This window comes from Mustela erminea, chromosome 2 (assembly GCF_009829155.1).
Source record: "Mustela erminea isolate mMusErm1 chromosome 2, mMusErm1.Pri, whole genome shotgun sequence".
In the NCBI taxonomy this organism is placed as follows: domain Eukaryota; kingdom Metazoa; phylum Chordata; class Mammalia; order Carnivora; family Mustelidae; genus Mustela; species Mustela erminea.
Genome location: NC_045615.1, coordinates 17,795,752 through 18,084,109, shown reverse-complemented (window position 1 = coordinate 18,084,109; position 288,358 = coordinate 17,795,752). Strand labels below are relative to the sequence as shown.

The 288,358-nt window shown below is 39.0% G+C and overlaps 2 protein-coding genes, 2 long non-coding RNA genes, 1 other non-coding gene and 1 pseudogene across 9 annotated transcripts; 1 reads left to right on the top strand and 5 right to left on the bottom strand.

The window, feature by feature from the left end:
* Positions 1–33,443: 33,443 nt before the first annotated feature.
* On the bottom strand, positions 33,444–37,327 carry LOC116584297. The gene is made up of 3 exons (XR_004283144.1): positions 37,227–37,327; positions 33,657–33,737; positions 33,444–33,537 (listed from the first exon to the last, which is right to left on the bottom strand). It is a non-coding gene; the product is annotated as an uncharacterized LOC116584297 (long non-coding RNA).
* Positions 37,328–113,496: 76,169 nt separating this feature from the next.
* FREM3 (FRAS1 related extracellular matrix 3) lies at positions 113,497–223,268 on the top strand. Of its 3 annotated transcripts, XM_032332391.1 has the most exons (10): positions 113,497–119,507; positions 120,876–120,965; positions 163,004–163,150; positions 166,421–166,651; positions 169,673–169,798; positions 180,235–180,486; positions 192,545–192,694; positions 196,075–196,291; positions 218,259–218,268; positions 223,256–223,268. In XM_032332391.1, the coding sequence occupies exons 1-8, from the start codon at positions 114,326–114,328 to the stop codon at positions 196,278–196,280; spliced, it is 6,384 nt and encodes a 2,127-aa protein (XP_032188282.1). In that variant the 5' UTR covers positions 113,497–114,325; the 3' UTR covers positions 196,281–196,291; positions 218,259–218,268; positions 223,256–223,268. The 3 variants fall into 3 exon arrangements, with proteins under 3 accessions (XP_032188282.1, XP_032188281.1, XP_032188283.1); XM_032332390.1 differs by lacking the exons at positions 218,259–218,268; positions 223,256–223,268 and having other exon boundaries at positions 196,075–196,920; XM_032332392.1 differs by lacking the exons at positions 163,004–163,150; positions 166,421–166,651; positions 169,673–169,798; ... (3 more) ...; positions 218,259–218,268; positions 223,256–223,268 and adding an exon at positions 121,225–121,303.
* Positions 147,574–147,872, bottom strand: LOC116582808 (annotated as a pseudogene).
* LOC116585414 lies at positions 156,814–156,916 on the bottom strand. The gene has a single exon (XR_004283609.1). It is a non-coding gene; the product is annotated as a U6 spliceosomal RNA (small nuclear RNA).
* A 706-nt stretch (positions 223,269–223,974) lies between the features above and the next one.
* Positions 223,975–225,925, bottom strand: LOC116582973. Its single transcript, XR_004282572.1, has 2 exons — positions 224,320–225,925; positions 223,975–224,282 (listed from the first exon to the last, which is right to left on the bottom strand). It is a non-coding gene; the product is annotated as an uncharacterized LOC116582973 (long non-coding RNA).
* Positions 225,926–228,466: 2,541 nt separating this feature from the next.
* Positions 228,467–269,819, bottom strand: SMARCA5 (SWI/SNF related, matrix associated, actin dependent regulator of chromatin, subfamily a, member 5). 3 transcript variants are annotated; one of them, XM_032332387.1, is made up of 25 exons: positions 269,585–269,819; positions 269,184–269,449; positions 265,621–265,695; positions 260,384–260,550; positions 255,480–255,580; positions 253,679–253,779; positions 252,798–252,977; positions 251,537–251,692; positions 251,311–251,442; positions 249,852–249,920; positions 246,150–246,259; positions 243,532–243,758; positions 241,785–241,906; positions 241,550–241,702; positions 239,970–240,102; positions 237,412–237,560; positions 237,103–237,222; positions 236,266–236,376; positions 235,661–235,774; positions 235,355–235,477; positions 234,350–234,482; positions 233,203–233,321; positions 232,492–232,704; positions 230,461–230,568; positions 228,467–229,730 (listed from the first exon to the last, which is right to left on the bottom strand). In XM_032332387.1, the coding sequence occupies exons 2-25, from the start codon at positions 269,358–269,360 to the stop codon at positions 229,665–229,667; spliced, it is 3,159 nt and encodes a 1,052-aa protein (XP_032188278.1). In that variant the 5' UTR covers positions 269,361–269,449; positions 269,585–269,819; the 3' UTR covers positions 228,467–229,664. The 3 variants fall into 3 exon arrangements, with proteins under 3 accessions (XP_032188278.1, XP_032188279.1, XP_032188280.1); XM_032332388.1 differs by lacking the exons at positions 265,621–265,695; positions 269,184–269,449; positions 269,585–269,819 and adding an exon at positions 253,881–253,941 and having other exon boundaries at positions 260,384–260,494; XM_032332389.1 differs by lacking the exons at positions 255,480–255,580; positions 260,384–260,550; positions 265,621–265,695; positions 269,184–269,449; positions 269,585–269,819 and adding exons at positions 253,881–253,941; positions 254,459–254,475.
* Between the last annotated feature and the right edge of the window lie 18,539 nt (positions 269,820–288,358).

Genomic DNA, 288,358 nt, shown 5'->3' with positions numbered 1-288,358 from the left:
CAACCTGGTCTGTTTGGGTCCCCCAAGAGTGGTGCTCTTGTTGATAAGGGGAAAAACTGTACTCTAAGCTGGCTGACCAAATCAGTAAGTGAATTCCAGCCCCCGTCTCAAAGCCCCTCCAGGTTCTTCTTTCCTATCCCGTGTCCCCCACACGCCAAAAGTACCAAGTATGCGGAAGTAGAAAGGTAAAAATTCCCCTCCTGCTTGTGCTCAGACCTTTGGAGAGCACTTTACACTGAGCCCACCAGCGTTAAATAAACCTCCCATCCTCCAAAGTCTCCGAGTGCCGCTTGGTTCTTCCACCAGGATCCAGTCCAGGTTCCGTAACATTTGATTCCCTGACTGGGAAACTGAAATGCACTGGCTCATTTTTGCCACCGGTTTGGGGAAATGGTGGGGCAGTGACAGAACAAGGGGTCGTAAGGGAGAAGGCACACCCTGTCTAATCTTCAGCAGTCTCCCACCCAGTCACCTCAGGCTGGCTGCTTTGCTATTCCCATGCGACTCAAAGGAGATTAGGCAGGTGAGAACCTGGTCCTGACATCGGATTCTGGTAAAGCCTGGGGCCCCAGGACCCAGTCAGGCCTACCCATGAGGGTCGAAGGGGAGACTGAACACCTCCCAGAGACCTCTTAGAGGTCTCACAGATAGGGACTCCTGGAAAGGGGGGGTGGTCCTTCAGGTCAGAAACCCCCCAAAAGGGGGGGACAGGAAGGAATTTTCAAAAGGTATTCCACAGGTCAGGGCCTCCCAGGGCAGGCAGTTGGAGAGGAGGAACTGTAATAACTTCTGGAGTGAATGCGTGAGTGAATGTGCAGTTTGACCTGGCTTAAGAGGAGGACTGTTTCTGTGGCTCCGTGGGTGGGCACTCTTAGGTTCCCCAGAAACCTACAGAACCCCAGTGGGCCTAACCTGTTTCTGTGGTGACCTCATGGGGTGTCAGGCGAACCCCTTCGGGGCACCAGTCCAGGGTTTATACGGACACCCTACGGCCAAGAGGCACACAAGTCTCCTCCGGAGGGCGGACAGGTGAGCGTCTGACGGTGTCTCCTTTGGAGGGACACCCACCCTTTGTTTGTCTTTATGCCAGTGGCAAATGGAGGGAACACACAGGGTGAATAAGAAAGCCCCTGCTCATAGTGGTAGAAGCTCTTCAAAACCCACGGTCGTAGACTGTATGCTCAAAAATTTTAAGAAGGGGTTGTCAGGAGACTATGGGATCAAAACATCTCCTGGAAAATTAGATACATTATGTGAACTGGAATTGGCCACCTTTGGGGTCAACTGGCCCTCTGAGGAGCCCTAAGACCTACCCACTGTCCAGGTCATTTACAAAATTATGGTCGGGACTCCTGGACACCCTGACCAGTCCCCATATATTGATTTTTGGCTTCAGATAGCCCAAACTCTGCCCCCATGGGTCTGATTCTGTGCTAATAGGGAGGACCAAAGTAGGATATCTGTAATCCAAGTCAAGAAGCCCAAAGGCTGTAAGGAAGCAAAGCCTTTCAGGGAGGCCCTGCCTGGGGGCATCAAGGACAGCAAGGGAAATGAGCTTTGCACAAGGATGAGCCCATCAAGAAGCAAGAACTGCAGTCTTCCCCTTACCTAAAGCTGAGTTGAAGGATAACAGTGCTCCTCCTTCTTCTAAGTGGCATGTGTGGGGAGAGAGCTGATTTAGCAGCTCTAACAGCACACAGAAAACTTAATCCAGACAGAAACAGCATTTAAAATAACAGGAGTTCTCATCCTTACATTTAAGGGCAGGGGTGTTGCATCTGGGCATCTCAATCGGTTAAGCATGTGCCTTCCACTCAGGCCATGATCCCAGGCATCGTTCAGGACAGGGATGTTAAGGAATATTCCCACCCAGATGCCAAAACTCCCTTTGTTTCCAGAAAATTCCCTGCCTGGCCCTACATGGACTGCCTATGTCCCCATGTTGGTGGGAAAACATGGCATCTGCTCCCTGGAGTGGATGAGCTCCTGAACCAGGAACCCTTTCTTTGCCCTCTGGCAGCACTTTGTCTCTTCTGCCTCCCCACCCCCGTTCTCCTGTTTCTGCACCATCTTGGGTGCAGCCTGCATTACTGGCTTCTAGACCATCCTCAGTGCCTCAGGCAACATGGCGCCTCCCTTCACTGTCAAGGAGCAAACAGAGCACTCCCTGGACCCTAACACCACCCACTCCAGGTTTCCTCACGTGTCTCAGGTGAAAATTGACCATGGGGAGGATCCAAGTGGAGCATACTTCAGTGTTTAAGCTAAGTTTGTTGGTTTAATTAAGATAGACGTGTCTTTTAAGTTATCATCAGTAACTGTTAACGTTTTAGTCTATCAAAGTTTACTGAAGATCAAATAACCTCATGTTATCTCTGTTGCAATTTGTTAGCAAAAAGATGACTACACTGATAGTTAATTGTCTTAAAGTTTTCTTGGGTAATTGTTAAGATAGCTTTCAAAGTCCTTAGTAAACTAAAACTTTAAAAGGTTTGCATGGATGATAAATGGCTTGAATTCACTGGACATCTAGGTCTCTTCCAAATAGAATAAAGTGCTAAGTCATTAACTACTGGACATAGGTTTTTGCTTTTGACTTCTTACTGCAAAGAACTAAGGATATTTAAATCTGTTGGTAAACATGTTTTATGCTTAATTGATTCATAAATTTGCCACCTAAAGAATTCTGTTGTAACAGTTCACAATTGGTTAATACTTAGTTGTTACTGGAGACTAAGGTGTTGCTAAGAGTACAAAATTCTGCTAACTGTAACGAAGACTGATGAAAATAAGGGAAACAACTTCATGTGGAAAAGTAGGAGATATGTAAGAAAGATAAGTAATGGGAATGAATTTTTGTTGAAGGTAAAAGAAGGTAATTTTGTCCTAAATGAGATGGTTGTTTGGAAAGGAATGGCTTGGGACCAAATCTGAATGCAAAGGAAAGTTGTAGAAGGTTTATGGAGGGAAAACTTTGGAATGGAATTTTAGATATGGTCGGGATGGACCAAGTTGAAATGGTTGGATTTTTAAGTACATTAGTATAAGATGGAAAGTCTGCATTCTCTCTGTTCAAAAAGACAGAGTGTTCTCCAATTGTTGGTCTGCTCTTAATAAGAAAATGTAAATAGTTATTTTCTCTCTTACTGCCTAGAAAAACCAGTTTCTTTGTCTTGCCTTTATCAGGTCTTTAACATCCCTAATCCTATTTAGGTGTGTGCTTTAAAACTTTCCAAGGTTTTAACAAACTTCCTCAAGATTTGAATCATGAACAAAATCTTGTGGGCTACTTAGGCTTGCTTGTTTGGTATATAACATTCTGGTTCCAGCTATTGAAGTGTTACATATCACGGAATAACTGAGTTTCCTTGTCAATCATATCATAGTGAACTCTCCTATCAGATCATTAACAATGTCCATTTCTGAGTTTTTTTGTCATTTATGATTGCTATTATTGTCTTGCAAAATGAATTTCATCTTTAAGGAGATTCATATAAACGACTTTTGGGACAATACAGGTACTCAGTATCTTCAAGATCAGAACTGAAATGAGTAAGAACTTCCAGAACTAAGTAAAAGCTGCATTCAAACTGAATAAGAATCAGTAACACGGGACTAAATGAACTAAAAAGACAATTATATTTTTGTGATCCTTGTTTGAAAAACATTGCTGGTTCCTTAATGTTCACACTTCCTGATTAAGGAAATTTAAGATTTCTATGACTTACAGAAACACGATAAAATAATCACTTGTACGCAAATTAAAGCATTCAACTTTTCTCTCTATCTGAACCCTCTGAAACTCAAAAGGTCTCAGTAAGTATTCCTTCTTCCATGGCAGTCCTAGTCATTTATATAAGCTCAATAAGAATCTGTTTTCCTTGTGACAGGACACCACTGGGAACATTGGTTATTTTACCAAGGCTTTGACTGGAATGTCATATTTGAGAAAGACATGCATAGACTCAGATATGACCACACAGCTTTAAGGAATGGAGGTTGGCTTTATGAAATCTGGAACCGTAAAGCCTCTTGGAACTGTTGGCCTGGTACCTTGCTTAAAGAGTTCCCAGCATCCTTACCAGGTAAGTAAAGAATGTCACTTCCTGGCAGGTGCAGGACCCTCAGGATACTTTGGGGACCTCAGGAATAGGAATCTGCCCAAATCTTAACAGGTTTTGCAGGCATGTCGGGATGGCAAGTACTTGGCTTGACTTCTGGCCTGGATTGGCTACTAACAGTTCAACCTAGAGATTCCTTATAAAGTTCCAGCAAAGCAGATTCTTAAAAAAATCTATATGATCATTCACATAAGTTCTTGCTGAGCTTATGTAAAGGATTAAGCCAGATTTGTTAAAACTGAACTTGTTTTTCAAATAAATTAGTCCTGATTTGGGTATCTCTGGAAATGAGGGTTATTTTAGAGAGAAAATTTACATTTAAATAACCCACCTTTGTGGATGTTAAATTCTAGATTTAATTGTGTTTAAATGTTTGTTGTTTACCTAAGCTAGACAACTTGAGGTAAACTTCAAAGAAGTCGAACAATAGTTCATTTAGACAATCTTCTTGCCTTGCTTTTTACTCTGTGGGGACAATAATAACAGGACCCCATGGCACATGATTAAACAACTGGAAAATGGGATTGATTCCCCAACAATTGTTTAACTTATCACCTTGACCAACTCTATGTGGCTGGGATAATGAAATCATTCCCTAAAAGCCAGAGCATACCCCACTCCATGGGTTAAGTATGGACTTGTGCAGATAATGGATGGCCCCACTTTCTTTATGATTGGATTGGATAATGTACTTGGGAATACCATTAACCTCTTGATAAGTCTTCCCCCACTTGCCAGTGATTCCTTGTAGTTAGGATATTAATGCTTTACCCCAAAAAGGTCTTTCTTAATGTTTCATTGCTCACAGTCATACTTATCCTAGACGCCACCTCTTTTGAGGTGTAGTTGCCAACAAAGGCTTTAGATAAGCACATAACAGCCCTCCTGATTTAGAGCCTCAAAGCTCTTTATGGGACAGTCCCTGATTGTAATGACTTCACATCAGGTCCAGAGTGTCTTAGAGACCAAAGGCCACCAATGGATGATGGAGGCTGACTTATTAAATACCAGTCTATGCTTATATATATTCCTGAAATAATACCTAAAACCTGTCAAACTTTAATTCCTTCTGCCTTTATGCCTGGACCTGAACATCGTACTTCTATAGAGCATGACTGCTGGAGGTCATTGATCTTGTTTATTCTAGTCAACCAGATTTAAAGGATTGCCACAGCTGTAATTCACATCCAAGGCTCCATGGCAGGACACCCCCTGTAATAAGCAGGCTTAGAATGGAAACTTAGAACTGCCCCAAGTTGTCTGCAAGTCCTGGGGAAAACTCTTAAAGCATATCTTCTGAGAAGCTTTAGGAAGGACCCCCTCAAACCACAGTGGACAGGGTCCCACACTGTTGTTCTAACCAGCCCTACTGCCCTCAAGGTCTCAGGCGTTATCCAGTAGGTCCACTACTTTAGAGTAAAGAAGTTTCACCAGTTGGATGAATCACACCAGTGGGAAGCCCAACCAGACTTTAGGGACCTGCTCTGGCTCCACCTTCAGTGAGACGCCACCAACTGATGGACATCTGTTTGCTGTGGTCCCTGGCTATCATCAGCATGATATCCCTCACCTCAGGAGTCTGACTTTATGTTGCTGCCCCTTCTGATTGGACTTCCTCCCAGAAACTTCTTATTGTTATTGCTTATTGGGCAACTTTAGGAACCTTAGGATGGATTGCTAAGTTCATAGAAAACACTGTTATGAGGTGAGCTGCCCAGATATTAGCCTTGCAGGGCTATCGGCCCATAGTAGATGATAGTGATACTCTCTAAACTAGGTGTTTAAAGGAGCATCAAAGGGGGGAATGATAAGGGAAAAACTGTACTGTAAGTTGGCTGACCAAACCAGCAAGGGAATTCCAGTCTCTGTCTCAAAGCCCTTCTGGGTTCTTCTTTCCTACCCCGTGTCCCTCACACACCAAAAGTACCAAGTATGCATAAGTAGAAGGGACTAAATTCCCCTCCCTTCTTGTGCTCAGGGCTCAGCCCTTTGGAGAGTACTCTTCACTGAGCCTGCTGGTGTCAAATAAACCTCCGATCCTCCAAAGTCTCCAAGCGCTGCTTGCTTCTTCCATCAGGATCCAGTCCAGGTTCTGTAACATTGTAACCCTGAGCCATGGTTACACAATGATGGCTAATAACAATTATTGCTCATAAAAGAATGTGCTACAGAAATACATGGATTTTTGAAAGGACAAGTCAATATTAAGAAAGCAAAATTTTTAAAACAAAGTTTTGGAAAGACACTATGGATAAACTTTCTGTACCTTTAAGAATTTTAAGTTGGGGTGAAGACACTGAATAAATTTTCAATTATTTCCTAGAACAAATAGGTGATTCTTTGTGGAAAAAAACAAGCACAAAAACAACCATGTTGTCTCCTCGGTTTTATTCTATGTGTTATCTCTCCTGATCAGATGGGGGCCCCCAAATGTGGAAGCTGGTGGTGGTGGCCAATGAAAGGATTAACCCAAGGTAGAGCAAAAGAGGTAGATGCTTACTGAATACACCACAAAGGAGATGGAGTGTGGGGGGAAGGGGAAGACAGGACAGCAGAGGAGAGACTGTTTGTAACAAGGCAGTGGGCAGGGGCTACATTAAAAGCTAGAAGGTAAGGAGGAGGTATGGGGCCATATGGAATTTTCCTTTTTTTTTTTTTTTTTTTTTTTTTTTTTTGTAACTGTGCCTTGTTGTATATAGCCCATGGATTAGTTAGAGCCTCTGGATATTTTGAGGTGGGTCGCCTGGTGGCCTGTCTGTACTCAGCTAGGGGGTCGCTATGGGCCCTTTTGCCTTGATCAAGTTTCTGTTACTCAAGCCTGTTGTCTAAAAGTGGCCTCTACACCTAGAACAATTTCAGCTCTTAATTTGATTTTGACATTCACTGTTTGTGATGTTTATTTTTCTACTTGTTTAGCAATTGCAGTATTAGGTACAATAAAATCAACTAAAGACACAGGAAATATAATTTCCATTCTGTGTATATATGAAATCTGTTAGTTTTCTGCTTCACTTTTTTTTGGCATATTTTTAAAATGCAGTCTCACTCACAGGAGTCCCCTTGGGGCTAGAATACACAGTGATGTATGGCCTTCTCAGTTGGTGTTTTGAACATGACTACCAAGCCAACCTTCAGAAATTTTTGTCAATCTAAGTCAATTCTATGTTAAAAAGAATAGCAAGTTCAATCCCTTCCATGGTTATAATGGAGGAAAGTTTAAAAAAGAGAGTAGAAAAATGGTTGTCTCCCTGACACAAATAGAAGAAAACCCTCTTTGACCTCTTCTTTGAGCGTCCTCTCAAAATAGCTTTAAATTTTACACAAAGTTGCAAGAATCCATCTAAAGACTGTAATCCCTGCGAGGAGTCATTGTTTCTTTTTAAGAAGTTCGGAAAGATGGTTGAATTTCAACTGTGGGTTGCACCCATTCTCTTCACCCTTGAAAGCTATGTGTTGGAATTTGCCCATGAACCTAAGGCTGCTCTGTTAGAGCACCTGGGCTAAAGGCAGGAGGTCTTCTCCAGTGATTTCAAATTTTCTACATACTTTGTCTACTGAAGTTTGTGATAACCAAAGATACCATCCTGGTAACAAAGAGTTTATTACTGTGTATACATGTGAAGCCCAGCTCCTGTGGCCTTGGAGAACAGCTTAACATCACTAAATTCAGTTTCCTTCTCTATAAAATGAGGATAATATTACATATTTCATAAAGCTGAAAAATTAAAGGACATAATGCCTGAGAAGCACTGAACATAAAGTATAGTAAATACTCAATTTATATATTAGCTCTTATAATTAATGAGGCTCAGAGTGAGAAGATATTTCTTTCTGTCATATGTGCAGAACTCAATGCTATTTTATGTTTTAAGGGCAGAGAACCTATTTTAGTCTTCAGTGGTTCAACAAAATAAATGTTCAAAGAATTGAAAACTACTTCTCTCAGAAGTCTCACTTCTTATACTGTGTAATTCATTTTCAAAGAGACTTAAGACCCTGCCAATGAGTATGTTTGTCACAGTATTGATGTGGTTCAGAGTTGTGGGTTTGGAGCCGATGGCCAAGAAAGAATTCTTGGGGTATCTTTGGTGCAAAAAGGTGGTTTTATTAAAGTACAATGACAGGACCAGTAGGCAGCCAGATCTGCATTCTAAGTGTGTGGGGTGACTTATTATATAAGATTTTCTATCCTATAGAGGGGAGGGTGACATTAGGGTCCCAGAAGACTGAGTCTATAGATTCCTGGAAGTTTGGCTATTGATAAAATTGCCTTTTTCTTGCAAATCATTAAGACAGTTGCAAACTGATGGGGATTCCCACCCTGCCTGACTGGGATCTCTGTCAGTTAACTATTTGTTTCTCCCTTTCCCTTGTTCTAGGGCAGTTGGAGTGCCTGAGGAATAACACACAGATTCCCCCCTGGGGAGGGCATGGTCATCTGGGGGTAGCTTGTGCTTCCCAGTCAGCTTGCCTTGGGCTCCCTCATCATTATCATTTTGTTTTTAATTCTCTAGAGATTGTTAATACAAAACACTGCATTTCAGAAACTTTATTGTTGAGATGATCAGTGGGATTATGAAAAAACAGTCACCAAATTACAAAAAGTTCAAGGTGCACCTGAGTGGCTCAGTTGGTTAAGAAGCTAACTCTTGATTTCAGCTCAGGTCATGATCTTCAGATCTCAAGATCCAGCCATGTACTGGGCTCTGCGCTCAGTGGGTAGTCTGTTCAAGATTCTCTGTCCCTCTCTCTCTGACTCTCCCCCGGCTCATGCACACATGTTCTCATTCTCTCAAATAAATAAATCTTTTTTTAAAAAGTTCAAGATAAACAACTAGAATTTTTCTTTCCTTTTTCTTCTAACATAAATTTCAAACTTCTAGACATTCTCTTTAAATGTCTGTTCTGTTAATAAAATGAGCTTTTAGATAGCCAGAATGTTCCTCATCCCATAAGAAGTAAATAAATTTTAGTAAAAATGAAAAACTAGTTTGCTGCTCAGAGTAATTTACATATTAATTGACAATTGTATTAAGCCTTTTGCCATCATTCGTGCTACAAAGTATTCCTTAATTCAAGGCACACAATAATCACAATACTTTATAATAATTATTCAGTTTTAATAGGGAATAAATCATGTGTATGTTTCTGAACTTGTGTCTTTGGAACTAAGCCATATCAGTAGTGAAGCTATGCAAGATGGTCTCAGCTCAGCATCAGCAAGGCACCAACTGAGTAGAGCGGCTTTAGAAAGAGACTCAGACAAGTGAGCTCATTTCCCTCTTTTCTCCAGTGTCACTCCCGGAGTCCCAAGCTTGTCTAATTGCAAAGGTAACTCACCCCTGAATCCTACCATTCACTTGTAATTAATCTCGATCTCCTATTTGATCCAGCTTCCTTTCGTTTTCTCAATCCAATTAATTTTTAATTTTTATATGATGTCTCCATCTCTTGCTTTCCCAATCCCTCTCCCGCTTTGTTCTATACTTCCCACTCTCCATGGCAAGGCCCTCATTTCCCTTGCATTTAAATTCTCTTCAAAAGGCCCCAAAGAACCAGTTTTCCCTGCCTCATTCTTAAATTTGCATAGAGATCCCTGGGCCACAGAACTCAGAGGTAGGGGTATCCATAATCCAAGTTCTTGCAGAATCACTAAGGTATGTGCTATATGAGAATGAGGATCCCTCTGTTTTACAGATAATTTTCAGGAAAGACTTTATAACAACGTCAGTACCAAATTGCTGTTTTGGAATGTGTTGGTTGAAATCAACATATCTCTGCCATCAGAGATCTCGGTTCTGATCCTGATGTGGCCATTGCTTATTTTGTTTCTGCTCATGAGTTGTCTTGTTTGTAAGGTAAGGAAACTAGAGTCTATGGTCTCTTTCAGCCTTAAAATACCATGTCCAAAGGTTAGAATTTATGGATCAGCTATAAATCCAAGTGATTTTAATGTTTTAAATATTATTCAAGCCCTGTTAAATTTCTAGGAGGCTTTATTCTTTTATTAATCCCATCTCTGCCTGTATCAATTATGGAAAAGTCATGCCTACATTGGATGTATAATTTCATTATGCCTTTTTAGAAGCATGTTTCTCCTGCACAAATCAAAGCATACAATAGATGGTCTGAAGGCTTAAGCACAAACTGTAGTCATTTCATAAACTTTTGAAAGAATTGTGCTCTGACATGATAAAGCACAGATATTCTAAAAATCTTAAAGCAAGACAGCCCATTTCCTTAGTCTATTTGTTGTGAAACTGGTAGTCAGTTAAAGTAGGAAAGCATGAAGATTGATTTAGGTGTATCCCAGGCCAGTAGTTTGCTAAGTGTGGTCAATAATCAACCAACCCATTCTTCTAAATGTCTCCAAGCAGTATATTTATGAGCATCTGCCAGCAAGCAAAACCAGAGTTAAATTGTATCTCCTAGCAAAAATGTATGGTGTGCCTGGGTGGCTCAGTCATTAAGCATCTGCCTTTGGCTCAGGTCATGAACCCAGGGGTCTGTGATCAAACCCGGCACTGGGCTCCCTGCTCAGTGGGGAGCCTGGTTCTCCCCCCTCTGCCTGCAGCTCCCCCTGCTGTCTCTCTCAAATAAATAAATAAATAAAGTCTCACAACAAAATATGACTTACCATTTGCAGTCAGTACTACTGGAAAATTATATCTGACATTCAGATGAAATAAGACCCTCGGTTGAGTAAAAAGGTAATTAACATGCAAAGAAGAAAATCTGTATAAGAGATGTATATATTTTTTTGTTTGGAGTAATGAGATATTATGGTTCTTAGGTGAGATTAATAATTCATATTTGCATCTCTAACTAGAGTGTGTTTTCTAGACTGTCCTAGCTTTAAGGAAACATCTCCTGCTCCAGAGAAACAGGTTTGTGGCAAGAAAATACAATTGCCTGATATTGAGTTACTTTAGGGAAACCTGTGATCTTCATCTCACTTTCTTGAGCTATTAAGTGATTTGATAGCATGAAAAAGTGCTATAAGAACTGAAAAGTATATGGCAGAACAAACAATATAGTTACTTAAAGAATGGGCTTTCTTGTTTTGTATGTCCTCCTTAATCTGACATTATTACTGTGAATAAAGAAGTCTTCAGATATAAATAAAATCTTCATGATATTAAAATATTAAATATAAAGAGAAAAAAGACAAGTTTTTGCTGCTTCAAAAATTTTTATTTTAAAATTGCAATTTTACTTTTCTTTGATAAGTAACCCTGTAAAATTGTCAAAGTAATTTCAGATACATTCAGTACTAGGGAGATTATAATATATTTGACAGTTATTCTGAAGAAGTCAAGGTTCTTGACCTTTCAGTTTTTTTTAATTCATTTATATGTGGTCTGAAATGGTCTTTTCAGAGTACAACATTGATTAAAAATAATCAAAGTGTAAAGATTCAATTCCATCCTTTCACATCAAGAGCTACAGCATTCTCATTTGTAAAATTAGATCATTCACTCAACAAGATCTATTTTGCCTGTATTGCATGTACCATCTTGAGTACAGTGTAAGAATGTGTTCATTAACTTGCCCTTTCAAATATTTAATTTCCTGAGCGGAGAAGGATTCTACATTGTATCCTCCAAGGACACAATAAGAATAGATGTGTACAATAAATAGATAAATAAGTAATAAGAAGCCCTCAGATACATTTACAAGTTACATACAAGCAAAGCTTTCTGAGTAGTTAGAAGATTGCCTATGATCATAGTCCTGCTGTAGCAAATAGACAATAGTCCCTATTGGCCAAAATGTCATACCACATATTTGGCTCTTGGGGAATTCTACTCATGTTGCTCTTTGAAGCAGCTTCTCTTGAGAAACCCACTTCATGGCCTCAATGCACAAGAGTAGCTCTTCCTCCAAGAAGTCTGGCCTTGAAAGAAGATGAGGGATTAAAGCCAATATGAAAATCATATTTAAAAAAAGGCTCATTTTGAGGGCTAAATATCCTATTTTATGAAATACCATTTTGTCAAAATACTCTAAGAGGAACTAGTACCTAAAATTATTCTTCTGGGCCACTGCATGAGGACACCTGAGTGAATGGGTTTATGGGTGCTGAACCCAGCCCCACATTCCCCTTAGTGATGATTGATGAGTTATGAGGCCCAGTCTGTACAAACAGGCAACGTTTTTTCTAATTTACACAAAGTAATGACATGAGCTACTCAGACCTTGTTTATTGTGGACTAAACAATAAATTACACAAGCCTAACAGATTCCATATAGTACAATGCCAACTCCAAGTGGAAAACAATATAGGCCTTAACTCTTTCAAGGAAATAGAGTTCGTGGATGAGGTCATTTTGTGTTTCTTACCCAAAGACCAGAAAAGAAATATGACAAGTGTATTGAGTACATGAATGTGCTTATGAGACATGTTAAGCTCCTCCTTTGTTTTGGGCTTTCTTTTGTCCAGTGAATGAGAATTCACAACTGGAGTCATCAAACAAAAGTTAGAACACACCCTTATTTACATGTCATTATAAACTTGTAGGATGCCATGTTTTAATGTATCAAACCAGTGTAAAACTAACAAATTTTTGTTATTTCCTGTTGTTGTTTTTTAAAAATAGCCATCCTAATGGGTATGAGGTGATATCTTACTGTGGTTTTGGTTTGCATTCCCTAATGATTATTGATGCTGAAGCTCTCTTCATAGGCTTATTGTCCATTTGTATATCATCTTTGGAGAAATATCTAAAGTTCTTTGTCCATATTTTTTTATTCAGGTTATTTTTTATTCTTGTTGAGTTGTGAGAATTTTTATATATTCTGGATATTAAGCCCTTATCAGATTCATGATTTGAAAATATTTTCTCTCATTCTGTTGCTTTTGCACAATTATATCCTTTGATGCACAGAAGTTTTTAGATTTGATATGGTCACATTTGTCCACTTTTGCTTTTGTTGTCTGTGCTTTTTGGTATCATATCCAAAAAATCATTGCCAAACTCATATCATAAAGGTTTTCCCTTGTTTTCTTCTAAGAGTTTTATAGTTTCAGGTCCTACATTTAGCTCTGTACTCCATTTTAGGTAATTTTTGTATATAGTGTCAGTCCAGTTCCTTCCTTTCACATTGGGTAACAAGTGTTGGTGAACATAAGGAGAAATAGAACCCTGTGCACTATCGATGAAATCTTAAAATGGTATAGCCACTATGGAGAATAATATGGAAATTCCTCAAAGGAATGAAAAAATAGAATTACCATATGATCCAACAGTTCCACTTCTGGGGTTGTAGCCAGAAGAATTGAAAGTAGAGTGTCAAAGAGATACTCGCACATTTGTGTTTACAGCAGTTTTATTCACAATAGCTCAGAGGTAGAAGCAACCTAAGCGTCCACCAACAGATGAATGGATAAATGAAATGTGTTGTATACATACGATGGAATATATTCAGCCTTAAAGAAGAAGAAATACTGACACATGCTACAACATGGATAAACCTTGAGGACATGATTCTAAATGAAGTAAGTCAGTTACAAAAAGACAAATATTGTATGATTCCACTTATATGAGGTATCTAAAGTAGTCATAATCATTGAGACATAAAATAGAGTGGAGGTTGCCAAGGACTGAGGGAAGGAAGGAGCAATAGGGATTTTTTGTTTAATGAGTATAGAGTTTCAGTTTTGTAGGCTTTTCTGAAAATCTGTTTCTGAAGATCTGTTTCACAACAATGTGAATAAATATAGCATAACTGAGCTGTATATTTAAAAATGGTTAAGATAATAAATTTTACATTATGTGTTTTTAATACAATTAAAATTAAATATATATATTTATACATGATATAAATATACACAATTGTATAACATAGCTGCTCAAAGTTACTTTGAAAGGTTCAAAACAATACTTTTACCAAAGTGTATCATTTTATGATTTTTGAAATGAGAGAGTAAGATTTAGAAAATGCAGTGAGGAATAAATAGAAAACTCTGTCCTTTTACAAGATCTAAAAACTTAATTTTTTTTGCGTTTTTTGAATTTCAGATCCTAAGCTGCCATAGATATTAGATTACTAACAAAGTAATAAAATGATGTTAATGATATGTGACAGTTTTGGAGGTAGCTTTTAAAAAGATCTTATTTTCCATAGGTCATATTAAACATTCAATAATTATCTTACTAGGTTACTTCATAAGAGAATAAAACAAAATTATTCCAGCTCTTAGGAATGGTCAGGTTAATTTTCCTCATTCAAAATTATAGATACTGACCTCAGATAGGTTAAGAGTCCCCAATTTAGCAGTTTCTAAAATCACTGTTTCTAGCAGTCAGATATTAAGTATATTAATTTTGCCTACCATCATTTTCATTATCTGTAAAGTGGGGATAGCTTTCTCCATATTAAAGTAGATAAGATAATCCATGTGATAATTAGTAGAGTAATTTGGACTGTATTAAGAAAAAAGTAATATGGGGAAATGGGAAATTACTGGCTGGAACTGATGGCTTTCTACTTTTGGTAGGTTGTTTTCAATTGTGCTTTGTATATGGTAGTCATCAACAATAGTGAGATCCCCAAAGAAAACTTGATTAAGAAAAAAACTCTTAAAATGGAGAATATAGGGACGCCTGGGTGGCTCAGTTGGTTAAGCGGCTGCCTTCGGCTCAGGTCATGATCCCAGCGTCCTGGGATCGAGTCCCATATCGGGCTCCTTGCTCGGCGGGGAGCCTGCTTCTCCCTCTGCCTCTGCCTGCCACTCTGTCTGCCTGTGCTTGCTCTCTCTCCCTCTATCTCTGACAAATAAATAAATAAAATCTTTAAAAATAAATAAATAAAATAAAATAAAATGGAGAATATCTTAAAGAGGACTTAGAAGATTCTAAATTCCAAGTGAGATGAGGACTTCTCTTGATGTGGTCCATTTCCCGCCATGTACATGTAAGAGGCATCAAGATGTTAATGTGGTTTGGGAAAATCACACGCAAAATGTTACTCTGTATAAAAGGATGCCAAATACTGGTTGCTAATAGTAACCTTAAATGTCTTTTGGAATCTTAATGTCTAGTTTTACATGCCCTTCAAATTAGGTAGAGAGTTGTATTTCTGTAGGGTTTTATTTCTCCGAAGGAAAAAAAAAAAAAAAAGAGGCCTCTGGATTACTTTGTGGTGTGAAACTCATACCAAATGGGTGGGGGTGGGGATAGTCAATGAAGCCCTTACGTAAGTTTTCTGCTATTAAAGTGTCAGGCAATGAGGCTATTGGTAGAAAGAACAAAGTTCACTGATATATGTTACGGAAATTTTAAAAAAATGTATCATTAACACATATATTTAAACACTACTCCCAGCAAGATAGTGATAAAACAGTTCAGTTCCTTTGGTTTTGCTCTAATGAGGATCTATATCCGAGCATTTTAGGAAATGATATCCCTGGGATTTTTGGCATTTCCTCAGCCTATACTAAGTATTTTAGCATGGTCAGGAGGCCAGATTATAAAATAGACACAATGGTTTTTAGCCTTGTCATAATTTATTCTTCCTGATGAGGATGCTTGATTTTTCTTTTTACAGCTTAAGATTTTAAAACGCCATGATATCAATCATTTGATCTCCCATTATCATTGTAGATTATTGTTCTTAAAGTCATGAGACAGTCAATGGGCTTTTCAAAGTGATGGGTGCAAACTTCCGGTACTTAGGGTTATTTTGAAACTTTAGGTCTCTTTACACTGTCCATTCAAAACCATGTTTTGAATAAAAAGATGGATAACTGGGCAAATATTATTTTTTTCTAGTTTGTTCATTCAGCCCACCAGTGTGTATGAACTGCACCTGCCCTCACCTTCTCCCTTAAGGATGTCTCTGTTCTAATCCCCATATCTATGACTATGCTGTGTGATGTGGTAAAGAGGAAATAAGACTGGAGATGGAATTATGGTTACTAATGAGCTGACTCTGAGATGGGGAGATTATCCTGGATAACCTGCGTGGGGCCAGTAGAATCACGAGGGGCCTTAGAAGTGGAAGAGGAAAGTAGAAGAGGGAGCATCGCAGAGAAGGCAGTCTGACATCACCAGCTGTGAGGATGGAGGAAGGGGCCAAAACCCAATTAATGTGAGCCGCCTCTAGAGGGTGGAAAAGCAAGAAACTGATCTCCACTAGCGCCTCCAGAAGAAACCCAGCTTTCCTGACACCTTGTTTTGAGCATCATGAGATGCGTTTTGGGCTTCTTGCCTCCTGAAAGATAAGATAGTAAATTCCATTGTTGTTTGTTTGTTTTTTTTAATATTTTATTTATTTATTTATTTGACAGAGAGAGAGAGATCACAAGTAGGCAGAGAGGTAGGCAGAGAGAGAGGGGGAAGCACACTCCCTGCTGAACAGAGAGCCTGACATGGGGCTCAATCTCAGGACCCTGAGATCATGACCTGAGCCGAAGGCAGAGGCTTAACCCTCTGAGCTACCCAGGTGCCCCAAATTCTCATTGTTTTTAAACCACTAAGTTTTCGGTCATTTGTTGCAGCAATAACAGAAAACTAGTACATTCAACAACTATTTATTGAGCATCTACTCTGGCCCCAAGGTGGTAGGTCCCTCAGGGTCTGAGCAAAAACTATAAGGGCTTTGAGGGTGGGATCTCTGAAGAAGGCTATGGGGCTGGAGAGGAAATGTGAGGCTTTTCTAAGAGATACCATTTAAATTGGGGACAGGTGTCTTTTCATTTGTTCATCTTCATGCTTTCAGGAATTGCATTCCTCTCTCAGAAAACCAGCATTTTCTGCAGGGGAATTTGTTCCACGGACATACTTGTCTTTAGAAATGTAAACGAAGTCTCCAAGTATGGGATTTTCAGCATCCAAGTACTTAGACTTGGTCTTTTATCATTTAGCATCTCTTGAATGAACAGAAAATTGATTTTGTGCCATTCAATAGCATTTGATTTTTACCTAGAAGGATCAGATAAAGTACATTATAGATTTTCTTCTGCTGCCCTCCATTTTGATCCCTGGGAATGTGACTATACCCCTGCAACTGCTCGTAGGTCCTCTAGCGAAGAAGGAAGGTCCTGCCCCTCAGCCAGGGAAAGTGTTTGTGAAAATGGCAAGAAAGACGGAAGACTCACAGGAAGCTCACCAAAGCAGGATCTTAGGAGACACAATAATACAGTACATGAGAAAGCTGAAACACACCTGTTACTCATCACACAACATCGGCATTGTCTTCCGTAAGCTTTATGTTTATGTTCTACTATCGACCTGATTCAAAATACCTTTATTTGTGATTATGGTTGTCTGAAACTTCAAGGTTTTTGTTGGTTTGTTTCTCTGTTTTTCTTGGCCTTGTTTTTAAAGGCTGCTTTTTTAAAAATTTGCTCAGGCAGTATGCTGCAGCAGAAAGGGCAGCTGCTTTGGCCTCAGAAGTCCTGTGACAATACGGCACCACCATCTACTAACGGAAAAACCCAAGACAGTTTTCTCAAGTGAGACTTCTGTCTCAGTGTGCTCCTTTGGAAAGTGGGGGTGGTAGTAAAAGCACACAGCTTGCAGGGTTGTTGAATGTATTTCATGCACATGAAATGAAACATATAAAAACCTACGACAAGGTTGGTTGCTTAGGGTTGGTTAAGGATTTGCCTTCGGCCCAGGTCTTGATCTCAGGGTCCTGGAATCAAGACCTGCATCTGGCTCCCTGCTCAGGGGGGAGTCTGCTTCTCCATCTCCCTCGCCCCTCCCCCTCGCTCGTGCATGCTCACTCTCTCTCTCCTCCTCAACTGAATAAATAAAACCTTAAAAAAAAAAAAAGAAAGAAAGAAATACCCTATGACATGTAGGAAGTACTGAATAAATGGTAGCTTGATGAGTGAATGGCAGCTCATAGAGCAGTGAGAGGTCACTGCATTTAGGTGATCTGGTCCTTCCTACTAGTTAGTTGTGTGACCATCAGTTTCCCAGAAACTAGGCTCCTTCATCTCCAAAAGAGAAATAACCATAGCCACCTCATAGGCTTATTGTGAGACTTAATTAGGCCATGTATGTGAAAGCATGGTGCCTTGCTAAATTTTAATTGAAAAAGAATCTGTGTAGTAAATGTTATAATTATTTGGCTGGTTTACACAGACACACAAACACACACACACACACACACACTCATACAGACAAAATAGGCCTTTTTAGCCAATGTTAAATTTTTTTCATCTACTGTCAATATCACTTACCTGACTAGGGTCCAGAGTTGTACATCATGATTGATAATATCTTATAAATACAGAAAATGTCTTAAAATCCTCAGTAGTTTTTAATCTTTCACAAATGTTTATGAAACAGTCTTATGCACCATGTGAAAGGATGCGCATCTCTCCTTGTGCTGTAGGACGACTGGTTTTTCTTGTGGCGCCCCCCCTCCCCCATTAGTCTTCTTCTGTCTCCTTTTGAATTCTGAAATAAATGTGTCTTCCAATTTGTGGTGAGAGCATAAATCCAGATTTCATCTCATGCCTCTGAGAAGGAATTAGGTTTTGCTTTTTGCCGAATGCAAAGTGGAGCTCACGTATCGAGCAGTTGCTATTGATGAAGTAGCATTTTGTCTCATTAGGTGGTAGCATGGAGCTCACTTAATCTTCCTCAGCGACCACTGCTGATGGAAGGATGGTAAACGCTGCCACTTGGCAGAGGCTGTGGCTCAGATCATGGGACCTGGCCACGTCCCTGTTGCTCCGAGGCCTAAAGGGAGGGGAAGCCCAGGGCCTGCACGGCACTTCATCATTTGTATTGAGAATGTGTCGAGTCCTGTCTGCCACTGCCAGCTTCTTTTGTTGTTTTAAATCAAACACTCAGCCTTGGGGAAAACACTCAACCTTGAAATACCTGAAGAAGAATTGTCACTTTCATTTTAATGGCCTGATCCCCTTTTTGGGTATGTATTTGGGAAGACAGGGTCTCTGAATATTCTGAATATCTGCTTTCAGAGAACGCTGAGGAAAGGGGTCTCTATTTAAACAATAAAACACATAGCTCAGTTGGGTTAGAATGTTGGTTCAGGCATGGCTGCCCTTGCAACACAACGCCACCAAGCAGCTCAGACCGCTGTGCAGTTCCCAGAAAGGAAGCGTAGCCCGCTGCTCCATCCTGTGTCAGCCTGGAGATAAGGACTTTTCTCAGCTTCTGACTTGCACAGAAGCCTTTGTGTGTTTTCTCTGCACACTCTACTTCCACAATCAGCCTGGCAGCAACAGCACACAAGGCACATTTTTAAAGGAAGCTTGTGATTTGGGGGGGTTGGGGGGTACAGGGAGCAAAATGGGGTAAGTGAAAGATAAGAACCGATCAGAGGAATTGGAGGAAAAGTTGCAACATCAACCATACCAGACCTGAGCTCTCAGTCCCCTGCAGATTCCAGCCCCTTCTTGAAACAAATGCTTACACCATGATTAAATATTTCTCAGTTGCTTTAAACTCCAATTTCACAGCCCATAGAACCTGCCGTATCAATCCTGTGAACTTTGGCTTTATAGAGCAAGGCTTCTGAGCTCCCTCTACTCCCCCATTTCCAACTTCTCCCCTCTGTCGCTCCCTCTGTCACACACTTGCCTTCCGCACCCCCCACCTGCCACCTTCCCCCACCCTCCTGGTCAAGTGGTCTTAAGAAAATTAATTATAAGCATTTACAACCACAAACGTCCTTGCCTAGCTGGAGAAGAATGACTGATGTATATCATTCATTCATTCATTCATTCAACAAATATTTGTGGAGAGTCTGTTTTGTGCCAAGCACCATTTTAGATTCTGGGAAACCAGAAGAGAAAAAGTGAGTCAAAAATCCTTCTCTCATGAAGTTTGCATCTCGTGAGACAGACTGTATGCACTGTGTTAGATGTTTGTGAGTGCAATAGGAAAAATAAGGCAGAGAAGGGAGAAAAGGATTGTTGTGGGTGGTTGCAATTTAAATATCATGGAAAGGGTAGCATTTAACTAAAGATCCTAAAAGAGTCATGAGCCAAGACATCATGCAAGGAAAGAGCATTCCAGGCAGAAGGGGCATCGGGGTAAAGATCCTGAGGTCAGGAAAGCTAGAATAACTGAAAGGCAGAGTTAAAGGAGATAGGGTCAAATGGGTAAGAGGGATTGATCATGTAGGTCCTTGTTGGATGGTTTTCTTAGGAAGATGGGTAACTATTAGATGGTTCCAAGCAAAGAACTGTTATCACTTGGTTTACATGTGAATAGACCTGTCACAGACACTCATTTCCACTTGGGACTTGCCTACTCCTGTTAAGTGCCTAGTGAGAGTAATTGGGGAGAACAACAGGGGTGCACCCTGACTAGTATGGGGGAGTTCTTCGGTGAAGAGATGAGAGGTGAAGTTTGTGCATGGGATTATAAAGACAGTAGGATGCAATATTCACTGAGTCAATGCTCTACATGCTCCATAGCTCAGGAAAGAAACTCCAAATACAAATTCATAACATCTATGAACAGCTCCGCTCACCCAACTGCAGAATGAGTGTCTGAGTAGACGTATTGTAGGCAGGAAATTGGATTCTCAAGAGAAGAAAATCCTTAGCTTGAGTAGCTGGTTGTCAAGCTCTGCCTATCTTGGAAAAGCTTCATCATGTAAGAACCCAGATGACTTCTTTGCTGCTAAGTCCCACAGACAATACCTGATCTTTATTACTTGATCTGTTTGAATCATTTCAGACTTTCAACATCCCCATTCTCTGTCCTTCTCTGTTTTTAGGGACATCACGCTTCTCTGTATGCATTCTCTGTATGCTTCTCTGAAGCACCATTCCTTCTCTGTATCCTTCACGGACCCTCTTGTGCCCACACATTGTTCTGTTTTCCAGGGTGAACCTCAGTCAATTTTCCTCTCACTCTTGATGAACTGATTCTTTCTTATGGCTTTATCTACTGTTAGTATTTGAATAGTCATTCCACTTGAATATCCCACAATCCCTTAAACCTGGCATTCTCAAAGTTGAAACATTGTGTTCATGAGCCTTTATCATCTTCTCTTTATAACTCATTATCTCCTAGAAGATCCTTCAGAAACTCATTTCACATCATGCAGGAAGCCTTTCATGGATGTCTGGTGTCCAGCTCTGCACAGCCTGGCCTAAAATGCCAGCCTTCAACAGCTTTCACTTTGTGCTTACCTCTACAGCCATATTGATACACTGACAGCTAACCCTCTTAGTAGATGGGGGGGCGCTATCTGGTGGAACCCAAAAATTCATCTGGGGGTCAGAGGAGAATAATATAAATATAAATATTTATTCAAAAATAAATAATTTTTGTGAAATTTATTCAATAAAGAGATGTGTTACTCTACTTAATATAGTAGAAAGATACATTCTTAGAGGCAAAAATTTTGTTTTTGCATTCTGATTTTTTGTCATGCTAAATTTTTTTCCATTTTTTCCTTAGCAACTTGGGAAGACTATGGGGAAAGCTGGGAGTTTAGAGTCCTGGGCCTGGGGAAGTGAGAAAAAAAGGAACAATAACTCAGTTCTGAAAAATAAGCGATTGCAATATGGTAGTGCGCCAGGGCCAAGACTGACAGTGGTCAAAGGATGTTTTCTGCAGTGAAGATGGCTGAGAGATTTCAGGTAAAATGTTGTTTTTCAGTCTGTAATGTAATTACTCTCTCGCATCCCCAAACCTTTAGTAAAAGCATTTCATACCCAGTGACATTCGTTAGCAGTCCTTGGGGAAGAATGAGTAAAGGCTCCGTCCATGAATTCCATGCAGGGCAAAGAGAGTCGACACGGACAGAAGCAGACACTGGCTTTATTACAAGAGATGATTGAGGAAAGGTCTTTGGCATCTTTTGAAAGACAATAACGCGGCACACCCAGCAATCCTCTGAAATATTAAGGAAGGCATTCGTGTACGTATAGTAATCTGGGGTGGAGCCCACGTGATGCAGTTGGAACAGGAAAGGAAACGATGACTCCAGAAGATGTCAGATTTGTGGTGCAACTTCTAGTTCAGTCTACACACTCACCTGTGGGCTACTAGGGCAGGGACTATATCCCTATCTCTGTATTTCCAGTCCCTGATACAGTGCTTATGACAGAATAAATGATAAAAACTTATGGTTGTTTGAATAAATGCTTGATTCCATCCTTCCATTTTGTTGCTGAGAGCCAGATCAAAAAAGAAATTACAGGAATGGCCATGGTCTACTTACTGTGATTGCCAAGGAGACTGCCTAAGAACCAATACTGGCCGCAGCAGTGCTGCTCAAACTTTAATGCTTATACGAATCATATAGGTTTCTTTCTAAAATGAAGATTCTGAGTCAGGTGGTCTATGATGAGGCCTGAGATTCTGCATTCCTTTTAAGACCCCAGATGATGCTGAATTTTCTGGTTTACCGAATACAGCTTATATAGCAGGGGATTAGAAGACAGACACTGGGTCACCCAAGAATAGCATCATGGTTTATCATCCCAGAATGATATTAGGCAGATAGAAATATGGGGAGTAGAGAATGAAATTATGGAAAACTCAGAGAACTGGTGAGTCACAGTATTCAATCCTCTGATCTTTGTGAGTATAGTAAGATTTTAGGTTCCTATGTTTCGGCTGTTAGAGAATATATAGTATCTGTTGATTCCTCTGTCCTTTTAAATGAGATGTCCATTTGAGATATAGCTAGCTGTTGGCAAGCTTGTGAGTTTGGTAGCTGATGCCAATTTCCTGACCTCTCCATCCAGAAGAAAAATTTCCCCAATTTTTTACAAAGCTTAAACTCTAGAACATGAAATTCTATACAAACACACCACAGGAATCAATCTATTAAATTTATTTCAATACTGAGAAAAAAATAATATAATGTATCAGTCATGTAGAAATGAATAACAAGGAGAGAAAATAATGTGGGGTACTTACAGTTAAAAATTATTAAATTAAATGTTAACAAACCTATATAATTTTCTAGGCACTACCCAATAATATCTTAGAGATACAAAAATCTAAATCTTGATGCCAGAATTTCTACTGGCCATTCTGTATTCTAAATTCACATAACTTCCCATAACCTTCCATGTACCTCACACATACCTTCTCTTTTCCCCGTCTCACATTCATGGAAGTTGATTCCTCCTAAACTCTAGGGACATCTGTGCAGTGGTACCTTGCTCATTTACCCACAGTGGAAAGGAATTTGTTAAACAGGCAGAATATCCTAGGAGATGTTCTATACCCATAGAATGTTCTTTCCTAAGTCCAATTATCTTCTTGATTCTATGATAACTGACAACCGGCTGAGCCATCCAGGCTCCCCATGATGCTAGATTTTTAAAAAGCAACGTAAAAATGTATCTTTCCACCATCACATTAATAATGATTTTAGAAGTAGTAAATATATTTGTCAGAACTTTTGGATGATGAAGCAAAATTAGGAATTTACCAGTATGCTTCCAGGGTATCTTATGTGGCTTCTTAAGAACAGGGATGCATTGAGCCTCAGGAATAACTGAAACAAGGACTTCAGATACAGCCAGACTCTTACAAATACAGAAAGAATAACAACAATCATATTAATGATTATTTTAAATGTCAACACTTGAATTAAATCTTGGAGTGTGTCAGGCTTGATTTAAAAACACACAAATAAAAAACAGACCCAAGTAGATACAGTTTAAAAAGGATAATTTTAAAAAAATAATTAAAAAAAAAAAAAAGAAGAAGAAGAAGGGTGCCTGCGTGGCTCAATGGGTTAAAGCCTCTGCCTTCAGCTCAGGTCATGATCCCAGGCTCCTGGGATCAAGCCCCCATCCCGCTCTCTGCTCAGCGGGGAGCCTGCTTCCCCTTCTCTCTCTGCCTGCCTCTCTGCCTACTTGTGATCTCTGTCAAATAAATAAATAAAATCTTTAAAAAAGAGAGAGAGAGAAATATATGCATACAATACTTCATGTAGAGAATCTCCATAGTTTGGCTATTTTGGACATTGCTGCTATAAACATTCGGGTGCACGTGCCCCTTTGGATCACTACGTTTGTATCTTTAGGGTAAATACCCAGTAGTGCAATTGCTGGGTCATAGGGCAGTTCTATTTTCAACATTTTGAGAATCTCCATTTTTAACTATGGGTAAAGGATATTAATCAACACACTGTATCACTCTGATTCTTAGTTGCCTTAGGTATAAAATAATAGTACCAAGAAAAAAAAATAGTAAGGATACAGATAGCTTGAAAATAAATAGATGCAAAAGACATTTCAAGTAAACACTAATCACAAGAAAGCTGGTATGGTTATATTAATATCAGAGTGAAAATAAAGTATTATCCAGAGGTAAAGAAGAAGAGAAACTATATGAAAAAATAACAATTCTAAATAGATGAATGTAGGAATATAGTTTTATAATGCAGGAAGCAAACATTCATCAAGCTATAAAAGACAATTTTTTAAATGTATAATCATGAATGGAAAGCAAAATACACTTCTCTCAGCAATTAGCAGAAAAATCAGACAAAAAGTAGCAGTGATGGAGAACATTTTAATAAAACGATTGATCAATTTGACCTGGTTGATATTTAGAAAACATCAGACAGCAAATTGCATAAGGCATTCTTTACAGGTGTGTATGGAATATTTGCCAAAATGGAGCATAAACTGAGCCCATAAAATAAGTCTTAATAAAATAGTTAAGATTATTACTAAGAGATCTCTAAGAAAGTTAAAAGTCAAACCACAGAAGTACGAAGTAAATACAATTTGGGGTAACTAAAGTTTGAAGTGGATCCCACTAAGAAGGAGGACACAGGAAAGAAAAGGGCTGTGGTGGGAGAGAGCTGTTTTTCTAAGTTCATATAGAAATATATAAATAATATGTGTTAGTTTATATAATTATTTTAATAAAGATAAAAGTTAAATATAAATGGTATCAAAAATAAAATCTATTAATATGATTTAAGAAAGTAAGAAAATATGCCTAATCTCAACAGATGCCAATATCTTCCACTTCAAAACAATTTAAATAACTTAAGAAAGGAAACCCATTAATTTATTAAACTATATTATTTCAATCACTGACACTGTGCTTAATGGTGAAATGTTAAAAGCAGTACTAGCAGAGCCAGATACTGTATCCACAATCATCATTAATATTTAACATTATTCTATAAATTCTAACCAGCATACAATGGAAAAAAGGATAAAAGAAACATATGTAATTCTTACTAGTCAGCCATTAGAAAGGATGGATTCCCACCATTTACGTTGACATGGATGGGACTAGAGGGTATTATGCTGAGTGAAAAAAGTCAGTCAGAGAAAGATAATTATCATATGGTTTCACTCCTATGTGGAATAAGGAATGGTGCAGAGGATCGTAGGGGAACGGAGAGAAAACTGAATGGGAACTGAATGGGGAAAAAATCAGGTAAGGAAATCAACCATATGAGACTCTTGAAACAATCTGAGGGTTGTGAAAAGGGAAGTGGAAGGGAGGATGTTACTGGGTGACGGGTATTAAAGCGGGCACGTGTGGTGATAAGCACTGGGCGCTATAAGCAACTAATGAATCATTGAACATTACATCAAAAACTAGTGATGTACTATATGTTGGCTAATTGAATCTTTTAATTTTCATTTTAAGAATTTTCAAAATTTTTATTAACATATAATGTATTATTTGCTTCAGGGGTACAGGTCTGTGAATCATTATTCTCACACAATTCACAGCACTCACCATATCATGAAACCTCCCCCATGTCCATCACTCAGCCACCCCACTATTCACCTCCCTCCCCTCCAGCAACCCTCAGTTTGCTTCCTGAGATTAAGTCTTTTGTGGTTTGTCTAAAAAAGAAAAAGTGGAATTTTTTTTTTAATTTATTTTTATTTCCAGCATAACAGTATTCATTATTTTTGCACCACACCCCGTGCTCCATGCAATCCGTGCCCTCTATAATACCCACCACCTGGTACCCCAACCTCCCACCCCCCGTCCCTTCAAAACCCTCAGATTGTTTTTCAGAGTCCATAGTCTCTCATGGTTCACCTCCCCTTCCAATTTCCCCCAACTCCCTTCTCCACTCTAAGTCCCCAATAGCCAAACTATGGAAAGAACCTAGATGTCCATCAACAGATGAATGGATCAAGAAGATGTGGTATATATACACAATGGAATACTATGCAGCCATCAAAAGAAATGATATCTTGCCATTTGCGACAACATGGATGGAACTAGAGCGTATCATGCTTAGCGAAATAAGTTAATTTTTTTTTTTTATTTCCAGCATAACAGTATTCATTATTTTTGCACCACACCCCGTGCTCCATGCAATCCGTGCCCTCTATAATACCCACCACCTGGTACCCCAACCTCCCACCCCCCGTCCCTTCAAAACCCTCAGATTGTTTTTCAGAGTCCATAGTCTCTCATGGTTCACCTCCCCTTCCAATTTCCCCCAACTCCCTTCTCCACTCTAAGTCCCCAATAGCCAAACTATGGAAAGAACCTAGATGTCCATCAACAGATGAATGGATCAAGAAGATGTGGTATATATACACAATGGAATACTATGCAGCCATCAAAAGAAATGAAATCTTGCCATTTGCGACAACATGGATGGAACTAGAGCGTATCATGCTTAGCGAAATAAGTTAATTTTTTTTTTTTATTTCCAGCATAACAGTATTCATTATTTTTGCACCACACCCCGTGCTCCATGCAATCCGTGCCCTCTATAATACTCACCACCTGGTACCCCAACCTCCCACCCCCCGTCCCTTCAAAACCCTCAGATTGTTTTTCAGAGTCCATAGTCTCTCATGGTTCACCTCCCCTTCCAATTTCCCCCAACTCCCTTCTCCACTCTAAGTCCCCATGTCCTCCATGCTATTTGTTATGCTCCACAAATAAGTGAAACCATATGATAATTGACTCTCTCTGCTTGACTTATTTCACTCAGCATAATCTCTTCCAGTCCCGTCCATGTTGCTACAAAAGTTGGGTATTCATCCTTTCTGATGGAGGCATAATACTCTATCCCCAGGGGTACAGGTCTGTGAATCACCAGGTTTACACACTTCACAGCACTCACCAAAGCACATACCCTCCCCAATGTCCATAATCCCACCCCCTTCTCCCAAAACCCCTCCCCCCAGCAACCCTCAGTTTGTTTTGTGAGATTAAAAGTCACTTATGGTTTGTCTCCCTCCCAATCCCATCTTGTTTCATTTATTCTTCTCCTACGAAAAAGTGGAATTCTTATTATTTTAGTTGATGTGATCATCTGCCTATAAAATTAAAAATCTCAAATGAAAAATGTTTGTTTTAAGGCTTCCCTGAAGGTAAGATTACAGATAATTTTTTAAACTTTGCTTACCTATATTCTAAATATTTATAATAGTTTATAATTTAAAATATTTTAAAATTATAAATATTAAATATTTACTTGAAACACAAAAGTTAAGAACACCACAGTGAAGACATTTAGAATTTAAATTTTTCAAGTTTTACCCAAGCATAATTCTAAGGATCAAAATGTGAAAGAACTATTTACCTGAAGTATGTATTTTATCAGTTTATTAAAGCAAAACACTGTTAGGAATATAAATATTCAATTCCACCCGTAGACTGAAAATTGATTGTAATTTTAGAAATCACCCATGACTGTAAAATGCTAACATGTAAATTCCTCATGAAAAAATGATGTTAACCATTGTATATTTTGAAGGACACAATCAGTCTAAAAGGATTACAGGGGCGAAATGCAATAAGCTTTGCCTCCGTAGTTCACTGTATGTTATTTTACATTCCTTCAGAATCCATCTTCATTCAGGTACCTGTATAATGTGAGTAAAAGAGATCTCTGTTGCTCTGATTTCTCCTAGTTCCCTTTCAGCCCAGGAAAATAACACAACCTTCTTTCATTCCCTTCAGACAAAGCAGTTTAACAAAGGAATGATGTGTCTTTAGTGACATCAGACTTGAAGTAGTTGGCAGTACTTGAGAATGTAATCTGGACCCACTCTGGCAGGGTTAATGAGCAATGCCTTGCTGGTGTTTGATGACTTTTTTTTTTTTTTTTTCGGATGACATCTTCTATCCATGATGCTTAGCCTGCCAGTGCATACCATGACCTAAGTTCTTCAGCCCTTTGAAAGGAAATGAGCCTATTGTTCAATGTAGAGAATCTATGAGAAGTCCCGTAAAAATACATCTTACCATTGTAATAGTGATCAATTGTATTTAAAAACAATAGTCAAGAAACAAATTAAATGAACGCACTATGTGATAATTCTCTATAAACTGGAGAGATCAAATTTCAAGTCATGGGTGTATATCTCTCTGGATCAACTTTTTAACATCTTTAAAAATCTGCCATGAGGGGCACCTGGGTGGCTCAGTCATTAAGCATTTGCCTTCAGCTCGGGTCAAGATCCCAGGATCCTGGGATCAAGCCTCACAATGGGCTCCCTGCTTGGCCAGGAGCCTGCTTCTCCCTCTGCCTGCCACTCCCCCTGTGTGTGCTCTCTCTGTGTCAAATAAATTAAAATATTTTAAAAAATAAAAATCTACCATGAGAAAAAAAATATGTCTGCCATGAGAATGTCCTCAATGGAATACATACACCTTTTGGTCTATTAGCATATTTCAAATTTTCTCCATAATTCAAATGACTGCCATTTAGGTATTGAGCTATATGATAACTTCTAATACAGAACACTTATTATTTTTTATAATGCATCTTTCTGAAATAAATACATATTTACTTAAGCCTAGAATATATCTTTATTAAGGTTATTTTCTTATGCATATTTTTGATCCATTTTTAATTTTCAAAAAACTTTTGGTGGTAAGGCTGACCATTAGAAAAAATCTTATACACATATTTTACAACATTTCTCTTCAGACCTCAGCTCCCCACTCTGTAGATCAGGGGTCTTCTAGTGTCGATTCATGGATAAACCTCAGAAGCTCATAAACACCCTGAGAATTTGGAGCATATTTTTTAACAAAATTGTCTTAATTTTCATCAGTTCTAAAAACATCAGTGACCTTAAACTGCATCAATAACAATTTTTTAGCCAAAAGAGTGTGCTTTATTTTTATTTATTCTGTACTGACTTTTTCTGACTCCCAGAACTATAATTTTGTCTATTTTTATAATTTTGCTCTTATACAAAGACCAATTTTGTGCTCAGTTATTTTGTAGTCTTTTGAATAAAATGACTTTTTATGACTCTTTACAAATATAAAATTGTTTACTTAAATTTATTTGTATTTACATGAGATTTTTTAACCAATTTTTTGGTTATCACTATGTGCAGGACTTACATATTAAAATCGTGGCAGCTTACAATGTCTTGGTAGACATTGGTCTCTACCTTCTATCCAAAGCATGAGTACTGTTTGAACTGTTCTTGAGAGATGATGAATTTTCAACCTTCGTCTGGACATTTCTAGCAACAAGAAACTCTGTATATTTTAAGTTGATCTAACACATTGTTGATAATTTTAATTATTAGAAGTTATCTCTTTTACAGAATCCACGTTAAGGACTTGAATGTTATGCTAAAAGTGAAATGAGACCATTAAAAGCACTTATATTTTAAGATATGGACTCTGAAGTGTAGAGAATGAAATATAGCTTTAAAAAGTCAGTCAAGAGGCCATTACAGATACACAAGGGAAAAAAAAAAACTGATGGTGGTCTGGAGAAGTTTGACATAGAATAGAAACTTTAGAAGTTTCTTAGGAGGCAGAAAAAAAATATTTAGTGGTTGGTTAGATTTAGAGGAAAAGAAACAAAACAAATAACCCTCAGGTTTCAGAGTGAGAGTAAGACCTTGAAGTGAAGGAAGAACTCAGAAAAGATGAGCAGAGTTGAGGACTCTTAACTGCATTTGTAATGACTATGGGGCATCTATGAAGCTCAGATAAGAAATCCAGGCTTAGGGCACCTGGTTGGCTCAGTGGGTTACAGCCTCTGCCTGCAGCTCAGGTCATGATCCCAGGATCCTGGGATTGAGCCCCGTATTGGCCTCTCTGCTTGGCAGGGAGCCTGCTTCCCTTCCTCTTTCTCTGCCTGCCTCTCTGCCTACTTGTGGCCTCTCTCTCTGTCAAATAAATAAATAAAATCTTAAAAAAATAAAAATAAAAAAGAAATCCAGACTTAAACATATATTTTCAGAATCTTAAAAATGAAAACATAATTGAAACCATAAAAGTAGATGACATTGCAATTCAATAAAAAGACAAATAACCCAGTTTAAAAATAGGCAAAGAATATGAACAGACATTTCTCCAAAGATGAAATACAAGTGACCAATAGGTACATAAAAAGATGTTCAACATCAATAGACATTAGGGCAAGGCAAAGAAAAAAGAAGAAGAAGAAATTGAGAGTAAAAAGATAGCATTTCACACTTACAAGTGTGGTTATAGTAAAAAGAGAGATAATAACAAAAGTTAGCAAGAATGTGGAGAAACTGGAACCCTCATTTGCTGGTGCCAAATTCTGGAAAATGGTTTGGAAATTCCTCAGAAAGTTAAATATAGCAATTCCACTCCTAGATATATACTCAAGAGAAATACAAAAATATGTCCACATGAATGTCGTGAATTGACCAGGAACGTGAGGGTAAGAGGATGGTGAAAAGAAATTAAGAGACAAAGAGATGGGGGCAGGGGGAGCACCAAGGAAGATGTCCAATAGCGTCGATTTTATTCAAGGCTGCGAGGCATTATATAGCTAACAGAAACAATCATAAGAAAGTATCTATTTTTAGCTGATTACTAAAGAGTTTGTAACATGCACAGAAAATCCTTCAAGCTTTCGCATTATCTATTTCCCAAGCACCAATAGCAGACCTTCTAGCACCAGATGTACTGACTTCAAGGCCACTCAAGACACAGTTTGTGTAAGCACAGCACAGTCTTATAGTGGTGTAGTCTATAGCCTGTGCAAGGACAGCAAGGACCAGCCAAGAATTTCTGACCCCGACCAAGTCGTCTCTATCTGACTAGCAAATGTGTGGGAAGTCATGTAGGCGAGCGCACAACACATAGCACAGACCCTTTCTCAGTGCTACTCGACTTTATCGACCTAAGCCTTTTGTTCGGCTATTCAGCCTTTAAAGGAGGCACAAGTCAGGGCCTGGTTTGATCCTCATCTCAAGGCTTAACGTGGCCTCCCACACGTGACAACTTGCACACAAAGCTTCACAGCAGCATTATTTATAATAGCCAAAAAGTAGAAACAACCTAACGTTTATCAGCTGATAACTGGAGAAATAAAATGCAGTACATCAATACAGCAGAATCTTATTCAGCAATAAAAGGACAGTAGTACTGACACGTGCTATAGCATAGATGAACTTTGAAAACATTATGCTAAGTAAAACGAGATAGTCACAAAAGACCAGTTATCATATGATTCCACTTACATGAAATGTCCAGAATAGGAGAAGCAGAAAGTCGTAGTTGGTTATGCTGATGAGAAGTGGGAGAAATGAGGAGTAAGTGCTAGTGGATACAGAATCCCTTTTGCAAGTGATGAAAAATGTTTTGAGATTGATTGTCTGATGGTTGCACCATGCTGTGAATATGCGAAAACCACTGAACTGTATACCTCAAGGGGATGAATTGTGTAATATGTCAATTATATATCAACTTCTAAATTTATTTTTTTTACTTTTATTTCTTTTTATTTAATTCCAGTATAGATAACATACAGTGTTTATATGATTCACCAGTTCTAAATATTACTCAGTGCTCACTGTGGTAGGTGCACTCCTAATCCTCTTCGCCTAGTCCACCCATCCCCCACCCCCCTCTCCTCTGGTGCCACTAGTTCATTATCTCTAGTCAAGAATCTGGTTTCCTTAATTTGTCTCTTTTTTTCTTGTTCATTTTTGTTGTTTTTTTAAATTCCACATATGAGTGAAATTACATAAGATTTGTCTTTCTCTGACTGACTTATTTCACTTAGCATTATATTCTCTAGATCCATTCGTGTTGTTACAAATAGCAAGATATTCTTTTCTATGGCAGATATATATATATATAATATCTCACTATGGCTGATATCTAACCTCTCTCTATATAGATATAGATATATATCACTTCCTCTTTATCCATTCATCAATAGACACTTGTGTTGCTTCCATATCTTGACTATTGGAAGTAATACTGCAATAAACAAAGGGTTGCATATATTTTTTTGAATTACTGCTTTCATATTCTTTGGGTAAATACCTGGCTGTGGAATTACTGAATCATATGGCAATTCAATTTTTAATTTTTTGTGGAAACTTCATATTGTTTTCGACAGTGGTTACGCCAATTTGCATTCCCACCAATAGTGCAAGAGGTTCCTTTTTCTCCATATCCTCACCAACACTTGTTATTTCTTGTCTTTTTGATACTAGACATTCTGACTGGTGTAAGGTAATATCTCATTGTGGTTTTGATTTGCATTTCCGTGATGATCAATGATGTTGAGTATTTTTTTTTTTAAGATTTTATTTATTTATTTGACAGGGAGAGAGATCACAAGTAGGCAGAGAGGCAGGCAGAGAGAGTGGGGAAGCAGGATCCCTGCTGAGCAGAGAGCCTGACGTGGTGCATGATCCCAGGACCCTGAGACCGTGACCTGAGCCAAAGGCAGAGGCTTAACCCACTGAGCCACCCAGACACCCCTCAATTTTATTTTAAATGAGTGAGATTTCTCATAGAAAATATACAAAGTAAAACAATAGAGAAGACCTAGGGCATACCACTGCAAGACAGTGATATTTAAGAAATAGAGGGGCACCTGGGTGGCTCAGTGGGTTAAGCCTCTGCCTTTGGCTCAGGTCACGGTCTCAGGGTCCTGGGATCATGCACCACGTCAGGCTCTCTGCTCAGCAGGGAGCCTGCTTCCTCCTCTCTCTCTGCCTGCCTCTCTGCCTACTTGTGATTTCTGTCTGTCAAATAAATAAGTAGAATCTTAAAAAAAAAAAAAAAAAAAGAAATAGAAGGAAGGGGAGCCCACAATAGAGACTAAGCAGAGTCCATTAAGAAACTAGGGTGGGGGTTGGGAGGGTGTAGTAGCTGTCAGTAGTGTGCTAAAGCCAGCTCTAGGAAAGTCACTTTTAAATACTCAAGATGGTAGGAGTACTTAAGGCCTTGGACATATTTACACCAAAGAAATTGACAATACTACAAAGCAGGGCTTTATTTTTCAGAGAACTGGTTACTATCATCCCACCAGTTACTACATAAGAGGTGCTAAAGTACCAAGTATCATTTGAATCATTTTACATACATTCACTTAATGACTCCTCACACCTACCCTAAGAGAAAGGTCCTGTTGTTATCTCCACTTTAACTGTTAGGAAACTGAATCCTAAAGATGTTTAGAGACTCACCCAAGGTCAGGCAGCTAATCAGTGTCAGAGCCAAAAGTTGAGAACAGACAGTCTGGCTCCAGAGACCTGAAAAACAGGGAAAATGCCGTGTCTTGTACGCCAAGGGGTGACAGTGCTTCCAGAGAAGGGTAATCATTGAGAGTGTCAGGTGCTGCTAAAGGTCATATAATTGAATAAGTACTTACGTTTCCAGTGGATTTAGCAAAAGATGAGTCATTGGTGACCTTGGCAAGAGCATTTTCAGTGGAATGAAAAGATGTATGCCCCTGTTAAGTGAGAAAGGATGAGAGATTTAAAATTCATGTTGTCTCTTCAATGACTTTTTTTTTTTAATTGTCAGCATTCCCTGATCAGAGTGAAGGCACAGTAAAGAAAGACAAAAAGAGCAAGGACCCCAGTGATACTAGAGAAGTCACTATTACTGGCAAGAAAAGTGAAATGAGCAGAGACAAAACTGGTCTCCCAACTTTTACTTTTCGTGAGCAATGCATTCGTAATGAGAAACCAGCATTAAAGATACAAGGAACAATTTGAGCACATGTTTGAAATCAAAATTACCAGGCCTTTAAAGTGAGACTATTTGCTGTAGGTTTCTGAAAATATATTTTATCCACTGTCTTTGGTAAAAATCTGTATTTTTGTCAATATATAGGTGGAGATGTTTAATTTACTCATTTTTAAAAGAAAAAGTATACTAATCCTTGTTTCTAGTGTGCACCCAAGTCCTTGCATTGTAGTCTTGTTCCCAAATTAAATTAAAATTTCCATGTGCCAATAACAGCAACCACAAATGAAAGGAAAAAAAAAGGAATGCCTATGGAAATGTATGAAATTAATTATGTCGTGTGTGTGTGTGTGTGTGTGTGTGTGTGTGTGAACAATGATGCTGAAACAGAAATCATAAGATCTTAGAACTCTGATAGGCAAAACTTCAGATACTATTTATGTAGTATGTATTAGTCCTTCAGCAACCTTCATTTTCATTTTCTTTTGTTTACTCATACCACTATTGGAAATACCATATCCAAGGGCAAATAATCTGAAATGCCCAAAGTAAATTTTTGGAAAAAAAATAAAAACAGTAAAAATTTGCAGGTATAAATATGCTGGATATTCTCCTTTAACCCACAAGATGTTGCCCACATTTTCTCCAGCCTGCTCTGTGCTAGGGGAGGCTGACCTGTTTAGATTTCATGAACAGATCCCTTCTGCTCTGGCTTCCAATTGTGTTTAGCCAATGAGAGGCACAGGCAGGAGAACAATCAGATGGGAGAAGAGTATAGCTGGGGTATTTACAGCCCTGAATCCACTTATTTCTGTGCTGTTTTTCTATGCCCCTTGACCCAAGGCCTTAACTCCAGAGAGGCAGCACATTCCATTCAGCAGCTCCAATATTCTTTCCCTCCACGTGCATTATTGCTACCTATGGGCAATGACACTATCCCTTGCTTGTTTCCCTAAATCCTGCCCATATCATTATAAATTATGCCTCTGTAAAAATCATCTAGTGAGAATACAGAGCAATAGGAACCCTCATTCATTGGTGGTAGAATGGAACGTGGTACAGCCACTTCGAAACATAGCTTGGCAGTTTTATGCAAAACTAAACATAATCTTATCATACAATCTAGCAATCACACTTCTAGGTACTTACTCAACTGATGTGAAAATTTATGTCTAGACAAAAGCCTGCACATAAATGCTTATTGCAGCTTTATTTATATTCACCAAAAACTATAAGTAATCGAGATGTTCTTCAATAGATAAATGGATAAATGCACTATGGTTTATTCTCATAATGGAAGGTTATTCAGCAATAAAAAGAAATGAACTATCAAGTCACCATAAAAACATGGAGGAATTTTAAATACACATTGCAAAGTGAGAGAAACCAATCTGGAAATGCTACATATGATCTGATCTCAATTAAATGATTACATAATATTCTGGAAAAGACAAAACTGTAGAGAGAGTAACACAATCACTGCTTGCCAGGGTTTGTTGTGGAAAAGGGTTTGCATAGGTGAATTACAGAGGATTTTAGGGCAGTGAAGCTATTCTGGTATGTTACTCTAATGGTGGGTACATTATATCATGCATTTGTCATAACGCCATAGAACTTAAAACACAAAGAGTAAACTTTAATGTATGCCAATTTGTTTTAAGATTTTATTTATTTATTTGACAAACTGAGACCACAAGTAGTCAGAGAGGTAGGCAGAGAGAGAGGAGGAAGCAGGTCCCCCGCTGAGCATAGAGCCTATTGCGGGACTGGATCCCAGGACCTCGGGACCATGACCTGAGCCAAAGGCAGAGGCTTTGACCCACTGAGCCACCCAGGCGCCCCAATGTGTGCCAATTTTAAAGCATTATTTAGGTCAGGGGATGCTAGGATGGAATGCAGACCATGACCAGAGGATCTAACTGTATTACAAATGTATAAAACAGGCTCAGTGTAAGAGGATACAACAGAATGTTTATCACCTCACTCATTTTGGAAATGAGTTAAATCTGTAAGACTAAAGGCAAAAGAAACTGCACATAAGCACTATACTTTTTTTTTTTAAGATTGTACTTATTTATTTGACAGGGAGAGAGAGAGAGCACAAGCAGGGGAAGTGGCAGGCAGAGGGAGAGGCAGGCTCCACACTCAGCAGGGAGCCCAGTGCAGCACTTGATCCCAGGACCATGGGATCATGACCTGAGCCAAAGGCAGACACTTAACCAACTGAGCCACCCAGGTGCCCAGCACTACACTGTTTTTGAAAAAGTTGTTTTCTACAGGAGTAAGGTTAACAATTAACTACTCCAATGTATATATCATGTCATTGAACAATTAAGAAAATGGTGGGTGGATGGTCGGACCCAGGTTTCTCACTGCTGGAATACAAGTTTACACACAGGCAAGGGGAGAAGTCCAGAATAATCCATGTGGTAATGAGTCAGAGTTGAAGACATCAGTATGAACTCACATTTATCTTAATAGAGATGTTTACATATAGAGATTGCTATGAACATGAATATATACATGAGTTAGTATACATGCCTATATTTCCCTGTCCTGACAGCTGAGAGAGTCAGACAGCAATGGTATTCCAGTAACAGTGAGCACACCAGTGCCCAGATTTGGTTTCTAATATTATTCTCCAATTAAAGGAATCGGGGGTCCTTGAAGAAATGGCTGATTCTAATATTGGGACCAGAAATATATAAGATGAGCCTGGAACATCTTAAATGTCAGAAAGTAAAGAAGTATTTTTAAAATTTCTACATCAATGCGCTTGTTAAAAGAACATAGGAGTCAACTGAAAAAGCTCCAATGACCAAAGCTGGGAACAAAGAATAACATATATATCCATTAGTCCATACTAACAACAACAACAAAAAAAAACTTAATAAGGCTAAAAGACAAATCCCCCTTGCAGAAGAAGTCTAAATAATGTATAGAGATACACATCCCTCGAGAGGGAGAATAAATCCCTACTCTTCCACTGTGGGCTGTACCTAGTGACTTTTTTACCAGTAAATGCATTATGGAAAGGGTGGGGGAGAGTCACTTTACAGTGGAGGAACCTGACAAATAAGACTTCAGCCAGGTGATTGAGGTCAACACCAACAATGATAAATCATGCTAACATATGCACCGTTAATATGACATAATGAAAATGGCCCTTCACCCATGACCTTCTCAAAACCCATAGCCTAATCATAAAAAAGTCATAAAAATTCCATTAGAGTGGCATTCTACAACATACCTGACCAGTTTTCTTCAAATTGTCAAAGTCATGAAAAAGGATGTCTGAGGAACCAACACAGCCAAGAGGTGCCTAAGGGGATCTGACACTCAATACAATGTATCCTGCTTGGGATCCTGAAACAGAAAAGGACATTTCATGAAAACTAAGGGAGTCTGAATAAACTATGGGCTTTAGAGCGAAGTATCAATATTGGTTCATTGATTGCAACAAATGTACCACACTGAGGTGAGATGTTAATAAGAGAAACTGGTTGAGAAGGTAGATAAGAACTGTCTTTACTATCAACCAGTTTTAATTTTTAATTATTTATTTATTTATTTGACAGAGAGAGAGAGAGAGAGAGAGATCACAAGCAGGCAGAGAGGCAGGCAGAGAGAGAAGGGGAAGCAGGCTCCTTGCTGAGCAGAGATCCCAATGTGGGGCTTGATCCCAGGACCCTGCGACCATGATCTGAGCCAAAGGCTTAACCCACTGAGCCACCCAGGTGCCCCTATCAGCTAGTTTTTATGTAAATCCAAAACTGTTCTAAAAAATTAAGTCTATTTTTCAAAAATCTCCTCAATTACCCTGCTTAATTGTACAGTTTTCTTGGTAGGATACTGATTGATAATCCAAATGTCTAACCAGAAGAGAATGGTTAAGAAAACACTGTTTCTCTTGACTAGATATAGCATTATACACCTGTTAAAAAATCTTTTAATGTAGGGCACCTGGATGGCTCAGTGGGTTAAACCTCTGCCTTCGGCTCAGGTCATGATCTCAGGGCCCAGGGATTGAGCCCCACTTCGGACTCTGCTCAGTGGGGAGCCTGCTTCCTTCTTTCTCTCTCTGCCTGCCTCTCTGCCTACTTGTGATCTCTCTCTCTCTGTCAAATAAATAAATAAAATCTTTTAAAAATATTTTAATGTAAAGTATAAAGGGAAATGTTTAAGTTATATGGAGTAAATATTTGAAAAGCAGAATATATCATTTCATCTGTGTCATGTTTGCCAACTGGGTTTATTTTTAACTTGAAAGAAGAAAAAGACTAGGACTGGCATCAGTACGTGAAGAACACTTATGAGTAGTAGAAAATAATTTTTCTGCTACTGTCCATTCTACTTCTTTCTGTTTTCCAAATTTCTATGATTATATACTCTCTCTGCAATGGAAAAAAAATAACATACTTGAAAGCTTTTGATAAAGTTTTATACTTAATTATATTTCATGGCTTACCTGTTATTTTAATTTTAGAATTTCAGAATTCTGGCATAGTTATAAAATTCAAAACGTTGGTTATTTGCTGTATGGTTATGGGCTGAATAGTGTTCCTCTAGAATTCATATGCCAAAGTCCTAAGTTTTGGTACCTCAGAACACTATTGTATTTTTAGAGAGATTATTAAAGAGCTATTTAAGTTAAAATGAGATCATAAGGGTGGACCCTGATCCAATCTGACTGGCACCCTTATAAAAGGAGGAGATTAAGACAGACAGACAGAGGCACCTAGGTGGCTCAGTTGCTTAAGTGTCTGCCTTTGGCCTGGGTTGTGATCCTGAGGTCCTGGGGTTGAGCCCCATATGGAGCCCCCTGTCAGGCCCCAAGTCAGGCTCCCTGCTTGGTGAGGAGTCTGGTATCCCTCTCCTTCTGTCCTTCCCTATGCTCATGCTCTCTCTCTCAAATAAAAAATAAATAAATAAAATCTTAAAAAAAAAAAAGACACAGACAGACAGGTACAGGGGGGAAACTATATGCTGACACAGACAGAAGGCAAACACCTGTAAGCCAAGGAGAGAGGCCTAGAAAAAAAACACCTGTGCTGACATCCTGAATTTGGCCTTCTAGCTTCCAGAACTGTGAGAAAATGAATTTCTGTTGTTTAAACCTCCAGTCTGTGGTACTCTGTTATGACAACCTCAGTTAACAGAATGAAGCACTATTCAGCATGAATCTCATTTCTTTCTGCATCTTTTTCCACTAGCTCTATATTGTACGATTCAATAATTAGTTTCTAGGAATAACTATTTGTTCCTAAAAATAGTATCACTGTGAAAATAATTTGTTTTAATCTGATATTAGCTCAGTTGAAGACATTGGAAAAATAAGTTTTCATTGAAATTTGTTGATGCTAAAAATAATTGAATGGGCTCCGTGAAGATAAGTTATGTGGATAAGGTATAAATTCATACATATTCTCAAATAAAAACAAAATGAAACAAACAAACAAAAGCACGCAGAGAGAGAAGTATGAGACCTGACATTGGTGGGTGAGAAGTATGAGACCTGACATTGGTGGGTGAGCATTAGAATCATTTGGGAAATTTCTTAATTTTTTAAATGGCCGATGCCTGGGTCTTGCTCCAAAAGCTCTGGTTTAAAGGCCTGGCATGTAGTTGGGTCACTGGAATGAATTGTAAAAGCACCTTCAATTTTAATGTGAAATTGGACCTGAGAACTTCTGCTTTGTTTTTTTTTTTTTGTTTTTTTTTTTGTTTTGTTTTGTTTTTTTTAATTTATTTTTATTTCCAGCATAACAGTATTCATTATTTTTGCACCACACCCCGTGCTCCATGCAATCCGTGCCCTCTATAATACCCACCACCTGGTACCCCAACCTCCCACCCCCCGTCCCTTCAAAACCCTCAGATTGTTTTTCAGAGTCCATAGTCTCTCATGGTTCACCTCCCCTTCCAATTTCCCCCAACTCCCTTCTCCACTCTAAGTCCCCATGTCCTCCATGCTATTTGTTATGCTCCACAAATAAGTGAAACCATATGATAGTTGACTCTCTCTGCTTGACTTATTTCACTCAGCATAATCTCTTCCAGTCCCGTCCATGTTGCTACAAAAGTTGGGTATTCATCCTTTCTGATGGAGGCATAATACTCTATCCCCAGGGGTACAGGTCTGTGAATCACCAGGTTTACACACTTCACAGCACTCACCAAAGCACATACCCTCCCCAGTGTCCATAATCCCACCCCCTTCTCCCAAACCCCCTCCCCCCAGCAACCCTCAGTTTGTTTTGTGAGATTAAAAGTCACTTATGGTTTGTCTCCCTCCCAATCCCATCTTGTTTCATTGATTCTTCTGCTTTGTATTAAGAAAATGCTACCTGAGTTTTCATCTGGGTGAGTGCCTAGCGAAGATTTTTTAAAAATTCTTCTCTTAGTTATAAAATCAATAAAAAACAAACTGAACAGTGGAAAACAAAGAATATCCTACCATCAGTAAAACCAGGGAAAAGCCACAACCTCAAAGCCTAAAATTTGAGGACAAAAACACCTTTACTGATCTTATAAAGAGGGAATAAGAAGAACATTAACCAGCTTTGGAGCAGTGATTTGGAGTCAACTAAATTGTAAGGTGAGGTTCTAAATTGTAAATAACTAAACAGAAGGCATTAGGTGTATGGAGCCCCAGGAAGTCATAGGACAAAAGTGTCTACCAGCTAGTCAGCACGCATGGTGGATTTTGTCACTTTCTGTACAGTGATCTCTACTGTCTCCTGGACCGTGGACATTACATCAATGGGCTCCCTAGAGGTGCTCAAGTTGAATATCATGATTCAGGATCCAGAGGCAAAGAGGGGCCAGGAGGGTCTCTGAACCACCTTCAACACCTGTGGCCACGGTGGGATTTCCAAGCCCCCCACCCAGGAAGGGACCTGCACATTTTTATAGATGAAATCACAAATTTCCTGGCTGTTGTGTGGGTAATAAAATGGAAGATTCCGTCTCTGTGAGAAATTAATGGCGATAAGACTGACTTGTCAGTTGGTGAGATGAGAAAGTGAAGAGGTTTTGCGTGTTGCAAGCTCATAACTGTATTCCTAGCTCACCTGTACCTTGTCATGTGCTGTGCTATAAATTTATACAGAGGAAAACATTGGATCAGAAATGCATCTGCAACTCAGCCCTTTTCAGGTGACTAGCTCATCAGCTTGCTAAAATCCATACTATTCATGTACACAATGGTCGGATTCCCAAATCTAATCTATGGCTACAGGTGGGAATATAGTTCTTTCTCATTCCTACAGCATTTGCAGATAAAGGCATTAATAAAATGTTCCTAAGTAATATACTTAGCCCTCAGTCTTCAGAAGGAGATGATTTATTTCAAGGAGAATCTTTCTAACCTGAAATTATGAGTTGTGCTTTGCCATAATGAGCTATTGTGTAAGAAAATCGTCTACGTGAGAAGCAAGGTGACATACAGTTCATTGTAAAATTCTTAACACGGCTACCTGGTATGCGATATTAGAAATCACTTCAGTGAGTTTGTAGGCACAAGTGATGTAGACTGCATTCTCTATCCAGACAGGGAACTCCAGGGTCAGGGGCTCCATGCTTACTTTGAAGTCTGCAAAGAAGATAAGGGCTTGTAGAGAGAAGATACTGAAAAGAAGGCAGAAATACTCTTTATTCAAGTCACTGGCTTCTCATATCTTTTGGAATCAGGGGCTCTGATTCAAGCCAAATACTCCACTATTGAGTGTGACTTCCCTGAGTATGCAACAGTTCATTTTCACAAAAACTTCAAAATGAAGCCTGTGGTCACTGTATTAAAAGTGCTTCAGTAAAGACATTTAATTATTCACAGGCAGCTAAGCAATTCCTGTATATCTTTTCTTAAGAAATTCTAAAAAGCCAGTATTAATTAAAATTCTGTTATTTCACTTGGTTACCTTGCTTTATAAATTATGGCCTCTATACAATCAATTTTTTAAAATAGATTGAATGATGTCAAGAAATATGCTTGCTGCCATCAGTATGTGGAAGCATGGAAATATGTTCAGTCTGCAAAGAGCTGTGGAGATGTCAGTTTAACACTTTCTTTGATAATTTAATCTATGTTATATGTGAATTATTATAAACTTAACATAACTGTGACTTTCCTCTGCTTATCTGTGTGTCGACTGTAAGCAATGAGAATGTTCTAGAGTAATTTTTTAAAGTTTTACTTTAATTACTTTTAGTACACATTCTAGGTATTCATTGTAAACATTGTGATCTTAATGCACCATAACTAAGATGCATATTTATTCTTTTTAAATTAATTTATTTATTTGTGAGAGAGAGTTGGTGGAGGGGGAAGGGCAGAGGAAGGGGGAGAGAATCCTCAAGCAGACTACCCACTGAGGATGGAGCTCAACTTGAAGCTCAATCCCAGGACCCTGAGATCATGACCTAAGCAGAAACCAAGAGTCGGCCACTTAATCAACTGAGCCACCCGGGTGCCCCCCTTCTTTTTTCTTTTTTCTTTTTTTTTTTTTTTTGTTAAGTAAGCTTTTCACCCAACCTGGGCCTTGAGCTCATGATCCTGAGATCGAGAGTCATACGCTCTATCTGTTGAGGCAGCTGGGCACCCCATGAATCATTTATTCTTGAAATGTCAGTCTCTTGCATAGATAATTGAGGATGCTGATATAAAAATACATGTTTAGGAGGGTGAAATACAATTACATTCTATGTTGGTGGTACATCTTTTTGAATTGAATATTGAAAAGCATTTCTTGGGGTGCTTGGGCGGCTCAGTGGGTTAGAGCCTCTGCCTTCTGCTCAGGTCATGATCCCAGGGTCCTGGGTTCAAGCGCTGCATCGGGTTCTCGGCTCAGCAGGGAACCTGCTTCCCCCTCTCTCTGCCTGCCTCTCTGCCTACTTATGGTCTCTGTCTGTCAAATAAATAAATAAAATCTTTAAAAAAAAAAAAAGAAAGAAAAGCATTTCTTTTAGGGGCACCTGTGGCTAAGTTGTTTAAGCATCCAACTCCTGATTTCATCTAAGGTTATGATCTCAGCATTGTAAGATCCAGCCCCACATCTGGCTCTGCACTGGGCATGGTGTCTGCTTAAAGTTCTCTCTCCCTCTCCCTCTGCCCCTCTGCCTCCCATCCCTATCTAAATAATAATAATATTATTATTATTTTAAAAACATTTCATTTGGGGAAATATATTTTGGAATTAAGTTTCCCTTTCCCTGTAGAGTCTATCAGAAGAAATATTAATATTTACCATACAATTCTGCAAAAGAAATGATTATTTAATGTTATCAAAACTCTTGATGATTTCATATACTAAATATAGTCATTTAAGTTGTAGTTTCAGTTTTTCAAAATTGTACTATGTCAAATCAAAAATGTTTTTTAACTTAGATATTCTAGATTTTGTTTCTTATCAAATAATAGTATTTATTACAAATTTTCTAGACAAATGTAACAAGTTTATCATAATTGGGAACAAATCAATATAATTTAGATTAATACATTTTTACCTCTCCCACTTCTTTCCTTACATTTTGCTTTCATGTTTTAGTTTGGATCCATATGCAATGGCTATTTTATATAGTAAGTTCAGAAAAATATGTTGAGGTGATTAAAAAGATTAAATAAGGAACATTTAGGACAATGAGGTTCTGTACTTAAAATCTGATGAAACAAAATGTGAAATAGATACTTACAATAAAGGGTTTCTGTTTTATTTGTTTTGTCTTGTGTTTAAGTTTTACTTTGTTTGGGGGATGAGGGGAAGGCCATTAGTATCCTGAAGGAAGTTAGATCTGTGATATAGATAGACACAAGTTTTGGAAATTGCTGTGTAGAGTTTAATAGTCATAGTTAACTTTACTTTGAAAATTAGTCTAGCATGCTTTGTATTTCAATCATATGAGTGCCCCTGTGCAAAGTTGGCTTCATGGATCTGTATATTTGAAATATGCAGCTATTAATTTATTCTCTGAAATTTTATAGGAGTTTGGTGTATTATCCCAAATGTCTTATATTCTCAGACAAGTGTTGTAAAATACTTGGATTATTTCAAGATGTTTAAAGCTAACAGTGTGAGTACCAACAGCTAAATGCCATTTCAAATGGCAAATTCCAGTTACATAAATAGAATCTTAAAATCTGTTTGTATCTATAGGAGTGTTAGAACAAGATTTTTTTGTCTACTTCCCCAATGTTATAAATGTTCCCTTCTCTTTTTATAAACCATTTTATTACAGAATCAATAGAATTTTGCCCAGTTGATTAAATGAATGGAATCAATTAAACAACTTTTATAGTGTTAGAATGAACTTGAAAATGTGTTTTGGGTGGGATTTTCATCTATTGGTGGAACATTTTTGTAGAACCATGAAGAATATGTAGTATCCTTAAACTTTTTGCTTACTAATCTCTTTAAGTATCACAGTATGTGCCTTGGAGAACTGGGTGAGGGGGTGATCATTTTTCTGCCATACTCCATAGTCTTTGTTCAAATCATCTTGACTAGAGATTCACTGAGCCATTACTGGTAGACTGGTCATAGGTGCCAGTCAAGATATTGTTGTAGGCTTTTCAGAGAGATTTGTGTAAAGGTGAATGTAATAGGGAATAATAGCTCTCGTGTTAGCCCTGGGAGTATGCATGGATGTTAGGAACAAAGTGAGATGTTTAAGATACTGCTCCCATTCTTTGAGGAGACTTTGTGTGTTTTTAGCATTAAGAAGCTCATACTTTCTGTACAGGGTTTGGGATCCTGGTGCAAGGTAGTAATAGGTTCATATTGTTTCTCTTTATATTGACCATTTAAGAGATTCTTAAACATAAATCTCAGCAGAATATTTTTAAAAATATTACTCTAATTTACACTGTGGCTTGCTGAGAGTATCTTGTGCCTTTTTATGTTAAGCTACAGAGCTTGAATGTTTGACTTAATAACTGGTATTAAGTCCAATTTTTGCAGATATGAAAATGGTTGTTAGAAATGGTATATGAGGGGCGCCTGGGTGGCTCAGTGGATTAAAGCCTCTGCCTTCGGCTCAGGTCATGATCTCAGAGTCCTGGGATTGAGCCCCTCATCGGACTTTCTGTTCAGCAGGGAGCCTGCTTCCTCCTCTCTCTCTGCCTGCCTCTCTGCCTACTTGTGATCTCCGTCTGTCAAATAAATAAATAAAATCTTTAAAAAAAAAAAGAAGAAGAAGTGGTACATGAATACATATTTAACAAGCCAAATTCAGTCCTGTTCCCTTTTTTCATTATATATTTATACAATCTTATCTGACAGTGATATTTGATTTTTTTCCCCTTCCAATCCCATGCTTCCATTATCTTCTGGAAATCGAAGAGATGTAGTCATAAATAATCATCTGAAATCAATGAGCACAAAACTCATCAACTAAGTCTTCCTGGATGTATATAAAAGAGTATAAATGAAAATCTGCAGATTAGTGTAAATTTTATCTTGTGTATATTTGAGTATCATTTATCTATCAGAAATGATCCAGCTTTTTGGTTTTGGACTGGAAACAGCCAATAGTTCTGGCTGCACAGTGGGATAACAGGAACCGAAAATCGGGTTTATCAGTTTTTATGTTAATGTCTGTACTTACTTATACAGACTTTCATTACCTAATAAGATGTTGCTTCTTGAGTTGGACATTCATTTTTGTGAGGTTAGATTCTGAAAGCAATCAATTAACACACTGTTATATTAATTAATAGAACTCCATTCTTTGAGTCATGAGTCTAAGCTAAAATACATTTAAAATATAATCTAATGATTACAAACTGAAGTATTACCCTTTCTTATTTTCAGGGTTATTAAACTTTTTCCTTCAAAAAAAAAAGGCTTGAGATGGTACATATCTCAGTGTGAATGTAAATCTTATGTATAATAAGACGTGATGATTATAACTATTACTTCAACTTAAGACTTAAGCATATCTCATTGGCTTCTCTAAATAAAATTGTTCATTAGGGAATTATAAAAGAAATAAAAGATGTAAGTAATCTCTTAATTACAGTTATTTCCATTTTTGCTGAATATGTTAACTTCATTTTAAGGTCATAAATATATGTTGATAAACCATCCAGGTTTAAAGAAAAGAACATTTTCTGAAATGTTAGAGACCTCAACTTTTAAAATTATACAGACATGTATTTTAGATTACACATGGACTTCTGTATGATTTTATGAATTCCTACTTAGTAATATAAATAAAAATACTACCTAATAGTTTGGTTTCCTGCCTTAAAATGCTTTCAGTAAGCATTTTTACTGCAGCCCAAAGTGATAGAAGCTTAAGCTTTCAATATTAATCATTCAGTTGACAAAGAAAGTTAACAATGTTGTACACTAAGAGGGGAGTTTTGTTATTGGTAGCAATTTGCACTTCTTCACAGAAAAGAAGGCAAGTGCTGGTAATTGTCACACACAGAGGAAAAAAAAAATTAGAAGTATGTCATAAAGCAGTCTTGTCTTTATTTTGAAATGGACTTGTTCTGATTTTTCTTCTTTAACCAGTTAGATTTTAGAGTGTCCTTTGGGGACACATTAAGTCAAAACGTTTTGTCTTTGTCAGTTTTTGTTTTTTAAAGAAGGCTTTAGTTACAATGAATCACTTTTTTTTTCTTTTTATTTCCTGTTGCATACCACCTCTGTGATTACAATGTTATGTGTTGCATTTTAAATCTTTGGAGAGAAAAGCATATCCACTTTTTTAAGTTATTTTTCCTTGTCTTTGAAGCTCAGTCTATAAATATATTACTAAAAAGGAAATTACTTCAATTAGCATTACTTAAATACTTGAAAACTGAAATTAATATCATATATTATAAGATAAATTGTATTTTTAACAAATATTTTTACACTAAAAAATTTCATTTCTCAATCATAATATGAAAGGGATGAAAGATTTGTACCATTTGAATGGGAAAAATATGTAATGGGCAAAGAAAATAACCTTTTGTGTTAGGGACACCCAAAACTTAAATGGTTAGTAGGTTTCTATCCTGAAATCTGCTTTCCCTTCTTTACTATACTTGATACACTTATTGTACTATTGATATTATAAAACCACAGGGATAAAATCATCATGTCTGTGTTCAGTAGGAATCCTACAGCTTTTCTAGTTATGAAAATTTGCCAAGATATTTACTTAAAATAGTAACTCTTGAACGTAGGCATGTTTTGCTTATATCTTATCCATTAATGGTGTTATGAATGTCATTAATCACTTTAATAGACCACTGGTAAGATGCTTTAAAAATTAATGACTAATATAAACTATGGTCTTTGGGTGGTAGTGATGTTGTCAGTGTAGGCTCATCGGTTGTAACAAATACAGCGTTCTGGGGGAGGGCGTTGATCATGGAGGAGGCTATATGGAGGAGGCGGAGAAGAGAGGAGGGAGCTATATGAGAAATCTCCGCACTTTTTTCTTAATTATGCTATGAACATAAAACTTCTCAAAGAAATATTCTCTATTTTAAAGTTAAAAACATTACATATCATATATGAACTAATTACCAAAGAGTTGGAAAAAACTGACTGATCTGAATTGTAGGTGCTCCTGGTAGTTAAATTTCAAAAGAAACTTTCAAAGACAGGTTGAAACATGTCTACATAAGCTAGCTTCTGTGACCTGGAGAAGATCCCGCAAAAGTGGCAAGAAAGACAGATGAGAGTGCAGATATTGCCATCGTTGTGCTTGTAGTGGGCTGCTCTTTCCATGTAGGTGATGACACAGTAATATATTTTGTCCAGTAATCTGAAATTGTTCCCTGCATGTACCTGTACTGAGATAACTATAAATGGTTGGAATCTACAAAGACGAAATGTTTTGAGTCTACTGTATTTAGGAGCTTTTGTACACGTAAATCAGTTCCATGAGATGAAATATTTGAAGTTTAAAATATACCTTTGGGGGATACCTGGCTGGCTTAGTCTTTAAGCCTCAGAGTCTTGATTTTGGCTGTGGTCCTGAGCTCAGGGTGGGGAATCAAGCCCTGCAATGGGGCTCTGCACCCAGCACAGTCTGATTATCCCTCTGCCCCACCCCTGCTCAGGCTCTCTCTCAAGCAAATAAAAAAATAAATCAAATCTTTAAAATATATACATATATGTATATAAATATACAGTTATTGGGGGAGGAGTCAAGATGGCGGAGAAGTAGCAGGCTGAGACTGCTTCAGCTAGCCGGAGATCAGCTAGATAGCTTATCTAAAGATTGCAAACACCTAAAAATCCATCGGCAGATCGAAGAGAAGAACAGCAATTCTGGAAACAGAAAAACAACCACTTTCTGAAAGGTAGGACCGGCGGAGACGTGAATCCAAAGCGACGGGAAGATAGACCCCGGGGGGAGGGGCCAGCTCCCGGCAAGCGGCGGAGCAACAGTGCACAAAATCAGGACTTTTAAAAGTCTGTTCCGCTGAGGGACATCGCTCCAGAGGCTAAACCGGGGCGAAGCCCACGTGGGTTCAGCGTGGCTTCAGGTCCCGGAGGGTCACAGAAGGGTCAGGGGTGACTGAGTGTCACAGACCTTGCGGTTGGAACGGGAAAGCCGGCTACAGAGACAGAGCCGACAGTAAGCTCACAGCTCGGTGTTACCTTGAACTGGTCGCAGGCTCGGAGAGCTCGGAGCGCGGCCGGAGGTCAGGCAGACGGGAGTAACTGGGCGCTGTTCTCTGAGGGCGCACTGAGGAGTGCGGCCCTGGGCTCTTGGCTCCTCCGGGCCGGAGACCAGGAGGCCGCCATTTGTATTCCCGTCCTCCGGAACTCTACGGAAAGCGCTCAGGGAACAAAAGCTCCTGAAAGCAAACCCGAGCGGATTACTCACCCCGGCCCCGGGTAAGGGCGGTGTAATTCCGCCTGGGGCAAAGACACTTGAGAATCACTACAACAGGCCCCTCCCCCAGAAGATCAACAAGAAATCCAACCGAGACCAAGTTCACCTACCAAGGACTGCGGTTTCAATACCAAGGAGAGCAGGAGAATTCCAGAGGAGGAGAAAGCCAAGCACAAGACTCATGGCTTTTTCCCTGTGATTTTTTTTTAGTCTTGCAGTTAATTTAATTTTTTTCTTTTTCATTTTTTGTTTTTTTTTTTCTCGCCTTCGGGTAAATTTTTTTTTTTTTTAACTGTTACCTTTTTCTTTTTTAACGATTTTTTACTAGTTTATCTAATATATATATTTTTTCTTTTTTACATTTTTCCTAGGTGTTTTCTTTTTTTTTTTAATTCTTTTCTTTTCTTTTTTTTTTTTCCTTTTTTCATTTTTTTTCTTTCTTCCTTTTTGAACCTCTTTTTATCCCCTTTCTCCCCCCTCACGATTTTGGATCTCTTCTAATTTGATATAAAGCTTTTTTCCCTGGGGTTGTTGCCACTCTTTTAGTATTTTACTTGCCCCTTCATATACTCTTATCTGGACAAAATGACAAGACGGAAAAATTCAACACAAAAAAAAGAACAAGAGGCAGTACCGAAGGCTAGGGACCTAATCAATACAGACATTGGTAATATGTCAGATCTAGAGTTCAGAATGACAATTCTCAAGGTTCTAGCCGGGCTCGAAAAAGGCATGGAAGATATTAGAGAAACCCTCTCGAGAGATATAAAAGCCCTTTCTGGAGAAATAAAAGAACTAAAATCTAACCAAGTTGAAATCAAAAAAGCTATTAATGAGGTGCAATCAAAAATGGAGGCTCCCACTGCTAGGATAAATGAGGCAGAAGAAAGAATTAGTGATATAGAAGACCAAATAACAGAGAATAAAGAAGCTGAGCAAAAGAGGGACAAACAGCTACTGGACCACGAGGGGAGAATTCGAGAGATAAGTGACACCATAAGACGAAACAACATTAGAATAATTGGGATTCCAGAAGAAGAAGAAAGAGAGAGGGGAGCAGAAGGTATACTGGAGAGAATTATTGGGGAGAATTTCCCCAATATGGCAAAGGGAACGAGCATCAAAATTCAGGAGGTTCAGAGAACGCCCCTCAAAATCAATAAGAATAGGCCCACACCCCGTCACCTAATAGTAAAATTTACAAGTCTCAGTGACAAAGAGAAAATCCTGAAAGCAGCCCGGGAAAAGAAGTCTGTAACATACAATGGTAAAAATATTAGATTGGCAGCTGACTTATCCACAGAGACCTGGCAGGCCAGAAAGAGCTGGCATGATATTTTCAGAGCACTAAACGAGAAAAACATGCAGCCAAGAATACTATATCCAGCTAGGCTATCATTGAAAATAGAAGGAGAGATTAAAAGCTTCCAGGACAAACAAAAACTGAAAGAATTTGCAAATACCAAACCAGCTCTACAGGAAATATTGAAAGGGGTCCTCTAAGCAAAGAGAGAGCCTACAAGTGGTAGATCAGAAAGGAACAGAGACCATATACAGTAACAGTCACCTTACAGGCAATACAATGGCACTAAATTCATATCTCTCAATAGTTACCCTGAATGTTAATGGGCTAAATGCCCCTGTCAAAAGACACAGGGTATCAGAATGGATAAAAAAACAAAACCCATCTATATGTTGCCTCCAAGAAACTCATTTTAAGCCCGAAGACACCTCCAGATTTAAAGTGAGGGGGTGGAAAAGAATTTACCATGCTAATGGACATCAGAAGAAAGCAGGAGTGGCAATCCTTATATCAGATCAATTAGATTTTAAGCCAAAGACTATAATAAGAGATGAGGAAGGACACTATATCATACTCAAAGGGTCTGTCCAACAAGAAGATTTAACAATTTTAAATATCTATGCCCCCAATGTGGGAGCAGCCAACTATATAAACCAATTAATAACAAAATCAAAGAAACACATCAACAATAATACAATAATAGTAGGGGACTTTAACACTCCCCTCACTGAAATGGACAGATCATCCAAGCAAAAGATCAGCAAGGAAATAAAGGCCTTAAACGACACACTGGACCAGATGGACATCACAGATATATTCAGAATATTTCATCCCAAAGCAACAGAATACACATTCTTCTCTAGTGCACATGGAACATTCTCCAGAATAGATCACATCCTCGGTCCTAAAGCAGGACTCAACCGGTATCAAAAGATTGGGATCATTCCCTGCATATTTTCAGACCACAATGCTCTAAAGCTAGAACTCAACCACAAAAGGAAGTTTGGAAAGAACCCAAATACATGGAGACTAAACAGCATCCTTCTAAAGAATGAATGGGTCAACCGGGAAATTAAAGAAGAATTGAAAAAAATCATGGAAACAAATGATAATGAAACTACAACGGTTCAAAATCTGTGGGACACAACAAAGGCAGTCCTGAGAGGAAAATATATAGCGGTACAAGCCTTTCTCAAGAAACAAGAAAGGTCTCAGGTACACAACCTAACCCTACACCTAAAGGAGCTGGAGAAAGAACAAGAAAGAAACCCTAAGCCCAGCAGGAGAAGAGAAATCATAAAGATCAGAGCAGAAATCAATGAAATAGAAACCAAAAAAACAATAGAACAAATCAACGAAACTAGGAGCTGGTTCTTTGAAAGAATTAATAAAATTGATAAACCCCTGGCCCGACTTATCAAAAAGAAAAGAGGAAGGACCCAAATAAATAAAATCATGAATGAAAGAGGAGAGATCACAACTAACACCAAAGAAATACAAACTATTATAAGAACATACTATGAGCAACTCTACGCCAATAAATTTGACAATCTGGAAGAAATGGATGCATTCCTAGAAACATATAAACTGCCACAACTGAACCAGGAAGAAATAGAAAGCCTGAACAGACCCATAACCAGTAAGGAGATTGAAACAGTCATTAAAAATCTCCAAACAAACAAAAGCCCAGGGCCAGACGGCTTCCCGGGGGAATTCTACCAAACATTTAAAGAAGAACTAATTCCTATTCTCCTGAAACTGTTCCAAAAAATAGAAATGGAAGGAAAACTTCCAAACTCATTTTATGAGGCCAGCATCACCTTGATCCTAAAACCAGACAAGGATCCCACCAAAAAAGAGAGCTATAGACCGATATCCTTGATGAACACAGATGCGAAAATACTCAACAAAATACTAGCCAATAGGATTCAACAGTACATTAAAAAGATTATTCACCACGACCAAGTGGGATTTATTCCAGGGCTGCAAGGTTGGTTCAACATCCGCAAATCAGTCAATGTGATACAACACATCAATAAAAGAAAGAACAAGAACCATATGATACTCTCAATAGATGCTGGAAAGGCATTTGACAAAGTACAGCATCCCTTCCTGATCAAAACTCTTCAAAGTGTAGGGATAGAGGGCACATACCTCAATATCATCAAAGCCATCTATGAAAAACCCACCGCAAATATCATTCTCAATGGAGAAAAACTGAAAGCTTTTCCGCTAAGGTCAGGAACACGGCAGGGATGTCCATTATCACCACTGCTATTCAACATAGTACTAGAGGTCCTAGCTTCAGCAATCAGACAGCAAAAGGAAATTAAAGGCATCCAAATCGGCAAAGAAGAAGTCAAATTATCACTCTTCGCAGATGATATGATACTATATGTGGAAAACCCAAAAGAATCCACTCCAAAACTGCTAGAACTTATACAGGAATTCAGTAAAGTGTCAGGATATAAAATCAATGCACAGAAATCAGTTGCATTTCTCTACACCAACAGCAAGACAGAAGAAAGAGAAATTAAGGAGTCAATCCCATTTACAATTGCACCCAAAACCATAAGATACCTAGGAATAAACCTAACCAAAGAGACACAGAATCTATACTCAGAAAACTATAAAGTACTCATGAAAGAAATTGAGGAAGACACAAAGAAATGGAAAAACGTTCCATGCTCCTGGATTGGAAGAATAAATATTGTGAAAATGTCTATGCTACCTAAAGCAATCTACACATTTAATGCAATTCCTATCAAAGTACCATCCATCTTTTTCAAAGAAATGGAACAAATAATGCTAAAATTTATATGGAACCAGAAAAGACCTCGAATAGCCAAAGGGATATTGAAAAAGAAAGCCAACGTTGGTGGCATCACAATTCCGGACTTCAAGCTCTATTACAAAGCTGTCGTCATCAAGACAGCATGCTACTGGCACAAAAACAGACACATAGATCAATGGAACAGAATAGAGAGCCCAGAAATAGACCCTCAACTCTATGGTCAACTAATCTTCGACAAAGCAGGAAAGAATGTCCAATGGAAAAAAGACAGCCTCTTCAATAAATGGTGCTGGGAGAATTGGACAGCCACATGCAGAAAAATGAAATTGGACCATTTCCTTACACCACACACAAAAATAGACTCAAAATGGATGAAGGACCTCAATGTGCGAAAGGAATCCATCAAAATCCTTGAGGAGAACACAGGCAGCAACCTCTTTGACCTCTGCCGCAGCAACATCTTCCTAGGAACAACGCAAAAGGCAAGGGAAGCAAGGGCAAAAATGAACTATTGGGATTTCATCAAGATCAAAAGCTTTTGCACAGCAAAGGAAACAGTTAACAAAATCAAAAGACAACTGACAGAATGGGAGAAGATATTTGCAAACGACATATCAGATAAAGGACTAGTGTCCAGAATCTATAAAGAACTTAGCAAACTCAACACCCAAAGAACAAATAATCCAATCAAGAAATGGGCAGAGGACATGAACAGACATTTCTGCAAAGAAGACATCCAGATGGCCAACAGACACATGAAAAAGTGCTCCATATCACTCGGCATCAGGGAAATACAAATCAAAACCACAATGAGATATCACCTCACACCAGTCAGAATGGCTAAAATCAACAAGTCAGGAAATGACAGATGCTGGCGAGGATGCGGAGAAAGGGGAACCCTCCTACACTGTTGGTGGGAATGCAAGCTGGTGCAGCCACTCTGGAAAACAGCATGGAGGTTCCTCAAAATGTTGAAAATAGAACTGCCCTATGACCCAGCAATTGCGCTATTGGGTATTTACCCTAAGGATACAAACGTAGTGATCCAAAAGGGCACATGCACCCGAATGTTTATAGCAGCAATGTCCACAATAGCCAAACTATGGAAAGAACCTAGATGTCCATCAACAGATGAATGGATCAAGAAGATGTGGTATATATACACAATGGAATACTATGCAGCCATCAAAAGAAATGAAATCTTGCCATTTGCGACAACATGGATGGAACTAGAGCGTATCATGTTTAGCGAAATAAGTCAAGCAGAGAAAGACAACTATCATATGATCTCCCTGATATGAGGAAGTGGTGATGCAACATGGGGGCTTAAGTGGGTAGGAGAAGAATAAATGAAACAAGATGGGATTGGGAGGGAGACAAACCATAAGTGACTCTTAATCTCACAAAACAAACTGAGGGTTGCTGGGGGGAGGGGGTTTGGGAGAAGGGGGTGGGATTATGGACATTGGGGAGGGTATGTGCTTTGGTGAGTGCTGTGATGTGTGTAAACCTGGTGATTCACAGACCTGTACCCCTGGGGATAAAAATATATGTTTATAAAAAATAAAAAATTAATTAAAAAATATATATATACAGTTATTTATAAATTCTTATAATTTTACATATAATCATATATAATATAAATATGTTATAATTATATCTTTATAAATAAATAAAGTCTTTAAATATATATATAAATACATATGTACATATGTATATATACACCATTAGTATAAGGAAGAAGACATAACATTCTACCATGTGGTTAAGTGATCATTTCTTTATTCAGCTTTGGAAGAAAAGAACTAAACAAATAATTGTCATTGTATTAGCTATATCTTGGACTGAGAAATTGTGACATAAAGCTTAAACATGTGTGTACCAATGCAAACTTTTGGTAGTAGAATCCTGCTTTGTGTATTTCATAGGTGCTATGAATAGTTTCAGCACTAAAAATATTTTAATACCTCTTAAGGTATTGATGCAACTTTTGAGGTAAGCATTTTGGTATGCCTCTGAAGGTCTAAGAATTTGTTATTCTGTTTGATAATATACTTCCCATTTTTGTTGTATATTTTTGTATTTAAAATTTAATTTCTATAATTTTTACTACTGTTAACTTAGGTAAAATTTGTCCTGGGATGTTTTGCTTTACTTCTGTTTAATAAGGCCTTAAACCATTGATTAAATGAAGGACTCTATCTCTTTTTTTGAAGGAATACATCTTTTCAAAAAGATTCTATTCTGTAAATAAAAATTGATTGTAACAATCAAGTTGGATTCTAGCTGTAAGAAAAATCAAGATAATTTAACATATTAACAGATTTTAAAAAGAAAAGCCACATGAACAATTCAATATGTGAAAAAAAATCATTTCACAAATTCATGACAAAAAAAGAAATCTTTCAGCAAACTCAGAATAAAATATTTTCCTCAATCTGGAAAAGATTGTCTATAGAAGACCAATTGCTAACATCATCCTTAATAGTGAAACATTGAATAATTTCTTCCTAAGATAAAAACAGGGTAAGAATGCCCGTTTTTTCCTACCTCCCCTCAACATTGCCCTAAGTCTTCCAATAAGGCAAGAAAAAGACATAAATTCATAAAAATAATAACAGGAGGGAGGAGGGAAGGGAGTAAAGAAGGAGACCACCTATTTTCAGATTATTTAATTGTTTACATAAAAATTTATCAGGAATGTAGGAAACAACCAAAATTAATAAAGGAATTTAGCATAGCGTAAAGTTAGTTTATAAAAGTCAGCAAAAAATATCTTGTATCTGCATAAAGAAATATCACTTTTAGGTTGGAGAGTTTCTACTTGAATAGCAAAGCAGAACTATCAGAATACACACTTATAGAGGTGCACTTAAAATTTTTTATTGAAGTGTAGTTGACACAATGTTATATTGGTTTCAGGTGTACACATAGTGGTTGGAGAAGACTTTCTGCTATGCCACAGTTCACCACAGATGTGGCCACTATCTGTTATCCTACAACATTGTGACAATATCATTGACTGCATTTCCTTTGCTGTACCTAGCAGTACATGGCACACTTTTAAGAAAGAAAATGAGAAAAGATAGATCACATATTTTTTTTTCAGCTCTTTTTTTGGTAAAAGATATTAGTCCAGTCATGTTCTCTTACCTCTCAGCATTGGAAGAATATCCAAGACTTCCTAGCTCAGTACATCTCAAATTACTTACAGCAAAGAACAAGCTTTTTCTCAATTTGTTTTGAACATATATATATTTTTTTAAGATTTTTTTTTTCATTTATTTGAGAGAGAGAGAGAGAGAGAGAGAGAATGAGCATTGGGGAGGGGCTGAGCAAGAGAGAGAGAGGGAGAGAGAGGGAAGCAGGCTCCCTGCTAAGCAAGAAGCCCCATGCGGGGCTTGATCCCAGGACCCTGAGATCATGACTTGAGCTGAAGGCAGATGCTTAACTGACTGAGCCACCCAGGCACCCCTGAGCATGTACATTTAAAAATACAATAAAAGTGTCATGATAATGTTAAACTGCTGCAGAGGTTTCTAAATGCATACTCTAGTTTCTGTACTTATCCCACCGCTTGCTGGTAACTATAGTGAACAGATCAGTACCAGTCACTAAAAATCCTGCCACTGCTAACATTCTCGGACTTTTCCCTAATCCCCTTCCTCCAGCTGTTACTTCTCCCTTTTTTCCCCACCAACTTGCCTTCTCTCTTCTTACTATTTTTACCTTATATTAAATTTATCCAAGTCAACTGAATATAATCTCAGCAGTAAAAGGCATTTAACTCCACTTATCTCCATTATTCTATAAAATACACAGTTGGACTTTTAATAGTCTAAAGCTTAATAAATAGAAATTATTATTATTACTATTATTATTAGACCACTGAAGGTGACCAAAACCCACTGTATGGGCTGGTAATTTCTCTCTGGCCTATTACACCAACCTTTATTATTATTATTATTATTATATCAAATTTTGCATCTCTTTCACATATGAACAATTACACATTATGAACCAGGCTTGAGTTTTGAGAGACAATGAACAGTTAAAGAAAAGTGACAGAGACAAAGTAGGTGGTTCAGACTGCAATTGCTTAATGAGAGACATAATAAGATGCCACCTTTCAGAAATATAGGCAACAAAATATTTTTTCTTTAGAGTTTTTGAAGGTACATTTTAAAACTCAAACTTTTGATATCTATTCCTAATCCTCGCTTATCTACATGATCACAACCAAAAAAGGGAAATAGAATTCTATCCTATGGGACATAAGTTATTTTACATTAAAGATCCCAATAAAATGCACTCCATGATTTTCCTTAGAATTCTAAATAGTATGTTTACACCTATTGTAACCATACATGAATTGCATGGTTCTTCTGTTTTACTGGTTGTGATATTATATTTTGCACTCTGAGCTTGACTTTATTTAAGTGAGGCACATTTCCAGCTGATTGAGAAATTATAAGAGAAACCATAGCTACCCTTCAGATTTTTCCGAATCACTATTTTCATTTCCTTATCCTGCAAATTGCAGTTCTTTTCTTGAGCTCATGAAAATCTTAGTTCCTCTGAGTGCCTTAGATTTCAAGGTCAGAGGTTCACCCCACTGGCTAAATAGGAAGTGAAAAGATTGTTTCAACCCAAATAGAGTTTTACCTCAGTCCAAACAGAATTTGCTCTTCATGAACAGGAAATTCATGCTTATATTCCTTGGCTTTATTTCCTCCTCAACTTTTTATCTAGAAACAACTTCTTGTGGCCTAATTTATTAAACACTAGGTGGGTTTAGGATTATGTTCTTGGATAAAAAGAAGCATTCAATAAATATTTATTGAATAGAGCCTATTCACAAAATTATCTTAGAAGTTCCAAATTCTCACCTATTTGACGATTCCAACATTTAAGACTGCTGAAGACTTTAAAAAGAAAATACCAAACCCAAATTCTGTACTAAATTTAAAATTTTAATATTTAATAATATTTCATATCTAAGCGTTGTGCTGGTAAGAGTAACATAGTCTCTCCAAGGAACACATGGGGAAAATAAGATGACCTGATTATCATCAGCTTATCTTTCATCCCTATAGTTTTATAATTATAAATATTCACCATTTAAATTTAGCATACGTTATCCCTCTTTCAATTCTAATCATGAATAAACATATTTCAAGTTTACCATGGAATGTAGGACAGATTTTAGTATGCTAATCTGAGGCACACACATACACACACATGATTTGACATTGTACTATGTTCCTCCACTTTCAGATCTGTTACTTTCTTAGTTAGGGATTGTTTGGTTACCATCAACAGAACTCAATGACTTACATTTAAGCAAAAGAAAAAATATGTCTCATGAAACTCAGTGGTGGGAGATACACCCAAGTCTCACAAAAAGAACTGGAACCAGGGAACCAAAGTCAATAAAGGAAGTCATTCTCTCTCTCTCTTTTGGGTCACAGAATGTTCAATTTCTACTGACCCTCTGTATGTACTAAATTTCTTCCTCCACGTGTTCTCTCTCTCTCTCTCTCTCTCTCTCTCTCTCTCTCTTTCTCTGCCATCTCTATCTCCATATCTTCCTCTTACTTTCTCTTTGTTAGTGTACTCATGATTGTCCCAAGCCTAGTTTGAAATAGTCTCTCTACTTAAAAGTCCAGCAGAAATTGTCTAACATCCCTGTGTTCTGATTCCTCTGAAAGAGACCTTTAGTCACCTACTTTGAGTTAGATTTCCATACCTGTTCCAACCAGCTGTGGCCAGTGTAGGTGAATTCACATGTCCTATGACAATAAGGATGTACAGAGAATATCCAGGAAGGTGTGATTATATTGATTTAAAAAGAGCCCTATGGATAATACAGATAGAAACCTACAAAAATGTGTGTCCTTTCCCTCTCCATGATTACTAATACCCAATCCAGCATATTGCACCTTCCTCACCACCTGTCCAAGTGCTGATTCTTGACTTGGTTAGAAGTTAAGTGAAGAATCCTGGGATGGGGGGAAGCTCAGTGACCTTGGGTGAGTATAAGATTATATAGGAAAGTTCCAGTTGTCTGAAATGCTGTAAGGAAGCCCAATATTCTATCTGACCATCCTCCAGGCTCTAGCACCTGGTTTCTCAATGGTGAAGCACAAGCAGAATATACCTAAAACCTTTCCTTGCTTTTGCCATCTTTCTGTCTCCAGACTTTTCCTTGCCTGGCAAGTAACTCCTTGTAAGGCTAATGCTCCTCTTCACAAGCCAGAAGAGAGAGGGGTTTGGTGGGTAAAAATTAAATTTGGCCTAATCAAAGTTAGAGAGCGGAGGAGCTGACAAAATCTTAGCATATGACCCACTTCACATGTTTGCGGAGACAGCGGATGGCTGTCTGACCTTGGCAAAGTTCTACTTCATTATTTTCCTTATTACTGTTTATTTCCTCAGAGTCTATGTTTCTTCACTGATAAATCATGGTAACAATAATTGTAACTACCTCCACATGCTGCTGCAAAATTTTAGAACAGTCCCTAAAACATGGTTGGCACTTAGTAAATGTTAGCTGCTCTTATCTTTCCTACAGATAAAGAAATATTGAAAAAAATCCGTAACCTTAAATACTTAAATTAATAATCAACAAAGAATAAGAAATAAACAAATTAAACATTAAACCCCAATCGTTAGAAAAAGAAAAAAAAATTAAGAAATAAAGAGAAAGTAGAAAATCAAAGAATACATAGAAAGATTTGGTGCTAGTAATTATATCTAAGCACAGATTTCTTGAAAATGGAGTTAATAAAATAGATAAATGATTAGATGACTTAAGAAAGGGGGCACATAAAAGCACAAAATTAAAAAGACAAATATATACAGAATCACAGATATCAAGAAAATTACAAAAGCATTGAAAAATATTTCTCAATTCTAAGAAAATAAATTTAAAAACCTACATTCATGACTGTGTTCTGGGAAAATAGAAATTACCAAGACTAATTCTAGAAACATAGAAAATCTAAACGGATGAATTACCATTAGAAATAGAGAAAAGCGGGACGCCTGGGTGGCTCAGTTGGTTAAGCAGCTGCCTTCGGCTCAGGTCATGATCCCAACGTCCTGGGATCGAGTCCCACATCGGGCTCCTTGCTCAGCAGGGAGCCTGCTTCTCCCTCAGCCTCTGTCTGCCATTCTGTCTGCCTGTGCTCGCTCTCTCTCCCTCTCTCTCTGAAGAATAAATAAAATCTTTAAAAAAAAAAAAAAGAAATAGAGAAAAGCATCCCAGAGCAACCATCCCCCAAATAAAGCAGTATGATTAAATAATTTCACAGTGGCATTTCACCAAATGTTTAAAAATTCAAATCTCAATGTTTTTGAATTGTTCCAGAGCATGGGAAAAAGATACCTCTTAGATTATTTTTATAAAAACTATAATAACAATGATACTAAAAAGCATCATGATCACATAAGTTTATAGACTACACTCACATATGACTATTAAAGCAAAATTCTAAATAAAATATTAACAAATATATTCCATCAGGAATTTAATGATGATTCACTATAAGAAAAGTTATAAGTCATAATAGTTGGCTGGAAGAGAAAAATCATAATAGCATCCCCATGGATGCTGAAAAAAGACTTGATAAATTCAATGTCCATTCTTGTTAAAAAACAAAAATACAGATTTTAAAATAGGGACAAATGTAACCTTCCTAAACATGATAATACTGGCCAGCATCTTGCTCAATGGGAAACATGGATAAGTATCCAGTCAAGAACAACACAAAGGGGGCGCCTGGGTGGCTGAGAGGGTTAAGGCCTCTGCCTTTGGCTCAGGTCATGATCTCAGGGTCCTGAGATCGAGCCCCGCATTGGTCTCTCTGCTCAGCAGGGAACCTGCTTCCTCCTCTCTCTCTGCCTTGATCCCTGTCTGTCAAATAAATAAATAAAATCTTAAAAAAAAAAAAAAAGAACAACACAGAGATCCCCACTATCACCAGTAGTACATGGCAGTGCAATAAACAAGGAAAAGAATAAAATCAGCATAAAAATTGCAGAGAAGACAGATGAAAAATACTGTTTTTTGTAGGTAATATAATGGTACACTGAGAAAATTCCAGAATCTCCTCTGAGAAAACTATTCCAAATAATAAGACGACTTGGTATAATGATGGAGGGGGAAATTAATACATGGAACTCAGTTTCCTATACATTAGATATAGGAATTTAAGATATAAAATACATTTTTATACATTTTATATGTTTAGATATAGGAATTTTAAATATAAAATAGATTAAAATGCCTCAAATTCAATAACAAAACAACAAAAACAAAAAATACCTGGGAAAATAACTAGCAAGGAAAATATAAAACCTATATGAAGAAAACTTCATAATGTAAAAACCACAAAAAAAGAAAAAATGGAAAAAATGGAAAGAAGAATTAATAAAAGTCAAATCATGTTCTTGTGTCAAGGATCTACCATCATGTAATAATATGAAGGCTCCCTAAATTAATAATTTAATGTGATCTCAGTAAGAAATAATATCATGATTCCTTTGGAAAGTGAGTGAGATATTTATGATATTCATATAAAAATAAACAAGAATAGGGATGCCTGGATGGCTCAGTTAGTTAAACTCAGGTCATGATCCCAGGGTCCTGGAATTGAGCCCCACACCAGGCTCCTTGCTCAGTGGGGAGTCTGCTTCTCCCTCTGCCTGCTGCTCCCCCTCCTTGTGCTCTCTCGCTCTCTCTCTGACAAATAAATTAAATCCCTAAAAAAATAAAATAAACTGGAATAACCAAATATTGAAATCCATTATTACCCTATCAGATATGTATACACGATAATTTTGCTATAATGGAAATAATGCAGTGAGGGAAACCGGCAATGACAGATGGTGGAAGAGAACTAAAGATTCAGATACAGATCTAAATGTATAGGGAAGTTTAGAATGTGTGAAAAATGCCCTCCTAAATCGGTGGGCTATTCAACAAATGGTATTTGGGCAACTGATTAGCCATCTAGAAAAATTTCTATTTCATATACATTACCAAAAGAAATGCCAGACTGATGAGAGATGTAAATGAATAAAATATGGAACCATAGAAACATGAGAAACAAATGGGTGATTTTTTTTTAACCTCAGAGTGAGAAAGGTATGCCACAAAGCCCCAGAAGCCATAAAAAAATTTACTCATTTCAAGGGCATAAAAATCAATCATTTTCTGCATCAGGGAAAAAAGACAAAACAGAAAAAAGATAACCAACTTGGAAAACAAGCTTAAAAAACAAATTCATATATGACATTCTAAAAGCTTCAACAAATCAATGGAAAAGGGTCAATATCCAATAGAAAAAAATGGTCAAAATATAAGAAAAAATGGAATTTCAAATGGCCATTAACTATATGAAAAGATTTTTTTAATTTTTAATTTTTTTATTTTTTATAAACATATAATATATTTTTATCCCCAAGGGTACAGGTCTGTGAATCGTCAGGTTTACACACTTCACAGCACTCACCAAAGCACATACCCTCCCCAATGTCCATAACCCCACCCCCCTTCTCCCAACCCCCTTCCCACCAGCAACCCTCAGTTTGTTTTGTGAGATTAAGAGTCACTTATGGTTTGTCTCCCTCCCAATTCCATCTTGTTTCATTTATTCTTCTCCTACGCACTTAAGCCCCCATGTTGCATCACCAATTCCTCATATCAGGGAGGTCATATGATAGTTGTCTTTCTCTGCTTGACTTATTTCGTTAAGCATGATACGCTCTAGTTCCATCCATGTTGTCGCAAATGGCAAGATTTATGAAAAGATTTTTAATTTCATTTTTTTTTATTTCCAGCATAACAGTATTCATTATTTTTGCACCACACCCCGTGCTCCATGCAATCCGTGCCCTCTATAATACCCACCACCTGGTACCCCAACCTCCCACCCCCCGTCCCTTCAAAACCCTCAGATTGTTTTTCAGAGTCCATAGTCTCTCATGGTTCACCTTCCCTTCCAATTTCCCCCAACTCCCTTCTCCACTCTAAGTCCCCATGTCCTCCATGCTATTTGTTATGCTCCACAAATAAGTGAAACCATATGATAATGACAGATGCTGGCGAGGATGCGGAGAAAGGGGAACCCTCCTACACTAATTTCATTTCTAATAAGAGAAACTTAAACGATACTGAGATGTGTACATCATATATTTCTGGTAAGTAACAAGATACAGTGGTTGCCTCTGGGAAAAGAGAGTGTGTAAATTGGATACTAACATTTTTAAAAGACATAGTTTCCATAGAATAGCTGTTCGTGCTCTTTGTATTTTGTACCATACATGAGTAGCCCCTGTTTAAAAGTGAGGGGGCACCAGGGCAGCTCAGTTGGTTAAGCGACCGACCCTTGATTTTGGTTCTGGTCATGATCTCAGGGTCAAGCTCCATGCCAGGCTCTCAGCTCAGTGGGGAGTCTGCTTGAGATTCTCTCTCCTTCTTTCTCTGGCCATCCCCCACTCACGTACTCTCTCTCTCTAAAATAAATTTTTAAAAGTGAAATTAATTTTTGAAAGATAAGAATAAGCAAAGAAAGAAGTCAAATTTTGGAATGGCGTTTACAGAATTATATTATAATTACAGATTATATCTCAAGTGCATATTGAGAATACAAAATGATACCAATATTCGTGAATGTACACATACATGGTAAACATCTCAAAAATGTGTACCAGCCTCAGGATAGTGTTGTGTCCTCACAGAGAAATCCAGACCTGGTCTGAGTACAAAAGTAGAGAAGCCCTCCAGTTAATGCATAATTTTTTTACTCTAAGGCAAATTAGTTTTCTGCAGACTATTTAAAGACAACATAATCCATTCACTCCTGTGTGTGTGTGTGTGTGTGTGTGTGTGTGTGTGTGTTTTCTAGGAAATAGTATTTATTTTTAAGTTTTTATTTAATTACAGTTAGTTAACATACAGTATAATATTAATTTCAGTGTACAGTAGAGATCATAGTTTATAGATTCCTCACTTCCATACATCATCCTGTGCTCATCACAAGTGCCCTCCTTAAATCCTGTCACCTACCTCACCCATCCCCCCACACTCTTGCCCTCTGGTAACCATCGGCTTGTTCTCTGTCATTAAAGGTCTGTTTCTTGATTTGTCTCTCTTTCCCTCTCTTACTTTTTCCCCTTTGCTTCTTTGTTTTGTTTCTTGTGTATACTTTAAATTCAGTCTTTAGACCACATTGTATCAGCAGATGTCCTATTTCATACTTGGAGCAAGTCACTGAGGCCCTCCCAGAGGTATGTTGAGACCTTTGCTATACAATACTGTTATGGAGCCTGGCCACTACGTCCCTACAATGGGTGTACAATGGGGAATTGTACACCCCCATGGGAAATTTCCTTTGGTTTTTCCATCCAGGAAGGGCTCTGATTCTTCTGAGGAACTGCTATATATCATTTCCTCTAATAAGAATCATCAATTATATGTCATTTTTTCCTTTGGCTACCTTGAAACGTCTGGTTAATTTTGAGACCCAACTCAACAATATTGTCTTATAATTAAGATTCTTAGTATTTTTGTCTTTGTCCCAATTTTCTATTTATATTTCATTATTATGAAATATCATTGAATCATTACTCTGATTCATTACTTGAATCATTACTATGAGCCATCTCATATCCAGTACTAATATACCAAAAGGAAAGATGTTAATACATGCAGGTAATACATCAGCTTATCCTCATCTGATCCTCAGAAATGCCCTGTGAGGTAGATGGGATTGCCACTATTTGGTCCATTTTGTGGAAAAAAACATCCCAGAGAAGCTCAGAAAAAGTATGTCAGAATCCAACTTTTATTGGTTCAGCACCAGGTATAGGCAGATTCCTCAGTTAGATACAATGAAACAATACCATAGATACAATGAACCAATACCATAACACACACACACACACACACACATTCCCTTATGCACTTATATGTGCAATATGTCGTTTATTTCTGGCAGAAAAAATTTTTAAAATTTTTTAATTGTCATTAAACATGTTTGCTTAAGTCAACTAATTTATGACATTTGTATGTGCCTTTTCACAAATTCTGTCTTCTCAAAGTGAGCTTCTTCCTCCTCTCCTCTCCAGGCAAATGTCTACTTATGCTTTCCTCACACATTTTATGGGTCACCTGTCAGTCACAACACTCATCCCTCTAGGTTATAGGTGTACCCTTTATGGGAATGTATTAATGACAGATCAATAAGATCTTCAGTTCCAACATACAGAATTTTTTATATAATATGCTTGATCTTCGTTCGTAATGTTTTTCCTTCCCATAGGGAGCGAGACTCACTTATTATGTATTCCCAAATTTACTATTGAGCTCTACTGTCTATGATGTTGTGAGGATCTGACTATTTGTTAGTATTTGAAAACAAACTACCCTAGTTTTAACATTGAAGAATAATAAAACAGTGCTTACTATAAGTATAATGTATGAACAAGATCTTTGCTTTAATTGGCACTGTTTTTAATTTCCTCCTTTCTCACTGATGTATCACAAACATGTAGAACCACTGAATAAGCTGTCAATAAATATTTGTTGAATTACTAAATGTTGATGTAGAAGAGGGTTAATATTTCTTGATTCAACTGGAAGGATACTATTTCCAAAGATTTTAAGTTTTCCTATTGAGGGGATCCCCTCGCTGATGACAAATTAAAAATCTATTGCTCTTGGGGCACCTGGGTGGCTCAGTGGGTTAAGCCTCTGCCTTCGGCTCAGGTCATGATCCCGGGGTCCAGGGATGGAGCCCCACATCGGGCTCTCTGCTCAGCCAGGAGCCTGCTTCCTCCTCTCTCTCTGCCTGCCTATCTGCCTACTTGTGACCTCTGTCTGTCAAATAAACAAATAAAATCTTAAAAAAGAAATCTATTGCTCTTTATACATAAAATGAATAATTAGACATGTCTTGATGTTGAATAGTGTAATTGTGATTTACATACTTGGGTGTTCAGAAGTTAAATTCTGCTTCAAAATAACTTAGTAAAATGCTACTTGATTATTTTTGTACGTGTTTGCAGCACACAAGTATTGACTGAGGCTTGATCCGAGTCTAGGAGATGCACATGTATAGTAAGCATCAGCATTACGATGTTAAGACACAGACTCTAGAATGAGGTCTGATTCTAATACTGTCTCTGCCATTAACTTCCTGTCTAATGTAGGATAAGTCAACTAAGTTCTGTATACCTCATTTTTGTCATCTAAAAAGTGGTAATAAAAATAGAACTGATGTCTTAGAGTCATTATAAGTATAAATGAATGAGTTCATTTTTCAGAGGTCTTTCAAGAGTACATGGGAAGTAGTAGGTACTATATAAGTGCTTGTTAAAGACAACTTCAAAAATCAAAATCTCTGCTATGATGTAGCTTTTACTGGATGAAATAGCAGGGGAAGACAACAAATGAATAAGCAAATAAATGTACATCCTTTCAGGTGATCATCAATGTTATATAACAAAAAAAAGCAGAAATCGGAGAGTGATAGAGCAGGACTGGGAACTGCCTTTTAGGATCAGTGGACAGGAATGGCCTCTGTGATAAGATGAAGGGTGAGTAAGTGGAGGAGTGAGCCATGTCGGGGTTAAGGACTGTCAGTCTTAAACATTGATAAAATCCATTCTTTCAATGACATTATTAGTTATGCTCTCAGTCTTATTTTTGCACAATAGTATCTATCATTACAGGAGAAGTATTCATTATATGCTTTATCCAAAATCTAAATATAATCATTAGTTCAAAAACTCTAAAAATAATCATCCTTTTCTCAGATTTGTATTATCTTAAAAGTTGGGTATAAATGCTGCCAATACTTCTGTTCCATAAATGTCAGAGATGTCACGTTGCCATAATTATATCCTGGCCATCAGGGAATGAACCGCACGGCTTCGTTTTAAGGAGGTTATTTTCTTTTGAGCCTTTGAGGAAAAAAACAGCTATACCACTTTTTCCATCATTGTAGATTTTTTGTGTTTCTGAATAAATATTAGAAATAGACCTCTTTGCTATGATGAAACCCAGGAATAATGTCATGTTCAACAAAAGCTTCCAGGTAGATCTCCCACGCTTGACGTGGTTCACCAACATGACCATGCAGTCAGGATGCTAGGGCTCCCTAGTGGTTGGGACAGCCATTTCTGGAAAAATACATTTGCTGCTTAATTTCCTACCAGACGTTATTATAGCCTCCAGCAGAATAGAGCTCACCTTCTCTCCTGTTTTATTTTTCTATTTTGATAATTAATATTTAAGAGTTTTAGTAGTAGGATTATGGAGTGTGGGAGATTAAAAAGAAAAAAAGGGAATATTGAGAAATAGAAAATTCCTTTTTATGTCAGCTAGATGTTTATCCTCTAAACTGGCGCTTCTCACCCTGAGGACTACTGACATTGGAGCCTGACATCTGTTGTAGGAGCTGTCCTGTACGATGCAGGATGTTTAGCAACACCTGAGCCTTTACTCTAGATGACAGTCAGCATCCCTCCCTTCCTCCCTCCTCCCCACCCATATGACCATCACAAACGTCTCCAGACATTGCCAAATTATGTTCCCCTGGAGAAGGATTGTCCCTGCTCGAGAACAACTTCTCTAATTATAGTTATAGCACTTTCAAATAAATTGTGATTAAATTTGCTTAAATTTCATCAGATGTATATATACATGCTTACATGTATGTGTCAGAATTATCTCAGAGAAGGCTTGGCTAGCAGATTTCAATTAGCTAAGCCAGTAGATCTCCAGCTTTTCCTCAGATTATAATTCCCATTTCTCCTCTTCACCACTAGATCCCAAATCCCTGTGTCCCACAGTAAATTACGGAGAGTCCATTACAGCGAGTTAATGGACAGTGAACTCGCACTGTGACTCTTATTTTGATTAATTCTAATATGAACATAAAAGAAATAATGCATAAAGGAAGTACACAAAATATTTTAGCTGGTTTTAATTTCTAACATTAATTTCTACCAGCACCTTATTAAAAATGCTTTTTAAATTACTAAGTTGAAAGATTTTCATACCCTGTACTATGAAATCTTGATTTGTTTACAGCAGTAGTGAATTGAGAGCTAAACTATATGTGAGCTGGGAAGTGGGGAAACAAGGATATGAACAGTCAGCCACGGAATTATACACACAAACATCTCTTTCCAGGAAAAGGTAATAAACAAACGCTACAGAAACATGATACACCCATAAATATTGCATATGTTCTCTGTGTTCTGTTCTCTTTCCTTTGAATCATAAAATTTGTGTTGAAGAACCCAGATTGTGTGGTCATAATCACACCCATTAGACTAAAGAGAGGTATGAGGAAAACCATTTCAGCAGCTCTGAGAGAAAAAATACAAAAATTTAAGGCTCTGTCTCCTGCCCAAGAAGCTGGTAGACCTAGTGCAAAACAGAGGCAGCAAATTGGAATTCTGCTTTTATAAAGTTTGTTCTTAAGTTGACCTTTCTTTTCCCATACCTCCCCCACATGTCTGCCCACTCTGTGTCTAAACCTGGTTTGTGATTGGATCCTTCTATTTATTTTAGCTTAAGATTTCCCAGCTTCAATTTCTTGGTTGACCTGCTTCTCCAGTCTTCAACCTCTTTGCTTCTCAGCTCGTAGTCATGCATTTAAAAAGTGTTCTATTATCTCAAACAATGGGGATCCAACAAAAAAAGGAAAGAGTGGTCTATCTGGGAAGGTGAACATGGAATAAGTACCATACAGGGTGATGAATGTTGTGAAAAGAAATGATGGGGGTGTGCTGGCTTGAACTCTTCCCCCCAAAAAGATACACTGAAGTTCTAACCCTGAGTACCTATAAACACCACTGTATGGGGAAACAGTCTTTGCAGATGTAATCAAGTTAAGTTGAGGTCATTAAGATAGGCCCTAATCCAATAGGACTGTTGTTGTCCTTTGGAATTAGAGAACATTATACAGGGGCGCCTGGGTGGCTCAGTGGATTAAGCCGCTACCTTCAGCTCAGGTCTTGATCTCAGTGTCCTGGGACTGAGCCCAGGGAGCCAGGGAGCCCAGGGAGCCTGCTTCCCCTTCTCTCTCTGCCTGACTCTCTGCCTACTTATGATCTCTCTCTCTGTCAATAAATAAATAAAATCTTTAAAAAAAAAATAAAAGAAGACATTATACAAAGACAGAGACACAGAAAGAATGCCACACCATTTGATGACAGAGACAAAAAGCTGGCTTGTCATAAAAGAGGGGGATTTCTAAGCTCGTGGTTTCTCAACTGTGACAGAAATTCACTGCATTAACTTCTGCCCCCTTAGAGCCCTCCGCATCACTTAGGTGGGATTTAGGGGACAAGGAAGACCATCCAAACGTGATGCTCCTGCTATGGGCTGTTCTGTGCTTAATAAAATGTTTTCTTTTCACCCAGTATCCATGAAACAGCAATAGGCTAACTTATAGGCTTTCCAAGAGAGTAATGTTAGGACCAAAGAATAAGTGGGAGACGGGACAGTAGAAGAGTTCATCAGGAAGCTGTGTTCAGATTGTAAAAAACTGCATGCACAAGCTAGAGAGTTGGAGATCTTTTCCCCTGTAAGTTTGGGGCACTCTTAAAGGATACTACCTGCATAAATGTGCAAGGGGTTGGCATGCAGTGGCTACACTGCACAGTGAGTCTGGAGACAGAAAGTCTACGAAGACCATTCCACTGTCTACTTGAGAAATCATGGTGGACGGCATCAGGACAGTACCCAAGAGGCTAATGAGAGAAGAAATATGCATGATACTGAGTTTGTAGAGTATGAGGCATAGTAAAGAATCTGTGATAAGTATTAAGAAAGAGTCCTGGTTGTCTGACTTAGCTTCCTGGGTGGTGTGTACTGAAGGGAACATACTGAGGAGAGCAGATATTCCTTCCTCCAAGGAGAAGGGATATGATGACTTCAGTGTAGCCATACTGAGTTTGAGGTGGCTCTATGATTTTCAGGAGGTGATATCCAATGGAACACTTATAAAAAGCATATAGAATTCAGCAAAAACATGAGAGAGAATTTTAGGTAAGTGATAAAATTATAAAATAGTCACTTGAGAAAATGGAGTAAAAAGCAAACTGGGACCATAAAAATGATTTCCAGGCAGATTGACAGTCTAACCAAGACTAAATAACATAAATGAGTCAAGCTGTAAATCTCTTTTAGTGTTTGATTATTCCTGCATCATTCCAGAGTCCAGAGCCTGCGAGAGGGTAGATGGTCAAAACTGCAACATTGGCAGTTTCCTGAGCAAATGCGGTGAGAAAGCAAGGGACTAAAGAAGCTAAAAGTGCTAACGCAACATGAATGACAAGTGTGACATGCCAGGGGTTCTCCGTAGGGGAAAGGACTAATCAGGCAAGGGTTGGTGGCTTTGAAAAAAAATAAAGGAATCAAAGGACTAAGGTGTCATTGAAATCAGACATTGGAGAAGGGACTGAGATAATGGGGCATATAAAGACTATGGCTGCTCTGGTCTGAGTGCATGCCCTAAAATTCCTCTGTTGAAATCCTTGCCCCGAGGTCTTGGTATTAGGAGGTGGGGCCTTCGGGAGGTGATCAGATCATGAGGACAGAGCGCTCATGAGTGAGATTAGTGCCCAGAGAGTTGGTTCACCCCTTTGACCATGTGAGGACCGAGAGAGAAGACGACATCCGTGAACCAGAAAGTAGGCTCTCACTAGACACAGAATACACTGCTTCTTTGATCTCCTACTTCCAGCCTCCAGAACTGTAAGAAATAAATGTCTGTTGTTTATAAGCTACCCAGTCCATGGTAATTTGTCAGAGTAGCCTGAACAAATTAAAACAGTGATCAAAGAGAAGAGTATTAGATTTTCTTCAAGCTCTTTAATGTGAGAAAAAAATGTGCATGAAGATTAAGATTTTTTAAATCATTATGAAATGAACCACTAGGTCCAAAAAAAAAAAAAAAGTTTTCAGAATCCTAGAAGCCCTTTGATCTAATACCCTCTTTTCTTCTTCAAGAGATAATAACTTTTACTTTTGCGAAAAATCATTTCTGGCTTTTCTATAGTTTTGCTACCTATGTATTTTCCCTAAACAATATAGTGTGGTCTTGTCTACTTCTAACTATATTTAAATGGAATCATATTGAATGTACTCTTTTGTAGCTGATGTTCTTTTGTCCTTTCCTTATATTTGTAATATCCAATGATATTTTTGCAAATAGCTATAGTTCTTCAATTTTCAGTGATATAAAATATTATATTGTATGTACCACCATTTATCCATGTGACTGTCGATGTACGTTGGGTCATTTCCAGTTTGGGTGTTATCACAGTACTCTAATGCACCTGCTTGTATAAGCATCCTGGTTCATTTGTGCACAAATTTCTCTAGAACACAAAACTAGGAAAGGAACTAAAGGGTTGCAGGATATGTGAATTTCCACAGATTATGCCAAGTGATTTTCCCAAATGGTTTGACCAATTTATGCTCCCACCTGCAATGTCTAAAAATTCCTATTTCTCCACACCTTCATCAGTATTTACTGTCAGACTTTTCAATTGTTAATGGGGTAGATGCTTAATATGTCAAAATACAAATGGATTCTCAGTTGCCTTATTACTAGTGGACTGAACATCTTTTTATATGATTATTGCTTATTTGGGATTAAATTCTCATAAAAAGCCTACTCGAGTCCTTTGCCCACTTTTCTATTGGGATATACCTATCCTGTCAACTTGTGAACATTGTTTATATATGGATATGAGTTCTTTTTTTTTTTTTTTTTTTTTTTCCTTACTTTAAACTCTATATTTTTAGAATGGCCACAGATCTTGCAGTTCCCACTGAGGTAGTTTTTGAATATATGTGAGGTTCTGTGGGGTCCAGAGGTGATGGCCATGAAAGAATTGGGGATGTCTTTCGTGCAAAATGGTGGTTTTATGAAAGCATGGGGACAGGAAGCGCAAAAAGAGCGACTGTTGCTGTCTGCTGCCCCAAGGTTATGAGGAACAAATGATTATAAACTTTGGGGTAGGGGAAAGTAAAGATAAGGGAGGTTCCAGAAGGATTTTCGTATGCTAAAGAGGACACACGGGGTACAGGATGCCCTGCTATTGTCAAACTAAGGTTGCTCTTCCCTCTAGCAAGGCATGAACATTAAGACAGGAGCTCCCTGGAGGAACATTGTACCCTGCCTGCCTCAAGTATTTGTCAATGGGGGTCAGGGTGCAAGGGCGTTTACTTTTTTTTTTTTTTTTTTTTAGATTTTTTTTTTTTTATTTCCAGCATAACAGTATTCATTATTTTTGCACCACACCCCGTGCTCCATGCAATCCGTGCCCTCTATAATACCCACCACCTGGTACCCCAACCTCCCACCCCCCGTCCCTTCAAAACCCTCAGATTGTTTTTCAGAGTCCATAGTCTCTCATGGTTCACCTCCCCTTCCAATTTCCCCCAACTCCCTTCTCCACTCTAAGTCCCCATGTCCTCCATGCTATTTGTTATGCTCCACAAATAAGTGAAACCATATGATAATTGACTCTCTCTGCTTGACTTATTTCACTCAGCATAATCTCTTCCAGTCCCGTCCATGTTGCTACAAAAGTTGGGTATTCATCCTTTCTGATGGAGGCATAATACTCTATCCCCAGGGGTACAGGTCTGTGAATCACCAGGTTTACACACTTCACAGCACTCACCAAAGCACATACCCTCCCCAATGTCCATAATCCCACCCCCTTCTCCCAAACCCCCTCCCCCCAGGAACCCTCAGTTTGTTTTGTGAGATTAAAAGTCACTTATGGTTTGTCTCCCTCCCAATCCCATCTTGTTTCATTTATTCTTCTCCTACCCACTTAAGCCCCCATGTTGCATCACCACTTCCTCATATCAGGGAGATCATATGATAGTTGTCTTTCTCTGCTTGACTTATTTCGCTAAGCATGATACGCTCTAGTTCCATCCATGTTGTCGCAAATGGCAAGATTTCATTTCTTTTGATGGCTGCATAGTATTCCAGTGTGTATATATACCACATCTTCTTGATCCATTCATCTGTTGATGGACATCTAGGTTCTTTCCATAGTTTGGCTATTGTGGACATTGCTGCTATAAACATTCGGGTGCATGTGCCCCTTTGGATCACTACGTTTGTATCCTTAGGGTAAATACCCAATAGTGCAATTGCTGGGTCATAGGGCAGTTCTATTTTTAACATTTTGAGGAACCTCCATGCTGTTTTCCAGAGTGGCTGCACCAGCTTGCATTCCCACCAACAGTGTAGGAGGGTTCCCCTTTCTCCGCATCCTCGCCAGCATCTGTCATTTCCTGACTTGATGATTTTAGCCATTCTGACTGGTGTGAGGTGATATCTCATTGTGGTTTTGATTTGTATTTCCCTGATGCCGAGTGATATGGAGCACTTTTTCATGTGTCTGTTGGCCATCTGGATGTCTTCTTTGCAGAAATGTCTGTTCATGTCCTCTGCCCATTTCTTGATTGGATTATTTGTTCTTTGGGTGTTGAGTTTGCTAAGTTCTTTATAGATTCTGGACACTAGTCCTTTATCTGATATGTCATTTGCAAATATCTTCTCCCATTCTGTCAGTTGTCTTTTGATTTTGTTAACTGTTTCCTTTGCTGTGCAAAAGCTTTTGATCTTGATGAAATCCCAATAGTTCATTTTTGCCCTTGCTTCCCTTACCTTTTGCGTTGTTCCTAGGAAGATGTTGCTGCGGTTGAGGTCAAAGAGGTTGCTGGCTGTGTTCTCCTCAAGGATTTTGATGGATTCCTTTCGCACATTGAGGTCCTTCATCCATTTTGAGTCTATTTTTGTGTGTGGTGTAAGGAAATGGTCCAATTTCATTTTTCTGCATGTGGCTGTCCAATTTTCCCAGCACCATTTATTGAAGAGGCTGTCTTTTTGCCATTGGACATTCTTTCTTGCTTTGTCGAAGATTAGTTGACCATAGAGTTGAGGGTCTATTTCTGGGCTCTCTATTCTGTTCCATTGATCTATGTGTCTGTTTTTGTGCCAGTACCATGCTGTCTTGATGACGACAGCTTTGTAATAGAGCTTGAAGTCCGGAATTGTGATGCCACCAACGTTGGCTTTCTTTTTCAATATCCCTTTGGCTATTCGAGGTCTTTTCTGGTTCCATATAAATTTTAGCATTATTTGTTCCATTTCTTTGAAAAAGATGGATGGTACTTTGATAGGAATTGCATTAAATGTGTAGATTGCTTTAGGTAGCATAGACATTTTCACAATATTTATTCTTCCAATCCAGGAGCATGGAACATTTTTCCATTTCTTTGTGTCTTCCTCAATTTCTTTCATGAGTACTTTATAGTTTTCTGAGTATAGATTCTGTGTCTCTTTGGTTAGGTTTATTCCTAGGTATCTTATGGTTTTGGGTGCAATTGTAAATGGGATTGACTCCTTAATTTCTCTTTCTTCTGTCTTGCTGTTGGTGTAGAGAAATGCAACTGATTTCTGTGCATTGATTTTATATCCTGACACTTTACTGAATTCCTGTATAAGTTCTAGCAGTTTTGGAGTGGAGTCTTTTGGGTTTTCCACATATAGTATCATATCATCTGCGAAGAGTGATAATTTGACTTCTTCTTTGCCGATTTGGATGCCTTTAATTTCCTTTTGTTGTCTGATTGCTGAGGCTAGGACCTCTAGTACTATGTTGAATAGCAGTGGTGATAATGGACATCCCTGCCGTGTTCCTGACCTTAGCGGAAAAGCTTTCAGTTTTTCTCCATTGAGAATGATATTTGCGGTGGGTTTTTCATAGATGGCTTTGATGATATTGAGGTATGTGCCCTCTATCCCTACACTTTGAAGAGTTTTGATCAGGAAGGGATGCTGTACTTTGTCAAATGCTTTTTCAGCATCTATTGAGAGTATCATATGGTTCTTGTCCTTTCTTTTATTGATGTGTTGTATCACATCGACTGATTTGCGGATGTTGAACCAACCTTGCAGCCCTGGAATAAATCCCACTTGGTCGTGGTGAATAATCTTTTTAATGTACTGTTGAATCCTATTGGCTAGTATTTTGTTGAGTATTTTCGCATCTGTGTTCATCAAGGATATCGGTCTATAGCTCTCTTTTTTGGTGGGATCCTTGTCTGGTTTTAGGATCAAGGTGATGCTGGCCTCATAAAATGAGTTTGGAAGTTTTCCTTCCATTTCTATTTTTTGGAACAGTTTCAGGAGAATAGGAATTAGTTCTTCTTTAAATGTTTGGTAGAATTCCCCCGGGAAGCCGTCTGGCCCTGGGCTTTTGTTTGTCTGGAGATTTTTAATGACTGTTTCAATCTCCTTACTGGTTATGGGTCTGTTCAGGCTTTCTATTTCTTCCTGGTTCAGTTGTGGTAGTTTATATGTTTCTAGGAATGCATCCATTTCTTCCAGATTGTCAAATTTATTGGCGTAGAGTTGCTCATAGTATGTTCTTATAATAGTTTGTATTTCTTTGGTGTTAGTTGTGATCTCTCCTCTTTCATTCATGATTTTATTTATTTGGGTCCTTTCTCTTTTCTTTTTGATAAGTCGGGCCAGGGGTTTATCAATTTTATTAATTCTTTCAAAGAACCAGCTCCTAGTTTCGTTGATTTGTTCTATTGTTTTTTTGGTTTCTATTTCATTGATTTCTGCTCTGATCTTTATGATTTCTCTTCTCCTGCTGGGCTTAGGGTTTCTTTCTTGTTCTTTCTCCAGCTCCTTTAGGTGTAGGGTTAGGTTGTGTACCTGAGACCTTTCTTGTTTCTTGAGAAAGGCTTGTACCGCTATATATTTTCCTCTCAGGACTGCCTTTGTTGTGTCCCACAGATTTTGAACCGTTGTAGTTTCATTATCATTTGTTTCCATGATTTTTTTCAATTCTTCTTTAATTTCCCGGTTGACCCATTCATTCTTTAGAAGGATGCTATTTAGTCTCCATGTATTTGGGTTCTTTCCAAACTTCCTTTTGTGGTTGAGTTCTAGCTTTAGAGCATTGTGGTCTGAAAATATGCAGGGAATGATCCCAATCTTTTGATACCGGTTGAGTCCTGATTTAGGACCGAGGATGTGATCTATTCTGGAGAATGTTCCATGTGCACTAGAGAAGAATGTGTATTCTGTTGCTTTGGGATGAAATGTTCTGAATATATCTGTGATGTCCATCTGGTCCAGTGTGTCGTTTAAGGCCTTTATTTCCTTGCTGATCTTTTGCTTGGATGATCTGTCCATTTCAGTGAGGGGAGTGTTAAAGTCCCCTACTATTATTGTATTATTGTTGATGTGTTTCTTTGATTTTGTTATTAATTGGTTTATATAGTTGGCTGCTCCCACGTTGGGGGCATAGATATTTAAAATTGTTAAATCTTCTTGTTGGACAGACCCTTTGAGTATGATATAGTGTCCTTCCTCATCTCTTATTATAGTCTTTGGCTTAAAATCTAATTGATCTGATATAAGGATTGCCACTCCTGCTTTCTTCTGATGTCCATTAGCATGGTAAATTCTTTTCCACCCCCTCACTTTAAATCTGGAGGTGTCTTCGGGCTTAAAATGAGTTTCTTGGAGGCAACATATAGATGGGTTTTGTTTTTTTATCCATTCTGATACCCTGTGTCTTTTGACAGGGGCATTTAGCCCATTAACATTCAGGGTAACTATTGAGAGATATGAATTTAGTGCCATTGTATTGCCTGTAAGGTGACTGTTACTGTATATGGTCTCTGTTCCTTTCTGATCTACCACTTGTAGGCTCTCTCTTTGCTTAGAGGACCCCTTTCAGTATTTCCTGTAGAGCTGGTTTGGTATTTGCAAATTCTTTCAGTTTTTGTTTGTCCTGGAAGCTTTTAATCTCTCCTTCTATTTTCAATGATAGCCTAGCTGGATATAGTATTCTTGGCTGCATGTTTTTCTCGTTTAGTGCTCTGAAAATATCATGCCAGCTCTTTCTGGCCTGCCAGGTCTCTGTGGATAAGTCAGCTGCCAATCTAATATTTTTACCATTGTATGTTACAGACTTCTTTTCCCGGGCTCCTTTCAGGATTTTCTCTTTGTCACTGAGACTTGTAAATTTTACTATTAGGTGACGGGGTGTGGGCCTATTCCTATTGATTTTGAGGGGCGTTCTCTGAACCTCCTGAATTTTGATGCTCGTTCCCTTTGCCATATTGGGGAAATTCTCCCCAATAATTCTCTCCAGTATACCTTCTGCTCCCCTCTCTCTTTCTTCTTCTTCTGGAATCCCAATTATTCTAATGTTGTTTCGTCTTATGGTGTCACTTATCTCTCGAATTCTCCCCTCGTGGTCCAGTAGCTGTTTGTCCCTCTTTTGCTCAGCTTCTTTATTCTCTGTCATTTGGTCTTCTAGATCACTAATTCTTTCTTCTGCCTCATTTATCCTAGCAGTGAGAGCCTCCATTTTTGATTGCACTTCATTAATAGCTTTTTTTATTTCAACTTGGTTAGATTTTAGTTCTTTTATTTCTCCAGAAAGGGCTTTTATATCTCTCGAGAGGGTTTCTCTAATATCTTCCATGCCTTTTTCGAGCCCGGCTAGAACCTTGAGAATTGTCATTCTGAACTCTAGATCTGACATATTACCAATGTCTGTATTGATTAGGTCCCTAGCCTTCAGTACTGCCTCTTGTTCTTTTTTTTGTGTTGAATTTTTCCGTCTTGTCATTTTGTCCAGATAAGAGTATATGAAGGGGCAAGTAAAATACTAAAAGGGTGGCAACAACCCCAGGAAAAAATGCTTTAACCAAATTAGAAGAGATCCCAAATCGTGAGGGGGGAGAAAGGGGATAAAAAGAGGTTCAAAAAGGAAGAAAGAAAAAAAAAGAAAAAAGAAAAAAAAAAGAAAAAAGAAAAGAAAAGAATTTAAAAAAAAAGGAAAACACCTAAGAAAAATGTAAAAAAGAAAAAATATATATATTAGATAAACTAGTAAAAAATCGTTAAAAAAGAAAAAGGTAACAGTTAAAAAAAAAAAAAATTTACCCAAAGGCGAGAAAAAAAAAAAAAATGAAAAAGAAAAAAATTAAATTAACTGCAAGACTAAAAAAAAATCACAGGGAAAAAGCCATGAGTTCCGTGCTTGGCTTTCTCCTCCTCTGGAATTCTGCTGCTCTCCTTGGTATTGAAACCGCACTCCTTGGTAGGTGAACTTGGTCTCGGCTGGATTTCTTGTTGATCTTCTGGGGGAGGGGCCTGTTGTAGTGATTCTCAAGTGTCTTTGCCCCAGGCGGAATTACACCGCCCTTACCCGGGGCCGGGGTGAGTAATCCGCTCGGGCTTGCTTTCAGGAGCTTTTGTTCCCTGAGCGCTTTCCGTAGAGTTCCGGAGGACGGGAATACAAATGGCGGCCTCCTGGTCTCCGGCCCAGAGGAGCCGAGAGCCCAGGGCCGCACTCCTCAGTGCGCCCTCAGAGAACAGCGCCCAGTTACTCCCGTCTGCCTGACCTCCGGCCGCGCTCCGAGCTCTCCGAGCCTGCGACCAGTTCAAGGTAACACCGAGCTGTGAGCTTACTGTCGGCTCTGTCTCTGTAGCCGGCTTTCCCGTTCCAATACCCGCAAGGTCTGCGACACTCAGACACCCCTGATCCTTCTGTGACCCTGCGGGACCTGAGGCCACGCTGAACCCGCGTGGGCTTCGCCCCGGTTTAGCCCCTGGAGCGATGTCCCTCAGCGGAACAGACTTTTAAAAGTCCTGATTTTGTGCACCGTTGCTCCGCCGCTTGCCGGGAGCCGGCCCCTCCCCCCGGGGTCTATCTTCCCGTCGCTTTGGATTCACTTCTCCGCCGGTCCTACCTTTCAGAAAGTGGTTGTTTTTCTGTTTCCAGAATTGCTGTTCTTCTTCTCTTCGATCTGCCGATGGATTTTCAGGTGTTTGCAATCTTTAGATAAGCTATCTAGCTGATCTCCGGCTAGCTGAAGCAGTCTCAGCCTGCTACTTCTCCGCCATCTTGACTCCTCCCTGGATATGAGTTCTTATTGGCTATATGGGTTGCGTGTAACTTCAAATTCTATAGCTTGTCTTTTCTGTCTTTTTATAGAGATTTTTTATATGTACAGAAGTTCTTAATATTATTTCACTAGAATTGATCAGTCAATTCCTTTGTGGGTAAAGATTTGTGCATCTTATCTGAGAAAACCTGACCTAGACCAACATCAAAGTCACAAAAATATATTTTTATAACTTCAAAAAGCTTTATACTGTTGCTATTTACATTTAGTACTTTAAACCACCTTGACTGTTTAAATATGGTTGTTCTCTCAGGTTAAACATTTTGGAAGTAGTTCCTAAGATGAGGATCTTTGTGCAGGTGACTCAATTAAGGACATGTTCCAGGGAAAGCTGTAAGGGAGTTGGATGCATGGGAAGAGAGAAAGCCAACCGACAATGCAATCTTGGGCAGGCCCTTCAGAAACTAGTTGGAGCCCATCCTGCAAAAAAACCCTCTAAAGTAGTGGTTCTCAACAAGGGGTGATTTTTTTACCCCAGGGGCCATCTTGCAGTGTCTGGAGATATTTTTTTGATGGTCACCATTGGGGATTGTTACCAGCATCTAGTGGGTAAAAAGTAGGGGTGAGGCCAATCATCTTATAATGCATAGGGCAGCCCTCACAACAGGAGCTATCACATCCAAAATGTCACTAGTGCCAAGGCTGAGAAAACCCTGCTTTGGAGTGTGACTTATACCTTGGAGGTCTCAGACAAGAAAGCGCTCATCAGTCATCCACGAAGAACTTCCAGTAGGAGGTTGCGGGGGGGCATGTTTCTGAGTCATTTCTAGGTCTCTGAAAAATGTGGAGATAAATGGACTACGTAGCTCAAGGTCAATCTTGCAGGATGGAAAAAAGTACACCAAAGCTATTCACAGAAATGGTACAGTGGCAATCAAGGACATCTAATTGGAGCAGAGCATAGACTCTAACTACTATGGTCCACTCCATGAACGGCTCGGAGGCTCCCATATTTTAGTCTACTCTGTTGTGTGCTTAGAATAGTGATGGTCACAATGTCTGGTGAGGAAAATTACAAGAGAAGGATCGTAGGCACAAAGTGGTCTCCACTGCTATAACTGGTGTGGAGCTGAAACTAACCATACCACCCACTTCTTATTTCCTCACACTTGCCTAGCACTTCCGCTGTCTAAGTTGCTTACCCGATAGGGTGATCTTCATCCTGGCCTTCATTCCTGGTGGGCTGCTGATGACCATGATCTTCTCAGGCAGTGGTTAAATAATTGTCCACTCACCGTTAAATTTAGGTGTAAGAGTACCGAAAGATGCCTCATGGATCCCACAAATTCAAATCACACTTTTCTCTATCCCCATTATAAAATTATACCTCATCATGGTAACCTGAATCAATTGCCTGCTGACTGAACAGCAACCAAATGACCAAGCAACCTCTGGAGTTTTAGCTTTGATAGGATTCTTACTGAGTGTCCTCTCTAGTAAGCAGACCTCCCCCCACTCCCCTTTGAACTTAAAGTTACTGGAACTGGCAGCAAAAAATCCCCTAAGGGCTTATACTGAAGGATGGTGAGTGGAGCCACTCATATTTTTATCATTTGGTGGTTTATTTTCTTAACTTGGCAGTTTCAGAAGTGTCAAGGAAGGGGTCAGGAGTTTCCACTCAGCCTTTCCCTATAATACAGTTTTTATCTCATAAGTCAAGGAATCAAAATGAGAATTATTCCAGCTGCTCTATTGTCCATCCCATGCCAGGCATGAATTTATCACCTGAACTCCGTATGTGTCTACTCTACCAAGGGGTTCATGATAGGTGGCTTGGGTCCCTTGCTATTGGTATCAGGCCAATCTCTGTATCCAGCTACCCTCAAAACACCTAGTAGATAGTTAGTGGCCATTTATTGGGTAAGTGGCCATTGATCTCTTTGGGGAAAGATGGGGAGAAATTACTATTGTGTACATTTGTTGTGATATCGCAGAGTGCTTCTTCAAGAGGACACAGTCATTCCTTCCATGAACTTTGTATCTAAGAACTAGCTCATTTATGAAAACCTACTGGGGTGTCTAACAGCTGACTTAATGTTCTTATATCTTTTGATATCTTTCTGATATCTTTTGATCATCCCTTCTGATATCTTTTGACTGTATAATCCCTCTTTAGATGTCCTTACAAATATAGTAATCTGCTTGTCATAGCCATGTTTCCCTACAGGCCAGAGCTCCCTCACTGCCAGTCTGACCTTGTTGCCCATTATTTATCCACATTTTGCTTCAGATTATCCTGCCTCAACTACTATCATTTCCATTACTCTAGCAAGTCACATTTCATAATAGAATAGCCTACTAACATTGTAAGTGCAAGGACAACCATTATTGAGTTTCTAAATGATACCAGCAGATTTCTTAATACCTTAAGTGAAGGTAGTGTCTTCTGGACCTCCCTCCCCCAAAGAACATCATCATCTGGAGAGTCTCAGATGGGATCTTATAGAATGTAATATATAATCCATTCAATTATCCTTATTTCTCTGCATCTTTGAGGCCCTTTGTCAACACTCTACGAAGACAACTGTGGCATCTCCACCTCATTTAATGTGTGCTCTTGTTTCTTCCAAAGTTAAGAGCTATCCTAACAGTATACGAATGGTTCCAGGAGGGGTGCCTGGGTGGCTCAGTGGATTAAAGCCTCTGCCTTCGGCTCAGGTCGTGATCCCAGGGTCCTGGGATCGAGCCCCTCATGCTGAGCAGAGAGCCCACTTCCCCCTCTCTCTCTGCCTGCCTCTCTGCCTACTTGTGATCTCTCTCTGTCAAATAAATAAATAAAATCTAAAAAAATTTTTAAAAAAAGAATGGTTCCAGAAGCCCTCGTAGGAACATTATATCCTAAATCATTGGTGAATGATGCATATCAATAAATTCTTACTAGGCCTTATATTCTGCCTCCACACTCCAGTCCAACCCCCCTCAATATACATTTCTAGGCATATTCTCTGCATGCTTGCCTGGGGATTAATGTTCTCCAGCACATCCACCCTAATGTTTCTGCCCCAAGTCTCAGAGCCCCATCTCTTGCCCATTGGGGTCTGACTTATCTTGGGAGATGTGCCAAGTCTGCAAATTGAGCCCTCTCAGTTATTCCTTTCCCAACCTTGATATTCAGCTCCTAGACCAAGGTTTGTAAGAGACTTGAGATACATACATCCTAACGCAACTGAAGGAAACAGTTGTAAAAGACATTTTAGAAAAATTAGAAAAACACAAATCAAGACTGCATGTTAAATGGTATGTATTACGGTGTTAGAGGGGTGGTATTTGAGGTAGTGATGGTAGTGGATTAGGTAATCAGGAGTCCTTGTTTTTGGAGATAAAGGCTGGGATATTCAGTGGTAGAGTGTGGTGATGAATGTGGTTTTCTTGGGAATATTTCAGCAAAAAAGGATGATGAAGCAAAATGACAGAACATTAATAGTTGTTATGTCCAACACTTGGATGTTGGTGTTCCTTATACTAAGACATGGGTGTTCATACATGTTTGAAATTTTGTGTAGTAAAAAGTAAATAAAAGGTATTTATAGAGGAAGGAAAAGTTTTGACTTAGGTGAGGAAAGAACCGGGATCTCTAAGGAGAAACGGTCAGGTTAGAATGGTCCTGGAAGTATGCCAAGGAGGCTAAGTGATGCTAAAACTATCCCTCAGGCCCTGCAGATTTTTTTTTAAAGATTTTATTTATTTGACAGACAGAGATCACAAGTAGGCAGAGAGGCAGGCAGAGAGAGAGAAGTTAGCAGGCTCCCCACAGAGCAGAGAGCCCCACGCGGGGCTCGATCCCAGGATCCTGGGATCATGACCTGAGCCGAAGGCAGAGGCTTTAACCCACTGAGCCACCCACACGCCCCAGGCCCTGCAGATTTTGAAGAATGAAATCCTGGGAGGTCTATGAAGAGATCTTCTCACGTAATCGGAGAAGAGGAAAAGATCCCTTGCTTTACAAGAGCCAGTTTTCTGAAATCCTTCTTAAAAAGGATTAAAAAATACATCACCTCTTAAGATATACCACTTGTCTTCTCCCCCCATTAAAAAAATTTTTCACTTTAAATGGCCCATTAATGGGGCGCCTGGGTGACTCAGTCTGTTGAGTGTCTGCCTTCGGCTCAGGTCATGATCCCAGGGTCCCTAGAATCAAGCCCTGCATCGGGCTCCCCCTGAGCAGGGAGCCTGTTTTTCTCCTCTCCCCCTGCTTGTGCTCATGCTCTTTTTCTCTCTTTCTCTGTGTGTCAAATAAATCATAAAATCTTTAAACAAATAAAAATAAATAAATGACCCATTAACTCCAAATTACCTAGATACTGCACAAACTCTTTCTATAATTATTTCTCCTATCTTAGAATACCTTTAATCTTTGGGGTGAACTCCAAAGCAGAATCACCTTATACTCGATTCAATTTTAGTACTGAGATTCTGCTATACTACATTTAAAAAAAAAAAAAAAAGACATTGTTTATACTATTATTGAGAAACATACTTTGTTCCAGCAATCCTAATTCTGGATATATATCCAAGTGAAATTATTATCTCCAAGAGACAGTCACACTTCAATGTTCATTACAGCCAAGATATGGAAACAACCTGTCTGTTGCTGAAAGAATAGATGAAGAAAACGTGGTATATATACACAATGGAATAGTATTTGGCTTAAAAAAAAAAAAAAAAAAGGAAACCCTTCCATTTACAATAACATGGAAGGACCTGGAGGACATTATGCTAAGTGAAATAAGCCAGAGGGAAAAAGACAAATAAATACTGAATGGTATCACCTATATAGAGAATTTTAAAAAAGAAAGAAGAAAGTTGAACTCATAAAAATAGAGAATGGTGGTTGCCAGGGGCTTGAGAGGTGGGGGTAATATAGGGAGAGGCTGGTAAAAATAAATACTGAATGGTATCACCTATATAGAGAATTTTAAAAAAGAAAGAAGAAAGTTGAACTCATAAAAATAGAGAATGGTGGTTGCCAGGGGCTTGAGAGGTGGGGGTAATATAGGGAGAGGCTGGTAAAACGGTATAAATTTTCAGCTATAAGATGAATAAGATCTGAGACCTAATGTGTAACATAGTGATTGTGGTTAGTAATTCTATACTGTATAATTGAAATTTGCAAAGAGAATAGAACTTAAATATTCCCACTAATAACAATAATAATTATTATTGTAAGACAAATATGTGAAGTGATGGATATAGTCATTAACTTAGTGGTGGGAAACATTGTATACCTATATCAGATCATCACTTTGTACCCTAAATACATTACGGTTTTGTCATTTATATCTCAATAAAGCTAAAGAAAAAAAAGGAAACAGTTTGTTAATCAGATTAAATCCATCAGCTAAGTTATCTTTCCTTCCACAAATTACCTTGTTCTTTGAACTCGAGATTTCTTGAGATTCAAATTCTACTTATTAGTAGAAATCCACTCACCTTGAGTGGATTTCCAGGGACTTAGACCATGAAGTCACAGAGTTCCTAAAATATTGACCACTGTTCTGATTCGCTGTATGCCTAACATCTTTATCTAGTAGTAATTGAAGATGGTATTCTATATTCTCAATCATTTTTCATCTTATGGTGAATAAGCCCATTTAAGCATACTGGCTATATCTTTAAAAAGTGGAACTTTGGGGCGCCTGGGTGGCTCAGTCCTTAAGTGTCTGCCTTCGGCTCTGGTCATGATCCTAGGGTCCTGGGATGGGCCATCAGGCTCCCTGCTCAGTAGGGAGCCTGCCTCTCCCTCTCCCACTCTTTTTGCTTGTGTTCCCTTTCTCACTGTGTCTCTATCAAATAAATAAATAAAATATTTTTTTAAAAGGTGGAATTCATTCACTAATTACTGAAGTGTTAGAAATAGAGTTTTATCCACCATTTTCAATCAGTGAATAAAATTCCATCTCACATTTGCCATGTGCCAGACACAGTACTGGACACCAGAAGTGCCATGTACACAGAAGGCAGCAGGTCCCTGACCTCAGAAAGCTTACAGTTCTATAGAGAAAATCAAGATTAAACCAGAACATGCAAATAATTAATTAAATCACTATCTACATTGCAAAATATTTTAAAAGAGAACAAGAAACAGGGGACCTCCTGGCTTGTAAAATGCAGAGATGATAATATCTTTGCAGCATTTTCAAGGTGAATAATACCAGGAAGCCAAACATGGTTGGGTAAAAGAAGAAAATTGCATATTTTTGGCAAAATATAGAGTATTTATTATTACTATTATTATTATTATTAAGAAAGAGTGAGAGCAGCATGGGGAAGGGGCAGAGGATGGGGTAGAGAGATAATCTCAAGCAGGCTCCACACACAGCGTGGAGCCCAATGCAAGGTTCGATCTCACGACCCCGAGATCACGACCTGAGCCAAAATCAAGAATGAGATCCTTAACCAATTGAACCACCCATGTGTCCCCAAAATGTAGAGTATTTAAGCCAAGGAAGGGGGGGAAATGCTGTAAGAAATGAAACTATAAAATTCTTTTCTACCAGTAGCCAAAGGAAATTTAACTATTTCAAGCAAAAGAGCATAAATAGTGAAAGGCAGATTTTTTTCTATAGTACATTTTGTTTGTGATGAGTGCCAAATTAACTAGTATAATCCCAGTGAAACTATTCCATTTTTTTCAATAAATGTACATCACATAAAATAATGCTTTATAATCTCCTAAGTCTTATTACAAATGTGACACATAATCAAATACCACATAAAAGATCTACTCCTAATTACAAAGTCTTAATTTTATTTGATGATCCCATGTCTTCTAACAGAAAGATCAAACATGCTTTTTACATGTTCTCAAGAATTTAAATTATTTTGCCATAAGACACTGGGGAGATAGGTATGATACAATTTTTTCTTCAGCAAACACTCAACATATAATTTACCTTACAGACTTCAGATTCTGGAAAACTTAATTTTGTTCTTTTTAAGCAGCAAGTACAAGTCTCTCAACACAGTTGAAAATTTTAACTCACTTCTATTTTTTCAAACATAGAAACTGAGGCAGGGAGCACATTACCTTCTTAATTATTATCTGCTATTATAACCTTTGGGTGAACTGAACTCCTTTAGCTCCAATGAGAACTCTGAAATTTTGAATTGCTTTAAAAAAGTGTTTCCACGTTTAAAAATTAGAAAGGATAGACTACTGCCAACAGATTTTCTGGAGCTGGGTAAAATTTCAGCGCCAGACATGGGTGACCCAGAAATGAACAAATCTCCGTTATATTCAGCATTCAAATACTAATCTATAAACTGGAACTTTTGTTGTCTATGAAGCAATAAAAACGGCATGTGGAGGGGGCAATATCTAATTTCACAGCACTTTACCAAACATCTCATTTCACGAGTAACCCCTCTCGTGCCAAAAACCCACATTAAAAGCCCACTACAGATGACATGTGGCAGGGGAAGGGTTGGGAATGGGGGGGAATGTTGTAGGGACAAGTCCGTTTGTTGAGGGAAGTCAAGAGCACCAAGAACAACAGAGAAATTCCCAGCAGCCAGAGGACGACGACAGCGGTCAGCACAGGACAGGGAACAAGGGAGGGGCATGGAGCAGCAGTTTTAGGAAGGATTGCACAAAACAAGGTTCCAGATCTGGTTGTCATTGACCTTATGAAGGATTTCACATATTACAGAGAACTTACACGTACATTACCGTATTCAGACCTCACTGCGGTGAGGCAGCTACTATTAACCACATGTCGCAGCCACGGAAACAAGAGACCCAGAGCAAGGCTTGAGCTGTGACACTTGTCTAAGGGGACGTGACTAATAAGCAGAGTTCAGACCTTCCCCAAATCGCCCATTCCTCTTCCCAGTATCTCACATTCGGACTCCACTATTACAACCAGAAGCACCAAATTTTACTGTAGGCAACTACTTCATCTACCATATAAGTTTTAGCATTTTCATCAGCTTAAGATCCAGTTTGTTCCTTTACGATGCTTTGATTGCATACTATGTAGGAAATCTGACTCAAATGGATACACGGTTATAAATGGTTTAACAATTTCTTAGCAGCTCCTCTTGTAATTTCAGGAAAACTTCAATTAAATAAAAATAGCAGGAAAAACATTTTTCTAATAACCACACAAAAATGAGTTAAGTCTGGCAGTACAAATTATAGTATTGGTCATCTCCAATGTGTGAAGGTACAGAATTCAATTCAATGTACCCGTTGTTTTTACAACACAGTTTAAATAGTATCTGTGTGCATACACACACTCACACATGTGTGATACACATATGTGATACACATATGTGATATATGACATATACTTGTGTGTATACATATACAGAGATACATATATAAACAGCGACATATCTAAGTACATGCATATATGTAGTGACTTGAAACTAAAACCAAGTATTTGAAAAACAAGGTATTACTCTATATGAATGCCACTAAAGTTTGCTCTGAGTCTTTGAAAAAACAACAGAGGTAATAACCAAGTAATTTTATCAACAAGAGTTAATTGGATTGTATAAGAAGGCAATGACAGAAGCTTACAGTGCTGTAGAATTGGCCTTAGATAATTATATTCCTATGCCTGAGCTTTATATGAATGAATAAACAAATGAGTTAATTCATCTTTATTTGAGGCAATCAATCCATAGGTATTTACTGAATGACTTCTACTTGCCGAAAGCGCAGGGTTATGAACTCTAGGGGATATAAAGACACAGTCTAAATAAAAGTTAATAATGAAGTACAAACAGGAACAGATAACCAGCCTTACAGAGAAGTGAATAATGAGTACCATGAGAGTAGTGTGCACAGTAAGTAGTCAAGTGGTTCAGAAGAGGGAGAAATCACTTCCATCCTGGGGACTCAGGGTGTTGTAGTAGGGGTTCAGCTGGTGTCTGATAGATGACTGACACTGGACTCGCCAAAAAAAGGAAGAAGGGCATTCAGGTAAAGGAGATACCACAAACCACTAAGTAGAAGAAAAAAGAAAGGTGGGGGTGGGGTGAGAAGAAGGCTGTAGCCTTCTGTAGGAGGCATTACCAGACAGACTACAGAATTGAACTCTATCTGAGAGGTAAGAGAAATTACAGAAAGCTTTGAGGGAAAGGAGAAGCATGATCAAAGTCGTATGATGCAAGATGCGTAGAGACTTGGAGAACAGTACAATAGTCCAGTCATAAAGTGACAAAAGTCTGGAGGAGGGAATTTGCAGTGGAAAAGGAAAGCCAAGATCCAAGAAAAATTAAGTCCTGAGTAGCCAAGGCTCTGAAGAGACTTGACACCCCCTAGAGGACAGAGATTGCCTTGTATTCATCACTGTGCCTGACTCTTAGCAAGGGGATATTTACATATCTGGCTATTTGCAGAGAGAATGAACACAAAAGATTAGAGAAGGAAAGCTTTTGATGATTAACTGGAAGAAAGGCTGCCCTCTTCATTAAAATGGGAAAATCAGTGGTGAGACAATTCTGATCATGCAATAACTACATTCGTACTTCGTTTTATCGTGCTTCAAAGATAATGGGATTTTTTTTACAAATTGAAGGTTTGTGGCAATCCTGCATCAAGCAGGCCTATCAAAGCCATTTTTCCAACAGCATTTACTCATGTGTGTCTCTGTGCCACATTTTTGTAATGCTCCCAAAACTTCAATTATTTCTTTTTTGGGGTTTTCCATATAAAGTATCATGTAATCTGCGAAGAGAGAGAGTTTTTCTTTTTCATTGCCAATTTGAATACCTTTTATTTCTCTTTGTTGTCTGATTGCTGTTGTTAGAACTTCTAATACTATGTTGAACAAAAGTGGTGAGAGTGGGCATCCTTGTCGTGTTCCTGATCTCAACGGGAAGGCTGTCAGCTTTTTCCCCATTGAGGATGATATTAGCTATCAGTTTTTCATAGGTAGATTTTATGAAGTTGAGGAATGTTACCATTATCCCTATATTTTGAAGGTTTTTAATTAGGAATGGATGCTGGATTTTGTCAAATGTTTTTTCTGCATCAGTTAAGAGGACCATGTGGTTCTTCTCTCTTCTCTTATTGATTTGTTCTATCACATTAATTGATTTGTGAATGTTGAACCACCCTTTTAACCCAGGGATAAATCCCACCTGTTCATGGTGGATAATCTTTTTAATGTACTGTTGGATCATATTAGCTAGGATCTTGTTGAGAATCTTAGCATCCATATTCATCAGGGATATTGGTCTGAAATTCTCCTTTTTGGTGGGGCCTTTGCCTGATTTGGGGATAAGGGTAATACTGGCTTCATAAAAAGAGTCTGGAAGTTTTCCTTCTGTTTCTGTTTTTTGAAACAGCTTCAGCAGAATAAGTATTATTCCTTCTTTGAAAGTTTTGTAGAATTCCCCAGGAAATCCATCAGGTCCTGGGCTTTTGTTTTTTGGGAGGTTTTTAATCACTGCTTCAATCTCTTTACTAGATATTGGTCTATTCAGGTTGTCAATTTCTTCCTGATTCAGTTTTGGAAGTTTATAGTTTTCCAGGAATGCATCCATTTCAGCTAGGTTGCTTAACTTATTGGCATATAACTGTTGATAATAATTTCTGATGATTATTTCTATTTTTTTGGTGTTAGTTGTGATCTCTCCCTTTTCCTTCATAATTTTATTTATTTGGGTCTTCTCTCTTTTCTTCTGGATTAGTTTGGCCAGTGGTTCATCGATCTTATTGATTCTTTCAAAAAACCAGCTTCTAATTTCATTGATGTGTTCTACTGTTTCTCTAGTTTCTATCTCATTGATCTGTGCTCTAATCTTGATTATTTCCCTTCTTGTGTGTGGAGTTGGCTTAATTTTTTGTTGATTCTCCAGTTCTTTAAGATGACATGATATTTTATATGGGAAACCCAAAAGACTCCACCCCCAAACTACTAGAACTCATTCAGCAATTCAGTAATATGGCAGGATACAAAACCAATGTACAGAAATCATTTGGTTTCTTTTATACTGACAATGAAAATACAGAAAGGGAAATTAGAGAATCAATTTCATTTACTACAGCACCAAGAACCATAAGATACCTGGGAATAAACCTAACCAAAGAGATAAAAGATCTGTAGTCGAGGAACTACAGAACACTCATTAAGAAGACACAAAAAGATGGAAGACCATTCCATGCTCATAGATCAGAAGAATAAACATTGTGAAAGTGTCTATACTGCCTAGAGCAATCTATACTTTCAATGCCATTCTGATCAAAATTCCACCGGCATATTTCAAAGAGCTGGAGCAAACAATCCTAAAATTTATATGGAATCAGAAGAGACCCTGAATTGCTAAGGAAATGTTGAAAAAGAAAAACAAAAGTGTGGGCATCACAATGCCTGATTTCAAGCTTTACTACAAAGCTGTGATTACCAAGACAGCATGGTACTGACACAAAAACAGACACATAGACCAGTGGAACAGAATAGAGAGCCCAGATATGGACCCTCAACTTTGTGGTCAACTAATCTTTGACAAAGCAGAAAAAAATATACAGTGCAAAAAAGACAGTCTTCAATAAATGGTGCTGGGAAAATTGGACAGCTATGTGTAGAAGAATGAAACTCAACCATTCTCTTACATCATACACAAAGATAAACTCAAAAATGGGTAAAAGACCTCAACATGAGGCAAGAATCCATCAGAAACCATCAGAGAATATAGGCAGTAACCTCTTCGACATCAGCCACAGCAACTTCTTTCAAGATATGTCTCTAAAGGCAAAGGAAACAAAAAAAAGTGAAAATGAATTTTGAGGACTTCATCAAGATCAAAAGCCTCTGCACAGCAAAGGAAATAGTCAGCAAAACAAAGAGGCAACCCACGGAATGGGAGAAGATATTCCCAAATGACAATACAGACAAAGGGCTGATATCCAGGATTTATTAAAAAAAACCCTCAAACTCAACATACACAAAACAGATAATCACATCAAAAATGGGCAGAAGAGGGACGCCTGGGTGGCTTAGTGGGTTAAAGCCTTTGCCTTCAGCTCAGGTCATGATCTCAGGGTCCTGGGATCAAGCCCCACATGAGGTTGTCTGCTCAGCAGGGAGCCTGCTTCTTCCTCCCTCTCTGCCTACTTCTCTGCCTACTTGTGATCTCTATCTGTCAAATAAATAAATAAAATCTTAAAAAAAAAAAATGGGCAGAAGATATGAACAGACACTTCTCCAATGAAGACATACAAATGGCTAACAAAGACATGAAAAAATGTTCATCATTACTAGCCATCAGGGAGATTCAAATCAAAACCACATTGAGATACCACCTTACACCAGTCAGAATGGCCAAAATTAATAAGATAGTAAACAACGTGTATTGGAGAGGATGTGGAAAAAGGGGAACCCTCTTACATTGTGGGTGGGAATGCAAGTTGGCGTAGCCACTTTGGAAAACAGTGTGGATATTCCTTAAGAAATTAAAAATAGAGCTTCCCTATGACCCTGCAATTGCACTACTGGGTATTTACCCCCAAAATACAGATGTAGTGAAAAGAAGGCCATCTGTACCCCAATGTTCATAGCAGCAATGGCCACAGTCACCAAACTGTGGAAAGAACCAAGATGCCCTTCAACAGATGAATGGATAAAAAAGATATGGTCCATATATATTATGGAGTATTATGCCTCCATCAGAAAGGATGAATACCCAACTTTTCTATCAACATGGATGGGACTGAAAGAGATTTTGCTGAGTGAAGTAAGTCAAGCAGAGAGTCGACTATCATACGATTTTGCTTATTTGTGGAGCATAAGGAATAACATGGAGGACACGGGGAGATGGAGAGGAGAAGGGAGTTGGGGGAAATTGAAGGGGGAGAGGAACCATGAGAGACTGTGGAATCTGAAAAATAACCTGGGGGTTTTGGAGGGGCGGAGATTTGAGAGGCTGGGTGAGCCCGGTGGTGGGAATTATGGAGGGCACGTATTGCATGGAGCACTGGGTGTGGTGTATAAATAATGAATTCTGGAACACTGAAAAGAAATTGAAAAAATAAATAAAAATTTTTTTTTAAAGTTCAATTATTTCTCATTATTATTGTATTTGAGTTGCTGCAGTCTCATGATAAAACGTTAATGGCTGAGGAGTTGCTTGTTATGGATGAACAAAGAACATGGTTCCTTGATATGGAAATTGCTCCTGGTGAAGATGCCTTGAAGATTGTTAAAATGACAACAAAGGTAGATTATTCCATTGACTTGGTTGATAAAGGAAAGGCAGGGTTTGAGAGGACTGACTCCAATTTTGAACGTTCTGCTGTGGGTAAAATGCTGTCCAAGATCATGGCATGCTACAGAGAAATCATTCATGAAAGGAAGAGTCAACTGATGTGGCAGACTTCACTGTTGTCTTATTTTAAGAATTTGCTCCAGACACCCTGAACTTCAGCAGCCACCATCCTGGTCAGCAGCCAAAAACATCAAGGGAAGACCCTTCACCAGCAAAAAGATTATGACTTGCTGAAAGCTCAGATGATGGCTAACATTTTTTAGCAATAAACTATTTTTAGTACATTTTTTAGACATAATGCTATTGCACACTTAATAGACTTCAGTATAGTGTAGACATAGCTTTTATATGCCCTGGGAAATCAGAAAATTAATTTGACTCATTTTATTGAGCTATTTGGTTTAATGCCCTGGTTTGGAATTGAACCCACAATATCTCCAAGGAATGTCTGTAGAGTGAAATGCGATAACTGGGTTCAGTTGGAATATTTCTGTTATCCTGTTCCCCTTTAGCATACCTAATCTGTAACTGACCCAGAAAATTGTTTTTAGTCAGGTCCTGCTGGCATATCTACAGTAACATGAGTCATTCCTTTCCTGGGCATGATGGTCTTTTTTCCTAGGTCTTCATACCACTCTTCCATAACTCTATGAAGTAATTATGAGGTCAAAGTAATTAGAAAAAAAAAAGTACAGTTGTACTCTGCTTGGAACCGCAACACCAAAAAGAGCCAGTCGAGGGGATTGCAATCTAGCTGTGCCATATGTCCAGAGGAATAAAAGACAGCCCTGACCATGGTTAGACAGACCTTACATCCCAAAGACCTATAAAGATACCAAATATGAACTACATCTGGCATGAATGGACTGTATCACAGGTACACAGAAGGAGTTAAACTCTTACCCAATGAGTTCTACTCATGGAGGCAGCTATTTTAAGAGCAGGGAAAACATTTTAATCCTCCAAACAGATTATTTGGTTGGAATTATTCTCTTAATTGTTCATCATTTTCTTATCAATGTTTCTGTGGACCTTTTTATATAAACGGACATTCTCTCTTTCTGCCAAGTCTGAAAATGTTATCCAATTCTTTCTCATAAAGGCTGCAGTTTGCAAACTTAGCTCACAAATCCAAATAACTATGTAATTACCAACCACATCTTTAATTTAGAGCATCTGATGTTATAAGGCATAAAAGTAAAAGTAATGGTACTGAACACCATAAATGTCTTGATAACAAATAAACCAATAAAAATATTACTCAAGATAATGCATGCAATAAGGAAACTCACAGAGAATTTATATGTATGCTTAAAGCATCCATTCAAAATTTGCCTTTACAATCATTTTAAATGAATAATAAACATGTTACATTACTAAAAATAAACTCAATGACAGTAACAAAAGAAAAGAGAACAGCTGGTATAGTGTGCTCCAGTGCAGCTGTTTCGTATTATTTAAAATTTTACATTTTGCAACAGAAACTAAAGCAATCTAGGCTTTTTTAAAAATGCTGTATTGATTTGGACTACTTTAAAATTTCCTCTCATAGCCCAAAAATACAATGTTTTAAACTTAAAGTCATCAATTTCAATCTCCATATTATAATGGGTTTACATGCTCAAATATATGAATAGATGGGGTCGAATCTTAATAAATTTCATATACAGCATATTTGCATCCGTTTATAAGATTTTGTTTCAAGACCTGAAAACAAAAATAGACACAATCTTCAAAATACAGACTAGTTATTCCTCCACATGCTCTAGGTACTAAGGCCAAACCCAGAAAGATCTATACATAACACACCACACAATTATGTGAACTATGACAACCAGACGAAAACTTTGGATTTTTTTTTTTTTAGGATTTTATCCATTTATTTGACAGACAGAGATTACAAGTAGAGAGAGAGAGAGAGAGAGGGAGGGGGAAGCAGGTCACTGCTGAGCAGAAAGCCCGATGCGGGACTCGATCCCAGGACCCCGAGATCATGACCTGAGCCGTAGGCAGAGGCTTTAACCCACGGAGCCACCCAGGCGCCCCTTTGGAATGATTTTGTGAAAAAATCTTATTGGATACCACTATGCGTTGCATCCTGAAAACAAAAATAAGTGAAAAAACAATTCTTGCCCCTAAAAGGAAGAGAATGAGCAAGGAAACCACAGGTGCTGGGAGGCCAGGATGCCTCCATGCCAGGCACCTTGCACACCATCTCCTTTGAATCTCACTCTAAGAGGTCATCCTATTGCCCTCATTCTCCCTTTCCCTGTGAGCCTTCTCTCCCTCCTATTGTGTCTTCCCCTACAAATATCCACCACCATTTTCCTTTCCTCCATCTTTTCCTTCCCCTAAAACATCCTAATTTCTCCCCATTAATCTTCCAAAACAGAATGAGGTACTGAGTGGATATTGGTCCAAAATATGGCCTGCATACAAAATTTAAGATCACTTTGTGTACCATGTACAGCCACTATGGAACCCACACTTGGCTTCAGCATCCCTGCTGCATCATAGCCCTCCAAGGTCAACTGCCATGTCCCCAGGAAGCTTCTTTGCCATGTAGCTTTTTTTCTCTACTATGGGGTCAATGGATATAGCTCTATACCATTTCTCATGATCCCAAATTAAAATGAAACTCCATGCATACGAAGGTTCTTTCTCCCTGCCCCTTGCTGCACTACATACCCTGTGATGCTAAATATTCCCATAGTTCCTAAAAGATAGACATCTTCCAAAAACCATACATCTTGGCAGGCAAAAGATACTTTGCAAAACAACACTGTGTCCTTTAATAGATGACAACCATGCGTGAGTATAAAGGGTGCACTTTGTTAAGCCAGCCCAGACCAAGACCCAATCTCTCTCCTCTGTTTTCTTTTGCCCTGTATCTTGATTAATTCATGATGTTTAACCTTTAATATATGTGCTGCCAAAGCAAGCACATGTTTAACCTTTAAGTAGTCGAGATCAGAGCTGCTTTGAATTCTCCAAATACAATCTGATCACACTCGTTAACCTTGTCAACCTTCCAAACTAATAGTGACATTTGGCCTTATTTAATGACTGAAAAATAAGTTTTTCTCATAAGCAAAATTTTGGCAGTGACTCCAAACTTCCCATACCTATCCTTTAGTGGGGGAGGAGGAGGAAGAATGATGGGTTGTGCTACTTGATGTGATTTCAAGAAGTCCCTTCTGCTAGTCTCTAGGCTGTCTTTGGCAAGTCCAGTGCGTTTCTCTCTAGCTTGGACACCACGCATACTCATCCACACATGCAAATACAGTCTCATTGGATCATCCTGCTACTTTTAGAATCTTCTTTTAAAAATACTTTTTTTTAAAGATTTTATTTATTTATTTGACAGAAATCTCAAGTAGGGGGAGAGGCAAGCAGAGAAAGAAAGAGGAGGAAGCAGGCTCCCCGCTGAGCATAGAGCCCGATGCAGGGCTCAAACCCAGGACCCTGGGATCATGACCTGAGCTGAAGACAGAGGATTTAACCCACTGAGCCACCCAGGTACCCTAAAAATACTTTTGATATGCCAGTTATAAATTAGTCTTTAGCAAATAATTAGGTCAATTTCCTTGGGAATTCCCAACAAAATGTTTAATAAAACTTGTTTAAATCTACCAAATGTATTGGAAATGCCCTTGAAAGTCAAAATTAAATAAATTCGCCACATTAAAAATATTGTAAACATCATAAAGAAAGCCTTCTAGAAGTTATTCTGAATGAGATTTCAAAAACAAGTCAATTAGTGAAGCAACATTTACATGGCTTCCTCTTCATCTTCATTCCTAGGTCACTTTAAATGGAAAAACTTGCACTAGTTTTTAGTCCCATCTGAGGGAGATACACACTTCTATAACCTGAGGATTTTCCATATGTCAGTTTGGTATTGGTTTGCAAAAATTTGACCCTAGAGAAAAATTCATGGTAGGAGTTAGTGAGGCTACATAATACATTATTGATAATTTTTATTATCATAATTTCTGGGGAGAAAAAACTAATAATAAGGTGGGTTTGCTCTTCTCTATAAGAGCTTGCTGAATTGATTTACTACCTAACTACCCGCATATGAATTTACATGGAGCATTGCCTTCACTCTAAGTATGGATAATCAGTCCCCTATTTTTTAAAAGATTTTTCTTATTTATTTGAGAAAGAGAGTATGAGCAGTGGGAAGGAGCAGAGGGAGAGAGAAAAGCACACTTCCTGATGAGCAGGGAGCCCCACATAAGGCTTGAATCCAGGACCCTGAGATCATGACCTGAGCCAAAGGCAGTCACTTAACTGACTGAGCCACCCAGGTGCCCCTAAGCAATCCCTTATTCATGAGGTAGAACTCAAATTAGATTTTTCCCCCTTCAACTTGCCTGGCAAATGTTTCCCTACCAAGTTAGTAATCTTTACAACTAGAGAATATTATGACATACCCACCCTTGGCCGAAGGGTGAGACTGATACTCAAATGGCTCCAAAAGACAGGCAGTCCAAGCTCCCAGCCAAAGAGAATTATTCTCAAAGATTAAAATCTAATGGCATTTTCCCTATCACTGTCAGACTTGCTCGGGACCCACTATTCTTTCTTCTTTCTGATCTTACCCTTTTGGATTGGAAATGTCTATTCTATGCCTACCTACCATTGTATTTTGGACACAGATAACTTTGTTTTCTGGTTTCATAGGTTCACAGATGGAGAGGAATTATGCCCTTAGATTTATCCTATGCCCAGTATCACCCATAACTGATTTAGATAGTATGTGCATATTTTGGACTCAGAGTTGACGCCAGAATGGGTTAAGACATTTGGAGATGTTGGGGTGGGATGAATGTGTTTTGTATGTGAAAAGGGTACGAATCCGGAGGGCCATAGCAAACGTGCTATGGTTAAATCATGTCTCCCCAAGATCCATACATCTCAGTCTTGGCCCTCAATACCTCACAATGTGACCTTATTTGGAAATAGGGTCTTTACAAAGATAATAAAGTTTAAGTGAAACTATTAGAGGGAATCCTAGTTCAATATAATTGGTCCTTAGAAAAACGGGGAATTGGGGCACAGAGATATGCATGGAGGGAAGATGGTGTGAAGACACAGAAGGAGGAGACAGCCATCTATAAATCCAGGATAGGGGCCTGGACCAGAGCCTCCCCTCACAGTCCTGGGAAGGAACCAAGCCTATTGAACCTTGATTTCCAACTTCTAGCCTCCAGAGCTTTGAGATTAAAAATTTCTATTTAAACCACCCAGTCTGTGGTACCTTCTCATAGCAGCCCTGGAAAACTAACACAATACCATTTAATACTAATGATTTAACATAGAAAATATGTTGATATTTAAATCATAAGGTTTATGTGATATTTGAACATCTATTCAATGCTATTAATTATATTTTGAATAAGATATTGAAAAAGCTTTCACTTTCTTATAAAACATAATTAAAAATTATAGAATTATACTTTGATAGTCATATATTTGGTATGCATATTTTGCACTTGCATAACTGATTAAAAGGAGAAAGGTCAAAACAGAACAGTCTGAAAGCATATGCAAAAGAAAAAATAAGAAGTAATAGTAATTATATTTAATTAATAAATAGGCTACCAAGTCATTTTCAGAATTTGGCTGAGCTTTTTCAGAGCTGAAACCATGATTGTAATATTCAACAGATCAATTCTTAAGAGAAAGAAAAAGCTGATTTATTAAAAATGCGTAATTCCCCATCAGATAAAACTTGCATACAAATAAACAGGATGATGCCGAAGAGTAAGATTTCTTTTTAACTCACTCAAATTAGATTAATGGAAAACCCAAATAACAAACAAAACAGTACCTTTAAGCCATTCTGATGTCAGTTTCTATTGAAATATCTCCAAAAACCACTGCCAATTAAATACCATTCATGAGAACTTCTGTTTCTAAAATTTGAAACTACTTAAAAAGAAATCTCTGCTGAATACACATTGTACCTACATGTACTGCAAATGAATAAAGAATACCAAATAGACTAGAAAAACTCAATCTTTTAACTTTGATTCTTTTTTTTTTTTGATGTGTTCTTCATGCCTTCCTCTGAGATTAAAAAAAAAAAAGTTCTTTTCTATGTTGTATGGTTTAGAGTAACATGATCAATGATCATGTCACAAATTAGTCCTGAATAATGCCTTTTGTTCTCCCAGGGTTTTATTTTCTACCAGGAATGAGAGAAATTGAATCAGCTCTTTGTCCTGGTGCACACCCAAAGAGAACCTTAGTCATCTCCCTCCCACAGGCTCCCCTGCCCTGGACTTCTCTCCACCCATCATCTTCCCTGAGCAGCCACAGCTGGAACAGGAGCCACAGGAGTCAGGGATCTTGCACCCAATGGCCAGAAGGATGGCTCTTTCTGGCATGAGAGAGGTAGGACTACCTGCTCTTTTCCAGGTGGCTGTTAAAATCTCAGAAGAGCAGACAAAATGTTCTGATTCCTGTCCTCCCTGTCCTAACCCCACCCCTTGTTCCCAAATGCTCTGACAGTAACAATGTACATTAATAGGATGACTAGAAATAATTGCTTGGGAAAATTTTAGAAATTAACGCATGCAGCACCATGATGACCACCTTGCCCCATAGGGTGATGCTTGCCTTCCACAACACCCTATAATGTGTGGAGGCACAGAAAACAATGGTGCCCATCCCAGGGCCTGGAGATCCCCCATCAGAGAGATCCACGCAAAGGCAGCTATGGCCCTGGAACACAATCATGGGGGTGGAGCTGTAGCTGCTGCGTTCTTCAGAATGGGAGGAGCTGGTAAGACACACAGGCGCCCCGCCCCACTGACTGTGGGGGCAAGGCTGACTTGACCACTGAAGGCTGTGTGCTTAACCTCTCCGGAAGCTGCTATCCTGACAGATGACCAATGACCTACACAGCCAGTGGATGCCGTTTTAATTTTTTTTTTTTTTTTGAGGGGAAGGCTTATTTGATTCTTCAACCTGTAGCCTCCCTGAAACATATTCTTCCATGTCTAAGAGACCATTGCTGGCTCCAAGGTCGATTAGAATAAAGCCTCCAGGTAGGTTTTACTGTCGTATATAACATTAAACATTTGCAAGCAATCTGATTCAAGGCATTCATCTTATGATATTTAGGATGTAAGCCCTTTTATTCCCTAGCTGGTAGAGAAAAAAACGGCATCAGCAAAGACCAGGTTGAACAGCTTAGCCTTGACGGGAGCAGAGACACTGTGGTGGAACTTCTCAGTTCACGGGGTACAAACCCACTCTACTTGTAAAATGCAGCTCAGTTTTAAATAATAAATTTAGGAGGATAAGAGGTAAAAAAGACATATAATTGAAATTGTTCTGCGGAGTGGGAAGGAGACTTTGATAAAATAAATATTTGGCTAGAAATCAAATTTTCATTCTCTACACAGAACTGTCACCAGCCTCTAAGGAATCGACAAAGTCTGAGGATGAAGAAAGTAAAACCAGTAACTAAAGGGTCAAGAGGACCAATAAGCACAGCTCCAACCGTTTACTTGAAAGATCCCCTTCCTCCTTGGTAAAGGCTTGTTTTAGCAACCTATTGTCCCCATAGCCTGATGGCAAAACATTGTCTGTGGTCACCTGGTCTGTCAAAAGGAAAGACAAATGAGAAATGAAATGTACCGGGACTTTCCAGAGTGCTGCCCCAAGGAACCGCCAGAACGCCCTGACCCCAACACCCAATCATGCCTGAATCAAATTGATCAATTAGACTCCTGTAACCATGCATATCTGTTTCTATAGGACCGCTTCCCACCAGAACAAACCGTTACAGTGCCTGACAATGCTTGATTTAGGTTAACCAATCAGATCCCAATAACCAAGCATCTGCTTCTGTAAACTCGCTTCCCGCCACCCCAACCTTGCCCTATATAATCTGCTCCCCAACTTAGCCCGGCGCGCTCAGCCCACAAAGGCTGATGCATCCGCAGGTGCCTGTGTAACCAATAAACCTCTTGCAGTTTGCATCCAGTGGAGGCGTGCTGTTTGATTCTTGGGTGCGGCTCCAGGGTCTTTCATTTGGAGGTCCCACCGAGATCTCTTGAAGTCCCACCCAAGACTCTAGCCGGTCCCCACCGGGGGTAAGCTGGCCAGTATCCGTGTGTCTGTCATCTGTGTCTCTGTCTCTCTGTTTGTCTGTTTTTCTGCTCCGTACAACAACGTTGTTGCTCCGTATTTTTGGGCAGGCTGAGAAGGAGTTGACGAACTCAGACTTCTCCCCTGCTGCAACCGAGGGACGCCTCGGGGGTTTCAGTTTACTCCAGGGGACGCCTTGGGGTTTCCAAAGAGGGCCATTATCTTGGGCCACCTGTCGGTCAGAGAGGATCTCGCGTTCCTCCTGACCGTAACCCGTAGTCTCGGTTTCTGAACCGAACCCGCACAGCAATTTCTATTTTTGTCTCTTGTGTCCAGGCTGTCCTGTCGACGTCCTAAGTGTCTATATGTTCTTTGCATCAGTTATTAAGGTAACATTCTGTTTAGGGAAAATTGTCTGATCCGTTTGAATCTGAGGAATGCCTGACTGTATGAATGTTTGTGTGGCTCCACCGCCTTTGGCTACGGAGTCTGAGTGGGCTGCACCCTGAGTCTCGCGGAGCGTCATATGGCATAACGGTCATCTACTCCATGGAGTAGCCTGGTCCGGGGTTTATACGGATAGACCTTAGCTAAGACGCTCCTAAGTTCCCGCGAGGGACGCGAGCAGGACAGCACCTGAAAGGTCCCCTTCCCCTTGTCTGCAACATCATACATATTGGAAGGGAATATAAAAGATAGGTATTAAGAGCTAAAACCAGATTCAATGAGTCAGCTAGTAAATTTCCTCCTGACATATTGGATAATAATTATGTAAACAAGCCTTCTTCTAGTAAACCCAGGTTGCTGGGCCATCCCTAGCAAAGGGGACTCTGGCTTTATTTCTCTCTGTTTCTCCTAATAGATGTGGGAGCTTCTCCCTTACTCACTTCCTGTGTTGATGGCTATAACTAGAGCCAACTGGGGTTGGTCTGACTCGGGACAGAGACTATAGGGAATATTCCCAAGCAGCTGCCGAAACTCTTTGTTTCCGGGAGGTTTCCCTGTGTTCTCTGGCCTGACTTAGACTGCCTAACCCCTCCCCCCTGGCTAATGGGAAAGCATGGCATCTGCTCCTCTGTTGGGGCTTAGGAGCTCCAAAACTGGGAATCCTTTCTCTGCCTCCTGGCAGCACTTTGTTTCTTCTGTTTCCCTCTTCTCCTATTTCTATACCAACGTGTGTGCAGCCTGCATGACTAGCCTCTAGATCATGCACCACAGCTCCTTCTCTCCTCACTGTCAAGGAGCAAGAAGAGCACCCCCTGGACCTAACACCCCCTCACTCCAGATCTTCCCAACCATGTCTCAGGTAAACATTCAAAGTGGAGTGGGTCCAGATGGAACGTAAATCAATGTTGGAACTAAGTTAAGTTTGTTGATTTAATTAAAATAATACCTGTCTGTTAAGTTATCAGCAGTAAATGTGAAACTTCGAAGTTTACTGAAGGTCAAATAAACTCATGTTATTTATTAAAATTTGTTAGCAAAGAAATAACTAAACTGATGGTTAATTGTCTATCTCAAAGTTCTAATGGGTAATTGCTGAAGTAGCTTTCAAAGTCTTTGATAATCTAAAAGCTTTAAAGTTTTGCTTGGATGACAAATGAAATTAAATTATGGACATCTAAGTCTTAACCAAGCAGGATAAAATGCTAGGTCATTAATTACTGGATATAGGTTTGTGCTTTTGACTTCTTACTGCAAAGAAACTAAGAGTATTTAAATCTGTTGGTAAACTTGTTTGCCACTTAACTGATTCATAAATTTACCACCTGAAGAATTCTGTTGTAACAGTTCACAATTGGTTGATACTTAGTCTTCATTAGAGATTAAGGGGTTTCTAAGAGTATCAAATTCTGCTTAGTGTAACTAAGACTGATGGAAATAAGGGAAACTCTATAGAAAAATAGATAATAAGTAAGAAAGATTTAAGGAATGGGAATACATTTTGTTAAAGGTAAAGGAAGGTAATTTTATCCTAAATGAGATGGTTACTTGGAAAGAAATGGCTTAGGACAAGACCTGAATGCAAAGAAAAGTTATAAAAGGTTTATGAAGGGTCTTCCTAAAATTCTCTGTTCAAAGGATAAAATTTTCTTAGATTAATTGATCTCCTGTTATGAGAATGTAAATGATTTTTCTCTTTGCCTGCCCAGAAAAACCAGTTTCTATGCTTTGTTTTATCAGGTATTTAACATCCCTATTATATTTAGGTATGTGCTTCAAAACTTTCTAAGATCTTAACAAATGTTGACAAGATTTAAATTGTAAAATCTCTTTAACTCAGGCTTTTCCTTGATATATGAAGTTGCTCATAAAATACTACTGAACTGATGATAAACCTTGGATTACATTTGGGAAAGTACTATAACTATTCTAGAGATTCTACGCACTTCCTAAAGTTTTAATGTTTTGAGAGATCATCGCTTGATACTGTAATTATGGAAATGTTATGTATCACAAAAATAACCTGATTTCCTTACAGCTAAATTGTAAACTCCCGTGTCTCTTTAGCTTTAACCATTTCCATTCTGAGTTTTTGTCATTTATAATTGTTTTAATTCTCTTGTAAAATGAGTTTTATCTTCAAGGAGATTCCTATAAAGGACTTTCAGGACAAATACAGATATTTGATATGCTTGAAAATCCTAAAATTTAAATGGGTAAAAATTTCCAAAACTGACTAAAGCCGCATTCACCAGATTTGGTAACACGGGACTAAATGAACTAAAAAAAAAATTATAATGTTGTATCTCTTAATGTTTTGTCTTACTTAAAACATTGCTGGTTCTCTCTAATGTTTGCTCTTCCAGACTAGGAATACTTCCTCCTAGTTATCTGTAACTTATAGAGATGTAAAAGTGCTCATTTGTAAAAGAGCTCAAAGCATTCAAGCTTTTCTCTCTATCTGAACCCTCTGAAACCAAAAGGTCTCAGTAAGTAAGCATTGTTCCATGGCAATCAGTCATTTGCATAAGTCCAATAAGAATCTGTTCTCCTCGTAACAGGAAAGAATTGGAAACACGGGTTATTTTACCAAGGCTTTGACTGGAATGTCATATTTGAAAAGACTCGGATATGACCAGACAGTTTAAAGGAACTAAGGTTGATTTTATAAAACCTGGAGCCATAAAGCCCCTTGGGACTGTTGGCCTGATACCTTGCTTACAGAGTTCCCAGCAGCCTCACCAGGTGAGTAAAGAATGTCACTCCTTGGTAGGTGCGGTCTCAGAAGAGGAACTCACCCACTGAGAAATTCGCCCAAATCGACAGGTATTGCAGGCATGCCTGATGGCCAGTACAGGGCTTGGCTTCTGGCCCGGAGAGGCTACTAAAAGTTCAACCTAAAGATTCCTTATTAAAAGTTCCAGCAAAGCAGATGCTAAAAGATCTATTGATCACACTCATTGTTCTTGCTGAGCTTATGTAAATAATAGGCCAAGTCTGTCAAAACTAAACTTGTTTCACAAGTGAATTAGTCCTGATTTGGCTATCTCTGTAAATGAGGGTTATTTTAGAGAGAAAAGTTCTGTTTTAATAACACACCTTTATAGATGTTAAATTCTAGATTTGATTGTCTTTAAATGTTTGTTTACCTAAGCTAAACAATTTGAGGTAAACTTCAGAGAAGTTGTACAATAGCTTCTTTAGTCAATCTTATTATTTTGTGGGGATATTAGCAGACCCCACGGCACATGATTAAACAACTGGAATAATGAAATTGCCTAAAAGCCAGCATACCGCACTCTTCTCCCACTTGACAATAATCCTCTGTAATCAGGATATTGTTAAGGTTGGACCACTCAAAGGTCTTCTTCTTGGTTTCATCCCTTAGTCATATTTATCTAGAGGCCACCTCCATTGAGGTGCAATTGCAAACAGATGCTTTAGCAAAACCTAAAACAGCCCTCATAAAAGAGCCTCAAAGCTCACTATGGGACAGTCCCTAACTGTAATAATGTCACATCAGGTCCAGATTTGTCTTAGTAGCCAAAGGCCACCAATGGATGATGGAGGCCGACTTATTAAATACTGGGCTACACTAACAGAGATGCCAGATGCCAGAAATAAAACTTAAAATTTGTCAAACTTTAAACCTAGTTACCTGTATGCCTGAACCTGACCATTGTACTTCTTTCTCTATAGAGCAAAAATGTTCAGAGATTATTAATCTAGCTTATTCTATGTGGCCAGGTTTAAGATGCCCCTGTTAAAATTACAAATGACAGTTGGTTTTCTGATGAAAATAGTTTTCATAGAAAGAAGAAGAAAAGTTAGGTGTGCCATAATGCTCACTAGCACTTTGCAATTGCCAAAGCCTAAGAATTAACATTTATACTGACTCCAAATATGCCTTCCTGGTACCACATGCCCATGGAGCTATTTGGAAGGAAAGGGGATTTTCCTGGAATCATGGGCGCATTACTAAAACCATTACAACTCCTGCTAATCTCCCCAACTTGAAACAAAGATGAACACGATCTGTCTTTAAATGGTATGATCACTTAGCATCCATTTTTGTTCCATCTGCGGGACTAGGGGATGTCATGTGGCATGAAGAAGCCCTTAATAAATATACTACAAAGGCACTCAGTGATTCACTAAATAGCATCTCCCAGCTTAATACCGAAGTGTCACAGATACGCAAGGCAGTCCTACAAAATAGGATGGCTTTAGATGTCCTGACAGCAGCCCAAGGTAGCACATGTGCAATTATCAAGACAGAATGTTGTGTGTATATCCCAGACTATCACAAAAATATCACAAAAATACCCAAATTAAGGCCTACAAGATCCTTCTCTCTCTCTCAGTAAATGGTTAAGTTCCTGATTTGAAGGAGGACTATGACCGAATCTCCTTTTCGGGCTTCTCATTCTTATCGCCTTATTAACCTTAATATGTTGCTATGTTCCATGTTTCTCTACTTGGTGCCGAGACTCCATTGCTACAATGACTACACCATGACAGACGATCCTTGTTGCGCACAAGGACACCTCTTTACTGTCAGCGCTGGATTCAACTACCTCCACCTTTTGAAACTCCCTTATACATTCCTACCCTGATCAATATTGACCCCAGTAGGTAGGGACAGCTCTACGCCCATATTCAGCATGAAGAAGTTATAGAAGATGAGACCTTCCACCTTCAACCACCTTGAAAATTTAAGGGTCAAGGTTGTTCAGGGGGGAATAAAGGAGCAGCAGACTGCTGAGGACAAAGCAAAAGCTGGCGCCTTGCACCCCCCCTTCACCCGTTCCTCTCCATATGTGTAGCATTCCGCAGACACCCCTGACTGCCATAAAATGATAAATGGTTGACTTGCTGAGATCACAGTCCTGCAAGACAGGAGCCTCCCTTGGTTTGCAAATGTCCTTGAGATTACAACAAATAAGTTACCTTATCAATAGCCCAATTTTCAATCGGCCCTTGTATCTTAAATAAACTCGTACAGTTTATAAAAGATCACTTGTCAGTAATCCAGACAATGATGCTGACACAGCAATATCAACTAATTAAACAAACCGTATCTCAAACTGACTTACTTCATGAACAAAGCTAATGGATATAGGATTCTATCCATGATAAAGAAAAAGGGGGGAATGAAAGATCCCCTTCCTCCTTGGTAAAGGCTTGTTTTAGCAACCTATTGTCCCCATAGCCTGATGGCAAAACATTGTCTGTGGTCACCTGGTCTGTCAAAAGGAAAGACAAATGAGAAATGAAATGTACCGGGACTTTCCAGAGTGCTGCCCCAAGGAACCGCCAGAACGCCCTGACCCCAACACCCAATCATGCCTGAATCAAATTGATCAATTAGACTCCTGTAACCATGCATATCTGTTTCTATAGGACCGCTTCCCACCAGAACAAACCGTTACAGTGCCTGACAATGCTTGATTTAGGTTAACCAATCAGATCCCAGTAACCAAGCATCTGCTTCTGTAAACTCGCTTCCCGCCACCCCAACCTTGCCCTATATAATCTGCTCCCCAACTTAGCCCGGCGCGCTCAGCCCACAAAGGCTGATGCGTCCGCAGGTGCCTCTGTAACCAATAAACCTCTTGCAGTTTGCATCCAGTGGAGGCGTGCTGTTTGATTCTTGGGTGCGGCTCCAGGGTCTTTCATACTCAGATCTCTCTCATTTGCTTTAAATGTCCCTGATTCTTGTCCTTCTGACTGAGGTGGTTTGGGGGTTTGTCTTCTGGTCTCCTGCTTGGCTGCCTCTCTGATGAGCTCTTTCCTTGCTGCATTTTTGATATCTCAGTGATCATCTCGGCTACCTATCAGGTACATGAATTTGGCTGTTTAGTTACAAAGTTAACAAGCCAACCTGGAGCTTTTTACCTGTGTCCATGCCCTGCCCCCACACCTCCCAGCTGGTAATGGGAGTTCAGTGATGAGTCCAAGCAGCTGCCTAGGCTCTTTTTCCTAGAGACCGTCCCTGGTGCCCCACTGCACTGGACACCTAACCTCCGGCACCTAACTTCATTCTTGCTGCAAGGAAATGGTTTTGGAGTTCGGTTTGCACAGACAGACAGATCTCTCTTCGTGAGTACTTCCAGTGGAACAGCACCTGAGCTCTTCCTCCTGTTTGCCTTGGCTCTCCCAGATTTCTTCCTCCCAATTGGTTGCCTCCTTATAGGGGGTTTAGGGTCTCTTTGCCTGCTTTCCTAGCTTATAAACCTGAGTAGGAAGCCATTTGGTTCAGTCAGTGATGCTCTGAGCTTTGGGGAGGAACTAGAAAGTAGAAAGCTATTTGGTTCAGTCGGGAAAGCCCCAACTTTTGAGAAGGAGCCTATGCTCACAGAGGTCCTCTGGACTTCATTTGGTTTGCTTGTCCCTGAAGCTTTCGATATCTTTACATAAAACTGGCCATGTTCTAACTGGAAATGGAAAATGTTAGCCTTGTTTAATAAAAGGAAGATATTTGGAAATTGGGTCTTTAAGATTTTGTTTGCATCTTGTTTATTTGTATATGTTCGTGTATGTTGTACATGAGTGTACACGTAAACATACACATGTGTGTTAAACACGTGTATGTTGTACTGCTAGATAATTTCTCTACCTTTCATGGTTTTGCTAAAATTAATTTGTAAAAGAGCTCTATTTAGTTGGTTTAAAGGCAAGCGCTTATAAGAATTGGACAATCTAAAACTCAGAAAAATAGAAATACAAATGTATTCAGGTTCATGCAATCTTGAAAAATACTCAGTATTAAAGCTAATTTAAGGTGTGGTTTAATTAAAATGGACATGTCTGTGAAATTATCAGCATTAAATGTAGGACTTTTATTCTGCTTGTGTTTACTGAAAATCAAATAAGTTCATGTTACCTTCATTGCAAAATTTGTCAGAAAAGAAAAAAAGGCCTGAGAACTTTGTCAAATGCCTCAAAGTTTTATGGGTAATCTAATAGCAAATAGATTTGAATAATTTTAATAAATGTAATTGAAACTACTAGAAATAGTAGGGGAACAACACTGTATGCAAGGAAAGCAAGACTGATTATTTAAAGAGAAAACTTGGGACAAACTCTGAATAGAAAAGGAAAGTTGTAGAAGGCTTTTGTGCAAAAGGAACCTTTGGAATAGGAATTTTGTGCATGGTCATGAGGAATGAGATGATGGAGATTAGCATGTAAACAAGTTAACTAGGGAGTGAGCCCCACCTGCAGAGGAGAAGGGAGAGTCCGAGAACAAGATCAGGTGAGAAGTGAAGCGTCAACAGAAGCCTTAGTTGACTCTGCTACGCATTCCAAATGCAGAATTACCCTACAGAACCACCCTGAATTTGGACAAAAGGGCTGGATTCTCTACCCTCCTGGAACAGTCTTTGGACGCGACCACCTTGGGGGAGGTGTCATCACCTGTAATTCTAATTATTAAAGTGTTGTATGTCACTGAATTTCCTTGTCAATTGCATTATAATAACAGTTTTGGTATCTTTAAGGTCACAAAACTAAACAGTGTTGGACTATTGGAGCTAATGGGAAAACGGCATTCAAACAGACTCTTGTTTAAAACATTGCTGGTTTGCTATTGTTTTCTTTCCCAGATTTTTTAAATTTTTTAAAATATTTTATTTATTTATTTGACACAGAGATCACAAGTAGGCTAAGAGGTGGGGGAGGGGGGTGAGGTGGGGAGAGAGAAGGGGCAGGAAGCAGGCTCCCTGTTAAGCAGAGAGCCTGATGCAGGGCTCCATCACAGGACCCTGAGATCATGACCTGAGCTGAAGGCAGAGGCTTAATCCACTGAGCCATCAAGGTGCCCGCTTTCCCAGATTTTAGGCTATGTATGACTTCGGGAAATTTGGTATAACATTCCTTTGTAAACAAATATGAAACATGTATCTTTATTTCCCTACCTGATCCCTCCAGAATTTAGACTCCCTCGTGAGTATTCTTCTATTTCAATAGCAATGCATTTATTTGCATAAGTTTAATAAGGATCTGTTCTCCTTATGTCAGGACACAATTGGAAACACTGGTTATCTTACCAAGGCTTTCCCCAGAATGTCATAGTTAAGGGAGATCTACATAGATTCAGCTATGACAAGGCAGCTTTAAGGAACTAAGGTTAACTTGATGGAGCGAATGAATCGACCTGATAACCTTGTTTCCAGGGGTACCAGCTGCCTTCCCAGGTGAGTAAAGAAAATCACTTCCTGGCAGGTGCGGGAAACTCGGGGTATTTTGCGGACCTCAAGAAAAGAGGTATTCACCCAAACCTCTAGGTATTGCAGGTGAAGTCAGATGGCAAGTATTTTGCTTGGCTTCTTAGCCTTAAGGGGCGACTAGAAATTCAATCTGAAATTTCTTATGAAAAGTTCCAGGAAAACCAATTTTAAAAAAACAAGCAAACAAAAACCTATATGGACCATCACTATTTTGCTGCACTTAGGTAAATAATTAGGCCAAGTTTATTACAAACATTTTACAAGCAAATTATTTTACAAACAAATTAGTCCTAATTTCGCTATCTTTGGAAATGAGGGTGATTTTAGAGAAATGATGTTTTAGTAAACATACTGTTATGGATGTTAGATTTTAATGCTGATAACTGTGAGAGCTTACTGTTTGCCTGTAAAACTGAGTTAGATCCTGAATTCTGGTGTTCTCAATTATCTGGCCAAGACTCTCCACACTAATATTTCTAGTTTTCTCCCATTCTCTTGACTTGGAATCATTGAGTAATGAAACTACTCTTTTTCTTAAAACCCTGCAAACTGAAACTATATAGCTTGATATAAACTTCAGAGAAAAACTGCCACCATGGCCCATGTTTAGGCCGTTGCTGTATAAACCGCTCAAAGATCCCCAGAGACCTACAGATAATTGAGCAAGTTGATTTCAGCCATTCTGATATGACGGGTCTGCCCCTAGAAAACCCAAAGTTTAGATGTTTATGGACAAGAACAGTTCCATGGATCAAAGATCATTAAAATCTGGGTGCAATAGTGACCCAGCAGCTGTTGTCCACCACTGAGAACACCAAAAATCAGACTGGTTGCCCAAGAGAACACCTGGGCAGATCACGCTACCAAGCCAGAGGCTCTGCAGCCTCTGCAGAGATCCAAAAACCTCTGTAATGGCTTTAGCACCAGGCACAGATTTAACTAAAGTTATCAACTGCAATATTCCTTGGAGGACTCAAAAAGACCAAAGGAATGAGGATTCAAACACCATGCCAGCAATAGAACCAGCTGGAAATACAATGAATCCTTATCCCAGAACATCTTATGGGAGAAATATTTAACTTATTCCTCAAAGCTCCTATGATGGGTGAGATGCTACTCTTTGATGGACCCAGGGTATATTGCAGGTCCCAGTCTTTGGAGAACTATTTTTAAAATGTGGCATTTGTGGGGCACCTGGGTAGCTCAGTGGGTTAGAGCCTCTGCCTTCGGCTCAGGTCATGGTCCCAGGGTCCTGGTATTGAGCGCTACATCGGGCTTTCTGCTTGGCGGGGAGCCTGCTTCTTCCTCTCTCTCTGCCTGCCTCTCTGCCTACTTGTGATCTCTGTCTGTAAAATAAATAAATAAAATCTTTAAAAAAAAAATGTGGTATTTGTGCTAAAAACAATCCTAAGACTGGGTCCTTACCCATTTAAAAAGGTACACAACTCAGAGACCTCAAACCTGGAGGAGACTGGCAAATAGATTTTGCCAGGATACCAAGAACAACAGGTAATTTTTTATTTTATTTTTATAAATACAACAGGTATTTATAGAGAACTCTACAGACGAGGTTGAAGCTCTTCCATGCTGTTCAAAGAAGGCCTTAAGTTACGAAAACACTATGCAAGATCATTCCTAGGTTTGGATTATCACTAATAATTCAGAGCAACGACAGAGATGCATTTGTGGCAAAAGTCACATAAGCAGTGTCCAAAGCCTTGGGCATTAATGGAAATTAAACTCCTTCCTGAAGACCCAAATAAACTGGAAAAAGAGAATAAATGAGCATCAAAAAAATGCTGCTTGGACCAGCAAGCCTCTGGTCCAGAGAAATCCGTGGACAAGTACAAAAGAAATCTGTGGACAGGTACAATAATTTGTTGGTTATAACAGACCTCCCCCAAGGCCCTAGATAAAATAGTATAAGAACAACAAACCAAAGTACAAAAATCCTGGTAACATAGAATATTGGGTTTCAACTTGGAGCTAAAGTTTTCTAAATGAATGCAAAGAGTTTCCATTCCTCTAATTCTGCTCTTTGCCCCATTTTAGCAGGAAGTAACTAGAAGGGTCATTATCCCAATTCCCTCAAGAATGAGCCATAATCAAAAGACAGTGGGGATTGACACTGGTAACCAAAGGGTTAACAGGACTGATAAGCACAGCTGCAACTTTTACCCAGACCTTTCCCATTTGTCTTTAAATTTCCCTGATTTTCCTCTCGCAGCAGGGTGGATCAGATGTTTGCCCTCCTGTCTCCTCCAGCTATTCTTGGGCTGCCTCCAAAATCAACCCTTTCTTTCGGTGCCCAGTGTCTCAGTGATTGTCTTTGCTGCCCATCAGGCAGATGGACTTGTTTCGATTACAAAAGAGGCTATCTTATACTTGTACTGGTTTGGTTTCTCTTGTTTTTGTTGTGAGTTTTTTTTTGTTTGTTTGCTTGCCTGGCACCTAGACTTCACAGTACATAATTACTACTTCTCAATTTCTTATTCATTCAAACAGTAAATACTTTTATGTACCCGTTATGCACAACTCCTTGGCATCAATGGCTATCATGGGTCAATACTGCATGCTCCCTGCTCTCATGCAGCTTAATCATGTTATCCCCAAATGCAGAATTACAAACCGATTTAATATGGCTTGGGGAGCATAGGAAAAAGACTTTCTGAAGAAGATGGACTTAAACCACAAAGAAGGAGGAAAACCAGAAGGATGTGGCAAATGGACAAGACGAGAAATAGTCATGGGATTTTGCCACATAGTGGTTATTAATGACCTGACATAGAATTTTATTGATGTTTTTAAAGTGGAAACCAGACTGGAGTGTTCTAAGCAGGAGTGAGTGGGAGAAAAAGTTATGTAGATAACAGGAAAAACGAAACCCCACTTTTAAGAAGCTTTGGTAGGGAGAACAGAACAGTAGAAAGAATGTTAACTGGAAGGGGAGGATCAGAGGACAAAATTAAAAACCTAGTAGCTTAGTTTTCTGTCACCTGCAGTCCCTACCCTCATCTCTATAATAAAAATAGCTCATGGACAACATAGTTGCCCAGGGTGAGTGGTGCTTGGACTGGAATCAAAATTATACTCATACAGGAATATTCATTTGGTAAAGTTTAGTACATGCAAAAAGTTCTATTATATAAAAACTATCCTTTGGACAAGGCAGTAGCATTATGAAATATAATTTCTCTTTCATTTACGATGGAATTTTACCTGCTTCAATTTAAAATATTTTTTAAAATAATTTCTGGACACACTGGACCAGCATAATTCGCTAAATATTTTGTTTCAAATTTACTATCTCTTAATATTCAATTATATGAACAAATCTGCCTAATCTGTGCTGATGAGGTGTACTAGCATTCCATCTTGTGGATTATATAGACCCATGGCCTTTCACTTGCTAAATTAAATATTTAAAGAGAATATTAATGCTTTCAAGCCAAAAGCAGATTATTTCTGCTCTGGGAGTCAGTGCTGCTGCTGCTGAAATGCATAAGACAGGCTTCTGCAGCACAGTAAAATAAAATAATTTGAGGATAACATTGTATACATATATTCCCCTCGAAGCCATATTTTATCATTATAACTTAGAACACAACTATTTTCACTGACATCAGGTCTCACATTTATATTAATTGCATAAGATAGCACATTACAATTTTTTAACACATTTTTTAAAACTTTTATTTATGCTTCAAATCTTAAGCCCAAGATACATTAACTTCACAGGAAATCCGCTCTGAGAAACCTCTTTCTAGGCCAAACACCTGCTTCCCCTCAGACTCCCCAAAACACAGCGCATACATGTCATTCTCTGTTCACAATCACCGCCTTCCTGCCAGTGCGCTGCTCACACCCAGATCGGCTCAACTGTGGCCTTCTGCAGCTCATTACAATTTTAATTACAGGAACAGAGTAATCGGCCCTGTGCCTAAATGGACACCCCTAATATTTGAAAAAATAGACATGAAGGGGCACCTGGGTGGCTCAGTCGCTAAGTATCAGACTTGGGCTCAGGTCAAGACCCCAGGGTCCTGGGATTGAGCTCCATCCCCTCCAGGCTCAGCTCAGGGAATCTGCTGCTCCCCCCACCCCCATCATATGCCCCTCCCTGCATTTGTGCACTCTCTTTCTCTCTCTCTTTTTTTTCTTCATTCAAATAAATAAATAAAATCTTAAAAAAAAAAAAAAAAGATATGAGACTAAGTAGCTAACATTACACCCACCCAGGGGAGGCATCTTTAACTAAAAGCCACAAAGAGCAAGCCTAATTCCATTCCAAGTGTTAAATAGATTAATTCACAGAAATTGATCCAAGTACCTGGGTTATTTTCTCTGCTATTGTTTCTCTTGACATTCTAGCCTCTGGCTACTATATATTTTTCTACAAAGGAAGTATTTAGGATACAGCATATCTAATAAACTCAGAAGGAGTCACTGTTGATCAGATAAGGAAACCACATTCTAAAAAAAAAAAAAAAAAAAAATGGAAGGAAGCCAATCTGCACACTGGGTTGTGTGGTATGTGAGACCCACTGATTAAAAACAGATTTTAAAAGCCGTTCAAGTTCTCCAGCCTGGATGGTAATCTTTTTCCTCCAGAACTGAGTGAAGAAAAATGCCAGGGTTATTTTGGAAGCACAGAATTACAAGATCTAGGAATAAGCTACTTCATCAGACGGGCAGCTAGAAAATCCTATTTGCAAAATAGCTCCCACCAGCTTCTTTTATGTCCGAAGTGAGACTCAATTTTGGCTAGAAAATGCACGCCTGTCAGCGGTAAGGAAGAGGAATGGTGGCTCTCCCCGCTATCAGAAACACCGTTGCCTGGATGAATGGACCGCGGGAGCGCAGTGTCTTCCACGCACAGAACTGACCCGGGTACAGTCGCTGTCTGTCTCCCAGTCCTAAAGAACAATCTCTTCGAGACACCCGGGGAGAATATCCCAAGCAGATGGTTTGAAGCAGGCAGCCGCGGCTGCACAGTGGCCGACTACCCCTCCCGGCACGAAGGTCAGTAAGGTAGCGAGGTTAAAGGCACAAAGCAGCAGAGGGGCGAACTCCGGCACCCTCGCGAGGTCTGCGGGCGTTGGGGCATATCTAGGCGGTCCCCGGAGCCAGCCGAGGAGAGGCTTGGGACGCGGGCAGGGCAGAAGGTGAGCATAGCCCTCTCTCCCCGCTGCTTTTACCTGCCACAGCTGGAGCATGGCCACTGGCTCCTGCTGAGTCCGCGCCCCGGCTCCGGACCGGACAGCAGCCTCCTCCTCCCCAGCCTGCACCTGCAGTTGAGCCGGCCCTCTCTGGACAGCGTACTCTCCAGGTATCCCAGCGTCAAGGTCCCATGGCTGGGACTTCTCCGCGCCCCGCTGGGACGCCCCGGCAGCTTCTCTCGGCTCTCGCCTGCGTGCTCCTGAGCTGCCCGGTGCTACAGGGACAATCACCCTCGCCTGGGACTGAACCCCACCCTGCGCTCTACCTGCCCACCTGGGATGCACTGGCCTGCAATAACCCCGACAGCCCCAGCGTCCTGATCGCTAACCCCGGACTCCGGGTTCCCGCGGGCCGCTCGCTTTGGCTCGATCCGCTCCGGGACCTGGTGATTCGAGTGCAGCCCGGGCACCAGTGCGAGGTGACGGTGCTGGACACCCTGCCGCTGAGCCACGGTGCGCTCTCCCCTGGCCGCTTCCCCTGCACCTTCGGGCCCCGCCAGGTCCAGTACACTCACTTCGGCTCCCGAAGCCCGGGACGCGCTCGGGTGCGGCTGCAGCTGCGCTATGACGCCCCGACTTACACGCTGGTACGGCCCTTCACGCTGAATGTGGACCTGGTCTTCTCCCAGCCGGAGCTGGTGACCCGCAACAGGCCTTTGTCGGTGGAGAGGCTGCGGGGCTGGAGCCAAGCCATCGACCGGAGAGTGCTGGAATTTGCCTCCCTGGGGAACGGAGCCTCTACCACCAGCAGGTGCTGGCTCACCCTTCTTCCTCCCCAGGGCGGTCCGCTGCCCAAATATGGACGTTTGGTGGACGCCATGGGGACTCCTCTCCCCAGAGGCAAGAGGGTAGACTGTGAGGCTTTTGTCAGAGCTGGGGTGCGGTATCAGCATACTGCCACTATCCTGTCGCCCAATCGGGACTATGTGCCCCTAATGGCGGAGCTGCTAGGGCCAGAGGACGGAGGCGCTGGGTCAGAGGAGGTGCTGTCCCGCGAGCACTTCCAGCTGCTGGTGAGCATCCATGAGGGAGTAGAGAACACTGCACCTAGGCCCAGCTTTGCGGCCCTGATGATGATGGAGGTCAGTCAGTTCTTACTAACAGCCCTAACCCCTGACGCATTGGCTGCAGATGACGAGGAGTCTGACCCTGATGACCTGGTCTTCAACATTCGCCTTGCCCGCACAACCACGCCAGGGCACCAGGGGTACCTAGTCAGCACTGATGACCCCCTGGGTCTTCCAGTCTCTTTCTTCACCCAGCGTGAGCTACGAAACCTGAAAATTGCCTACCAGCCCCCAACAGAGAAACTGGATTCAGAGCACCTCTTCCAGCTGGAGCTGGAGGTGGTGGACGGAGATGGCGCCACCTCAGACCCCTTTGCCTTCACGGTGATAATGAAACCCATAAACACCCTGGCCCCAGTGGCTAGATGTAACCAGGGACTGCTTCTATTTGAAGGTCAGTTAAAGCCTCTGTCCAGCACCCACAGCCTTCAGATTGGGGATCATGATAACCTAAAAGAGGTGATAGTAACTGCAGTAAGGGGCTTGAGGCACGGGCAGCTGGTGGTGCTTGGGGCACCAGCTGGGTGTAAGCATTTCACACCAGAAGACCTGGCAGCAGGGCGAGTGGTGTACCAGCATGACGGCAGCAACACCTACAGTGATAATATCATTTTTCGGATGGAGGATGGGTGCCACCAGGTGGAATTCCTCTTCCCTGTCACCATCATACCTGTTGATGATGAACCACCAAAGGTCAAGGCCAACAACGGGCTCTCAATTACAGAAGGACAGGTGGTCCAGATTTCCCCCTTTGTCCTGAGTGCTACTGATCCTGACTCTGATGACTCAACCATCCACTTCGTGCTGGAAGACCAGCCTCTAGAAGAAAAAAAGGAAGAAAGAGGGTGGGATCTGGCCCCTGGTTCCTCTTACTCAACTCAGCACCTGGGGGAGATGTTCCTGCGGCAGGCTAAACCACCTCTGTCCCCTGAAGATGAAGATTGGTATTATGTGGAAAAAGAAGGACTTTATGAGAAGGTGGTGACTGAGTGGCTTCAGCAAGACATCATGGAAGGGAAACTCTTCTACCGCCATCTTGGACCCCATAGCCCTCAACCTGTAATGGCTCAGCTGACTTTCCATGTACAAGATGACCATGACCCACCCAACCTATCCAACCAGCACTTCTTCACCATCAAGGTCCAACCAGTGGATCTGCAGAGTCCAGAACTATTTCCAGGAACTACCCTAGAAATGACTGTGCACCAGTACCAACTCACTTACTTCCAGAAGAAATTTCTCCAATATATTGACCAGGACTCAGATGACCAGAATCTGTGGTACACCTTACTGACACCCCCAACTGACACAGATGACAACCACCAAGTCCAGGCTGGAGAAATTGTGCTCACTGATTCACCAGATATGCCCATCATGAACTTCACCCAGGCCCAGGTAAATCTCCATAAAGTTGCCTACCAGCCACCACAGAAGAAGCTGGGTGTCATACCACGGGTTTTACAGTTCACCTACCAAGTGGAGGATGCTGCAGGCAACAGTGTACCTGGAACATTCACATTATTCCTGAAACCTATAGACAACCAGCCTCCAGAAGTCACCAACAGAGGCTTTACTCTCTTAGAGGGAGGAAATTTTATCCTCAGCAGTAATGAACTGGATGTCATAGACCCTGACACTGATGTTGACCAGATTGTCTTCATATTAGTCTGGGGTCCCCAACATGGACACCTGCACTACTTAAATAGACATATGGTTCCAGGGGAACTTTTCATGCAAGCTGATATTATTAATGGGAAGGTCTCTTACCAGCACAGCAGAGACCAGTCTACCAACGACAACTTTCATCTGGAGGTAAGTGACAGGGTGCACCACGTACCCATCACCGTCCAGATTTCTGTGCATCCTGCTGCAGCTTATAAAAATCCCAGGATCTCTATTACAGGTAGTCCATTATTAGATGTTTCCATAGATGTACTAGAGAGAAGAGCCACTAGGATCACCATAGGCATGATACGTGGCATAAAGAAGGGTACAGGTGACTTGATGCTATCTTTCATTATGGAGGATAGTCCCAAATTGGGTACTCTTCTAGTGAATGGTTTACCTACAGGACGATTCACCCAAGAGGACCTCATCAGTGGGGCAGTAGTCTATGTCCACACTGGGGGTGAAGTTGGCTTCCAGAAACAACATGATACCTTTAGCCTCACCCTTTCCAAGGATTCTTATCAATGGGTGGTGGGAGACAGCATAGTGGAGAGAGTGCGGGTGCAAGTGGTTGTGCTGCCTGTGGATAATGTGGCACCCACAGTCTTGGTGGGGGAGTCTTATATTGTTGATGAAGGCGGTAAGAGTCCCTTGACCTTACGACATCTCAATATTGAAGATGTGGATACACCCCAAGATGAAATCCTATGCACAGTGACTGGTCAGCCAGCCTCTGGCTACCTGGAAAACATTGCACCAGCTCCTGGCTCAAAAGAATCACGGGCTGGTAGCCCCATCAGTGCTTTCTCTATCAAAGATGTCCAAGCGAGGCATATCAGTTATGTACAGAGTATTCACAAGGGGATAGAGCCACAAAAAGATCAATTCACCTTTCATTGTTCCGATGGCATCAACTTTTCCCCAAATGTCTTCTTCCCTATAATCATCTTACCCACCAATGACGAGCAGCCTGAACTCTTCGCCGGTGAGTTTGTGGTATTAGAGGGGATGAGCCTGGTCATAGACACCCCACTGCTCAATGGAGCAGATGCTGACTTGCCACCAAATGAGCTTCACTTTCAGCTCACAGCCCTCCCTCAGCATGGCCGAATTGTCCAGCAGCTGGCCACAGGCAGCCAGCCCATCCACAGCTTCACCTTACAGGAAATCCAGGAGGCCTCTACTATTGTGTACGAGCATGATGACTCTGAGACCACAGAGGATAGTTTTGAGGTCTGGCTGAGTGATGGCAAGCATACCACCCACAGGAAGATTCCCATTATGGTGATCCTGGTGGATGATGAAACCCCTCGACTGACCACCAATGCTGGACTGGAAGTAGAGACTGGACACACTGAGGTCATCACAAATTGGGTCCTTAAGGCCACAGATTTGGACTCCAGTAAAAAGAGCCTCAGTTTTGTCCTCCGTTCAGGGCCTCAACAAGGGCTTCTACAGCGGCTGAGAAAACCCAGAGGGGAGGTGAGAAATAACCTCACCCTAGGAATGAACTTTACCCAGGATGAGATTGACAGAAGCCTCATCTGTTACACCCACACAGGCCTAGATGGAGTTCTTGACATTATCAAGTTCGATGTGACTGATGGGATTAACCCTTTGATAGGCTGCTACTTCCACATCACCATTGGGAGCTTAGACAGGGTCTTCCCTGAGGTGGTTAGCAAAGGGCTGACCCTGACAGAAGGTGGCAGAGTGACCCTTACCACCAATCTGCTTAGCCCCAGTGACCTCAACAGCTCCAATGAACAGCTTCACTTCAGAATCACACAGGCTCCTAGCCTTGGGCACCTGGAGAGCTCCGACCACCCTGGGAAGCCCATTGCCTCTTTCACTCAGCTTCAGTTGGCTAGCAACAAAATATTCTATGCCCACACTTCAAATGATGAGATAAAGACCGACAGCTTTGAGGTTCAAGTGACTGATGGACTCAGCCACGTGTTCCGAACCTTCAGGATCTTCATCACAGATGCGGATGATAAGAAACCTATCCTAACCATCCATAAACTAGTACTGCACAAAGGGGAAGGCAAACACTTAACTCCCTTTGAGTTGACAGTGGAAGACAAGGATACTCCCGATGATCTTCTCCTCTTCACTGTCACCCAGCTCCCCATCCATGGTAGGATTTTGTATAATGGCAGTCATCCTGTGACCACCTTCACCAAGCGGGACCTGAATGAGAACCTGATTAGCTACTGGCACGATGGGAGCAAGACAACTGAAGACAGTTTCTCCTTCACTGTGACAGATGGCACTCATGCTGATTTCTACGTCTTCCCAGACACTGTCCTAGAGACACACAAACCTCAGGTAATGAGGATCCACATAAACCCTCTAGACAACAGACTCTCCCAGATTGCCATTGACAGAGGCGTGTCACCCTTGAAGCGCCTTCACACTGGACACGTGAGCTTCCTGATTACCAACAGATCTTTGAGGGCAGAGGATCAAGACAGCTTCCAGGGGTTTCTGAAGTATAGAGTGACCAGAGGACCAGAACATGGCTTCATTATCAACACTGGCCTTGGAAACCAGAGCACGCGAGTGTTTGTGCAAGGTTAGTAACAATGTCCCTGATGCCTCCGTCCCTCTCCTTGAGCAGATCGGATCTCCCAATTCTGTATAAAATTTTCCCAACCTCAGCCCACTGACAGAAAGATTTTGATTCTAATGAAATACGGTGGAATATGAGATTATTCTGGTAGTAAAAGAGGGCAACTAGTCCTTTTCCAGCCATCTCATCAGGATGCCCATTTAACTCTCGGACATCTAGTAAAGCTGGTAGTTATGCCCTAAAATTGCAGAATGCAGGTGGACAGTTTCTGCTTCTGAAATCCCCCTGTAAGATAAGATTACATTAATTTTGGTAATATCAGTTTAATTGCAAATTTTAAGTCATGACAAACCTAGGAATTGTCTCCCTGGTTTATCAGTAAGTTTAGATTTCTGAAGATGATATTTTTTGTATTTAGGTTTGGGAGATAAATATTACACTGCACATTTTATTGTAGTATTCAAATGTAACTTATGTATCTAAAAAAAAAAAAAGCATAAAACTAAATTTTCCTAACTGGGTGGTGAGATATGTTTTAAAGAACTTTTTAAAAATATATTTGTCATCACTACATGGTGAATTTGAAGCAGGCTCCTCTGTTTTCCCAAGTAATGTGACACCTGCTGTCTTTGGCATCTCTTTACATTGTTTAAAACTATTTCATGTAGCTTTATGTATGAGATGTGAAAAGATACATGGAATGCAATCTTAGATTAAAACTTATAAAGGGTTAAAAAATAGTCCAGTTACATTTTCAGAATTGCTTCTAAAGCCAATGAAATCATGTGGTTTTATAAGAATTATCTTTATAAATAAATACCTCCAAAATGCATACTGTCTTTAATATACTAATAGTTATCCATACCCAGAAAAACACAATTACAAACCAAGTGACAAATCTTAAAAATCCAAGAGAATAGGTAATAACAAAATCGTGATTTTATTCCCATTTTCTTTTTTCTTAGAATACTGCAGTTATTCTTGCTTAAATTCATTTGACTAATAGTTAATGAATAACCACTGTCATTCCAAGCTCCAGGCTTATACAGAACCAGTTGGGCTCAGCTTTCCATAGAGGGCCAGGGTGTTGTAAAACATGGATCACTGGAATGTCTTTCTTGTTGGGGATTATCCTACAGATCATACACATAGCACAGTAACAAAAGTTTAATCTAACGTTCTATTTTTGTCGTAACTTTAAGAAAAAATTTAATTCATTTTCACTTAATCATTTTTTAAAAGTTAGATTTGTATGCATTTAATCATTTTTAAATTTCCTTATTGTCATATTTTCATGCCTTAAACCACTGAAGTTCTTATACTCGTTTTCTATTGTGCCAATATGATGAGTGATACTTGCTCTTTTATTAGCTGACATTGATGAAAGGAAGATCTGCTATGTCTTGAATGAAGGCAGCAGAGCAACAAAGGATATCTTCTACTTCTCTGTTGAAGACAATGGTAAGTCAGTGTTGAAACCTTAAAAGGGAGTCTTGGTTACTTAAAATCAATATGAAACTAGAAAATAATTAAATTATTTACATAGTAATTGCAGTCGGTATATGTCCTAATACAAACACGAATTCTTTTTGCTCTATTTGCAATCCTATGTCAAATGATTCTTGACATATCATTATTTTGGAAGGGAAAGCAATGAGGAATTTCAATAATAAGATATGAAGTATTTTTCCTGACCTAGATTATGTGTGATGTCCTATAGGCAAGTCAATCTGTTCTGGTGGTTCTGAGAATCTGACTGGTGGCTTCTGTCATTCTGGAACAAATTAGAAAGTCCAACTTTAGATTTTGTGAGGATTTTCATCTCCAGCGCTGATTCTTAACGGCTCCTTGATCTCCAAATTGTAATATTCCTGGATGGAGTAAAAATTATGTTGACCACCATCGAGGAACACTTGCTTTAAAAATTGCCTTTGTAAGCTGCCCTCTGTCCTCAAAGTAGCATAATGGGAAGCAACAAGCTAGCAGAAGGTGCTTGACTCAGCCAGAAATGGGCTGATTATGTCGTTAAAGAAAAATTATTTTGCAGTGTGACAGAATAATTACAAAAATTATGTCCGTGTGCTGTTTGCTGCTCAATAACCCTTTCAGTATAAATCATTACTCATTTCTAGTGAGTAACACGCATTTTCTTTCATAATCATATGCTATCATTCAGGACTGTTTGGGAAAATAGTCCTACCTGAAGGCTGCACAGTATATTGTGTCTGAATCCCAGCATACCCTGTGTGACTTTGAAAGAAGTAAACTGGGCCTCTCAGTGACTCATTTCACTCATGTGTAAAATGGTGGTCTTCATACCACTTCCAAAAGGCTGCCAAGAAGATTAGTGAGATAATATATGTAAAGCGTTGGGCACAAAGTAGACGCTTATTAGTAATAAGTCACCTTCTCCACTCTGATGAGACTATGGTGGAAACCACTGACCCCTTCTCTCCATCTTCTCACTTAAAGTTTAAAATCTGATCTTTCCTTCATCCTCCAACTTCCTAAGAACCAAGATGAATTCAAGCCTTCTAAATGGACTCACTAATGTAAAGCATATGTGAGACTCAAATAGTTTATAATGACTATTTTTCTTTCTGTTTTCTAGAAGGATGATATTCTAAAAAGATGGGTATCTGACTTGCATGTTATACTTTCTGGATGACATCAGAAACAAGAGTCAGTCTGTGATGATAAATGTGAATTTTATATTGTGACCATTCTTGAGTGCTTTCTATGGGCCGGGCAATGCTTATATACATTATGCCTTTGATCCTCACTGTAAAATAAGAGGTAAACATTACGATGCCTATTTTTAAATGAGGGCACCAAAGTTAACTAACTGGATGGAAGTCATCCAAGTAACAAGCAGGCGAACTGGAATCAAACCCAGGTAGTGCAGATTCCAAAGCCAGGGTTCCTAACCACCATTGCTCCACCACCTCTGTTCATGAGGCCAAAAGTATGGACAGAAGTCAGGGAATAAAGCAAAGACAGCACTTCCTCACCTCACAAAGAAGCTTCTATTAAATTAAAGTGATAATAATAACCAAACATAGATTCCAAAATATTTGAGGACATCTTTGCTCAAAGTGTGGATGGTAAAACACATATGTATGTCCATATGCTGATTCAATATTTATGCATTTACTTGTTCCCTGGATTTTGTTCTTGTTTTCTGAGAGTCAAGCACAGAGCTAAGACTCGTATATGCCCATTTTTTGGAGCTTTCTTGGAATAGCTTAAAACTGCTAAAGAACTTGCTTAAACATTTTCGTGTCAGGTATTTTCAAATTTTATAAATTTTTTTTCTCTACAAGAGCTGATTTGATATTTGCTTTTAAAATATCCCAGTTTGGTGGCTGCATAGTATATGAGGAAGTGGTGATGCAACATGGGGGCTTAAGTGGGTAGGAGAAGAATCAATGAAACAAGATGGGATTGGGAGGGAGACAAACCATAAGTGACTCTTAATCTCACAAAACAAACTGAGGGTTGCTGGGGGGAGGGGGTTTGGGAGAAGGGGGTGGGATTATGGACATTGGGGAGGGTATGTGCTTTGGTGAGTGCTGTGAAGTGTGTAAACCTGGTGATTCACAGACCTGTACCCCTGGGGATAAAAATATATGTTTATAAAAAATAAAAAATTAAAAAAAAAAAATCCCAGTTTGGGGGTGGGGAGTACCTGGATTGGCTCAGTCTGTGAAGCATCTGCCTTCAGCTCAGGTCGTGATCCCAAGGTCAGGGATAGATCCCCACATCGGGCTCCCAGCTCAGTGGAAACCATACTTATCCCTCACCCTCCCCCTCTGCCTGCTGCTCTCTCTGCTGTGCTTTCTCTCTCTCTGGGTCAAATAAATAAATAAAATCTTAAAATATATGTAAAATAATAATAATAAAATAAAATATCCCAATTTTAAAAATATTTCCCAAACGGCATAAGATTTACAATTTATTAATTTTTTTTTATCTTGACAACATATAGCACTAGCAGAAGGTACTGCTTCCAGTTATTTAAGCTTTTGGAACTGGGCACACTTCCAGGGCTACATTTTTTACCAATGGGTTGGTGTTGGTGGTTGTACCAACTTTGAAGGCATTAAAAGAAGCCTGTGCCCTACCTCTAGGACTGGGCATTAGGCACATCCATAGGTGAGCTCAAGGGTCTTAAAGGTGGAACTATTGGCAATATGACTCTAAAGATGCAATGTATTAGAACCCCAAGCTGGACATCAGGAGGCTTCCAGTGCATGGGCTCTGAAATCAGGCTGTCTGCACTCAAACCCCAGCACCACACTTCAGTGGTTGTATATCTTTGAGAAACGGTGCTTTAGTTTGCTCATCTGTGACTCGGAGATGATTATAGTGTGTATCTCATAGAATTATTATGAGAATTTCATTGGTTTCCCATTGCCACTCCAAAGAATTACCACAAATTTAGTGGCTTAAAACAACACAGACTTATAAGTCTGTTGTTCAGAAGTCCAGAGTGGTTCTTACTGGGCTAAAATCCAGGTTTGGGCAAGGCTGCCTTCCTTTCTGAGGACTCTAGGGGAGAACCCATGTCCTTGCCCTTTCTAGCTTCTAGAAACTGTTCCATTTCTCCATGATCAAAGCCAGAAGTGTCCAGTCTTCCTCGTTAGCTTCACTCTGGCCCCAACTCTCCTGCCTCCCTCTTTCCCTACGAGAATCCCTGTGATTCCATCGGGCTCACCTGAATAATCCAGGATACTGTCCTCCCCACCCCCACCCAAAATCGTTAATCACACCTGCAGAGTCCCTTCGGCCACGTGATACATGCACACGCTCTGGGAATTAAGATGTGGACATCTTTAGAGACCCATCGTCGTAAGCACCTCGAGTCCTAAAGAAGGAACATGCATGAGACCCTGAAGAGTGCCTGGACGAAGCCAACAACACGATGGGTGTTACTATCTTTAGAATTAATAGCTGAGATACCAAGTGTTATATTTCTCTTGTGTCAGGTAAAAAGAAATTTAACAATTTATTCCTGAAAATCTATGGTTAGATCAGTTGATTATATAAAAAGTTCAACTTCTTTTAAGATTTATTTATTTATTTATTTATTTATTTATTTGGGGGGGGGGGGGAGCGCAAGTAGTGGGAGCAGCAGAGGGAGGGAGAAGCAGGCGCCTCGCTGAGCAAGGAGACCAACACGGGGCTCAATTCCTGGATCCTGGGATCATGACCTGAGAAGAAGGCAGATGCTTAACTGACTGACTCACCCAGGGACCCCCCAAAATTCAACTTTTAAACTATTATGGTGAATTATCTTATTGGGGTATTGCCTGGAACTCTTGGTTTCTTATCTTTTTCTCTGCCCACTTATAAACGGATTTCATAGTTATTAGAAGCCCACTAAGAAAAAAAAAAAAAAGTCCGCTAAGGAGATAAAGAGGAGGAAGTAACTCAGATCGACTGTTCTAGGCTTTGTCACTGCACCCTGAGCCACCACACACAGAAATACCTTACCTATCCACATCCTGTTTCCTATAGCAATTGTGCCTTTTTCTTTTTGCTCTGCTATAGTTAAATGAAGTAATGTATGCCAAAAATATAATAAGACACCCAGCATCTACCAATTCCCCGATAAATATGAGTTTTCTTTCCTTCTTTCCTGTAGGATAGTTATACATATACCTATATTCATGTACGCAGCTGGACTGGGAATCCAAATGTAAAGTTTTTACAATGCACCTAGTTTGTATGTTCTATCTGTTGCTGCATCATCAGTTTTGAGTAACTCAGACTAAGGCCATTGCTGTGTAAGATCTCAGTCTTTTTTATAACATTGGTGGTAAATTTCCTTTTGCTCAAGGTTATCATGAAAGCCACGGGTAAAATAGGGAATGCATTTTAGACTTCTAAAGTTCTGGACCAGGCACCTGTGTGGCTCAGTCATTAAGCATCTGTCTTTGGCTCAGGTCATGATTCCAGTGTCCTGGGATCGAGCCCTGCATCGGGCTCCCTGCTCAGTGAGAAACCTGCTTCTCCCTCTCCTACTCCCCCTGCTTGTATTCCCCCTCTCTGTCTCTCTCTCTCTCTGTCAAATAAATAAATAAAATCTTAAAAAAAAAAAAAACCTCTGGACCAATTAAGCATACTGTCAAGTTCATCTATCTTCCTCTCCATAAGTCATTATACTCGTAGATTTGTCTTGAAATTTTGCATTATCTTTACTATAGGTAATGCTGAATGGATCTGTTCTACTTACCCTATAATAACATAACCCTAAATTTATATAGCACTTAATATTTCTACAATGTGTTTTTACAGATCTTATTCCAGTCGATCCTTACTATGATCTGTAAAACAGAAATCATTATCTCAGATTTTAAGATGAAGAAATGGGCTCGAAGAATTAAAATGATCCTTAGAAAGGAACCATCAGAAACATTAAAAGTCAATACTTTCTAAAAACCCACAACAGATTGTGAGACAGTTTTACTTCGAGGATGTGCTACAGATACTTCACATTCTCCTTAAGACCTGAAACAGATTGTTTTATTTCCTCTTAAATTATTCAGGGTCTAGGGGTGCCTGGGTGGCTCAGTGGGTTAAGCCGCTGCCTTCGGCTCAGGTCATGATCTCAGGGTCCTGGGATCGAGTCCCACATTGGGCTCTCTGCTCAGCAGGGAGCCTGCTTCCCTCTCTCTCTCTCTCTGCCTGCCTCTCTGACTACTTGTGATTTCTCTCTGTCAAATAAATAAATAAAATCTTTAAAAAAAAATTATTCAGGGTCTAAAACCAATCTGATTAACACTATGCATTCTGATATTTGAATTTATTTTAATTTGACCTGATACATGCCTCATGGTCCCTGTGAACACCGGTTTTCTATTTAGGTGAAGTGTCTTTTTTAAGCAAGTTATGAAAGTAAAGAGCAACAAAAAGGTTTTTTTATGACCAGTGATAGAGCTAACCATAAGTCTAGTGAGTCTACTCTGCCCATGCAGTTAAGGGAATATCACACTTGCTTTGGACTTCAAACTCTCCAGAACACATCTAAGACTTCAAGAGCAAGGCAGAAAATGTCTCTGAATAGTCAACTCACAATATGTGGCCTGATATTTTCACACTTGACTCAAAGAAGCCCTTATTTGGAGTCCATTTACTCTTATTTCCCAAACAATTCTAATTTTATTTCAAATAAAAACAGTGGTAAGAAGAGAGTGGGGTTAAAAGCAAAGACCTACAGAATGCAGAAGGGATAGATAACAATAGGCAGTCAAAATATTCAAAGTCAGGAGAAACCAGGAGACAAGGTAGTAAAGAGACAAAACGTTGAGCCTGTTTCTATAACTATTTATAATATGGCAGAAGTGTACCTGCAGTAAGATTATAAAACGTTTTGCAAGTCTTCAGGGTGATGTCATAATAAACCATATATAATATGGAAAGAGGTTCCTGATGTATTGTTAAAAAGAAAACCAAGTAGAAATTTATATAAAGCTGTAAAGGATGATTGTATTTCCATGTATACATGCCTATATATATGTCTAGGAAAAAGTCAAAAGTATATATAGCAAAATGTTAAAAATGATTTATAATGGCAGTGATGGATTTATATCTTTTGACTTTGTTTTACATTTTTTTGTGTAAATGCTTTACAATGACCACTATTATCAGGGGGGAAAAAAAAGCAATTTCCATTTAAGAAAAAAGAACAATGGACTACATCACAACTAACGTGGTTCAATAATATTGATTTAAATGGCCAAACATGTTATTCTAGCTTATCAATAATTCAAAAATGTCCTCTTAATAATGCAATGGATTTAAAAATCCAAACAAAGGAGAATCAAGGTGGATTCTCTTCGGGCAGAAAGGAACCAACCATTACCCATGTTGCTGGCTCTTCCCCTCATGAGTCCTTCTATCATTTCTTCATACCATGACCAGAAATGAGTTGTTAACTCTTGGGCAAGCTATAAGCAAGGCAGGTCCAGAGACAATGGGGCAGGTGGCTAGAGGGATAGGCAAGGCTCACCACCAGTGTCCCCATGTTCAGTCTATGGAAGAATTAGTTCAGAGTCACAAGGTACAGGAAAAAGCTAGCAATTTGGTTGTGCTCATACTGTGCTAAGCAAAAATTAATGTCATTCCCCTCTCCTTTGTGAAACATGCTAGGTAATCTTCCCTTTATGTCATTTGTGATTTAATTTGGTTTTTTCACTTTCATGCTGAAACCATTGTTTCTTTATAGAAAAATGAAAGAGGTACTTCTATTTGGATCACCTTACAAGGTGTCTAGACAGACACCTCAGCCACATTTCCTGTATCTGTCCGGAGGCCACACTTGGAGTGTACCTGTCCTACAGTAATATTTTGCTACAAACTAATTCTTATAGAAATGGCAACACTGGGACGCCTGGGTGGCTCAGTTGGTTGGACGACTGCCTTCCGCTCAGGTCATGATCCTGGAGTCCCGGGATCGAGTCCCGCATCAGGCTCCCAGCTCCACGGGGAGTCTGCTTCTCCCTCTGACCTTCTCCTCGCTCATGCTCTCTCTCACTGTCTCTCTCTCAAATAAATAAATAAAATCTTTAAAAAAAAAAAAAAAAAGAAATGGCAACACCTTTTCACAACCTCCACTACTGAGTCATTTTTAAGAGCCCATTCCATGAATGGGAGAATGGTAAGGAACAATATTGAAAACTACCTTCATAGCACACTATTTATGCCTTGTCTTTTGTATTGCTAATTGTACTTCTAGCTAAAAGCTTTAAGTCTACAACTCCGCATTCAAATACCTGACTGTACAGGTTATTTTTAACATAAATAGTCTAAAATTTTTTATATGGCCAGTAATTCTTCCACCAGATAACAAACTATGCACATTTTTTAAAAAAATAAATGCATATACAGAGGTGCCTGGGTGGTTCAGTGGATTAAGCCTCTGCCTTCAGCTCAGGTCATGATCTCAGGGTCCTGGGATTGAGCCCCGCATCAGGCTCCTCTGCACAGCAGGGAGCCTGCTTCCCCCTCTCTCTCTGCCTGCCTCTCTGCCTACTTGTGATCTCTGTCAAATAAATAAAGAAAAAACTTAATATACATATGTATTTAAAATAAATGCATATACATAGTTAAAGAATAATAATAATTCTTTAACCTAATCCCTTTGCATTGATACCTAATCCCTTTTCTTCTTTTTTCTTTCAAAAAGAAAATTAATCACATAGCAGAAAATAAATGTATATTCTTTTTATTTACACAAAAGAGATTATTTTTTATGCTTGGCTCTGAGCCTTGCCTTCTTTTGTCTAGGTTATATCCAGATATACACTGAACTAACACAGATCTACCTTACCTGCTTTATCCTTTGTAAACAGATAATATTTTTTACAGCTATGTAAACCAGAAACTCTTCTTACATATATATGGCGGTATTTTTTCCCTTGTATTTTCAGTGCTTCCTGAACTTACTCTTGGCCTACACTTGTGAATGCATACCTTTTTTTAGCAGTGAAGATGCTGATTTAACCTGGGTATTTGCATGTCTAAAACATTCTAGCTTTTCCCTAAATTCATAGTTGCTTCAGACATACAAGGCTCTCTCATATGAGGGTACCAAGTGTAGTTCAGATAGAAAATGTGAAAGCAGTTTATTCCAAAATTATCTATTAATCCTTAGAAGTTAAAAAGTATGCACAAGGGAAAAAGAAAAAAGAAAAAAAGAAGCAAAGCAATTTCTGCTGGTAGATGCTACCAGAAACCCCCTCAGATTTCTTGCTTTCTTGGCTCTGCCAAGGCTGACTCTGGAGGAGTCTCAGTTTTTTGGTGTTTTTAAGGTCTGTCATGCTGAACTTGCAAGGACTGAGTCCACAATTCAGAGCAAAGTCTAAAGTCACAGGGGCACTGAACTGCCCCAAGATGGTCTGCTTCTCTGAGTACAGGTCGAAAGAAGTTTTGCTAATTTCTAGCTCCTTGTCAATGAGGTTTGTGAGGATCACCACACTGTGACACTACGAGAGAGACGGGCAACCTTATCCATTTACAGGACACATGGCAGAGCTGAGTCTAAGTCTGTATTGATAGTGTAGGAACACTTTTAAACCTCCTAATTCTAGATAAGTCTCACATCTCATTTTTTTGGGCATCGGCTTGTCCATGCTTGAAAAACGTAGCTGCTTTTTTCACATATTTTAATAACAAAGTAGAATTCCTTACTGAGTTTTCACATAGAAAATTAGGTGAGGATTTGAGATAAAAGTTCTGCAGGTATTGAGGTGAAAGTGAAATAATTTCCAGATGATTTTCTCAGTTCTCAGTTTTATCCTGTTGGTACTAAAACATCCCTAATGTTTTCAGACATATTTTTTTAAACTAAAAATAATATGTGCACAAACAGTACAAATATTCAAATAGTACAAAATAGTATAAATATCTATATTTATACAATTTATACAATATTTAAATAATTATTCAAATATACAAGAGCATACAATAAAAAGTGGAAGTTCTCTCCTGTTCCCATCCATAGTCCTATCCCACATGAAGCCAAAAATTGTTTTTACATAAGCAAACGTTAGCACACACACATACATCTTGCCGTAATTATGTCTTCCATTAATGTTTAAAGTCCTGGAGGTCTGGGAGATAGATACATTTTATTTACATATTGTCCAATTTTTAATCTTTATGTAAATGGAAGCTGTTTAAAATTGTAGTTTGGGCTGTGTATGCCAGATAAAGATAAAGAGGAAATAATTTGGCTAATTGAGCTGATACACTCAATCAAATCATATAATCCTGATCATAATCTGTGTTAGAATCGATATGCCTCCCAACAATAACTGGCATATGGTAGATGCTTAAATCATAGTGGTTGAATAAAGGGATAAACCCAAATTCATGAAAAAGTGACCAAATCTCAAATTCATCTTATGATTTGTAGAGGCTGTATGCTTAGTCATAGTCATGATTCAAAAAAATAATATTGATCATGGTTGTGGGTAATTTGGGAGGAGACTTTTGAAATTAAAAAATAAATGTATTTTAGAGTTTATGATCTACAGCGAATAACCTCGGAGAAAAATGGCTTTGGTCTCTTTATCTTTGAGTATTTGCATGAAAGCATTTTGTTCATATTTTTCTCCTCATAGAATAAAACACAGGCTTATTTTTTTAACCATAATCTATTTTTTAAAACTGTGCAATTCCATATATAAAAATAGAAAGCCAGGTTGAGCATGCAGTAACCTAGAAAAGCTCTGGTGTAAGAAAATAATTATACTTCACAAAGATGATTAATGAAAGGAGAAAATGTTTTTGAAAGTGAAGAAATACTATGAATGATGCTCTTTCAGTATTCTTGACTAGTAAATCAAGACCTGCTATATTCAGAGAGTGTCTCATTTAGATCACATTATTGTGCTTCTCTTGCTTCTCATTTTCCAGTTGCTAAATATCCTCATTACCACATACATCAATTTAGGGAACATTTTATTGCTTGAAAAGAGAATTTATTGCTTAAAAACAACAAAGCTGTTTTTGTCTTATGTTATGTAAACAGGCTCTTAAATAATCACTTCAGGGATCAATTTAAAATAAAACTTGACAACCTCAGGATTAGGTCCTAAATTCTGTGTACATAACACATGTACCTAATAAATAGATAATTATAAGTAAACAAATACATATGTGTATATGTGCACGTATGTATGTATATTAGTTTGTGAGATATAGATGAACACCCAGAGCTCTCTAAAATAAGAAAAAATATTTTGACTCATGTGGTATGGCTAGTTAACATGTATCCATCTTCTTGATAATGAAGTAAAATAGTTTGATTTCAAATTCGGGCTCATCATTTATTAAACATCTCTTTCTTGCCCCAGTTGTTATGTGAAGTAACTTACCTTTCATTTAATCTCCACAGTACCCTCACAAGATAGATATTATCCCCCATTTTATAGATAATAAACGCTAAGTCTTGGTGACATTGAGTGAAATTGTTATTAATGTTATTAGCACTTGAACATTCTAGGGAGTCTTATGGAAGGATAAGACCATAGCAAAATCCTAATGCTTATGAAATTAAATCAGTATTACAATTATCCTTATGTATTGATCGCCTCTTTGTCTAAAAATTACATGTTTCTCTGGAATGCAGAAGATATTTAACTTAAAGCAGAAATTATAGGGAATATTTGGAAGCAGCTGTTTATATAGGGCACATGCAAAAGATAAGTCCCACAGTGTAAGGAAGGCAAGAAGTACAAATGACCGAATGATGCCATTGGTACTTTCAGGAATCAGAAATCACTGTTTCAACTTGGGTCGGATGACTCATCTGTAGTTTTGAATGACTAGAGTCACTGAAGACACTATTCTTAATAGAAAAATTATCTGCAGATGCATTCTGTCTGAGCTTCAAATAAGTCGGTCTGCTGGGCGTTTTGCTCATCATTCTCTATCAGGACACAAACGCATTGTGTCCATGTATGATAATGATTCAGACTTTCTTAAAGGAATTTACAAAAAGTGGGAATGAATATGCATATATCCAGTCTGCATGGTCTCAGCCCAAATCTATGAGAAACTGGCAGAGAGGTGAAAACATGTACGAAGCGCAGAATGGGTATCAAACCCTGATCTCATTAGCAGGAAACCAGGTAGTAAAATATGCTGAACATACCTGGTGCTTAACCCAGTCAGGTTTCCAGAGGCTTGAGCAGTAGCACAGAACCAGAGAAGTCAGTAACAGTGGCATTTCAGCCCCTTGAAATCTCAAGCCTACATCCAGGGTAAGGAATAACTGCTAGAATGACCAAGGATCACAGTGTTTTGTTCGTTAGGTGTGTTATTAGGATGCTGTGCATTTGAAGGTGTGCAAGTAGAATGTTTGGCTTTCACTTTTCTTTTTTGACAGTAGATTAAGAAAGTGAACATGGGAATGTATTGTTTCGCCGGGCGGCCTAAGCCTTGGGACCTTCAGAGCCTCCCAATCATCATTTGCTAGCGATGCCTTCAGGATTCGGTTTCCAGCTTTGACTTTCTTCGTCTTTCTACCTCTCCTTTCACCCTCTGTCCTCATTTTCTTCCTCATTTGCTTTTAATTTCTTTGTACAACTTATAGAATTAGCTCTGGGTGCTCATCATATTCCCCTTGGTTTTTTTCCCAGCCCTGCAATATCCTCCACCTGTGACTTTATTTACATTAATTACTTAATCCTACTTTTGCCTTCTTTTCCATTCTCCGAGGTAGTTTCCAAAAACCATAATATCCTTCAGTGTGTTTATTCAAAAAGTGTTTGAAAAAGGATAACAATACTGTTATTAAAGCAAGCCTACATCTTATAATAAGAGTGGGTTTTTTTTTAAGATTTTTTTTTAAAGATTTTATTTATTTATTTGACAGAGAGAGATCACAAGTAGGCAGAGAGGCAGGCAGAGAGAGAGGAGGAAGCAGGCTCCCCGCCGAGCAGAGAGCCCAACGCGGGACTCGATTCCAGGACCTGAGATCATGACCTGAGCCGAAGGCAGCGGCCTAATCCACTGAGCCACCCAGGCGCCCCAAGATTTTTTTTTAAGATTAAGATTTTTTAAGATTTTATTTATTTGACAGACAGAGATCACAAGCAGGCAGAGAGGCAGGTGGGGGATGGGGGAGAAGCAGGCTCCCTGCCGAGCAGAGAGCCCAATGCAGAACTCGATCCCAGGACCCTGGGATCATAACCTGAGCCGAAGGCAGAGTCTTTAACCCACTGAGCCACCCAGGCGCCCCAATGAGAGTGTTCTTAATACCTGTCCTTAGTTATATCTAATAAATGTGCTAAGGTGTGCAATTTGTTATGGTTAGAAATAAAATTCTCTGAAACAGAACAAGGGGTTATGATGTCTACCCAAAAATCCATGAACATTAGAAACATCTGCTAGAGCCTGGGTGGCTCAATGGGTTAAGCCGCTGCCTTCGGCTCAGGTCACGATCTCAAGGTCCTGGGATTGAGTCCCACATCCGGCTCTCTGCTCAGCAGGCGGCCTGCTTCCCTTCCTCTCTCTCTGCCTGCCTCTCTGCCTACTGTGATCTCTCTCTGTCAAATTAAAAAAAAAAAAAAAAAAAAAAAAAAAAGTCTGTTTCTTGATTTCTCTCTCCATCTCTACTCTCTCTATCTCATTTTTAAAAAATTAATTAATTAATTAAAATAAAATAAAATAAATTTTAAAAATCTGCTACAAAATAAAATCCTGCTGAAGGGAGGGAAATGAGCTTCAAGGAGCTAGCTATCCTCTCTCTGTCTCTTTTTTAAAGATTTTATTTATTTATTTGACACAGAGATAGAGCACAAGTAGGCAGAGCAGCAGGCAGAGGAAGAGGGAGAGGCGGGCTTCCTGCTAAGTAGGGAACCCGATGCTGGGCTTGATCCCAGGACACTGGGATCCTGAACTGAGCCAAAGGCAGCCACTTAATCCACTGAGTCACCCAGGTGTCCCAACTAGCCATCTTCTCTTTACTCATCAGGCGGGCACTCAGCCGTGCTCAGGACAGGCCCTTGGTGGAGCTGGCCGTGTTCCAGCCAGAAGCATCTTTGCTCAGGAGAGAGCCAGCTGAGGACCACCGTGGAAGCAATTAGGATAGACTGAAAACGGCTGTGGTCTCTGCTTCCTGTGATGAAAGTGGAATATGCACCAGTTGGCACAGCATTAGAACAGATAATAGGTTTCTTGAGACAATGACTTTCTAGTCTTTTTAAGAGACTAAAAAAGAACTACTGGAGTTCAATAATTTTTGGGGGGAAGACCTATAATGGATTTCTCATTTCCTTTTTTTAAATTAATAAATGCTGCCCTGCATCAAAGTCTCAGTGGCCAGAATTATGTATGTAGATGAATTAAAGACATCAAAGGCAAATTCAGTTTTTCTCTTTTGTAGTTTATTTTCAATAAAATAAATCTGTAGATCTTAACCCAAGAGATCTATAGATAGAATTCAGAGGCTCAGTGAACTTAAATGGAAAAAAAAAAAGGTATCTTTATTTTTACTAACCTCCACCTAAAATGTAGCTTCCCCCCCCAATTATAAATGTAACAAACAACAACATGACCAGCAGCACTTGTGGCTTTGTAACTAGTAGAAATAACATATATTTTAATATCAAATTATAGGAAGTGTAGAGATGTCCAAGTATCCTTTATAGTCATTATTTTGAAATTTTGGTGGTAATTACTATTGGAAATTTCTTTTGTAATAGACTTACAAGATAATTCATATACCATAATCATTCATATCCACCCATTTAAAGTATGCAATTCAATGGGTTTGGGTGTATTACTAATTTTTTAGACTGTAGTAACATATAGAGCGTAAATGTGCTGTTTCAGCCAGTTTTACACATATAATTCAGTGGCATTAATTGCATTCACAGTATCATGCAACCATCACCACTGTTTTCAATTTTTTTATTTACCCCAAACAGAAATTCTCTAATCATTCAACAGTAATTATCCATTCTCCCTTTCCCCCAGCCCCTGGTAACCTCTAATCTACTTTCTGTCACTATCAATTTGTCTCTCTGCATATTTCATATAAGTGGAATCACTTATATGATTTGTCCTTTTGTGTCTAGCTTATTTCACTGAACATGATGCCTTAAAGGTTCATCCATGTTTCAGTATCAAATGTATCAACTTCCTTCTTATGGATGAAGAACATTCTATTGTGTCCATATACTATGCTTTGTTTTTCCATTCACCTATTGACAGATACTTTGTTTCCAACTTTTGGCTGTTGTGAATAATACCATAATTAATTCATTTGGGTCTATACCTAAGAGTAGAATTGATAGGACTCATATGCTAATTCCATGCTTAGTTATTTTTAGTAGCCGCCAAATTGTTTTCCATAACAACTTCAAAAAAGTTTTTAATTTTCTGATAATTGCATTTTAATATAATTGAGTTTCACATAATCCTATGCATTTTTGCACATACATTCAGAAACATTGTTCGAAGAATAGGACCAGAGGCTTCCCCAGATTGCCAAAACACCTCCATGGCACACAGGCACAAACAAATGTGAAGAGCTCTGCACGCTAGCTTTCCTTTTTTTTTTTTTTTTTGAAAATTTATGTATATTTATAAGCTACAGATCTTTAAAATAACATATATATTTCTTTTTTTAATTTTTTCAATTTATTTACTTTCAGAAAAACAGTATTCATTATTTTTTCACCACACCCAGTGCTCTATGCAATCTGTGCCCTCTATAATACCCACCACCTGGTACCCCAACCTCCCACACCCCCGCCACTTCAAACCCCTCAGATTGTTTTTCAGAGTCCACAGTCTCTCGTGATTCACCTCCCCTTCCAATTTACCCCAACTCCCTTCTCCTCTATAACACCCCTTGTCCTCCATGATATTTGTTATGCTCCACAAATAAGTGAAACCATATGATAATTGACTCTCTCTGCTTGACTTATTTCACTCAGCATAATCTCTTCCAGTCCCGTCCATGTTGCTACAAAAGTTGGGTATTCATCCTTTCTGATGGAGGCAAAATACTCCATAGTGTGTATGGACCACATCTTCCTTATCCATTCGTCCGTTGAAGGGCATCTTGGTTCTTTCCATAGTTTGGCGACCGTGGCCATTGCTGCTATAAACATTGGGGTACAGATGGCCCTTCTTTTCACGACATCTGTATCCTTGGGGTAAATACCCAGGAGTGCAATTGCAGAGTCATAGGGAAGCTCTATTTTTAATTTCTTGAGGAATCTCCACACTGTTCTCCAAAGAGGCTGCACCAACTTGCATTCCCACCAATAGTGTAAGAGGGTTCCCCTTTCTCCACAACCTCTCCAACACGTGTTGTTTCCTGTTTTGTTAATTTTGGCCATTCTACCTGGTGTAAGGTGATATCTCAATGTGGTTTTAATTTGAATCTCCCTGAGGGCTAATGATGATGAACATTTTTCATGTGTCTGATAGCCATTTGTATGTCTTGATTGGAGAAGTGTCTGTTCATATCTTCCTCCCATTTTTTGATATGTTTGCCTGTTTCGTGTGTGTTAAGTTTGAGGAGTTCATTATAGATCCTGGATATCAACCTTTTGTCTGTACTGTCATTTGCAAATATCTTCTCCCATTCCGTGGGTTGCCTCTTTGTTTTTTTGACTGTTTCCTTAACTGTGCAAAAGCTTTTGATTTTGATGAAGTCCCAAAAGTTTATTTTCGCTTTTGTTTCCTTTGCCTTTGGAGACATATCTTGAAAGAAGTTGCTGTGGCTGATATCAAAGAGATTACTGCCTATGTTCTCCTCTAGGATTCTGATGGATTCCTGTCTCACGTTGAGGTCTTTTATCCATTTTGAGTTTGTCTTTGTGTACGGTGTAAGAGAATGGTCGAGTTTCATTCTTATACATATAGCTGTCCAGTTTTCCCAGCACCTTTTATTGAAGAGACTGTCTTTTTTCCACTGTATATTTTTTCCTGTTTTGTTGAAGATTAATTGACCATAGAGTTGAGGGTTCATATCTGGGCTCTCTACTCTGTTCCACTGGTCTATGTGTCTGTTTTTATGCCAGTACCATGCTGTCTTGGTGATCACAGCTTTGTAGTAAAGCCTGAAATCAGGTAACATGATGCCCCCAGCTTTATTTTTGTTTTTCAACATTTCCTTAGCGATTCGGGGTCTCTTCTGATTCCATACAAATTTTAGGATTATTTGCTCCAGCTCTTTGAAGAATACCAGTGGAATTTTGATCAGAATGGCATTAAAAGTATAGATTGCTCTAGGCAGTATAGACATTTTAACAATGTTTATTCTTCTGATCCAAGAGCATGGAATGGTCTTCCATCTATTTGTGTCTTCTTCAATTTCTTTCATGAGTGTTCTGTAGTTCCTCGAGTACAGATCCTTTACCTCTTTGGTTAGGTTTATTCCCAGGTATCTTATGGTTCTTGTTGCTATAGTAAATGGAATCGATTCTCTAATTTCCCTTTCTGTATTTTCATTGTTAGTGTATAAGAAAGCCACTGATTTCTGCACATTGACTTTGTATCCTGCCACATTGCTGAATTGCTGTATGAGTTCTAGTAGTTTGGGGGTGGAGTCTTTTGGGTTTTCCATATAAAGAATCATGTCATCTACTAGCTTAGCTTTTGTCTAAGCAAATCAATTTAAACCTGTAATATGCTGGCAACTGTTTGATGTCTAGAACTAAAATGAGCAATGTTATAAAAATAGTGATTTTGCATTATCTTGGAAATTCAGTACAGCTGAACTAGACTAATGACCAAACTTTTAAAGCGCTTTCAGAACCAAATTTTCTCAGTTGAAAACATAATGGTCATCTTTACCAACAAAAATGTTGAGTGGCCTTCAACATACAAGAGCATAAGGGCTAATTAGTTGAAGATACTTTGAAAAGCCAGATGGCAGGGATGTGTGGGTGGCTCATGTGTTAAGCCTCTGTCTTCCATTCAAGTCATGATCCCAGGGTCCTGGGATCAAACCTTAGATCTGGCTCCTTGCTCAACCGGGAGCCTGCTTCTCCCTCTTCCTCTGCTGCTCCCTCTGCTTGTGTTCTTTCTCTCTGTCAAATAAATAAATAGAATCTTTAAAAGGAAGGAAGAAAAGCCAAGTCAAACCAAGCCAGATAGCTCCTGAGATGTAGTTAAGTAATCAAGCAGTTATTTTGGAGTTCTGAAAACAGAATAAAAAATATAAATGCTTCAACAATTTACAGCTCTCTTTTTGGAACTATAGTCAATTTAAAACATCATTAAGTACATTATTTCACAGTCGTATGCAACCATCATCTCTCTGTATTTTCAAAACTTTCATCACTCCAAACAGAAGCCATGCAACCATTAAAAGTATCTGTCAGCATGACTGTGTCATTTATGTACAGTTTCACCTAAACTCTGTGTTTTACAGTTAGAAATACATTGTAGCCACTTGCTCAATTCAGGTGTTTAGGATTCAGAATATGATTGCCATCAACTATGAAAAATAATGCACAGAAAGAACTTGGACTCAAATTTCAGAAATGGCATAGTACTTTTCTGACTTAAGTATCACTCATTTAATTAACAAATGTTTATGGAGTACCTGCTGTATACTAGGCTAATGGGATAGGGCAAGGAAAAAAGGCATAGTCCCTCCTGTCAAGGAGCTTATAGTTCAATGGGGGATAAGTTTGAAGGCACGGTAGGGCGCCTGGGTGACTCAGTTGGTTAAGTAACTTCCTTTGGCTCAATCCTGATGTCCCAGGGTTGAGTCCCAAGTAGGGCTCCCTGCTCAGTGGGGAGTCTGCTTCTACTTCTGCCCCTCCCCTGGCATGCTCTCTTTCTCACTCTCTCTCTCTCAAATGAATAAATAAAATCTTTTTTAAAGGTGGGGGGGGTGGTTTACAGGATAAATGCTATATTAAGAGTCAGCTGGGACACCTGGGTGGCTCAGTTGGTTAAGCATCTGCCTTCAGCTCAGGTTGTGATCCCGGATTCCTGGAATCAAGCCCCAGATGGGACTCCCTGCTCAGTCGGGAGTTTGCTTCTCCTTCTCCCTCTTCCCTGCCTCCTGCTCTCTCTTTCTCAAATAAATAAATAAAATCTTTGGGACAAAAAAAAGGGGAGGGGGGACTTAGATTGTTATGAAAGCAAATGTGCAAGGCATCTTATCCAGGACTCAGATGAGGCTCCCCAAGAAAGTGATCATCTAAGCTGACACTTGACTGAGTGGGATTTAGCCAGGTGAAGGGAAAAGAAAAAGAAGAGGCATAATGGCCAGAAAGAGCGGTGGTAATTTGCGGACTGCTGTGAGCTCACTCTGACCACAGAGACCAAAGAGCGGGGACTGGAGCTGACACAGTGAGCAGCCTCCAGACCAGGAAGGATGTTCTAAATGTGTCAACAGACTTTATCCGGAGGGTGATGAAGAAAGAGTAAAAGTTCAGACAGAGTGCTGACACGATCACCGGGTGTTCTGAGCACATAACTTTGCATTACAGAGAATAGACCACAGATGGAAACAATAATAGAAAGGGGAAGATGAAGGAAAATAAGTGAGAAATAATGTTGGTATAACCTTAAGTGGGAGCAACAAGTGTGGAGAGAAGTGGATAGATTTTTTTTAATTTGTAGGAACTAGAATGGACAGTTCTTGAATTTGAGGGAGTAGAGAGAGGCGGCCAAGCGTGATGCCTGGTGTTTCCTTTCCAACTATTATTACTATCTCCCTAATATTCCGTGTTCTCTTGAAGTTCTAAATGCATGTGGGCAGCCACTGGCCAGTGACAGGTGGTCCGTCTCCCACTGGAACAACAAAAGAGACAGAAAAACATAACCAGATCTAAGAACACAAGCCTAATGGATAACGCCTTCTGTGCAAACTAGACTGAGACCCGAAGAGGCAATGGTAACTGAGAGTCATGCTAAGACCGATAGTTTTGATCAAATCTCTCGAATGGTCAAGAGAGTAATCAAAAAGGGGGACTATTGACATAAATTTCTAAGCCCGAGATGGAGCTGCTTCTGCCCACGGTGCCGCATCTGGGAACCGAAGCTTAGATAACTTTCATGTCCCTGCAGATGCCCAGCTTGACCAGAAATGCAGTGTGCCGGGGTCATCCAGGCTCCACATGCCAATTCTGGGCCTTCTTGCCCCTAACAAGGCTGACTACTTGGCCCCAATCAATCAGATATTCTCTATTTATTCCTTTCTTGCTCTTTATTCTTGAACACTGTTTTATTTTTTAAAGATTTTATCTATTTTAAGAGAGAGAGGGCACAAGTGAGGGAGGAAGGGGCAGAGGGAGAGGAAGAAGCAGGCTCCCTGCTGAACAGGGAGCCTGATGTGGGGCTCAATCCCAGGACCCTGGGATGGTGACCTGAACCGAAGGCAGATACTTAACCAACTGAGCCACCCAGGTGCCCCATTCCGTGGTCTTTATCCTATAAGATATTCTTGCTGGGGCACTTGGGTGGTTCGGTTGCTTAAGCATCCAACTCTTGATTTGGGCTCAGGTCATGATGTCAGAGGTAGTGAGATGGAGCCCCACGTCGGGCTCCAGAATCAGCGTGGAGTCTGTTTAGAATTCCCTTTCTCCCTTTCCCTCTGCCCCCCCGCCCTGCTAGCTAAATATATAAATAAATAAACATACAAACAAGTAAAATCTTCTAAAACAACACAAAACTCTTGCCCTCCACCCCATTTTACAGATCTCCTAAAGGGGACTGTTCACTTCATAAAGTGTTCGATGAAATTTGTTTGTATCACCTAAAACAAAGTGATGCCCAGATTGCTAACACGAGAACCTGGGTGACCTGGAGGCAAAGAATAATGAGTTCTTCTTGGAAAATATTGTGTGTCAAGTTCTCATTCCAGAGTCAGTACTTACCAGCCCTATGGCCTTGGGCAAATCTTACTAGCTTTTTGAACCTCTGTCCAAAATGGAGACACTGATTTCTGTCTGGTTCACAGGATATGATGAGACTCTAAAAAATTGTGTTCCTTAAAGCCCTTTATAAACTATACAACTGAAAAGAACTGGGACTCTGATCAGTGCTTCCGGACCTTATTCAGTGCCATCGTTACTATCATGAATTACTATTTGGAGCTAGGCTTAGCAGGAGAGTACAAGCCTGGGAATCAGGAGACCTGCGTGCCTGCTAGCTCCCCGATGGAGGAGGGCTGGTGCTCTCCTGAAAAATGAAGACATTGAATTGTTCATCTCCGAGGGCCTTTCTAGCCCTAAAATTGTGAGAATGCTGGGGACACCTGGGTGGCTCAGTTGTTAAGCGTCTGCCTTCCACTCAGGTCATGATCCCAGGGTCCTGGAGTCGATTCCCGCATCAGGCTCCCGGCTCAGCAGGGGGCCTGCTTCTCTGCCTGCTGCTCCCCGTGCTCATGGATACGCTCACACTCTCTCTGACAAATAAATAAAATCTTTAAAAAAATTAAAAGAATGCTATTAACTGCTTTAATGAAATCTATTGGATAACCAGCATGTTCTTAGTAGGTCTAAGGGGGATTATTCTTATGGAAAGCAGTTTAAGAATTTTCAGTCATGTTAACCTACTTTATGGAGGAAAGAAGGCTTAGGCTATCTGAGAACCATTATTACACAAATAAGTACATATGTGATTAATATGTTACTTGATAAATGTGAATGTGTTTGCAGAAACAGTATAATTGAATATGACTAAGGGAATATAAAATGTGGTTCACATGGTGCAATAAACAGTCAAGGTATGAAATAATTCTAGCATCTCCTGTTGGATTTCATTTTGTGGATTGAATACATAAAGCTTGGTTTTCCCTTGTGCCTTTAATTGCAAACAGCAAGAAATCTGTAAAGCGCTAAACAATTCCCTGCTAAGTTATTTTACGTTCTGTGTTGTTGAATATAATCAGCCTCTTCTGGGGCTTCCTCTGCCCCTCAGTTTTTGTTTTGTTTTTTAAAAAATCTATTTATTTACATGAAATATAAGTACATAAAAATACATGAAATGTAAATACAATATTTTAATACCTTTATTGAGACATAATTCGTATATTATACAATTCACCCATTTTAAGTATACAGTTCTGGGGTTTTAATACATTCCCAGGATATACAATCATCACCACAATCTTGTTTTCTAAAATTTTCATTGCCCCAGGAAAAAACCCAGACTTATTAGCAGTCACTCTCATTTCCCCAACCTGCTTCCCCACTCCAGGCGTTGCCACCACTAACCTACTTTCTGTTTCTATAGATTTGCCTATGGTGGATTTTTCATAGAAATGGAATCATGGAATGTGTGGTCTTTGTCTGGTTTCTCTCACTTAGCATAATGTTTTCAAAGTTCATCCACATTGTAGCATATGTCAGTACATCATTCCTTTTCTGGATGAATAATATTCTGTTACATGGATATATCGCTTTTCATGTATCCGTTCATCAGCTGATGCACATCTGGCCTGTTTCCACTTTTTGGATGTTATGAATAATGTTAGGAGCAGCCATGAGCAAGTGTTTGTGTGAATGTATGTTTTCATTTCTCTCAGATATATAGCTAGGAGTGGAAGCTTTCCCCTCACTTTGAAGAAGCCAGGGCAAGGGGAGGGGGGCCTGGGTGACTCAGCTGAGCAACTAACTCTTGATTTCACGGTCATGATCTCAGGGTCATGGGTTTGAGCCCTGAATGAGGCTCTGTGCTCAGACGGGAGTCTATTGGAGATTCTCTGCCCCTCCCTCTGTCCTTCTCCCTGTTCACACACACACACATGCTCTCTCTTTCTCAAAATAAATAAATCTTAAAAAAAAAAAAAATCAAGGTGTAACCTGTGCTGTCCTTGATGCCTTGAGGAACACTTTCTTCATTTGAAAGACTAACAATGAGCTCCAACTAATAGGAAATCAGTTGAATTTCTTTTGAAAATACATGTTAGGCATTTTTTAAAAATAATTATATATTTCTTTGAGAGCTGGGGGGAGGGGCAAAGGGAGAGAGAATCCTCAAGCAGACTTCCCATTGAGCCTGGAGCCTGATGCAGGGCACAATCCCAGGACCCTGAGATCATGACCAGAGCCGAAATCAAGAGTCGGCCGCTTCACTGACTGAGCCACCAGGCGCCCCAGGGCCAAGCACTTTTCAAGTGTGCACAAATCAGTTGTTTTCAAGTTTGTTCTTATAAAAGGGTCAGAAATCTTAGCACAGTGCAGGAGCGAGGCTTAGGAACCTAAGATTGTAGTCTGCTTTCTTTAGAGACTTTGTGACAATGCTTATTGCAAGTAATACCGTCATTAATACAGGGTTTGTGTCCATGAGCTGGGGGGCACGTGAGAAGACTCAGTAAATTTGGCACAGATCTCCTAAGCAGGGTTTTACTTTCAGTTAACACAAGTTTTTCTGTTATGAAGCAGAATACAAAAATCACAGGGAAGTTTTAAGGTATCTCCAAGACTTCATAGCTCATGGCCTCATAGCTCTGCCCCAGGTCCCTGTCTCTCACCCCTCTTCAGGACAAGTTCACTGTGATGGGTCCTTAAGGTTATTTTGGTGTGAGGTTTGAAAAGCACTGATGGAATTAATTTTTTTCCATATGGGTGTGATATGACTTCAAAATAATTTAAGTGGTACTTCCTGAATGAAATCCCATAGAACTGGTTGTTAAAAGATATTGTTGTGTTAAAAAGAAAAAAAAAAAATCCTGTGTTCAAATAAGCTTGAGAAATAACGGGTTTGACAAATGTATAGTTTCTTTCATTTAAACCTTCTCAGATGCCAGACAGTTCTTTTATCTCTTGCTCAAAATGGAGGATCTAGAACTACCTGCTACCACCTCCAGCCTTAGGCCTGCAGAGCATTTCAAAAAAGTTAAACCTTTGCCTTTTAGTTCAAAGTTAAGTTAGCCAAAACACTTCATTAGAAACCCTTCCCAAATGTTAATTTTAGAGCCCTGAGGAGATATTCACGAGAGTCCTCCCTAGATGTAAAACACTCTAATTTTATGAACCACTGAAGACAGTTTTGTCCGCCTGCAAGGTTTTCTTCTCTCTCGTTTGTTCATGTGTGACAGTGTTGGGATTGGTAATGCCATTTCCTTAACTGTTTCACCTGGGTTGTTTTCTGATAAAATGGATGCATGCTGGCAGACACATTTTCTATGATTAATTAAGCATGAAAGAGTGATTTTTTTTTTCTATACAATTTCACCTTTCAACTTTTAAATTGATTTTCCCTTGCAGCTCGAATTTTTTTCTTCTGTGGACTCATTTGTTAGGAAAGAGAGCCCTACCCCCAGAACCTGCTAGTGCACGGTATAACAGGGGTATTTGGAAGGGGTGTCTGACAGGTCTCTACAGAGTCTTCAGCGGCTAGCTACAGCCTGTACCCCCAGGACTCAGTTCCCCTGGTGTAGAAATGGAGGGAACAGCCCCACTAGGGCTATTCTCACCGGCCTTTCCTCCCTGCGAGCTCCGACACATCTCTAACTCTGACCTGTTTCATTACGAGGGCCAGCATACCCGGCACTGTTCACCGCCAAGGAGTACGGTATCATAGAAAGAACACCAGTTTGAAGATACTGCTTGAAGCGTGGTTGTCTGGCAAGTTTAGGAAAGTTGAGTCTTCCCTCCCTCTGGCAAGAGTGTCAAATGCCCCAGAGAACAGGGCCACTCCAGCTGAGTGGATGGCATTGTTTTACTCACAGTTGTTCAGGAAGAACATGGTTATAAATCATATGGCAGAACATGTAAGCCATGTTTAACTGAGAGCAAGCACAGCTAGAAGACCGGAAAGAATCAGATCCACTCTAATTTATCTCTTCCTTTTGTTCTTATCAACAGTCATTTTATTACTTTTTTCATTTCATCCCGAGTTCATAAATGTTAATTTTTTTTAAAGATTTTATTTATTTATTTGACAGAGATCACAAGTAGGCAGAGAGGCAGGCAATGAGAGTGGGGGGAAGCAGGCTCCCTGCTGAGTAGAGAGCCCGCTGCAGGATCCCAGGACCCCAGGATCATGACCCGAGTCAAAGGCAGAGGCCTTAGCCCACTGAGCCACCCAGGTGCCCCTCATAAATGTTAATTTGTATACAAAAGATTCTTCGGTCTGTTGTTCTGAAGTCTGAATTTAAATCAGTGTCTGTCTTGCTAGCACGAACTTGAGAGATTCTCCACAGGCCTTGAAGAGCAAACAGCCGCACCGCAAACAACCTGTTGAATGCCCCCACATGGAAAGAAACTTCAGGAGGCCTTGAGAGGCGGAAGGCAGCATCCAGCCAATAGCCAGTGAGAGGCTGGGGCTTTCGGTCACACAACAGGAAAATGAATTTCGTCAATAATCTGAATGCGCTTATGTTCTGAACAATAGCATCACAACAGCGGTGTTTGGTTTTGAAAAGGAAAGGACTCTTTATTATTACTATAGAAACCTAGTAGAAACAGAAGAGGAAAGGAACCAACACAGAGATGAAGGTAATAGCAGGCAAGAAATGAGAATGAGGCAAAGTTACATCAAGTTGTGTACTTACAACCCCCAATCTCATTGGCTGGGGAAGGCCCCGTGGAGACAGCCTGGCTGGAGTCCCGACTGAGAGGCCTGGCAGGGTGTCCTCCTCTCAGGTGAGACTTCCAACTGACCGTCTCCATAAGGGCCGTATTTATAGGGCAAATAACAGGGTTTGAAATTAAGCATTTGTTCACCTATGTGCAGTTAAGAGCGAGCTACATTTCCATGTTATCTTGTTTCTAGATTTTCCAGAAGTCTGGGCTACGCGTGCCTACCTCCCCTCCCGATTCCGTTCTGGGGGACTAGCCCAGCCTGGAGCAGGAGGGCATGTGAGACAAGACTTGTGGCTCGTGCGATACAGAACAGCAGGGCCAGTTCCAACCTGGAGACCAGATAATATGTTTTGAATAGCCAGGCTCCCAAGATTATTCACACAGCACGAGTCCAAGAAACAACATTCCTTATCCTGCCTATGTGCATGCAGGCCCCCATGGTCAGTTATGCGGGACAAATCCCAGCAGCATCTATCCCTACGGAATGGCTTGGAAGCAGTTTCTTCCTAGTCAGGATTTTGGATAAGACTGCAGTCCAGCTAACACTGTGATTTGTCTTGTGAGACCCTGAGCCAGGGACTCAGCTAAGCCATGTCAGTCTTCCTGATCAACCGAAACTATAAGATAATATATGTGTGCTTTATTTAGCTTCTAAGTTTGTGGCAATTTGTACATGACAGTAGCAAATGAACACAGAAACCGCTCTAATAATTACCTCAGAGCATCTGAGTTTCAGTTTTACCACCAATGCCTGGTAAGCTTTACCAGGAATATAAAAGAATAGAAGGGACCATATGATTTGCTGGATGCTAGAATCAACCATGCAGATTTTTTTTTTTCTCCAAGCTCTTCAGGTCCTTAACAAGCAGACAAGTGTGATATTGTGATGTATAATAGGAATGTATATATTTGGTCTTCTTCCCATTTCTAGAACAGAGCTTCTAACACCCTTTGCATTTCCTGTGATGAGAACAATAATGGTGTCTTATGTTATGTTAATGAGGTGACTCTGGAAAGTCTGAGGACAGGGGCTGATCGCCAGGGGAGCCAACCAGGTGTTTAGAACTTTCAGTTCCACCTCTCTAGCCCCTGTAACTTCCAGGAAGGGAAGAGGGGCTCGAACCAATCATCAAAGACCAGTGATTGAATCAATCATTTCTTTGTAATGAAACCTCCATAAAAACCTAAAACGTCCATTAGGAGAGTTTCAGGTTGGCAACAAGTAGAGGTAGTAGGAGAGGGCACGGAAACTCTGCACCCCTTCCCACTTCCCCTTCCCTACGCATCTCTTCCATCTGACTTTCTGAGTCGTACCCTTTTCTAATAAACCAGTAATCTAGGAAGTAAAATGTTTCTCTGAGTTCTGTGAGTCACTCTATCAAATTAACCAAACCCAAGGAGGGAGTCATTGGAATTTCTGTCTATAGCCACCTGGTCAGAAACACAAGGGACAGACTGGATTTGTGATTGGCATCTAAACTGAAGCCAGTCTTGGGGCGCCAGGGTGGCTCAGTCAGTTAAGCATCCAACTCTTGATTTTGGCTCAGGTCATGACCTCAGGGTGATGAGATTGAGCCCCGCATCAGGCTCTGTTTTTAGCGGGGAGTCTGCTTCTCCCCTTCCCTCCAATCCTCCCCCACTCTTCTCTCTCTCTCTCTCTCTCAAAATAAATAAAATGTTAAAAAAAATTAAAAAATAAAGTGAGGGCAGTCTAATGGGACAGAGCCCTTACCTGTGGGACCAGATGCTATCTCAGGGTAGAGAATGTCAGAAGTAAGTTGAATTGTAGGACACCCAGGTGGAGTCAGAGAATTGCTTGGTAGTCCTGGAAAAATTGCACATTAGAATTGCTGTCAGAATTATAGCAAACATGCATGGTCTTCACCTCAGTTGTTCAACTCACACTACCCAAATGGACTGAGTGAAATTTTTTTCTTTTTTCTTTCCTTTCTTCCATTTTCTTTCCTTTCCTTTTCTCTCTTTTCTTCCTTCCCTTACTTTTTTCTTTTCATTGTTGTTACATAAACTAACTCATTTATGACAGACTAGCAATGTTTCAAACCATTGAGCTTCCATTGGTGTTTCAACTCCTTCAGTCTTCTGATGGCGGACATTACTGTGACAGCAGAAGAGGTTGCTGTGGGTCTGGGTACCGCCAGCTACCATTTTCATGCAGGAACCACAGAGCCAGATCCCCACAACTTGTCTCTTCATCTTGGTTTAGCCACAGAAGAAGCAAGTGTGCTTGGCATGCTGATTCAATATTCTTCACCATTTTCCTGAGGGAGGAGCCATAATGGGTTCCATATTTACTAATGATTCTGACCTTGGTGCGTTTAGTCATGTCATCACAAACTAGGTCTGAGTCCAGAGAGCTGAATGGGATTCATTTCTATATCCCATTAAATTTCCCAGCTTTATTTTCTATTGTTCTTTATGGCCTTTAAAACTCTTATGTATTCATTCTTTTCTTCTAAAGGAAAGGAAAAGTCCATTTGAAGGAACAGCTTAATTATTTTTAAAATTATGTCTTTAGAGCACACCAGGAAAACCAAATAAAGGGAGGAAACTGGCAACATTTTTTTAACTTTATTTTATTTTTCCAGTGTTCTAAGATCCATTGGCAACATTGAATATTAAGTAAAAGGTGGTGAGATGTTATATGCAACTGGGGACTTATGAAAAACACAAAAGATAGAAAAATAAAATTCAAACCATTTGTTCTTCAGAGACTAAAATAAATGTAGCACTAAGAACTGGTCCATTGAAATGGAATTATAATAATATTAAAGTACACGATTCCATTCATTGCTTAATGGATCACTTAGCCCTGTATCATCTGTACTATCCTTTCCTCATTTATCTTCAAAGAAGTATGGAGAGAAAGAGACTTGATTTTAAGATGGCTTTTATTTTTCTCTCACAGGCCAAAGGACTTCCTAATGTCCTTATTGGGTGCTCACAATTCTAATTAATATAGAAACCAGTTCTTTTGAGGGTCAAAAGAACTCGTGAACAAAAGAAACAGATGCATGGTATTTTACTTTACTAATCAGTATCCACTGAAGTAAAAACAAAGTTACCCTCTGTTAGGAAATGAAATCTAAGGTGCCCCAGGTGCCAGCATCCTGTGCTGTGCCTCTGAATATATACCTCCCTATCCTGGGCGTCAGGTACTTTCCAGTGAAATGCTGAGTCATCTTATCTGAAGCATTTGGTATTTGAGAACTGCGATGCTGATTTTTTGTAAGGCATGTTTCACCCATCCTCTGAACTCCTATTGAATTCAGAGGAAATCAAAAGTTTCTGTTTTGCTCAATTCATGTACAGCAAGCCAAATACTTAAAGAAATTTAGCAAATGATAGAGAAATTATCTAATGATGAACATTAACTCTTTGCTTCTATAGTCTGTGACAATTAGAGGAAAACTAGCAAGTGTTAAAGTGGGGTGAGAATGGGATCTGTTTTAAAAACCACTTAAGAATCTTTTATTTTTTTAAAGTCCCAATTTAACACTGTAGAGTTATATTACTTACCTGGCCAAAAGAGAGAGAGAGCGAGAGAGAGAGGATTATCTCCTATTTAAATAATGAATAATATAGAGACATATGAAGATTATTAAAAGAAATACTGAGACCACTGCAATGGTCAAATAAGTGAATGCTGAGTTTACTGACTTGTTAGCCAAGGAAATACACATCAGTGACTAAAGAGGAAGAGTCAGGGACCTATACATCCTAGGAAAGGGAAGTTCACTCTGTACTAATTAAGGACCAGAGCCTACATTTAGGAGAAGGTGAAATGATTCTGTAGCACTGATACAACTGATTATAGTAAGCCCCATGGTTCATTGACTGTGGAAGACTAGCCTACCAGTCACTGATCATGTTTAGATAGTGGGTGATTTTCATTCATAGCAGTTGACCAGTTGTGGCTGGTTAGAACCAGTGGTGCGAGGTACTGCATCAGCTTTCAGTATCTCCTGGGCAAGAGCTGCTGTGAATACAAAGTTCATTTACAGTCCCTCGTATGAATTTTCATCGATCCAGACAAAATGCAGTGACTCCAGAAGGATAGGCAAATTGTCAGATTTTGGGGTCTACAGCACTGTTTTGGTGAGGGGAACTAATTTTATCCGATATCACTATCTTTATCAGGGTCCCTCCAGACTCCTTCTGTTCTACAACCTTCAGATGCATGACAGCTGGAATAGTAACTGTAAGATATGTATGATTTTGTTAGCAATCAACATGACAACAGCAATAATTAGGAACAAGGATAGAAAGATCAAAACTATGTATAGAATACCCCCAGCTAGAATCCTGTTTTGCCAAGCCCAGCCATGAAAGTAGATGCCATAGATTGGTTTATTCAGTTTTAACAACCAGTTGTTTTGTTCTGAATTTTATGCAAGTCCCAGGAACTGGTCCTAAAACTTTCCCCCAGAAGCAACAAAGGATGCTAACCAGTGTGAACACAGAAACTTGACTTGCCAGTAAATAAACTGGAGAAATTCTGCTATCTAGTACCATCATATCAGGTACATGAAGGCTCATGTATGAATCGTTTACTGCATGTATAGCTTCCTATGCAATGACAGACAGGAAGAGAGGAAGACTTGTGTACAGCTTTCTAATGTAGGTACTCTGAGTCATGTTTAAAAGCCTCATAAAAAATAAAAAGCGAAGCGTGTCTTCAACTCTTCTAAGAAGGCCTACCTCTTCTCAAAAGTGTATCAGAGAAATGGACCCCTAGAAAAGAAAACCATGGGCCAGTGTCCACATATAGATGCAATAAAATACTAGCAACCCAAATTCAGCAGCACATTACAAAGATTATACACACCATGGTCTAGGAGGCTTTATCCTGAGGACACAAGGACACTTCAACATACATGAACCAATCAAGGTGATATGTCACAATAATAGAGTAGAAGAAAAGAATCATATGATCAACTCAACAGATGCAGAAAAAACATTTGACAAAATCCAGCATCCATTTGTGATAAAGAGTCATAACAAATTAGGCATAGCAGGAACATATCTCAACATATTAAAGGCATATATGACAAGCCACAGGTAACATCATGCTCCATGGTGAAAAGTTGAAAGCTTTTCTTCTAAAATCAGGAACAAGATGAGGATGCCCACTCTCACCATTCCTGTTCAACAAAGTAATGGAAATCCTAGCCAGAGCAATCAGGCAAAGAAAGAAAGAGAGAAGGAAAGAGAGAAAGAGTGAAAGAAAGAAAGATCAGAATTGGAAAGGAAGAAGTAAAATTGTCTGATTTTCAGATGCTATGATTTTATAATATAGAATATCCTAAAGAGATTTTCTGAAAGCCTCAGTGCTGATCAGAGGTTGCCTGATAAACACAGTGAGCAGAGGAAGAATCTAGGATCTAGAACATGAGTATAACTAAAGAAAACTTAGTTACAATGTTTCACACCAGTGAGGCAGAATCTGTAACCTCAATCAAATGCAGGAAATTTTCACAAGGAAATTCATCAGTCACAGAATCTTGTTCTGATTTTTTTTTTCTGTAAACGACACCCTCATTTTGCTATCCTTATTAAAATGTGAAATTGACTATTTTAAAAAACTAAGATTTGCAAGCCACAGAATTTAAGTTAAAAAAAAAAAAAATCTAATCCTTAGCTCCAGAAAATACAAAAGGATATATCCTAACACTTTAAGTAATCCTTGCTAATACATCTCTTCTTTATCTCAAGTTTTGCCCTGGATAGTTTTGAATGTATATTTGGTCTATTTTATATAAAAACGCTCTAAAATCTTTGTGTTGTATCTCTAATCTTTCCTAGCATTTTCAAGCAGTGGTAAAGGTTCAGTCAGTTTTAGAAGCATAGATTTTTCTTTTTCATCTATTAATATTGTCTTTTTTGAAGAATCTGAGTTTAAAGCTTCATAAAAGCTCTTTGGGCAAATTAGGTGGATTAAAATGATTCATCTCTGTCACTGGGGAAAGGGATAAATTCTTCCCAGAGAATTCACGTTGCAGTGGCTGTGTGCTAAATACATCTGAGTGGATTACAACAAATGAAAACAGGGTCCAAACATCTAAATACGATTAAAAGGACATGTTGGGAGATGCTTGCATCTAGAATAGTTTCAGAAAAGCTTGGTGTATCAGAGAGAAAAAAAAAAAAAGAGGGTAGGGGGTAGGGATTATGGAGACTGTATTAGTCACAGTTCTGAACCCAGAAGCACAGAAGAGTAGGAGGGGTGTGTGTGGGTGTGTGTGTGTGTGTGTGTGTGAGAGAGAGAGAGAGAGACAGAGACAGAGACAGAAACAGTGACAGAGAGACAGAGAGTGAGGTATTGGTTCACACAGTTGTGGAGCTGATGAAGCTGTAGTTCAGGTAAAAATTGCAGTTTTATGCTGAAATCTTCAGGGCAGGCCAGGAGGTGGGAAACTGAGGCAGGTTTCCATGTTGTAGGCTTGAGGTAGAATCACTTTGGGGAAGCCTGTCATGCTCTTAAGCCTTCAAATGAGCGGATGACGGCCATGCATGTCATGCTTTACTTAAATTCAACTGACTGCAAATGTTGATCACAGCTAAAAATACCTTCACAGCATCTAGACTAGCATTCGACAAAAATGCTGGGCTCTGTCAACCAGCCAAGTAAAAGTAACCATCACAGCAGCAGTTCTGCCAAAAGGTTTTAACCATTCCTGAAGCAAATACAAATCCCCCCCCACCCCAAAACTTGATGAAGAGCCAATCAGGGCATAATGGTGTCTCTTTGTCCCAGGCTGGACTACTACTACTTGGGGAGTGCAGAAGAACTACTAAGCATTTACAGAGATCATTACTGTCTTGGCTTGTCTTGGCAAAATTCCTTTCCCGGATTCTCCTACTGTGCTGCCCAGGGTGCTAGGGGGCTGACTACAAATCCCCTCTTTTCCCTATTGATTCTTATTCCCACTGTGTTGTGTCACCTGTTACTAATACACAGAAAGAAATCCAGAATCTGGAAAATTATGGAAATAATCATTTTGGAAATGGTAGTCTTGATAGAAACAGCACATTTTAGTCCTTGATTCATGACTTCTGCCTGGGCCTGCCTAGGGAAACTGAAAGGCCATTTACTCGAATATAACTGTGGAAATTCCATGCTGTGTAAAGGACCTTGGTGTATGTAAGGGGCAATCGTATTTTTCTTCTATTGCTGGCACCATAAAATTCATATGCTCTTAGGAGGAAAATGTTCTTTTTCCTTACAAACTCCAAGCAACACTTTTTGAAAGAATTAATATGCCTTATAGATTGAGCTTTCATTTTATTATTTTAAAAAAAAAAGCAAAATTATAAAAACTATTATGAGTATTACTATACCCACTTAGAATCACAAACCCAAAGACCGGAAATGACCTCAGAGATTATACCTATCTACCTACTTACCTACCCATTTATTTATTTATTTATATGAGTTTTATACCCAGTTTTATATTTCAACATGTTCCTTGGAAGATATGGGAGTGAAGCACTACCTTGAGATTTTATCATAAACCTCAAGGAAGCTACCAGATTGGATTCCATTTGGTATGGTACAGGCAAAGAAGAAATTGAGAAACCTCTTTGTAATGCTGCTCACGGAATCACCATTCCTTATGTTCTAATTCTTTTAAATACAATGTATACAAATACTAACTAGTCTTCTAGAAGCTGGAAAGACCTCATGCGAACACAAAGATGAAGTAGAAATACAAGAGAGTCAAATGCGTGGGAAGGACAAGATAAAAGAAGCAGGGAGGGGCTTTAACAAAGCACACACACACACACACACACACACACACACATACACACATAGCAGGAAGGAATAAGTGTGAAGGGAAGACACAGAGAAACAGAAAGCCTAGACTATATTTTAGACCACAGTCAGATTTCTTTCCACATGTGAATGTCTCCTGATCATTATACATAATGGTGTATCCAATGTCAAATTCCACCGCAGCATAAATCAAAAAATATATAACTCAAAGCCTTCAAAACAAATATTGTCTTCGTAAAATATATCTTAAGCAATTGTTACGCTGAATTTCCCTTACCGTTACCACAGCAATGGGTTCACTCTGTCACAGACCTATTAGCATGTGCTATTCTACCATTTTTTATTCTGTGAATCTATAGCATCATTCAATGTGATGCCTAACAGAGCCACTTCCATTTTCCATAAGGGTCTATAAGATTTATGGATCTGGCATTTGATTGCTTTAGTGGAACCCACTGGGACCATTTATACCTTGTGCTATAAAAAAGGAATTTTTATTTCTAGAAAATAAATAGTTTGCCCAAGAGTTTGTAAGTTGAATGGAAGTGTTTCATTTATCTAGCAATTGTTGATTTGTGGTCTGGCAGAAAGAAATTGCTGACAAACGGAATGCCTCCCTGGGGGGGGTGGGGGGTGGGGGTTGGCAGCTAAACTCAGTTTATATTCTTTGCCTGATAAGTGCATGCCAAGAATTAGGCTAATGACATCTGTTGGCTCTCTGGCTTGCCCATTTTTATAATGCCTGGGCGAACAACAGAGATGACACAGAGCTAGGCTGTGGTTTACTTTAACTTCCAAACTCTCCTAATTATTGTCTTGTCAGACCTTAAGAACTCTACCAGAGGTCATTCCCCATTCATTTAGAGCTTAGTTACATGGTTCCAAAGTTTGGCCAAAACCACTTACAAGAGTGTGTGAATACATTTGGTTCTACAATCTGGGCTGTGATGAGACCACCTTTATTTTTATGCCTCTACAAAACTTTCTTTTGACACTTTTTTCACATGGCTCCTTCCTTCCCAACACTTACAAGTCAAATCGCTCTTGAAACAGTCTTATATATCCTTTGAGCGAACTGTGGACATAAGCTGGGATGGGGATGTGACATTTATCTCTTTTGTTATAGGAGAGTAAGTGATTCTAACTTTCACACTCACTATTTCAGAGCTGCTAGTCACTGACATTAGAGTAGACCCACAGGGAGATGTGTCCTGTGTTGAACACCTATAAGAAACTGTAGGGGCTAAAGGTGCCTCAGTGGCTCAGTAGGTTAAGCATCTGCCTTCTGCTCAGGTCATGATCTCAGGGTCCTGGGATTGAGCCCATCATTGGGCTCTCTGCTCAGTGGAGAGTCTGCTTCTTTCTCTGCCTCTCCCCCCATACATTTTCTCAATCTCTCTCACTTTTGCTGTCTCTCTCAAGTAAATAAATAAAATCTTAAGGAAAAAAAAACAACTCTAGGAGCTTTCTTTGGCTAGGTGTCCCTAAGATATAGAGTGCATTATGGCTTTTCAGGAAATAATTGCTTTTCATTATATATACATAAATTTTTATTACACTGTCTCATTCTTTAAGCCAATAAAACACAAACTTATATGCCCAGTGTGATGTGATCAGTTTCTAGAACATGAGCAGAACACTAGACCGGGGGGGGGGGGGGGTTAAATAATACATACTATAGAAATGTAAAATAATATTTTTATTATTTTTTCAAGGGTCTCTTTAGAACTAGACCCTCAAACTTAAAGATCAGTTCACAGCCTGTACACACAGTTGATCCCCAAAGAGGAATTTGCTGTATATGTTACATTGCATTACATTCTCTAGAAGGCAGAGTTTGCTTCAACATCCTCCTTGACTCAATCCCATACAGTCTTGAGAATGAAGAAAGCACAGTTTTCTCCCTTCCAGTTAAGCCACGTGGAGCCCCAAATCCCAAAGAGAAATAGCCATTGCATATGATCATACAATCAGTATCTTTTTACTTTCCTAATAGTTGGAAACTTCTGCTAATATAGTGTTATCCTTTTTTTTTAATTCTCTAAAATCTTGCTCTGAGAGTACTTTGGATAGTTTTGTTTTGCGTCAAGAGCAGAATGTGGTGCCCCTATTGAGGCATGCAAAAGAATCTTTAAAAATCTTCTGGTCTGTATTTTTTCCCACTGCTTCCACTGTGCTAATATTGAAGTACTCTATTTTAGGAAGGTGGAAAGGGGCACAGAAAACTTGTACTGTTATACATAGCAGTAATGTTTTCAGTTTTTATTCTTCAAAATGGAAGCCAAATTTATCATCAAGACAGTTTGGGGAGATCTCTGAAAAAAATATATCAAACACCTCTTTAAAACTGCATTGCACCTGCCACCCCTCCCCATCCCACCCCACACCTGCTGCCTCACCTATCCCCCTACCCTGACATTTCCAAAGATTGCAGAAGTATATATAGAAACATGGTCTGGGAGGTAACACTGCTGTAGCTTAGAAGAACACAAGGAGAGAAATGACTGCAGATGTCTCATCTGTGTGCTCTTCTTTAGTTCCCCCCTGCTTTTCTGAAAACCCTGCTGTGTGATTTCACAAAACAACCTGCTATTGTTCTTTAAGAGGAGAATGGACATGACCTGTGTGTTGGAGACACCTCTCCTTCCCAGCTTTGAGTCGTGAGTGGTTGCACTGTAAAGCACTGAAGGGAGGATCAGGCAGGCCCGTGGAATTATTGAAGAGAAGTGAATTATGCGAAAGAAATGGGAGTGGAATAACATCCTCGAGCAGGAAGGGGATGTAGTGTATCTCACTCAACAAAGCACATTTTTCAAATTGCTACCCACAGCTCCAGGAGCACTGGAGTCGGCTGGGGGAAGAAAACGGAGATCAATCTGACATGCAGTTTGACTTTTCTTCTTACCTAATTTTGCTAATTCTTCTGTCTCAAGTTTCTTTCTTTTCCTTGAAATTATAGCTCTACTGGGGGAAAATATATTATATTTATTATATTTATATCCTGTAGATATGCAGCTTATCAGTACACAACAAGCCTCGAATTCAGAATAACACATTTCATCACAATAAGGCACTGTGAAGCATTTTCCAAAGACAAATGATATTAACTGACACTATGTGACAACTGATAGTTACAGGTATTATGATGAGGAGGTGCTTAAGGAATTCAGATGTATTTTAAAGTTGGTATCTGTAGAAGATAAATGCTTATGATGATGAAGCTATTTGAAAATGTCAGGAAATATTTAAAAAATATTTAAAAACACAAGTATAATATTAGATTATTCTTTGGGTAATTATTAAACATTTAAAATCAAATATCCTAGTTAATTTTTTTTTTTTTTAAGTTCAAGGCCATGAGCCATTAACGTTTGACAATAGCGGCCACCTTATCATTCAGTACTTTATTTTACTCATTTGACACCTTATCATTCAGTACTTTATTTTACTCATTTGACAGTCAGCATTTATTTATTTTTTATTTTATTTGTTTAATATGGAATACTTCACGAATTCGTGTGTCATCCTTGAGCAAGGGCCATGCCAATCTTCACTGTGTCGTTCCAATGCTAGTGTACATGTTGCCATAGCAAGTATGAGATTCAGCATTTATTAGCTGTATTTTTTTTCACACTAGCACTTTTTTTATTATTGTGGGTTTTTTTAATTTTTAATTATTTTTTAAATTTCTTTTCAGTGTTCCAGAATTCATTGTTTATGCACCACACCCAGTGCTCCATGCAATACGTGCCCTCCTTAATACCCACCACCAGGTTCACCCAACCTCCCAACCCCCCGCCCCTCCAAAACCCTCAGATTATTTTTCAGATTCCACAGTCTCTCATGTCTCCCGCTCTGATTTCCCCCAACTCCCTTCTCCTCTCCATTTCCTCATGTCCTCCATGTTATTCCTTATGCTCCACAAATAAGCGAAACCATATGATAATCGACTTTCTGCTTGACTTATTTCACTCAGCATAATCTCTTCCAGTCCTGTCCATGTTGATACAAAAGTTGGGTATTCATCCTTTCTGATGGAGGCATAATACTCCATAGTGTATATGGACCACATCTTCCTTATCCATTCATCTGGGAAGGGCATCTTGGTTCTTTCCACATTTTGGCGACCGTGATCATTGCTGCTATAAACATTGGAGTACAGATGGCCCTTCTTTTCACTACATCTGTATTTTGGGGGTAAATACCCAGTAGTGCAATTGCAGGGTTATAGGGAAGCTCTATTTTTAATTTCTTAAGGAATATCCACACTGCTTTCCAAAGTGGCTGCACCAACTTACATTCCCACCAACAGTGTAAGAGGGTTCCCCTTTCTCCACATCGTCTCCAACACACATTGTTTACTGTCTTGTTAATTTGGGACATTCTAACTGGTGTTAGGTGGTATCTCAATATGGTTTTGATTTGAATCTCCTTGATGGCTAGTGATGATGAACATTTTTTCATGTGTCTGTTAGCCATTTGTATGTCTTCTTTGGAAAAGTGTCTGTTCATGTCTTCTGCCCATTTTTTAACATGATTATCTGTTTTGTGTGTGTTGAGTTTGAGGTGTTCTTTGTAAATCCTGGAAATCAGCCCTTTGCCTGTATTGTTATTTGCGAATATCTTCTCCCATTCTGTGGATTGCCTCTTTGTTTTGTTGACTATTTCCTTTGCTGTGCAGAAGCTTTTGATCTTGATGAAGTCCCAAAAGTTCATTTTCACCTTTGTTTCCTTTGCCTTTGGAGACATGTCTTAAAAGAAGTTGCTGTGGCTCGAAGAGGTTACTGCCTATGTTCTCCTCTAGGATTTTGATAGATTCCTGCCTCATGTTGAGGTCTTTTATCCATTTTGAGTTTATCTTTGTGTATGGTGTAAGAGAATGGTTGAGTTTCATTCTTCTACACATGGCTGTCCAATTTTCCCAGCACCATTTATTGAAGAGACTGTCTTTTTCCACTGTATATTTTTCCTGCTTTGTCAAAGATTAGTTGACCATAAATTTGAGGGTCCATATCTGGGCTCTCTATTCTGTTCCACTGGTCTATGTGTCTGTTTTTGTGCCAGTACCATGCTGTCTTAGTGATCACAGCTTTGTAGTAAAGCTTGAAATAAGGCAACATGATGTCTCCAGTTTTGTTTTTTCTTTTTTCAACATTTCCTTATCAATTCGGGGTCTCTTCTGATTCCATACAAATTTTAGGATTGTTTGCTCTGGTGCTATGAAAAACCCACAGTGAATATAATTCTCAGTGGAGGAAAACTCTGACAGCCTTCCCTTTGAGATCAGAAACATGACAAGGATACCCTCTCTCACCACTCTTGTTCAACATAGTGTTAGAAGTCCTAGCAACAGCAATCAGACCACAAAGAGAAATAAAAGGTATTCAAATTGGCAATGAAGAATTCAAACTCTCTATTCGCAGATGACATGATACTTTATATGGAAAACCCAAAAGACTCCACCCCCAAACTACTAGAACTCATACAGCAGTTTAGTAACGTGGTAGGATACAAAGTCAATGTAAAGAAATCAGTTGCTTTTTTATGCACTAACAATGAAAATACAGAAAGGGAAATTAGAGAATCGATTCCATTTACTATTGCACCAAGACCCATAAGATACTTGGGAATAAACCTAACCAAAGAGGTAAAGAATCTGTACTCTAGGAACTACAGAACACTCATGAAAGAAATTGAAGAAGACACAAAAAGATGGAAGACCATTCCATGCTCATGGATCAGAAGACTAAACATTGTTAAATTGTCTATACTGCCTAGAGCAATCTATACTTTCAATATCATTCTAATCAAATTTCCACTGGTATTTTTCAAAGAGCTGGAGCAAACAGTCCTAAAATTTGTAGCTGTATTTTCAAAATTGTGCCATAGCAATATATAATCTCTTTTTTACTTGAAGGGTTTTTAAAAATTTTTTAAATTATTGCATTTTTAAAAGAAGAGATTACATCAGAAAACTAGAATTGGTAAATAAGTTACATCAAAATTAACTCTTCCTGAATATAGTATTTAGGTAAAATACTTAGTGTAGTTTTCCTTTTTTTTTTTTTTAACCCAATAGCAGATAATTGTGAAAATGTATATGCATTATACTCTTGAATTCAAGAAGTTAGAAATTCTGCAGTTGGGTGTTTTTCTCCATTATTATTTCCATAGCTGATTTCTAAGCTATTCCCATCCCAAAAGTCGCCTTTGTATTTCCCTTCTCCTCACTGTGCACTCAGATCTTTCCATTGTCCAGACTGGTCCCATCAGTTCTTGTTCACCAACTCCTGTTTGCTTCATCTCATTTGTCTCTTGTTTTTCTTTTTCTTTTTTTACTGGCCTATTGCATACTTCCTAGCCCAGCACTCAGCACATATCAGGCACCTGGTACATGTTGGTCCCTCTTTACTCCATCCTCCATCCCCCATTATGAGCTTATAGGTTCTATTTAGAACATTAAACATTAATTATGTTCTACATAGTTCTCTTATCAACAATTTCTTCTCCTGACTCATGAAGGAAAAAAAGAAACTTAATAATATTAGCTCAAACCATCAAAATGACACACCCACACTTTGCTACCTACAAGGCTTCTCCCTTGCAGTGCCTCCTATGTACTTCTCTTTACCTCAGTCTTACAGATGAGGGAATAGGGCTGGAGGCACATGCCTAGGGCTTCGAGATCACGTGTGGGAGGGCAGCCTCCAGTCTTCCCTCCTAAATCTGATGACCTCGTGCTTCCTCCTTAAAAGCTGCCCAGGATAAGTGTGATGGGAAACCAGATCCCATGAATAGAGCTCTTATCCCCAACTTCAAACTCTGATTTTCCCACAGGAAAAATAGTTTTAATGTACTTGATATTGTGACCTTCTAATTTTCCTCAGATTGACTGAGATCAGGCTAAACTCTGAAGCCAATAAGAAATGTTAGATTATGAATGCCAAATTCAAATCCAAAAGGTTTCTTTTGTCATTCTCCTAAAACAGGAGTATGAAGCACAGGAAGAATTTTATCACAGATGCCGTAAAATCCTTTACACCAGTGGTTCTGAATGAGAGGTCATTTTTCTTCTTTGGGGACATTTGGCAATATCTGGAGATAATTTTTTTTTAATTTTTGTTATAGTTGCAGTTGGAGGGCAGTGGTGGGTATGGGACTGCTGTTGGGATCCATTAAGTAGAGGTCAAGGATGCTGCTGAACATCCTATGATCCACAAGGCGACCTCTCACAACAAAGACTTCCCCAGCCTAAATGTCAGTAGTACTGAGTTTGAAAAATGCCACCCTAGGGTATAACTAGATATCTAGCTATGATAGTTTGATAAAGCAATTAACAAGGCATCATCCTTGGATAAGAAGATTATTGTTCTGCTTGAAACTGTTCCTTTTTTCCCTCTAGATGATAGTCTTAGATCAGACTTCCACACCATGATAAAACTAACTTGCAGCCTTCTTATTTTCCATTCTATTACTTATTTTCCATCACTGGCTCCCAAATGCAACTGTCCCCAGAGTTTAGTTCTTGGTCCTCTTTGTTTAATGTTATTTCTTCATTGAAGTACAGAACTTTGTCTATGCAAAGTCTTCTATAAATTGGACTTTCAGGCAATCCAGGCTCTGCACTCTTATTCATTATACATTAAACCAGCTCTCATTACCTGGAATGTAATCGTTAATGCATCAGCTGGCCGGCTTCCTGCTTCTGGGTGCAGGGGAAGGAGCTGCACCTGTGAGGAGTGCGCTCAGTGGAAGCCTGTGAGGTCAGAGCTAAATCCTAGGAAACCATGTCTCTGCTCCCCACTGAGAGGGCCCTCAGTCATGTCCCCCTCCCCTGCTTCCCCCTCAGAACTCCCTGACCTCAAAAGCCAAGGGCCCTGAAATTGACCCTCACAAGTGGGGCCTCCATCTTAGTGGGAGTCCCCTGGCCATTCCAACTGCCTCCTCTGTCTCATATTGCATTCCCTCCTCCTTTCTACCTCTAGCCCTTTCCCAGCAACAGATGGTGCAGAGTCAACCAACCCAGGGAGACTAAATCTGAGCCACACCTCCAGAGGCAAGATGGCTGGTAGAGATGAAGTCCTTTCCTCCACATCACCCTGGTTTGGAGTTTCAAAGTCCAGGGACAGTCTGGTCTGAAGACGCAAAAGGGCAAGGCCTGAATCAGCTTCCTCAGGGCCCCAGGATATCTGCTGTCAGGTGTTCATTTAACAGGTTCTGATCCACTTCCAACATTGTGTGGATCCTTTGAGAGGCAGTGCCTCACAAAATACAAAGATAGTATAATATATACTTAGCTCTCTATTGTTATACGTCAAAAACTGAACTTTAAAACGCCCTTTCAGAAACTCCCTGTCACAGTACACCCAAATATATATTTCTTGGCTTTGTCCCTCCCCCAGATCTTTTTCCCCATACGTCCATGTATCCAAGTAGCTGATGGACTTTTCTCTTGGATTTCTTACCACCCCTTCAAAGCCAAATCTGAAACTAAACTCTCAAGCTGTCTTTCCCTCCTGACTTCTTTCTATCTGCTCACACTATGCAGTTCCTCCAGGCCCCGGATTTGAGCTCTGAGTCCTCTCTGACGGCCCGCCTCCCACGTGCTGCTTCTCCTCTCCCAAATCTGTCGCCTCTCCTTTACTTCTCCCTAAACCCACCTTTTCCTCGCCACTGTCACTGCCCAGAGCTTAAGCCCTTACTGCCTCATGAAATCTGTCCACATCCTCTCTGAAGAAATTATATCTTGTGTCAAATGACAAAAATAATACAACACACACTGTTGAGGAGGCAGTGGGATCTCAGTGGAAGGATGCTGGAAGCTGACCACCAGATTTCTATCATTAACTGCAAAAACACAAAAGATAAGGAACTGCAGATTCCAGAGTCAGGAATCTTTAAGGAACTCATGAAAACACTGTTGGGGTGCCTGGGCTTATCAGGTCACCATCCCAGCATCCTGGGATCCAGCCCCGCATCTGGCTCCCTGCTCAGTGGGAGGCCTGCTTCTCCCTCTCCCACTGTCTCTTTCTGTCAAATAAATAAATAAAATCTTAAAAAAAAAATCACTGTTAAATAGTTGCTATCCAGGGGCCCTAACATGAGATGATAACAATACTTCCTTTACCAGACTGTGCTCTTTCCCCCATCTCCTCTCTCTGGGGCCAACCCAAGGATACAAAGCTTTCTAGGAAGCCAGGGGAAGCATCGTCATGGAGAGCGGAAGCTGGCGTCTGCCCTCCCCCACTGGCACAGGTTCTGGCTAATAGCTGCAGAGAAGGCTTAACACAGAACAAGTTCTGAAATTTAATTATTGCTTGGGGCTGCGAATTCTAATGACCAGATTGACACAGCTTTTGATTTAATATAACGGTAAGATGTTTTTATCTGTGAGTGATTGGAAAAGTTGTGTGACCTGCCCCGGTTTCCACCGTGGGAGGAGGGGAATTACCCCGTGACTGCCAACAACATAACTGCAAAGTAAAAGGACAGACAGCTCAAATTATAATTTGGTTATATCACAAATCATGCTTGTTTGGCGTCCTAGGAACTCACTGAGGTATGACCGCAGGGTAAATGCACCTGTTGGCTTTAGGACCAAAATGAAAACACCGCATTCGATGATTTTTCCATCTAATTCAATCTTCATCCAATGTCTCCTTTACCCCTATCAATTGCAGAAGGAAATAAATTAACACATCAACCTTTCCGTCTGAACTGGGCTTGGATTTCTTTGGAGAAAGAGTACTACATTGTGGATGAAGACTCCGTGTTTTTCGAAGTGACCCTCACACGCAGAGGGTATCTTGAAGAAACATCCTTTATCAGTAAGTAAATTTAGATTGGTTGTGGGCAATAGGTAATGGAATCTAAGCTTAAAAATAATTATGAGAGAGTTCCTTGGAAGAGAATCGACGGCAGGTGTGGGGGAACCTCTAAAAAAAATCGTGTGAATTTATGCCATAGTTTTTACTCCACGGTAGTTACAGGATTAAATACACACTCCAACTTTTCATCCTCCTCCTCTTCCTGTTTGCCTCCTTCTGGAAGGTCACAGTCTTTCTGTTTCAACCCAAATGATACCAGGAAAAATGCAACATTTCATAGTCATATACCACAATCCCCAAGTCACTTGGTTTCTTTTAAAATTGCTTTTATGCCTACAATATATGATTATGCTTCTTTCTAGCTATTTCCTTTGAAAAATTATTTGTGAATACATGATATACTATTATGTTTTGTTGTATCTATTTCCTTCAATTATACATATCTGGCTTTGCCCTGCAATTAAGTTCTAAATTCTTCTAAAACATTTACAGGATCACATTTTTCTATGTGCTACAAAGACCTATGTCTCCTTGGGGTAAACAGATATAAATGCCTATGTAATACCTGTCATCATCATCATTAATAATTAGTAATAATGGTTCTAATAATGCTTTAGATTTTTATGACATATTCAGCTGCCACCACTTCCAGAGATCATTTTGTCTTTATTTTCATAAGCTACTGAGAAGACAGATAGGAGTGTGTTATCTTCATTTTACAAATGAGCATTCTGAGCTTCCCAGGCATTTGGAATCTAATCAGAGACCTGCCAACATATCAAAGCTGTTGGAGAGAAACCAGAAGGAGGTGTCTGAGAACAGGCAATGAAGAAAAGGCAAGCTTTTCCCCAGTCACCTCTTTAGGCCTGAGGTTCTGGGATAGAACTGTTCCCCTACAAGAGGTCAGTGAAAGAGCACTCTGATTTCTAGGTGGCCCCTAGCCTCAGTCTACACTGCAGGTCACTTTGTCAACCCACAGTGGAATTTGCCAGAGTAACTTGAGCTGAAATATGCTTCCTTTCTCTTGTAGGGTTCTATCTTTATAATTTTTTTACCTCAGGGATTTCCCAGGGGCACAAGATTTGGGTTACTATGTCAAGGACTATTTTCAGATCCTACTCAAGAAAAATCTCATCTATCTGTCTAGGACCATTTGGATAGCTGTGGAGTCAACTCCTGAGAGAGGTGTCCCCAGCTCCCTACCTGAACCAGCCCCTACACAGGTGCTATCCCCAGTCCCTGCTTTATTCTTCAGAGCGCTGAGCATCCCTGGCAAGCATCACATGTCCATCTGTCTACTGTCTGTCCTCCTCAGTAGATTTCCAGCTCCACTATGGCAGACGCTACAATCTGGGTTATGCCGAACTTTGAACACAGCACAGGGCATACAGTAGTCACCCAATCTGTGTTGTTAAGTGAGCTACATATAATCCACTCTTCTGTCCTACAACACACTCCTTAAAAAACCACATCAACACCACACTAGAGAAACTTTCTCAGTGCTCCAAGAAGCCCTCCCAGTCCCCTCACCCCAGCCCATGCTGGGTTCTTTGTGGATTAAATATGATGAGTGTAAATCAATCTAGCATAATCGCTGGCCTACATTAAATACTCAGTAAATGTTAACTATCATTATTGTACCATGGCACTCACTAAATAGAGTTGAAATCATTTGTTTCTTACTCTTAGGGGTAGTGGTGGCTCTGCCGAATTCAGCTTTGCCTCCTCAGCACCTCACACTGAGCCGATGTTCACCAAATATTAATGGTCACAGGCCTACTCTGTTTACACAGCGGTCCCAGGACCTACACTGAGGCTGTGGCTAAGGACACCACTCCCTCCTCCTCATCTTCTCCGAGTCCAACACAGGGCCACAGGAGGCGCTTCCTCCATGTCGAACATATTCTCAGCTACCAAACAAGTACTGATGCAAGCCTTCTTCAAACAGTTTTAAGAAGTCAACGTGTGCTCTCTTATCTTGGAAATTATTTTCACACTTTATAGGTTTGGGTGTCTTTTCAAGATATCAGGTACTGGGAGTAAGTAGAGGGAAAGACAAAAAGAGCTACGCACCTCATTTTATATAAAGCTTTTCACAGTAGCAGGTACTGGGCCAGGGTGGGTAGTAATATTTGATTTCACATATTCGAACAACAGCAGAGTCTTCCTCTTATAATGAGACCCAAAGTGAGGAGGTACAGGTATTCTTGCTTCACTAGACGTTCATTCAGATGTTAAAATCACAACCAAAAAATATAGAATACTGTGGAACTTTTTATGGTGAGGGGAGCCTCTCTTCAGTCTGGAGGGGGTAGTACCTTTCACCTTGTGTCTCACTTTGAATACTTTCAACACTGTTCCATTTCTTTAGTGAGTCATTAATTCCTATTTCCTAACAGACCTCAAAACCGTCCCCCCCCTCCATTTTTACCAACAGCATCCTACGTGTCTGCAAATCGCTATCAATCCTCTTACAATTATAAATTACTAAACACAGGAGGATTCAAGCCACCATGAGTAAAGATCCACATGAGAAAAAAATTAATTATGTTAATTAAAACTATTGAAATTACTAGATGCAAAATAATCACCCCCCAAAATGTTTATGGAATACTAATTCCATGCCAAGCACTGTTGTGATCACCAGGAGTGCATCAGTGAACAAAACAGCTGAAGATCTCCACCTCCATACAGTGCCCATTCTGGTGGTTTCTCTGGAAGCTGGAATGGTTTCATCCCATCTCTGAATCCTGAGCACCTGATAGAATTTGGCATATCAGATGCCCTCGGTAATTATTTATAAAATAAATCAGTTAATGACTGTTCTCTGTTCTCTCCTGTCTCTCCTCCTTTCTTGCTTCCCTCTCGCTTCCCTCCACTTTTGCTTATATACACTCTTAGCCAATAAGTATAGTTTAGAAATGTCTTTTGGGAACATTAAAACAGGTACCTGTTACTGTTTTTCATCAGCAGAAGAATCCACTTTGAAAGAATCTTTCTGGGGCACCTGGGTGGCTCAGTGGGTTAAAGCCTCTGCCTTTGGCTCACGTAATGATCTCAGGGTCCTGGGATCAAGCCCCACATCAGGCTCTCTGCTCAGCAGGGAACCTGCTGTCTCCTCTCTCTCTCTCTCTGCCTCCTTCTCTGCCTACTTATAATCTCTGTCTGTCAAATAAATAAATAAAATCTTTAAAAAAAAAAAAGAAGAAAAAAAGAATCTTTCTTCAGTCACTTGGCTTTATTACATTCATAATTTCCCACTTTTTTTAGGCATTGAAACCAAAGATGAAACTGCAAAAAAAGATAAAGATTTTAAAGGAAAGTCTCAGAAACAGGTCCACTTCAAACCTGGACAGACTACTGCCACATGGAGGGTGAGAATTATATCTGACAATGAATACGAGGCTTCAGAGACCTTCCAGATCATTCTGTTGAACCCTGTCATGGCTGCACTGGAGTCTCCAGAAATGGCAACTGTTGAAATTGTCGACCCTGGGGATGGTATGTGGTTCCTGCTGATATGATTTATTAACCAGTACATGTTCCTGCATTCGTTTCAGGCATTCTTACCTCCCTGAGGCTCCATAAGCCAAGGAACATGTTCATACCATTTAGGTTTTAAAGTTAAGCGATCACTTTAAGGCAGTAATTTTTCTTTTGCTCTTAGGATTTTTGAAAAGGAATCTAGCAGATTGAAATAGACGTGACTTTATAAGCATCCCTTTAAAATATGCACGAGCCTTCATAGTTTGCTCTCTACACACACAGTATGGTGCCGCTTTGCCCCCAGATCCTCAAGACTCCTTCCAGGCCACTATCTTCCCAGCATTTTCAGGGAGCACCTCACAGATCAGGGAGGGACTTTAGAGACCCCTTATCCTAGATGTGGCTGCTGGGCACCAGTCAACTCGTTGGCTTTACCACGTGTTCCACAAAGTTCTGTTAGAGTTGCGCATCATATTCTTGAATTCACAGACGCATTTGATTCATTTATTCATTCATTGGTACAGCAAATGTCTCCCAAGATAAATTAAAAAGGGAAAAAGTTTTAACTAATAATTGAGCCATTGGCTGCCCCTTTTCCTAAAAGGAGAAGAATACTACCTTAAGGAAGGTTTTAGTGTTCATCTTTGAATTTAATTAGACACATTGATTGTCTTAATAGTTGAAAGAATTCAGGCATCCCCTAGAATTACATGACTTACTACCAGAGCATAAGTCTTAGTTAAATTCGCAAGAAGGCATGAAGAGTCCTCTGTATTTGTATGTTCCAAACTGCATTACAGAGAACAGTGGTATAATAGAATTTCTACACCAGGATCACAAAGCTTTCCATGGACCAAATAAATCTAGAAGCTGTTTCAAATATCTTCCTTCCTTCGAATATCATAATTTATACTAGCATATTAAACTTTCTAAGAAATTTTCCTACAAAGAAACCTGTTTAACTTCGTTTAATCAGTTTTCCCAAACGAGACCATAGACTTTTTAAAAATTTATTGTCCCCAAGGAGTATCCTATAGTTTCTTATAGTCTCTTACTGTCTCTTATAGTTTTCTCTAAATACAATTTGGGAAATACCATTCTATATACTTTGGTTTTGGGCAGACAAAAGTACAAAATGTTGCCCCATTATCCAATGAACAAGGTATCTTATCAGTTTTGTTGATAACAACACTTAGACCCATGACTCAATTAGGAAAGCCCAATGTTAGGATACATGGCTAAAGCAGTCAAGAGTTCAGAGGTAAGAAAGTAGAGAGATCACCATAGCCTTAAGCAGTTAAGCTTCCCGGAGGAGGAAGGATTTGAGCTGAGTCTTAAAGAGTGAATGGAGGGTTCCCCTTTCTCCGCATCCTCGCCAGCATCTGTCAAGCAGAGAGAGTCAATTATCATATGGTTTCACTTATTTGTGGAGCATAACAAATAGCATGGAGGACATGGGGACTTAGAGTGGAGAAGGGAGTTGGGGGAAATTGGAAGGGGAGGTGAACCATGAGAGACTATGGACTCTGAAAAACAATCTGAGGGTTTTGAAGGGACGGGGGGTGGGAGGTTGGGGTACCAGGTGGTGGGTATTATAGAGGGCACGGATTGCATGGAGCACGGGGTGTGGTGCAAAAATAATGAATACTGTTATGCTGGAAATAAATAAAAAAAAAAAAAGAGTGAATGGGATTTGGATTCATAGATGAAAGAGAGCAGGCTTTTCAAAATGGGAAAATAGAGAACATGTGTGAACAACTCAGTATTAATATATTTTTCCAGTTTTTTAACATGATACTAATATCTTTAATTTACTTTCAGCTTCTTCAAAAGATGTCAAGACAGTAGACTACTGTAGAAGGGTAAAATGGCAGAAAGAAAATTATCACTGGTCTTTTCCTCTGTAAATCAATACCACTATTTTCTTAGAGGTAGATACCAGTATCTGTTGAAACTAATTTAGGCAGCAAAATAAAGAAGAAAAAAATTAATCCATGATTACTAGACAATTCAACATCGAATTCTGGATTATAACTTAGTAATAGCTCCAAAAGAAGAAACGATGTCTATTATAATATTTTTCCTTCTTGCTCCCAAGGGGAAGAATCTATGTATATATATATGTTATGAAGGAAAGAACTGAAGAAGTTAAATGTGGTTTGATCCATTGTCCACTTCACTCTGGGAGTAGGAACAACCCATTTAAATTTCTATTTTTTTAAAACAAACCCACACATTTAATTGCACAATGCATGCTTAATGAATAGCCTTGGCAAATGTTGAAAAACCCAAAGGAAAATACCACATGTAATTCCATCAACAAGAGATAACCAATATTCATATTTATATTTCAGTGAATGTTCTGATAATGTGTATACATGCAGAAATATACACACGTGTGCGTACATACAGACGCACACACAGAGCTCAGTAGACCCCAATGGGTATGTTATTTTAAAGATTAAAGGTAGGAATATGTTAACTATACCAGAACTAAAATAAAAAGCTTAATAAGAAAATCAAGAGAAAACCAGTAACTTATTTTTCTCAAAATATTAATTGGCCAGTGTCTTCCACACAATATCAGTACAATAAGTGTTGAATAAAATGTTTGTTGAATAAAGCAGGGAAAAAAATGTTTTCTGCATTAATCAATTAGATTACCTGACAGTTGAAAGCATCACAAAATTATATATAAGCAGTAAAAGTAAAGCAAGGGTAGAAATGTGTGATCTCTAGAAGACCTAAAATTTGATTTAAAAAAAAAAAGACATAATTGTTGCAAGATTTTCCCTTCCATTTTAGTGCTAGCTTTCCTTTTAAACCTTTCAAAAGCCTCCCAAACCTAATTCCACTGCCTCTCTAGCTCCACTTAATATGAAACATTTTCTATCCCAACTACATCTCATATGGTTAATCATGTTTGAAAAATGTAGGGGTCAAAGACTATGTACATTTCTACTCAGTTTAAAATATCACCAGTTATCACCAGTCCACTTGAAGTCTTGCTGAAGTATCTTCTACCATCTTTTCTAGAATCAACGGTTTATATTCCAGAGGCAGAATACAAAATAGAGGAGCATGTTGGAGAGCTTTTGATTCCAGTAAGACGGTCTGGGGATGCTAGCCAAGAACTAACGGTCATTTGCTCTACACATGAAGGTAGGAGGCTTTGCAGGGTGCTGACATCCAGGAATAAGATTCTCAGGCAGAACTGTGGGGCTGTGGGGAGTAGCTGGGTAGTAAGCCAAGCGTGTGGAGGACGGAAGCCTGGATCAGCCCGGGACCCTACCCTGCTGCCTGACAACCTTGTGACCATATGCAGGTGCCCTAATTCGGCTGTAGCTGCTCTCTTGAACCAAGGGTAAAATTTCACTGGAAATTGGGACAAAAAAATATGTTGTAACTACCTCATAAAGTTGTTTGAGGGTCAAATGAGACATTTTATGTGAAAATAGTTTAAATATGCTGGTAGAAAATATAAATAAGGGATTCTTATTTTTAATAGCCCTCATTGCACCTAAGAAACAAAGTAAAATAGTCTGTATGTGCTACTCAGTCTCTTCTTCTCCTCCCTCTCCACTGCCAACAATGAAAAATGCCCCCAATCATGGGCCCAGGTGTCCTTATCCCTCAAAACAACGTCCCATTCTTTCTGACCTCTCCATTTCTATACAGTCAAAATTTAGCTGTCCTCTGCCCAGTCTGTCAAGGTTGTGTTTTTTTCACTCATTAGAACTAAGTAATAGACAAAAACGATGGACCTATAAGAAGACCACACAAATGAGAAGAAGAATAAACTATAAAAGTAAACTACATATTTCTACACTCACACCATATTTCATCTCCGACATCAGAAGTGTGCAGGTTTTTCCCATACTAAGCAATTCTCCAGTTTCTGCATACATCAGCTGGGTGTCCTAAAATTTATTTCGGATGACATCTACCTGGAGATAACACAGACCCTACAGGGTAAGGGCTCCATCCCACCAGACAACATAGTTGTCACTGTGTTTCTGACCTACTGGAGGTTCCCACTACCCTTGTTTGGGTTTGATAATTTTCTAGAACAGCCTACAAAAACTCAGGAAACCATTTACTTCCTAGATTACAGGTTTGCTGTAAAGGATACAACTCAGAAACCACCAGATGGAAGAAATGGACAGGCAAGGTTATGTGGAAAGCGGCACAGAGCAACCTTGTCCTCTCTGGGCGTGTCCCCTTCCCAGCACTTAGAGGTGTTCAGCAACCCTCAAGCTTTCTGAACACGTTGGTTAGGCTTTTTTTTCTGGAGACTTCATCACATAGGCATGGTTGATTAAATTATTGGCCATTGGTGATTAAATCATCCCCCAGCTCCTCTCCCTTCCCTGGGCCTTAGGGGTGGGGCTGAAAATCCTAACCCTCTAATCACTGGTTGGTTTCCCCAGCAACCAGTGTCCCACCCCCAATGTTATCTAGGAGCCCCCACCACCACTCATCTCATTAGCATGCAAAAAGACAAATCACTTCAAAGATTCTAGGGTTTGAGGAGCTTGTGTGCCAGGAAACAGGAACAGAAACCAAATATATATATTACTTCTCTCCCAGGCTAATTTATTCAGAGCTCACTATAGCTATGGGGTCAGCCACCATCACTTGCATTTGGCAGAGATTCAAAGGCAGGCAGAGGAGTGCACAGCTTCATAATGGGAAAAAAAGGGAAGGCATCCCTTGATTGGAGGCTGTTGGCTTAAGAAAGCTGGAGGCCTACATGTTTGATTAGAGAAGTATGTTCGGCTTTCTCTGGTTGGTCCTAAATTGGAAGCCAGGGCAAAAATTAGAGAAGCTGGCGGTTACTAAGTCCTGACCGTTTGCAGCCAAATGTTGCAAGAGGTAGTGGTTTCACATCATAGATGGGTGGCTGCAGAGGGTGGGTCAGATTTCTGTTTTTATATCTGGCCTGACCACGCTCCATTCATTTGTGCAATCTCTCCAAATCTATGCTCACACTTGCTAAACACCCAACAATTCAGGACACAGCCCCCACAATTGAGAATCATCTACCCAATCTATTAATAGTGCCAAGGTTGAGGAAAAGAATGAGAATAAATTCTCCTCTGCCCTGAGGACAAGGAATTTGGCAGTAAGCAGGTAATTCATTTTGAGATTTTTCAAAGCCAACTACAAGGACAAGACATCTTCGAGATCTTCACGTTTGTTTTTGGCTTTATATCCAGAGATAAATGTCCCTGTTCATTAAAGCCTGTTCTTTTAACTAAGACTCCCCTCTCCCCTGGCATCAGACACTGCCAGCTACATGTAACTTACATTTTAATGTGAATGTTATCCCGCACAGGAAGTGAAAAGCAAGGAGAAGAAATTACAAGGTGAGGCAGTCCTTGAGGTCTTCTTTGCCAGGTGATCCCTGGGAGGACGTGCTTTACTCTCTCTTCCAACTCTAGTCTGGGCTCTATTTCAAGTCTTAGAATGAATGAGGACCTGGGGATGCGGGGGAGGGGCTGCAGCTGGGCAGAGACCAGTGCTCATCCTCTGCTCTAGGCTTCCAGCTGGGCTTCTTCTGATACCAGTGGCATATTCTCTGCCCACACTACTCATACTGTCTGGAAGACAAGGGTTCTAGAGTTTCCCAGATGTGAATGGGAGAAATGAGGGGGTAAATAGACCAACTTGGAAGACCAGTTGCAATTGCTAAACTGGAAAGGACCACCAAGGTCTGTCCATCCCTCTGCTTCTAGAAAGAGCTGCATTGTGGAAAGATCAGCAGAACAAACTAGGAAGTTCAGAAGGTTTGACAATGAGTCATTTAGAATAAAGGGATGTGTCCATTCCACATGGGAGAAGCTACACCCAGATCTAGCTTCCCATAGAACTCCTCAGTGGGACCCGACTTCCAATAAAGTCTCTGAGTTCAAGATGGATATTCCCAGAAAACTCCCTACTTAGCTGGGACACACAATTCACACTGCTCAGTACCTGAGTCTTGACCCACACAAAAGATAGTTCTCATGCTTTCAGTAAAAAATAAAAATAAGTTTAAAAAGTATAACAGGGCCAGGGTCTTTCCCTGGAGTACAAAGCCACAGTGTTCATGGTTACACCAATTCTAGCACACCTCTCTGGAATCACAGGAGACAGAGAACTTGTAAATTTTGTATGCACATTTGAGTGCCATTGTGGTATCTATCCTCACTTAATCCCCACAGATACTAAAAAATCTCAGAGAGTAAGTGTTTAATTTGGTTATTTAAAGATTTATTTGTTTTTTAGAGAGAGAGAGAGCATGGGGGAAGAGGCAGAAGGAGAGGGAGAGAGATTTTTTCTTTTTTCTTATAATTTTTTTATTTTTTTATGAACATATAATGTATTATTAGCCCCAGGGGTACAGATCTGTGAATCGCCAGGCTTACACACTTCACAGCACTCACCATAGCACATACCCTCCCCAATCTCCATACCTCACCACCCTCTCCCTACCCTCCTCCCCCCAGCAACCCTTAGTTTGTTTTGTGAGATTAAGAGTTTCTTATGGCTTATCTCCCTTCTGATCCCATCTTGTTTCATTTATTCTTTTCCTACCCCCAAAACCCCCACATTGCATCTCCGCTTCCTCATATCAGGGAGATGATATGATAGTTGTCTTTCTCTGATTGACTTATTTCTCTCAGCATAATACCTTCTAGTTCCATCCATGTCATCACAAATGGCAAGATTTCATTTCTTTTGATGGCTGCATTATATATATATATCTTCTTCATCCATTCATCTGTTGACGGACATCTAGGTTCTTCCCATAGTTTGGCTATTGTGGACACTGCTGCTATAAACATTCGGGTGCACATGCCCCTTCAGATCACTACGTTTGTATCTTTAGGATAAATACCCCGTAGTGCAATTGCTGGGTCATAGGGTATCTCTATTTTCAACTTTTTGAGGAACTTCCATGCTGTTTTCCAGAATGGTTGCACCAGCTTGCATTCCCACCAACAGTGTAGGAGGGTTCCCCTTTCTCCACATCCTCACCAGCATCTGTCATTTCCTGACTTGTTAATTTTAGCCATTCTGACTGGTGTGAGGTGGTATCTCATTGTGGTTTTGATTTGTATTTCCCTGATGCCAAATGACGTGGAGCACTTTTTCATGTGTCTGTTGGCCGTCTGGATATCTTCTTTGCAGAAATGTCTGTTCATGTCCTCTGCCCATTTCTTGATTGTATTATTTGTTCTTTGGGTGTTGAGTTTGATAAGATCTTTATAGCTTTTGGATACTAGCCCTTTATCTGATATGTTGTTTGCAAATATCTTCTCCCATTCTGTCAGTTGTCTTTTGGTTTTGTTGACTGTTGCCTTTGCTGTGCAAAAGCTTTTGATCTTGATGAAGTCCCAATAGTTCATTTTTGCCCTTACTTCCCTTGCTTTGGCAATATTCCTAGGAACATGTTGCTGCAGGTGAGGTCGAAGAGGTTGCTGCCTGTATTCTCCTCAAGGATTTTGATGGATTCCTTGGGAGAGAGAGTCTTAAGCAGGCTCCTCACTGAGTGTAGAGCCCAGTCTGGGGCTTGATCTCCACAACCCCAAGATCATGATCTGAGCCGAAACCAGGAGCCTGACGCTTAACCGACTGTACCACACAAGCACCCCTTAATTTGGTTGTTTAAACTTTTATGGAATATTTATTAAAAATTAATCTTCACTAATTCTTATTGTCATGAGTAAATTAAGCATAAACTGTATGAACGGTTGAATGGAAAGCAAATGCATGCTTTTTAACTTAGTAGTAATTTACAAATACCAAATGCATATGACACCTACTGCTAGATAAAGGGAGTGACTCATTTTATGTTGTGCTTTGATGGGAATGTCAAGGTCCCACCATTAAAGTTTCAGTCTGCTATGGAATTGCCTGTCCTTGCTACCTGTCTGTAAGGTCCATCATCAGTATTCTGGGACAGTGATATAAGAACATTGTATTTAAAAAAAAAAAAAAAATTCTTTGGGAGAAGAAGAGCTGAAGGGATTAACTCCCTCCATGATGAAGAACTATAACTCTCTAGTGAAATGTTTTAAGCTCAAGGATACCTTGGGAACTATGTGTGCAAATCAGTTCTTGGCCCTGTTTTATTCTTAAGATAGATGTCATTTATCTTTTTTTTTTTTTTTTCTCAATAGTCACTTCCTTGTTAGGAAACTGCTCTTATTGGGGAAAAAAAAAAAAAAAAAAAAAACAGCCAATGAAGAGCAAACCACAAAACCTAAAACCAACAATCCAGGAATGGTGCCGAATCATCCGCGGTTTTGGTCAGCCCCAAGTCAAATAGTTTGAGGTTTTTAAATGATCGACTTTATCCATTTGCGAAGGACCGTGTGGTGAACCACAGGCCATGGTCCAGCCCACTTCTCTGATTGGGCTGTTTCTCTGGGTCATGTTAAGGAGGAGGTAGAAAGCACATGATTCTGAGCAGGTTCCAAGCACATCCAAACAGAAGACTTTCTCCTTTTTTTTTTTTTTGCCTTGAAACAAAAACAAAAACAAAAACAAAAACCTCTGTGTCTATTTATTTGGTTATAAGAGTGTTCATAGGTTGTAGAAGCTACACCTTGGATCAACTAGAAGATTCTTGACTAGAGGCTTGCTGAGGGCAAACTCCTTCAGTTTTTATTTCAACTTCAGTCCTGCAGTTCTAGATTGACAGTTATTTTCTCCCAGCATTTTGAATTGTCAGTGTCTTCCGGCTCCCACTGTTGTTGTTAAAAAGGCTACCCATGGTTTAAAGTCACCTTTGCAGTGATCTGTCTTTTCTATGCGTTTAAGATCTTCTCACATTTATTTGACTGAGTCTGTGAAAGATCTGAGGACTTTACGTGTGAAGGCTCTCCTCCGAGGAGGATTTGTGTTGCTTCCTCCAGGATTTAAGAGCAGTGCTGACCCAGAAACACTCCTGCTCGCCTCCATCCCAGGCTTAACTGCAGAGTTTCGGTTCTGGAAGCAGATGGAGTCTCAGGACAGGACGCAGCGCCCCCTGCAGGGATGATGCTGTACTTGTTCTCACGACCACACCGCTTCTACGTGGAATTCCCTTCTCTAGCCTTATGACATTTGGGGTTTAGGGGTTTTAGAATATTGTTTTTCTTTTATTCTGGCCGTTGGTGATTTTCTTTACTCCTATGAGCACAGAAAAGCCAGAATAACATTTCTTCTGCATATTTTGTGCTGGGAGAGCTTCCCAGAGTACCTAATTAGCCACAGTGCTGGGAACAGTGTCCCAAAGACTCTTCTAGACAGCACTCCCATGCTGCTCCAACTCAGCGTTCCCCACACTTCCTTTCTCTCCACTTGCGTCCCCCACCTGTCCAAGTCACAGACCCTCCCAGCCGTGACATGGACTGTGCCCAGGGCTTCTGACAATGACCTGTCCAACCAGGAGTTAAATGCTGCATTTTTAAAGAAGGTGATTTCCTGTCGTGCTGCCTTATAAAAATCTATACTAAAGAGAATATGTATGTTTAAAATAATGTATAATTAAGTAATATAATAACTAAAGATAATGTGGAGAAGTAAAAATGCTCCATCAGGAGATGGATCTTTGACTCACAGATAAGTCTCCAGGGTGTTCTCTGCCTCAATTTTCTCATTGATAAAATGCCCTTGCCACCCCATAAAGTTATCAAATACCATAATATAGTGATGATTCTATTGCCCTTTAGTATAGTTTCTTGAGAGGGCTTTCTCTGACTTTAAGTATGATCTATGATCTTTATAAAGCAAATGTACTATGTGGCCACAGAAACTGAGCCATATATGCTCTCTATAAAGAAAAAATTGTTTTGTTTTTTTAAAATAACTTCATAGATTCTCAGACTCCCAGTAACAGAGTCTGAGATGGGCGTGGATCGGGTAAAATCTATGCCATCATCATCAACGATGCAGTGGCATGCTGGATCCTGCTAGAAACTGAGGGTAAGAGTCAGTTGTGTATGTCGTCATCCCAAATCTAGGTTCTGACTTCACACTGATATTTACGTGGCAAAAATCGGCAAAGGCTACTTTTTGGTATTTTGTTTATTGGGAGAGCTAGCTGTTAGACGTTACCAGCAAACATTCTTGCTGGTGCTGCTGGAGGGGAGAGGGTAGTTCTTAGGTTAGTATGAAATGAATCCTCAGATCTAACCTTAATTTTGGAGATCTGAACGGTACTCACGAGCCAGTCCATCCTGCCTCATAATCTACCTTCGAAAGCAACAAGAGACCTATTATATGAGAGCCTTCTCTAATGTTCCCTGCAAAAATGCTATAGAACAACACTGGCTGTAAGACTTGAGGCCCAGTTGCTAAAGTGTCTTTTTGAAAACAACCAGGAACACCATTCCTACTCCTTGGACATGCTTCACTATTACATAAGAGATACATACAGACTCTTGCCAAGGACCTGTTCTTATTCCTCAGGTTATAGTTAATGTTTTCGGAACAGAATTTTCTCTCTGAATTCCTGGGAATTCTTAACTTGCTACCAATAAAACAGTGCTTTGATTTAAATTGAAATAAATACCAGTAGTCTCTGTTCTTGACTACTACATATAACTGATCATTGGTTTTCCAAAGTAAAATTTCCAGAATCCTAGGAAGACTGGGTCATTTAGATAAACTGAATTTTTTTTATTAAATGAGAAGTAAATTAGACTCTTTTCTATCAATGCTGGTGTTTTAAAAAATTTTGCTGGGTGGGCCTGGGTGGCTCAGTCAGTTAAGCAGCAGAGCCTTGATTCCAGCTCAGCTCATGATCTCTGGGCCCTGGAATCAAGCCCCAGGCTCTGGCTCCATGCTCAACCAGGAGTCTGCATGAGGTTCTCTCTCTCTCTCTCTCTACCTCTGCCCCTGTGCCCATACACACACACACTCTCTCCCTTTCCAAGAATAAATAAATAAATCTTTTTTTTAACTTGCTAAAAAATGCTGAAATGTACTGTTTTACTTTTTCTTTTAGCAGACTTCCATGGCCAAACGATTTTCAATAAGAGTTATATTTCAGTCTTTCACTGAAGCCGGAAAGCTACCTATTTAAATGAATGTCTCTTTCACCAAGTGGATCAATCAGCTGAAAAAATTGAATGGAAAAGGGGAAAATCCCACTCACTTTTGTTTTATGAACTATGATAAATCATTATTTGACCGTTCACTAGACAAAATACATTGCAAAAAAGATTTAATAAAGATAGTTGCTATTTAGTAAAGATAACATTAGATACTCACTATGCAAGTTCAGTGTGTATCTACTTTTAGTATTTATCCTGAGGAGCTAAATGTGCAGTTTCTGATAAAGTCGTTTTTTCACATCGGCTGTCATATCAACATTCTGCACCCCAGATGACTAGGGGAAAGAAAAAAGTGTATTCTCATGTATCATCCCTTCTAAACTTTGCACTCTTAGAAAAGCATCCTAAAGGGTTGTTTGTTATCTAATCAGATTATTATAAGACTTTATGTCCTTTTTTCCATTTTGTGTGTATATTCTGAAGCTTAAAAAGTCTCCCCAATAGGGTGCCATCATGTCCTGTGAGCATCTTGTCTTGGAGCCACTTACCTCTCTGTTTAACTGGGAAGTGCTTTTCTCTAGTGCTTGTTGATGGCCTTGCCTCTGACATCCTAAGGACCAGCCTGTCCTTCCTGACTTAGCTCAGAAAGCTTTTCAATGCATGGATTTCACAGGATTGAAGCAGGAGGGAACGTCATGAAGGAACAAATTTCAAAACACAGGCTGGCACTGGGACTTGGCTAGCTTCCCCAGAATCTGCTCATCCTCCCCCCCACCCCCTGCCATAGCTATCCATGTCTAGCAGTTCCTGCCCTCTGCCTTTGTAAACAAGTTTTCTTCTCATCAGCCCCTCTGACTCTAACCTTTTTTTAAGTTCCCAGAATAACCAAACAGTCCATTTGTTACTACCTGATAATTCTAAAATTTGTTCTATTGAAAAGTCATCCTGAAACATTTTGTGAGTTAGTGCCCCTCACAGCAAAACCTAGAAAGTCAATTTGGAAAGCATTTTCATTTTTTAACAAGTTGTACGTAGACATGCATGTAGATATCAACTTGTATTTATATTGACTCCCATTAGCGAGAAGACTGTGGACATTGGCATTAGCCCTCAGGTACGCATTTACCACAGCTACAAGAAAGAGAGACCCTTGCAAGACTAGAGTGTCAGTTCGGAGGTTCACTGCTATATCCCCCTGCTTCTCAATAAGAGAAGTGTGGTGAGAAATATTTAGGCTTTCAAAAATTGCTTATTTAATAAATTGAGTTATTTTACAACACTCTTTGTTCTACCTCAATCTGGTCTGCCTAAGTCATTTAGGTTACTGTGACTACTTTCTACTCTTTCAGCTCTCAATCTGTGTGTTGCTATTTTTTTAATACTGCAAAAAAAATGCACTGACTTGAACTCTTAGGATCAAGGTGGGGATTGGAAGATGGTACAGTTACTATGGAAGACAGTACAGAAGTTGCTCAAAAAATCAAAAATAGGGGACGCCTGGGTGGCTCAGTTGGTTGGGCAGCTGCCTTCGGCTCAGGTCATGATCCCGGCGTCCTGGGATCGAGTCCCGCATCGGGATCCTTGCCCCGCAGGGAGCCTGCTTCACCCTGACTCTGCCTTCCACTCTGTCTGCCTGTGCTCACTCTCGCTCGCTCTCTCTCCGACAAATAAATAAATAAAATCTTAAAAAAAAAAAAAAAATCAAAAATAGAACTGTTACATGGTCCAGCAATTCCATTTCTGGGTATATATCCAAAGAAGTTTAAAGCAAAGTTGAAGAGATCTTTGCACACCCTTATTTGTAGCAACATTCATTCACAATAGCCAAGGTGAAGCAACCCAAGTATTCATGGACAAATGGATGGATAGACAAAACGTGGTTTATACACACAATGGACTACTAATCAGTCTTAAAAAAAAAAGGAAGAAAATCCCATCACATGCTACTACATGGATGAAACTTGAGGACACTGTGCTCAATGAAAAAGCCAGTCACCAAAAAAAAAAAAAAAAACTTAATAAAAAAAAAATTCCACTAACATGAAGTACCTATAGTTGACAAATTCATGGTGATTGCCAGAAACTGGGAGTGGGGTGGGGAGAAGGAAATGGAAATTTGTTATTATTTAATGAGCATATAGTTTCCATTTTGCAGCTCTGCCACTGCAGGAAGGGTCTGCACCATGACCACCTCATGGTTCTCTGGTTCTCATCTCTCCACACTTCAGTGTTCCCATCTGTAACATGAACAAATTGAGATAAACCAGGCCTAGGATTTTACGATCCTTCAGTTTATTTAGCCCCTAATCCAAACAGACCTTATTCAATACATACCCTGTTTAGAGACCACTAACTGTGGATCATGTCAAAATACCAGGGTTGGTTCTGAAAGTTTTCTAATTACAATATTAATATCTGTGACTGTCAGAGATAGTTGTGATTTATAAGTTATACAACATTGTGCTCAATGCTATTACCTCAAAAGAGTTTGAAGAACCAGTGGGGAACAGGTTTCCTACTTAATTCCATTTCTTTTCACCTTCTCTGTTCCATCCCATGTTCCTATAGGTTCTGCCACAGGCTCCATTCCTTCCACAGTGTTATCTTTCTCCGACTACATCTCTCGTCCAGAAGGCCACACCAGCATCGTCCACTTTGACAAGGATGAGGTTGAGAAGAGCTGCCGGGTCTTGATCATCGATGACTCCCTCTATGAACAGGAAGAATTCTTTAGCATTTCACTGAGCCTGCCAATGGGAGGGCGACTGGGAGCCCAGTTCCCCACCACCAAGGTGGTTATCCTAGCTGATGGTGGTGATGGTAAGTCCATTTCCTGCTTTCAACTCTTGGCAATAACTGTCTTCTTCTTACACTCTTCTTCTTACACTGTCCTTCAACAGTTGAGAGACAAATCTCACTTAAATTATCTATTAAAGGAATATTTGGTATTCCTCTTTCTCCAAAAGCTGTGAATGGCTTGTCAAATATGTAGATATCACCAGCACCAAAAACAAAATAGCAGTTCAGGGAGATAAAATATCTGTGTATAACTTTACTAGGGAAAAAAAAAAAAAAAAAAGCCTAAGAAATGACCTAAGACTTGAAAAGAAGCCAAGAAGAGGACCAAAGTTTAGTATCTGGTTCCCCAAACAGGACTGCCCACAGGGACCCTCATCTTAGTAGCACAAGGGAGGCGGGGGGTTGCTCACAGCAGGAGGTACGTGAGTTTCAGATGGTACAGGGGTCCCATGGAGCACCCATGTATAGGCACCCAGACTTCTCTTCCTACCCCTATGTGCCAGGGAATTTGGCTCCAATTCCTAGGGACCCCAGCTGAAATTCAGCCAGAGAAGAGGGGGTGTTCCTCACACCTCAACACCAACCCCATACCCCAGATATGGTAAGAAGTAACAAGCTCAGTATGATTTTCCTAGGTCTCCATTGCCCTTTTTACCAGAGGCACTTTCAAAAGAGATAATGTAGGTCAAGCCAGAGGCAGGATCAGACTATTTTATTACTGTCTCAGACTGCTTCATCTCTCAAATGTGCCTCTATCAGGATTGGAGTGGTCATGAGGTGCCGTGTTCAGATCTAGACAAGATTAAAATGACTGCTACCTCAGACCCAAAATTAGGGTGACTGCTTTATGGCTACACACAGAGCTTCTGTAAAACTGAGAGCTGAGCCAAGAGACAGAGTCGGAACTGGAGAGTGCACACACCCTAACTGGTAGAGTAGATGTGTTCCATGTTCTGGGTGACATGATACTTTTCCAGCCACCAGAGAATGAAGGAAAATAGGAGTATGATCAAAGGTTTTTTTTTATTTGTTTGGTCTCTTAAGTGGGTTTATTTGTTGATGTTGTGTCCTATGGACAAAATCTCAGAGTTGTACAACAGACTAATTTGGCTCCATTAAAAGAATAAAAATCATCATGAACGTAGGTCCATTCCAAAACATATTTTCACAAGTATCAAGGGCTAAGGATAAGTATAGACCCTGAGGTCTAGGATTCCTTTATTTTGTACTTTTCTTTTCAAAAATTTCTCCATTAGAATTAAGAGAATGATTGTTTTTCTTCAAATGTATGAATTTTCACTGTATGGAAATTTAGAATTTGTATTATCTTCTTTTCTAAACCAAAAAGTTATTAGGAAGTGTCTACTAAGAATATCAATATGATTATCCAGTTTTTCTGGAAAGAGAAATGTTATTCATAGTCTTAGATGTAAATTATCTCTTGTCGTCCCTAAAGAAGTAAAGGAAAATCTGAGTAAATTTAACTAGTTGAGACTCCTGAAAAATCCAATACCTCAAATCTATTTGATAAATATGAAGGGCAGTCTGAAAGGAAAGAATGATGATATGGTGTTTTGTGGTTTTTGAAGCTCAAATGAAAGACTAGATTCTTTTTAATATCAGGGTTATGATTATGATTAGGACTAGAGCACCTAACTCTTACTGAGAACTAGGGGAAATTTGCTGGCCTGAGTTCCAGAGACGGAGAAGTTCAGGGCAAAACAAGAAGAAAGAGAGAAGGACTTCTTAGATTATTCTACATAATTTTTTTTTCTTAGTAGCTCTTTCCTTTTCCAACCAATTCTCAGTTTTCTCTAGTGAGAAGGACTTCACATGAAAAGATGGAAATCTATAAAAAGAAAGTTTCAAATTCCTTTTCCCTTCACTATGATACCTCTCTCTATTGCCAGAAAGGTGATGTCAGTACAATCTGAGTTTTCTTTGCTGGACCTAGTTATTGTTCCAAGTATACAAGGAAAAATAAAAAAGGGCAGGAGAAAAATGAAATAGAATCAGGAAGTGAAATGCCAAAGTGATGAGAGCCTGCACTGGGAGCTTAGAGACTTGGATCCTGAACCTGGGCACCACTACCAATCCAGGTGACCCTGGAGCTCTTTGCCCCTCAAGCTCTCTAGAGTTCAATTTGCCAATTCATAGAAGAAGGAGGTTTAAATGTGTTGTCTCTAGGGACCCTTCCATCTCTAGAATTTGATGGTTCTTGAAGTCATTTTAAGATGAAGGTTTTAGTTAATTAATACTCCTATCCATAAAATGAAGTATCCTGCAGAAGATTTGAGTATTTTTTAAATATAATTTTTCATGGACTTAGAAGCTTGTGTTAAAATTTTACTCCTAAAAATTCGGATAAAGAACAGAACTAATCATTGAACTTGAATGGTCTTGTGATTCAGGCTATCCATCTTCTATTTCTCCAAGACTTCTCCCAAATAAATAAATTCCTATTATTTGACTCATGATATTTTTTTCCTACTTTGGTGCTAGGAGACCTCCAAAAGTAAAGCTATATAGTTTTCCATGTTTTAACATTTTCCAAGCATAGAATGAGTTACACTTTGATAAGGAAATACATTACAGTCCCATCCACATATTTAGAAAGACATGTTTATTTAAAATCTTCCTGAAAAACTAAAGCAAAATTAAAGAGTAAGATTGACTTTCAATGATTCTCTTTTTTCCCAACAAGAAGTATATTTCCTTCAACCTCTTTACCTAACACTTTCTAAGACTTTATAAAAAAAAAAAAAAAAAAAAAAACAGAATGTACCGTAAAACTACAAACACTAGAAATGGTCATAAATGATGAGACAAACAAGAAAATTCGCAGGTCTCAGCATGGACTACAACTTTGTTGGTGAGCTCAAAACTGAGTTTACTCTTGGAACTTGGACGGAGCTTCCTGACCCACATGTCAATGTTTGTATGTGCAGTAAGACATGAATGGCTGTCAAGGGGTTGGACATGCAAGTTCATTGGTCAGTGTGGTAGGTGGAAAATAGCCCCCAAATGAATCCATGTCCTAATCCCTAAAATTCATTAGTATGTTACCTTACTTGGGAAAGACTGTAGATGGGATTAAATTGAGGATCCTGAGATGGATAGATTAGCCTGGATTATCCAAGTAGGCCCAATATAATCACAAAGGCCTTATAAGAGAGAGGCAGGAGGATCAGTGAGAGAAAAATGTGATGATGGAGCCACAAATATCAGGGCTTGCTTCATTAATTCTCTGCATATCCTGGTAACCCACTTTAGCTACATTTTTCTCTCTCTTTGACTGTGTCATTTATATTTCAAGTAATAAATTTATATCTTTAAGTCATGGTGGCCACCGATACAACAGGTTGACTAATCAAATTCCAGTAGTGAAAGCCAGAAATGCCTGAGATGAATTTTGTTAATGCCACGGCATTATATGAACAACAGAGTCATTATGTGAACAATAAAGTAAGATAAACTAAAGGGGACTAACCTGTAGGGGTAACTGTGCACAGGAACATTGCTAGGTGAATTGGGGAGACCCCGGACCCTGAGGCCTAGGCTTACCCTATCCCAAAGATGTTGCCAAAGGCATGTGGTCTTATCACAAGAGAGAATTCAAGGACAGACACAACACAAGGGATGAGCAACACAAGGAGGAATATTTATTTAAGCAAAATTGCACTCAAGATGCGAGAACAGGCGAAAGAGAGGGACAGAGAGACAGCGGCAGAGAGAGATACACACCCCACAGTTTGGGTTTCTATCTTTTATTGAAACTTGTTAACAAGAGGGGTGGAATATTCGTTACTTGGGGTGGGAATTTCTGGGAAGCAGGGTTTTGTGCCTTATTTGTCTTCCTTATTTGGTCAAGGATTTCCAGCCTGCCTTGTCAGCCATCTTGTGTCTGTCTGGGTTGATCTGACTTCCTGTGCTTTGTTTTGGAGTGCTGCCAGGACTGGCCTCTGACTTTCCCAACAGCTGGGCATGGCTTCCTCTTTGCTGGCCTCCAGGAATCTTATTACACCTAACAGCCTCTAACAGGAATGTGCAAAAATAAATAGAAGTATTAGTATCTGTTTCTTGAAGAAATATTTTCTCTTTGAGTACTGACATATCTCCACTTACTTTTTACTTTAAAACCATAGTATTTTTAAATTTTCCCATGGTTAGAACAGAGAAATTGTGAACTCTCCAACACCAATATTTAAAAAAAAAGGAAAAAAATAGAACAAAAAGGGAAGAAAATCAACATAACGTCCAGTATATGATACAGTTGTTAACTTGTAGTATTATTTGAAATGATTTTAGTAGATACTTAAGCAATTAATTCATTCAAGTAACATTTGCAGTGGCCTACTGTGCACTTAATATAGAACCACAAAGTCATTAAGGTCTTTCTTCTGCCTTCTGTCACATCTGACTTGAACTGTAATTAGACTATTCTCAAACCCATGGAGGCTTTTGAATGGGGGGAAAAATCATGTGCAGAAATAATTGGAAGACTTTTAGTTCAGTATAATCAATCGTAATCACTACACATTTTTCTGAGCCAGTCACTGTTAATAAGTGTTGAATCCAGGAAACCTGCTTTCAGATACTAAAATATTTATTGAAGATTGAACACTTTGCTAAGCTTAAAAATACCCCAACACCCATTCGTTAACATATCTTTTTTCTTAAAGGAGACTCTACATGGGTAGCAACCTTATAAGCAGGAAATCATTTGAAAAGCGTGGGATCGGGGCGCCTGGGTGGCTCAGTGGTTAAGCCGCTGCCTTCGGCTCGGGTCGTGATCCCAGGGTCCTGGGATCAAGCCCCGCATTGGGCTCTCTGCTCAGCAGGGAGCCTGCTTCCTCCTCTCTCTCTCTGCCTGCCTCTCTGCCTACTTACGATTTCTGTCTGTCAAATAAATAAATAAAATCTTTAAAAAAAAAAAAAAAAAAGCGTGGGATCTTAGCAACACCATCAAGCCACAGAAACACCTCTATTCCTGGGAAAATACTGCTAGGGATCCTGGACCCTCAAGGTCCATGGTCAGAATACTCTTCCTTTCAACATGGCTGAAAGGGGGCAGCCTATTCCTTCTTCCTCCAGCTGCTTTCTCTTTTCTGGGTTCCACACAAAGTGAACTTCAGCCAAAACAGTTTTGCTACAGATGTGACCATACTAATCTAGCCACACTCTTCCAAGGCAGCCTGGTGATGTTCCCTTAGCCCAAGACTGACTCTACTGAGTCAGTGCCCTAGGATATCCTAATCTCCTTGGTCAGAATTAATGATATTTCTGAAAAGGCTTTCTGTAAAATTCTAAAGAGTGGCTTCCTCCCCCTTCGGGTCCCCAGCAGGCATTCATTTAGCAGCTGTCCTTGAATGACTACTGTGGGAACTATTTGCACTTTGGTCACTAGAGTAAAGATATTCAGAGGTTTTGCCATTCGTGATGCTAATGGCTCCTTTGAATATTACCACTTCATCTTCTCCTTGAGAAAACATCCACGGTGTTATTAGCATACCTACCACATGATCATAATCTTTTGAAATACTGATGTGAAACAGTAATTCCCCTAATTCAGTTTTAAGCATTAAACTTTTATCAAACTCCAATGTGTATTGTATCTCAGGTAGTAATAAGGTTGTCATTTCAGTCAGGAATAAAAAGTGTCGTACAAAATTGACGATTTGGGGAACTACGGAGGAAAGTGTATGCTCGTTTTCCAGGGTCACGATTTTGTATGTAATTGGCCATAGTCTGGGCACTTATTAAATACCAATAGTGCTTTCTCTATTTAGATGTGTCACGTCCATCATCGTGTATCAAAAGCATGTTTTCATTTAGGCCAACTGGTGACACAGTGTCCGGCAATCTAAAGATGTGCTCAAGTAAGTCGAAGGAAAATGTTCTTTTTTTCTAGTTAGAATTGGGATGAAATGGGTGGTTTGGGGGGTTTTTTGTTGTTGTTGTTGTTTGGTTGGTTTGGAGTTTAGATAATTTTTTTTTTTTAGAGTTTATTTATTTATTTGACAGAGAGTGATCCCAAGTAGGCAGAGGCAGGCAGAGAGAGAGGGGAAGCAGGCTCCCTGCTGAGCAAAGAGCCCGATGCAGTGCTCGATCCCAGGACCCTGAGATCAGAACCTGAGCTGAAGGCAGAGGCTTAACCCACTGAGCCACCCACGTGTCCCTGGATAATTTTTTTTAATGGAAGAATAGTATGTTCCATTAGTTTCACAACACAGTGATCTGACAGCTCTGCGTTGTTATGTTCATCGCCAGCATAGCAGCCATCAGTCACCATACACAGCTATTACAATACTATTGACTATATTCCCTGTGCTTTACCTTTTCAGGGATCCAATATTTTCATTCTGTTTAGCTAGATTCTGAGAAATGTTTTGCTTCCTTAAACAGAGAACAGATATCCCTTGTCAAATGCCAAATATCCCTTGTTAAAAAAGGAATATCTCTGTAAGGGGAACTACTGTGGAGTAATGCTAAGAAAAGAAATCATCCATGAGAACCTGGGTGGCTCAGTGGGTTAAGCCTCTGCCTTCGGCTCAGGTCACGATCTCAGGGTCCTGGGATCGAGCCCCGCATCCATCTCTCTGCTTAGCAGGGAGCCTACTTCCCCCTCTCTCTCTGCCTGCTGTTCTGCCTACTTGTGATCTCTCTCTCTCTCTCTCTCTCTCTGTCAAATAAATAAACAAATAAATCTTAAAAAAAAATAAATAAATAAGGGAAAAGGAAAAAAATCGTACAAAAGAAGAAGCAACATAACCACCCAAGATCTTGGCCCTACCTGCCACAGGAACCCTTATAAAAAACATCAGCACATACCCTCCCTGTACCCCTGGGGATAAAAATATATGTTTATAAAAAATAAAAAATTAAAAACAAAAAAAAAAAAAAAAAAAAAAAACATCAGCTGCATGAGGCCCGACACCAGAGAACACGGCCAATAAGTTAGCTGAATGCACGGCAGGCTTCATATGCATTCACTAGGCTTCAGACTTTAGCTTCCAGGAGCTATACCAGGGTCAGGAGGGAACTGAGGACACTTGTTAATTAGCAAATTATGTCTGTTTTATATATAAACACTTACAACAGGTTTCTGCTTTTCTACCAAGGATGGGGTTTTTTTTTTCCCATTTTTAGCAAGTATTTTGAAAACTTACAATCTGCTACAAAAAGAATTGATGTCCAGTTTCATAGAAGGCTGTTAGTTTCGTCCTGAGGCAATAAGATTTGCATAACATGCATAAAATTTTCCTATAAAGATTGCCAGCTAGATTATTATCTTCATCATTAAAAGGGTAGCTAACAGAATAAGGACAGATTTAAGAAAACATTGTAAAGAAAAATGGTACATAATCCAAGTGTCACTTTGGTGAAATCAGCACATCCAACTTTTTTTTTAAATATGGTTAATACCGTTGCATGGACTAAGATAAACTTCAACACATAAATGTTTTTAAAACTTGAGAGACATATTGTGGTGCTGTAAAACCAGGAACCATTCGGAAGGAAGAGCATCGCTATTGGTAGGACAATTGCCATAGGCTTTACGAGTAGGAAAAATTTATTTCAGGTCTTATTCTTCAACTTGGGTGCCATAGTTCACCTTTTGAAGCTTGCACTTTCATAAGATGTATTTTGGTTATTTTGCACTGATTGCCACTGTGGGCTTGCACGTGTCTTTCTGGATACGCTTGCTGCATTTGACATGGTGACCCCTTATTCTTCTCACTACTCTCTGCTCTTGATTTTCCTGGTTCTATTCCTCTTGTGCTATCAGTTTTGTCCTCCCCTTCCTCCCCCCCGCCCTCCTCCCTCCCTTCTTCCTTCCTTCCTTTCTTTTCATTTCTTTTTTTTTTTTTTTTGTCTCTCTTTTGAGCCCTTTCCCATCTACCAGTTCCCTTAAAGTTTGATGCCCCCACTAAAATTCCCTTTATTCATCCATGTGGAGGATTATATCACCTATTACAGGATTGGCTGCAACTTATGTGCTAAACCGCACAAATCTTATCTCCAGCCCTGACCTGAACTGAACCCCGAATTCACACATTAAAGCCCTCGACCTATCTACTTGGATATCCCATCACATATCATCATCTGACCCTCCCTTACCCCATTACAGACTCTTTGCCCTCCTATATTACCATCTAAGTTATTGACAGTCCCACTCCCACATCCACAGAGCATCCTAGAAGCCCCCTACGTCTAACCACTGGGTGCTGCTCAGGGCACTTAACACATTCTTCTCCCACTGCAATCTTAATACTGGTGCATAGTTCAAACCATGCTCATGTCTTACCTGGATAATTGCAAAAGCTTCCTAATTGGTAACCTTCACTCTTCCTTAAATCTGTGGCTCATACTGAAGTTCGATATATAGAAACAACAACAATAACAACAACAAACCCGACCATATTTCCACTGCTTAAAATTGGTCCCCACATGCTATAGAGTCTAAAGCGTAAAGACTCACCCACTTCAAATGGTCCATGTCCCTGCCGTATCTGGCTTCTACCTTCCTCTCTCACCGATTCCCAACAACTCTTTACTCTCATCGCATACATCACTTAGAAACAAATGCTTGTTTTCCCCCCCCAGACACTGGGCTTCTTCAGTCTTATATGACTTTTCCATATTAACCACTTTGGAACATTCCTCCCACCTTTTCCATTGGTCCATTCTCATTCATCCTTCAGATCTAGCACAGCTTCGTTTCTCTCCGTACTCCTCTGAGCCTTGAGGCTGGTTCCTTCTTTTGTCAAAGCACTCAGGAGCTAACTGACTGAAATGGATGTGGCCGCCCTCTCATACCGAAAACACCTCAACAACAAAAACTGCGTTTTTCTCTACACCCCTAGTAGCTACCACAGTGCTTAGAGCATAGAGAGGATGCTCAGGAGATGCTTCACCAAACAACAAAAAATTGAATTTGACTACATGAAGCCTGATATTAAAGAACTAATATTCACTCACAGGCATCACCTCTTTCTTTTCTAAGAATTCAGAAATCATTCTAGAATTTTTCTAGAGAGTAAGCTTACCAGTATGCTTCTAGATTTTATTGTATTTTCTCTGCTGAGGTAACTGAAAAAATCATTTTCCTAGCTTCCATATTTGGATATCTATCCTGTCCTGAGTGGTTTCTCAAAGTTTACCAATAATGTTCCTGTCACTTCATCTGCAAGTCCCTTTTGTATCTTGTCATGAAATTTCTCTGAATCTGGACATTGAGTTAATATTAAATGATGGTCATGTCTCTTTTGAGAGCTTCACTTCCCAACTTGTCATATTCTTCTTCCTTATTTCCACTAGAAGAGAATTCTCTTTGAAAAGAGATTAAAAACACATTTACGGCTGTGGAATCAATTTAATGTAAGGATGATGTGGTCAAAACATCATACACTCATAAGTGCCCACCCTTAGGGATTACTGCCCCTGTCTCAGTTCTTCAGACAGAGTGAGGCCAAAGAGAACTGGAGATACTACTGGGCAACGCAGAGGAACTGTTTCCTCTATTTCAACAAATCCCCTGATGCTCAAGACACAGAGCATCTCAGAAGAGTTTCATGAACTTTTTCTCTAAGTGACACCATCCTCCTCTTACATCTGGTATCTGACCATATTCATAGAGACTTGATCCATTTTTTTCTCTGCACAGCAGCGTAAGTGACCCAGATGTGTTTTCCCTTTCTTACTTCTTGCCCTTCCCTGATACCATAGAGAATAAGTTCGGTGCTAAAAAACAGATCACTTTGTCCCAACTTTTTAGAAAAGAAAGCCTTTGTAATAAGTTCAAAATATATCAGAAGTGAGTTAAAATTATCTATTTGACAAATTCTTGAGTACTTATATACTAGCCTCTGTATCCCTAAGGGTGTAATGACACTTGGACTATGGTCACTGACCTTGAGAAGCTTGTATCGTTCTAAGAAAAATACAGAACTACGTGTGAGCTTGTTAGCTTTAGCATTTTGACTTTTCCCGGAATTCGTAAATGGAGAGAAGGAGTTCTAAGGAGACCATTTGAGAAGTAACGTGCGTCATGTGCAATATGGAGGACACAGTGAGTGGAGGTCTGGCTTTATCTGGAACATCACAACATAGGAGGCAAGCTGGTTGGCTGCTCTGATGGATGAACAAAAAAGAGGAGCCGCATCAGGATTAGGCAGTATTCCTAGAGTTGATCAAGGTGGCAGGGGTGTTGCCATGGACCAAATGTGAGCCTTGCACACAGGAAAGAACCGGAATAAATTTGTCTTAGGTCTTGCCTAAAAGCGCCATCTAGAGGGGTGAACAGTCCTCAGCAGGAGCATTGCCCATGTTAATGGGTTGAGGGAGGATGAAGTGACCAGCAAGAATAGGGAGGCATCATCCTCATCAAAGAAGCAGCAGATGAGAACTATCCAACTGTGGGAGTGAGGGGTCTCCATAGAACACACAAAAGTGGCCATGAGAAACAGAATCCGTTTTCTCCATCATCTCAGACTAGAGAATGGGATCACCATGAGAACACCCACAAGAAAATACTTCCCTGCTCCTCTTGCCTCTCCCCACTCTTTCCTGTCCCAAGCTCGGAGATATCAGAAACATTCATCAGCAGCAATGGGGAGATGCTGTGAAAGGTCTTGGCAAGAAGAAAAGAGAGGATGCCACCCCCCTTCTCTGAGTGCAGAGAAGGTGAGCCAGTAGCAAGTGTGGCCCATCACGCAGGTATAGAGCTATTCAAAATGTTAGGAAGCTTGGGGTAAAGAAGGCCTGATTTCTTGAGGGAGTTATATACAGCTTCCCAAAGCAGGTAACTCTTACTAACAGTCTTAAAGAATGAGTGGAAATGTGTGAAACTGGCACTTTGGGAAGAGAGTTCCAGCTCAGAGAACATCACCAGCAACAGTGGAGACTCATAAACACATGGTGTATTGGGTACATGGTGAGCCGTTTGATGCAACAGGGCACAGGGCCAGTTGTGGTGGCCAGTGATTCCAGAAAAAATGGACTCCAGTCGGATAAAGAGAGGTCTTGTCCATCATGATAACCCTTTCAGTAAAACTTTCCTCATCATTAAGAGACCTACTAACATACATCCTGAGCAAATAATACTTATTACCTTGGTTTCTACCTTCCACATTTTTTACTTTAACTCAGATGTTTTCTATTGCATTAGGCTTGCAAAGTTGTCATCTCTATGATGTCAACTTTCCGTTTACCATCAAGGGTCATTCCTCTGTGGTGAAGCTGCTTCCTAGTTTTTTCATTTTTTTGCCTCCATATTTCACAGTCTAAACAAACATTTGTTTCAAATCTTTTCATGGCAGCACATCTAGTATAACAGCTAGATTTTGTGCAAGGTTTAAATAGTCATCTAGGTTCATAGGCTACTTTCTGAAACACGGAAAGCTGGATATAAACAGATATCCTTGTAAAAGCCCCAACTTTCTAATTGTCAAACTTCCCCCTCTTCAGGAAATGTACACCGCTACCCCCTCACCTCGCCAAAGTCTGATGCCCACTCTGGCTTCCTTCAAACTTCTCTTTCTGGGGAGTCCCTTCTCTGCTTCCAGGGGAGCTTTCTGGCATCTCAGCTGATGGAACCCTGCCTCCTCCCAGATTTTTGTCCATTCCCTGTGATTAACAAATATCATGAGAAAAGAAAATGGCAGCAGTCTCTGAATTCAGAACCCTGGTCGGACTGTCCCTCAACATAAAGGGCAATTTCTCCTGAGAAAAATCCTTCTAAATTCCCCCACCATCTTTTCCCAAATAATAGCTGACTTGCCTGAGTTACAGCTAGCTGGCCAGTTTTCCCCAATAGGGAAGTTTCTTTATATGACAGAAATCTCTTGAAACAGAAAAATGAACAGAATTCTAACCAACGCTATCTCACTGCACCTCCTGGAGTCAGATTTGTGACACGGTTTGTGTGTATGTGTGTATGTTTTGTTGTTTTTGCCTTGAGCCTGTGGGATCTGTCAAGTCTGATGATTGTGACAAATACTTAGGGTCACAGGAGCCAACAAGATAGTTGGCCTGGAGGGCTGAGGTATTCTTAGTTTGTCTTTTGATGCCTCCCCAGAGCCTACCCTACGCTTTGGGAACACTGAGTATCACGTGGAGGAAAGTGCTGGCTCCGTGGAGATCCATGTCTGGAGGACAGGCCCAGACCTTTCCCACGCGTCGTCTGTCACTGTGCGCTCCAGGAAGACAGAGCCAGCAGCAGCAGAAGGTGAGAGGGCCATTTAAAAATTATATCATTATCAAATATCATTATAATTATATCATTATCATTATCAAATTATATCATTATCAAGATCTACGTATAGGATGGGGCATAGTCTGTCAACAAGTCTTTCAAGTGTAGTGTGCCTGGTCTGTGTTGATAGACTCTGGTTTTAAGTTTTTCTTATCTGAGCACATAAACGGTCCGCATAGGTAATGACTTCTGCTGTTTATAAAATAAATAGACTATTCAAAAAGCAACCTCTATGATTTATTCCGTGACTGGCTTGTCACGGACCCAAAATAACTTTCCAAAAAAGTTCAGAATATTTGTAGATACCGTAGATTGCTCATAAACAGGATTTCAGACCAGGATATCCCTTTAATGGCTGAGCAAGGCCCATCTCTGTGAACATCCAGGCCCCTGTTAGATGTTAGAAGGATCGAAGGTTTGCACTCCGGACTCAGGCATTTTCCTTGGCTTCAAGCAGCATGTCCTCATGTCCCACTCACCTTAGCCTCTCTTGATACAGACAATCAAGGCCTAGCCATAAGAGGAGCTAGACGGTTCTGAATAAGACTTCCTCTGGGGAGCCAGTCAGCTGCTCTACCAAAAAATAAAAGAACCCCAAAGGTAGAAAAATGCAACAGGAAAAGAAGGGGAAATTTCCACCTGCATTGGTGTGGTGGAATTGGAAATTTCCACCCACATTTTCTCATTTACCACCTGAGACTTTTTAGTCTTCTGGGTTATGAGCAGTCAGTTAGTTCAGGACTAGCATCATCTATATCCAAGACAATGAGAATATTTTAAGAGAAAAGCACAAATCCTACAAATAAAACCCAGTAAAGTAAAAGCCTATATGAAGTAATGAGGCATAATGAGAATAAAGTAGGCATTTACCTCTGAAAATGTTTGCCGCATGTACCCAGAAAGTTAAGGACAATAAAGAGAGCCAGTTGGGTTTAGAGCACAGCACTTTCTCTTAGAAGAATTTGCAGGTTATAACCCTCCAGTGAATATATGATAGCATATGGTACATGAAACTAGTAATGATGCTTACAAGGGTGTTTGTTGGTTTTTTTTTGGTTTTTTTTTGCTTTTTTCCCTTTTTTTCTTTTCCTTAATTTTCAGAGAAGATCATTTTTTACTCTCTGTTTGTGGAAATGAGAATAAATAGATTAATTGGCTCATTGGGCTATTTGGCTTGTGCTTGGGAAAATAAATTCGAACTCATTTAGAAAACTCCCCTTGCACACAAGTCATGATCCTTCTGGGAGCTCTCAGGTAGGGACAGACTAATAGAAGTAACGCAACTGCTCAGCTTGGTTAATTCACAATAATAATTATGCATATGTGGGTAACTATACCATTATAACTTGTTACATAAATAATAATGATAATTTCTTTGTACCGGATGCCTATTATTTGCCAGACTCCGTGCTAGAATCCTTGCTGTATTATCTCTAATCTTCTCAGCAACTCTATAAAGTAGAAGTAATTACCCCCATTTTGCAGTTAAAGAAACTGAGACTCAAGGAGGTTAAATAATTTGTGCAAATAAGCAGTGGACTCAAGATCCAAACCATCGTGCAGAAGATCCCAAGGTCTCTCTCCCTTACTCTTCTGCCTTTACAATTTTCAGTGTAATCTTTTTTTATTTTTCTTAACATAATTATTTAATGACTTTTTTTCTTTTTTTTTTTAAGATTTTTTATTTATTTATTTGACAGAGAGAGATCACAAGTAGATGGAGAGAGAGGCAGGCAGAGAGAGAGAGAGAGGGAAGCAGGCTCCCTGCTGAGCAGAGAGCCCGATATGGGACTCGATCCCAGGACCCTGAGATCGTGACCTGAGCCGAAGGCAGCGGCTTAACCCACTGAGCCACCCAGGCGCCCTTAATGACTTTTTTTAAAAAGTATTTTCGTGGGTGCCTGGGTGGCTCAGTCGGTTAAGCATCTGACTTTGGTTCTGGTCATGATCCTGCATCAGGCTTTGTGCTGGGCTTGGAGTCTGCTTGTCCCTCTGCTCCCCCTCACTGCTCATGCTCTCTCTCTCTCTCAAATGAATAAATAAAATCTTTAAAAAAAAAAAAACTTTGTAACAATCTCAAACTTACAGAAAAGAGATCAGTACAGTGAAAAAAAACACTTTTTTTTCCTGAACCATTGACAGCAAGTTGCCAATAAATTTGCAATCATCTCTGAAAACTTAGAATGCCGTTTCTGCAAAGACATTCTTCTCTGTGACCCCGATGCAAGCATGAAGTCAGGAAATTACCCTGATACATTACCACACTCCAGTCCTCAGACCTCATTCGAGATCTGCCAGGTGTTGCCCATTCTCTACGGCAAAAGGGTCCAGTCGAGACTCCCATTCTGTTCAGTTGTCATGTCTGTTGAGTTTCCTTCAACCTGAAATAGTTCCTTGTCTTTCCTTGATTCTCATGACCTTGATATTTTTGAAGACTGTCGGGTTTGGTCTTGTAAAATGTCCCCCAATCTGGGCTTGTCTCATGTTTCCTTGTAATTAGATTCAAGCTCTGCATCTTTGGCAGGAAAGTTTGCAGACATAACATTGCGTTCTCCTTGGATTCTATCAAATGGCACACGGTCTCCATTTAGCCCATCAATGGTGGTGTTAACTTTGATCACTTGGTTAAGGTGGTATCTGTCAGATTTCTCCACTATGAAGTTGTTTTTCTTCCTTTGCAATTAATAAGTATTTTATGGAGAGATACCTTGAGACAATATATTCTGTTTCTTGATTGACACATTTATTTCTATCACTTAAGGCTTTCTATTTTATTCCACTGCTTATAATTTATTGCTATCATTACACTTGATGACTTTTTAAATAACTAGCAAAGAAGTTATAGGATCAGGTGACCCATCTTACAAAATAATTAATAATTCAGGAAGTCACAGAAACTCCATGTCTTAGTAAAACCAAGCAGAATGTGGTAAGATCAACCAAGTATCTGGCTAAGGTGAATGAGTGAAACCTAATGAAAATAAAGTTCATGATAGTGACCTTAAAAATTAAAAATTAAAAAGTAAACTTCTTTATTAAAAATTGAAGTGGCCTGCAGAGAGCCTTCAGTCTCTCAGTGAGATTTTGGGGGAAGTGCTTGGAAGGTGATGTACCTGGTCTCAACATGGAGAGCCCCGAAGAGGACTGGCCATGGTCATGGATGAGTGACTATCATGGCATTTGGTTGAGTATGGAAACTCCCCCTTTCTGGGGATGGAGCCAACAAAGTATGATTCTGAGGGTGCAGTGTACGTAGAAGTATGCTATCTTTCTCTGAAGGAAGTTTTCCTCTAAAGGAAAACTTATGACAATGAATCCTACGGTCTCACTATTGACTTTCCCTTTCCCACTAGCTGGAATAGATTATGTTGGCATCAGCCGAAATCTGGCCTTTGCTCCGGGAGCGCGTATGCAGATATTCCAAGTGAGGATCCTTGATGACCTGGGACAGCCCATCTTGGAAGGTGCAGAAAGGTTTGAATTAGTTCTTCAGATGCCAGAGGGTGCCGCGCTTGGAGAACCACATAAAACCACCGTTTTCATCAATGACACCATCTGACTGTAAGCAGAGTGCTTGTAGTTCCCTTCAATAAAAGACTTTAAGGACTTAAACACCCAAAAGCATCTCCTAACAACAGAATGAAACTGTACATATTTAGGGCTTAGCAACTCTGGGATAGCAATGATATTGTACTGTCGTTGGTGTTATATATATTCTGGTGATATGTGAGAATGTAGTTTATGTGATTGTATGGATACATATAGAGAGAGAGACGTATACAGAGAAAGGATTGAGCCCAGAAAAGATGAGGCTGCTCTTGCTTTCCTTGTCCTATTTTCTTTTACTTTGTATCTAAAGCTAGTGAAAGCCATTGTCACCAATTAAATCAAAAGTAAGAATAAAAGGGTCGGCTTCTCTTTGCCAGTTGGTGCTGGACAGAAAGCACCTTTCAACGATATACATACTGTCCCATTCTTTTAGTGTTTCAGGTTATTGTGATAAGAGTTCCTTAACTGAAATTTGCAGAGAAGCGCCCAAAGCCCAATTACTCAACTGAATTACTACAATTCTTACTCAGAGCCACTTAGGTAGTAGGGAATCCTTTCATCAGCTGTCCCTTCCTTTGCAAATTCCTTTATAAAAGAGAATAAAAAGGGGTGCCTGGGTGGCTCAGTCAGTTAACCATCTGCATTTTTGGCTCAGGTCATGATCCCGGGGTCCTGGGATCGAGCCCCGTATTGGGCTCTCTGCTCAGCAGGGAGTTTATTTCTCCTTCTCCCACACCCACTGATTGTGTTCCCTCTCTCGCTGTCTCTCTCTCTGTCAAATAAATAGATAAAATCTTTATAAATAAATAAAGAGGATAAAAATAAAATGATTTTTTTAAATGCAAATATCATGAAGAAGAATGAAAAGTTGAACAGTTGTATAAGCCCCAGTTTGCTCTTAACCAAGTTTAAGTTGGCAGTGTAAATACCATCAGCATGCCTCGGCTAATACCACTAAATCAGAGTGTCCAAATTATTTTGAAAACCATATCTTCAATCTAGTCATTATCCTTAGCCAACAGGGCACATGATAAAAAACACTTAAAAAAATTTTTTTTTCAAGAAACCTTCCCCACGGATGCTGAAGAGAGGACAAGGAGGCTCTTAGCTCCATGTGGTCTGCCTGTATAGGTAAAGAAGTCCTTATCTATCATCAGGCTGGGTTTTGCTTCCTTGCTGGACAATATCGGCTTCCCCAACCAGAGAGATTTTTCCAAGCTACCTTGCAACTCTTGATCTCACTTGCCCTTCTATAAAATGAGAAATCTGGCCTCTATTTCCAGTTCTAATTCCTGTCTGAGTACTTATCTGCCAACAGGAAATCACCCTCCCTCATCTTGTAATTCGCCCAGCTATCAGGATCAAAATTCTTTTAAACTCGGGATGCCTGGCTGGCTCAGTCAGTGGAGCATGTGACTCTTGATCCGAGGGGTTGTGAGTTCAAGCCCCATGTTGGGTACAGAGATTACTTAAAAATAAAATCTTAAAAAAAATCTTTAGACTCAGTTCAATTCAACAGATATTTGTTGGGCTTCTCCAACATGTCAGAAAGATATGAAACCTTCACAAATGTTCAAAAAAAAAAAATAATGAAAAAACGACATACAGGCTGGGATAACTCTCAGACACATCCAACAGTCCCCAAGTAAAGCAACCATCCTGAATTTCCCACTGAGTACCTCTGTGCCTAGGAAAAATCCATATTGTCAGCTTTGTAGAGAAAGCCACAGTGGATAAGTTTTGAAACTGAAATTAATCTCAGTCTTTCAGAGTTTTTCCAGACAACCCCTCTCTCTCACTCTCTTGTTCTGCCTTTTGTTAAGGAACGTCATTCAGAAGAATGCAGTATTTATGCATACATCTTTTTTCCTGGGTGACATGACCAATTGTGCTTTCTGTGCCGTCCGCTCCATTCCTAGTTTCCTCCCAGGAGAACATGCCAGGGAAGGAAAATTATGTTTTTTAGGCTTCTAGGATAAAACCCAGTACATTCTAAATATGATTTTAATTGTCCTAAATGAATGTACATTCTGAGTGAAAGTGATCTAGTGGTCTAAAGGAGTGAAAAACACCCAATTTCCTACCAAGAATGGACGTAAACACTATGGAAAATTAGGCTCATATTCATTCCTCACATATTCTTCCCTGTGCTACATTTTTATGGAATAAAAAGTATATACATTGTTTTTCTCATTAATACTTCAGTTTTCAGGGACCCTGGGTGGCACAGTCACTTGAGCAACTGACTCGTTTCTACTCTGGTCGTGATCTCATTGTCATGGGATCAAGCCCCACCTCAGGCTCCATGCTCAGTTCAGAGTCTGCTTAAGAGTCCCTCTGCATCTGCCCCCCCCCACCTCCATGCTTGCTCTCTCTCTCTCTCTCTCTCTCAAATGAGTAAATAAATCTTAAAAAAAAAAAACTTCCATTTTCTTAGGGATTCAGAAAGCATCATGGAGCCATACCAGATGCCCCATGATGTCTCTACTACTGAATTAACTGTATGTGGAAAGGTGTTGTATATTTTATTCCAGTATCCAGGGCCCAGTTTAAGAAGCCCATTCACAGGGTGAATGAAAAACACAGACATCCAAGGGCAGTCATTTACTGAAGTGAACAAGACACCAGGCATGAGTCCTCCATGCACTGCTGTACCCACCAGGGCTCAGCCCAGGTGACAATGGACCATGAAGGACAACCCCACACTGATAACTCCACAGTGTATTTTCTACCTGGCAAGCACTCTAAAATTTTTTGCCATAAGGCACCACAATGTTTTACTCCTAAACTTACTGTATTATAATAGTGAATAATTCTAAGCAACCTAAATGTCCTATACTAAAGGAAATTGTTAATTGAATTGTGGGATATCTACTTGATAGAATGGTATGAATTCTAGATTACCAATAATAACGTTGCTATTGCAATCTTTAAAAATATGGAAAAAAGTAAGAGGTCATGCCTAGGAAAGAGAATAAATTTGTGTTAAAGTCAGCATATTATCAGCCATTTTTTTCCCAAACTTACTCTATACTTACATTGGTAAATATATGCAAATTTTTGCTATTTAGGAAATTAAGCAGGTTATAATGACCTCACTGCTTTATATCATCACAGCTTATGACAGAGTCAAATGGGGTCCTCATTAGCCCTGAGTTTAGAAAAATGAGCCGGATACAAAGAGGTATTACCAAAACTATACACAATAGAAGTGAAAACAAAATGTAAGTGGGGTTGAGAAACGGGGTTTCACCATACGTGTCTCTAAATATGATGAAGTAGAGAGAAGGAAACAAAACAAACAGAACTTGATAGGTGTAGTCAGCTGAAAATGGCCTCCAAAGAATGCAGGTCTCCCTGGAACATATTTTGCCTTACCTGGAAAAAAGGATCTTGGCACATGAAATTAAATTAAGGATCTTGAGATGGGAAGTCTCTCCTGGGTGGGCCTAACTGTAATCACAAGTGTCCTTATAAGAAAGTTGAGGGAAATCAGACATAGAAAAGTTTGAGTGATGCGGCTACAAGCCAAGCGAGGCCAGCAGCCACCCGAGCTGGGAGAGGACAGAAGTGGATCTTCCTCTAGAGCCCCTGGGGGGAGTGAGCCCTGCCAACATCTAGACTTTGTCCCGGTGATACTGATTTCCAACTTCTACACCTGTATCCCTGTATAAGTTGAATTTATAATGCTCAGATGAAGGGCAAGTAGCAATGTGATCTTCGTACCCTTGAAAGACTATTTTCAGAGCAGGGGGCATATATGCAGCTGTCTTCAATTCTCTTTACTCATTCAGGAATTTCTCTTGACCTGAGGTTCATGTTGGCATTTGAAGGACCAGGGCCTCAGAACCTTCCATTCTTAGTCTCTTGACATATCTTGACACTAAGATTTATCAACTGGATCCAGCTGAGAGCAAACACAAACATGCTCGACTTGGTGCAAAGCCTTGTTCTTTGACTCTACAATGGAATATTAATTAAAAAAAAAAATAGACAGAAATCATCACAAAATCTTGCCTCTTCTACCCCACCCCCACATTTATAATGTTAAACTAGGAATTTGATTTCAAACTTACAATCCCCAAAAAGTCTACCATAATTTTGTGTTAAGAATATCTTGTTGTAAAAATATATATATATATATATTTTATTGTAAGTCCTTAAGAATGGGTGATTCATGCAGTGACTCTCTACTAACCAAAAAGCTTAATTAACCAGAATTACTCAACCATCTTTCTAGAAATTCAGCAATTTACCCACTATTCTTAATATGATATATTTGTTTGGTAAATGTTAGGAAGCATGAAAAAAAGACAGTTTGCTTCTATAAAAGATGACCAGTATGGATGTGATAGTGTTCTATAAGGAAATGAGATTGGGGTATCATACATTATGTCTCTTTTCTTACTTTAAGTAGCACTAAGCACCTGCATTAATGATTGAATGCAGATTATGCATTTGGCATTTCTAAAAACATCATCAGTAAAAGAAAGGTGGAGTCTATGTCATGTTACACTTTTTATGTCCAGCACTTGACACCATACCTGACACATAGGATTGTGTTTCAAGATTACAAATACAAGAGCAAATAAATTAACAATCCCAAGTCTATGACTAAAGTGCTCTTCTTCTTCCCAGGAATTTTTACTGGGTCAAGGTCCCAGCAGGAAAATCACAGGACACTCAAAAGTATTTAACTGGAGAGTGTTCAATGAGGTATCTACAACTGAATTGCTTAACTCAAATAGATACGAGGCTACTAGGAATACATTAACTGAAGAGACTCTTGAAATTCACAGCTTTTATAGTCATGAAAGGAATGGAAAGAAATGGGATAGCCATCTCCAGGCCACAGAATGCGTGCCCAGTCTCAGAGTGTGAGGTGGACAACAGCTTTCTCTAAAATAGAATTCCCCACTGGTATGATGGTGTGGGTAAAACGTCCAGGTCAGGGCTGGGTGGATGGGACTCCCCATGAGGGGGAAGCTTCGACAAACCACCCAGACATCATATCAGTGCAAACCCCATGAAACAATTTCTAGCCCTAATAAATCACTTTTTTCACTGCGTCCATGTTCTCTTCCCACTTCTCAGCGATCCCCAGCCAGCTGGCCATTGGAGGCAATAAGTAATCGTCTCTTCCTCCTTTTTATTTTCTTGAGGCATTCCAAAGATGATCTGTTGTGCATTTTACATAAAAAAAATCAACAAATAGGAAACAATTTCACTAAGCACATATTTGTGTGCATGAGTATTTATGATATTTTATGTACACAATCAGATCCTTCAGGGACTAGAAGAAACCCATCAGACAGTCAGCTGAGTGCCTCCATGAGGAAAGTGTTTCACAGGTTTGCATCTAGTAGAAACAAGAAATGAGACCTATTTGGATGAGAAATTATTTGACAAAAATACATTAAAAGAGGGGTACCTGGCTGGCTCAGTTAGAAGAACATGTGACTCTTGATCTTGGGGTCATGGGTTCGAGCCCCACAGTGGGTGTGGGGCTTAAAAATTTCTTAAAAATAAATAACTTTTAAAAAATACATTTAAAGATTATCATTACTAGTCAATTTATTCCAAGCTTTTCTCCCTAGTAACAGAGAAGTCAATAATTTACAAAGACAAAATCACATCACTGACTCCATTTTCTCATCTGCAAAATGAGAATATCTCCTTTATAGGATTGTTGGGAATAAATGTGATGATGTGTGTACATTACTACTTAGGAGGCACTTGACAAATTATAACTACCATTTCTTTCCTTATTCTTATGAACCCTGGCCTAGCCCATCCCTTAGGTCTTCATTAGCTTCCATTTCCCCAGGCCTTGGTCAGCCTTGTCTGCTTGGCACAAGTGGGGCTGAAACATCCTCAGCCAAGAATCAATATACAGGGACTGATGGGGCCTGATTACCCCCATCTGATCAAAAGAACTGTGATGAAACCAAACGCAGATGGTAAGCATCACCATAAAACTAAAGGTTAATAACTGCATTCACTGGGAGGAGAAGGGGGAATCTTGGGGCCTTGCCACAGGCAACTGAAGAGCTAGAGATCCAGGTGGCCTCCAGGTGCCCTGGTCCCTAAGTCCTTCCCTAGGCAGGGCCACTTCTCCATGTTCCGGGAATGCTGCCTGTCATCTCCTCATGGCTTTGGGCCAACTTCAAGCTCTTGCTCAATGGCACCTGTGTAGGCAACTACAAGTTCTCCAATCTTCTAGACAGCAGTAAGCTCTATACCAAGTATGGCTTCACCACAACACCTGCCAGGCACGGACAGAGGACCCCTGACCAGTAGTGTAACTCCCAGAAATCGATCCCAGAGTCTGCTGGGAGTTTTTGCCCGGGTTGTGTGGGCCCCCCTCTTATCAGAACCCTCATCTGGAGTCCTGCCTCTGGGAAATGTGTAATTCCTACGACACCCTGGAACCGTTGGCTGAGCAAGGTGATGGCCAGGTATGCTTGTGAGACTCTCTGCTGGAAGGGGCACAGTGGTGCTCCAGGCTCTGGGACTGAGGGCAGGCGATCCCAAGCAAGGCTTGGAGAAATCCTAAGAGTGGGCGATCCCCAGCTAAACTGGTTCATAAGTGAGACTTCTCCAGAACTAAAATCCCAAATGAGCTCGGACACCATCATCATGCACTACCACTAGTTGCCTTATTTGAAATTGACAAAATGCCTTTTTTTCTTCATTTTCTCATTTAATCCTTAGTCCCATGTGAAGTATTTACAAACACCCCACAGCAAACATAAAAGCACTGGGAGTTCCTCAGACAACAGGGCAGAGTTAAGACTTGAACCCACATCCTCGCACTCCCAGTTCTACCCTTGCACAGCGTGCGGATCAATAGAGCCTGTGCTCAGGCGCCAGTGACAGCGGGTGAGCACATCCACATCACTGGTAGGAAACGCGTTGTACAAAGAATTCTGGTGGCCCAGGAGAGCGGCCGAGGCTTGCACTGATTCAACTGAAATGTATAGGCCCAAGTGCTGTAAGATGGTGAGTTTGATGCCGGCAGCCAAAGGGTTAATGAACCTACTAAGCACAGCTGCAGCTTCTTACTCACACCTCTTTCCTTTTTGCCTTTAAACGTCCCTGACTCTCCTTCCTTCCCGGAGGTGGACTGGAGTCTTGCCCTCCGGTCTCCTCCTTTGGCTGCCTCTCCAATACCCTTTTCTTTGTCACATCCTTGTTGCAGCCTGGACCACTCAGCGGTTGGCTCCAAGGGGCCTCGGGCCGGAGACGTGGGTTTGGTTACAAAGCTGAAGAGCCAGCTGGGAGTTTTTGCCTGGGTTGTGTGGCCCCCAGCTGGCAATGGGAGTCCAGTGGCTGGCCGAGCGTAGCCTCTTCATCCTAGGGCCTGTCCCGGGGCCCCACCATGCCTGGGTGCCTCTGACCTTCAGCCTTCAGCTCTGGCAGCAAGGAACCGGTTCAGGGTTTCAGTGTGGACAAACCTGTTGGTGAGTACTTTGTGTGCAGCAGCCCCTGATTCCTTCTTCCCTGGTTTGGCTCTCTGAGCCTCCTTTTTCTTGCTTGATGCAGAAAGGGGTGGTCAGGAAGCCGCTTGTTCATTCGGGAGGCCGGGACTTCTGGGGAGGAGCCGAGGCTCGCAGAGGTCCTCTGGGCTTCATTTGTTTTGCTTGTCCCTGATGCTTTCCATATCCTATGATAAAACCAGCCCTGTTCTAACTGGAAAATGGAAAATGACCATTCAATTCCCAAATGTAGCCCTTTGGGCCATATCCCGCCGACCCCCAGACTGGGGAACGTTGAGTTATGAACCTCTGAAAAGAAATAAGGTGGTCTTTGTTCTTGCTGCTACACTGCCTGGCCATAGTATTCCTTAGACTCTGGAGAAAAATGACTAACAGATCCATAAATCCTAATGCTGTCTTGTAATTCGATTTGTAAAAAGGAGATATATGAAAATTAGGCCTTTAATGTGTTCTCCACAGATACCACTAGAACAAAGGCTATAACATTTTGTTTGCGTCTAGCTTGCGAATTTGTTCGTGTGTCCACATGTGATGTAAATGGAGGATAATTTCTCTACCTCCGGATGATACTGCTAAAATTAATTTGTGGAAGAGCTCTTTTTAATTGGTTTAAAGGCCGGCTCTTGTGAGAATTGGGCATTCTAAAACTCAGAAAAATGAAAACTAACCCAAACATTTAAGTTTATATGATCTAGGAAAATACTTTATATCAAGGATAATTACAGCTATTTAATTAAAATGAACAGGTCTTTAGAGGGGTCAGCATTAGTTGTAGAAGCCTGTGTTTCCTGAAAGTCCATTTCATGCAAAGTTTTAGGATTACTGGAAATAAGGGAAACAACTCTGTATGCAAGGAAAGCAAGATTGGTTATTTAAATAGAAAACTTGGGACAAACTCTGACTATAAAAGGAAAGTTGTAGAAGGCTTTTGTGCAATGGGCATCTTTGGAAAAGGAATTTTGTGCATGGTCATGGGGAGTGAGATGATGGAGATTAGTGTGTAAATAAGCTGACTAGGGAGTGAGCGTCCGAGAACAAGATCAGGTGAGAAGTGCAGCGTCAACAGAAGCCTTAGTTGACTCTCTGAGAGTTCCAAATATTGGGTCACCCCTCAGAACTACCCTGAAATGGGACAAAAGGCCTGGATTCTCTACCCTCCTGTGGAACGATCTTTGGACGTGACCACCTGGTGGGAGGGCACGCCCTTGGCAAGGCCATTCTCTTGGGTCAGAGCAGTCCCACTGGCCTCACAGAAGTGAGGACTGCGGTCTCCTTCCTACAGCCAAGAGCTCTTCATTCCTGCTGGGGATTCTGGTCCGCACATCCCAGCACCCAAAAGAACTCAGACCCTCAAAGTGCCCTGGACGTCCTTGTCTCAACATCCACACGGAAGAGGACGGGAGGAATAAAAGAGCGACTGCATAATTTTTTAAAATTCACCTTGGATTGAATGGGTCTTAATATCAGAAGTACACTGTATGAGATGGAATTTGGTTTTTCTCTGTTAAAATGACAGTTTTCTTAGATTAGTCTAAATTATAAACGAAGTGGGTTTTCTTATCTTTAATCTATCAACAAAAACGAAGTGCCTATTTTGTCTTTATTAGGTCTTCGATGAAAGCTGAAACATCTAGGTAACCCCTGTACTTGTCTTTAGAATCCTATTAAAGCCTTTGGATATTTCTGACACACTTTCCAGAATTCAACTTGTAAAGGAAGTCTTTTTGGCAAATTAGGCTTGTTGATTTGGTATATCAAATTACATGGGAAGCATTGTCAAATAAATGGTGATAGGGGGAGGAGTCAAGATGGCGGAGAAGTAGCAGGCTGAGACTGCTTCAGCTAGCCGGAGATCAGCTAGATAGCTTATCTAAAGATTGCAAACACCTGAAAATCCATCGGCAGATCGAACAGAAGAAGAACAGCAATTCTGGAAACAGAAAAACAACCACTTTCTGAAAGGTAGGACCAGCGGAGAAGTGAATCCAAAGCGACGGGAAGATAGACCCCGGGGGGAGGGGCCGGCTCCCGGCAAGCGGCGGAGCAACGGTGCACAAAATCAGGACTTTTAAAAGTCTGTTCCGCTGAGGGACATCGCTCCAGAGGCTAAACCGGGGCGAAGCCCACGCGGGTTCAGCGTGGCCTCAGGTCCCGCAGGGTCACAAAAGGAGCAGGGGTGTCTGAGTGTCGCAGACCTTGCGGGTATTGGAACGGGAAAGCCGGCTACAGAGACAGAGCCGACAGTAAGCTCACAGCTCGGTGTTACCTTGAACTGGTCGCAGGCTCGGAGAGCTCGGAGCGCGGCCGGAGGTCAGGCAGTTGGGAGTAACTGGGCGCTGTTCTCTGAGGGCGCACTGAGGAGTGCGGCCCTGGGCTCTCGGCTCCTCCGGGCCGGAGACCAGGAGGCCGCCATTTGTATTCCCGTCCTCCAGAACTCTACGGAAAGCGCTCAGGGAACAAAAGCTCCTGAAAGCAAACCCGAGCGGATTACTCACCCCGGCCCCGGGTAAGGGCGGTGTAATTCCGCCTGGGGCAAAGACACTTGAGAATCACTACAACAGGCCCCTCCCCCAGAAGATCAACAAGAAATCCAGCCGAGACCAAGTTCACCTACCAAGGAGTGCGGTTTCAATACCAAGGAGAGCAGCAGAATTCGGAGGAGGAGAAAGCCAAGCACGGAACTCATGGCTTTTTCTCTGTGATTTTTTTTTAGTCTTGCAGTTAATTTAATTTTTTTCTTTTTCATTTTTTGTTTTTTTTTTTCTCGCCTTCGGGTAAAATTTTTTTTTTTTTTAACTGTTACCTTTTTCTTTTTTAACGATTTTTTACTAGTTTATCTAATATATATATTTTTTCTTTTTTACATTTTTCTTAGGTGTTTTCCTTTTTTTTTTTTAATTCTTTTCTTTTCTTTTTTCTTTTTTTTTTTTTGAACCTCTTTTTATCCCCTTTCTCCCCCCTCACGATTTTGGATCTCTTCTAATTTGGTTAAAGCATTTTTTCCTGGGGTTGTTGCCACCCTTTTAGTATTTTACTTGCCCCTTCATATACTCTTATCTGGACAAAATGACAAGACGGAAAAATTCAACACAAAAAAAAGAACAAGAGGCAGTACCGAAGGCTAGGGACCTAATCAATACAGACATTGGTAATATGTCAGATCTAGAGTTCAGAATGACAATTCTCAAGGTTCTAGCCGGGCTTGAAAAAGGCATGGAAGATATTAGAGAAACCCTCTCGAGAGATATAAAAGCCCTTTCTGGAGAAATAAAAGAACTAAAATCTAACCAAGTTGAAATAAAAAAAGCTATTAATGAAGTGCAATCAAAAATGGAGGCTCTCACTGCTAGGATAAATGAGGCAGAAGAAAGAATTAGTGATATAGAAGACCAAATGACAGAGAATAAAGAAGCTGAGCAAAAGAGGGACAAACAGCTACTGGACCACGAGGGGAGAATTCGAGAGATAAGTGACACCATAAGACGAAACAACATTAGAATAATTGGGATTCCAGAAGAAGAAGAAAGAGAGAGGGGAGCAGAAGGTATACTGGAGAGAATTATTGGGGAGAATTTCCCCAATATGGCAAAGGGAACGAGCATCAAAATTCAGGAGGTTCAGAGAACCCCCCTCAAAATCAATAGGAATAGGCCCACACCCCGTCACCTAATAGTAAAATTTACAAGTCTCAGTGACAAAGAGAAAATCCTGAAAGCAGCCCGGGAAAAGAAGTCTGTAACATACAATGGTAAAAATATTAGATTGGCAGCTGACTTATCCACAGAGACCTGGCAGGCCAGAAAGAGCTGGCATGATATTTTCAGGGCACTAAACGAGAAAAACATGCAGCCAAGAATACTATATCCAGCTAGGCTATCATTGAAAATAGAAGGAGAGATTAAAAGCTTCCAGGACAAACAAAAACTGAAAGAATTTGCAAATACCAAACCAGCTCTACAGGAAATATTGAAAGGGGTCCTCTAAGCAAAGAGAGAGCCTACAAGTGGTAGATCAGAAAGGAACAGAGACCATATACAGTAACAGTCAACTTACAGGCAATACAATGGCACTAAATTCATATCTCTCAATAGTTACCCTGAATGTTAATGGGCTAAATGCCTCTGTCAAAAGACACAGGGTATCAGAATGGATAAAAAAACAAAACCCATCTATATGTTGCCTCCAAGAAACTCATTTTAAGCCCGAAGACACCTCCAGATTTAAAGTGAGGGGGTGGAAAAGAATTTACCATGCTAATGGACATCAGAAGAAAGCAGGAGTGGCAATCCTTATATCAGATCAATTAGATTTTAAGCCAAAGACTATAATAAGAGATGAGGATGGACACTATATCATACTCAAAGGGTCTGTCCAACAAGAAGATTTAACAATTTTAAATATCTATGCCCCCAACGTGGGAGCAGCCAACTATATAAACCAATTAATAACAAAATCAAAGAAACACATCAACAATAATACAATAATAGTAGGGGACTTTAACACTCCCCTCACTGAAATGGACAGATCATCCAAGCAAAAGATCAGCAAGGAAATAAAGGCCTTAAACGACACACTGGACCAGATGGACATCACAGATATATTCAGAATATTTCATCCCAAAGCAACAGAATACACATTCTTCTCTAGTGCACATGGAACATTCTCCAGAATAGATCACATCCTCGGTCCTAAATCAGGACTCAACCGGTATCAAAAGATTGGGATCATTCCCTGCATATTTTCAGACCACAATGCTCTAAAGCTAGAACTCAACCACAAAAGGAAGTTTGGAAAGAACCCAAATACATGGAGACTAAACAGCATCCTTCTAAAGAATGAATGGGTCAACCGGGAAATTAAAGAAGAATTGAAAAAAATCATGGAAACAAATGATAATGAAAATACAACGGTTCAAAATCTGTGGGACACAACAAAGGCAGTCCTGAGAGGAAAATATATAGCGGTACAAGCCTTTCTCAAGAAACAAGAAAGGTCTCAGGTACACAACCTAACCCTACACTTAAAGGAGCTAGAGAAAGAACAAGAAAGAAACCCTACGCCCAGCAGGAGAAGAGAAATCATAAAGATCAGAGCAGAAATCAATGAAATAGAAACCAAAAAAACAATAGAACAAATCAACGAAACTAGGAGCTGGTTCTTTGAAAGAATTAATAAAATTGATAAACCCCTGGCCCGACTTATCAAAAAGAAAAGAGAAAGGACCCAAATAAATAAAATCATGAATGAAAGAGGAGAGATCACAACTAACACCAAAGAAATACAAACTATTATAAGAACATACTATGAGCAACTCTACGCCAATAAATTTGACAATCTGGAAGAAATGGATGCATTCCTAGAAACATATAAACTACCACAACTGAACCAGGAAGAAATAGAAAGCCTGAACAGACCCATAACCAGTAAAGAGATTGAAACAGTCATTAAAAATCTCCAAACAAACAAAAGCCCAGGGCCAGACGGCTTCCCGGGGGAATTCTACCAAACATTTAAAGAAGAACTAATTCCTATTCTCCTGAAACTGTTCCAAAAAATAGAAATGGAAGGAAAACTTCCAAACTCATTTTATGAGGCCAGCATCACCTTGATCCTAAAACCAGACAAGGATCCCACCAAAAAAGAGAGCTATAGACCGATATCCTTGATGAACACAGATGCGAAAATACTCAACAAAATACTAGCCAATAGGATTCAACAGTACATTAAAAAGATTATTCACCACGACCAAGTGGGATTTATTCCAGGGCTGCAAGGTTGGTTCAACATCCGCAAATCAGTCAATGTGATACAACACATCAATAAAAGAAAGAACAAGAACCATATGATACTCTCAATAGATGCTGAAAAAGCATTTGACAAAGTACAGCATCCCTTCCTGATCAAAACTCTTCAAAGTGTAGGGATAGAGGGCACATACCTCAATATCATCAAAGCCATCTATGAAAAACCCACCGCAAATATCATTCTCAATGGAGAAAAACTGAAAGCTTTTCCGCTAAGGTCAGGAACACGGCAGGGATGTCCGTTATCACCACTGCTATTCAACATAGTACTAGAGGTCCTAGCCTCAGCAATCAGACAACAAAAGGAAATTAAAGGCATCCAAATCGGCAAAGAAGAAGTCAAATTATCACTCTTCGCAGATGATATGATACTATATGTGGAAAACCCAAAAGACTCCACTCCAAAACTGCTAGAACTTATACAGGAATTCAGTAAAGTGTCAGGATATAAAATCAATGCACAGAAATCAGTTGCATTTCTCTACACCAACAGCAAGACAGAAGAAAGAGAAATTAAGGAGTCCATCCCATTTACAATTGCACCCAAAACCATAAGATACCTAGGAATAAACCTAACCAAAGAGACACAGAATCTATACTCAGAAAACTATAAAGTACTCATGAAAGAAATTGAGGAAGACACAACGAAATGGAAAAATGTTCCATGCTCCTGGATTGGAAGAATAAATATTGTGAAAATGTCTATGCTACCTAAAGCAATCTACACATTTAATGCAATTCCTATCAAAGTACCATCCATCTTTTTCAAAGAAATGGAACAAATAATGCTAAAATTTATATGGAACCAGAAAAGACCTCGAATAGCTAAAGGGATATTGAAAAAGAAAGCCAACGTTGGTGGCATCACAATTCCGGACTTCAAGCTCTATTACAAAGCTGTCGTCATCAAGACAGCATGGTACTGGCACAAAAACAGACACATAGATCAATGGAACAGAATAGAGAGCCCAGAAATAGACCCTCAACTCTATGGTCAACTAATCTTCGACAAAGCAGGAAAGAATGTCCAATGGCAAAAAGACAGCCTCTTCAATAAATGGTGCTGGGAAAATTGGACAGCCACATGCAGAAAAATGAAATTGGACCATTTCCTTACACCACACACAAAAATAGACTCAAAATGGATGAAGGACCTCAATGTGCGAAAGGAATCCATCAAAATCCTTGAGGAGAACACAGGCAGCAACCTCTTTGACCTCTGCCGCAGCAACATCTTCCTAGGAACAACGCAAAAGGCAAGGGAAGCAAGGGCAAAAATGAACTATTGGGATTTCATCAAGATCAAAAGCTTTTGCACAGCAAAGGAAACGGTTAACAAAATCAAAAGACAACTGACAGAATGGGAGAAGATATTTGCAAATGACATATCAGATAAAGGACTAGTGTCCAGAATCTATAAAGAACTTAGCAAACTCAACACCCAAAGAACAAATAATCCAATCAAGAAATGGGCAGAGGACATGAACAGACATTTCTGCAAAGAAGACATCCAGATGGCCAACAGACACATGAAAAAGTGCTCCATATCACTCGGCATCAGGGAAATACAAATCAAAACCACAATGAGATATCACCTCACACCAGTCAGAATGGCTAAAATCAACAAGTCAGGAAATGACAGATGCTGGCGAGGATGCGGAGAAAGGGGAACCCTCCTACACTGTTGGTGGGAATGCAAGCTGGTGCAGCCACTCTGGAAAACAGCATGGAGGTTCCTCAAAATGTTGAAAATAGAACTGCCCTATGACCCAGCAATTGCACTATTGGGTATTTACCCTAAGGATACAAACGTAGTGATCCAAAGGGGCACGTGCACCCGAATGTTTATAGCAGCAATGTCCACAATAGCCAAACTATGGAAAGAACCTAGATGTCCATCAACAGATGAATGGATCAAGAAGATGTGGTATATATACACAATGGAATACTATGCAGCCATCAAAAGAAATGAAATCTTGCCATTTGCGACAACATGGATGGAACTAGAGCGTATCATGCTTAGCGAAATAAGTCAAGCAGAGAAAGACAACTATCATATGATCTCCTTGATATGAGGAAGTGGTGATGCAACATGGGGGCTTAAGTGGGTAGGAGAAGAATAAAGGAAACAAGATGGGATTGGGAGGGAGACAAACCATAAGTGACTTTTAATCTCACAAAACAAACTGAGGGTTGCTGGGGGGACGGGGTTTGGGAGAAGGGGGTGGGATTATGGACATTGGGGAGGGTATGTGCTTTGGTGAGTGCTATGAAGTGTGTAAACCTGGTGATTCACAGACCTGTACCCCTGGGGATAGAGTATTATGCCTCCATCAGAAAGGATGAATACCCAACTTTTGTAGCAACATGGACGGGACTGGAAGAGATTATGCTGAGTGAAATAAGTCAAGCAGAGAGAGTCAATTATCATATGGTTTCACTTATTTGTGGAGCATAACAAATAGCATGGAGGACATGGGGACTTAGAGTGGAGAAGGGAGTTGGGGGAAATTGGAAGGGGAGGTGAACCATGAGAGACTATGGACTCTGAAAAACAATCTGAGGGTTTTGAAGGGACGGGGGGTGGGAGGTTGGGGTACCAGGTGGTGGGTATTATAGAGGGCACGGATTGCATGGAGCATGGGGTGTGGTGCAAAAATAATGAATACTGTTATGCTGGAAATAAAAAAAAATAAAAAATAAATTAAATATTAAAAAAAATAATAATAAATAAAAATAAATGGTGATAAATTTCCTTGGGTTATATTATATGGTTGATGGCTAACTGTTCCAGAAAACATAATTCTTAAGGTTTTACTATGTCCTGGGATAATGTCCTCACCGGCAATTCTAATTATTGAAGTGTGTGCCACAGAATTTCCTTGTCAGGGGCACCATAATACCATACAGGTCTCTGATAGCTTTAAGATCATAAAGCTAAAGAGAGTAGGAATTTCCACAACTAGTGGGAAAACTGCATCAAATAGAACAAGAATTAGTAACATGGGACCAAATGAATTGAGGCAGATGGTTCTATGACTCCTGTTTGAAATGTTGCTGGTTCTCTAACATTTGCTCTTCCAGATTTAAGGAAACTTTTTTTCTTAAGTGACCTGACTTACTGAAATCTGGTAAAATAATCCTTTGTAAACAAGTATGAAACCTTTATCTTTTTCTCCCTGCCTGATCTCTCCAGAATTCAGAAATTCCTAGTGAGTATTCTTCTGTTTTCTTGGCAGCGTATTTATTTGCATAAGTTTAATAAGAATCTGTTCTCCTTATGTCAGGACACAATAGGAAACACTGGTTTTATTATCAAGGCTTTGACCAGAATGTCCTGTTTGAGGGAGACCTGCATAGACTCGGATGTGACCAGACAGCTTTAAGGAACTAACCTCAACTTTATAAAGCCAATGAAACCCCTTGGAAAAATCGACCTGGGACCTTGCTTCCAGGGGTACCAGCTGCCTTCCAAGGGAGTAAAGAAAGTTACTTCCTGGCTGGTACCGGATCGTCAGGTTAGTCTGGGGACCCCTAGAAGGGAGGAATTCATCCAAACCTCTAGGTATTGCAGATGAAGTTGGATTCCAGGAAACAGATTTTTTTTTTTTAAGATTTTATTTATTTATTTGTAAGAGACAGAGGGAGAGAGAGCAAGCGAGCACAGGCAGACAAAGAGGCAGGCAGAGGCAGAGGGAGAAGCAGGCTCCCTGCCGAGCAAGGAGCCCGATGTGGGACTCGATCCCAGGACCCTGGGATCATGACCTGAGCCGAAGGCAGCTGCTTAACCAACTGAGCCACCCAGGCGTCCCATCCAGGAAACAGATTTTTTTTAAAAAAACTACAAAAACCTGTATGGTCAATCGTTATTGCTGTGCTTATATGATTAACTAGGCCAAGTTAATTATAACTAATTCCACCCATAAAAATCTACCATTGGGAAATGCAGACCTTGAGATGGTCACAGATGGGGTCGTTTTACAGATGAGGGAAAACCAAGAGCTGGATGCAGTGGTGAGCCATCAGCTATTGTCCATTGCCAAAGACATTAGAAACTGGACGGTTTGATTGTTCCTTTGGGCAGTTGGCAGATCAAGCTGGCAGCCTGTACAAAGACCCTGTATAATGGCTTTAGTACCAGATCTAGATTTAACTAAGTATCCACTCTGGTTTTTGGTTTTATTGTTTTTTTTTTTTAAGATTTTATTTATTTGAGAGAGAGGGGGAGAGAGCATGAGCATATGAGCTGGGGAGAGGGGCAGAGGAAGAGAGAGAAGCAGACTCCCCGCTGCTAACCTGAGCGGAAGGCAGATGCTTAACCAACTGAGCCACACACGCGCCCCTATCAACTCAACTCTTTTTTTTTTTTTTAAGATTTTATTTATTTATTTGACAGAGAGAGAGAGAAAGATCACAAGTCTGCAGAGAAGCAGGCAGAGAGAGAGGAGGAAGCAGGCTCCCTGCTGAGCAGAGAGCCTGATGCGGAGCTCGATCCCAGGACCCTGACATCATGACCTGAGCCGAAGGCAGAGGCTTTAACCCACTGAGCCACCCAGGTGCCCAATCAACTCAATTCTTAAGAAGAGCTGAAGAATGGGGATTTGAACACAATGCCGGCATTCAAGCCAGCTGAAGGATGCCTGGGTGGTTCAGTTGGTTAAGCATCTGCCTTCGGCTCAGGTCATGATCCTAGGGTCCTGGAATCAGGTTCCCAGCTCAGCAGGGAGCCTGACTTGCCCTCTCCAAGCTACTTGTTCTTGCACGTGCTCTTTCTCTCTCTCCCCCTCAGATAAATAAAGGAAATCTTTAAAAAAATAATAATAAACAAATTTAAAAAGCCAGCTGGGAATATAATGAACAAGGGATAATCTTTATCCCAGAACCTCTTATGGGAAAAAAAAAAAGTCATATTTACCAAAGCACTCATCATGAGTGAGTTGCTACTCTTCAGTGGATCCAGAAATCTACTGTGGGTCCCAATCTTCAGAGAACTGTTCAAAAAGATCGTCCAAAAATGTAACATTTGTCCTAAACACAGTCCTAAGACTGGGTCTTCACCAGTTCTAAAAGGATATACAACTTCAAGGTACCAGACCTGGAGAAGAATGGCAGGTAGACTTTACTAAACAACAACAGGTAATTTTCAATATTTGCTAGTATTTGTAGACCCCTTCTACAGGTTGGGTTGAAGCTTTTCCATACCCTTCAAAGAAGGAGAAGGCCTCAGAAGTTGTCGGAACACTTTTAAACAAAATTATTCCTAAGTTTGGATTGCTGCTACTAAGTCAGAGCAGCATTCGTGACAAAAATCACATGAGCAGCACCCAATGCCTCGGACATTAATAAAAATGAAGTGCTTCCTAGCAACCCCAATACACTGGAAAAAAAAAATAATAATAATGGTGGTAGGGGAAGTTTAGCAAAAAGTTGCCAAGAGGGGCGCCTGAGTGGCTCAGTGGGTTAAGCCTCTGCCTTTGGCTCAGGTCATGATCTCAGCATCCTGGGATCAAACCCCACATGAGGCTCTCTGCTCATCAGGGAGCCTGCTTCCTCCTCTCTCTGCCTGCCTCTCTGCCTACTTGTGATCTCTGTCAAATAAATAAATAAATAAAACTTTTAAAAAATAAAAGTTGCCAAGAAACCAACTTGGATAAAGCCCTTGCTAATTGCCCTACTTTGAGTAAGAGTGGCCCCTCCAAGTGAGCAACTACAGTGAACATCCCAATTTCCTCAAAAATCAGAAACAATCAAAAGATGGGGGATTGAAACAAGTAACCAAAGCCTTACTGATAAGTCGATTAACATGGTTTTTATGTTACATGTATTATCTAATACAATATTATAATAAAGTAAACTAGAGAAAAATGTTGAGAAAATACATTCGCAGTATGCACTAGAGTGAAAAAAAAAAAATCCACGTTTAAGTGGACCCATGGTTCAAGGGTCAATTGTACAGCGTTCCGATGAGCTCAAGTGTGAAGGCCAAGCAGATACCAGGGAAGATTCTGGGTCCATGAGGCTGAGATGCACCTGTGTGCATTATCATGTGTTCAGAGCTTTCCTGTACTAAACTCTGGGGCAAACATGCAGCAGGTCAGACAGACCTCAAGAATTAATATCCAGACACAAAAAGCTTTGAAAATTACCCTGGATGAGTTATTTATAAGATAACCAGGAAATACTTTCTTAACCCCTTTCTAAGTTGGTTGCCTGGCATTTAAAATGGCAAGAAGGTGCTTCTCCTAGAGGACCACCTATTCCTCTTGGGAAGTATCCAGAACTGGGATCTGCAAGTCCAAAACAAAGCAGAGTCAACTGCTCGAGGAAAAACATGCTTGTACGCGCGGTCATTGGTGTCAACCTCAACCCATCATATGAAACTTAAGTACTGGACAAAGCAAAAGCATCAAGAGATTTGACCCGAGGGAGAGTCACCTGTAACCAAAGGGATGGTTTATCTCCCCGTGTTTTAAAGTCTTGGTGCTAGAAAACCAAAGATATTTGAATGTATCCTTCAGAGGGTTTAACCCTCTGCCTTCCCCTTTTCAGGTGTTAAAGCCGGTCCAGGCCTTACATGACTCTGTGTGCGCCCCTGTGTGTCTCCTGCATCTTTCACACCCCAGCCTAGGTTGGTGGTGGGCAACACCTTGACCTCCAGTCTAGGTGCAGCTCGCTTTCAGGTGTGACACTGCCACCCCATGGAGAAAAGGGGGTCTGCAGTGCCTCTGAGTCAGAGCTTCGATATGAGCCTTGAGATCTCTAGGAGTATTTGCAATTCCACTACTTCAACTGTTTCTTCCCCTATCAGGCACAGGGTAACAGATATGAGGAAGGCGCACATGTAAGGGGTTTTTGTTTGTTTGTTTTTTGGGTTATTGGTTTTTTTAATTTGTTTTTTTAAGGTTCATTCCTACTCTGGAGAAACTATGCACAGTCCACTTTTTTTTTTTTTTTAAGATTTTATTTATTTGACAGAGTTGGGGGGGGGGACACAGATCAGGGGGAGAAGGAGAAGACTTCCCGTGGAGCAGGGAGCCCATGCAGGACTCGATCCCAGGACCCTGGGTTCATGACCTAAGCTAAAGGCAGACACTTAACCGACTGAGCCACCCAGGTGTCCCTCAGTTCAGTTTTGAAGGACTTCCCTCTCACTTGTTTGGGAACAATTAAGGTTGAGAAGGAATAATGCTATGTCTGCAACACTTAGAAACAGATGAACAGAAGTACCCTGCAGGACACGTGCCATTAATTTCCTCAAATTTGTTCCCAGGAAAAGAGCAGGGAGCAGTGGGCTGGGTGGGGTGGGGCAAGAAACAGGACGGGATGGGCGTGTGCCCAGAGGAAAAAACCTTTTTGCAACCAGAAAACCTGCTAGGAAGCAAACACACTCACGTACTCCGATCAAAAAGAATCCAAACTGAAAAAGTGAGTGAAGTTTCTCCCTGCAAAGTCTGGATGACCAAATGGCCCCTAACCAGCTCCTAGAAAAGAGAAAGTCTGCTGATCACCAACATACTCATGAAGGAAAACTGGTATGAAGTTTTCCTCCTCACAGTAAACCTGTATCAACCATATTGCTCTTTTCTCTCTGCTTGGGCACTATACTCCCAACCAGCATGTGCCTGAATGAGGAAAGCAGTCCAATAGTCAGCCTCCGGACTGAGATTTGCTTCCAAGCGTAGCTGGAAGGTCTAATCTAAGCTTTGCTTTCAGGCAACACCACCACCTGACCCAGGGAAGTTGCCAGTCTGAGAAGCTTTGACAAACATTCAAGTATCAGCCATAGAGAAACACGCATGGTCTGGAGAAGCCATGTTGCTTCTTTGCGGGATTTCTCCGGGCTTTTTGAAACCAGAGCGTGTCTGATGTGTAACAGTGATGCTCACTATAACCGAGCTCTAGAAAGATGCTATTATCTAGGAGCTATCCTTTTCCCAACCACTCGGCACCTCTCCATCCTTTTCAGGAGCTGCTCAAACCCCAAGCTGATAACCCCTTCCCTCCGAGCCTCTTGAGGAGTACACCCACCTTCCATAGACCAGCACAGCTCTGGAATTTCCTCTCTGATTTCCAGTTTGCAGGACCGGATTTAGTCTGGGATGGGAACGAAGTTTCTATCATGATCAAGTATGGCATTAAGCTAACCTGCTGTAGCAAGAAAAATACATCTATAATTGATTGGCCTTTGCAAGCATTCATTAAAGCCCTTTCTGCCCATATAAAACTACCAGCTTTAGTTAAACTCCAAGAGACTTTTATGGTACTGGAGATACAGGCTATGCTGTATTAAACACTGATGTCCTAGAGATAAGACCTATCCATCTTGGGTGCCTTACAATTAGAGGCAACCACCTAGACCTTCAGTCCTCTCATAGTCTCAATACTCCCAGATGAAGTCTGTCATCAGGGCTCGGGGACCTGTCCAGACACAAAGGATCCCCAGGTTGCCGGTCTTGAGGTGGGCAGAGAAGCTGAGATACCAGTCCACTTCCAAAACCGTACTCTCCCGTATTTTATGTTAACCCACTATCAAGAAGTGATCCCAGTTCTTTATTTTCCCATTTAGAATCCCATCATTTGTTGTTCTCTCACCACAATATTGGTTCTTACAGCATAATCTCTTCTGATAATCACAGTCAAGCGAATGCTGCAAGTCCTGTTTAATAGAACTTGAACAGATCCGAGGCTATTGTGGGTTGTCCACAGTAAAGTTAATTCCGTGTGTTGCTGATTCCACCCCAAGAATGTCTTACCTATTATCTATTACCTGAAGGATCTCATCACCTTTGACCTTGACATCAGGTTGCAACAGAATATTTTAAGAATATTTTGGTAACAGCTATATATTTCAAGGTTTCTATTAGGTTAATACATGCCTTCTAGCATTTCCTTAATTTGGATTTATCAATTCATTTTGGGTTATCAATTCACTCGTTTAAATCTCCTCCTTAAATCCCTGTATCTTTAGCTGTGTCTAACCACACACATGTTCTACCCCCAAAGCAATTGACTTGCATATAGCACATCCTCTCAAGGGGATTTTTAAGGCTAAAAGGAGTAGAAAAATAAATGAACTTTTTTTTTTTTACTCAATTTTTCTGGAAAACCAAAGCAGTATTTCATGTTTTGTTTTGTTTTGTTTTTTAAGATTTTATTTATTCATTTGACAGAGATCACAAGTAAGCAGAGAGGCAGGCAGAGAGAGAGGGGAAAGCATCTAGCAGGGTTAGATCCCAGGATGCTGAGATCATGACCCGAGCCAAAGGCAGAAGCCCAACCCTCTGAGCCACCCAGGCGCCCCGTATTTCATGTTTTTAAAAGTTGAGATTCAGAAATGTACCTAAGCCAAAGAGAGCTTATGTAACTAAATAAAAGATCAGTTCATATAACCAGCCTGTGTGAACATTCAAAGAACTCCATACCTAGCATTGCCTCTCTCTGCTTTGTGAAGGACTTAGAAATACAGTGTAGCTTTTTGGTGTGTTTCAGCAACTTTTACAAACGTATATAACTCAAGGTACATTCAGTCGAACTTGTCAAAGTGTTTCCAAAACAATATTTTATAGTTTATAGTAGCTCCCAGCACTTTACTTTGCTAGATATACAATTAAGCAACATATAAGGTGTCCTTAATCACCATTTTAATATTAAGGCTTTGCAGCAATCCTAGTAATTTGAGAAGTTGTAAATGTTTTTGAGAAAAAATATAAATTATACTTATTTTAGAATAATTTAATTTTGAAGACTAAAAAAATTTGGTTTGAGAACCACAGATAACTCCTACTGCTCTTTTACTCAAAGTTCAATTGTTTTTCATATTACTCCGAATGCACACCAATCTCCCACCATGTCCTACGAGACCCTACCCTCTCCAGCCTCTGTCCCTCCAGCCTCAGCTCCACTCTTCCCCTGGCCTCATTCCTTTTTAGCCACAAAGGTCTATCTTGCTGTGTCTCCATAATTCTAGCCTCCTCTGCACAGTCTTTACACTTGTTTCCTCTGCCTGCAGACTTCATGCAGTGACTCACACAGAGCTCACCCCCTCGCTTCGCGTCTCTGCTTAAATGGACCCCCTCAGAAAACATCCTGTCTTGGGGCGCCTGGGTGGCTCAGTGGGTTAAGCCGCTGCCTTCGGCTCAGGTCATGATCTCGGGGTCCTGGGATCGAGGCCCGCGTCGGGCTCTCTGCTCAGCGGAGGGCCTGCTTCCCTCTCTCTCTCTCTCTGCCTGCCTCTCTGTCTACTTGTGATCTCCCTCTGTCAAATAAATAAAAATAAAAAAAAAAGAAAACATCCTGTCTGGAAGAACCCCTGTTCCCTAGCCTTTTAAATCCTGTTTGATTTATCTTCATAGCGTTTACCACTTCATGAAAACGTTACGTATCGGCGGCTCTCGGTCAGGAATGATCGTACTTTCCAGAGGAAGCTGGGCAGTGTCTGCAGATGTTTTTGGCTGTCACAATCAGGAGAGTGTTACTGGCATCTAGTGGGTAGAGGCCAGAGTTGCTGCTAAACACCCAGCACTGCACAGACCAAGCCCTGCAATAAATTACCTGCCCAAAAGGTCCTTGGAACTGAGGTTGAGAAACTCTTCTATATAAATCCTTTCTCTCTCCGGGATTAATATAAACTCCATGGGAGTTGGTGTCTATTTTGCTCACTTATTCCCAAAGCCTAGATTTTTATGTATAGATACTAAAAGGAGTTCAGATCCACACAGCTTTCCAAAATACCATACCAAAGACTTGCATGGTCTTCCTTACTGTTGGCTCCACCGACTAGAAAAATACCTTTGACCCTAGGATCAGAAAATCCTAGATCAGTAGGAATATTAGCCCTCATACTTAGAAGAAATCTTATTCTTTAAGAAATTTTATTCTCCAGGTGTCTGGGTGGTTCATTTGGTTGGGTGACTGCCTTCAGCTTGGGTCACGATCCCAGAGTCCTGGGATCAAGTCCCGAATCAGGCTCCCTGCTCAGCAGGGAGTCTGCTTCTCCCCTGACCTTCCCCCTCTCATGCTTCTCTCTCTTTCTCTCTAATAAATAAACAAACTCTTTTTTTAAAATTCTGTTCTCCAATACACATTAGTCTATAATATGTATCTATTTTTACAAATTACACTAGGATAAGAATTCTCAGATACTTAACATGATGCTGTTAGTCATATCATTAAACCTCAAGGTCACTGGGTCTATCCCTTTCACCGTGTTGCTTGGTAAGCTTTGTGTACTAGAGTAGATCTTATTGCTAACTTATTTCCGATTTATAAATCATAACTCTTCTATTATGAATTATCTGGGTTTCATTACATAACTGTCTTTCTCCTACCTATTAGGTCAGTGACCTAGTTGCAGCTGAATTTGATCTCGATACCCAGATGTTCCTCTTCTCCAAAAAGGAGCTCTGGACCTCTGATGGGTCCATGGATTTCGAGTGTGCTCCTTTCTGAAGGGGAAGGCCCTTCTATATCTAAGGTATGATTTAGAGTTACATTCATAGTTACATTCGTCCATAGTCTTTGGCCTAGTGGTGGCAAATACATGGCCCATGGAACAGTGTGACATCATTGTCTTTCCAGATGTAAACGTGTTAATCAACTATGCTCTCCTTTTCCTGTCAAAACCCCCAGATCTCCAATTATCAGAATTGTCATGAGTGATGAAACTCATCCTGATACTATTTCTGATTTAAAATACCACAGAAGCTGCATCTATGATTGTGCTGCCGTTGTCCAAGTGTCCTTCTAGATTTTTATCTAAATTTGGTTTTTAAAAAAAAAAATTTAGTCTGTATGAATGTAGGCACAAGAATATCACTTTCGGTAATAAGACTTTGAAAAGTCCTCATTTCTTTGGGGTAAGTAATCTGTTTAAAAAAATAAAACTTTGAGAGCGTAATGGCATCATCTAGCTCAGTAACTTTTATAGTATTTCACAGTTTTATGAGGATGTTCCAGGAGAACCTTCTATTCATCATCAGATGTACTGGCTGCTCTTGACAAAATCTGGAAAATGTCTCCTTTAGGTCTCTATGATTTTTTTCATTCTTCAACACTTGCAATCACTAGCTTCGCATCCAGGAAAGAAAATCAAAGTGCCAAACTCACAAACACACTTTAGCACAGGACTCTCATCTGACTTTCCCCTATGGTCAGCATGACATCAGATTTGTGTATTTTCTTCCAGGTTCAAAGATCTCAGGTAAGGTAGAGGTGGACCCAGTTCAACATTGCAACATTGAGAAGGTGTTCTATGTACAGAAACAGATAAACATGTCCCCAAATATTCCACAATATAAGAAATATGGCTGCTTGGCTGACTTACCCTCCCTACTCCACAGGTTCAATATCCTGGTATATGATTTCTGTTTATATGTTAGCATCTACTCTCTGGTCAGTAACATGCTACCTTAGGGAAAGAGGGGAATGACAGGGTATATCATTGCTACCAGTGGACAATGTGGCTAGCCAATTAGACACGTCAAGCCCAGTTTCATGACCTTTATTTAATGGTGATTCTTCAAATGAAAAATTTACACTTTAGTCAGAAAGAAACTTATCGACCATTCACTTTTTAATACTAGTGTTTAAAAGCTAAAGCAGAGGCGCCTGGGTGGCTCAGTCGGTTAAGCATCTGCCTTCGGCTCAGGTCCTGATCTCAGGGTCCTGGGATCACACCTTGCATCAGGCTCTCTGCTCAGCAGAGTCTCCTTCTCTCTCTCATTCTCCCTCTGTGCTCTCTCTCAAATAAATAAAATCTTTAAAAGGGGGGAGGCACCTGGGTGGCTCAGTGGGTTAAGCCTTTGCCTTCAGCTCGGGTCATGATCTCGGGGTCCTGTGATCAAGGCCCGCATCAGGCTCTCTGCTCAGCAGGGAGCTTGCTTCCTCCTCTCTGCCTGCCTCTCTGCCTACCTATGATCTCTCTCTCTGTCAAATAAATTTAAAAAAATTTTTTTAAAAAGTTAATACCAAATATCTCATGTCATCTTTTAAGATAAAGCTCATACCCAGAGACTCAAGTTAGAAAGTGTGGCAATGTGGATTTTGATGCCCAAAGGAAGCACTGCCTCTAGGGAACCAGCCCGTGTCTGATGCTTTCAGCCAGTCCTCTGCTGTCCTCTGCTCTCCTCTGCAGGTATGTGACAAGCAATTCATGGTAACAGTAACCTCCAACTTCCCTGCGCCTTCACTTCTCATACTTTATAAACTTCCTCAAAGCAGATTTTTATTTGCTTCAAAGGTGACCACTGGGGGAGAGTGGTGTATCCACTCAGTTTACACTATCTGATCAAGACAGCATGCATGCAAACAGCATTTGGAAAGAGGAGTCTAGAGTATCATCTGTCCATAATTTCTTTTGCTGGGGGCAAAACGTGGAAACACAGTGGAAGGGCCAATCCTGGGTGCCTAACCCTGTCTCAAAATGTACGTACTGATAAAGACGGGCACTAATATTCAACACATCACCCTGAACCATTCTCCAAACTAATTCCAGGTGACGAGGCTCATGAGCAAATGGGTCTAGAAATTAAGTATGGATACCCAAAGCAGCACCATATCCATCTTAGAGGGCCCGTATTGTCTCGTTACTGAGCAGCCTCAGGTTAGGGACTTCCCTTATGCTCATATACATGCCTCCGACGAGAAATCTTGACCCATCTGTAAGCAACGTTAAGAGCAATCAGACACTGAAGAGAAGTAAAATAAAATGGAAAAAGGAAAAAAAAACCAATCAGACAATAACTCCATTGTATAGTTATGGTGACTCCCCAGAAGTCTAAACTGTCTGCTCAAGTTTGAAGGACCTTCTCTGCCAAGTGGAGCTTGACCATACCTGGGAAGCAGATCTGGTTGTGTATGCATCAACATGTGAACATAGTTTTCTGACTTCAAACCAGATTAACTGTTTAAAAGTACATCTTAAAAGAATATATAGCAAGATAAATATGCTTGAGAATTACTCTTACAAGTTCTGAGGTTAAAAACCGTCCTTCCTTTGAGAGAGATGACCCAAATCATCCAAAATCATTGTCAGCAAGTCTAGTTCTCTAAACACCATTTGTACACCATACTTGTAAGGAGAGGTGGCATACAGCCCTACCAGGGTCTTGGTGCTCACTATGAAAATGAAATTACTCACATGCCATTCACTGAATTACCTACATGCTCTGCATTATTGCCTTAAAAAAAAAAAAAAGATTTTATTCATGAGAGACGCAGAGGGAGAAGCAGGCTCCCCAGGGAGCAGGAAGCCTAAAGTAGGACTCGATCCCAGCACTCTGGGATCACAACCCAAGCTGAAGGCAGATGCCTAACCAACTGAGTCACCCAGGCATCCAGCATTATTCCTTTTACAGTCTCATGACTAGATTTATAAATTTGAGTAAAACAAAGCAAGTCACAATCACAAGTTCAATCATTTATTATTTCCTTTAAAGGAAAGATAAACAACAGGTATTCTGAGATGTACTAATACAGTGCATGTCAAACTTCAATATGCCTGAAGAATGACCTGAAGAGTTTAAAGCTTAAATTTCATGGCCCCACCTGCAGAGATTTTGATTCAGTAGGTTAGAGTGGGATTTGAGAATCTGTATTTTTAACAAGCTGCAGCTGGTCCTCAGACCACACAGTAGAGCAACACTGCTCTAATATATTTGGGATGTATGTAATGACTTAAATGCTAGTATATTGAAACTCACCAGAGTAAAACTATCTGCTAGTATATTGAAACTCACCAGAGTAAAACTATCTGGTAAAACTATCTGCCTCTCCGAAATATAAAATAAAAGCATTTTCTCTGAGTTTAGGTGAGGAAAATCATTCAATACTGATGTTACTTTGATGTCATGTTAAAAGATATCTATTGAACAGGCTATTAAGATTTCATTTTGCTCTGGAAGAAAGTTTTAAAACAGTGCTTTGCAAATTTTTCTGTGCCTATGAATCACCATTGAGGATCTTATTAAAATGTAAATTCTCATTCAGCCCATCTGGCATGAACTTTCTTTTTTATTTAAAGTATTTTTTAAATAATCTCCACACCCGAGGTGAGGCTCAAACTCCCTACCCCAAGATCAAGAGTCGCATGCTCCTCCAACTGAGCCAGACAGGCGCCCCTGGAGTGAGGCTTTCGAGGCTACATTTCTAACAAAATGGTTCTAAAGGTTCAAAACCTTCACCTAATCACTGTTAAGTCTGAAGATTACTGTGATCTCAATTTTCAAAATACATCAGACTCAGGGTGATTATTTGTCAAATGGAACTTACAATCCTGAGTGATGCGGGAAACCTAAGCAGAAAAGGTGTGAGGTCGTTAGTGTGCTCCTGCCCCTGGCAAGTTGACCAGCCATCAGCGACCACCTATCTTGGGCAGTAATTCTAAAACCCGATTGCCCCAAATCTAAATGTGGGGCCTGTGTACCAGTATTTTGGATCTAAATACAGCCCTAATTCCTTTAACTGTACTTTGCAGATACTGGGTTTTGTTTTTGTTTTGACAAATTGAAGGTCTGTGGCAAACCCTTATGGAGCAAGCCTATCAGTGCCATTTTCCCAAGAGAATTTGCTCATTTCATGTCTCTCACATTTGGTACTTCTCACAGTATTTCAAACTTCATTATATTTGTTATGGTGATCTGTGATCTTTGATGTTACTTTGTTTTAGGGTGCCATGAACCATGCCCATCTTAGAGGGCAAAGTTACTGGATAAAGGTTATGTGTGTTCTGCTTCCCTAACTGGTTGTTCCCCGCTTTTCCCCAGACTTTCTGTTAGGGGCTAATGCAGCTGGTGACTTTCAGCTGATACCAGTGTTCACTGACCATTCTGAAAATCCACGGACCCTTCAGAATTATGCTAAATGTACTCTGTGCTCCATAAATAAGAACAAAGCCTGGATGACAGTACATCTGTTTACAACATGCTTTACTGAGCCTACTCTTGAGACCAGCTCAGAAAAAAGTTCTTTCAAATTACTGCTCATTGACAATACATCTGGTCCACCCAAAGATTTCTGATGGAGACGGAGGAGATGAATATTGCTTTCATGCCTGCTAACAGCATTAATTTTGTAGCCCATGGGTCCAGGAGTCATTTTGACTTTCAAGTCTTAAAATTTCAGAAATACAACTCATAAGGCTATAGTTGGCATAATGATTCCTCTGATGGATCTGGGCAAAGTACATTGAAAACTTTCTGGAAAGGAGTCACCTATTTATTTATTTATTTGTTTGTTTGTTTATTTATTTAATGATTTTAGGTGAGAGCAAGTGAGCTAGAGCACGAATGGCGAAGAGGGGCAGAGGGAGAGGGAGAAGCAGGCTCCCTGCTGAGCAAATAGCCCGTTGTGAGGCTCCATCCCAGGACCCTGGGATCATGACCTGAAAAGAAGGCAGATGCTTAACTGACTCAGCCACCCAGGTGCCCCAGGGTTCACCATTTTAGATGCCATTGAAAACATTTGTGATTAATGAGGTCAAACTATCAGGAGTTTGGAAGAAGTTGAGTATCACCCTTTGGGACCAATTTGAAGGGTTCACCACTTCAGTGGACAAAGTAACTGCAGAGGAGGTGGGAAAAATCTAGAAGTGGAGTCTGAAGATATGTCTAAGCTGCTGCAATCTCATAATAAAACTTCACTGAATAAGGAGTTGCTCACATGAGCAAAGAAAATGACTTCTTACGATGGAATCTACTCATGAGGATGCTGTGGACTTGAAATGACAAAAAATCTTGGGCTATCCCCATCAACTTAGTTGATAAAGGAGCAGCAGAGTTTGAGTAGACAGACTCCAATTTTAAAGGAAGTTCCACTGTGGGTAAAATGCTATCAAATACTGTCACCTGCAACAGAGGAAACTTTCACGGAAGGAAATCTTTCATGTGGCAAACTTCATTCTTTTAAGAAACTGCCACAGCCATCCCCACCTTCAGCAACCACCACTCTGAGCAGCTATCAACATTGGGCAAGACTCTCCATCAGCAAAGAGTACAATTTGCTGAAAGCTCAAGATGATGGTTATTAGCATTTTTAGCAATAAAGTATTAAGGTATGTACACTGCTTTTTAAAACATAATGCCATTACACTACTGCGTAAATGTTAACTTTTATATGCACTGGGAAACCAACATAGCCATTTGACTCACTTTATTGCAATATTTACTTTATTGCAGGGGTCTGGAACCGAACCTCCATTATCTCTAAGGTATGCCTTTATACTGAAATAGGTTACACTATTTTTTATAAGCTCGTTCCTTTCTTGAAAACGGTCCTAGGAATCAGGTCATAGACTGATTGACCTAGAGCAAGTCCATCTTTTTCCACTTGATTCAACCTTTTCAGACTGCCCAATGAATTGCCCACAAAAAGACTTAACAAAGGTGTCGAGGACTAGCAGCTCCTCAGAAAAGGAATTTATAAATATTCCTTAAAATGTACTAGAATTAAACCCATCTATCACTCTAAGGACATACAGATCTTTAAAAAAAAAAAAAAAATTCTATATTTTCTTCTTATAGTATTTAAAAATTTTAATTCTATTTGTTAAAAAATTAAAACCACCAAAATGGTAGGTTAACTGGTTAAGTGTTACATACCAAAAACTGGTCAATATATTGCTACTTGTCATTTATCAATCATACTTAACACAGAGCATCCTGTACAGACATTTAGAGGTCCATAAATGCAACTATCCCAAATTAGGGCTGTTTGGTTCAGATTTTCTAAGTAAATAAAACTAACAATATAATGAGCATACGCAAGCACTGCTATAAAATTAACATTTTAAGTCTCTATATAAATTTGAAATGTCCTAAATTTTTAAAAGGCTTGCCACTGGAATCCAAGGTTCTAATTATGATTTAAAATACTGAAGTTGAAAGTAATGATTATATTTTATTAATTTTACCTGGTATCTTCCCAACAGAATATAACCTTTCCAACAATTAATCTAAAACCTTAATTGTTAAATGAAATATTCTGAGTAACAGATTACTGTGACCTTGGTCACCCACATAAACTACCTAGTTTCTTCTAGGTTGGCTTTAGGCACCACAGTACCTATTTTTGGATATCTACCTCTTCAATTGAAAATTTAGGGTATCAACTAGAAATCAGTTTCCAATTTTGAGTCTATCTTCTCTACCATTTTCCTAAAAGTTACTTTTAGCTATTTTTCCTTCTCTTAATTAGCAATATAATCAGAATTATGGCTTTATTCTTAAATATGTAGTAACAACTAACTGACCTGTGGAAAAGGCATGTTTCATACATTGACTAATTACAATGCTGAATTTGGATATTTTTCTTTCATGCTTTTCTCAATTGTTTCCCATTACATGTTTCTGTTTTAGTCCAAGCCCTCAGGGGCTAGACTATACTTGATTCCTTTAACACATGTCTACTCTCTGTTTTCCTATTCCTACTCCGAATCTCCCACCCCCACCCCAACCAGATGGTATTAGGCTGTTTCTTTTCCTCTTGAAAGCATTTCTTTGGTGACTTCCATGGTTTTCTTCGGCCTTGTGTTTTTCCAAGTAGTTCTTCCACAATTAGGCCACTAACTCTTAAGAATGATAGCACTTTTCATGAAAAAGTAACCGCCCATAACTGTTTCCAGAATCCCAGGTTAAAATGAGGTCAATTTGGGGGAAGCAGAACAGAAACTCAGATTATCATATCAACTTATCATAACACTGGGCTATGCTTGACACAGCAACAACTCCACATTTTGGAAAAGTAAGCAGTATAAGTAATACTTTAGAAATCACCATTATAAATAAAAATCTCAATTATATGTGGGCAGATGACAAATGACAGAAATTTTAGAAGAAATCTAAGGGAAAGAGATAATGTCCTAAGAGGGGGAAATCAAATAAATGGAAAGAAAAGACCACTTAAGGATTATAAAAGTTATATTTATTCACGATGCTACATTTATTGCATTCCCTTAGAAAAATGGAGAACTGTTTATGTACCCAATTTGCACATATAAAACTTTATACAAATTATGTGTAGCACATAAAGGCCTCTGGTACAGCTAAAATCCTGACACTACAATTTGGGTAATCCTGCTTCAAGGTCTCCAGTTTATCAAGTCTGTTCATAGAAAATAAAAACTGGTTATTATACTCAATCTTGCCGTTCACACTTAGAAATTATTTTAAAATATAAAAATTTCAATTACTCTAAAAACTCAAAAAAGGTGAACTGGAAGGGGACACACATTCTGTTACCAATTTCAGTTTAACAGTATGACAAATCCATACCTTATTTTGTCTGAGTCTTTTTAAAAAACAAAAACCACCTTAGTTTTGACGTTATCTTTCTAAGCTGTGGCTGCTTCGAGAAGGTAATTTGTCAAAACATTTACCAAACAATTAAAAATAATATTCCTTTTACAAAATAGTACAGTAACACTTTACGGAACCAGAAAATACTACATGTCTTTGGCTATATAACTAAAAGGCCAGTCTTCCAACAGAAAAGGGCATATTCACACCTCAGAACCAACTATAGAAACAAAGCATTAACAGAAATATGCATAGAATTTAATGATAATTTGTCTTGCCTTTTGTTCCATTCTACCCATATAATAATCAAGGAGAATGCAATTTACATAATCTTCCCAGATGAGACTCTATATAGCACTACAAAGATACCCAAATTTCTGCAAAGGCAAAGTGAATTAAAACAATTACACAACTAAGTGAAGACCAAAGGGACAAATGTTATTTGCAATTTTTTTTAGCTGTTTGCTTGTTTTTTAAGCTTTGAGTGTAGAAATTATAGCTGATAAACAAAGTCACAATCTTCACAAATGGAACTATAATAGAAAAATAAATCAAATGAAACATTTATTAATAAATGAAGCCTGTTTTATTACTTCAAGTGTTAATGATAAAAAAAAAATTTCAACACAGCTGCTGCATTTAAAAAAGTGGAACTACGTACTATGTTTCTAAGCTCAGTAAACAGATGAACCTGATGTCTTTGAATGACATAACAATTGAGCATTGTACAGTACATCTTATGAAGACCCGTAAATTAAAGAACTACTGGTTTAAAGTTAGTGATTATGGAACATATATATATTCATAGTTTCAGCTTCTTTTTTCTTCCTCGACCATCAGGTGCTCCATCCATTTTACGTTTCTGTGTCTACAAATGAACAGAAGGATTCCTTTTCATCACAAGACTAATATTAAAGGTAAAATACATCAGCTCTTTACTAATAACTGCTACATAGTGACAAATATTAGACCTTCCTACCCAGAATAATCTTAATTCTCCAAGTTCTTATCTACTCCTTTTACAAAAAAAATTTTAATACCAATGAAATAATCTGCAATAGTAAATCAATACACCAAGTGTAACATACCCTGATACCAAAAAAAACCCAGTATTAATTATTCTGACGTTTTACATAAAAAACATTACTCAGGTGTTCGTTTATTCATGACTTTCTAAATTATTATTAAATAAAAAGATGACTTCTTCTTCCTCTTAAGATAACTGTTTTCACATTCCTAAGATACCACTGGGACAATAAACTAAATTTTAGAAGTTAGTAAAGGTTGTAAAGCCACCACTTTCCTAATATTTCTTTACATATTCTAAAATTATACCTTGCACTCCCAAGGTAAAGTGTAGGGTCCTGGCATTCACAAGACATACCTTCCCAGATTTTCATGAATCGCCAAATTATGGAATACCATCCCATTATGTGATAATCCCCACATAATGCTGTCAAATATAATTTATACTTTTAAAAGCAACTCAAGGCTATATTTACAAAAAAGACTAACATGTCAATGATAGCCAAGTAATGTTCAAATTCTTACAAAGAAAAGTCTTCCAAGAAAATATTTACACTTTCATGAATACTTACTGAAGGTTTTGGTCCTCTCTTCTTTTTCTCTGCCTTCTCCTTTTCTTCTAGTTCCATGTTTTCTCTTTCAATCAAGGTAATTAAGGTGTTACACCTCCTCTGGAGCTCCTGAATTGTAAACATAAATTTATATGGTAAACATGTATTTTCCATCGACAAGTTTTCATGATACCTAGTTTTTAAAATTGTAACATTTTAACAGCATACTACATAATTAAACATTCCCCCAGATAAAATCTAAAACAGCCAAAAGAACTGATTTTCATATATAATCCATGCTATGAAGATAAAGATATCAATGTTTTTACTTCATTCTTTAAAGTCATACTGTTATTTCTCTTAAATCCTTCCTTCCCTTAGAAATTCAAGCAGTAAAAATAATATATGCTATATTGCTACTTAATATCTATGCCTGAGAACTAGACTACATATTTAAAACTTTAAGTGCACCTATTTCAGGGTCAAAATCAACCAGAACTTAAGTGTAGATCTTCTTTCCCTTAAAGGTACAGTTACTAGAATTATGGCAATCAGTGTATCAAATGCTAGCTTTCCCAATTTTGGAAAATTAGCCATAGAAGTCTATGATATCTACATCTCTCTCTAGCAATCTAAAATCCTTTGTGGAGGTTGTATAAAGTGTAGTGTAACAATACTATATAACCCTGAAGAAAATGGAAGTCTATTTTCATTACTGCTGACTACTTAGTAAGCAAAATGGTTTTCCTGTAAAAAGTGATACTACATAAACTGCAACAAAATCATTTAAAAATACTAGCTTATAGAATATAAAAGTTTTAGAAATATTTGCAATATAATCTAGAGACAGAAGGTAATAAACTATATTAAAGTTCTGTATTTAACAGGTGAACTGTGGCACACATGCCAGAATGTGATACAGATGAGCTAAGGTCTGAATACTCTTGGCTCTAAGGCAAGAGTATTTATCAGAAGGGTCCATACACATAGAATCATTTCTTATGTGTGCTCTAACATGAAACATGTTTGGAAATAAGTTTAAGACCATGGTATTATACTGATAAATCAACATGATACGTATTTTGTTTCACTCACTTAAAAAATCATTATTAACTATATAAACTGTTCCCACTTAAAGACAGAAGACAGAGCTGTAAGCAACTGAATCAGTCTTTCCCCAAATTTTATTTATGCATTTTATAGTGCAACATTTCTCAAACAAGGATACACAAATAGTAGCCAGTTGATGTTTAGTGAAAAATAATCCTCCTGTGGTGAAACATGAAAAGACTGTGCACTGTCTCCTGTCTTGAAGACTGGTAATATAATACTTTAAATACACTGAGAGAAATCTCACTAAAATGATTAAACTTTGCTTACACCAGTATATCCCAAACTTAAGACTACAGAGCATTTTGGGCATTATCATCCTAAAGAACACAAGATGAAAGTTTCAAGCTTCAAAATGGCTAAATGCATAATAAAAAGGGCAATTTACTGAAGCTAAACTTCCCTGAATTATAACTTTAGGTCATTAGGAATGAGAAATACCCTAGTATTGAAAATAAAAGTGTTTTACTACCTTAAGCTATATTAAAATAATCCAGACAGGCAGATGCCTGAATGAGAGTTCCTTCCTCACAGAAATGTGTTCATTTATAAAACCAAAATTATCTGAAAAATACAAGTTTTAAATTAGGATCTTCAAATTCAGAAGGTGAAATTGATGCTGGTATTTCCTTCTATTTAGAACCTGACTAAAATATAAAAAACTCCCTATCCTATGTAGTGATGTTAAAAGGTATGTGATATTAAGAGGATGGAACCAAGAAATTTTTTAAGTTATCCATGATATTAGATTGCTAACTGTAGATGAGAACTATTTTCTAAGGAACTGATTTAACCCATGGTACTTACAGTATTGTAACAAAAATGTACTCCGAAGATGGGGTGAAACCACAATTTTCTCTTAGTTACCTTACGTTAAAGAATATTAATCAATACTTATTCTAAACTGTTTGCTACATTACACAGAAAGGCCCAGGGACTCACCATGGCAGTTCTGGACTTAAGAAACCAGTCAAATCTGAACTGAGGAGAGTTGCGAATACACTGTCGTAATTCATCATAAACGTTTTCTTTGTCAAATCCAAGTTTGTGAAGCATACAGATTAGGAAGCGATCCTCTTCTTCAGTGTAATTTTTTCCTTTGTTAGTACCATATGATATTCTCAGCTGATGAAAAGGTGCTTTGTACCGTCCAATCTATCAAAGTCAAATTTTATATAATATAAATCCTACATAATCTGTATTTCAAATTTAGCTTTAGTAAGATTAGCTAAAAATGTTCCATTCCAAATCAGAATTTTCTACCCAAAGCACCTCAACTGCATTATACAACCTCTGCTATAAAACAACTTTAGAGTCTTTATTATTCTAAAGAGAAATACAGGATCAGACTTTTAGGAAAAAGCTAATCACAGGGAAATTAACCCAGATATATCAACTGAAGTACTAAGATAAACTCCTTTAAGAATATCTATAGCATGTGAATATTGTTCTTTGAAGAAAATCTTCATTTTAAACCACCATTTAATTTCCTTATTAACATATAAAATATTATTTATTTCAGGGGTACAGCTCTGATTCATCAGTCTTACACAATACACAACGCTCATTTCCTTTTAAAAAGTTACTTTACCTCGCATATTCTCAGGTAAGAGTTATATCACTAAGTACCGTATTTATTAATACAAAAAGTACCTTCGTATCAAGTGCTTTTTTGATACTAATTCTTCTTTGAATTCTTGCCTCTCCCCTTTCGATCTGAGCCATAATCTTCTCTATGTCCTGGAGTTCATTGCATCTTTCCCAGAATACAGCTGGTAAGACAGTAAAAGTTGGGACAGATGGGACAGGTGCAGGAAGGGGGAAAATAGAAGTAATTTATCATAAATAATTTGCTAAGGATTAAGAAATGTGTTTCCGGGGCACCTGGGCGGCTCAGTGGGTTAAAGACTCTGCCTTCGGCTCTGGTCGTGATCCCAGGGTCCTGGGATCGAGCCCCGCGTCGGGCTCTCTGCTTGACAGGGAGCCTGCTTCCTTCTCTCTCTCTGCCTGCCTCTCTGCCTACTTGTGACCTCTCTCTCATTGTGTCAAATAAAAAATATCTTAAAAAAAAAAAAAAAAAGAAATGTGTTTCCATTTTTCTCATATCTAGTACTATAAATAAGTCAATTATTTAGTTTGTTTCCTTAACTGTAAAAAAAAAAAAAAAAAGAGATGAAATAGGCGTTACAAGTATCTCCCAACTCTTAAATTTCTGTTCTTGAATTCTAAGCACACTCACAGCACCACAACTGTACCTCCTCGCTTGAGAATCCAAGTGATTTTTTTTTTTTTTAAATGTTATTTATTTATTTGACAGAGATCACAAGCAAGCAGAGAGGCAGGCAAGTGGGGTGGGGCTGGGAGTGAAGCAGGCTCCCCGCTGAGCAGACTGCCTGATGCGGGGCTTGATTTCAGGACCTCGAGACCAAGACCTGAGCTGAGACCAAGACCTGAGCCAAAGGCAGGGGCTTAACCCACTGAGCCACCCAGGCGCCCTCAGAATCCAAGTGATTTAAGGAAACACAGGCACATAGTGTTTGAGAAGCATAAAATGAAAGCACATTAAACCTATTCTTATTTTCTCAGCAATACCCAGTTAGCGAGGGTAAAAAAGTAACTATGCCATTTTTAAAAAGAGGACATTTTCCAACCCAGTTTTTTAAAAACACAAAAAAATAAGGCCCTAAAAGTGGAGGCAAAATTTAGCTTATCAAAACATAATTCAGAATTACAAAATCTGAACTCCTCAAGAGCTATCCAGAAATCTGAGAATATTCTTATATTAAAATATTTAAATTACCTGAGTACTCAATAACTTCTTCCGGAGTTTTTCCTTCTACTTCTCTTGCAATATTTTCAATATCATCACGACCCCACTTCTCATTAGCTTTGATAAACTGGTTAAAATCTCTCTTATTCCAATTGGTAAAGCCCTTCAAGGCAATGGAAACAAAACGTTTAACAACAGCACACTGAACGTGGACAAGATACTACTACACGTACCAACATTTCTAAAGTACTAAAATATTTTCAATTACTCCTAGGTTTTAAGTTCTTTTAAAGTGGTTAACTTTTCATACACTTAGACATGCATTTTCAGCAATACATCACATACTGCTTACATAACAAAGGAATTAAATCTCAGTGAAAGAAAGTAAAGAATGCTGCATGAAAAAGTAACATTTTTGCTGGACTCTGGATTAGCAGGAGTCTGTAAACAGCAATAAACATAGACTAAAGAGCTAAGATGTATAAAGTGAGAAAATGGAAGAAAAATCTTCAAAAATAGGTTAAGGCCAAATTCTAAAAGACCCTAATTAAACCATAAAGACTGTTAAACAAAAGAATACTAAAGAGAGACATGTAATAGAGAACGGTAACTTAGTACTGTTTCAATGCAGAAGAGTCACAGGAAAAGAAAATACAGAAGAAAGGTAATCAAAAGAATATCTACTCTACCAAGGCTGGTGCAAATCTATGATCTTCTCAATTACCTCAATAACTATCAAAATGACAATCAAAGTGACAATCAAAATGTAGCACACATCTATATGATCATGCTTTATCATTTCCAATTATTCCATTTTGGAAGAAAAAGACATGCATTTTCAGCAATACATCACATACTGCTTACATAACCAAGGAATTAAATCTCAGTGAAAGTAAGTAAGGAATGCTGCATGAAAAAGTAACATTTTTGCCGTATACTTGTACTTCTCTGTATACCCCAACATGACCTAAGCATGGTACCGTACAAAGTGATGATTACTAAATTTTATGTTGAGTAAAGACTATATATATATACCTGTGTTAGAAGTTTCTCCTTTTCCTCTAACTCTTCATCATTAAGGGGTTCAGCTTCATCGATTTTAAGCTGTTCTTCTTTTTGTGCCTGTGCTGCATTTGGTAGGTCAGGATTTCGAGGCACCTAAAAAAAAAACTTTAGGTTATCCATCAGTAGATTTTAGAAAGTATGTGATGAACTAAATTCTTAACCAACCAAATATTTTGTATGTTTTAATACAACCATGAAAAAAAATACTGACATGTCCTCCATTTATTAAATTAAAAACAAACCAGATTAGTTTATGAATAGTGTTATTTCCATTACCTTGTACCCAATAGTTTTTCTGTAATACAAAATTTCTTTTTCCAGTAACTCAAATAAACGCGGAGGAAAAAATTGGAAATCCTGAACGTTAGGCTGTTTTGGAGGCCGAGGAGCCTAGAGAAAAAAGAGTTATCATCTATTAAAAAAATTATTTTGCTTTAAATGAATTGTAATCTTCCTTTTTCCTTAAGTTATGATGGCCAATTCTCTAAGCAACTGAATCTATCATTAAAAATGAACTTTAAAAACTTTAAATGCATACATTCACAACTAATTTTAAGAAGAGTTAAGGAAATATACTATAAGAAGCCACAAAAGATTCTAATTCTCAATCTGATTTAACTGTAAGACTATAAGAAAAAAAGGGAGCCTGGGTGGCTTAGTTGGCTAAGTGTCTGCCTTCAGCACAGGGCATGATTCCAAGGTCCTGGCACTGAGTCCTCTATCAGGCTTCTTGCTCAGGAGGGAGCCTGCTTCTCCCCGCTACTTGCGCACTTGCTCTCCCCACCACTCTCAAATAAGTTAAAAAAATAAAATACTTTAGAAAAAATTGTAAAGATTACATTTCCAATATTTTTGGATATTTTACTGCTCTATCAACTCACCTTGGGTGCTTTAGGTTCACTGACACGAAGAGCTTCCCTAAAATAGGCATCGACAGCATAGTTGGCTTTTCTTTCTCGTTTAGGTGGTTCAATCCACTCTGTGAATGCAATCTAGCATATGGGAAACAATTCATATCACCAACTTTACTTACAGTCACAAATCTCAGTTGAACACAACACATACTGTGTACACCATTACAACTACTGTTTGTAAACAGTAAGATAGTCGTAAAATCCTGAACAATAAGCTTTACGAGAAGAGGACTATGCTACTTTGCTCAAAACTATGTAATTAACTAATACAAAGAACAGGGTCTGGTGAAGAGTATGGATATACAGTAAGTATTTCTTGCCCAAATGGAGAACATTCTAATCAGTGAGAGGGTAGGGAGGGAACCTACAGAATGTATGCTGTAACTCAAACCAGGAGAAAAACGTAGATATGTATTTAGCCTAGAAAAAATTCAGAAGATATACAAGCCTAAATGTTAACAGAAAAAACACTGAGTAGAACTATTTTTTTTCTTCCAACTTGTAGGTATTTTCTAATTTCTCTACAAACTAACAAATATTACTTAAGAAATTAGGACTTTTTCCCCTTCATTACCAGTTAATTCTGTTTAAAAATAATCTAGTAAGGGTGTAACAATTTCATATTACATATAAAAATGTAAAAATGTATAAAAATATAAAAATGAAAATAATTTACATGTGAATTTACAAAGCAGAAATGACTGCTTTGAAACAAATTTACAAAGCATTATACCTAACACTTAAAATTCCAAGTTCCAAGTAAAATGAAGTCTTTAAGTAACCAAAATGTCTTTCAAAAATTACCTTTTGTTTTTCTCTATAATCCTCTCCTTCAAAGTTATAAACACTTGACTCTGTATCCATTGTAAAGTTTCTAAGTGAGCTTTCACCCATCTTGGAGAGCTTTTCATTCATCTCTGCAGTCTGCAGGGGAAAAAAACAGCTTATCAGATTGAGAACAGAAAAAAAATTTTTCAGCACTATAGTTAAAAATAAGTTAGGCTTTACAGTACACAAAAGCTTCTTTTTCTGGTTCACGTAACAAGTGTTTCCTCGGTTCTGATTTAAAACATTTTATATATTAAAAACATTATCATTTAACCTATTCCTTACCTTCTTTGCACCTCTTTCCAAAATACCATCAATATCCTCATCAGTAATCTCACTTTCTTTTGAAGCAAATACATGTGTTGCCCCATGTCTAATCATTTGAAGCATTTCATCTTTCCCAATTTTGTTCAGATTCTGATCCACAAGCCTTCCTGGAAAAAAAAAAAAAAATGTGTTGTATACTATTAATTGAACAAAGTTTGTTTTACTGAAAACTTGGAATTTTAAATGTTAGATGTGATATGTATTTTGCCTCAAACTTCAATTATTTTTTTATTTACTTCTGAGAATTGTCATTTTCACATTAAACAATGCCAAAATGTTAGCTGTAACCTTCGAAGTATTCTAAAGTTAATCTATTACATAATGAAGCCTAATGTATACCATCTCAAAAAAATGTATTCTTATATAGGCTGAATAACAGATTTGGGATATTTGAAAATAAAAATTATTAGCAAGATTTTTTTAAGATTATGATGAGATTTTTTAATCTTGCTAAAAACATTATGATGAGATCATAAAGACAAGAAGTTTCTAATAAGCAGAAAAACATTAATACTAATATTCCATCAAGCTTTTTCTTAGAAAGTATAAAAAAAAAAATGAAGTACAAAAAACCCTTCATATTACCAAGCTTTAGCTAAAGACTAAAATATACATCAATTTCTGAAAATTTCCAAAGCTAATTTTGATCAAAGACATTCAACCTAAGAAAACTAAGATCAAGATCTTCAACTGGTAGGAATTTGGCCAACCCTGTAATTTGTGTTTTCAAAAATACAGGAATCAAGACAAACCAAAATACCATACCATAAAGAATTATTTCTACCCTAAAGGGCCATTCACATACACTTACATAAAGCTTCAATTTTTCTATTCCAACCAACTTGTAACAAATGAGTGGATACGGACCCAAGTTGTTCTCTTGGATCTTCAATGCTTTTGTATCATGGCTTTGGATCCCTAACAGAATCCACTAACACCTGTGACTTTCAAAGTTAGGATTTATCTTTAGAACATGTTTCTTTGGTTTGAAAGCCATCTCACTGCTATCAAAATGTTCTCAGTCTTACTGAAACCACTTCCCCATTGGACAGAGGGGAAGCTATTCAGACATAAAGCAGTTCTATGATTTCTCATTATTTTTAATTACATCCCTTACACTCCAAAGACACTAATACATAAGGTATACACCTTGCTATTTGACTAATACAAAGCTAATAGCACAAAACTTGGCTCTAAAATTTGCCCCTCCAAAACCAAAAAACTAAGTAAAAAAACTCAAACAGCTTTTCTAAGTTGGTTATAAATTAATTTTCCTTCTTTTTTTAAAAAGTGTTTCACAGATGACAATAATTAAAAATACTACAAAGCAGATGTTTTTCTAAAAACATGAATGAAGAATGTGAGGGGGAAAAGAACTAGCCATTACATTACCATGAGAAACCTTACTGTTTTGGCAGGCTCCAGAGATTTTCATAAGTAAATACTTCACTCTAATAGTTAATATAGCTCTTGGTGTTAGATGAGTCACTTCCTACCTATATGAATGGTAAACAAACTGCCTCTACTTCCCATGCCAACCTTAAGCTGGCTAAAGGAAATAATGGATGCAAAGTATGTAGCACATTGCTTGGCATGAAGCAAGCACTTGATAATAAAAACTAATAAGCCTTCATTTACTGTTTTCACATATTCAGAGATGTGGCTAACACTACGGTTGGCATTAATAGAATATGAGAGAAATTTAACATTCCTTTACTTGGAAATTAAAAGCCGGTTAACAAAATGAAGTCATACAATATGGAATCATCAGTGAACAATATTAACAGTGTTATCTCTCTATCTCTATATAACAGATAAAAAGTACATGCTCATAATGCAAATTTGAGAATGAAAGAAACCAGTATGAGCCTGAGGTTACTGAGGATTCCTACCCTCACCCTCTAGTCCTATTTACATAAATGTTTATTTTGATTCACCCTCGCTAAATTATAACTCCATGAGAGTAAGAGTATTTGTTGCTTTCTTTCACCACTGTATTCTCAGCACTAAGAACAATGCCTGGCATCTGGTAGCTGTTCAGTAAACAGCTGCAGACTAGAAAAAAAACCAACATCAGATTTTCTGAGTTTCATTTTTACTTCTTCATTTTACCCCAGCATAATTAATTAACAGAGTGCTTTTTAACAGGTAAATTATACTCACCACAGTTCTATTTAATATCTACCACAATGAATGCTGGCTATTTTATATGTATTTTCCCCTTTAATCCTTAAAAATAAACTTTAATTCTCTTTATCCCCATTTAACAGATGAGGGAACAGGCTTAGATAGTATAAAAGAACTGCTAATTGGCAAAGCAAATATGCAAACTTCAACCTTCGTGAGCCCATACCTATCCTCTTATTAAACTAAAGCTTACTATTTTCAGGAATATAAATATTGTTCAGGCTGGCCAGCTTGATTCCACAGATCCTCAATAATAAGAATCTAATAAATCTAAGAAAAAAACATTTGTTTATCCAACCTGGTAAATTTCTTAAAGTTCTAAGGCTTACCTTGCTGAATGACTATTGAATCCAATCTGAGTTTCATCTCAGCACGTTCCACTATTCTTTCTTCCACAGTGTTATCAGTTATAAAGCGGAACACTCTAACAGTCTTGGTTTGTCCAATTCTATGTGCTCGATCCTAGGCAAATAACCATGTCATTTTGATACAGTTAAAAATTACATAAATAGCATTTGACTGTGTATACTGAAAAGCAAAATTAAAATACTCTCAAGTGTAAAAGTTTTTAATATAACAAAACTATTCTAAAAATGAATTTGTTAAAAAAAAAAATGTTATTAGATTAGTATTTCTTAGATTTTCAAAGTTTCTCCATGTCAATCAAATTAATTATCTCACAAGTAAAACTTTCAGGAGGTATGAAACACAACAGATGGCTGAATCTGTGAGAAACTATCCTGTTACTTTTACTAGGTAATACTAATACAAAATTCCATGTCTCCAGGGGCACCTGAGTGGGTCCACTGAGCATCTTAACTCTTGATTTCCACTCAGGTCATGATCTCAGGGTCCTGAGACCAAACCTTGAGTCAGACTCCACATGTGGAGTCCCTCTGCCTGCTGCTTCTCCCCTGCCCCCCATTCTCCTTCAGGTAAGTAAAATCTTACCTGAATTTCACATCTCCAAATAAGATAGACAAAATTATGATTAAGTTGGATGATAAACTTTTTTTTCCTAAATCTGTTTTACTTAGGTTTAAATTCAAAATGTTTTTCTATCTAAATCATATATAGATTTTCACTGCTATCAGGGAAAAAAGTGACAAAAATAAAATAACTCCACATATATAAAAATCCTAGTCTTTAAATGTCACCCACATAACTACATACAAGTAGTCAAATTAATCTGAATTCCATTTCTGTTTAATTTCTGTTAAGTTCACAAAACATATTCTTACAAAACATCCCCATTTCTAACTGATCAATTTTCCTCAACCACACTTTCAATATAGGATAGAAACAACCAACACCAGAGTTATAATCACCAATACCATGGATCAAGTCATTAATAGTATCAAACTTAAGAATCTGTAAGTTTTCATATTAATCTGCAGATCATACATTTTCTCAACCTCAGAATGATCTTCCTCTTCTAGCCAAAGAACTCCCACACAAGGGCATACATTTTAAGCATCCAACATGATAGGCAGGTTGGTAGCTCACCAACCTATCTCCCTTTCCTAAGGTACAACTATGCTGTAATTTACCAATTACCTTGCACCCAGTTATGCTATGTGATTTGAGTGCTGACCGATGACTATGGGGACACTTTCAGATCTGACCCATTAAAAATTTCCTAGATAATCCTCAACTCTATCCCCCTTCTGCCATCAGAATACAAAGGATACAGCTAGACTCCAAGGTCCTAAGATATGGCAAAGCTGTGAGATTCAGATATCCTGCTTTGAATGAGAGATCACCTACAAAATACCTTCTCTGAATTATTACATTCGGAGAAAAAATTCTACTGAGTTAAGTCACTGATATTTGCAGAACACTAGATTGCGCTAATGAAAATATCAAGCTCTAAGAAAATATTAAGAATGTATTTACTGTTATCTCTTACCATAGCCTGGAGATCTACTTGGGGATTCCAATCTGAATCATACAAAATTACTACATCAGCAGTAGCAAGATTAATGCCAAGACCACCAGCACGTGTACTTAACATGAAAACAAACTTTGTGCTGTTTGGTTCATTGTATGCATTGATGGACTCCTACAGATATAAAATAAAACAAATGTCAGGAAATTATTTTATCTGGTAATTTTTTTACCTTCCCTCCCTGGATTTTACTTACTTGTCTCTCATCATGGGGTGTCTGCCCATCCAATCTACAGTATTCATAATTTCTCCACATGCAATAATCTTCCAAAATATCCAATACCCTTGTCATTTGACTGAAGATTAGGACTCGTGAACCTGTTAACAAATAGAACAGCTCATTTTCAGAAGCTTCAAAAGTAAAAAAAAAGTATTTAAAAATTTAAGGCTAATCAAAACTAAGAATAACCAGTTACCCCTTAATTCCAAGTTACCTAGTTGGCTGTAAGAAAAAAACTACACATTATTTATTTATCCTAGTCAGTTATTCTCCCCATTTTTCTCATCATGGCACAAACAAAAAAGGGTAGTATCTGTACAACACACTAAGATAAACGGAAAAAGTATTTGTTCTGGTCTCGGTCTGTCCCAAGGCTGAGAGAATCAGTCTTTTTATTCCAAATGCATTTAAAAATAACCTTCCTCCACCCCCAGCACAATTCTCCCATGTGCGTGGCCCTGAACATCCCCTAACACCTACCCAAAACCCATCTCATTCTGGTTCTGAAGACCCAATTCCAGACTGAAATATAACACAGATGTGGCCTCACATCTATCTACATGGTTATCTTTCACTGATGCCATGATCCAAGTTATTCAACTGCCTTCCACTTCTTCAACCAGCTGCACAATGTCTTCACAGTAGAATGTATGAAGACCAAGGAGTCATTATAAAAAAATAAAAATTAAGAAATTATCTCTTCTTAGAAGCTGAGGCTGGTAATCTGCTGTGTCTTACCTTCTTGTAACCAAAATGCCTAAGGATGCTCAACAGTCCCCATTTTCCTTGCAGAGTTTAATATAGCTTTCGTTAATATCTGAGTATTTCTACCAAGTTCTTGCTATTCCCTTTACTACTTAGCTTTCAAGAAAATCATTTTAGAAAATGTATTTCCACAAAATGGTGTAAAAACCTTCTGTTAGAAGGCTGATCATCAATATCCTAAAGGTACAAGTCATTCTTACCAAAACACACAAGAGAAACACAAATAGAAAAATGTGAAATCTGACTGTATTATTTCACATTACAGAATTAATAATTTGTGTATGAAAAGCTTTGATGTCTGGGATTTGCTTCAAATTAATCTGGGAGAAGGAAAGCAGGTACGTATAGATGTCAACAAGTTTTGCCATGAGTCTTTAATTATTGGAGCTGGATCACACTAAATACATTCTACATTCATGTAATTTAAACACGTCTCTACACATACTACATACTCATTTTCACATTAAGAAATCAGCATGTTATAAACAAAACTGCTTTGGGTCCATGTACATATTTAATAATTAAATTATTGCTTAATTTTATTGCTTAAATTTAAGTAATTTGTCATTTAAATAAGTCCACATAAATAACTAAAAACAATACTATGAACACAACACTGTCTACCAAAGCATCTGGGAACTGTGTATGTGTGGAAAGAGCATTCTTGGCACTTTATAACAAAAAGCTGACATATTCTGAGAAAGCATATATAAAATGAGAACTCTCCCCCAAAATCCAGGAATGTATCAGGCCTAACTACTGATCCCTAAGATTTATAAGCCTAAAATTGGGGGGAGAAATGAAGCTCAGATAACGGATAGAAGTTTTTAAATGTCCCACACTTCAACTTTATAAAAGTGCCATGATTAGTAATTTCAAATTGTAGTGGTCCCTTATTTTACATCAGAATTTTACAAGTTTTCATCACTTCTCAATTTGTTACCAGTAACATAATTACCTTGTTCTTTTAATTTCGGGAGCAGCTTGTCTAACACCACCATTTTGCCACTGTTGGTAACTAGATGCATATCTGTTGTATAAGGTGGACCAGGTTCAGCTCCATCAAAGAGATATGGATGATTACAGCATTTCCTCAACTGCATCAGGATGTTCAATAACCTCATTTTGTCCATCTTCCCTGCAGAGTTTAGTATATCTATATCCTTCATTAATATCCGAGTATACCTATTGAGAAGAAAAATATTTTAAAAGGGTTCATTGTGCCCTGACAAATCCGTTACTTTCCATCCTTAATTTTCTCCCCTACCTCAACCCAAAAATATCTGTAAAGAACCCATCAACTTCTAAGATGTGGTTAGGAGTTTACCATGTATTGTAACATCTTTCTCTTTCCTTGTTTTTCTTTATTGCCCCTACTGTTCTAATGTTCACAATTATACTTTGGGCCTCAAGGTCCAAAACTGTGTGTCTCCTTGGGATGAATTAAAACAAAGCAGTATAATGTAACATTTTTACATTAACATAATTTTTGCTTAACATAATTAAGCAAAACTTAACATAATTAACATAATTAAGCAAAACTTAAAATTTAAGTTTTATTTTTTATTTTTTTATTTTTAAGTAATCCCTACACCCAACAAAGGACTTGAACTTACAACCTCAAGATCAAGACCCACATGCTCTACTGACTGAGCCAGCCAGGAACCCCAAAACGTTAAGTTTTAAACATAATTTTAATTTGTAGTCTTTTTCAATGGAAGAGTGTTACTATTCAATGTAGCTAGTACAGCATTTGGGTGAGAACAGGAAGATCTAAGAAGGAAGAATCCTGATAGGATAAGGCATGATGATGAAAATAAAATGCAATCAATGTAATTTAAATATAAATAGTACATGGGGGTAGGGGGAGATAAGAGGGCAGTAAAACTATGTATACATGTGTGTCTATACAGACATGTGCACACACACACAAACATATAGGCACACGTGTGTGTGTGTATATATAAAATATATACACATATATAAATATATGTACATATACATGTACACATAAATATATGTACATACATATGTACATATATAAATATATATATATACACATACATAAAATAATTATATGTAGTAAAACTATAGCCACAGGCTAAAGATGGCTTGTGAAAAGCCTTAAATGCCTTATCAAGAACGTAAACATCCTACAGGAAAGTGTAATCTATCTAAATACCAAAGTTTCAAGACCTTGAATCCTCTGAACAAAATAACTTCAATAACCTAAGCAATATATACGTAACTCCAGTAATAAGGCATAAAGTATTATTCAAGGCAGACCTTTCCATACAATTCTGACAAAAGTTCACCAATGTTAACCTAGGAGAGATTTCTCTTCCCTTAACACTGACTCACGACACAGCTCTGTTAACTTAGAGCCATACAACTGCTACCCTATAAAAGCCTTCCAAAAGTTTTAAGGACACTTAGGATGGACCACCATCTACAGAGGTCATCTCTTTCCTAGATAATGTGCCCATTTCTTTACATTCTAACCTTTCTGTCTTTTCACCAACAATTCCAGTCCCTTGCATATATTTATCAAGTATGGAATAAAATACACTGAAATGCAGTATAACCAGTGAAAAGTACGTATGACTATTTATTCTCTTTTTCGAACACTACACTTAATGTTAATATATGCTAAGGTAACAATACCATTTTCTACAGACATTTTACATGTTGATTCATGACGATCTTTCTATCTATAAAAAAAATTTAATACTAAGTTAGTGGTTTCTAGCCTTTTGGATTTCATATACCCATAAAACCTTAAGAAAAAAAAAAGAAGAAACTTAAAATGTTTTCCACATTTTTATTATGCCCTAGAGAGGTATTTAAAAATAGCTATCTTGTATTACCACCATAAATTCACAAAGGAAATCCTGTCTAAAATAAAACATTCACTCAGAATGGAGTCTTTAAAATTAAATATATGCAATAGCTTTATGGGCTAAAAGCAAGCACCTAAATTTTCTCGTGTCTCTACCATCTCCAACTTCATCAGATTAGTCCTAATCCACAATCCAGTATTTATGAACCACCAAGTTAACTGTATGCCTGCATCTGTGCCACCAGTTCCTTTTCAAAAAACCCAAGTAGAGAGGTTTATATATATATATATCCCTGTTTAATTAAATGCCAACTTTAAACCTTGGATTCATACACTTCCCATCCTGATTATAAGCTGTAAGTTTTATGACTCTGTATGATAAACTGGATTAGCAACAGCAAGTCCTAAATTACATGATCAGAAAACTATTTTTTTAAAGCTTTTTTGTTTATTTATTTGACAGATCACAAGCAGGCAGAGAGGCAGGCAGAGAGAAGGGGAAGCAGGCTCCCCGCTGAGCAGAGAGCCCGACGCGGGGCTTGATTCGAGGACCCTGAGATAATGACCTGAGCCGAAGGCAGAGGCTTAACCCACTGAGCCACCCAGGCGCCCCAGAAAACTCTTAAGGTTGAGTTCAGCAAAGCAAATGGCAATTCCTTGCAGACACAATTAAGGAAAATATAAATTAAAGTTGATTAGGAATCAATAGTGATTTTAAAACGTCCAAGAACACATACCATTCCCTTTGCATTTTGCTGAGACCCACATAGATTTTAACTTCCTTCTTTGGAGGCAAACTCTTTTCAACATCAGCTTTAATTCGACGAAGGAGAAATGGACGCAAAACCTGAATTATCAAAAAGAAACAGAAATGATCTTATCTATATTATTTCAGGATCTCAAACTATTTAATAAATACATTGAAATTTATCTGTTTTTAGAATTTCACCCTTCCAAATATAACTTATTCTTACAGAATTCCTGAAGGGTAATACAAGATCATTGCTTATTCAATACAGGTAATGAATATACACTTGCTATACTGTTATAAAATACTAGAAGTTTTTTTTTTTTTTTAAGATTTTATTTATTTATTTGAAAAAGTGGAGGGTGGTCAGAAACAGCAGCAGATTCCCCACTGAGTGGGGAGCCTGATTGGGAGTTCAACACCAGGACTCTAGGATCAGGACCTGAGCTGAAGGCAGCCACTTAACTGACTGAGCCACCCAGGCGCCCCTAAAAACAGTAAGTTTTGATGCTTTCGACATTCACTGTCTTTCCGTTTACAACTAGCTATCACCCTTCCTTATCTTTGGATTCAGTGACCTGCATCAACCAGAGTCTAGAAGCAGATGATCCTCCTCCTAACATATTATAAGGTCAAGAGCAAACTAACATTACATAATAATACCTACGTTACTGACTTCGCTTCATCTCATTGTGTAGGCATTTTATCATCTCACATAATCATAAGGAGGGAGTACAGTATAATGAGGTATGCGGAGACCATATTTATATAACTTATGTTATAAAACTTTACAATCATTCTATTTTATAATTATTGCTATTAATCTCTTACCCTGCCTAATTTATAAATTAAACTACCATAGATATGTATGTATAAGAAAAAAGTGTATACAGAGTTCAGTATTATCCGTGGTTTCTGGTACCCACTGGCGATCTTGGAATGTTTCACCTGCAGAGAAGGGGCCAGGGACCTGGGGGCGGGGGTAGTACTGTGCTTTCATGTAGATTGTCCAACAGTACTTAAAGCTAGGTCCACATTAAAATGTTTTTATGGTTAGTTTTTAAATTTACTACTCTTGGGGGGGGGGGATGAATGAAATGGGTGATGGGGATTAAGAGGTGCACTTGTGATGAGCACAGGGTGGTATATGGAACTGTTCAATCACTGATACAACACTGTATGGTAACTATATTGAAATTAATAAAAGAAAAAGAAAACTTAATGAAAATAAAAACAATAAAAATTTTACTACCCTTTTCTTATGGAAGTAGAACAAATGATGACTATACAGTTCAATAAATTTCAATCAAGTAAACATGCCCACGTAATCAACTTATCATCTAGATAAAAACAGAATACTGCAGAAACCCATCTTGGAACCTTCCCAGCCACCATCCGCCCTTAAATTTTAACATCATAGATTAGTTCTGCCTATTATTTTTAACTTTACATACATAGAATTATATAATACACACCCACTTTATCTCATTTCTTTTATTCAACATGTTTGCAAAACCTACCCATGTAGTATGGAGTTCGTTCTCATTAAATTTTAGAGTATCTACAAAACTGAAGATTCTCTATTTGTATCTTCCTATGTTTTATTTACACTAGCTTATAAAAATACGATCACAAAGAAATTAAAAACTGGTGAGAAAAACAATCAGCAACACTTCTCTAATGTCATCACGTAAGGAAGCTAGTATGGATAATCTTAGCTAACAGCCAGCATCCACTGCCAGATACGTTACCAAAGACCTTCAGGTCTACTGGGCCCTCTTCTAGAATTGTCCAGGTAAATGTAACTGGATAAATCCAGGTAAAACCAGCAAAGGAACCACCCAGCCAATCCGTAAATTCTAAAAATAGATACTATTAAGGGTTTTTGGTGGGAGAGGGGAGTACTTTGCAGTAACAAATAACTGATACATTAAGTAAAAATGATCTCATTCCTAAGTATACGATACTAATTCTGAATACCCTTTACATCAGGAGACCACAGGGAGCTAAGGTGGGAATTTCCAGACAGATACAGAAAGGTAACTACCAGACCTCTTCTCCCCGATGTGATAATCACTTTCATACTACTCTGAACAAAATAAAGGGCGATGCCAGAAGTGGCTGATTCTCTTATGTGGATTGTTTTAGTTTGCTTTACATACATGTACCTATTTAATAAAGCAAAGTCTACATACACACTCCATACTCTAAACTGAATGCTTACGTGCCTAAATGCCACCTAATTTGAAACAAAGATGTCTAAGAGATTATCAGCTTCAAAAATTTAAAATAATAAAATTTCAGTACATGAGAATTTTAAAGTGGGTTATAATTAATTTATACAGAAACCAGTATTTAAACATTCAGGCTTAACTTTTCCCCTGTTCAAAGACCCACTATGAACCAGGCATTGTGCTAGAGATACAAATGTCTAAGACCGGTTTCCTGCCTTCGTATTTGCAATACAGCAGGAAAAAATCTGTAAATTAAACATTTCAACACCCAGTGCAAAGTCCTATGTTAGACTGCCTTGATAATTAAAAATGGGATACAAAGAAGCTTCTAAGCTGGATTCACCCAGTATATTCAGTGGAAAAGGTGACATTACCTATACCTATACCTAGTGTTGGACTAGGTATCAGTGAAAAGTAGGAAAGGGGATACCAGATGTGGCAGAAAGGATCAGCACAAAGAGACTGAAATTAGTTCAATGTTTACAGAAAATTAATAGGGTCAGAAATTCTAATAAATTATATTGATATAAAAAGTGAAACAGAAGTTTGAGAATGTCAGAAAAGTTAAATCGTGGGGTTTAGGGAAGAGACTGACACCCCAGCGGACAACTGCAATGCTAAGCAACATATCTGGTCGTCACAAATGGGACATATTACTGGCATTAGTGGGTAGAGGTGTCAAGAATGCTGCTAAACAGGAAAACCACCTTCCCTGTGCCCTTCAAAATTACCTAAACCGAAATGTCAAAAGTTAAGAACCTTTGCATTAGGTCATGAAAAGCCTTATATGCCATGCTTACAAGATCTGGATTTATTCTGCTAGTCAGACTATCATATTCTGGATTCTGTTTGGGAATTATCTACCAACCAACTTTCACTTGTGAATCTTCATTAAGAAGTAAAAAAAGCTATGTATCACAGCAAGAACTTAGCAACTCTGCTCACAATGCACTACTATCAGTTGCTTATACACAGCTGCAGGATTTAAAAAACAAAAGATGGACCCCTTTAGCCTTTGAGAACCAAATCTCTTAGATTTAGATTACTTTTTCCACTCACTAAGTTAGGACTTCATCCTAGGTTCTAATACTAAAAGCACACTCCACAACCCCTCAGCCTCCAGTATAAGATTAATAATTAAGTAACAGGATTCAAATAGATCTAATTCTAGTCAATGTTTTTTTTTTCAACAGAAAAATAATTCACTAATTTAACCCTCTATCATTTTTCCTATTAAAAGTATGCTTTAATCTTTTTTTAAAGATTTTATTTGTCAGAGAGACAGCACAAGCAGGGGGAGCGTCAGGCAGAGGGAGAAGCAGGATCCCCGCTGAGCAAGGAGCCTGATGTGGGACTTGATCCCACGACCCTGGGATCATGACCCAAGCCAAAGGCAGACACTAAACTGACTGAGCCACCCAGGGGTCCCTGCTTTAAGCTTATTCAAAAACACTTACCATATGAAGCCTCTCAACTAGCTTTTGATCCCCAAGGCAATTATTTGTATCAAACCATGAATCAAAGTCCTAGTTAAAAAAAAAAACACAAAAAAAAAACAAATAAAGATCAGAAATATTAACTGGCATTAAACATAAAAACCCTATTTATGTTAGATGTAACAATGAATTCTAGAATTAGTATCTGAGCTGTGAACTTCAAAAATCATTTGGTTCAATTCTGTATTTTTCATGTGTCATTGTTAACAATTCATTAGAACTACCTTGAGAATTAGATTAAAAACATCAAGATGACAAGTTTCATAATGAATAGTTGGAAAGTTGTTCTACAGAATTTAAAAATTAATATTCTTGAAAAATCTTATTTTAGAAGACTACTCAGATTACTCAAACATGAAATTTTCAGAGCAGTGTCAATTTTAATTAAACTTACTAAAATTACCAGCATTTCATTAGTATTTGGTAGGATCTAAACAAGGATAACTTCCATATTCTTACCTCCTCAGCACATCTGGTTTGTATTTGTGCTTTGTTAGTAAACATAATCTTAGAATTATGTTAACTACAACAAAGTTTTCACAGATCACTAAACAAATCAGAGTGATAATCCAGTAAAAAAAAAAAATCTCTAAAACAAAAACATTTAAATACACAAAAGCAGAACTAAAGTATTTTCCTGAGATTGACTGAATGTCTTCCAAGAAGGCAAATTTCACTATTCTTTTACAATGATCCTTAACACAACAACCCCAAATTAACCCTTTTGGAACTTAACTGAGCTCTTCAAAAGCCACACACATACACAGGCTCTTACGTCTCTCTCTCCACCCATGGAAACATAGTTCAAAAATGAACTCTGGTTCAGCAAAAAATTGTCATTACTGATAACAGACTTTAACATATATATTACGTGCTTAGGTATAACCAATAGTTTGAACATCTACTCAACCATTTTTATCAGGGCAAATAATCTATTTAAAGGTAAAGATTAGATTCTATGTTTGTAGGCCATAAAAAAAAGATGGCTAGACAGACTTTAGCAAATTTGAAGACCATCCTGGGGAAACACAGGCTATGTCAAGTTCACAACAATGTCATTTGGGAAATAACTTGAGCAATACACCTTAAGGACACAAGCAATCCACGTACAACTGCTGAAATTCAGGGCAATGTGACTACCTATTTGGTATGTGAATCTATGACATTCCAGAGACAAAAAAACAACTGATTCATAAAATGATACTGAAATCAAAAGGCAAAAAAGTAAACTCTCAGGATACATAAAAAACTTGGCACATTACACCAGGATACTTAAAGTAAAAAATTAACAATTATCTCAAGTGGTGCTAAAATTACAATTATCTCAAGCAATGCTGAAAGACCAATTTTATTACAAAAATGTATAGCATTAAACAAAAACATTAAAAATTCCAACCAGAAAACAGTAAGACATACTTACATCTGCTGAATTAAAGACATCTGGCAACAAAAAATTAAGTAGTGACCAGAGCTCATGCAAGTTGTTTTGAAGAGGTGTTCCAGTTAATAATAGTCGATTTGTAGTCTTGAATTCCCTCACTATTTCTGACAACTAAAAGAACCAAATTCATCATTAGGATATTCTACACAATGATCAAATTCTAAATGGAGGCACAAATGATTTTTACTTCCAAATACCAAATTACCTTCGATTTTTCATTTTTGATCCTGTGAGCTTCATCTATAACTAAGTATCTCCAATTAAATTTTTTGAAAACAGATTTCTCTTTTATAAGCATTTCATAAGATGTTACACATACATCCCATTCTCCTGGTAATAAAACATCTCTGACAAAAGCAGCCTGTGTAGGTAGCAAGAGAAAAAAATTACATCATGCAGAAACGAACTACACATTAAAGGTATTGATGACAAGTTAATCTAACACAAAAAAGGGGATGGAAAATATTAAAAAGGGATACTCTTCTATATTACGTAAGCCTCTAGAACCAACTCAAACTAATTTCATCAATCATTTCTAAGTGTCAAAGCTATTTAATAAAAAATAACCGACAAAACTGATCAGTGTACAGTTAAGTAAACTAACTCTTAAATGTATTCTCTTCATTTCTACCAGGTGCTGAAATTCTTAGGAACAGGTTTAGAAAGAGAGGGTGGTTTCTGCCATAGAGTGAAAACTTAAAGATGGTTTGCAGTTAAGCATTTTCATTCCTTTCATGTTTACATATCTAATAAAACTTTGTTATTATTACTCTTATTTTACAAGTTAAGAAACTAAAGCAAAAACTGGTTTAAATTTGGCTCAAAAACATAAAAAGCAACTTAGTAACTTAAAATACACAAAGTTATCTATAAAAGGAGAAAAGCAATGACAGCTAAATAAAAAAACAAAATTAAATACATTATTCTTCAATATAGTACATTTTAAAATCTGAGCTTTGTATTTTCAATAGTATTATTATTTTCATTATTTCCTTCCCAAAAATGTCATGACCATCATTTTAATTTATTTCAATAAATACCATACCAACTCACCAATATATTGTAACTGACCCAGTCCATCTTTAAAAATTACGCTATTAATTAGCATTATGCAACATCAATCTAAAAAAATCTGGCTCCTCAATTATCCAACCAATTCACATATTCAAAACTTCTTTTAAGAATAAAAATGCTGTTTCTAGAATGAGAATATAGCCTTTGAGTTTATACAACCAATTCCAAAGTAAAAGAAACAAACTATACACTCATATGGCATGCTACAGTCTACAACTCCTTTCTCCAGAAGGATTCTTCACCACTAAGACAGTATTACATTTGTAAATTACTAATATTTGTGAAGACAAAGTTTATTACTGAACTCTTCTTTTATCCCTCCTCAGCTGTCCCCCCAAACCTAAATTCAAATTCTTTAATATCAAAAATGTAACAAAACACAAAAAGCTTACTCTTTGTTCTTTATCGCCTATCAAACAAACAGATCTAAGCGTTGGTACCCATCTCTTGAATTCACTCATCCAGTTGTGTAATGTAGACTTAGGAACCAAAACCATATGAGGACCAGGAATGTTTCTATAGTGTTTCATGTACCCAAGAAGAGAAATTGTTTGAAGAGTCTTTCCCAGGCCCTGAAAGAAGAATCACAAAGCAATGAAAATCAAAACAAAATAGACACCCATATTTGTGTTTCCTCCTGATACATATAAATATTTAAAAGAAACACCTATATGGTTTATGATAGCTAACAAATGACAAAAACTTGATGTTTCAAGTTTAGCTGTGTTATGCTTTTTAATCTTCCCATGTCTACAAACAGGTACTACTAACCATACCCATAAGGCTCAGAAGTTTGAATTTCCCAAAGTCATGCAGCAGAGCTACAATGAAGACCCATTTCTTTTGACTCCGTACTTTTTTCAAGCAACTAAGTATTTTAGCACTTAGCTATATCGAAATTTGGAACACTGACTACATATCTACTCAATACTAAACAAAGATAAGTATTTTGAGACAGAACTATAATCACTAATGAATAAATTAACCTCCCCTTTTATAAAAATGAAGGGAAATGGCCAAAACAGTGCACTTTAAGAGTCTACCAAAAGTATATTTCTCAAAATGTATTTACTTTTAAATTTATCACACTTTCATAAATAATAATTCCTCACAACTTAAGTACAGATTCTGCTTCTGTAACTAAACCAGGTTTGACAGAGGATTAATTTGCTAACAGTTCTGGATTATAATCATATCTTAACTTTTATAAATTTCATGGTACAAAATACTTTAAACTACAAAATATGGCCTTCTAAAAAACTACCAAACATACCATTTCATCTGCAAGGATACCATTGATGCCATTCTCATATAAAGAAATGAGCCAATTTAATCCTCGGACCTGATAATCTCTCAGTTTACCCCATTTAACATCTAAGAATAAAAGAAAAAACACAATGCACATTTTAAAGACATAAGAAATACAGAAAGGCAGTCCCCTTCGTTTGATAATTGGAGTTTTAACTTGGACCTACACAGGTTTACTCTGACTTTTCTGTCTTCAATTTCCAAGTCATTAGAGGCAACTGCTGTGATCTGGAGCAGGTAAGGAGTGAACGGATAGGGACAATAACCAAGTGGAGGGGCAGGGGAAACCCACAATTATAAAGCATCAGACTACCCACCCCAATCATTCAGTTCCTATGTTACCCATACACTGATCCTAGAGACTCACCTTTTATATCTTTTTAATGTTATCACAAGTTTCTTTTTAAGACTGTAATTTACTGAGCGAGAGAATGAGAGCAGGAGCAGGGCAGAGGGAGAGGGAGTAGACTCGCCACTGAGCAGAGAGCCCAACATGGGGCTTCATCCCAGGACCCTGGGAGAATGACCTGAATCAAAGGCAAACGCTTAACTGACTGAGCCACCCAGCACCCCACAAGTGGTTCTAAACCAAGTGTTTCCACCTTCCATGATAATCCAAACAGACATTCTCTGGGAATTTAGTCTTCCTCCTAACAAAGGGGAAATAAGACAGGATATATGGAAACTGTTTATCCAATACCTTCTCTAAGGTACTAAGAATTTGGAAGAACTAGAACTTACTTACTTTTCTAAGTTCAACAGGTCCTGTAAAGAGAAACAGCATCTCTTTTGGGGTTTACTACACAATTCCCACCTCAGAATAATTACTAAGTATATACATCACAATCACCAGATTTTTTTAACATGCAGGCCTATACCCCATCACCTTTCAAAAAACACTGCTTTAAAATGAAAAGGTAACCAATACTGGGAAAACTAGTTACAATGTAGGAATGTGAGAAAGAGGTAATACAAACAATTCAAACTTCCTTCCTCCCTTGTACCATATACCTGGCTTTAGTCTCTAACTTCATGAAGGAAATGGAAACTGGTAACTAAAAAACATCTGAAGATAAATACTTTAAACAGACTGCTGAATTTCTAACCAAGATACTGTCTTGCCTGAAGTTCAACTTGTTAAAGAGTTACAGTTACAGTTAATTAAACAAGTCAAAACTGTATGTCCTATATTGACCTTTCTAAATTTCTGTTGTTCACAACCACTTCGATCACACAAATCAATTACCAAGTAAGAAAGAGGAAGATCAGGAAAAAAATGCTAGGCTGCAGTAAAGACAAATGTGCCGCCAGACTATCAAGATTATACAGAAATAAAATTCAAAAACCTGGTTACCCAAGTTTTCCTTTGGAAAACCATTAATAACAAATATTTCAGAAAAAAATTTAAAACAAACTAATACAAAATCTTGACATCAGTTAACAGAAGTCTTCATGAAGTGCTTTTTTTAAACATTACATTTTTTTAATCAGGGGCAAATATAAAGCAGAAACTATTACTAGTTTTACATATACATTCAGGCAACAATAAAAACACAAGGCATGTTATGCCCCTCTGAAATACAGTACCGCTAGCATACAAATATACTACCATTTCCATAAAAAAAAATCTGGTTCACAATCAATAAATTTCAAAAGATTACTAAAAATTCCCTTTATAAATTACAGCCAGGACAAATAAAACTTTAACCAAAGGAAGTCTCAAAAGGGGAATTTTAAAAAATCAAATAAATATGTATACAACATACATGATGGAGAATCTTCAAATCGAGTGCAAACATTGGTTGCTTTAGAGCTTTCTGTTAATAGTTCTTCATCTTCCTCTTGCTCTGTTCTACGATGTCGGTAGCTGTCAAGTTCAAAATGAAATCAATTGATTAGCACTTTAAACTTTAACTATAGTTACTATTTCAACAAAATAGTTAAGTGGCTGACCAAGATTCCACAGTAATTTTTTTTTTATTTAATGTATTTATTTGACAGAGAGAGAGATCACAAGTAGGCAGAGAGGCAGGCAGAGAGAGAGAGAAGGAAGCAGGCTCCCCTCCGAGCAGAGAGCCCGATGTAGGACTCGATCCCAGGATCCCAAGATCATGACCCGAGCTGAAGGCAGAGGCTTAAACCACTGAGCCACCCAGGCGCCCCATCCACAGTAATTTTTAAGAGGCATTTAAATTAAGGCTAGAAAAGTGGAACAGTACAAATTATTAGTAAACTTAAACCTGAAACATTTTACATGGCTAAGATATACATACTATTGTTAAAACAGAGTAACTCCTGAAGTAATGGAATAATCTCATTTCAAGGAACTACAGTTAGAAAAATCTCATAATCTCTAATTTAAAGTTACCTTTTTAAGTATTTCTGCCAGAAAATAGCTCCAGAAATCACATTTTAAAAACCAAAACTTGGGGACGCCTGGGTGGCTCAGTTGGTTAAGCAGCTGCCTTCGGCTCAGGTCATGATCCCAGCGTCCTGGGATCGAGTCCCACATCGGGCTCCTTGCTCCGCAGGGAGCCTGCTTCTCCCTCTGACTCTGCCTGCCACTCTCTGCCTGTGCTTGCGCTCTCTCTCTCTCTCTCTCTGACAAATAAATAAAATCTTAAAAAAAAAAAAAAAAACACCAAACTTTTTTTTTATTTGAGAGCGAGTGAGTGCAGAGTGTAGAGGCAAAGGGAGAGAGAGGAAAAAAAGCAGACTCCACACTGAGCTCAGAATCCAATGCAGGGCTCCATCTAAAAACCCTGAGATCACACCGGAACTGAAACCTAGGAACAGGACACTCAACCCACTGCGCCACCTAGGCAACTCTTAAGAACTACAACTTTAAGAAGGATGAGACTGTGCCACTGGAGACAACATGGATGTACCTAGAGGGTATTATGCTAAGGGAAATAAGTCAGAATGAGAATGACAAATATATGACTTCACTCATATATGAAATGTAAAATAAAAAAGGAATTAACAAAAAGCAAAATCAGAACTATAAACACAGAAAGCTGATGGCTACCCAGGGGAAGACGGGTGGCCGGGGGGGCAGGGGGGGCACTGAGCAAATGGGGAGAGGTACAACCTTCCAGTTATGGAATGGGTAAGTCACAGGAATAAAAAGCAGAACACAGGAATACAATCAATAATGTTGTAATAGCAATGTAATAGAACAGATGGTAGCTACACTTGTGATGAACATAGCAGAATGTATAAACTTGTAAAATCACACTAAGCTGTACACCTAAAACTAATGTAACACTTCACGTCAACTATACTCAAAAATTTAAAAAAAAAAAAAAAAAAAACTTTCACTATGATAAACATATATAGCATTATGTATAGAGCTGTGGAATCACTGTTGTACCCCTGAAACTAATGTAACATTGAGTGTCAACCATGCTTCTATTAAGAATATACTGTGTTTTAAAATGAGTAAAAACTACAACTTTCACCAAAAGCTGCAAAACATGCAAAATACTTAATGCTCAAGCAATGACTCTTTTTTGTTTGTTTTGTTTTTAAGATTTTATTTGAGAGAGAGAGCATGAGCAGGGAAGAGGAGAAGAAAGCAGGCTTCCCACAAGCAGGGAGCCCAATGTGGGGCTCCATCCCAAGACCCTGGGATCATGACCTGAGCCAAAAGTAGATGCTTAACTGAGCCATCCAGGCACCCCAAGAAATCCATTTACAAGCATCCTCAGATGTAGTTACCACAGACTTCCTAGGGCAGAATTTATTCCTTCAGGGAGTTTAGGCAGGATACTTTCTTAAGGGGCAGAAAATCCACTCAAGTCAGCTTACAGTTACGTAAGAGGAAATGTATTGGTTCATGTTACTGGAAAGTCTAGGAATTCATAGCTTCAGGCATGGCTAGATCCAGGTGCTTAAACATCCTGCCCAACTCCCCTACCTCAGATGTCCTCTGAACTGCTCTTCCTACAGAATGGCAGGACTGTCATCTTTGAGCAATGACTCTTAAGCTAGAGATTTATCAGAATTACTCAAAGCTTTTTGGAAATGCTCAGATTCTTGATCCCAAGAGAGCTGGGACATTCCCCCTTAAAAGCTAATTTTCTACAGTTCTAATATTGCCAAACTTCTTAATCTCTAATGGGCTCAGGTTAGTAAAAAGTACTTACTCTCTAATTCTGAAGCTTCCAATTTTGTATCTTCATTACTTTCAACAAATATTTTCATTTAAATTAGAAAAGACTACATTTAATTTATAGCTTGATTTCTACCAAAACTACATGCTTGATGGAAGAGGATAATCAGTCTTCTCAAAAAAAGCATTCCTCAGAAACTCAGACCAAGACAGTAAATAAATGCAAGAATATTCTTGCTTCTTTTATATGCTTCAAATTAGAATGTCTTAGTATGTTATTTCTCTTACTTCTCTACATTCTAACCATATGAAACTTAGTATAAAGATGACCCTCAATTCTAATTTATTTTCCCCAAACTAGGAAAGAACTTTTACTTTTTTTAAAAATAAAATCTCACAGTCTATTATCAAGATGGTATTATTATGGTTATAAAACTGAAGATAAAGGCTGGAGTGAGCTTATTGTTTCAAATTGAGGGTTCACTGAATGATAGAAGGAACAGAAAAACATATAGTTCTTATACTCAAGGACAGTACCATCACCCTAATTACTCTGCATAAGCTAACTTTCCACTTCAGATGGCTTCAAGGAGAAAAAAATCTGTTAACCAAGACTCCTTTTCACCCAATAACACCAGTAAGAACAAGCTGAACAATTTATTATTTACTATAGAATACCTTTATCTTACATAATCTTAAAGCTGTTTCTCTTCATGGAATCCTATTAACCACCTGTATCATAAAAACATCCACTACAGTACTTGGCATTTCTAGAACAGGAGACCAGATGCCATTTAAATAGCTGTAAGGGGTGCCCGGTGGCTCAGCTGACTCAATTTTGGTTCAGGCCATGACCTCGGGGTCTTGAGATAAAGCATTGCATCCAGCTCCCTACTGGGCATGGAACCTGACTGAAATTCTCTCTCTCCCTCCCTCTGCTTCCACTCTCTCTCAAAAAAATTTTTTAAATTTTTAAGTAAAAAATAAAAATACAAATAAATAGCGCCAAACTTCTCAAGTCTGAACTATTTAAATACATCTGAAGTGCAAATGTCCCTTTTAGGAATTCTCTAAGTATTAAAACAAAAGCACTCTGGGTATACACAATGGATAAGGCATAAAATATATGAGTGGAATAGATTAAGGTATTATGGGACGCCTGAGTAGCTCAGTCAGTTAAGTGTCTGCCTTCAGCTCCGGTCAGGATCCCAGGGTCCTATGATAAGAGTCCACATGGGGCTCCATGCTCAGCAGGGAGTCTGCTTCTCCCTCTGCCTGATGCTCCCCATTTGTGCTCGGACAAGTAAATAAAATCTTAAAAAAAAAAAAAAACGATAAAGGTATGCTCATGCTTTCTAATGAAAATCCCTTCAAGGTACAGCTCATGCTTCTGTGTTTCCATAAACTGTATAGTAAATTTAACGTTGTTGAGAGCAGTTTGTAATAACCTCTTTTAGATAATTTAGTGGATTTAATTACTGATTATTTTCCATTTTTCGCTTTGGGAATTACATGGTCATTCCAAGGAATTGAAATTACACTACAGCTATTAATATCAAATCTTTCAGTTATAACTAAACATCTTAATTACCCAACCAGCACAAAAATTCCAAGAAACTATTTATGAACTGAACATGAAAGAGTTATTTTACATGTTTTAAACAACCACCTAAGGGCAGCATACAACTTGACACTTCAATTTGTAGAAGGACAATTAAGTAATAAAAATTTTAGGGACGCCTGGGTGCCTCAGTTGTTAAGCAGCTGCCTTCAGCTCAGGTCATGATCCCAGGGTCCTGGGATCACACCCCACTTCGGACTCCCTGCTCGGCTGGAAGCCTGCTTCTCCTTCTCCCACTCCCCCTCCTTGTGTTCCTTCCCTCACTGTGTCTCTCTGTGTCTAAGAAACAAAATCTTTTAAAAAAATTTTAAACAAAATGCCATGGTATAAATCATTACAACATTCCATACCCAAGCAGACTTCAGATAAAAGCAATCCCCTTGATACCTGTATGTGGTTTATGCCTACAGAATACCCCAAATCAGACCTAAAGTCAAGCTTGGATTATTCTGATTACTTCTGTGTGATTTTAAATAGGCTGCTTCACCTCTACATTTGTTCCCTCTCCAAGGAATAGATAACACCTGAATTCATAAACAGGATAATGCCATAAAGCTAAAGCATTACACATTATTCTTATTTATACACGTATGGCTACATCCTGTTAAGCCAACTGGGGCCAAGTAAGTAACACCCCTAAAACGATTTTTTTTTTAAAGATTTTATTTATTTATTTATTTGACAGACAGAGGTCACAAGTAGGCAGAGAAGCAGGCAGAGAGAGAAGGGAAGCAGGTTCCCTGCTGAACAGAGAGCCTGATGCAGGGCTCAATCCAGGATCTTAGCATCATGACCTGAGCCGAAGGCAGAGGCTTTAACCCACTGAGCCACCCAGGCGCCCCTAAAACGATTTTTTTTAATGAAGTGATTTTATGCCTCTAATGAAGTTTATCAAAAATAAATATTTCAACTATGAAATATAAACTATTACTCACTCGCCAACCGATAACAAGTTTTGTTTTTCATCCTTTTTTATTCGTGGGCGCCCTGGTTTCATCTTCAAAGGTGAGGTTGGAGTCTTCTGAGCAGCAGGCTGGATGAAATGTGCAAACAGCTCTGTCTGCTTTAATAAATATTCAAATCTATTTGCTCGGTCAGTTTGCTGCAAAATAAGTTTTAAGACATGTTTTATCAGAATATTAATATAACATCAGAAATCAAAGTTTCAACATGCCTCTATACAATGAACTCAGCAATAAAAAGGAACAAATTACTGAGACATGCAACAATACAGTTGAGTTGCAATAGCATTATACAAAAACAACAACACAGCATCATACTAAGTTAAAGAAGCCAGAGAAAAACTACATACTATGATTCCACTTACACAAAATTATAGCTAGTGATAGAAAGCAGATCTGAAGTGTCAATGGGATAAAAACAAGAGAAAACTTTTTAGGGAATAACAGAACTGTCCTACATCATGACTGTAAGGTGGCTGACGGCATGAATCTGCCAAAAGTCAGATTTAAAGTTGAAACTGTCATATGTCAATTATACATTAATATAGTGGGCCATAAAATATCATAAATTAAGACATTGTTCAATACAAGTGAAGTTATTCAGAAATGGAGAAATTGCACTGATCATTTATCAGTTCAGCTGTGCCAAATATTAAAAAGGTAGCAAGTTAAAAAAACATTTATTAAGGGGTACCTGGATGGCTCAGTGGTACAGCACATGACTCTCAATCTCAGAGCTGAGGAGTTCAAGATCCACATCAGGCACTGGGATTACTTTAAAAAAAAAAGGGTCGGGGGGGGGCATCTGGGTGGCTCAGTTGGTTAAGCAACTGCCTTCGGCTCAGGTCATGATCTCAGGGTCCTGGGACTGAGCCCCACATCAGAGTCTGCTTCTAACTCTCCCTCCCCTCATGCTTTCTCTAATAATAAAATCTTTCAAAAAATCTATTAAGTTCATGAAATATTCATTAACCCAATGCAGTTAATACTATTCCTTCCTTTCAAGTCTAATCTGCCACTTTGAAATGTTCCCTATTATCACACCAAAAGAATGGAATATGAATCAAAAAAAAACTTAAGATCCTTGAAATCAGCATGCTTCTCCATAATAATTTCCTGAAGACATGCTTCAGTTTTTTGTTTTTGAAAATTACAAACTTTTTTAAAGTACTAAGATTACCTATGTGTATTTTGCAGTATTTCGTTTCTTAATGCATATATAATAAAAAAGCCAAGAACATACAACTATAAAATATTGGGGCTGAAAAAGTCTATTCAATTATTATAATTATGTTTGGAATCAAAATAAGTAAGCTCTAGAAATTAACTCAGACAGGTCAGAGCTAGACATTTTAAGGCAAAACCTATTCTGCAGTATCAAAAGTCACTAAGTATTCTGCACTTCTTTCAAAAGTTTCAATAAATATCTTCTTAAATAGCTGTTGTAATTCAACAACTACTTTTTTGTACCTACCAGAAAGGCACATTTTTTCTATATAGTCCAATATCAAAAAAATAAACCTTAGCGATTATTTGAGATTGTGTCAAAGATAATAAATGCTCAGAAGATAAAGCAGGGTAAAAGGAACTGGAATGGCACTAAAATTTTAATAGGGATGACCAAGAAAATCCCAAGACATGATGTTTCAACAGAGAAGGGGTGCCCCCCGGCCCCCATTGATAGATCTTATCACATGTCTCTAATTTTCAAAAACCTTTAATGGCTCTTGATGTTCTAGGATTTTCAAACTGCGCTTCATGACCCATCAGAACAAAATATCCAAGACCTTCTACATGATCAAGTTTTGAACTACTGCCTTAAGGAATTATGTATAATTTCACCATAGTTCTACACAACTGTCAATGATTTCAAAATTCTCATCAATGGTTCATCCAAGTGGTAGTGGGATTATAAACTAGTTGCAAAGAACCAAGGAATTCAGAACATTTAAAGAATAAGCTTTCAGCAGAATTGTGGCAAAGGTTGAAGGAAAAATAGGCAAATACCTGGTTTAGAATAAGAATATTAAAATAAAAATGATCTGAGATCTTAAAGAGAAAGGAGAAAACTAAAAGATCCTTAAAAAGTAGAAACAGAATAAGATTACGAACCTGAAGGACATAAATCATAAAATCAAATGAAAGATTAAAATCAACAGCTTAAAACCAGCTTCCTTCTCTGAGACAAGAGAAAATGACACAGACCAGGTATAGGCCATACATATTCGGAAATAAGAAATAAACTGAAGATAGGCCTATAATTAGTTGTGGAAGAAGCCTGAAAATAAGGGTGGTAGAAATGGAATAAGAGGTTTATCCAGAGCAGTAACATTTTTAGATAGCTAAATGGATTGTTGCAAAATAAATACTGAAAGCATAAAAGAGTATAAAAACCATAAATTTATTCTGGTACCTATCAGCACTATTATTTAGTTTTCTCAAGTAGTACTCAGCATCCTTGGTTTAAGAATGAAGAGTGGAGGGCGCCTGGGTGGCTCAGTGGGTTAAGCCGCTGCCTTCGGCTCAGGTCATGATCTCAGGGTACTGGGATTGAGTCCCACATCCGGCTCTCTGCTCAGCAGGCGGCCTGCTTCCCTTCCTCTCTCTCTGCCTGCCTCTCTGCCTACTTGTGATCTCTCTGTGTCTAATGAATAAATAAAATCTTAAAAAAAAAAAAAAAAAAAAGAATGAAGAGTGGATACTGAAACTTACCTATGGTTTGAAACTAGCAGATGATAAGGGAACTTGCTTAAAAGAAATCAAGATTATGACTGGTGAAAAAGTGAAAAGATCATAACTAGGAAACTGAAAAACTTGGAAGAGATATATGAAGAGATTTGGAAGAGGCCAGATCATTAAAAAGGAAACAAATATAGAAGCCAACAAAATAAGCCATCCAATTAAAGAATACTGAATAGGGCAGTGGAGGGAAGGAAGTATTTATGAGGTTGAACTTGGAAGACTACTAATATTATGAAGTGCTATCATGGACAGCTTGGGTATATATTAACATTGACTGAGATAACACTAAGTACATATGTGAAGTAGAGAAAATAAATTCAATTTTGGATATTCCTAAGAAATACCAAAAGGACTTAAATGTCCAACAAACAAATGTTAATAATTTAATGGCTGGAAGCATCTGGGCTAGAGATAAATACTGAGAAGGCTTCAGTTTAAAGAAAACCAATGACAGAGTCACCTGGCTGATTCAGCCAGTGGAGCATGCGACTCTTGATCTTGGGGTTGAATCTGAGCCCCATGTTACTTAAAAATAAAATCTTAAAGGGGCACCTGGGTGGCTCAGTGGGTTAAGCCTCTGCCTTCAGCTCAGGTCAAGATCTCAGTGTCCTGGGATCAAGCACCACATCTGGGCTCTCTGCTCAGTGGGGAGCCTGCTTCCCTCTCTCTCTCTGCCTCCCTCTCTGCCTACTTGTGATCTCTCTCTCTGTGTCAAATAAATAAATAAAATCTTTTAAAAAATAAATAAATAAAATCTTAAAAAAAAAAAAAGGGAAAACAAAGCCAATGACAAGGATTGAACTGTCTGAGAAGAAATGTTTAGGATATGATGAAGGAGAACAAAAGAATAGTCAAGTAAATAAGGTACCAACATCAAGGAAAAAAAGATCTCTAAAGGTAAGTGAAAATTCTGAGGAGTGGTCGACAATATTAGACACAAGTGAGATGAAGAATGAAAGTAAAATTAAGCTATAAATTGGAAATTAGATCCACTAATACAGTGTTAACAACAGAACATAAATTGTGAAGGGTATGAGGAAATTATGGGAAGGTGGAGCTGGCAAATACATCTTTTTCTTAAGTAAGTCTGAGAGCAAACAAAAGATATAGGACAATTACAGATACACACATATATAAAATATAACAGAAATCCTATATAATGTCATTTAATGAAATCTTGCCATTTACAACATGGATGGGACCTAGAAAGTGTAATGCTAAGTGAAATAAATCCGTCAGAGAAAGACAAATACCCTATGATTTCACTTGTATGTGAATTTAAGAAACAAAACAAGAGAAAAAAACAGACTCTTAAATATACAGAACTGGTGGTTACCAGAGGGAGTGAAATAGGTGATAAGAACTAAGTAACGTACAGAATTAGTGGGTAACTGTATTGTACACCTGAAGCTAATATAACACTATACGGTAATTACACTGGAATTAAAATAAAAAATAAAAATAGTGACATTTATATTTTACATATTACTATATTTATCAGGCACATTATGTATGCATATACATATCATATATTCAAAAATGCATATATTTTTAGGATTTTGAAACTATGTAAGAGATTCAAAAATATCTACTGATCTTGAAGAGAAGATCAAAGGTTGAAGAAAAAGCAAGTTTCAAAAAATACTGGATAAAATATATTACATATCAGATATTGATCTAGATAAAGATACATAAAGACACTTTTTACTCTTAAAGAGCACACCAGTTATATTGCATAGTGCTATTATTTATTATTATTTAACATGTTATTTAACATTATTAACATGTTATTATTAACATGTTATTATTATTTAACATGTTATTATTTAACATGCTATTCTAACTTTTTAAGATTTCAGTAAAATTAAATTAGTTTAATGCACATAAAGCACTCACAAAAGGGCCTAGTACATAGTAAGCATTTGCTATTAGCCATTATGATTACTGAATCTGAATTTAAGTTTAAAGCTCTTTGTAGGTTATGGTTAAGTCATGCTAAAAAAAAGTTTCCTAAGGTATGAAATGTGAGCTGGGTCTGTGAGGATTTAAGTATAACATAACACGATCATGTGCTTTTTTCGAAAAGAACTCACCCATATTGTACAAAAGCTGAGGGCAAGGAGCATATATTACCGTCTTTGTACCCAGTGGAATAGAAGGACAGAGGCAGAATACAACTTGAATAACTACCTCTGTGGTCTTTTACTCTCCTCACTCCCCGACACTAAATCTTAAAATAGAGAGGAGGAACATATCCCATACATTTATATAATACTATTAGGTATGTTCATGTAATATTTCTCCATTTGCTTTACACAGGCAAGTAACAAAAATTATGGTATCCCATGTTACACATATTTTCATTGGATATGTGTGACTCAACTATAAAAGTTAAATGCAGAAGTTTGGTCCATTCAATCACCTAAATAAAAGTTATTACAAACTCTATTTATATACCTAGAGCATACCATTTTTTCTTCATAGGTAGGATCTGGTTCTTGAATTTCTTTTTGCTTTCCAGGAGATGCGTCATCAAATACTTCCTGGTAGGAGGGAAAAATCATGGATTGTTCTTCAAAAATAGTTAACACACCATTATTAAACTAGTTTCTGCTCAAACCACATTCTAAGTAATATATTTCTATCCCAAACTTGCTAGATACTTAAATGGCTATAATCTAATCTGACAGAGTATTTTGATAAAACTAAATGCCACAATAACAACCTATTTAACCCAAATATATAAACTGCATGGCTTTGGCCAAGAGTAAAACACAAGACTATTATCACATCATCCTAGAATAGAATAACTTTCAACAAATCTGTTTCTTTTTCTATTCAATAAATATTATGAAACCAAATTAAACACTATATAATGTGAAGAAATCATGTTTCCTTTTAATCATAAAACTTCAGTATCTGCTGTGCTTCTACATAAATATACACCTAGAAATTACCATCATTAGTCAGCCTGATTTCCATCTTCTGGAACAATACAAAAAATTTATCATGCATCCTAAATCTAGTATTTCTTAACTACAAATTAGTAACAAATATCCTTTCTTGCAAAAATTTATTCACTCTGACATTCAAAATGCCACAAACAAAAACAGCAACAACTTCTCCACTAATTTCTACTCATCTGTCAAAAAAACAACTAAAGAACAGTTAGTAAAAGTATAATTTTCATTTACAATGTACAAATCCGTGCTTGGGCAATATGTACTATTATAAAGTTATCTGTGATTTAAAACTTGGGGGACTGGATTTGGTACAGTACCAGAACTGAGAGGTCAAATTACCTAAATTCTAATCTAACTTCATTGCTAAGATCTTTAGGCACCTGTGTCACCTTCAAGCTCATGGCAAATCTCTGGCGTTCACAAATAAAAATGAAAAAGCCACCTACTAGCCTACTTCACAAAATGGTACCAGATATCATAAAAGGTCAAAATATGCCATAATAAACAACAGTAGTCATTATTTCTTTCATAGTTTAAAAAAAAAAAAAAAAAGGGATTTGGACTCCAGGACAGAGGTCCTATGATTATCTGGTATACAGTGTGCCTGTCTACTCTGTTGGCATATAGTCACCTATTAGTCTAATCAACAGTGAAAGACAAAAATTCAGGTTCCATCCACGTTTGCTAAAAAAATCATAATAAACAAAAAATGAAATTACTCCCTAATCAGTACCAAGCAAAAATGAAAATTTAACCACATAGGAAAGCTAGCTAGTACCTCTGGGATGGTCCGCCCTGTCAGAAACAATTTGTGAATGCAGCTTTCATTTATTTTCTAATTTTCAAAATACCCAACTTAAATTCTACTTTCAAACAAGAAAATGAAAATTTAGCTGAACACATAGGAAAACTAACTAATATCTCTGGGAAGGTCTGTCCTGTCAGAAACAATTTGTGAATGCAAGCTTTCATTTATTTTCTAATTTTCAAAATATCTAACTCAAATTCAACTTTCAAACAAGAAAAACGCATTTAAGATTGCCAGATATATTACATATACACTCTTAAACCTAGTATTTATCAGTGAACCTCAATGATTTCCCAATTCAGTTACAAAAAAAGACAATGTACATTTACCTTAAAAAAAATTTTAGATCAACTATAACATGAAGAAAAAACAATCGAAACTAAAACTGGTCAGTGAAGAAACTGATAAAGATAAAACTATTCATGTTCCTATACCAAAAAGGTATAACTAAGTCATTCTTCAAGAAATGAAACTGTCAAACATCCTTCTTCTAAGTATGACCCGGTAGAAATGTGGGAAATCGACCTGGGTCCTATCACAGATTCTACTTAACAAAAGACTCAATTTCTTCATCTGGCAAATAAATATGGCCTGGACTTCATTCGGTACTCGTTATTACATCAACATCCATACTTAAACTTTAATTCCACTTATATTTAAAAATAGCAACTGAAAGCCAGCTTAGGCTTTACTCTTTGATATTTAAATAACATCTCTACTGAGACAGTGGTTATTATTCCAAAATTTGAATGACAGACCCTTTTAAGAAACTGATAAAAACTATGGACAGCATTTCGCAGAGAACCATCCATTTACGCACAATTGCTTTCAGTGCCAAAGATTTTCAAACCCCCTTACACCAGGGAGCAGGAATCTAAGTTAAACAGCCCTGCTAATCCAAAAGAACCATTTAAAACCTTAAGAAAAATAGGCAACACTAAAGAAGAATGTGAAACAAAAATCAGTACTGTTAAGTGGAACAGTACAGAATACCAATGTCCTACTGCACTAAAACCTACCATCACCAAAAAATTCTCTTATAAACTATTAGCATAATGTTAGGTCACGCTAGGTTAGACCTCTGGTGCCCAAGTAAAACTTTGGTGCGACAAACGCTTCAATGTTAAACTGCACTTCCATTTACTTATTGTGTTATTTCTGCATCAAGGATCCTTTTTTAGAGCAGTATTACCTTCACCCCTTCCAGCTAAGGATGGAAAAATCCCAGAAGTCTTTGGGCTGCGACTATAAAATATCTCAAAACAGATCGAAGGCCAAGAATAAAATTTGGAAGGAGCAAGCAATCACTTTGTTCCCAGACCTCGCAAAGTCTTGGAGCACACCCAAGAGACCCGCCTGGCAGCTCCCCAAACTTTCCACCCCCGCATCACTGTCACCATCCTCTGGCCAACCCCAGCCCTTGAAGGCAGGCTCGGCAAGCGAGCAGTACCAATTTTCAAAAAAAAAAAAAAAAGGCCAAGGCCCAAAAAGAGGAATTGCGCTAGACTGAAAGTCAACCGCCCCAGACTCACTAATTCATCCATTCACACTCATCCATCCCCCTACCCAAATGAGATGGGGGCCCAAGACAAGACAGCTGCTGCTGCGTTGGTCGCTTTCCTCCCTAAGGAACCGTGCCTGGGAGGAGCCTCCTCTCCCTTCACAGGAGCAGCTGCGCCCCGCTTATCCCCACTGCGCATTCGGCCATCCAGCTCTAGCCATTGTTTCTGCCCAGAACAGATACCGCCCCCGCAAGGACCTGGATGAAGAAAAGGAGGCCTGAGTCCTCCGACGCGCAGCTTTTAAACGCCCTCCCCACCCCGCGCATCCTTCCCTCCCCACTAAGAGGCATCTCCTTCTCCCTTCCCGCAAGTTTAGTGGAAACTAAAAGCTAGAATCAGAGACGGGTGAGGGAATTATGGGAGTCTAACACACACACACACACACACAACCGGGCCGGTCCCGCTCGGCCTCAGTAATCAATAACATCTGTTTAATAATAGCGCTGGAAGATTTGGCAAGAGTCGCCGAAGAGACAAATAATGTAAATGTGAAGTGCCAGAAATCCATGGGAGTCGGCGTGGGTAGGGATAAGCACAAGGGCGCAGGAGTGAATCATTCCGGATCCTAAGGGTCTGAGGCCGAGTTTGGATGCTGGAGGGGTAGAGTACGGCTCCGCGTCTGAGCACTAAAATCCCGGCGAGGGAACCAGCTCCTCCTCCCCACTGCGCCCTCTGCCCGCGCCATAAGCCACCCTCACCTCCATCTCGGAGTCCGCGGGGCCGGAGCCAGCCGCAGAGGAAGCCGCCTGGGCCGCGACGCCCTCCGGGCCGCCTTTGTTGCTGCTGTTGCTCACGCTGCTGGCGGCCGAGGCTGCGGGCTTGGAAGGCGCGCTCTCGGGAGGCGGGGGTGGCGGAGGCTCGGCCGCGGACGACATGATGTTCCGTCTGCGTCACCCGCTGCTGCCTGAGGCCCGGCTCGGCAGAGATGAAGAGGCCTAGGCCTCGGTAGTTACGTCGCCACGAGCTGACGGAGGAGCGAGAGGACCACCCGAATGCCCCCCTGCGCTGCGGCTCCGCTACGAGCCTAAGCCGGGCCCAGCAGCCTCCCCCTTTCGTCCGCCTCCTCTTCCGCCGGGCTCGGGATTCGAGCGGCGCTTACCTCACGGCGGGAATCACGTCGACGAGGGTGGGCGGGGCCACCTGGGTCACTGAGGTCAGGGAAGGCGGGTTGATTTACGGGAGGGCGGAGAGTTGGAGTTAGGAGAAAGGAAAGCGAAAGAGAGACCGACGCCGGGAACCAGCTTCGCCGCCTCCTTTTCTTCCTCTGGGAGAAATCACCTATCTCGCCAGCATCCAGGACAACCACCTACGCCACCGACTTTCAACCCTCGCGAGATTAATAGTTGGCTAATTGACTGGGTTCTGGTGCGCTTGCGCGTTCTCCTCGCCTCGCCCTTGGCCACGCCCCCGAGCCCCCAGCGGGCTCTGGGGCGAGGAGTGGGCGGGGCCTGCGGGGAGTGCTTGGGGACGTAGGTTCGCGCGTCCCCTCTCAGGCGTGACGCGACCGCGGTTCCTAACGGCTGCGGTTGTTGGTCCTGTCTTCTGGGCGCGGAAGGGGTCGGTGGCATCACCTGGAAACTCGCCCATGTTTTGCGCCGTCTACTGAAATATGGAGGCCTCTGCTGACCTTAACACTTTACCGCCTCCGCCTACAGGGGTGATGCCATTAAGCTTTGACGTTGTGATTAGCCCAAGTGACGTCTTATTTTGGTCGTCTCAGGACAAGTTTCCGTTAGTGTGACTTTTTTTTTCTTTCGTCTTCCCATGTTAGCTGTATTAGTCGTTTCTAAATTTTTCTACTTCGATACAAAGCTAGACTGTATTTCTTCCAGATTTATACACTAAAAGTAAGCACACTGCACCCGGCCATGGGAGTGAGAAACATGAGTAATCAAGGAAGAGACACGGTGGGCTGTATCTTTTCTCAACCACCAAATATTAAATAAAAAGTACTTTTCTCCGTAAGATATGTGGCAAGCAATCACTGTCTTGTACATTGCCTTGGGCTTTCTTCAACGCAGCCTAAGGGTCACGCGCATCCGTTTATTGTAGAATTTAAGCATATTGTTTTCTATTTGATAACATATCTGAGTATTACAGTAAGTTGTTATCAGCACTGCACAAGCTCTTACTCATCTTTGCATCCAATGTCAGGTATTCTATCAATGTTTATTCAGTAAAGGAGACACACTTTTCAAGAGCTAAGGTTTGAGCTAACTGGTTAATTACCTGCAATGACATTCAACATAATCTTCACATGTAACTCGAAAAGCTACCAAAGGGCTGAAGCCAACATCGAACTGTGATTTTAAAATTATTATACAGCCACAAAATGAACTATTATTAACCCTTTAACAACCATTAATTTAGAAGAATGTTTATTACATAGTGTTAATTGAAAAAAAAAATGTAACAGCTCAAAAATATACATAAAATTTGGAATGATATTGGGGTGCCTGGGTAGCTCAGTCGGTTAAGCGACTGCCTTCTGCTCAATCCTGGGATCAAGTCCCGGATTCCTCTTTCTCTGCCTGTCGCTCTGCGTGCTTGTGCTCTCTATCTCTCTGTCAAATAAATAAATAAAATCTTAAAAATCTTAAGAAAAAAATTGGAAGGATTCATAAAAATATTCAAACTCTTGCTAGTGTTTGTTTCCTAATTCTTTTTGTCTGTATTTTTAATTTTTCTAAAATGAATTTGTATATTATTATATGATAAAACTTATTTTTAATAATAAAAAATATTCTTTTATGTAAAAAATGTTTGGGTGGAAGGGTAAAAGGTAGTGTCTAGAGTGGTGTCTGACATATAGACACTCCAATAGTTATTTGATAAAAATTTATTTAATATTGACATTGTTAAATAGAATATAACATTTATTTAATATTCAGAATAATTCACCGCTTTATAGTGATGGGTCCTGGTTTGGAAACCCTAAAAATATATGTAAGTATATAAATGGAAAGGTCTTAAGTCTGAGAACTGTTTAAGGAAAGCAATAAATAGCAAAAGAAGCAAGAAAATAAAATTGTCTGTAAAATAGCAATTGTCTTAACATGTGCATTTATACTGTGAGTGTCTCATATGAGCATATGAAACCTGTATGAGAATCTTAAAAATTGTAGAGGGAAGATACTTAGAAGAAAGGAGGAAGAGAAACAGAATGTTTGAATCCTCCCATTGACATTAAGGATAGAAAAATTTTGAGCAGGTTCTAGAAACAGAGAGAAAGAGGAGAAACTACAGAAAACACAGGGTGCCTGGAAACTGAACTATAGGGATAGTAGCTAAGTTAGGCATATAAATACTTACGTGGTGGCCAGATCACAAAGACCTATTTTTCTTCAAAGACTAATAGGTTATAATAATAACTAGTTCTGGAATTGATAGTATAGTTAGGATTAGTGTAGTAGTAGGAGAGTAACCCGAGTTTCAGGCAAACAGATTCCAGGGCAGGCTCAAGAACTTCTTTGAAATCCATTTTCTTGTCTTTTTATTATCTCAATTTTATTTTGGGCTAATATTCTTACAATGATATCAAAAAAATCAAGGAGATAATGCATGTAGTGTGTTTAGTATAGTGTCTGACATGGAGTGAGCTCTGGTTTCAAGTATTAGGTATTCTAATCCTAAAGAATCATAAACCAGTTGGAGGAAGGATAATCAGTCCAGTTGGAGGAAGGATAATCTAATGTTGTTGTTGTTGTTGTTGTTGTTTTAATAAGGAGGAAGGTAAGGAGAATCATGTCAAGAAAATGCTAGAAAAAAAATTCCTGTATTAACCATGTTCCCAGAAACAGAATGTTACAGAGTAAAAACATATTAGTATTCTATCTCAAATATGCAAATACATATTGTTTACACTTAAAATTTCCTGTTAGGTGTAGTGTGCCAGAACAGCATATGCTGTGCTAGAGAGTAGACAGAACAGACTTTGCCAGAGGTTGTCAGAGGACAAAAGATGCCCAAGAGCAAGAACTCATAGCATTTTGGCCTGTAATGATCAGAGAGGGGAGTTAATTAAGTTTATCAAGAACATAGGAGGAATGCAGAGTCTCTCTTCATCACATATTTATTTTATTTTGTGAAAGCCTAGGAAAATAGTCTGTAACTGCATGACAATAATACAAGAGTATAGAGTTCGTGAGTATCTGTGAATGGAGATTTCCAACAGTAGATACCAGTGATCACATCTTGTATGCATCATTTTCAGAATTCTCCTAGCAAATGACGTGGATCATTTGCCATATAAGAGCATTGCAAGTAAACAAAATCATTAACCAAGCTCTTAATAAAAAAGAGGTTTAAAAATATTCCCCCTTATATTTGGTCACCAACTCAGATTAGCATGTGACTTTGTATCTATTGGGTGTTTATACATGTTTTTATGTAATCATTTAAAGTTGCCTTTTCTTTAGTATATACAAGTCAAAAATTCAAATTCTCTGTGCCTTTCCTTCCCACTCCTAAAAAACATTTTCTTCTTTATTGAATTGGTTCTAGGTAAAATACTCCTAGGAACCCAAACATTATAATCCAAATTTAAATTTTAACTACCACCACTCCTGGAATACTTTCAAAAGAGTTAGCTATGGCCAAAGCTATGGTGAAGAAATTTGGGGTTCCTTTGCTTAAGAGATTGAAAGTAAGAAGATGGAAAAATATATGCCTCAAACATAATTCAAAAGAAAGCAGGGGTGGCTTTGTCATTATCAGGGAAAGTAGACTTCAGAGTAAAGAAAATTACAAAGAGAGCATGTCAATTTACCAAGAAATGTCAATTACCAAGAACAACCACTTACTTGGTAAAGAACATTGATAGTACTACAGCTAACATTACACTTAATGAGACAATGTTTTCCCTCTAAGATCAGAAATAGGCAAGAATTCTCACATCACGGATATTCAATGTGGAGCTGGAAAGGAAAAATAAAAGTGTCCCTATTTGCAGGTAACATGATTATTTACATAGAAAATCCCAAGAAATCTACATAAAACATCTTAATGCTTAACAAGTGAATTATGCAAGGTTTAAGATACAAAATAAACATTCAAAAATCAACTGTATTTCTATAAATTAGGAATGAACTTGTGGACTCAATGCAAATAGGCTTTTCAACAAATGGTTCTGGAGAAACATGTATAGGCAAAAAACAAAAACAAACAAGAAAAACAAAAAACCTTGAAGGAGATTTTAAAATTTGTACAAAAACCAGCCTAAAATGGATAATCCAATGTAAAACAGAAAACTATTAAACTTTTAGGGAAAAAATAGGTGAAAAGGATATAGAATGTTAAGGATATAGAATGAAGCATAGAGTTCCTGACCTTTGAAACCAAACCATGATCAGTGAAAGGAAAAACTGACCAACTGAATCACAAAATTAAAAATATCTGCTCTGGGGAGCCTGCTTCTCTGTCTCTCTCTGCCTGCCTCTCTGCCTACTTGTGTTCTCCATCTGTCAAATTAATAAATAAAATCCTTAAAAAAAAATCTGCTCTTGTGAAAAACTGTGAAGAAGATGAGAAGACAGGCCACATAGTAGAGGAACGTATTTGCAAAACACATATCAGACAAAGGATGAGTATCTACAATATATAAAGAACTCTCAAAATTCAACAAGTAAAAATGCAAAGGGTCTATTTAGAACACAAGGGAAAAAATGAAAAGACACTTCACTGAAGATATACAGTTGGCAAATCAGCACATGAGAAGATATTCATCACTGGGCACTAGAAAAATGTAAATTAAAACCATAGTGAGATATCACTTCACACCCAACAGAATGGCTAAAATAAAAAATAATGCCAACGCCAAATGCTGGTGAGGATAGAGAGACACTGAATCAGACATCACTGGTGGAAATGTATTACAGAGTTTATAGATTAAAAAAAACACTGAGAATGACTGTTTTCAAAAAAGACTACACTTTCCTCAAAAAGCAAAAGCATGTGCACAATTTTATTTCTCTGAAACTATTGCTCCTAAGTATAGTCTCAGTCATTTGTATTAATTGTGACTTTTAACCAAAGTAACTTTTATGTCACACAAAACTAGAGGGCAAGTAATTGTAAACCACATGTCATACACTGCCATTTTAGCAGACTAGCAAAATTCATCAATACACATAACACAGTGTTTTACAGCCGAACACATCCTTTATATGATTTCTCAAAATAGTGAAAATAAGCATGTTTATTAATAGGCCCACAGTGATAGCCCCTTTGTAGCATTTAAAATACAAAATAAAAGCCTACAATCTGAAAATTATACTTAGTAATCAGTGTTGCAGCACCATATCATACTTAGAAAAGATTTCAACATCCAATGAATATCCGGAAATTAATTTAATGTAAGTTCAAGGTCACCTAAAGAAATTATCTTCAAGCCAACATACTGTAAAATGTAACTACTATTGAAAATGAAACTGATTCAATGTGGGTAAACACAAATTAATATTTTTAATAATTTTAAACATTAACTGGAGGTAATATTAATTTATTTGATTAATAGACTAGTGTAAATTTAGGAAGAACATTCCCAACCAGAATAAGATATAAGCTTCCATTACACTTAACACTGATAAAACAGAGAAGACATAGCTAGTCTTATTAAACCAATAATACTGAACTAGTCACTTATTTACCCTATCAGCCAGTCAGAACAGGACCGCTTAAGAGTTTATAATCTAATCTGACAATAACATCCTGAGATGGGAAAGAGCATTACATACTCACACAATGAAAAGTAAAGATCTTTCTGAATTATAAATGTAAATAGAGAGCCCTTACAGTTTCAATTCTAAAATAACAGCCACAAGGAAAGCAAGAGTAAACACAACATAAAAGTAAGTCTCTGGTCCAGATATCAAAGAGCTATTTTTCCTACAGTAAATTTTTAATTGATTTGAGCTCAAAATAGATAAATGAACACTACAGATAAAATACACTTTATAGACAAAAATACAATAACAAAACTAATATTCTGTTGTCTTTCACCCAGCAAAGACTAGGTCTCTAGAAAACCCTAATTCTTTAAGAGAAATCATCACGTGATCAGACCATAAAAACCAAATGGTCAGTCATTGCCGCCACCAATGGAAAATAACTGATCAGTATAGAAGAACCAAAAACAAAGCACAAAATTAGTAGAGAGGAAAATTTAAAATAGAAAAAAACAACATCACAAATTTGCTGCTTTGGATTCACCTCTAAGGGCCAAGAAAAGATATATGGGCTTCAACTACCCAAGACATGCACTTCTCTGGTTCTATTCTGTTCCATTAGACATCTGGGTGGAAAACTTCTGAAACTGTTAAAAACATTTAAAAATAAATAAAATCATGAACTCTCATGGAAAAGAATTTATGTTAGATGCATGCTTTGTTTAACTCACCAGTGAACAAATTAATAAGGTGTTTGAACCAGTTCAAAGGAGAAGTCAAGAAAGCACAAATTTATATAGAGTAAAAGAATGTTGAAAGGAACGTGCAAATGGAGTTTCCACAGTAGGGAAGGGAAGTCCGTTTACTCTCTACTGAGTAGGACGACATTTGCATTCCTATAGACAAGAATTATTTTGTACTTGTATCAGTTATTTGTAATTTAGAATTGCAAATCAGTATACCAGAGTGGTGTGCTCTATGCTCTAGATAATTTCTAATTTGCACTGAAGCACATTTTCCCTACACACCATTGCCCTAGATTATTACAAATAATTTTCACTTGGACTATTAAGTAGCCTCCTTACTGGTTAATTCTTCTTTATTTTGCACTAAATGGAAGAACTGAAATCCAAATCCATGCTGGTAACCACTCTAGTGTATGTTTTTTTTGTCATTCTTCATGACTGTCTAGAATAGCTTTCTCTACTTTCTCTTGATTTCTCTGTCCCCAGTTAAAGTGCATTGTGTTTGGTCAACCTCAATTCCAAATGGTTATGCATTATAGCACCTCATAAATTACTATCCCTATTTGAATTTCAAATTCCTGGTGTTAGGATACAGATTAGTCGAGTTCAGAACAAGTGCCCATCTTAGATTCACAGGTGTTAAGATGGGGCAGAACCACTGGTACAAACCTCTTAACCAGGAGCCAGGATGGGAAGCAGTTTCTCTTAAAAAGAAGACTGGTGGACACAAAGCATTGACTAAACATATATTGACTAAATATATGTTTATGGTCAATGCCACAGAAAGTAAATTATTTTTTATAGAAATATCTATTAATGTTCCCAGCCTTGTAATCTTTTTTTACATAAACTCTAATTTATTTATTTTTCATTTTTTTAGTTGAAGTTTAATTAACACACAGTGTTGTATCAGTTTCAGGGGTACAATATAACGATTCAACAATTCTGTACAGTACTCAGTGCTCATCATGATAAGTGTACTCTTTTTTTTTTTTTTTAATTTATTTGACAGACAGAGGTCACAAGTAGGCAGAGAAGCAGGCAGAGAGAGAGGGGAAGCAGGCTCCCGGCTGAGCAGAGAGCCAGATGCGGGCCTCAATCCCAGGACCCCGGGATCATGACCTGAGCCGAAGGCAGAGGCTTTAACCCACTGAACCACCTAGGTGCCCTTATAAGTGTACTCTTTATCTCCATCGCCCACCTGCCCCCCACCGACTCAACTTCCCTGTAGCAAACACCAGTTCGCTCTCTGTATTTAAGAATGTTTTTCTGTTTGTCTTTTTTTTTCTTTTTGTTCTTTTGTTTTGTTTCTTAAATTCCACATATGAGTGAAATCATATGTAATTCGTCTTTCTCTGACTGACTTATTTCACTTGGCATAATATCCTCTAGGTCCACCCACGTTGCCGCAAATGACAAGATCTTATTTTTTTTTTTATGGCTTAGTAATATTTCTGTGTGTGTGTGTGTGTGTGTGTACACTACATAGCACTTTTTAATTTTTATTCACGGTTTAAATTTCATCAAAGGTATTAATTCTAAGCTCAATTATACTTGAAATACATTCAGCTAAATTGTATTTGAAATACATTTTTATGAGAGCTAGAGAGGATAATTTCACTCATTTGAAAATTTGATTCTTACCTTTTTAGGTATGAAGTTATTATTCCATAATAACTCATTATGAAAGAAGATAAGAACTTAGTATATTGTAAATTTCAAAGAAAAATCTGTCTGGTTTTTGACACGTCTCAAAATAAAAGGTCTTTGGGATGCCTAGGTGGCTCAATCAGTTAAAGCATCTGCCTTTGGCTCTGGTCATGACCCCAGAGACCTGGGATCAAGTCCCACATCTCAGGCTCCTTGCTCAGTAGGGAGCCTGTTTTCCCCTCTGCCTCCTGCCCCCCAGTTCATCTCTCTCTTTGATAAATAAATAAATAAAATCTTTACAAAAAAAAAAAATAGTAGCTCTTCGTAAGTGTTGAACTTCATCTTCTGTCTATAATAAATGTTCCAGAACGTATCTAAGCAGAAATATTCTGTAAGTCTCTGTTATCAGCCAGGAGACCCACTGAGTTGCACTCTTAAGAAAATAGCACAACTTTAGGTCGTACCCTAAGAAGATAGGGCCACGTTAGAGCCTAGCTAGTGGAAGGAAGTGCAGATTGTGTAAGTCCCACATTCAGAAATAAAAGAGAAGGAGGGAAGTCAAAGGAGGCTTCCACTGACTGTTTTGCAAGAGAGTCGGGAATTATAGAACAGGGACCTTGGCAGTAAGAACTTTGTAATTCTTTGTAATCTTTGTAGGATGCTCCTGCTTGTTGCTTTAGTCACTCCTTTTGATGACCATTTAAAATCTAAGTTCTTTTACCATTGACTTTTCTTCTCCCATATTCAGTACCCTGAACTGATGAGTCAGAATATTTGGAAATAGACTGAAGTTTAATTTTGGATTTTAGTTAAACTCACAAGAAAGTAGTTATTTATGATGCTGTAATTTCCTACTCTAAACCAGTAAATCCTAGGCAGCATTTAGATTCCAAATCAGAATCTTAAGATGGAAAGTGTGATAGCGATGGTATCTTATAGCTGGTTGGCATTTTGTTTACATATTGTGTCCATGTCCTCACAGAAGCAGATACCAGGACAGGGTCAAAAAAGCAAAAGATTTATTGGTGAGGAAAAGCCTGCTAAGGATAACAGAAGGAAGGGGGATCAGGCAGAGAGCTCCTTCAAGAGGAGATGTAGAGCTCCTCCTGAAGAGGGGGCTAAAGAGGAAAAAGATGGAGGGCTGGGCGCTCCTGTGGGGCTTGGTTGTGCCTCCGACTCTTGGTATTGGCTCAGGTCATGATCTCAGGGTCTTGGGATGGAGCCCCACCTTGGGCTCTGTGCTCAGCATAGAGACTGCTTCAGATTCTCTCTCCCTCTCCTTCCCCTTCTTCCTCTCCCCCTACTCCTGTGTGCTCTCTCTCGCTCTCTCTCCATGCGCGCTCTCTCTCTCTGTAAAATAAGTAAGTAAAAATAAAATCTTAAAAAAAAAGAAAAGATGAAGGGCTGGGAAGGAGGAATCCCAATTTACAGCAGAGCTCTAAAAAAGCTATGTACCTATGTGGAGACCTCCAGTCATTGTCTCCTGCAGATAAGTCCCATGTTCTATGGTAATGTTCCTGTTCCGGTACCACTGTCTGCTGGGATACCCCAGAAGAAGTGTGCCCTAAGAAGAACACAGGGGAACACAGGAGTGATGATCTTTTTTATGGAGGGGAGCTGATGGTGAGCAGAGGATGGAGGGGTTGCAGATGGACCCACAGGGGCAGAGGCTGGCAGAGCTGAGGTCACAGATTCATGGTGGTTTAGGGGACCAGAATCTGTCACTCTGAAATATGCCACTTTTCTCTGAGGATTATTTTGAGCTAAAGGTAAATATGACTCAAGAGATGCAGAAAAAAGCCACTCTGGGGCTTCTTTTGTCTGACTAAAGCAGAAACTTCTGAAAAATGAGGAGTGCCACAAATCTCCTCTCCCAGGAAAGTTTTATGAATATAAATAAAACTGAAAGTCAGCATCCAGATGCATCTGCACAAAACCTTCCTCCACTGATTTCCCCTGTATATTAACCTTCTCACAACTTACCACCCTTAAGGGCCTAAAAACCTTTTTCTTTGTCTTGTTACTTTCTACAAACACATTGTTTTTTTGATAAGATGCTATCTAAGCCCAAGTTCTAGCCACCCCTTCGAGTTACTCTTCATTAGGGTTTCTCCTGCACTACGTGCACCATGCGTGTTGATAAGTTATTTGGTTTTCTCTTATCAATCTCTCTTTTGCAAGGCTCCATCCAGAGAATGTGGGAGATAGAAAAATAGAAATAACTTCTTCCTCCCTACAGTCACCAACAAATATATATGACATGTTTTGGAAAGGAAACAATATGTACTTTTAGTAAATTTGTCTCCCAATTTAGTGGACCTCTTTCAACTGATTTTGTACACACACATACTACATACACACTACACACACACTACACAAACTTCAGGGCCCAAAAGTAAAACATAAACTTATCATTGAATCTGTATTTGGATTCATAAAGACCCAACATACTCAGAGTAAGAAAAAATTAAATGAAACAAGACTTGGACTTTGATGATGATGATGACGGGATGATGGTGATAACAAACATAGTGCTCTGGGTGTTTTACATGCACTGGCTTATTTGGCCCTCACATTAATCTTTGTGAAATGGATAATATTTGTCACCATATTGCAGAAAGAGAAAGAGACAGAAGGTAGAGTGGCTTGCAGAGCATTATTACCACCAGTGGTACAATGTGTGATATGGTACATTAATTGGAACAAATTTCATAAGAGAAAAAGATGAAACCTGTTGCTCAGGGCTGGTAGCTTATTATGAATGTGGACATAAATGAAGGCTGCCCAGATGAGAACACCCGGAGGCTATCTATTCAGAGCTCACTTTAACAAGGGAGTTAGGTACCATCACTTGCTCTTGGCATGGTGGAAAATTGGCAGAGTGGGGAGTAGGAAAGCTTTACAGTGGTATGTTTTGATCAGAAACTGTTGGCGTGGCAAAGCTGGAGGTGGACTAACTAGAAGCAGGACATCTTATAAAATTGGTTTGGAGAGAATATTTGGCTTTCTCTGGTTGGTCCTGAGTTTGAGGCAAAAAAATAGGGAAGTTGTCAGTCATGGACCAAGTCCTGACCATTCTGGGCAGATTGCTGTAGAAGTTGTGGTTTAGCTACTCCAGCTGGGTGCTATAGAGCTTATGGGTCAGAATCCCAATGTCGTATTTTATCAGTTTGTATAGTCTCTTAAGAGGAAAAAGATGTCACCCAATTTATCTTAGTTCTGCTAATAGTAGTGTGCTTCTGTTTAATGGTAATGATGACAAAATGTTATTTAGGTTATCATTCCATATATGTACAGCATGAGGTTTCTTGTAGTAAAAAGTGAAATAAATAGTATGAAAGATATACTTTTTTTCACAAGGGAAGGTTAATTCTAAGGGAAATGAAAAGGTTAGTACCTCTACTAGTTCCTATATTATTTTCACCTGAGAAAGTTCATTTCAAAATATGTAGTTGAGATAGACTTAGAATTTTCTCTAAAAACCATTCTCCAGTACTCTCATTTTAGCTGCTTATACGGTCATGCTAAGTGAAGACAGTATTTCCCATCCTCCCTTGCAGCCAGGGGTGGCCATGTAAGTGAGCAATGAGTGCAGTTTTTCATGCTTCACTTACAAAAGAGAGAAGTAAACTTCTGTCTTGTGTAAGCCACTGTTATTTTGAGACCATGTTACACTCCACTAATCTATACTCAATAATACAATGTTTAATTTTTCTCTTGTGTACAATTCTGGCCTTGAAACTGTGGGTTTTTTTGAAACTGTGATTTTTTTTAACTAATTGAGATCAAGCAGAAAAATGTTACTTAGAGATAAATACTAAAAAATGAGTTTTCTCCATGGAGCTGGTACCCTTTAATGGAAAACAAAAGGCACTTTTCAAGTGTCCAAAATTCTTTTATAAATTTGTATATAAATATGTGCATGTCACCTGTCCAGAGAAAAGGGTAAATGGTGAAAATACTTCAGAATTATAAGTTTCATACATTCCCAGGGTGAGACAGAGATCTTAAGTATATTGAAATAAAATTTTATTAAGATGCTATATCAAAATATTACATTATTTACTTTCTATATCAGATACGATTTTGTGTAAGTAAGGATTACTTTCGTAGGCAGAGAGAAACAGGAGCTAAGCACATGGCTGGAAACCTCCAACCACCAAATTTTTAAATATCGCTTTAAAAAAAGAAAAAGAAAAAGGGGCACCTGGGTGGCTCACTGGGTTAAGCCTTTGCCTTCGGCTCAGGTCATGATCCCAGGGTCCTAGGATCGAGCCCCACATCAGGCTCTCTGCTCAGCAGGGAGTTTGCTTCCTCCTCTCTCTCTCTGCCTGCTTCCCTGCCTCTCTGCCTACTTGTGATATCTGTCTGTCAAGTAAATAAATAAAATCTTTAAAAATAAATCAAAGAAAAGGAAAAAAAAAAGCCTGTGAGCTTGCCCTGAGTCTGTGGCTTCTGTGGTTGCAGGGATGGGGAAGACTGATGGGTTAGAATTTGGGACTGTCCCCTGACACCTCTTCAGTAAAAGACAGAAGGATATTAAATGACTACTACTGAAGATGAAAAACCTTTTCTCAGTTCCTCAACAAGCTGTTAGGAGCTCTCTTGTTGGCAGAAGAATGGGCTTCTGGAGCAAGCACATGCTGCCCCACTGGGAAGCAGAGGTCTAATAAGGCTGAATAGTCCACGGCCCCAGCTCCACAGATTTAGAAAGAACTGATGAGGGGTGCCCGAGTGGCTCAGTCAGTTAAACATCCAGTTCTTGGTTTTAGCTCAGATCATGAAGTCAGGGTCATGAGATCAAGTCCTGCATCAGATTCTGCTCAGTGTAGAGTCTGCTTGAGATTCTCTCTCCCTCTCCCTCTGCCCCTCCTGCTCGTGCTCTCTCTGAAATAAATTAATAAATAAATCTTAAAAAAAAAAACTGATGAAGGAGAATCTGTGTTCTTAGTACTGTGATAAGGAAAAAATTCAAGCACAAGTATAAGGAGGGGAAAAATACAGGTTCAAAAGAGAAATTCTCAAAACCAAGCATATCCCCAAGGACATGTTGACTCTGCTCCAAGGAAGATATTAAGAAAGAGACTAAATATTCCAGTTAGAAAAAAAAAAAGAGCATCAGGCTGTATAAAACAACAAAACTAGTCTATATGTTACTTATAAGAGATAAACCTTAAATATAAGGGTACTCAAAAGTTGAAAATGAAGAGAAAAAGATAGTTCTTGCAAATATTGACCAAAAGAAAACTGCTATCATTATAATAACAAGAAGCATTACTAGAAATAAAAAAGGAACACTTCATAATGATAAGAGGGTCAATTTACCAGGAAAATATAAAAATTCTAAGTTGATACGTATCTAATAACAAAGACTCAAAATATAAGGACCAAAAATTTACAGAATTATAAGGAGAACTAGGAAAATCTGCAATTAAGTGGGATATTTCACATTATTTTCTTAGAAACTGATAGAACAAGCAATTAGAAAAATATCAGTATGGAGCACCTGGGTGGCTCAGTTGGTTGAGTGACTGCCTTCTGGCTCAGGTCATGATCCTGAAGTCCTGGGATAGAGTCCCGTATCAGGCTCCATGCTTGGCAGGGAGTCTGCATCTTCCTTTAGCCCTCCCCCTTCTCATGCTCTCTCTTTCTCTCACTCTCTGTCTCTCTCAAATAAATAAATAAAATCTTTTAAAAAAAAGCAGTACAGATATGTAAGTGAATATGATTAACAAACTTGACCTAAATAATATATGAAGAAAATGGCATCTACCAACTGCAGATACGCATTCTTTTCGAGAGCCATGAACATTTACTAAATTTAAAACTATGCTGAGTCATTAAGCAAATGTTAACAAATCTTTTTCTTTTTTCAACTAATTGAAACAAGGCCATTTTTTCCAATCATAGGAAATTGAGCTAGAAATCAGTAGCTAAGAAGTTACTATATATTTCTCATGTTTGGAAATTAATCAATACAACTGTGAAGAAATCAAAATGGAAATTAGAAAATATTTCAAACTAAATGATAATAAAAATACGACATCGGATATAGCTAAAGCTAAAATCAAAAACCTAAGCATTCACCTCTATAAGTTATGAAAAGAACAACAAACTCAACTAAAAGGAAGGGTATTATGAAGATAATATTAGGAATTAAAGAAAGAGAAAAGAGTTGTTCAGTACATGTCAGCACTACTAGAAGTTGGTTCTTTGAAGATTAATAAAATAGATAAATCCTCAGGATGCCTGGGTGGCTCAGTCAGTTAAGTCTGCCTTCAGCTCAGGTCATGATCCCAGAGTCCTGGGTTTGAGCCTTTATCAGACTCCCTGCTCAGCGGGAAGTCTGCTTCTCCCCCTGCCTCTCCACTTGCTTATGCTCTCTCTCTCTCTCTCTCTGACAAATGAATAAGTAAAATCTTTTTTAAAAAATAGTTACATCCTTGAAAAGGTCAATCTAGAAAAGAAAAGAAGCACAAATAAAATGTCAGGAATGAAAAAAGAACATCACTACAGAGCCACATGGCATTAAAATGATTAAAGCATATTATGAACATTTGTCAATAAATTTGAAATTTTATTGGAAATGGACAAATTCTTGAAAAAATATGATATCCAAAACCAACAAAAGGAGAAATAGAAGTAGAAATGTTGAATAAGTTTATGTCTATGTGAAGTCTCCCCACTCCTACTGAAGTCTCCTTGGACTCTGGATTCCAACTATAGCCATTTCAGGGAGGTTGTTCTGTTCCTACAGTTATTCTTCCTTTTCCCAATATCATAGATATCTTTCCCCTTGTTTGCTGGACCATTGCTATCAGCATGCAAACATGCGCTCATGTTAACAATTTTATCCTTTAGTCTTTTGTTTTACAGCGAGCACTTCTTTTTTTTTTTTTTTTTTAAGATTTCATTTTTAAGTAATTAAGTCCCAACATGGGGCTCAAACTCACAATCACAAGATTAAGAGTCCCATGTTCTACCAGCTGAGCCAGCCACGTGCCCTTATGCCTAGCACTTCATGAGTTCTATTGAAGCTATAAAAGCTCTCTGATACAGCATAGTCATTTTTCACCTGAGCAAATTAAGATTAATTTTCTAAAGTTATATGGGAAGTTCCTGATCCACTCATCCTTTCACCTTTTGGATTCCAAGTCTAGTGCTCTTCTCAACTGCACTATTATTTCCCTCCTCAAATATATTAATATAGATTTTTTAAAACCTCATTGGCAAATCACTAAAATTCTCCTATAGTGTCACCAACATGAGCTGTGTTTATTTTTTGATATTATTTAGCACAGTAAAAATGATTCATGTTCTACTAAGTATCAGGTCTGACTTTATGGGGTTTGGGAATCACAAGGAAAATCTCATTGCGTAACTATAGAACAAGGGTAACGATAGTACAATACCACAGCTAGGATCTTGATATTGATATAGTCAGGGTATAGAAGGTTTCCAACACCACAGAGTCATCTGGTGTCTTTTTATATCCACACCCACTCTGTCGTACCCACCCCCCCAACCTTACTGATGCTCTGGCAACCATGAATCTCTTCATTTCTGTACTTTGTTATTTTAAGAATGTTGTACTAAATGGAATCATACAGTATTTGGGGCTGAGTTATTTCACTCAACATAATTCTCTGGAGATTCATCCAGGTTGTTATATGTACCCATAATTTGCTTTTTGTTTGTTTGTTTTCTTTGGGTAAATATCCAGTAATGGAATGACTAGATGATAGGGTAGTTCTATCTTTAAGTCCTTGAGGAAGCTCCATACTGTTTTCTGCAGTATCTGTATCAGTTTACATTCCCACCAACAGTGCATGAGGGTTTTTTTTCTCTCCACATCCTCACCAACACTTGTTTTTACGTTTTTATCTTCACCATTCTGAGGGGTGTGAGGTGATATCTCAATGTGGTTTTAAGTTACATTTCCCTGATAATGACATTGAGCATCTTCTCATCAGTCCATTGGCTAGCTGTATTAAAAAAAATGTCTGGTCAGGGGCACCTGGGTGGCTCAGTGGGTTGAAGCATCTACCTTCAGCTTGGGTCATGATCTCAGGGTCCTAGGATCAAGTCCCGCATCAGTCTCTCTGCTCAGCAGGGAACCTGCTTCCCCCTCTCTCTGCCTGCCTCTCTGCCTATTTGTGATCTTTCTCTTTCTCTGTCAAATAAATAAATAAAATCTTTAAAAAAAAAAGTCTGGTCAAGTCCTCTGTCCATTTTTAATCAGATTATTAGGGGGTTTTTTTGATTTTGAGTTGTGTACGTTCTCTATGTATTTTGGTTATTAACCCTTTGTCTGATATATCATTTGCAAATACATGCTCCCATCCAGTCAATCGTCTTTCTATTTTACTGATGGTTTCCTTTGCTATGCAAAAGGTTTTCATTTTGTTATAGTTCCAGTAGTTTAATTTTGCTTTTGTTTCCCCTGCCTGAGGCAACATATCTAGAAAAACGTTTCTACAGCTGATGTCAAAGAAATTACTGCCCTTATGTTCTCATCTAGGATTTTTATGGCTTCATGTCTCACATTTAGGTCTTTAATCCCTTTTGAGTTTATTTTTGTGTATGGTGTAAGAAAGTGGTCCCGTTTTTCCCAGCGCCGTTTACGAAGAGACCATCTTTCCCCATTGTATATTCTTGCCTTCTTTGTCATACGTTAATTGATCATTTAAGCCTAGGTTAATTTTTGGGCTCTCTATTCTGTCCTGTTAATCTGTGTGTCTACATTTGTACCAGTGCCACACTGTTTTGAGTACTACAGTTTGGTAGTAATTTGCTCTTTATTGCTAAGAACTCTCCTAATTATTTTGACATTGTAGGAGCAGTGACAATTATCAATAGGTGTCACACTTGAAGGAATCAGACAGCTGTGATTTAACGATACCATTTTTAACTTCTGTTTCATATAAGTCTGAAAAGCAGTGTTGAAATGTCATTTAGATTAAATTGAGATCACCTCAGTAGTGGAGGTGCACAACAGCAATGGAATCCCCTTGGTAACAGTTGGTTTATAATACTCCATTACAGGGCGTCTGGGTGGCTCAGTGGGTTAAGCCTCTGCCTTCAGCTCAGGTCATGGTCTCAGGGTACTGGGATCCAGTCCCACATCAGGCTCTCTGCTCAGCTGGGAGCCTGCTTCCCCCTCTCTCTCTGTCAGCTGCTCTGCCTACTTGTGATCTCTCTAACTCTCTGTCGAATAAATAAATAAAATCTTTAGAAAAAAAATAATACTCCATATACATTTTCAAAGTGGTAAATTTTAGAAAACACAGTTTTTATTTGATATAATTGTCTCATAATCTGAAAGCCCTCATAACCATAACAATAACCAAACACCCAGGCTCACTTGAAAGTCTTGCAGTAGCGATGATGACATGGAGTGTTCTGCTGTTCTGCTGAGGAGATACATTGACTGTCGTGTGTTCTAATCCCTTGGAGATTGTCTGCTTGCTTTTTAAAAAAATTCTTTATTTAAACTCAGTTTAGTTAACATATCCTGTATTATTAGTTTCGGGGTAAAATTTAGTAATTCATCAGTTGCAGATAACACCCAGTGCCCATTACATCAGGTGTTCCCCTTCATGCCCATCACCTAATTATCACCTCCTCCTTCCCCACCTCCACTCCAGTGACCTTCAGTTTGTTTCCTACAGTTAAGAGCCTCTATGGTTTGCTTCCCTCTCTATTTTCATCCTATTTTACTTTTCCTTCCCCTCCCCTATGGTCATCTATGCTGTTTCTTAAATTCCACATATGAGTGAAATCATATGGTATTTATCTTTCTCTGACTGACTTATTTCACTTAGCCTAGTACACTCTAGCTCCATCCCTGTCATTGCAAATGGCAAGATTTCATTCTTTTTTGATGGCCGAGTAATATTCTACTGCATATTTATACTATATCTTCTTTATCCTTTCATCTGTCAATGGGCATCTGGGCTCTTTCCATAGTTTGCCTGAGAATTGTATCCTGGAATTCTCTGGCTGCCTCAGATGCATATTTGGGGGCATTTCTTCTGTTTCTCTATGTCGTCTAAATCCCAGCCTCTAGACCAGGGTTTGGATAGGCATAGAATTCTTAGGACAGGAACAGCCTAGAGTTCTTTCCAGGAAGGGCTGAATAGCCCTAGACAGCCAGAAAAGCCAGGGACACCGGGCACTGTATTGAAGTAGGGGAAGAGAGAGGGACAAAAGCATTTGGAGACATAAAAGAGAATGAGGGTAGAGAGTAAATATATACTTGTCTTCTATTGCTACATAAAGAAATTACCACAAATTTATGGGCTTAAAACAGCATGTATTTATTGTCTCACAATTTTCATAAGTCAGGATTGTCAACAAAAATGAACAAACCTTTTGAAAAATTTTAAAGAGAAAGGGAAAGAGTTTTATTCGAGCCCAAGTCAGGATAGCTGTCCGGGTTACGCAACCATCACAAAGAAGAGAGCACTCCAAGGAAGGGACATTTGGTTCAGGCTTTTATGTTTTTCCATATAAAGAGTTACAAATTGGGGCGCCTGGGTGGCTCAGTGGGTTAAGCCGCTGCCTTTGGCTCAGGTCATGATCTCAGGGTCCTGGGATGGAGTCCCGCATGGGGCTCTCTGCTCAGCAGGGAGCCTGCTTCCCTCTCTCTCTCTCTGCCTGCCTCTACATCTACTTGTGGTTTCTCTCTGTCAAATAAATAAATAAAATCTTAAAAAAAAAAAAAAAGAGTTACAAATTATCATGATGAAGGACATTCCAGAAAGTTACAGACTTTCTCTTATGTTTTTAGTTATACAAGGCAGTATGACT

What these genes read in the sequence shown, in the direction of transcription:
- FREM3 (XM_032332391.1), top strand. Translation starts at nt 114,326, where the DNA reads ATGGCTGGGACTTCTCCGCGCCCCGCTGGGACGCCCCGGCAGCTTCTC. An exon ending in AATTGTCGACCCTGGGGATG is followed by an intron (nt 166,652 to 169,672) that starts GTATGTGGTTCC and finishes CATCTTTTCTAG; the next exon opens with AATCAACGGTTTATATTCCA. An exon ending in CCTAGCTGATGGTGGTGATG is followed by an intron (nt 180,487 to 192,544) that starts GTAAGTCCATTT and finishes ATGCCTCCCCAG; the next exon opens with AGCCTACCCTACGCTTTGGG.
- SMARCA5 (XM_032332387.1), bottom strand. Translation starts at nt 269,360, where the DNA reads ATGTCGTCCGCGGCCGAGCCTCCGCCACCCCCGCCTCCCGAGAGCGCG. An exon ending in AACTTGTTATCGGTTGGCGA is followed by an intron (nt 255,581 to 260,383) that starts GTGAGTAATAGT and finishes TGAACTTGACAG; the next exon opens with CTACCGACATCGTAGAACAG. An exon ending in AAAAAGCACTTGATACGAAG is followed by an intron (nt 232,705 to 233,202) that starts GTACTTTTTGTA and finishes TGACTTTGATAG; the next exon opens with ATTGGACGGTACAAAGCACC.